Here is a 227,891-nt window from a genome sequence, read left to right on the forward strand (position 1 = left end):
AAAAATGCCTATATTAGGGGAAAGTGTACATAGAAAGGATTATATTATTGAAAATAACATACACAAATGCATTATATTAAGAGAAACTGCCTTGCAAAAATGTGTATTTTAGGCAAATGTGGATATTAGAATAAATCTGCACTAAAATTCTGATTAATTTTTGTGAGGCCTTTTTAAAATAGCAATTGCGTGGAATTGTGAAGAACTGAATTTAAGATTGAGAAAATGAGAAACAGAGAGAAACCAGAGACAGATAGCAGAGATAGACATGGGTATATCTTGGTGGGTAGATTGAGAGCCATGCCCCAGTACATGCCCCAGTCTCCCTGGAACAAAGGAAGAAGCTCTAAGATTTACGGTTCTGCACTCAGAAGAGGCAGACGCTGCATAAAAGTGTTCCATCCATCTGGACAAGGTAAGATCAAAAAAAGGATAAAGTGGTACCTCAGTTTTCAAACATCTTAGAAGTCGAACGTTTCAGTTTTTGAATGCCGTAAACCCAGAAGTTAATACTTCGGTTTTTGAACACGCTTTGGAAGTTGACCATGCCACACGGCTTCTGCTGAGTTCAAGATCTGGAGGCCTAGCTGTCGGCTATTGAGTTGTTGAATGTTTCGGAACTCGAATGGTCTTCTGGAACGGATTACGTTCGAAAACCAAGGGACCACTGTGCAAATGAGAGAAGAATCAGAATTCAGTGTCATGGCCTTCCCTTCATGCTGGCTTCCTAATACAAAAGGTCCAAGCCATTGGCATCAATTAAACTCACAATAGGAGTGTTCACACATGACATTCAACAAGTGTTCAGTTTGTGTACCTGGGTTCAGAACAGCTGAGTTGTCCAAATCTGCGAGTGTACATTCTTTCACACAAAGACTTATACACCCATAAGGTAAAGGTAAAGGGACCCCTGACCGTTAGGTCCAGTCGTGGCTGACTCTGGGGTTGCGGCGCTCATCTCGCTTTATTGGCCGAGGGAGCCGGCGTACAGCTTCCGGGTCATGTGGCCAGCATGACTAAGCTGCTTCTGGCGAACCAGAGCAGCGCACGGAAACGCCGTTTACCTTCCCGCCAGAGCGGTACCTATTTATCTACTTGCACTTTGACGTGCTTTCGAACTGCTAGGTTGGCAGGAGCTGGGACTGAGCAACGGGAGCTCACCCCGTCGCGGGGATTCAAACTGCCGACCTTCTGATTGGCAAGTCCTAGGCTCTGTGGTTTAACCCACAGTGCCACCCGTGTACAGTATAATGTGTGAATAAGCCTAATGAGAGAGACTTCTGGGTGTGAGTCAAACGTGGTATCTAATCACGTGGCGCTCCTGGATGGATTCATAACATATCATTACACAAGCTTGAGTGTTTACAGGACAACATAGTATATATTTACATCGGCCAATCAAGAATACCTGCAGACACAGAATGGATTACAGACAGGCAATTAAAGGAAATTATAGCCCCTTTTCCTCTGCTGAGTTTTCAAAGAAGCTTAAGCCCTGTATTTGTTTTTGAAATGTACCCCTCTTTTGCTTGTGTTTTGCCTAGCCAGGACAGATAGCTAGTGCATACTGAAGAATCATATGAAACGACAAAGTGGTATAAAAAACCCAAAAAAAACAATTGAATAGAAGGAAGTGTTCGTCACTGACATTTTCCTCCTGTGAAGGCACATTTCCTTCCTAGCCTTCGCTTCACTTATCTAGGGTATGCATTTTTCTAAAAAGAAAAAAAAATGAGCGAGAGAGAAAGAGAAAGAAGCAATGGGAGTTGTTAGAAGAAAAATGGAGAGTTTATTTCACATTCTAATTTCTACCTGCCTGGCTTTTGGGATCTCTGGTAAGTACAACTCCCCTTCAGATTTTTGTGTTTCTTGCCCGTTTTGGCCGTGGTTCCCAAGAGTTCCTGGGAGTTTCCCCTGAGCTGCTGAAAGGGAATGATTTCCGTACTTCAGTTTATATAATAAGGGAGAGAGGCATTGGCCGAGTAAAACCTGAGATTGTTTAGGTTTCAATCAAAAAAAGGAAATAAACTTTCTTTTGAATCATTGCTTCATTCTTTGAGAAGTCCTCCCCACTGGACACTCTCTTTGGTCCATGCTCATTTGTGAGGGACTCTGAGACTTTATCCATGTTTTGTGCAGGCAAGTTATAAAATCAGAGGCTTTTACAGATACATTTTTGCTAGAACTTATTGTAATATAAATCATCCCACAGCTAATTACAAATGAAACACAGAAAAAGGAAGCAGCCAGGCATATTCTTTAGCTGAAGATGGGGCTCATCACCAAAGAGCTGAAATTGTATTTATTCCATGCTGTAAAATATGGGATGGGAAAGAACTTATTTTGTGATGCAAGGGGGTGATTCCTTGTGATTTTGTGATTCCTGAGTCTAACCACTGTTGTATACATGGTACCAGTCAGTCATTATTGCAAAGCAGTGAATGGAAACCGCATTGCAATGAGCAGCATAAGTCAGGGAGTTTATATTAATAACACCATATCTCATGTTTATATGAAGTAAACAGAGCCCAAGGGCGAGAGAAGCAGAGACAGATTTGAAAACACTTTAAAGCAAATGGTTTGCATGTTGCAAACCAGTTTTTAAAAGGATTATTAAGAGTTCGACTTATTCACAATATTGTTTATTGTGAAATGAAAACATGGGCAATTAATGGCTTAGTTTGATTTTCTTTCCCCTCTACTCTGAGAAGAATTAAGTTTCGGGAATCCACAGAAGTATGCAGAAAGTCTGTACACCATGATCCCAAACCTCCTTTTGACACAACTGTAAACTTTCTTTTTACCATGATTTGTAGGCGATTACCACAACAGAAAGATAGTGAGATAATAATGGTTATGGAAATGAGTTATCACCCTTGTGGAGCTTGTATGGTTGCGATTGTTTCTGTTCTGTGAACCTTAACATATATTCTGTCCCATTTGTATGGGTTCTTCATTTCCCCTCTCAGGTGGTTTTCTTATTATCCATGAGCTAAAACAGCAATGTATTTATGAGAGCAATAAAACAGTATATGTGGGAACATGCAACCTGACCAATATAAACCAGCAGTGGAGATGGATGAAAAATGAAAAGCTCCTCCATGTTAGATCTGGCCAATGTCTGGCTATCAGCAGGTTTAAAGCGGCCCATTCGCGCAAAGCCATCACCACCAACTGCTCTGAGGCACCCAGTTGGACCTGTCACAGCAGGGAAGGACTCCTTGAGGTGAAAAACAGCTTTCTGTTCCTCAAGAAACAAGGCTCGACGGTAGTAGTGAAGATGGGGAGGAAATATCTTCATAGTTGGAAAAGAATTGACGTCAACAAGAAGGGAGAGACTCTCCATGACAACCTGTGCTCAAGGAATGGTAAGCCACTCCTTCGAATATGCTTCCCATGAACCGTAAAGTGTGTCTTGCGCTGACCAATTTTGGAAGTTTTTGTTTTGCATTTATATCATTTTTTCAAAGTAGTGTATGTGGTTCTTCTCCCTCCTTCCCTTCAACAACCCTGTGAGGTAGGTTAGGCTGAGAGGCAGTGATTGGCCCAAGGTGACCCAGTCATGGCCCTGTCTACATTGACATTTAAGTAACATGACTTGCACTAATAAAAAGCCATTAAGAGTAGCTTCAAAGCCACTTTTGAAAGGAAAGGAATAAGATGTCTCTTCCTCGTATGCTTAGGTATTTTTAGCCTGTCAGGTGCTTTCTTAGCTGAAAGCCAGTATGGGGTAATAGTATGAGTGTCAGACTAGGAGTTGGGAGACCAGGGTTCAAATACCCACTCAGCCATGAAGTTCACTAGATGCCTTTGTGCCAATCACTGCCTCTCAGCCTAACCTACCTCACAGAGTTGTTGTGGGGATTAAAAGAGGAGGGGGGAACCATGTATGCCACCTTGAGTACCTTGGAGGAGAAGGCGGGATATAAATTTAATAAATAATAAGACAATTCTCGTATTTGGTCCTTTGGCACTCTGAAATAGCTTTTAAATGGTTTTATTGCTTTGTTTATTGTTGTGTGTAGGTCTGATACAGTCTGCAAAAAAGGAGTATACAAATTACACAACATCCCCTCTTAAAACATTTCATCACAGAAATGAAGAGTAAAAAAATCAGCAATCTTTTAAAAACAAAATCAAGCAACAGTAGTGGTGCATAGGCAGGTATATCTTCACAAACATAAGCTCCTCAGTTGTTTGTTCATCTGATATTACATAGCATTTACAAGCACTTAGTAATCCTAATAATAAGCAGGTAATGTAGAACTGTATTATTTATTTTAATAATTTATATGCTGCTTAGTACTATAGTTTCTAAGCAGGATAAAATAGAAGAAATACAGGGGAAATTCACAAAAATTTTGACCTACAGACCCATTTTCCATTTTCCAATAAACATGTTTTATTTCATTTTAAATATAATTTTCCAAAGTTTTGTTATCTGGCAACAGTTCTTCAAAATTTTACACTTGAGTGAAAAAAATTCAGGACGTCTGGTTCCCCCTTGCTGCTACCAAAGTTCTGTTAAAGACCTCTCCAAGAAAATACACAATGACCCTTTGTCGTCTTGATAGTTTTGCTTTCCCATTAGGTGAATTGACAAGAAATGTTATGTTAATAACAAAATCAGTAAAAATTGTGTTGGTTGAAATTCTTCCTTAAGGTTCTTAGCCTTAAGAAAAGGTGCTGGAATGTTACCTGAAATGTGTTATACATGCAATGTGACAAATGTAATATACACAATGTGCAACTTACATAGCATAAATGTACTGTCATTTAAACCTATTTTTAGGACAGTCATAATTCCTTCGCTGGGAACTTCATAATTATTAGGCCTTTATATATTATATATATAATATATAATATATTATATATATTAGGCCTATTATATCATCAGTGTGGGGCATCTTACAGAGTTTTACAGAGACAGGTGCCTGCCATCAAGGAACTTAACTTATCTGAAAGATAAATCAGACTAGGGGAGCTGGTATCACTTTTAGAAGAGATGTAATATAATCATGTGTTGATATATTTAGTAATTAGGTACCCTTTTAAGGTTAATGGTCAGTAACTTCAACCTTAGTATGGTTTAAAAAGGCATCAAATGTATCTTTTCTCCACTAGACCCTCGCCTGCTTTCTTGAAGCTTGTTACCTGCTTCCCTTCAGGTGCATCAAGGAAGCAGGTGCATCCTGATTGGCTCTCCCTAGCTAGGAGGAATAGTTGGTATCATCTAGAGCAGCGTTTCCCAAACTTGGGTCTCCAGCTGTTTTTGGACTACAATTCCCATCATCCCTAGCTAGCAAGACCAGTGGTCAGGGATATTGGGAATCTGCCTCATGGGTCAAATCTGTCAGAACTGCCCACCTGTCAAAATCTCTTATTCCCATAGCAGCAAAGGTGGATTTAAAGGGGAGGAGGGTGGAGATAGGAAAGCAAGCGAGGCAGTCTCATCCACCAACCTCAGCACAGATCTGAGTACAAGGGAGTATAGCTTTAAATCAGAGGCAGTGTAAAATGCTTCTGATAAAAACTTGCTGTTCTTCTATCAAGGGCATCCTACTTTTAAGCAGTGTGAGGTGGCCACCCAGTTAAGTATAGTACTATATTTCACTGAAAAGGTAAATGCTTGTGTGCATTACTTTGTGTTTAAATCTGATTAGTTGGTAACTGAATTCTAGAGAGTTCTCTAGTAGTTCTCATGTGATTGGCTAACAGGGGTCACATGGGAGGTATATAAAGATGCCGAGACTCCATTTTATGGGAAGCAAGATGACTGTGTTTTAGAGTCCACTGCGAACACTACTAAGTTGAATAGAGTGTTGGAGTGCTTCTCTGCTTGAAAGAAAGACAGGAAAGGCTCAGGAGAAGGTAAAAGTGTAATCTCTCAAAAGAGCTGCAAGGCATGGCCTAACTGAAATACAAAGTACTGAGCTCTGGAAAGAGAGAGAAATGCAGCTGTTTGGAAGTTAGAAGAAGAGACTGAAAGCCCATGCTTGGACAAGCATGTGACTGTAAATATTATCTTTTAATTCATCTATAAGTTTCTGCAAGTTAAATGTTTGAATGTTAAAATCTGGACACTGGTTTAATTTCCAAAGAAGGGTGTCAGTCATATCTATGATATGAGCTTCTTAGCTGTGATTTCGCTACTCTTACTTCAACACGTCTTAGGCAGCAGATATTGGGGGCTGGTCGTTGCAGCCCCTTGGTCCATTTCTCCTGAGCTCCCTGGCCACTACAACCTGCTGGGTCCGCACCCTGTATTGGTGATGCTTGCTTGTTTCTGTCCTGGCTTGGCTGGACATGTTACCTCCTCTTCACACAAAACAGGCTGCACCACTGGGAAAGTTCCCAGATTCAGAAAGCAGGCAGGTGGCTGTCAACCCATGCCACAGACTCCAGCAGGCACCACATCTGCATATATTTTGCCTGCTCATGTGATGCATGCCGGTGCCAATGTTGCTGCATTGTGGTATTTGTTTGGGTGGGCAGTGAGCAGGCACCAAGTGGAGCAATAAGCAAATGCCAGCAAAGTGTTAGAGGACAGTACTGTGTTTGCCACATGGTCTGTTCTGCTTCCCCCAGGACAGATCTGAGGTCCAAGATCAAGAGCTACTGGGTGGAAGTTGGAGCCTGCCTTTTCTAAAGAAGAGCATGCATACAATTTCTGGATGCAGTCTTAAGTTATAGCCACAGGGTTAGATTCAAAGACTATTCAAGGCATGTGAAGGAATATTCAGTTTCTTTGAACTTTTCTCCTTGCTAAAAACATTTTATGATTTTAAAGCACCAGTCCTATATCTACTTACCTGGAAGTAAGCCCCACTGAATTCCAGGAGCTTTACCTCTAAGCAGACATTCATTGAATTGCCCTGTAAATATTTATGTGAGCCTTAGGGATAAACCTAATAAATTAAAGGAGCCGTTGTGAGGAGTACCATCAATGATATTGGCAAACTGAAATCCAGAAAACATTCTCAGTAGATCAACCTGTTAGGAAGCAGACAGGACATTGAGTTGTATCACTAACAGTGCAATCCTATCCATGTCTACTCAGAAGGCATGGCCCATCCCATTCTGCTGCCTGAGGCGAAATGGGAAGTTGCCACCCCTCTGCCGAAGCCTCTCTTACCTGGGCTGTGTAGCGGTGCCTGCCAAGGGGTGGTGGCAAGTTCTGGAAAGATCTCATGAGATCTTAAAAGAGCTTGCAGAGCTCTCTGGAAGCCACTGGTGCTGCTCCACAAGCAGTAGAGCTGGGGAGGCTGGTGGGGCACCCACAAGGGTGGTAGGGCACCCATTTGAAATCCCACCACCCAAGGTGGCTGCCTCAGCTAGCTTTGTTGGTGGGCTGGCACTGCTCAGTGGTAAGCCCCTTTGAATTCAACAGGGATTAGTTCCAAGTAAATGGATATAGATTTTCAGCCTTTGCACTCCTATACCTTTAAATCAGTGTCATACCACTTCAAACAGTCAAAGCATCCTGTGAACTGCAGTTTGTTCAGGGTGCTGAGAGTTGTTAGGAGACCCCCCTATTCCCCTCACCATGCTACAATTCTCAGCATCCTCTGGGAAAACAGGAATGGTTGTTAAGCCACTCTGAGAATTGTAGCTCTCTGTATGTAGTGCATATGGGGTTTCATTGAACTTCCTTCTGAGTAGGCATGGCTATGATTTTGCTGTAAATCTTATCAGCATTGCACAAATTTTGAGACTCAACATATTTATATAACTTAGGGAAAGACTCATTTGTTTAAACAGTTATTTGCAATTGTCCTTGCTAGCTAAATTTGGGGAGTGGATAGTTCACAAAGCAGACAGAAGGAACACTGGTTTGGTGGTTGCAAATGCAGTCCTTATCTTATTTCAAAAGCTAACTTATTTCATTTTTAGTTTTATTTGAAAAGCAACGCTACATATTATTTATTGACTAAATTGTATTCTGATTAGAAGACTAATATTTTTTTTAAATCTCCAAAAAGAATCTTCATTTCGACTAAGAAAAAAAATTATCAGACACCAAGTGTGACATGAGTCATTTTACTCATACTTTATATCCTCCCTTTGTTTTGTCTGCAGTCTTAAGTAGACAAAACAGAGGATAAGCAAAAAGGATATAACATAATAGCTAAATGACTGGTGTGCATTTGGAAGGCATGGTGATAAGAATGCACTTACAGTTTCTCCTAAATATTCCAGCTATGACTCAACGAGCCCAATTATGAGAGCAAAGTAGTGATCCAATGAGCCCCATTACATACAAAGGCATGTGTGTGCACAATAAGGGTTGTGACTTCACTATTGCTATAATGATGGTGGTGATGTGCATATCCAGTGGTATCCTTTGACCAATGTTCAGCAGAATAAAGAGGGAAGCAATTTTCTGTGATTCCCCTTCTCCCCTGCACCTTCATGCCTTTCTAAATCTGCTCTGGATGGTCCCTAAACTTTCAGAGCAGATTTAGCTGGGTGTGGAATGGGATGGGGGATAAAATTGATTCTGTTTGTATTTAAGCTGAACCTCCCAAATTTGCATTTTCAGGTACTATAAAAGAACCAAAACACAACCATCCTTTAAAATTCGTACTTCCCTGAATTTTGCAATGCAGTTCTTCAGGCAATTACTGTGTACAAAAAAATACATATACTGCAGTAAACCATGCACAAAAATGTATGTATCATTGAAAATAACATTAACATGCATCGTATTAAGAAAATTGCTTGGTAAAAATGTGTATAAAGGTAAAATTGCATAGAAACTTATATATATATTGGGGGAAATCTGACTAACATGCTGGTGAATTTTGATGAGGACATTTTTTTTAAAGAAAAGAAATGCAAACTGATGTGGGAAGGTGGAGTATTGAAATTGATACTGCAGGAATGATAACTTGAAAAACCAATATTGATGGATTGGCTCATCCCTAGTGTGTGAGGACATTGTGGGTGCAAAAGTTGCTTGCCTTCCCATTCTATTGATGGAAGCCTTACTAAGAGCTGAGAAGCATTGTTGGCTATTTATTACACCATCATAATCTACTACTACTATATCTGCCACACTGCTTAAAGTCAATACAAAAACAAAACAAATATACAAATCAGCTAGTCAATAAAATAACATTGATTGTAAAACCTTAACAGCAACTCCTTCTGCTGCATCACAAACTACTTTTGAACCCACAGGTTTGAAATCAGCTTTGTCTCAGCCACAAACATACTTTCTATTCAAGAGTATGTCCCACTGACTGCAATAGTACGTGTAGGCAAATGTTCATAGGATTTAACCTGAAAGACGTTACTAAAATTTGCAAATATCACAGTCCTTCCCAGTGGACACAGCCTGTGCTTTCAGCTTCACTTGTCGCTCCTCCACCACATTTCTTCTATTGTAGTTTTGATTTAAAAAACAACAACACCACAATCACAGGCAGTATTCCAATATGCATAGTGTTATTATTTGTTCCAGTCCTGGCACTGGTAAGCGAAACAACACATTTAGTGTAATAAAATCCACTGTGTTGATTGATTTAATCCAGAAGTGATGGTACTCATTCTATGGATAACTTGCAATTCAATGGTTCCACGTTGGAGTCTCCCTCTGAAGTCCAAGAGTCTCCCTTTTTGTTCAAGGATGGCCACCTTATAGTTATGGAACATACCAGGAGGTTAGAATGTTGGGATGTTTCCCTGATGGTTTGGGGAAGTTGCCATTTCTGATATCAGATTAGTGCCCATTTATTCTTCTTTTAGATAAAGCCCTGTTTATGCTGTGTAGAGGGGCATTGTGATGCATATGTCACATTAAAAGATGAGAAAAATGAATGAACCCAATATTGTAGGTGACACTATCAGGCCCTGTAAGAGCGTTGCCAGAGAAGACACTAGGATAGAATTGTTATAGGGTTTGGTCTTTGTGTCCATATCTCTGTAATGTTGTTGCTGATGAGTAGCAGTGTTAGACTGGGGTAGAGGCTGTTTGTAAGCAAGTATAGACCTTCCACCACCAAGGCCTGTGAGAGTGAAGTGCCATTGTCAGGACTGATCATTGACAGCATGCTTGAGTGGTTCGTAAGTAGAGATGGGTGAATATTTCGATTTCGATTCTGAAATCAGGACCATGATGGGGGAAAGGGTTAATCCCCAACTCTCTGCCATGCGGTTTAGGGATCCCCACACCAGCTATTTGCAAAAGAAAATACTGCTACGCAGAGGCAAACTGCATGACCGTTATCATCACCTCCACTTTGGCCCTGAATTAACTTGGCACATTATTTTTTTTAAGCGTATTGTTTACACAGTGTTGCCCATATGTTCCAAAATCTCCTGAAGGCAATAACTGAAGCAATCATCATGTCACAAAAGCCACATCGCTCTATAATAACACAGAGTAGTGATTCCCATATGAAGGAGTTTAACCCACAAATGTATTGTTGGACTCCTGCAAATGGATTGTCACAGGGCCAGTGCTGGATGTTGGGCTGGCCTCACACTTACAGTGACTTTTGTGTGTGTAATTTAACAGACTCCTACAATTTCCTCTTCGGAGAAGAGCAAAGATTATAGTTTAAAATAGAAAAAACATTAGAAGTGAGTTGTGTGTTCATTGGCGGGGGTGGGCCTTCCTGAGGAGTTCAAAATACATGTTAGGCTAACATAACACGCATGTTTTACATTGAAAAGGACCTTGGAGGAACATGCATCTTGTACATGTCAACAGAAGATAGACAGTTTTATTTTATTGGTAGCATTACACATGCATGTCAATGTTGTTGTTTTAAAGGGATGTTGTTCACTTCAAGATGAAAGTTCACAAAGTGGTCCTTTTGGCAGGGGAGAAATCATAGGTTGACATTCTAAGACTTCATAATTACACACTGAGTGATCATATTTGGAAACATCTGCTGCTTCTAACCTAGTAATTACAACTTTTTTAGAGGGGCCGTGAGCTAAAAAAATTTATACGTGGCAGGCAGCCTACTGTTGTGGCAGGAAAACAAGGTTTTGCCATGCGTGAAACTCTGCTTCTAGGAGTACTTTACCTCAAGCAAACACATCCTGCTATTGAAAGGTAACCTGGTTTTCTGTGAGAGAGGGAAGCTCACATTGCAAAGGAACAGTCCCAAACTTTTTGGCCTATAAATGTAGCCGTAGTGGTCATAGAACACCACAGATTGAGCCTTAATTCCCAGTCACATAGAAAGGACAACATTCTCTTACCACATAGGGAGAAGTACGGAATGTGAACGGAAAATGTGTAAAAGTTTCTTCCTGCACTCCCATTGAAATTTTGGCATTCCCTAAAAGATAGGTGACTTTAAAAAGCTCATATAATTACAGCCCATTACCAGAAGCTTGTGGGCAGTGCCCTCCAGGTTATTTCCTGAACAGAGCAGGCATGAGATTTTACATGGAAGAGTTCTGAATATCTGTTATTATAAAGCAGTCTTGAGCCATTTGTGACCAGCCAGGCTTAACGCAGCCTATCAGCTCTGTACAGCAGAATTGGAGAACTTCTTGGTTTTGTAGCAGCCCACCAAAATCTGCAAAAACAAGTTGCTCCCGTATGCCTTGTACAAAGAGGTACACAGGTACAGAGCACATGAAAGGTTAGAGGAGAGGGCACACGCAGGAACATCAGGACCAGATCCTCCAAAGCTGAAGGGTTACCCATGTCTCCCTTGATGAACAGTGAAGAAAGCACTGGGTGTGGAGAGGGATAGGAACTTGCCCCAGACTGCTAGGAAGTGCTTCAAGAACAGGTGTGAATGGGCTTAGCGTTTACAGGTTTGCCAGGGACACAGTTGCATGTATCATGCACACCCACAACATGTAGTGAACCTTGTATATACAGGGTCCTGTTAAAAGTGAATTCCTTGACCTTGGGCAGAGGTGTTTCTAATGACCAGCCCACATAAACGATTGAATTCCATTTCGTCTTTTATTGCATATGCATTTTTCTGTATCCATTTTGAAGATCTCAAACAAGCTTGCTATTGTAGGGTGGTTGCTGATTATCACATGAGAAGCATGCTTTTTGAATTCATCAGTCATAATAAACGAATAAGTCAAATTAAAATGGTAAAAAAGCAACCCACAACCATACTGTTATCTGTCTGTCTGCTATAGCTCAGTAATAGTACATCTGTTCTACACTGAGAGGTTCAATTCTGCACATCATCAGGTACAGTCTGGGAAATACTTCTCTGAAATCCTGGAGAGTCACTGCCAACATAGACCATACTGAGCTGGATAGCTACCTGGAAAGGTTCCATATCTCTATCTGTCTATCTGTCTATCTATCTATCTATCTATCTATCTATCTTTGGGCACTTCACTTTTATTATTGAACTGTTTGCTAATCTGCCTGCTCTTCAGTCTTTAAATTGGATTTATTTTTGTGGGGGGATTAAATAAGTTTGGTTGGATGTGGAATTGACCCCCCCCTTTTTTTAAATTGGATTTTTTCTTTTCTTTTTTGAGAGGACTTTTCCATTTTATTCTTTGTGGATTAAATATATGAGTTTCCAAGCTAGAAACTGGAGTTCTAGTTAAAATATATTAACTGCACTCAGTTAAAATATATTAAAAGAATTGCTACTATGCCAATCAAGCTCTTTCCTGAGATAACCAACCCTGGAAAGCAGCTTGTCAAGATGCTGTTGCGGGTGTTTTCCAGAACTGAGCTCTGTATTGCCCTTAAACAAGTGACAACTAAGGGATTGGCTCTTCTGGATAGAATCTAGAAGGCGACCTGCAACTATTTGTTGTTGTTGTTTAGTCATTTAGTCGTGTCCGACTCTTCATGACCCCACGGACCAGAGCATGCCAGGCACTCCTGTCTTCCACTGCCTCCCACAGTTTGGTCAGACTCATGTTGATAGCTTCGAGAACACTGTCCAACCATCTCGAACTCTGTCGTCCCCTTCTCCTTGTGCCCTCCATCTTTCCCAACATCAGGGTCTTTTCCAGGGAGTCTTCTCTTCTCATGAGGTGGCCAAAGTATTGGAGCTTCAGCTTCAGGATCTGTCCTTCCAGTGAGCACTCGGAGCTGATTTCCTTAAGAATGGATAGGTTTGATCTTCTTGCCGTCCATGGGACTCTCAAGAGTCTCCTCCAGCACCATAATTCAAAAGCATCAATTCTTCGGCGATCAGCCTTCTTTATGGTCCAGTTCTCACTTTCATACATCTCTACTGGGAAAACCATAGCTTTAACTATATGGACCTTTGTCGGCAAGGTGATGTCTCTGCTTTTCAAGATGCTGTCTAGGTTTGTCATTGCTTTTCTCCCAAGAAGCAGGCGTCTTTTAATTTCGTGGTTGCTGTCACCATCTGCAGTGATCATGGAACCCAAGAAAGTAAAATCTCTCACTGCCTCCATTTCTTCCCCTTCTATTTGCCAGGAGCATCCTGATAACAGCATTTTAGAGCTAATTATCTGACCAAACTCTTGCCAGTTTCAGGAAGCTGCTTTTCCAAGTAATGCCCACCACAGTCTTTGAAGGCCACTATAACAAGATCCCATACACAGACACACTTTGTATCTGTGGTTAACCTGAGGTGGAAGACATCAATCATTATCTTTTAGCCTGCCCCTTTTTGCAGAGATCCAAGAGATCACTTTCTGAAACCTTTGTTCTCACTAGCAAGCAGGAATGGTTTGGCTTTTCTTGACAATAACATAGAGAGCATCCGGTATGTACGAGCTGCAAAAATAAAATCAGGACAAATGAAACAGATAAAATTGTTATAAGTTGTTTTGGTGATTCTGGGGTTTAACCTGAAATTAAACTAAATTTAAGATTCTTGGTTACTCTGGTATCTTCTCTCTCATACATCATGGAGGTTGGCTTTTATTATGGATGTATTTTGTTCTGGATTATTTTATTAATATTACTGCTGCAAGTTTCTCATGGCCTTTGGCTAGAACAATAAACAAGATGTGATTAGTATGCCTAAAAGTATTTTCAACTATGCTTAGCACTGACTTTATTTACTGTCATTTATTCATCTTAGATTTTGAAGATACTGAAACATTTGTTCGAACCACTAGAAGCACAGCCCTTACATTTAATTCTATAACACACAGTCCACAGAATGTTCTTGGCACTAGCAGTACGGTGGTTTTCATCAGCAATGTCACAGAAAGCAACAATAAAAACATGGGCAAAGTCAACCCTACCCAGAATGTACTTGAAGTGACAAAAACACCCTGGATTCCCACACCTACCCATCATTTCTCTACCACCAAAGAACAGGTAAGTTCAGCTCATAGCTGGGATTGGCGGTAGTTCTTCTGCAGATACTTTGAGGATAGAATCCTTCAAGCTTCACAAATTGTACCCAATCTAAGGCGTGCAAAACTGACTGAGATTTGCCAGAAACTTGATCGTCACCCTCATAATGCTAAGAGATAAATCATAAGGTGCGGAGGAGTTTGTGTGGATATGTGGTTCTATTGTATGCTTTAAATTGCCAAGAAACAGCAACCTATGACAAAACAGAATGCCTCAAACACTAGGGGATTGGACGGTGGTCCTCACCATTGGCAAATGATTTAGCAAATAGTGTCATATCTATATTGCAGCTTCTGGCACAGGCCGGTTGAGCTACTGTGTTAGATAATGGTGCAGACAAAATTCATATTTCCTGGCTCAGGAAAGGCAAACATTGCAGGCTCACAAGTTCTGTAGCTCACGGTCACAGAAGAACTTTAAGCCCTGCCTCCCTGTTCTTTCCCACCCCATTCCTGCCTCATATCCCCTTCACTTATCTTCATTGCTGTTCCAGCAGAAGGGGAAGGGAGGAAGATATCTTGCCCCCTCCTTCCTTCTCTGAGGATGCTTGGTATGCTACTATGGCAGCATGCCAGGCATTGGGGGGGGGGGAGGGAGAGGGAGAGAAATCTTCCTTCTGTTGCTGCTACTGGAAGACCAGCAAAGACATAGGGGACAGCAATGGCTGCTAGCTGTTCCTCCCAAGCCCCGTAAATGCCCCCCTCTGTTGGAAGGCACAACTGTGTATACCACATGGCCTGCGCTGGATCTCTTCAGCTAGCCTGCTTCCTCAAGTTCAGTGGAAGAAGACTATCCCATTGCCAGTGTGGAAGCACAGGTTCAGTTGCCGGTTTAGTCAGCTTCTGAACCATGGAATGGGGAGAAGGCACCATCTTGATCTTTGCCTCAGGTGGCAAAATGCCTTGGAACAGGCCTGAGGATGCTGTCTCCTTGTAGGTGTCCAAGTATGATTTATTTGCCAGGTCTGTTGGTTGTTGTATTTGGGATGGAGGAGACTATTCATAAACTAGGATAAACAATAAACTAGGAAGTGGCTTGCAAACCCTAAAGAGGCAATGGGAACCAAAAAGCAGGTTTTTCACTCATTTTCTCATATTTTACAGTTGAATTATCCAACCAGTTTTTGGTTGCATGGTTCAGAGTGGGGAACTATGTGCCACACAATAGAGACAACAGGTCTTGCTATCCATTTGCCAGCTCAGAAAAGACATGTACCCTGAATTGGGAAACAAGTCTGGGGAAGAATTCACTCCTGTCCAATCAGGGGTCAAAAGCTTCTTTAAGAAGGGTTGCATAAGAAGGCTGAGTTATTTGAGGCTAAAGGGTTAGATGCTGTGGCTTGCGCAAATTATTGTTAATTTGTTAAGGGTACAGGGGTAGGAGATTTATTTATTTAATGTTGATTTAGGCTGAATAATTATATGCTGCCTTCTAGGTCACTTTCAAAAGACCATTACACAAGAGGAAACTGTAGCTTCATACACAGAGCAGGGGTCACCATGGAGCTCACAGCATGAAGCAACTCCACTGTGATAAAAAGTTGCTTCATTTGTGATTTCTTAGGTTAGAGAAAAAGCAAGTAAGAGGTGACATGATAGGCATTTACAAAGGTATGCATGCCACTAGAATTTGTGGACATCCAGAGAAGAGAAATGTTGGAAGATTCCTCTTCCATTGATGGCCTCAGCAGTGGTATATTTTTTGTTTGATTCACATATGTATCGAGGCATGTTTCAGCATGCAGCACATCTTGAGTATATTTTTGAAAGGAGATTCCTTTTTATATGGATTCATGGTGGGTTGCGTTGTTAATTATGCTTTACTTTGTTTTGCTTCTGACCACCCATATCCATGTATGTCAATTGTTCAGGGAGGCACACATCTGAGACACTGAAAACATAGTGGACAGTGTTAATATGCTAAACATTATTGTGAAGAACAATAACATTTATTCATTTACACAATGAAAGGCTGGATGCTGCTGTTTGACTGACGTCAACTGATTTTCAAGGCCCGATGGTGGTTGCTTGGTGATGATGGTTTTTAAAATTGTTTACACAAGACCAACCTTGGGTTGGAAGTAAATCTGCAGCTCGCACTTTCAGAACTATGAGAAAAGCTATGCAAAGCCCATTTCCTCTTGATAAAAGAGAGAGAGAGATTTGTGTGTGTGTGTTTTAAAGCCAGGAAACCTTGAGAAAGGATCTAAAGCAGACTGGAACCTACTACTGATGATATGTTCAGTCACTCCCCACAGTTACTTCCAGCTCTTTCTTTTACTCTCTCTTCTTAAAACTTGGGTCAGCAGAAATAGTATTGTTGCACATCTATTCAGTATCAGCTGTAATATTTATTTGGCACTACCTACATTTGTTTTCCCATTACAAATTATGGTCATGTTGCTCTACTAAGTGTTCATATGGTCCACTTGAACCTGTTTGTACTTCATCGTGTTAAAAGATAATTAAAAGTGAGTTCTTCGGTGTCATTTTAGACCTCACCTTAATATCGTCTGCAGTAAGAGGTAGACATCAAACTCAACTCCACAGTGGTGCAGTATTTAAGATATTAAAAGCTGCAAGAGCACTGTATCTATGTAAACCAAAAAGATTGCCTTCCATCCGTGCTGCCTTAATTCTCCTGCAAACTTTAAAATTTGTTTACAGATTGTTTTAGTGATAAATAATTCTAACTAATTGTTACTGGAAAAGAAATGACAGAATTCATTTGTCTGTTCTTTTTCCAAAGGATAGGCAAATATTCCTTGCAAATATGGAAATTTGCTTGCTTTAAGTTATATATATTTCTTAAGGGCAATTTATTTGGGTCCAGGGTGGTAGTTGCCTCCAGGGCACATGCTGATCCAAGGAAAAGAAAAACTGAGACAAATTGGCAGTTTTTCAGACTAATGATATTCCTACAGCCATGGAATTGAGATACCATTGGACTTTTTGCGCTTGACACAACACTTGTTGTTTTCAAGGTAGCAAGGCTAAATTTCTAAGCTATATTGGCTGGAATGTGTGAGAGAAAAATAATGGTTGTCTGTTGATTACGGATTTGTGCTTGCTAAGACAGAACAGAGGAAATTTGCATTTCCGGTAAAAGGGAGGAAAAGAGCTTGCCTACAGAGAAAAAAATTATATCTCAGCTCTGAAAGGGCACTTAAGGTCTTGTTTGTACAGTCAAGAGAGTTTGGAATAGTTGCTGAGGTGGTTGTTGTGGGGAGAGCCATCTTTGCTCTTAGTTCAAGGGAGCCCAACGCCAGATGGCAGCTCTGTGTTTGCCTGAGCCATGTTCACCACAGGTATCGGCCACGGTGTCCACGCAGCCATTTTCCCTGGGCACAGCAACTGCATTGAGGGAAATATTACTACCCCTGGGTTCATTTCCATGACCCTGATAACTTAGGGGTGCCAACTTGAATAAAAAAAATATGGGGGAGCCTCAGATAAGCCCCATAACACCCGCACCATTTGAATGGCAATGCCTATCAACTTTTGGGGGGCAACCCCCTCAAATATTTGATGGGGGTCAAAGGGTCCTTGGTCCCTAGGAGTTGCCTCCTGTGGTCTAACTTCGCTTCAGCCTTGGCTCTACCCACTCCACCTCACGACCCCATGGCTGAAGCGAGTGAAAGCAATGGCTGCCTCTTTTTGTGGTGGTGGTGGTGGTGGTCCAAACAAGCTTTGGATCCTGGAGTTGGGGGAAATCCCCTGAGGGGAGAGGAGAGGAAGGCAAGCAAGCGACCACTGAGGGGCAAGTGTGAACTGAGGAGGTTTAGAGAGGACATTCCAGGGGGAGGAGAAACGCCTGAAGGAAACCATCTCCAGTGTCAGAAATAGCCCTGGGAAAAGAAGGTCCGAGGCGAGCGAGGGGAGGAGGAGGAAGGAAGAGGAGCAGGGTGCGGCGGAGGAAGAGATAAACGCGGAGAGGGCATGATGGAGAGGGAGCGCGCGCGCGCCAAGGCGCTGTGAGGAGAGGAGCAAAGGGAAAGGCGGCAAAGAGCTGCTGGCTCTCGTGTGTGTGCCGCCTCGGACATTGGCTCTGCGAGGGGCAGAGAGGAGCAAGCGGCCGCCGAAGCGCCTGGCCATGGTCGCGCGGGGAGAGCGGCGGGCAGCCGTCTCCCGCCGCGCCTTCCCACCGCGCCTGCCCGCCTTGGGCAGCGGCCCGTGCGCTCGGCCGGCGCGAAGGAAACTTCCTCGAGGAGCGTCGTGAGGGCCGGCCGGCCTGCCTGCCGAGGTCGAGCTGGCCAGCAGAGGGCGGCCGCGGGCTGCTACCCTCGGCGCGGCGGGCGGGCGGGCGAGCAGGGGAGGGAGCTGAGGAAGCCGCCGGCGGGGCCAAAGGCGCCTCCTCGCCCCCACCACCTGCAGGCTGCCTTGCAGATCCAAGCGGATGGCAAGGCTGAGATGCGGAGCGGGAGTCTCCTTGTGGATTCTCGCGCTGGCCCTTCTCAAGGTGGGTGGCAGCCACGCGCAAAGGAAGAGGATGGGGAGGGAGGGGGGGACTTGCAAGGCAGGAGCCGAAGCTGGAGACAAGCCGGGATAGAGCATGAGACTCTGAATGTCGAGATCCAAAAGATTCATGCATTGCAGGGGGTTGGACTAGATGACCCTCGGGGTCCCTTCTATGATTCTCCCTCCTGGCAAACGCAGCCGGCCTCCTCCAGTGCTACCTGTCAGATCAGCCTCTAACTTACCTTTGCTTTCAGCGCCAGCTTATCAAACAGGATCCCATCCAGGATGGAAGTTCTCTCCTGCGTTCTCTTCTCCCCCCCACCCCCACCCCACATAATGATACTTCTCCAAGTTGGCTGCACAGAAGTTAACCACTACTGATGCAGTTCTGGGTATTCAAAAAGAGTTCATCATCTTGCACATGAATTACCATCCTTTCACACCCATGACCCGCACACACCTATTCAAAGAGGAGAATGGGCAAAGTGTGTTCTGCGGCTGGGGTTTGTGTCTACCGGTGTTGGGTATTCCATGTACAGAGTGCAAGGCGTGTGTGTGTGTGTGTGATTTTACATGCACACATATATGGAAGTCATTTCCATCCAAACTGAGGGACTTGTTCCATGTCAGTATGTTTAAGATTAAAGTGCAACAGTCTGAAATTTAGAACGATTGCCTCAGGTAACCATAGAAGAAATCATTTGCTCTTGGATGAGATAATCACTGTGTGCTGTTTCTGATCCTTCTCCAGAGTGGTCTAGGAGCTCCAGTAAAATGCACCATCAACCAGACAGAGTGGAAGGTCTCCAGCCAGTCTGTCCATCTCAGGTGGGACAGTTTGGGATATCCATGTAACTTCAGCGTCACCTGCAACTCCCGCAATGCCTTGTACAGGGTTTGCCAGCCCATCCAGAAAGTCAACGGTTCCTATGAATGTGACTACAACGGCTTAGAAGCAGGGACTTGGTACCATATCAGGATTGTCTCTCTGTCTGATGGAGAAACCAGCAATATCACATTGCAAACAGGTATGGGTGACAGGTGCAGGTTTGATGAGCCCTTCGAGGGGAGTTTTGGCATAGAGGGAAGATCTGTCATTGCCCTGTTGTCTCTGTGATGCTCAACCTGAACTTGTGAAATGGAGATTATGAAGGGATAGCACAAGTCATTCCAAACACTTTTCAATATATTCCAAATGTAGGTCAGTGGGTACATTATTAATCCACACCCACCCACTTGCTAGAACTTTATTCTAGTTCCTAAAAACAATCTCTCTTAGTTAAGCTTAATAACTGATTTGACTTTCAAGGTGAGCAATGATCTGGAACTCATTAAAAGAAGTGGCTTGAAATCTAAAAAAGAAAAAGAAATTCAAGCATATATATTGTACTTTACAACTGGGCTTATATTTTGAGTTTCTGTTTATATTAGTCATGATTTTTTAGTAAGCTCACTTTAGTAATTTTGTCCCAATTTAGGCTGCAATCCTATGCTCCCTTACCTGGAAGTAACCTATTTTGCACTGCTGGGCATCTTTCCTGCCTTTAGTTGTTTAGTGGCTGTATACAGATTTTACCCAGGATAGTTGAGTGATATTTGATGGTAACTATCTAAGTGACTTTCTTTTCTCAAATAATGCAGTTAGAATAACACTGAAAAAATATAGATGGTGGTTCTTACAGGTACATAGGTGAGATTAGTCATGAATAGTCACTCAAAAGTATGTCCACTCAAAAGTCACTCAAAAGTAAGTCCTATTGAGTTAAGTGGGACATACTCCCTAGTAAATGTGGAACGCAGGATTGCAGCTTTAAGAGTTAAAGAGAAAGTGATTATGATAGCTTTCCAAGGAAACATACTCGGTCCTATATATATTTAAAGGACCTGCAAATGCTCTTAGTTTTTAACATCAATCATCACAGAGCATTTGTGCAATATTCCGTGATATGTTATCAGATGCAGTCCTAGATGCACAGTTTTAAAGTGCATTGTAGTTTGTATTTGAAATTGATGGCAGCAGAATAATCCAAAGTGATGATTCTTAGTTATTGTCTCAGGACACATTTCCTTACCTACTTACACCTCAAACTAACAGATACATTATTAATGTAATTTCACACAGCCCAGCAAAGCTTCCACTATAATGATTAGGGTGTAGCTTGCAATATCATATTACTGATAGGACAAGTTCTCAAGGTAGAAACAGACTACAGAGCATTATTTTCCACAGCAAGTGAAATGTTATGCAAATAAAAACATTTCGTATTTGGTTTGTAAATATCATTTGCAACATATATCCATGCTTTTTGGAAATTGTGTACTGTAGAAAGGCAGTGGGTTGTATTCTTCTTAGTCCTCAGAGCAGACCAATGAAATTGTTAAACCTAAGTTAGACATGTCATATTAAATATATATAGCTAAGAAGTCTTCATCCCCTTCAGATACAATATAATCAATTGTGTAATATAATCTGTTCCTGTGCACAATACTCTAAAATGCCTTTTCAACTTGGATGTTTAAAAGAGTAATAGTACAATCCTATACATGTGTACTCAGAAACATGTGCCATTGTGTTCTATGGGATTTACTCCTAGGTACCCATTACTTGGGAGTAAGCCCCCATTGGACTCTGTAGGACTTACTTCTGAGTAGTCAAGCATAAGATTGCTCTGCAAATGAAATACTCCAAGACATTATTGTACTGCAGGACATAACTTAATAAAGTAAAAGCATTTTTATATGAGAACAAGGTTCATTTTTTTCAAAATTTGAGATAGATAGACATCCAGCTTCTCTGTAAGAGCACTAGCTTTTTGTCAATACATTAATTTGATTTGGCAACAATAAATTGATGTGGAAGGTAAAATACTGACTCCTCCTATTGAAGCCACTTGCAATACTTTGCTAGGAAGCAGGATAGAAACTGAAATAATAATAACTGGTTGCAATTGGCTTCTTATTTGGAATCTTTACAAAAAGCACAACTTTTCAAAGTTTCAGCATAATTGATTTCTTATTTAAATGTCAAATTGTGTAGCTGGTGTTCGATAAGAGACCCACAAAAATGTCTTCTTAGAAATATCTTATTTCTATGATATATCAGTATTGGACAGCTGCCAGTCAAGAACTTTATAACAATGTAAATGGTTTTTTAAGTGTTTGTTTCCAGCCAGGGCTTTTCAGGCCAGGCACTTCCCAAGCTCATTGTACCTTTGTTATAACGGATGTACAGAGGACTGAGTGTTTTGTGTTCTGGGCTAGATAGATTAGATAAAGTCTGAATTTCTGAACTTCGCCTTCTAGGCACGCAACCTTTTAAAATTTGCTTTAGAAGTTGTATCCCACCTCCACGTCTTTCCTCATTTGTGTAAATTTTTAATTTAAGGGGCAACCCCAACTAGACTTAAGCACCCTGAGAAAGTTGTATTTGCTTAATTCTTCCGCAGAAATCAATGCAGGTCTTTAAAAGGGACTGGATGACTTGAAGCGTTCTCCATCCCACAGTTCAGGGCAGTAACAATCTGGTAAATACATAAAACCCTACCAGGTGTTAAACCTCAGCCCTTATACCATCATATTCTTCTACTATCCAAAATCCAGAAACATTTTTAGCACTTTGTAAGTCACATAGGCAGAACCTTGAATTTCCATTATCAGAGCACCAATGGCACATGCTTCTAATGACCAACCTCTGTCAGAAGGCAGCTGCAGTGTTCAGTATCAGCTGCAGCTTCCAAAAAACGCTATCAAGGGCAGTATTTTGTAGAGTAAATTGCAGTAGTCTAGTCGTGAAGTTATGAAAAAATGAGTGATGGCTGCTAAGTACAAATCTGAGGGAAAAGGCAGTGTAACCAGGTGGATTACAGATGGCATGATACAGGAATGGCCAGTTGGTAGCCTACATTGATGAAGGCAGCACACCTGTCAGATGAGAAGATGGTTTGTTCTTGCAAGCCCCAGCCAATGAGCTACTGAGATGGATAATGGGGCATCTACATTAGAAGCAATACACAAATCTCTCCAGTGCTCAAGGCCACTGGCCAAAAGCAGTGTGGAAGTGATCAACACACAGTTTCTGACCCTTATATTACTTCTCAGAAAGCAAAATGCGAGAGTGTCCCTATTGCCATTGCATAATCATCCCGTTATTTTCCACGGTGGTGCTGTCTTTCTTGTGCTCCTTTTGACTGTGGCACCTATTCTGGTATGAAGGAGAGCATTCTCTGAAGATCACTCAGTCATTTTTGGGGGTGCCATCCAGGTGAGAAGCAACATGCCTACGTGGCATGATTGCCTTAGGGATTTGTGCTACCACACCAAAATCGATGCAAGAGAATTGTGAACCACTTCAACCTGGTTGCCTTTGGCCCTGCTCCCAACAGAGGCTACTGAGGCAGCATTGTGCACTACTCTGTCATCATCACCTGTGTCGTCACCCACCATGCCCCTCCCATCTAAACTGTGATCACTCTCAGTCAAATATCTCCCTCCTCCATCCTTGTCCTCAGAGTGCTTGCTTTAGCCTTTTCCACTTTGAGGTATCATCCGTTCCTCTCCCGTTCTCCAAACACCACTTACATGCTGAAGAGCTCCTTTCTGCTCTTTTCCTTGGCATGTTGTTGACCTCAGCTCACCTTCCCAGTGACTGCTGTGGAGAACTTTTATTTTCATACTTGTTAAAGGATTAAGTGAATTTGTGTGCACTGTATTAGGGTTTATTACGTGTTTGTTTGTTTTCTGGAATGCAGACCCCTTGCCACCTGCGAGATTTGAAATTAAAAAAGACGGAATTACAACCACAACCTTGCAGGTGTGGTGGAGCCCATCTTTAGGAAAAGTAGACTGGTATGAGCTGCAGTTACTTGAGAGTAACACCAACAAAGCCCATGAGGTCCAAGTTCCTGGAGGCCTTTCAAGAAATGAACAGACATTTGCCGATCTCACCCCTGGAAGCAGATACACTATATCAATCAGTGCAGCTGCTGGAAGTAAAAAGAGCCCTTCAACTAACACCAGTGGTTCTACTGGTAAGATATCTTTCTTTGACTAATCCTACAATAATATTGGATGCGGGTGGCGCTGGGTGTTAAACTACAGAGCCTAGGACTTGCTGATCAGAAGGTTGGCAGTTTGAATCCCCGTGGTGGGGTGAGCTCCTGTTGCTCGGTCCCTGCTCCTGCCCACCTAGCAGTTCGAAAGCACGTCAAAGTGCAAGTAGATAAATAGGTACCACTCCTGCAGGAAGGTAAACGGCATTTCCGTGCGCTGCTCTGGTTCGCCAGAAGCAGCTTAGTCATGCTGGCCACATGACCTGGAAGCTGTACCCCGGCTCCCTCGGCCAATAAAGCGAGATGAGCGCCGCAACCCCAGAGTCGGTCACGACTGGACCTAATGGTCAGGGGTCTCTTTACCTTTACCTTTACAATAATATTATTCCACTTGCATTTCTCATATCCCTTAAAAGGCTATGGGGAAAACATAGTATCAAACAAGAAATAAGCATTAAAAAGATGACAACGGGTTAGTTACTGAAAATCAGCCAAGTGATATCCATAATCCCATCTAGCCATTTAAACAGGTATTGCATCAGAGTAGCATTAGGATGGCTTTCTGTTTTAATTGCAGCCATTTTGATATCTCTTCTAAGCATAAATAAATATTTTGAGTGAAACATAACAGTCTTTGTTTTGTAAAATATGCAGTATATTTTAAGGACATTTGTGTTGCAAATCCTAAATATTTTAACAGCCGTACAATTTTGTTTGTATATAAACCATTTTTCTCCCTCCCCACTCCTTCTCTCTTAACAGCACCTTCTCCAGTAGAAAATATCCAGGTCTTAGTCAAGGCTGAAACAATCCATGTTTCGTGGTTGCCAGGTGCTGGGAATGTGGATCAATACGGGCTGGTTTTGCTGGATAAAGATGGTCCAGTTCAACAAACGGATCTAGAGAAACACTATTTGGCATACAATTTTTCAGGACTAACACCAGGACGTCTGTATAATCTCACTGTCATTTCCAAAGCTGCAGGTCTGGAGAACTACAATTTTAGACTAATTAGGACTGGTAAGGTTTTACAGATCTTTCCTTGAATAAGAGAACAGAGTGTGAGGATAAAACTACCAATACATTTTTCAGTAGAAATCTAACAACTTGGCCTCCTGCGAGGATTGCAGTTGACATTTGAAAGATTTGTTCATATAAATGTCCCTATAGATTGACTTCAGAGCATGAAATTGTAAGGAGTGCCTGCAGATTTTTTTGGGAAATGTGAAGGCTGCAGTCTCAAGTTGCTTGAGATCTTTAGATTTGTGTAATTCAGAGTCTCGTGTGTAAATCTGAGTGCATAAGAGTAACCAGCATATATGGGTTGTCCCTCTCGCATCAGTAATGGAAGTAGCTCCAAGCATTCCCCTTGGAGTAATCCAAGGAGCACACATCAGAGATCCAACCCACAGCAGCCAATTATGGATCAGAGCAACTGAATATAATAAAGTCAGCAGTTGGCACATTTTAGGTATTTCTGAACATTCGCTTTATTCATTTAGAGTCTGAATTAAGGTAACTCTATTAATCATTTATATTTTAGACTTTATGTGCATTGACCGTTTCACTTGGATGTTTTGTGTAAGCACTGTTGCCTTAAAGAAAATATTAGATAGTAGTCAAAAAGCCAGGTTCAAAAGCAGTTAAATATGGTCGCTCAAAATTCTGTGGCTTTCCCAATGGTGATGGATTGCAGTTCCCATTAACTCTGAATCTTGGCCATGTTGGTTGAAGCTAATGGGAATTAGAGTCCCAAAACCACTGGAGTCCCCAAGCCACATGTTGTTCATCGCTGCTGTAGACTCAGTGACACCATATTGAACCTGGGACCATCTGTGTTCAAAGCAGATGCTCTAGCACTGTGGTAGAGCCATTTCGCAAAATGTCCTTTGTCAGAGCGACAAAGAATTCTAATTAAACTGTAAACCACCCTTTGATCCTCGGATGAAGGGAGGTATGTTAGCAATCTTATGCCATTATAAGCTGGATGGCTCAGTTGGTTAGAGTGTGGTGCTGATAATGCCAAGGTTGCAAGTTCGATCCTCATAAGGGACAACTACATATTCCCGTGTTGCAGGAGGCTGGACTAGATGATCCTTAGGACCCCTTCCAACTCTATGGATTCTCTGTAATTGGAGATTTTCTCTAAGACAGAATGTTGAAGTCAAATCACCTAATGTCACGTAATGCATGGTGGTTGATAGTCTGTGGGGTTGGGAAATTTGGGACCCAGCTCACTGGCTGAATCTGGTTCCCACCCCTGGTTACACAGAGAAGATAAACCCTGCCAAACCCATTTAATCATGCAATTTCCAAGGCTGATTGCTAGATGGCAGCCGCTATTTTTCCTCTTCACTTCTACTATTTTCCTCACTTCTGTCCTTCCACAAGTGTTCCTAGACAAATAGGGATTGTGTACTAGATGTGATGATGTTACAGTCTATTTGGCTGTCAGATTTGGCTATTTGCTGATTTCACTAAGGAGAAATTAAGCCCATTTAGTGAAGGCATTGCTGCCTCTAAAGGTCACCCATGTCAACACCATTGCAGCCCTTTATGAATGATTTGTGAATAATCACTTAAAAGGGTATCATTTCCCAAATTTTGAGAAACATTTTTGTACTCAGCCATAGTATCTATTACTGTTCTGTGCATTGGTATCCTAGTTTCCAGTATTACATACAGTTCTGAAGTCTACACAGCTGATAAATTTCTTACTCTTTTTTTTTTAAAAAAAATAGTTCCAGCCAAAGTTTTAGATTTGGTGGTGACTAATGACGGCAGCTTGGATACCCTAAAAGTGACGTGGAAGGGGCCTCCAGGAAACCTTGATTTCTACAATGTCACCTTGTTTCATCTTGGATCTGTTAAAGAAAGGAAGTCTTTAGAGTCACATGTCACAGGGACATACTTCAACAAACTAGTACCGGGACGTCTTTATCAAGTTGATGTCAACACAGTCAGTGGTGAATTGTTCACTGAAGCGACAGCATATGGCAGGACAGGTACGTTTCTACAATTTTCTAATCAGAAACACTTTCACGTTTTCCACCTATTACCTTCCATACAGGAGATATTATGGGGAAAGACAAGATTTTGGTTTCAGTAGAATACAAAAACATGGTACCCACTTGCAGTTCTTTCTACTGACCGGTCTAACTGCAGCAGCCTTCTTTTTGCAAATCCGTGTTATATCCTCTGAAGGAAGATCAGGACAGATCTTGATATTATCTCAGAAAGCACATGGTCCTCTGGCCTGCATTTGATGAGACAGTCTGGATTGTGGGGTTGGGTACTTGCAGGACAGAACTGCTGTCAAGAGGGATGCTTAAGTGTGCCTCACACCCAACAGTTCACTGTTCAGATACCCTACCTATCAGCCATTCTTCATCCCACTCTGGTCACTTCTAGTTTCAGAGTCTAGCTGGATAAAAAAAGCATTCCCATCCACCTACCATTTCTCCCTTACAATTGTCCTCCATTGCTGGAAACAGAACCATATACTGTTCTTTCATTGGGCACTGAAAAGTAATGTTAAATTCATGCTTCCAGTATTGCCTAGTCATTTTGAGAACAAATATGGGAAGCTGTTGACTAGAAGGCTGTTAACTGAAGTACACTTGTGAACCAATGACCTCTTCCATGATAGAACACAGTCTTCTGTTTCAAGTTGTTGAAATTATATGTTTCAGTTCCCCAGAAAGTTTCAGAGCTGAAAGCCGACAGCATGGGCTCGTTAAGAGCTCTGAAAGTGAACTGGTTGCCCCCTACTGGAGACTGGGAGAAGTACTGTATTGTGCTGTTTGACCATGCTACGGTGCTGCTGAATACTACAGTGGAGAAAGACCAAAGGGAATATATTATCACTGGTTTAAGGCTTATTCCAGGAAGACAGTATGAGGTGGAAGTTACTGTCGTAAGTGGAGGCTTGAAGAACACAGCACGCTGCAAAGGCAGAACAGGTAAGCAAACTTTTTTTATCATAGTCAGAAAGAAACTCTGAAAACTGACAGAGAGATTGCTTGCGGGTGATTAGATGTAGTCTATTATGGGATGCATTTGCCTTCGCAAAATGCTTATGTGTGGATTTATAATGCTATTCTAACGTTGGCTGTGTTTGCATGAGCAGATTCAATGAGCATTAAGTGTATCTGTAGAGATCATCACGAGAAGGTGGTTTAAACATTTTATTTTTATTTTCACTGTCCTTATTGCGATAGGTATAGTTTTTCACGTTTATAATAAGCAACCTATTGTTTACTCAGACTGAAATCTTTTGCATTAGCTGTTATGTGACATCTTTTAAGTGGATGTCATGTAACTGCCATGGCTTATCTCAAATAATAATGGAAACTATGGTTTGTTAAGGGTGCTAAGAGCTCTTAAAGGTAAAAGTAAAGGGACCCCTGACCATTAGGTCCAGTCGTGGCCGACTCTGGGGTTGCGGCGCTCACCTCGCTTTATTGGCCGAGGGAGCCAGCGTACAGCTTCCGGGTCATGTGGCCAGCATGACTAAGCTGCTTCTGGCGAACCAGAGCAGCGCACGGAAATGGCGTTTACCTTCCCGCGGGAGCGGTACCTATTTATCTACTTGCACTTTGACATGCTTTCGAACTGCTAGGTTGGCAGGAGCAGGGACCGTGCAACAGGAGCTCACCCCGTCGCAGGGATTTGAACCGCCGACTTTCTGATCAGCAAGTCCTAGGCTCTGTGGTTTAACCCACAGCGCCACCCGTGTCCCTAGAATGCCCTTATTCCCCTCACTGAGCTACAGTTCCCAAATTTTCCTGGGGAGATGCATTGATCGCTAAACCACACTGGGAATTATAACACTGCCAGGGGAATAGGGTGTCTCCTTACAACTCTCAGCAACTAAACAAGCTACAGTTCCCAGGATTCTTTGGGGGAAGCAATGACTGTTTAAAGAGGTATGACACTGCTTAAAATGTATGGGATATACGGTATGTGGCCTGAATAAACAAAAGGCCATATTTCAAGTAATAATAATAATCTTTATTATGGTCCAACAACCCATAACATAGATACAGAATAAAATACAGACTCATATAGACAACCCCCCCAGGGAAGGGAGACTGAAGCATTATTTGTTTAGTCATGGGTATGTTGATCTTTGATTCATATGACTACTGAAAAAAACTTTGCCAAGTTGGTTTTGGTTTCTTGCTCTTGGGCTTGCTGATTGGAAGGTTGGCGGTTCGAATCCACGCAACGGGGTGAGCTCCTATTGCTCTGCCAACCTAGTACAGTGGACCAAATGCTTAATTCATTCCGGGGGTCCTTACATACCCTGAAAAGTCTGCAACATGAGGTGCCACTTCTGTGCATGCGTGCAGCACGATAGAGTGCTTCTGTGCACGCACGTGGCGTGCAGAGCGGTTCTGTGCATGCGCGCGGAGTGAAACCTGGAAGTATACACTTCCGGGTTTGCTGCGTTCGCAACCCGAAAGTTACGTTACCCAAGGGTCCACTGTAGTTCAAAAGCACACCAGTGCAAGTAGATAAATAGGTATCACTGTGGCGGGAAAGTAAACGGCGTTTCCATGCGCTCTGGCTTCTGTCATGGTCCTCTGTGCACCAGTAGCGGTTTAGTCATGCTGGCCACATGACCTGGGAAACTCTGGATAAACGCCGGCTCCCTTTGCCTGGAAAGCAAGTTGAGTGCCGTACCCCATAGTAGCCTTTGACTGGACTTAACCATCCAGGGGCCCTTTACATTTTACATTTTACCTACCACTCACAGGCAACCTGTGTCTTTCCACCTCCCTAGATGCAGCGCCCCAAGTCTCACACAACTGCTGCTGCTGCTGTAAAGCACTGTTCTTGACAGAGGGGAAATGGCTAGTAGGTCCATGGTCTGTGGTTTGATTGCACAACTGCAGGAATGCCTACCTGCTGGATACTTTTCCAATGGCAGCAGTCTCTGGCAATGGCAGTGGTGGCAGGCGTGAGAGGCTTCAATTATAAGAAAAAGCATTGTTATAAGGAAAAGTGGAATGGGCACTGCACAGGCAAGAACAGAGCAAGCTGTCTGCAGCTGGTTTACTGGGAGGGACCAGATTATTGGGGTCACAATGGGAGGAAGGCGGGCGGGCTGGGCTGGGGTGTGTGGCAAGCGGACCCTATGTGTCTACATCAGTTCCTGTGAATTGATTTGACAGAAACAGAGAGAACAAATAGGTGCTGAATGATGAGAACCTCCCCAAAACTGCCACATTGTTGGCATTGTATAAAAGTCAAACAGAAGAAGTATTAATAGTATATACATTTATGCTTGCCTGCTGTGCGGTCATTATTATTAATATTAATGAACTGAAAACTGGTTTTCTTCTCATTTTGACAAGAAACTGCACTGCATAAAAAAGCCTTGGAGACTAACCATAACTGGCCCATTAAATGGAATTTGCCTCCTCCTGAAATAAGCTATTGCTGTGTGCAGCAAGCCAAGTATTCAAAATTTACAAAAAGGAAGGGAGTAGCCTGGAAAACAATAGATAGAAGGGTGTATAAGAAATCAGGGTGGGAAACTGTGCCTTATCTTACACCTCGTGTTGATTATTTTTCCTGCTACACCCTCCCTTTTGATTCTTTAGACGTTGCACGCTTTTGACTCTTTGACACCATATTTTTTTCATAACCACAGAATGCCAGATTATTGTGGATTGTAGGAATGCGCTATTCATAGTCATTTTGTGATCTTGCAAAGTTCAACAAGCATCCTTTTGATGTCATTCTGAAGCAAATCCTTTTAACTTAGTGGAGGGAAACTGCTATTAGGTAACAATAACGTTCCCATTTAGAGACAATACTTATGGTGTCTCGTGTCTGTTTTAGTCATTCCACATAGGAGATGAATAAAATGGTGTTACTAAATAGAGCTATAAGATTAGGCTCTTGAGTTCAAGTCTCAGTTGATAAAAAGTGTTCTGTGCTGTTTTAAGAAACTGAAGCCAGTTAGATGCAGATGCCGAATCCTGCATCTCACAGAAACTCCCAGACATTTCTGTAAATCACTGGATCATACCTTTTGATTTGTTCAGTTTAGTTTAGTTTAAAATCTGATTTCATACAGATTGTGAATTTTCATGAGTGAACACTCCATTTGTTGAATAGCTGAATAAATGTTCCTCCCACACACATTGTACTCTGTTTAAAGCCTTTCATAAATTAGGAGCTACGTTGTTAAATCCTAATAGCATAGCTAAATAGCAGATGGAGCTTAATTGTCATCTTTGATACTTAACACACGCGTTTTCATTTAATAGCAAGAGAATAAAGCCTGTTCTAATAGTAACTTGCAGACAGAAAACCAAAAGAAACACAAAAAGTAAAGGTACCCACACTGGCCCATAAGAAAATTTCCAAAATCCGCATTAGGGCAGTAACTTTCATCAGTCCTGCCAAAAAGTCACAAAATAGCATGCAAGCTTTTGAGTTCTCCATAACTCTTCACGAAGCTAGATGATAAATGAAGCCAGGCTTTCTAACCTTCTGGAGAACTCAAGTGCTTGCACACTGTGATATTTGGGTTCACCTAACAAAGGTATTGGGACGCGGGTGGCGCTGTGGGTTAAACCACAGAGTCTAGGACGTGCCGATCAGAAGGTTGGCAGTTCGAATCCCCGCGACGGGGTGAGCTCCCATTGCTCGGTCCCAGCTCCTGCAGTTTGAAAGCACGTCAAAGTGCAAGTAGATAAATAGGTACTGCTCCGGCGGGAAGGTAAACAGCGTTTCCGTGCGCTGCTCTGGTTTCACCAGAAGCGGCTTAGTCATGCTGGCCACATGACCCGGAAGCTGTATGCCGTCTCCCTCGGCCAATAAAGCGAGATGAGCACCGCAACCCCAGAGTCAGTCACGACTGGACCTAATGGTCAGGGGCCCCTTTACCTTTAATAAAGGTATTGTGCTTTAAAAAGGAAAGGAAAGCTCCTTAAAAAAGCAACTTGCTAATCTGCAAATAGTAAACTACGCAGGTTTTGAAAGCTGTGAGCTGAAGCATGGTTATGATGGCGTGTTTCTCACTGGGGAAGGGCCATAACTCTGTGGTAGATCATATCATAGAATTGGAAGGGATCCCAATGATCATCTAGTCCAACCCCTGGCAGTGCCAGAATGAGGAATTGCATGCGGAAGTCTCATCCCACTCCCAGCCTCAGTTTTTGGCATCCCCTGTTGAAAAGGATCAGGTTGCAAGTAATTTAAAAGACTTCTTTTTGAGAGCTATTACCTGTCAGAATAGCTATTACTGGGCTTAATAAACATATGGCTGTTTCCTATATTCATTTGGCTAGGATGTGGGGGTTGCTTGAAATTGCTTCTGCATGGCTGCTTTTTCTCTTCTGACTTATGGATGAGGCCCATCTGTGTAGCTTTCCTGAAAGTTTTTGCTAGGCATGTCTGGCAGTGCTGTGGGGCAGCTACCACTCTACAGAAGCAGTGAGAATTGGTGCCCATCTCATGTTGATATTATGAGTCGCAAACCCTGTGCTTAAGATGTTATTTTATTCTCTGGTTAATTGTGCTGTTTTGAATGCGCATTTTATAACAGACTTCCTTTAGCAATGTTTTTTTTTTTGAAATGCTCAGTGTTTTTGTTTGTTAACTTTGCTGCACTAAATGTGGTTGGCCTCCTTTGTAATGATTTGTTTCGGAATCTTTAAGATAATCTTTTAGTTTAGTTAATTATGTCGCTTCGAATGTACTCTTAATATTTGACTTTCTTCAGTAATTTTTTATTTTGGATTGTTTTTATTTATTTGATGTTTCCATGCGTTGTAAACTGCTTTGAGATTTTTTTATTAAAAATATAAAGCGGAATGGAAATGTAAATAATAATAATAATAATAATAATAATAATAATAATAATAAAATAACCTTCAGAGGAAACACATCAAGCTGAGTAGAATACAGCTGCTTTAATCCATGTCTGTTTACTAACTAATGTTACCAACTGTCATCAGTTTGTTGGGACATATGTAACGATTAGTCACCTTTAATCCATTGTATCTATTTTCCTGTAACAGAAATCGTAACTACTACGGTTCAGCCCATTGTTTGCAGTCAAGTTCAGCATTGAGCATTAGCATGATGGCTGAAATGTGTAATGGTATTAATATTTTGTCGGGCGGATCCCTCCAGCCTTACTGTTTAGTGTTGTGAAATCCCCTCTTGCTGTGGCTCGTCTGGTGTTAAGTATTCCTCTCTCTCCCCCCCCCCCTTACCCCCTGTTTCTCTTTCCCACAGCTCCACAGCCAGTTCTCCAGCTCCGTGTAAAGCACGCCAATGAATCCTCTCTCACCATCATGTGGGTGACACCTCTGGCTGAGTGGGATGGTTATGTGGTTTCACTGGGAGACAGAAGCCTCACGGTCATAAACAAGGCTCTTGCGAAAGAAGCCAAAGAATTCACTTACACAGACCTGTTACCTGGACGGAAGTACACGGCTACAGTCACCAGCATAAGTGGGGATCTGAGCAATAGGACTTCTGTTGTGGGACGCACAGGTACCATACGGTTGGCATAATGTTTCTTCAAGCTTTCCTTAAACAGCAAGCATCATGTATTGCTTTCCGGGAACATGAGATCCCTGCATAGATGAGGAATGAGCCCTGGGGTCCCTTCCAACTCTACAGTTCTATGATTCTATGCCTTTTAAAAAGTAGGGGATGTGCACACTTAAAACTATTGTGAATGAAATTGTGGTGCTTTAATCAATATACATAGCTGTATTGTAGCAGCTGTTAGGGTTGTTGGGTTTGTTTAGGATAAATAATCTTTTATCTGTTCACTGACCACGATTCTGGCCTTGAATTGCAGTTCCGGCACAAGTGACAAGTTTAAATGTGGCAAACCAAGGAACAAGCAACAGCCTATTCACCAGCTGGATAAGGGCCCAAGGAGATGTGGATTCTTACCAAGTCTTACTCATTCATGAAAACGTTGTCATAAAAAACGAAAGTGTTCCTAGCGACACCAACAAATACCACTTCCAGTCTCTAAAACCTGGAGGGCTCTACTCAGTGGTTGTCACCACGGTTAGTGGAGGAGTATCTTCAAGACAAGCCATCGCAGAAGGGAGAACAGGTAAAGGGGAATAAATGAAAGCTTTGTTGAGATAGAAAACTCTGAAAACCACAGGCAGTGTTCTATTTTCCATCCCACGAAAATATATCACTCAGTGCTTCAGCTTTCCTCCATGTGCAGCCGTGTTTCACTGTTGTTTCATAGTTCAATTCAGCAAAAGGGTCTGTGTGCTTTGTATATTGTGATTTATCCACACTTGCACAGCATCATGGGTTCTCTAGTCTTGAGCTTCTCAGTTCCAGCCATATATGCATTTTTGTGTGTAAATAACTATAGTTCAAAGACCTTCTGTATCATCACTAAAATGCAGGTATCGCAAGAATGTGTCATGGCTGACCGTTAATATGACGGTGATTTTTAAAACATAGCTGATAAAAAACTGAATTTTTAAAAAATGACAGACACATTTTTTTTTTTTAAACTAAAGGTTTGTCAGTAGCAGAACTGAAGCATTTAGGAGTGGAGTTTATTTGTTGAGTGTTTTGTATATGTTGGGAATATGTCCCATTGGGATTTGGCCATATATATATATATATTACTTCTGGTAATTCTTGGGACAACGAAACGCATCTAGCTTAGCTCTGCAGCCAAGGTGGGGCAAAATGCTGCTTCATGCCCTCCCAGATTTTTTATTTATTTTTTAATTATAACATGACAGTCTCCAATTAAAGAATGACAGAGAACAGGACAACAAAGCCTTGAAGAGCCTCCCCACCCCCTCCTGACTGAAGACTTTCCCTGACTGAGTGTGGATTTTTCATGATCACAGTCACCATATAAGAAATGACCCAGAGAACAACAGCATATATAATAACATGAACATTGAAGTGTTAAATGTTAGGCCTTTGGAGTTGAACTCCACCCCTTGGACTTCCCTTTGTTCTGCTTTTCAGTTTCAGCTGTTTAAAGACAGCGATAAAGCACGTTTGTTTGCCTGCTGTAAGAATTAGAGTTTCTTTCTTCTGCAGTTATTATGATGCGTAGAACAGCATTGGGTGTCAATAGATAAAGGGTGAAATAACGAGAGATCTTAAAGTGACCTGGAAAAAAAATTATCCTTTTAAAGCACTCACTATACTCGCAATCATAGAAGCTTTTTTCTTGAGGTTTAATGGGAAATAATGAAAACAGTCCTAGAAGAAGAGAAACTGTGCTGTGCCCAATACAGTTAGCTGGCTGGCCACCTAGGCTGTAACTCAGGCCTAGTTTCCGATTTTTCCAATGTATACAACTCAGCATGAGACCTTTTCAGAGTTTCTGGGCAAATAAGTCCACCCAGCAACCAGTTTTTTAAAAAATCAAAATACTTTCCACAATTAGTTACCAGTTGGTTAGTTTGTTCCTTTATATAGCACCTAGTTTATTTCATGTTTATCAAGCATTTTTATAAGTTTCTGAAAGGAAGTCTATTATGCAGCAAGTACTGCACAAAGTTTAGGACTCGGTCTCATTGACTTCAACAAGGAAAAGATATGCATATTATTTTCATCACTCTTTAAATATTTGCCTGTGATGGCATTGTAACATACTCTGTTTCTAAAGTTGTTGTTTTTTAATTGCTGATGTGATACAAAATTAGAACTGAATTTTCAAGAAAACAAATGCCACACTAGTTTTTTTAAAATTTCTTTGTTATAGCATAAACTATTTTGTTTGCTTTAACACGTTTTGGTATCCGCTTGTTGTCCTAACAAGAAAGGGTGGCTACAGGGCTGACCTGCATAAACTTTGTTTCACCTCTTAGAAAATTATTCATAATTCTTTCCACTAGAGGGCGGGAAACTCTCAATATTTCTATGTAATTCTTAGAATTATCTGCTGTGATGCTTTTACCAGTTTTAATGTACAGCAGCTCTTGTGAAATTAGTAAGTTGTGTTACTCCAGGTGCTTGCTGTATTTCTTTGGTTGAGTTTGGCATTCTTCTGGGTCTTTTTCCCCCTCTTCAAAATTGTAACTAAAATTCCAGGGACTTTGATGTTCCGTTTATGTTCTGTGACTTAGCTGCATATTGCTCTTAAGAATTTGCTGACTCAGTGTACAGCACTTATACCATGTGTGCATGCAAACTGTTTATTTCTCACAGATGAGAGGTGGTTTTAAAAGTTATAAAAGTATTATATTAGCCTTTATCATAGCCACCTGCAGGAAATATGTACAGTGGTACCTCGGTTTACGAACTTAATCCGTTCCAGAAGTCCGTTCTTAAACTGAAACCATTCTTAAACCAAGGCGCGCTTTCCCTAATGAGGCCTCCCACCGGCGGTGCCCTTCCACTGTTTGGCTTCCGTTCTTAGACCGAGGTAAAGTTCACAAACCAAGACACTGTTTCCGGTTTTGCGGAGTTCGTAAACCAAATAGTTAATAAGCAGGGCTGCTCTTAAATCGAGGTACCACTGTATTAGGTTTCGGTCCACTATAAGAAAAAAATTCTGTTATATACAGCATGAGGCATTTCTCTAAATACATTGAAAACACATGTTTGTTTTAATGCTTTGTTGTACAGTTCCTTCCAGTGTAAGCGGAGTAACAGTGAACAATTCAGGGCGGAGCGATTACCTCAGTATTTCCTGGCTGCCAGCTGTTGGAGATGTAGACAGCTATTTGGTAACACTCTCTCATAAAGGGCAGACTGTTCATACTGTCACCATTGCAAAATCTGCCAATGAATGTTCCTTCAACACCCTCACTCCTGGGCGACTCTATGATGTGACAATAACTACAAAGAGCGGAAAATATGAAAAGCAATCCTTCAGTCAGGAAAGAACAGGTAAAAAGGTGAAGGAAAGAGGTATACGATATACTCGCAGTCACAGAGAAACCATGGCACTGTTCCTAGGCATATATATTTTTATTTATACAACTGCAGGGAGCATGGGGTAAATTGGAAAAGAGGGAAATGATGATATGGCAACAGAGGAACAATGTCGGCTGTAGATGTTGGTCCCCCTAATCTTAAAAGCAACATGTCAAATTATTTCAAACGACTTCTTCATAAGAATGTTTAATTATATTCTAGGGAAAGTTTACAAAAGGGGGGGGGTAGACAGTCAAAGCTTAAAAATATTTGCATGCACATTTTCCAGTGAAATGCATTTTATACCTAGGACAAGGACATGAACAGTACAATCCTATGCATGTCTACTTGGAAGTAAGCCCCACTGAGTCACACCTCAATTGCAGTCTCAGGTGTCTATTTCTCCTGAAATCTACTTGCAAAAGATCTGTTGTTAAAGGTCATTTATATCTCAGGAAACCTGAGACTGAGAGAGAATCCGTGGCAGAGGTAGTTTGTCTCTTTGCTCAGATTTCACATGTCCGAATAAACAAGGTTGGGGAACCTTTTGTCCTTCAGATGTTACTCAGCCACAGTTCCCATCAGCTGCAGCAAGCATGGCCCAGTGGTCAGGGATGATGAGCATTGTAGTTCAGTAACATGTGGAGGGCCAAAGTTTGCCACCCCTGAAATAAAACATGCCTACCTTAGTCCAGGTAAGATGACCCGGGCATATATCACTTGCCAGATCGGGATTCAGGAATTGTAGGCAAAAAATGTTAATGTTGTCGTCTTACTTTCAGTTGAATCTGGATGGGGTCTGAACTTACATCTCCATCCACATTTTGGCCCATCTAGTCACATTAACTATGCATGACAACAGCTGGATCTGGCTGGGCTTCATTGTCTTCTCTCCACTCGCAACACACACACACACACACACACACACACACACACTCCAAATTCCTTTCTCTAATTAGCCTCAGTCTGCATTGCACGTTTATTATTTCTGAAATCAGGACACATTGGAGTGTGTTCTATCTTTTCAGTACCGTCAAGCGTCCAGGGACTTACAGTGAGCAATTCTGCAAGAAGTGACTATTTAAAGGTGTCTTGGCAACACGCCACAGGAGACTATGATAATTATGAAGTGATCATCAAGCACAACAATGACTTCATCCAAACAAAAAACGTCCCCAAGGATAAAAATGAAAGTGTGTTCACTAACTTGGTTCCAGGAAGACTTTATAGTGTCACAGTCAGCACAAAGAGTGGAAAATATGAGACTAGTGAAAGGGCCAGTGGAAGGACAGGTAAATAAATGCTCCAGGTGGACAATAATAATATTTTCTCAATGTTGAAAATGTCCAATTTAATTGTGAAATATCCAGCGTTCTAGTTTTTGCAAATTTCTTCAGTGAGGGGTCTTCAAAATATGTTTTTCGGGGTGGGGAATTCAAATCTGCTATTATTTTTGTAATTGGACAACATTTAGCTTGGTAAGTCTATGTTGACTGAGAAACAAAGAAGCTGTTTTCAGAAAACTGAAGAATTTTTAATTTTACTTTCTGAAAATGTCAGGTAACGTAAAATATGTATAATATATTAATATAACTGCAAGTACTTGGCAATCATTTTTAATGATTTCTATGCAATTTTACACACACCTTATTTACCAAGCAAAACTAAATTATATTAATTTAAATGAAATATCTTTTGAATTCCCGAGTCATGTACCCACTTTTTAGCAAATCCCCCTCATTTTTGGAATTTGACAGTTAAAAAAAATTCAACATGGCCTACAACATTGTAGTAGTTTATCCCAGGTTTCACCAATGTGTCTTATTGAAATCAGTGTCATTAACCATTCTTTAATGTTTGATGTGGTTTGCTTTCTCCAAATTGTTATATCATATGTTTGTATTATTAATAAATTAATATATGTCACCATGCAGACATGTATTTACAAAAATTGTGAGAGCCTATGAGAAATTATACATATGCAAAATATATATGTGCCTTTGTTTTTCGCAAACTAGACTTTTATGCTCAACACATAATTGCTTTCAGCAATGTATTGGCACTTTATATACCTTTGTTGTCAATTTACTTCTTTTTCAGTAATAGTCATTATTGCTGCCTGACAATGTCCTGTCATTCCTTTCCCAGTCCCAGAATCTGTAAAGAAATTGACTCTAAGTGGTAAAAGCACTGAAGAGCTGTATATTACTTGGTCCAAAGCTGATGGTGATGTTGATCAGTATGAGATACAGCTTCTGTTCAACGACATGAAGGTTTTCCCACCCAATCACCTTGAAAACACCTTTGAAGAATTCAGGTTCACATCTCTAACTCCAGGACGCCTTTACAAAATTGTTGTCATCACAATTAGTGGAAAAGCAGAACGAGCTACTTTTATACAAGGACTGACAGGTTAGGAAAAGTGTATATCAAACAGATTTTGAGTCTGTCTGTGCTGGTACGTTGCGATGTGATTTTCTGCAAGTTTTCAGAAACTGATAGGTCAGACAGAGAAATACAGGTGCCATTTCTCACCACTCAAGACGCAGGTAGACCTATGTCTTTATTCAGGTAGACCTATGGCATTATTCTGCCTCAATCACATGTAAAACTGGGGATGGAGTGGTGATTTAAAGTGAAAAGGAGGCAAGCAAGCAAGTAAGGAGTACTGACTCACTCACTTTGTGCCATCTTGTTTTCCCATCACTGTATAACCCCTAAATGGGACACGGGTGGCGCTGTGAGTTAAACCACAGAGCCTAGGACTTGCCGATCAGAAGGTCGGCGGTTCTAATCCCTGCGACGGAGTGAGCACCCGTTCCTCAGTCCCTGCTCCTGCCAACCTAGCAGTTCGAAAGCACATCAAAGTATAAGTAAATAGGTACCACTCCCGCGGGAAGGTAAACGGTGTTTCCGTGCGCTGCTCTGGTTCGCCAGAAGCGGCTTAGTCATGCTGGCCACATGACCCGGAAGCTGTACGCTGGCTCCCTGGGCCAATAAAGCGAGATGAGCGCCGCAACCCCAGAGTCAGCCACAACTGGACCTAATGGTCAGGGGTCCCTTTACCTTTACCTTATAACCCCTAAATTCATTTTTCCTTCGGTCAAACTCTAGTGCTGGAAACAAACCTTCATGGGTGAAAGAAAGTTGGGTAGAAGAATTATTAGCAGATGGGAATTGTCAGGGGTCTGCCATCAGAACAGGAGAGGGAGGCAGAGGGGCCGTTGGGATACAGGAAGCCTCCGAAAATCCTGTGAAGTAGTTCCTCTTCCTGCGGTGGTGAAAGCCACACCTCCAGTGGAGAAGAGGGAAAGGGCCAGAGGATGCTGCTGAGAGCCCCAAAGCCGCACCTTGTCAGTCTGAGGGTGGGGAAAGCCACACCTCCAGGGGAAAGGAGGGGAAAAGGCTAGAGGATGCTGCTGGGAGCCCCAGCACCTCACCTTGCCAGGCTGGCCAGGAAGGAAACACGCCTCTTCCGTCGCCCATCTTGCGCAGAGGGGTAAAACACAAGGAAGGGAGGCAGAGGCTTGGGGTGCAGAAGTTCTTATGTTGGGGGAGAAGCCGGAAGGGGCCACTCCCGGATTCTGCAAGTGATTAAGACAGACATGAACTCTGTGGTTCTGCACTGTAAATAGTTTTGCACCAATAAAACCTGCAAAAGACAGGTCGGAGACCTGCCTGGTTACTCACGAGCAACCACCACCACCATCTGACAGGAATGGTCATCAACCTTCACCTGCCTGTCCCTTTTATCACTTTACATTCACCTGCTACCTCCTGCGATTAGGCCAGTCATGTTTTTTAAAGACTCAGGTCTCCCTTTGCCATGTATAATACAGCCCATTATATAACAAGTTCAAATTATTTATTTTCTCTCCCTCTGACACCTGCCTTTTTAGCTCGTCACTTCTCGACAGCCTCTTTGTATCTTTCTCTCTGTGTTTCTGTCTCTCTCTTTCTCGTTCTCTGTATTGTAACTATATAATATTAAGTGAACTTTTGCTGAATGGTCCCATAGTGAGTGCCGCAATGAAAACAAGTAGCATTTACATTGAAATTGTAAAATAAAACCACCAGTGACAAAGTAACAAAGCAGCAGCACAGAACAGCAGTGTGCAGCAGCACCCAAAATGTTAATTGCCATCTCAGCACAGGACTCTGGCTATATGTGCAGTCAAGTGCAGGATTTTGGAAACTTCCCTCATCCTGTTACCACCACATCCTGAAATGCCACTTGTCATGACCATGTGCCTTCCGTGGGTTCATGGACAGAGATCTGTCATTCCTCTCCAACTTGACTGTGCCATTCCTGCATCCTGCTTTAATGCCAACCTTTTAATACTCTGTTACAAAAATAACAAGGTAAAAGCCTTCCGTGTCTTGTGGTCTGGTCATTATCTAGCTTTCACAATTTTGTTAACCACAACTTTTAACAAAATAAGTGGCATGGTAAGAAAATATTTATTGACTTCTTTGGCCGTTCTTGTTGGTATTTCCCCCTCTTTTAGTTCCAAGCGCTGTCAAAAACATTCATATTTCACCTAACGGAATGACAGACAGCTTGAAAGTGGTTTGGACCCATGCAGGAGGAGATGTTGATTCCTACACGGTCACAATATTCCATCAGAACCACCCCCTTGATACCCAGACCGTTTCCAAAAATGTGAACGATCATACATTTAACAAACTGGAAGCAGGGGAGCTGTACAAGGTTGTTGTACAGACAAGGAGCGGAACCTTGCACAACAACTCAACAGCCTTTGGGCGAACAAGTAAGTTTCTCCCTGAATCAAAGAAGGGCAAAATAATTAAGAAGACCGTTCAGTTTCCTGTTGAACAGCACAAAGGAATGGGGAAGGGGAAAGAGAGCAACTCAGTCGCAATTTTAGGTTCACAGGCTAAAATTCATTGAGTGGAATTCAACGGTGCACAATTACAAACATTCTATCTGCACAAGCATATCAGATTGCCAGGTAGAACGATCCCCTCCCCCAGTGTGCTCTCTGGGGGTTTTCTTGATTCTCCAGAGCCTGTTTCTTGAGGTGTGGGAAACCCCATTGCATAAGTGGACACCCCTGTGCAGGGCTTCCACCGACACAGTTCATTAGGTGAATCTCATCCATTATTTTCGTAAGTTCATGATCTCAGAACAGTGATGGGTAAATTCTCATCATTTTTTTTAAAAATCGTAGTTACCTGCTCCAGCACAAGTCAGAATATTAAAACCAAAGTCAAACTGTGGGTTAATATACTGATCTGTTTCAAAGCTGGTAACCTCCGGTTCCCAGTTTGAATAGAAAAGGAAATGATAGTTATAAATGCTGTGAAAAGGCTTGTTCATAGCTTGGCTCATTACACCTTGATATGATTGTCTGAATATGGCCAATGAATGCTAAACATTATTTACAGAATCTCAAAGAGAAAATATTTCACTTCTTCAAGATCTTCAAAAAGGCACCCTCCCCCATTGAGGTGTGTTTTTTTATAAAATGTAAATACATTTATACTGAATTTCTCAATCATTAAATCAGTAAAAACTTTACTAGATTATTAGGCCCGACATTTATAATATACAGTACATCAGTTTTTGAGCACTATTTGCATCTAGCTAAACTCAGGTCTGAATAAATATGAATGACCCAGAATGGGTATGTATGCCACGCCCACTCTGCTCTGTCTTGCAAAATATAATTTTAATGAGGATGGATACAAAAGACAACAAAATAGTCTGTGTGCTAAGGAAATGGGAAGATGACACAGACTGGCCTGAACAAGAGATCTGGTTGACTGAATTTGATAACAATTTTGTGTGTGTGTGTGTGTGTGTGTAGTGTATGTGTGCGTTCACAACTAATTAGCTAATAATTTTCAAGACGCATGAATGAGCCTCACCTTTCAAACCATTGTTCCCAGTTCCTGCTCCTGTTCAGAAATTACATGCAGACAATGCATACAGCAGTTACTCATTGGTTGTAACCTGGCAAAGCGCTGCTGGTGTGGCTGAACGTTACGACATCCTGCTTCTGACTGAGCAAGGCATCCCTCTGAGCAACAAATCAGAGCCAGCTACTGCTAAGCAACACAAATTTGAAGATTTAACACCAGGGAAGAAGTATAAAGTACAAATATTGACAGTCAGCGGTGGCCTCTTCAGCCGTCGGGCAGAAACTGAAGGCCGAACAGGTAATTCCAGCATTTTTATTAGGGGACATCAAAATAACTGAGGCTATAAATGTAGAATATTCCAGAAGACCTGCTCCGTTTTTAATAACTTGGAAAGTGTATTGTGAATATTTGTATTTATGAATGAATATTGTTATTTTTAATTACTTTCTTTTTAGCTGAGGCACCAAAATAAGTTTTAAATATGTCAGCACATATACAAATAATATAACTCCTTAAATCATCCCTCCCTTAAGCTTTTGGAGATGGGCCTGCAGTACCGCCCATCTGCAGCTACCTGTAAAATGGATTGTCCCCGTTCAGTCAGAAGGTTCAGCTGAAATTAATGAGAACTTTGCTTGAGCAAGAGATGGAGGCAACTGATAGTGAGGATACTAAATATAAATCTAGCAAAACAGATTTGGGCCACATGATGCTTATATCAGCATTTACTTTCCCAGAATATGCAGCTTAAAAATATATAAAAGCAACATTGGCTAGAATGTATATTCAGCCTGAAAATGATTTTCTTCTGCTTGCTATTTTGCTTACTTTGTCCCAGATAAAAGGGTAATCTTAGTACCATATGAAAATTCTTTGGCACTAATTTTGGCTTGAGCAAATATTTTTGCACGAACACAAAAATTATTAAATAAATTACTGCATTAACTACACGTTCTTTGGCGTTTGTTAACTACTTTGATTTTGATTCAAATAAAGGCAGGATAATAAATAAATTAATAAATGCAAAACAATCTACTCACGATTCTGAGAATGTTCCTTAAACTACGTGTCGTGTTTAATGATAGCAAAGGGTTAATCTACATAGAAGGAAAATATTGGCATGAAACATGTATAAACATAGTTTCTGAGGTTCAAAGGACATTTCTGCTGCCCATTTCTTACTGCTTGCCAAAAGCTACAACACTGGATGCAATATCTTCTCTTATTTCAGCTCCAGCAGCTGCCACAAATCTGAAGGTCACAAATACCACCACTGGGCGCCTGTCGTTTAGCTGGACAACTTCTCAGGGAGAGCTGGACAAATATGAAATCTTTCTATATAATCCAGACCAATCTCTCCAGGACAGAACTTCTGGAGACCAGAATCTCAAGCAGTATTCTTTCCAGAACTTAGTACAAGGAAGGTTGTACAAAATGGTGATTGTTACTCACAGTGGCAAGCTTACTAATGAATCATCCATCTTTGGGAGAACAGGTAAAAGTATCTAATGAGCTGATCCATCAGCAGCGAGATACACTTTTAAAACCTCAATGGGCTATTTTAATTGTAAGAAGGGATTGCTAGAGGAGTTGCCAATAAATAAAACCCAGACTGCTTTCCTATGAAGTTGATAGAAGGGTTTTCAGAAGCGTCCTAAAACAAATAACGAATTTCTTCAAGGGAACAGATCAAAGATGCAAATTCATGTTGGCAAACCCCAATTTGTTTAAAGCTTAACTGGGCATGTGTTTGATGTACACAAACTGAGCAACCAGTTCAGTTGTTGTCAGCAATATGCTGATGACACACAGCTCTACTTCTCCTTTACATCTGCTGGTGTGACAGTGGAAGTGCTAGACTGATGTCTGGCCTTGAGAGTAGATGAGACTAGATGAGAGCCAGTAAAATGAAGCTTAATCCAGACAAGACTGAGGCATTATTGGTGGGTGGCTCCCTAGACCAGATGGAAGGGATGAGGCCTGCTCTGGGTGGGTCACACTCCCTCTGAAAGAGCAGGTACATAGCTTGGAGGGTACTCCTGGATCCATGACTGTTGCTTGAGGCTCTAGTGAGCTCAGTGGCACAGAGTGCCTTCCATCAGCTTCAGCTGGTGGCCCAGCTGCACCCCTTTCTGGACTAGGACAGTCTCACTTCTGTTGTCTATGTTCTGGTAACCTTCAGGAAGTACATGGAGGGGCTGCCTTTGAAGACGGTTTAGAAACTACAGCTGGTACAGAATTCAGCAGCCAGATTGCTGATCAAGGCAAGACAACCTGAGCATATAAAACCAATTTGGGCATAACTCCACTGGCTACTTATTAGTTTCAATTAAAAGTGCTTGTTTTGACCTATAAAGCCTTCTGCAGCTCAAGACCCTAGTACCTCAGAGGCTGCCTCTCCCCACATTAACCAATCTGGAACCTGCATTCGGTATTCATGGCCCTTCTCTGTGTGTTTTCTGGAAGGGAGGGACAGAGGGTGACAACACAGGGACAGTCGTTTTTCAGTGGTAGCTCCTTGCTTACAGAATGCTTTCCCCATGGAGGTATACCTGGTGCCATCACTATCTATTTTTAGCACCAGGCAAGGGAGAGTTTCAGAGATCTGTGGCCTTGTTTAGTGGGTGGGATGTGTTAGACCTGCCTTTTCTATGTATGAACATGTTTTTATTCTGTTTTGGCTATTATGCTAGTTTTAATCTTTCACCTTGGATTACCTTTTGTAAAGAAAAGCAGCTAAAAAGCGAAAAGAATAATATGAATGCAAGTATAAAATACCAAAAGGAACTTAATAGTTTTCAGTGCCAGGGTTGTTTTTAATTAAAACATTTAACAATTAGAGACATTAGGATTATTATTATTTAACCTATTTTTATTATGTCCTTGTATAGATACCATAACTAATTGTCATGCAGAGTGACTCTCCACTGTTTCCTTCCCCCCCCCCATAGTTCCAGCCTCAGTTACCAATCTCAAAGGGTTCAATAAAAACATGACAGAGAGTCTGTGGTTTACCTGGGACCCAGCAGCAGGAGACGTTGACTCCTATGAACTGAATCTCTATAACCCAAATGGCACACAGAAAGAAGCACAGTATGGAAAAGACTTGACAGAATGGCACTTCCAGGGCTTAGTCCCTGGCGGAATATACACCCTTGTTGTAGTTACCTATAGTGGTGACCTGACCAATACAGCAGATACTAAAGGCAGAACAGGTAAAGAACAGCAGTTCCTTGTCTTGTTTATATTGTTGCTGCCATCATTGATTGCTTCAATGCTCTAATCAGCAGGTGTAGCAAAATAAAGACACTGGGAAATCCAATCATTGATCTGCTTTGGCCTTAAGTCCAACAATTTCACCTGTGCACCTTGGATTTGACTTTTGCATTCCCTGCCCCCCAGGCTTTAGCACTCTCAATATTTCATGTTCCGCTAGTTGAAAACTTTGGGACGTTCTCCAGTGAACCTGCTGTCTGATGTGAAGGAGACGAGACAGGATTTGATGATGCAGGTGAGCTGTGCATAAGCAAGCTGCTGGCTAGCTTTGCAGAGGCTCTTTTTATTAGCACAATATGCAAAACCAGTCAGATACATTTTTGACTGTGCCCTTTACACATCTTCCAATCGCGAGATCGTGGGGTGGTAAAAAGTTATTTTGGCACCTGTTTCCACCGCGTCACTTTCCCCTTGAACAATGTTTAAACGAAGGAGACAAAGGTCACAGACAGGGCACAGCAGACTACTGAGAAAGCAAAAGGTTAGATAGAGGACATGGCGTTCAGACAGCTGTGGCTTGTCTGTGGGCGGAAGTGTGCATCACACCCAGCAGGCATTCCTACAGCTGTCAGTAGATGATTTTAGAAATATGAAAGGAGTCTCCAGTCAAGGTGGAGTAAACAAAGGGCTTGTCCACACCTGACTTTAATGTGTATTTCAAGTCCCATTTAAATAGCATTGTCCACATGATGTCCCCCTCAAACATCTCCTGTCCTGTTGGTTTCCTCATGCAAATTTGAATTTCCCCAGTCCATTGATAATTTGATAAATTTGAAAATGCAGCTCCACTTGAGACTCTCTCTTTTTTGCTGGGGCTCAAGAATCCATTTTGCAACCCGCCTTCCACACACCTTACACTTCCCTAACATCAGCTCTGTTCTGGCAGTGGTAGTACCTATTTCTTGCAAACTCCTTAGGCAGCTTAAAAAGAAAAAGAAAACATATTTGTGCAATACTGGAAAACAAAAAACCCATGGTTTCTCCAGATCTCCCTGCTTCATTTCCCCCCCCCCCCATTGATTTCACCATATATTGCTCTATCACACAACCATATTCCTATTTTGGAATGGGAAATGCTTGCCATTTTAGGATTGAACATAAAATGTGTACATGCAAACATATACAGAATTGGGAATTCCCTGGTGTGTGTTACTGACAATTCCTGGGTGGATACCTTTTTTTTAAAAAGGGTGTACACACTGCTCAGCAGATTCCTGCATGCTTGCCCTGTTTGCACAAAATTAATACATTTGAATCAGCAAATTTGAATGCAGGGAGAAAGACAAAAGGGAATGTCTACAGGTATGGATGGAAACAAGTGGATTTGATCTTCAGCTGCAAATGAACACAGTTATGGACTAATAAGGTCAAATCTGAATGGAGGAAACATGGATGAGAGTCAACCCAAATGTGAACAAGGCCAAATACATAACTCCTGAACAAAACAGAAATCTATTTGTTGGTTTCCTTCTTAAAAAAATTTGGAATTATTATGTATTACGTATTCAAGAGTAATGTACCGGGTAATTATTTATTTTCCCATTTTACGCTTTCTCTCTCTTAGTGCCAATCCCTCCGAACACAGTGTCATTTGCTGATGTCACCAACACTTCCTTGTCCATCATGTGGTTGGGCCCTCCTGACTGGACGGATTATGATGACTTCGAACTTCAATGGACCCCAAGGGAGACCCTCACAGTTTCCAATCCTTACAGTAGTAGCAAATCAAAAGGACGCAAAATAAATGGACTCCACCCAGGGAGACTGTATCACTTCAGTGTTAGGAGCGTTAGTGGAATCATTCATAAAACGTACAGTAAATCACTTTCTGGAACTGTGAGAACAAGTAAGACACCATATTGGGACATTGATGAAAAGTTTGGTATTAACCTCCAGTGCTTTAGTTAATGCTCATTTATATTATATTAATTTATATTAGCACAGTAGTCAACAACATCCATAGCCCCAACATCCATTTGGGGACCTGCTTCTTACTATGTTACCATATATTTGTATAGTTGTGGTACTGCTGTTGCGATCCACCTTAATGTTAGTCTTGACCCAGTACTCCACCCCAACCGCCAGCTGATTCATGAGTGCTTGTGCAGGGATTGATGTCTTTACCTGTTTCACATTTCTGTTGTATCCTCATCTGGTGAAGAGCTCAGAGCTCTCACTGATCAAATGCATGCACCAGGTTGTCCTAGTAGGACAAAGGGGGGGGGGTCACAGGAAGGAAACTAGGTCGGGAAAAGGTTGAGAAACACTGTGGTAAAGGACTTTATCCCATTGCCAGAACTGAAATAAGGTCTAATGGCCAATCTAGTTGGCTCCATTGTACATGGAATGATGGGGATGCCATTCTGCAAAATGTCTTAGGACAACCCTGTTGGTTTCCTGTGCTGTCCCCATCCAGATACTGAGAAGACCCTGAGCTGCTTAGCTTCATCAAGTTTGCTGTATCCATATGTCTTCAAACATTGCCTTTGGACTTAGCTCACATGACTGTTGTGAGACTGTAAAGGGATAGGCATATCTATGACCCCCCCCTCCCTCTTATAGGGAGGGTGTGGTATAAATATTGCACACACACAAATAGCAGTGAAACTCCTATCTCTCATCTCAGTCAGCAATAAAACAGTGACCTAATTTTATTACAGGATTATTTTGAGGGTGAAGAAGACAAACACTGTAAAGATACAGCAATTTTTAAAAGTGCTGTATAAATGATTCATAACAACAGATATAAGACATAAATATAATTTTGCAAAGTAATAGGTTGAGTTCAAAGGAACTTAAATAATGTGGCTGCCATCTAATTAACTGTAGCATTAACATTAGCATTAGTACATTACCATGCTGTTCCCTAATTTAATTTTAGCTTTCGTATGGTGAGATACATCTTTGTGCTATAAAGTAAGCTCGAAATATACAATGCACATTATTGATTCTGCTCCTGCTTTGCTTCAAAGGGCCAGACAAGATACAAAGTTTGCATTGCCGACCGCAGAACTCGACTGCCATTGCTTGCTCCTGGATCCCTCCTGACTCTGATTTTGATGGATATAGTATTGAGTGCAAAAAAATGGACACTGCGGAGATTGAGTTCTCCAGAAGAATAGAGAGGGAGAGATCTGTGTATAACATCATGACCCTCGTGCCCCATACAAGATACTTGGTTTCCATCAAAGTGCAGTCAGCCGACATGACCAGTGAGGTGGTAGAAGACAATACCATCACTATGATAGACCGTAAGCCTTTTACTGTATGGATGGTTATATTGCAATGGAAAGCAAAAAGTGGGGGGGGGGGGAATGGCTTCCAATGCATGATGCAATACTTTGAAATGAATGACATGTGGCCATAATGTCGAACATCTGTTCCACTGCATTCAGTGCATGTTGTAATAGCTGTCACTAGTTCTCAAAGCGCTGAATGTTATTTTTAATTGCTAAACTTGCTTGCTTGACTCATACTTTTAAGAGTCATGGGCAGTTTATATATTCTAACATGCCAGCAAAACTCAGTTATTGGTTTACCTTCCACTTGCAAACTGTTTCTTTCACCTCCCCCCCCCCACTTTTACATCCTTCAAACAAAACAGCTAGGTGTATCTTCCTTCCTACAGTTATGAAACAGGAAATCTGGATTCTCACAAGCCTTTCTCCCTTCTCTTGATGTTTGCTTATTGTACCAGATGTTAAGGGAAGAAAGCATAGCTTCTGTGAATCCTCAACAGTTCAATCATTTCCCCTTCAGAAAAGATGGAGAAGATGCCATAATGGCGGGTGACTACCATTGGTTTCTGGGCATGTACACACACAGTCTGATGGTGTGCATTCAGTGCTGGATGCAGTTGTATTTAGGGTTGCTGTACACATATTGCCACTGTGTCAGTGCTGTCCCACATTGTTGGTTGATCTAAAGTACATTCTGGTTTTAATCCAGTTCATGCGGAGAATGCACTTCTCAAGCACTTGCTGCCACCATCTGTATACAGAGAGTGTTGGGGTAGACCTAGTGATGTCTCAGGATTGTACCACTCCTCCTATCCCACCAGAAATCTGGTTTATTAAAACATATGCGGGGGGGGGGGGGGATTAAGTGAGGAAGGAGTTGCATGTGCACAGATACAGTGAAGTGTTACCTTATTTCCACTAGGGATGGAAGGACCTGCCAATTTCGGTTCTCTGTTTCTCATTTTCCCCATCTTAAATTTGGTTCTCTACATTCTCTGCAGCAATTTGCAAGGGTTTCTTTAAAGAAAAATCATGATGAAAATCCTTTACCTTTTAGTTTGATTTTTTTCCTAATGAACACATTTTGTATATCTCACTAATGTACCAGCAGCTTTCCTTAATATAAATGCACTTTTAATGCTAAGTGTTCTATTATCAAAGAAGGGATGAGCAGCCTGAAACCACTGTTGAGTCATTAGAATTTGAATTCTAAAGGCATTCGCAGCTGATGGTTGGGTCTTGCAAAGTGCTGTACACTGAGCAGCCCTGCCCACCTGACAAACTTGGCTTGCAGTGGGTGAATCCAGTTTCCTACCCCTGATGTAAAGAGATGAAGAAAGACTACCAAAATCTGCAATGGAGCTCACTGCAACCTAACACATTGCTGCATTCTACTTGCTAATCTTCAACTACAAGATATGTTTTGGTGGCTAGGAAGAGCATTTCAGTGGATATTTGATTCCACTTGGGTAAAAGTTTGCATTTAGGTGCCTAGTACGTATTGACAAAATACAGCTTTTATAACACAACTACTGCTATCATTTAGGCCCTCCACCACCACCTGCACATATTCGAGTGAACAAAAAGGATGCAGTCATTACCAAATCTTCCATCCACTTCGCTTTCAATTGCAGCTGGTTCAGTGACACCAATGGAGCTGTGAAATACTTTACCGTGGTTGTGAGAGAAGCTGATGGTAAGTTTCCATGGCTATACAAGATAGCCTGCATTGACATAGTGCCTTTGCCATAGTCTTCCACAATCTGGTTGATCATTGTAAAATCCCATTATGACCATAAGGGTGATTTCAATATACAATAATCATGGATAAACAGAAAAGTATTGGGGTCCTTGGTAATGTACAGGTCTGTAACTTGATCCCCACAAGCCTTGTTCTGCAGTAATAACACAGTATTTAACTTCCATTTTTTAACTTTTCCAATCACCCCTTTCTAGGCAGTGAAGAACGGAAGCCAGAACAGCATCACCCTTTGCCTTCTTACTTGGAATACAAACACAACAACTCCATCCAAATCTATCAAACAGATTATTTTGCGAGTAAATGCACTGAAAGCCCTGACAGCGTTTCAAAGAGCTTTGATATTAAGCTTGGAGCAGAGATGGAAAATCTGGGAGGAAAGTGTGATCCAAATCAGCAGAAATATTGCGATGGGCCACTAAAACCCAGGACTGCCTATAGGTCAGATTTAGTGCGGTAATCATGCCACAAAAAATGTGGCTTGTCATTTGGAACTGTGCTTTCTAGAAGCATTTGAACTACCGAAGATTAATAGCCTCTGTTGCATGATGTTATCTGTGCTTTACTGTGCCATTTATAATAGCTTTGCCCTGCTCTGTCTCATAGATAATGTCTAAACGTTTCCTTCACCCATGTCTGTCTATCCTGCAGTGCGTTAGATAGAGGACTCTGTAACGTGCCATTTTTTACACTGATCAGTGAACGTGCTAATCCCTGAGCGGAAAACCTTAGGATGGTCCCTATTTGCAGTATAAAAGTGTTCAGTGCAGCTAAAATACCAGCATACACATGATGGATACTGTTGAAATTGCGGGCAAAATATACTAGACTCTTTTGTCAGTGTAAGACCAGTTGCCAAACTCAAATGGTGCAAAAATCATGATCAAGTTATTTTTCCATTTCCCCCTCCCTATCATAAATCCTGTTCACTTGTGAGAAAAAACTCCAACCTTGTAGGGTCTGAGTTTTTACTAGCCTATTTAAACTATGGTAAGTTTTTCTCTGAAATTCTCAGACTAGAAAAATGATCTCATAAAAGTATTACCAGTTGGATAACTTTGCCATTGTTCCAGTTTAAAAACAGGTATAAATGTACAATGTTTTCTTTCTTCATTTTCTGATTGAGTGTGGAGTTACTAACCAGGATCTACCTATTAGTAAGGGGCTATTGAAGAATCTGTTACAGCCCAGAACTTAGGTTTGCTGTGCCAACAAATACGGATTTAGGATAAGTGCACCAAACTCTCTGCCAAAACAATATTAGTCATCATAATGCAGAACTTTAAAATCAGAGTGCCAGTTGTTTAGAAGGTGGGCCCAGTTTTCCAAATGTATTATGTAGCCAACTTTGAGAATTTACAATGATAAAGCAAAATAAGCTACACTGCCCACTGGGTAGTGAGACTAATCATATGTGGTTTCTTTCATCTCTTAAGTGTGCATTAGTCTCAGTGCAAAATGGGCCAGCATGTCTCCCACTCTCTTACAGGTCATTGCAAAACTTTTGTTATAATGCATTTCCTCTGACTATGTTCAAAGGGCTTTTTCAGCTTGCTTGCAAGACTATCCCCTAAAACAAGCAGGGAGCATTTGTGGATTATGAAATGCCCTGTGCAGTTTGTGATCAACATGTCCAAAGACAAAGGCCAGGTTCTGCACTGTGATTTAGCAAACTATCTGAAGCACCGTATGCAGCATAGAGATCAAGCAGTATGATTAAGGTGCAAGGAATTCATAAGAAAAAGTGGGGGAGGGGTTAAGCGCAAAATGTCAGAAGCATCCTAGGTTTTTGCATTCCTTTCTTTCTTAAATTATTAGGAGCGAAACTGCAGAGAACTCAGAAGATCCATGACTGGATTGCTCAAAGCCCTTTTATTTACAAAAAAGAAACCACAGAGGGATTGTATTAAGCTCACAGTGCTAGAAAAGCAGGCTTAACTCTTTCTAACAGTTTCCCTTATTTAAATCACACACACACACATAGTCTGAAGTTGCTAATGGCTGTAGAATAAGAGGAAAGTAGGTATAATTAGGAATGGAAGAGAAATTTGATGAAGTTTTCATTTGGAGGTGATCTTCCCCAATCTACACTTTCCAAAACAATATGAAAATCAAAACACAGCATTTTTTCAAAAATCACACATTTCCAGTCAAATAAAATGTAAAATGTCTTAGGGTAAAAAGGGCATAAAAACACAGATATTTGTGGAAATGACATACAAAGATGCATTATATTCAGGGAAATGCTTTGCAAAAATGTGTGCATTAGGAGAAATTCACACTGAAATGTTGATAAATTTCCATTAGGACTTTTAGTGTGCGTATGCATGCATGTGTGCAAACTGATGTAGGTATGTGGAGAACTTAATTTAGACTTGGAAATATCAGAAACTGAGAGTAACCAAAACAGCTTTGCTGACCTCTTGCTGCAATACAGGCCCTGTATCCCAACACTACCACTGCAGCTAATAGTAGCTTTGAATGTGGGGTAATTTAAGTCAAGGAAAGTACAGAGGAGAGGATGGAAAGCATTAAAACTTCTTCTCCATCCCCACACTTCCAAGTGCTGTGGCCTTGACCCAATATGGGCACCTTACAGATGTTTTCTGACTGGCTTTTGCATCACTCTAAAGCAGTAGGAGATGGAAATTACCAGTAAATTACAAGTAGTGACAGATCAGATGCCTGGCTTTGTATGTCTTATTACTTTGTGTAGCCTTTAATACAGAACTGGGGTCCTTTGGCCCTCCATATATCCTTGGCCTCAGTCCCAGCCACGTGGCTTTTGGTCAAGGATCATGGGTGTTGTAGTCCATCAACATCTGGAGAGCCACAAGTTCCCCAGCCCTGGTTTAATATTCAGTATTCCTATAACCCTTAACAATTCAAATGCTTCCTTCCGTTTAGGACTATCATTGTAAATTATACATCCCAGGGAAATCTAATTTTAAAAACCATTCCCCTCCTTTCCAGGATCAGCATCCGGGCTTTCACACAACTCTTCAAAGAAGACCTGAAGGAACTTCCTGAGCCCCTGTTCTCTGATACCTATTTCTCTTTGCCAATTGTTACCGAGTCAGGTTAGTTTCCCTTGCTACCTATGAAGCATTTCAGGATATCTGAGTGGAGACAAAAGACAGCAGGATGGGGCTTGTAGAGCTCTATCTTAGCCAAAAGTGACTTTCATCAAATCCATCCATTTAGAAGGCTGATTCAGCCACTGCTATTTAATGAGAACCTGTAAGCAACATGGTGCATGCCGTCTTCAGTTGGAGACTCTGTAGCAAGCCGCCTTTGATGAATCTCTGGAGAGCATCTGATGTTGTGGAGAATGTGGAAGCCTCCACATTCATTGTCAGAAGACAATTTTGCAAGTCTAAAAGCATGATTTAATTTCAGCCAGAGCTGACTGGGACTCGTAAAGTTTTATATTGTTCTGCTTTAAAGATTTCTTTTTCTTCGCTCCTTCTTTATTTAAGCATTTTCTGCATTTCAGAATTACAGTACTTTTGAAACCTGAAATAATATGGGTTCAGCACTAGAATGTTTATTTTTAGCACAGTTATCCCCCCCCCCTCACACACACACACTTGTATTTTTTAAGCTACTCATTCATTCAGGAGTTTGTGATTTGACCAAATAGTCACAGGTTGGTTTATAAATTTAAAAAATGTTGTGCTGGCTATGTTCACTGCTGGAGGCAGTATGCCTCTGCATTACCGTTGGCTTGGAATCACAAGTAGGGAGATAAAACAGGAGATGAAAGTAACAACCCCTCTTCTGCTGTTTGTCCTCAGCGTTTGGTAACTGACAGAATACTACCCTTTGAACATGAAGGATTTAGCTATCGCTAAGGCGCTATGGGTTAAACCACAGAGCCTAGGACTTGCCGATCAGTAGGTCGGTGGTTCGAATCCCTGCGACGGGGTGAGCTCCCGTTGCTCAGTCCCTGCTCCTGCCAACCTAGCAGTTTGAAAGCACATCAAAGTGCAAGTAGATAAATAGGTACCGCTCTGGCAGGAAAGTAAACGGCGTTTCCGTGCGCTGCTCTGGTTCGCCAGAAGCGGCTTAGTCATGCTGGCCGCATGACCCGGAAGCTGTACGCTGGCTCCCTCGGCCAGTAAAGCGAGATGAGCCCCGCAGCCCCAGTGTCGGTCATGACTGGACCTAATGGTCAGGGGTCCCTTTATCCTTTACCTTTTAACCCTGATAGCTATGTTCTCCCTCTACAGTTGGAGACAATATGCTTCTGAATGCCTGCTGCTGGAACACATGGGGAGGGGAGAGTGTTGTTGTATGCAGGTCCTGCCTGCAAACTTCCCATAGTTTTCTGGTTGGCCACTTTAAGGGCAGGATGCTCGACAAAATGGGCCTTTGGGGCAGATCCAGCAGGGCTTTTCTTACATTTGTATGTGATAAATACATAATTTAAAACACCGAAACAGCAAACTGAAACAACAGCAATATAAGCAAACTGGCAGTGGTTCTAACAGTTACATAATTCTAATCAGTCCAAACTGTCCCATTATGTGTGCGCACATGTGTTTCCATGTGCAGATCCTTGGTAGGAATTGTATTGGAAAACAGCAAAAGGTAGACATAGACTATTATATCATGACCTTTCTTCTAACTTTAAAACTCTGATCCATGTATACAATTGTTTCAGAGCCCTCACTTGGAGTTGTCGAAGGGGTGAGCGCTGGTCTGTTCCTAATAATTATGCTGGTGGCTGTCACGGCATTGCTTGTCTGCAGACGAAAAGCAAAGTGAGTAGAAATTCACGCTTCTTTCTTTCTAGCGCCAGAAAGAATAAATGTAAACTTATTCATCATGCAATGTAAATTTCACTTTATGACAGGTGCTTTAAATGCAAGAACTACGATTTTATAGTTGCACCTTTTGAAGCTATTCCTCAGTAGGTCCTAAGCGCTGTGTGTGTGTGTGTGTGTGTGTGTGTGTGTGTATTTGAATCTTGAATGGCAGATAGATTTGCTATAATATTTATTGGTCAATGTAAGTAGGAGCAGGATTGCAGCCTTAATGCTGATACTGTGCTTTGAAGAGGAGATGCATCATGTGCAAAGCAGCAGCGTCACACAGAAAAATAGAGGGGTGTGATGTTGCAATGATTCAGTCTTGAATTCTTCTTGTAACAGACATGATTTGCTTTTGGCCACAGGAGGTGGCTGTCCTGGCAGGGCAAAACAACATATCTCCCTCACTAGGGCTCTAGATGTATGTAACAAACACTTGACAACTTCTTGTGTTGCAGTAGTGGCCATGAAAGACCAACAGTGAGAATGAGCATTCGCAGGGACAGACCACTCTCTGTTCACCTGAACTTGGGACAAAAAGGGTAAGGTCAAATTGCTTGCCCTGGCATCCTTGGACAATGCAGTCTGTCTAATCACCATCTGACCTTTTCTTTCTTTTTCTTTCTTTCCAAATAACCTGAAGGAGCCGGAAAATGTCCAGGTAAGAGCCAATGCTAAGTCATCCTTTCTACTGCGTTGGAAAATACTGGCTCTTTGTTTTAATAATGTGTTAACATATGGTGTTTTCTTTCTCTCCTTGCCCCTCCCCACACCCTGCTTTGAATGTTTTAGCCCAGTAAAAGTCAGTCAGTTTGAAATGCACTTCACCAAACTCCAAGCAGACTCAAACTACCTCCTGTCAAAGGAATATGAGGTAAGGACCAAACAGAGTGAAAATAATGGGCTGTTTAGGTACATCTGGCTATCATTCACAATGCATTGACTCAAGACCAGTCATCTTAAAGGAGACCGGATCAGTGGCGGTTGACATACACAGAGAAAAAAGGTTGCATTATTTTGGAATAATAATAATAATAATAATAATAATAATAATAATAATAATTTATTTGTACCCCGCCCGTCTGGCTGGGTTTCTCCAGCCACTCTGGGCGGCTTCCAACAAAGATTAAAAATACATTAAAATGTCACACATTAAAAACTTCCCTTCAGATGTCTTCTAAATGTCAGGTAGTTCTCTTTGACATCTGATGGGAGGGTGTTCCACAGGGCGGGCGCCACTACTGCCTGGTTCCCTGTAGCTTTGCTTCTCGCAATGAGGGAACCGCCAGAAGGCCCTTGGCACTGGACCTCAGCGTCCAGGCAGAACGATGGAGGTGGAGATGCTCCTCCAGGTATACTGGGAATCAAGATGGAAAGGGACATGACATAGATAGCAGCAGGTGCCAGCAGGAGGTATCAGTGGAATAGGGCTCTAGGGCCTAGGCTAAAAAATGCAGGTGCCATTTTGAGGTCCTTGCTCAACAGTTTTCAGCAACTAACACAAACTGTTTATATCAGCATTTTGACCTGAAGTGGCTGCTGAATATTACTGTTCACTATTTGTTCCTCCTGGTTTGTTCCCTCTCTGCTGTTTCTCCTTTGCAGTACCCAACAGTATGTATATATGATGCTTTTCCACTCTTGGTTGGCATTCATTGGGTCTCTGAGCAGTGCAGCTCATCCATCTATGTACATTGCCCTCAGGCATGTCAATCCAATTAAGAAGAGCCATCCTGGATCATGCCCATCTTGTGCAGTATCCTGTTCTCACAGAGGCCAACCAGTTGCCTATGGTGGGGGGCGGCAGGACACCTGCAAGCAGGACCTGAGTGGAACATCACATTCCTTTCTTGTGATTTCCAGGTTGATCCTCTATGGACAATACGAGTACATTGCATGTCAGCCTCCAAAGTCTTTATTATTTGCATTTATTTAAGCAAGTTCCTAAGTTTCTAAGCAACAGATTCATCTGGCATGATGAGAAGTGGCTCTATTGTATAGTAGCTTAGCACTAGAAAATGCCTTGGAGAGGTGAGGATCAAAGGCTTGAACCACTTGGTACTTGGCACAAATCCAGAACTGCTTGAATTCAATCACACATCTGTTTCCATCCTTTAGTCTTGGATAGCTGATGTGCTATAGAGACCATATATTAATATAATTTAACCATTTTCATCTCCCCTTTTCTTTCTTTTGGATTTTACAGGATCTAAAGGATGTGGGTCGAAACCAATTGTGTGACATAGCACTTTTGCCAGAGAACAGAGGGAAAAATCGATACAATAATATATTGCCCTGTAAGTTTCCTGCTGGATGCAAGCCTTTTCTTTTTCTCTTCCTACATCTTTTCAGCAAGAATAAGAGAGACAGGAAATAGGTATATCCTTCATCCCAGTACTTCTACCTGGCAGAAAAGCACCACTCCCATCAAGGGGTCTTAACCCTTTGATATTCATACTGCAGGTCGCATAATGAGAGAACTCTCTCACTTCACACCCAAAGTGCAGTGACTAATAATGTTCATCTTGGTTATGAAAGGCTTCAGCCGTTAAAGCAATTTTGCTGAATTGTCACTGTTGATGGTAGGCAGATGTAGCAATAAATAGCAACCTTTGCATGCATGGTTGGTTTTATGTGATCAGCCAAAAGACAAACAGCCGAGTTTAGTATTTTCTCAAAAAAACCAGAAACCAAACCTGTTCTAATACGTCCATAAATCACTCAACCAACATTACTGATTTGGTAGGCAGTAGATTTTTCTTTTATCTATCAGAATAAATTTAAAGTCCACAGAAAGATTAATGGTCCATGACTTTAGAACACAGAACAAGTGAAAGTAGGATGCGTTTTCAAAGAGTGCATGTGCTCGTTTGATCAGATATCCCCAGCCGATGTGGACAGACTCCTCCGAGCTGGAAAGCCCACCACCTGTCCTCTTGACCCGTGCCCGTCTCGGCTGATTAGAGCGTGTCCAGACGAGGTGCGGGCCCCCCTGGGGGATATCATCAATTTGTCCCTTGGCACCGGGATATTTCCAGGGGAATTGAAGGAGGTAGTGGTGCGCCCGCTCTTAAAGAAAACATCATTAGATCCCTTAGATCTATCCAATTACCGCCCGGTTTCGAATCTTCCATTCCTGGGTAAGGTGACTGAGAGAGCGGTTGCTGAACAGCTTGGTAGGTTTCTGGATGAAACATCGGCTCTGGATCCATTCCAGTCTGGCTTCCGCGCTGGTCATGGGACCGAGACGGCTCTGGTCGCCCTAACAGATGATCTCCGCAGGCAGCTGGATCGAGGCGGGTCGGGGCTGCTGATTCTTCTAGACCTGTCAGCAGCCTTCGACATGGTTGATCACGAACTCCTGGACCACCGCCTTGCCGACGTGGGGATCCAGGGCACAGTCCTTCAATGGCTGCGCTCGTTTCTCTCCGGTCGGGGACAGAGGGTGGCGCTTGGGGGGGAATTGTCATCCCGCCACTCCTTGGTGTGTGGAGTGCCTCAGGGTGCGATACTCTCCCCGATGCTTTTTAACATCTTTATGCGCCCCCTCGCCCAGCTTGTCCGGAGTTTTGGGCTGGGTTGCCATCAGTATGCCGATGACACCCAACTCTATCTGTTGATGGATGGCCATCCTGACTCGGCCCCAGACACACTGACCAGATGTTTGGAAGCTGTGGCTGGATGGTTACGTGGAAGCCGGTTGAAGTTAAATCCTTCGAAGACAGAGGTCCTCTGGCTGGGACGGGACGATATGGGATTGGGGGGGGCAACTCCCATCTCTTGCAGGGGTGCAATTAGTGCCAGCACCGTCCGTTAAGAGTTTGGGTGTAATCTTCGATACCTCCCTCTCTATGGAGGCGCAGATTACAGCTATAACAAAGGCGGCATTTTTTCATCTCCGCCAAGCTAAGCAGTTGGCCCCTTATCTCTCTTGCCCTGACCTAGCCACTGTGATCCACACGACGGTCACCTCCAGACTGGATTATTGTAACTCGCTCTACGTGGGGCTGCCCTTGAGACTGACCCAGAAACTCCAGCGGGTGCAGAATGCCGCAGCGAGACTCCTTATGGGGTCTTCGCTGCGAGATCACATTCATCCGGTACTATACCAGCTGCACTGGCTCCCGGTGGAGTACAGGATCAGGTTTAAGGTGCTGGTTTTAACCTTTAAAGCCCTATACGGCCTAGGACCCTCGTACCTACGGGACCGCCTCTCCTGGTATGCCCCACAGAGGAACCTACGGTCTGCAAATAAAAACATCCTGAAGGTCCCAGGCCTCAGAGAGGTTAGGCTGGCCTCAACTAGAGCCAGGGCTTTCTCGGCTGCGGCTCCAATCTGGTGGAACGCTCTGTCACAAGAGACTAGGGCCCTGCGGGACCTGACATCTTTCCGCAGGGCCTGCAAGACAGAGTTGTTCCACCAGGCCTTTGGTCAGGGCCCAGCCTGACTCCCTCCTCTGGCAACCTGCACAGAACTTTGCTTAACGGTTGCCATTAATTTGATTTTAATTAATTTTTATAATGAAATGTTTTGGAATGTTGGATTATTTGATTGATTGATTATTTGTTTGTTGTTAGCCGCCCTGAGCCTGGCTTTGGCTGGGGAGGGCGGGATATAAATAAATTTTTTTTTTATTATTATTATTATTATTATTATTATTATTATTATTATTTTCATCTACAAACTCTAAGAACTCTCCTGCAACATGTAGAGAAGAGAATAGCAATAAAAATGGGATCTCCATAGTATACTCTCTCATGTTTTGGGAACATTTACTGAGACAGTGAGGACTCCCAAGTCAAATAGCCAAGATAAGAGGAACAGCCTCCCTCATCTTAACTGGTGAAGGCGTCAACCGAACCTTCCATGACATCTTTTTGAAGGGTCAGTTTAAGAGATCAGAGAGAAGATATCGCAAAGCTAAGAAACTTCTCAAGCAACATTTTTTTTAGTATAATTTCATGTGGGAGGGTTTTTCTTTCAGCTATTAATAAAAGTAGTACCCAATGTAGCCAATGATGAATCTTTGGAGACAAAAATCTGGGCTACAGTGTTGTAACAGAATTTGGCCCCATGGTGAAGTCCGCATCTCAGCTTCGCACAAGCAAGTGTCCTGTCCCATAAATGCAGACTTGTTTGAGAAAAGAACTGGGGACAGAAGATCTAATTTTAATCCACAAAAACATGGTCATATGTCTCCACTCTGTCCAGGAATAGAGGTTTTGTGGGAAATCCTAATCGGGCAAGCTTATCATATTACTTGCTTGCTAAAAGGTAATAAGAGGACAATGAAGAATGCAACCAATTTTTATGGCTGCAATGAAATACATTTATCATTTGCTGCTGTGCCTCCAGAAGACTTTTGTGCAATGTGAAACCTCAGCAGCTGGGCATGTCTATATGCTAACCGCTCCTCCATCTCTCTTCCTTGATCTTGGAGTCATGGAAGAATCAGCTCATCATCATTTCTCCCCTCCTTGCACCCTCTTGTACCTTCTGCTACCTAAAGTAGTGTCCCAAGAAACTCAAAATCTGGAACCTGAAAGCTGCTCCAAAGCCATCCAGTATAGCCATCCAGTAGTATGAGGAACTGCAGTCAGGAAAAAGAAAACACCAAAACACATGGAGATGTTCTTGCACAAACCCAAGGAACACTGAATCCTGGTTCTCTGGCTTTGTTATAAAATTGTCCATTATATAAGATACAAAAGAAATAGCCTGATGACACATCTAAAAATCTATATGTATATTTCTTCTATATTGTCAATTCCTGCCTTAGCTAATCAGAGGTTTTGCAGCCAGTTGGAATAATTCCCAGTATATTTGCCTGTAAGAATTAATTTCCAACCCCATATTTCTGCATCGTGCTTCTGAAAGTTTTCAGCTACTATATTTCACCAAAAGAGAGGGCAGCCAGATAAAAATGAGGACAAGATTCCTCCACCTTTAATTGTTGTGTAACAGGGGAAAATTCTGCAGGTGTGACTTTCATGTTGAAATTCCTTCTTCTACACAACTATTAAAGGCCCAGGAATCCTTCCCCCCCTAAATGACCATTATACTAAATGGTTATTCTTAAATAACCATGAAGAGCAGGGATGTCCAACAGGTCAATCACGATCTACTGGTAGATCCCCGGAAGGTTTTTGGTAGATTGCAGTCGATCGCTGGGACCCTTTCCTTAGTGTAGGTAAAATAGAATCCAGCCCGCCCCCTCACCCCGCCCTCCATTGTTGCACAATCTGCAGAATGGAAGACAGAGTTTACTCCGTTGAGGCTGTTTGTTTGCCCAGCGATCTGTTGGTGAGTGGCTGTTCCCCTTTCTCCCTTGAGCTTAGGCTTGAATTTCCTCCTTCCTAAAAAAAGCTCAACAACCTGTACCCCCCAAAAGCGGGTAGATCACTGCCAGTTTTTAATTCTGTGAGTAGATCGCAGTCTCTTGGGAGTTGGCCACCGCTGATGAAGAGGATAGTTCTGTGTGGTGGAGGTGAGCATACACTGGAAGAAAATATGCTGTAGATCAGGCATCCCCAACCTGCGGCCCTCCAGATGTTTTGGCCTACAACTCCCATGATCCCTAGCTAACAGGACCAATAGTCAGGGATGATGGGAATTGTAGTCCAAAACATCTGGAGGGCCGAAGGTTGGGGATGCCTGCCGTAGATGCTTATAGTTTCAGGACACATCGCAGTATAGCACAGAATAACTATCCTTTCTAATGAGGGCCTATTCCTTCTATGATAGCACAGATTTGGGGTTTAGGTATCTGCCGCTAGCAGCAGTTGGGCAGGGCAGCATTGTTCAACTGGCTTCTGAATGAACAGTATCACTGCCACTTACCAAGAGGGGGAGGGACAAGGCATGAAGAGCCCAGTGTGGGTGTGGCAATGGAGGCAACTCAAAACTCCTGCTGCCTCATCCCTCTTCCTCTTGGTAGGCAGCAGTAGCGCTCTCCATTCAGAAGCCAGATGCAAAGCTATTCCCTGCCTACACCACCCACCAACTGCTGCTGCCCACTGAGGTTTATAAATCCCAGTTGTGCTTGCTCACTACACCTGCAAGTCAAATGGCACTCAAGTCTCTCCCATGCTAATTCCTCATAGGGAACCACAGGTGTGCAGTCAACACAGAAGGGAAATTGCTCGGATGCAAAATAATGTCGAATTAACCCATTGTCCTTTTCACTTGAGAGCCAGTGTGATGTAGTAGTTAAGAGTGGTAGTCTCCTAATCTGGGGAACCGGGTTCACGTCTCCGCTCCTCCACATGCAGCTGCTGGGTGACTTTGGGCTAGTCACACTTCTTTGAAGTCTCTCAGCCCCACTCACCTCACAGAGTGTTTGTTGTGGGGGAGGAAGGGAAAGGAGAATGTTAGCTGCTTTGAGACTCCTTAAAGGGAGTGAAAGGCGGGATATCAAATCCAAACTCTTCTTCTTCTTCTTCTTCTTCTTCTTCTTCTTCTTCTTCACTCTTGGGTATTACTTTCCATAGTTCCATGTTGCTGTCATATGTTGCAAATTCTGGCTTGCACCCAGCCTCATTCCGGGCTCTGATAATGGGGCAAATCCATTAGAGCAGCCTTGGAAGCAAAAAACAAAGAAAAAGGCTTTTTCATCCTCACAATATTGTATGGAGTTTTACCATTTTTGTTACTTACCAGAACCTCAGCCACTAGTGATTTTGGGGAGGTGAAAACTTTGTGGATTTTTAAAATAATAATAATATTCTAATGCATTTTTTGTTTAATCTTTAGAGCCATTAGCATGATTTGCCTCCCAGTTAAGAAATTCCAGGCCCCCATTTCTAGCATGCCTAGATGAAACATACTGAATAAATATGGACCATCATTGCTACATACAATTGGATATTTAGATTCCCACCTTGACTGTCAGTACTTATTCATTGTTATGCATTTATTAAAATTAAGGGAACCAATAGTGAAAATGTTTTTGCAATGAATCTCTTCCACAGATGACACAACGAGAGTAAAACTTTCAAATGTAGATGATGACCCATGCTCTGACTATATCAATGCAAGCTACATCCCAGTAAGTGACTCCGTGCTTCCTTTTTACAGCCCTTTTAAAAATTGGGTATTTGACAGCAATCTTTACTCAAGTTCATAAACCTCTAATCCTCATACCCAGCCCAGTTATACTTACAATCCAAATTTGAAAATTGTGCCTGGCAGGCTGCCATAGAATTGAAATTCAGTAATCACTTAAGGCCATTTTCTGGGCTTTCTGTAGCTTTGTGTGAGCCAAGAACAACTTTTTAAATATCTCTGTCTTTGTGGAACCTCTACAGATAGGTACAACTGTTTGGCACACAGTGCCCGAAATTGTATTTCATATTGAAAGCATGCATATCTTACATTAAAGCACAATTGGCAAAGATTACACTCTCGTTTGTCATAAATGGCAGAATGCCTCCAGATCCATAGATCTAGGATCTAGGACCAAATAATGTCCTATCCGTGGTGGTCTATCTACCTCCCACAACATGTGATCTGGTTTCTAATCCCTGTATTAGTGTTTTCCTAAGTCACATTTACGTTTTGCTTTCCTCTCATAAGGTAGACCAGTGTTCTTCAACCATGGGTTCCTCTGTATTGTTGGACGGCATCTCCCATCATCCTCAAACTGCTTAGCCAATCATGGGGGATTCAGAGACCCAAGGCTGAAGGACAATGAGCTATATACTGTTGTGAACACTCAATGTTAAGATTTTCACTCTGTCATCTATTGTAGTTATGTTTGTGAACACTCCAGAAGACCTTGATGAATTGATTGGGTGACTTTGTTGCCATGACATCCCAGTTTAGGATATTTTTTCTGTTGTTATTGATCCTGCCCATCCTTCTGTTGGCATAATGGTTCTCCTTCTCCCATTTTATTCTCACAATGAACCTATGAGGTAGGCAAGATAGGGACCGGTGGCCCAATTTCACCTAATGAGTCTAATGGCCATGCCAGTGCTCCCCAGATGCTTTATACTACAATTCCCATCATCCCTTGCCATTGCTGATGCTGCCTGGGGTTGATGGGAAATGTAGTCCGAAACAGCCAGAGGGCAGCAGGTTGGTAAAGGCTGGCCTGGTACAATACAGATAACACGAACAAGAGGAGCTAATAAATATCTCCCAACAAGATCCAAGTTGTTGGGTAAACTGAATTTACTGTGGTCTAACCCACAGAACCTAGGGCTTGCCAATCAGAAGGTTGGCAGTTCGAATCCCTGTGACGGGGTGAGCTCCCGTTGCTCAGTCCCTGCTCCTGCCTACCTAGCGGTTCGAAAGCACGTCAAAGTGCAAGTAGATAAATAGGTACCATTCCATCAGGAAGGTAAACAACATTTCCGTGCACTGCTCTGGTTTGCCAGAAGCGGCTTAGTCATGCTGGCCACATGACCCGGAAGCTGTCTGAGGACAAACGCTGGCTCCCTCGGCCTATAGAGCGAGATGAGCGCCGCAACCCCAGAGTCATCCTAATGGACCTAATGGTCAGGGGTACCTTTACCTTTACTTTTAACATTTTCCTTGGGAAGAATCAGTGGATAGGCTTTGATCATAATCTTGCTGTTGTTTCTTAATTTCAAAACCGTTAGTCTTTTTTTTACCTAGAGCTATTTGTCCTTCAGGCATCTTTTAAAGAAAAGCCTGCTCTCTCCTTGCATCATTCTCTGTTTTGCATTGTGTGAGTTGATCTTGAGAGGGCAAGGACGACTGGCTGGTGAGGAATGGATGGTATTGTTTTGCGGCATGGTGCTTGGAGTGCAGTGCCTTTTGATCCCCGTGATTCAATGCACTGAGACATTCTCTCTTTCTCTTCTCCAATCACCTTACTGCTCTCAAGCCTCAAAGCAACCTTCAGCACTGTGCTTTAAAGCCAGTTATCCAAGAAAGATGCCTCTGCATACGACGACACTATCTAAACTAATCATAGGTTTCTAAATTGGCAGGGCAATAATTTTCGCAGGGAATATATCGCAACTCAAGGACCTCTGCCCGGCACAAAGGATGATTTCTGGAAAATGGCATGGGAACAGAATGTTCACAATGTTGTCATGGTAACCCAATGTGTTGAGAAGGGTCGGGTGAGTAAATAGCTTTCCTGTTTCTTGATTACATATATGTATCTATATCTCACACTAGCACTTGAGATAACCCAACCAGGGTCAGGACATGTTGCATTCCACATTGTGTAAAGAGCTTCACGACAAATGCATGAAAAGATCTACAGAAGTTAATCCAAGTAGCCTTCTGGCTTGGAGCCATTAGTCCTCCAGTGGCAGATCAGTGTGCTAATGTGATTATCTTCCAGAAGGAAGGCAGGGTGTGGATCAGCGATGCTATTGGTGCACAGGACAGCTGTCGTTTTAATGTGAAATTGCTACTCATAAGAAATGAGTGAACATTGACATGACAGAAGATAGCAGGATGTACCTGTTGAAGCATGGCTAGTTACGTGGCTTACTGTGGGAGAATAATGAGTGGGCAGCACTAAAAACTCTGTCTGAAGCCACCCTAGCATTCTACAGTTGTCATTTGCATCCTGATAAAATCTGCACTATGCTTCTAGAAGAGAATACATCATAATTTGTGCCATCCATGTAATTGTATATAATTGTCTATAATTTGCTGGGCCTTTTAAAGTTAAATATAAAAAATTCACATCAACTGATGTTATGTTTTGTCATTTTTGTTTATTGATTACCAAAGGGAATATAGGCATAAAAGTAAATCTATTCTTCTGATAGTAAAAGCAGACTCTTCTTTGTTTCTTTAGGTGAAATGTGACCATTACTGGCCCTTTGATCAGGACTCCTTATATTATGGAGACTTAATAGTCCAGATGCTATCTGAGTCAGTACTCCCAGAATGGACAATAAGAGAGTTTAAGGTTTGCAGTGTAAGTATAATATAACCATTTTAGCAAGCTTTCCTCAAAAATAAAGTTACACTGGCAGAGACTGAGTATTAAATAATCAACTGGTTCCTTGGGCCAGAAGTTAAAGACTAGGAGTCCCCCAATCCGATACTTATTTATCTGGGAGTAAGTCTCACTAAACAAAATGGAAGTTACTTCTGAGTAGGCATGTAAGAACTGCTCTGTGGAAGTTGTTTCTCACATTACAATGAAACATGAGAGTATGTTTGTGTTTTGAAAAGGCATGCAGATATCATTCTACTTTCACAGCATGAAGCACCCAACTTTCAGCTAACTCTTTAAACTGTTAGATCTGACTAGTGTGTGGCAAATATGGCCTGGTTGCTGCTGTGTCATAAACTTAATATACCTACCTATCTGCCAGGTCCTTCTCAGTTTTTCCTGGTCTGACTAAGAGCTATTTACAATTGAAATAAAAAGCCAAGTGTCATCCCTTATCTCAGGTGTGGGGGGGGGTGAGCTTTGGCCCTCCAGATGTTGCTGAACTACATCTGCCTTCATCTGTGGCCATTGACCATGATCGCTTGGGCTGTTGGGAGTTGAGGTTCAGCAACCTCTGGAAGGCCAAAGGTTCCCTACACCTCCCTTATCTGTACAGTGTGAGAACCTGCCCTCTGATACTCAGCGGAGATACACAGTGGTGTATATTGTCTGCTTTCTATGTCTAATTTTCCCCTCCACCTTCAATTGACCTTATAGGAAGAGCAGCTTGATTCCTCTAGACTCATTCGCCAGTTCCATTACACAGTGTGGCCAGACCATGGTGTACCGGAAACCACCCAGTCCCTCATCCAGTTTGTGAGAACTGTACGAGATTATATCAACCGAACACCCCGTGCAGGACCAACCATAGTACACTGCAGGTATTAGCAGGACAACAGTGCTTTGAAGACTGGGTTGGGGGTGGGCGAGAGAGCATCAAGAAGTCTTTGCCTTTTATTTGCTTTCCAGACTCATTGAACAGGTAGGACATCTGATAGCCAACTGGAAGTTTAAGTCTTCCCCAAGTGCAAAGTGTACCTACCAAGAGATCATTCTTCCAACCGTTTTGCCGGTGGGCGGCACTGAGAAGTTTCCCTGCTTCTCTCTGTTAAAATACAAAAGATGGAAATGATGGAAATGAATACAAATGAGAGCTTAGCTTGAGCCTCCTGTGTCTTATTAGCCAGACGAGGAAGAGGAGCAGCACATCAGGAGACATACTGTTTCTGTATTCTTTTTCAGTGCTGGAGTTGGAAGAACAGGCACCTTTATTGCACTGGATCGAATTCTTCAGCAGTTGGACTCAAAAGACTCTGTGGATATTTACGGGGCTGTGCATGATCTGAGGCTTCACAGAGTCCACATGGTCCAAACAGAGGTAAGCATTATTAGGATGCCACTATTATCATACCACAATAACCGGAGAGTCCTTGCTAAAAACTGAATTGTTCGGTTCAAACCAGTGTATGAAATTCCAGCACACTTTTTCCACTCTCCGGTCTTCCTGGTCCACTCTTCTGGGTTTGGGTAAGGTTCTGGTGCTGCTGCTGCAGCAGCAGCAATTGCAACTTTACCTTCCCACAAGCCCCTTCCCTCACCAGCCCTCCCCAAACTCTGCTTGTTTCCACCCTCTCCCTTCCTCTCAACAGAAATAAGTCTCCAGACCAGTGGTTCCCAACCTTTTTTTAGCCATGCCCCACCTAAGCATCTCTAAAATCCTGATGCCCTCCCCGTGACATATTAATTCTTATTGTTCAAAAAGTGAACTCCTATTCACATGAAGGAAGCCTAAAAGGCCATTAACTGTTAACTCATTCTCAAATTGCCCCCCCCCCCGTGGTGTGAGTGCCCCACATTGGGAACCATGGCTCTAGACCATGTGTGAGGTTTCTCCAGCTCCTTTTCCTCCTGTGCCCTTCTTTCCTCAATTATACATCTTCTCCCTCACCTCTCAAATTCCTGGTCAGCTAGAAACTGCTAATCAGCTAGGGGAGGTGGTCAGCTAGCATAGATAAGCTGTTCTCATTTTTATGTGTTTTTATCTTGCATTTTTTATGCTGTGTACAAATGAAAGCTGGTATACAAAGTTAATAAATAAATTGCTGGTCAGCTAGCAACTGCTTGTCAGTTATGGGAGGAAGTCAGCTAGCAAAGGTAAGCTAGGCACAGGTAACTTTCCTCAAGGGCCAGAGTCTCTGTTCCCTGCTGTGATCTCAGATTGCATTAAAACACCACTGAAGGAAATGGAACGTCATTGTTGTCGCCCCCCCCCCCCAATGCATATTGATGCAGGGGGTTTGGCGGGGGTGGCAATCCCAATTAGCAGTTGGGTAAAGCCTACTGCTTCCCACACTAAGGTCATGATTCAGTCCCCCCCCCCCCTCAATCCCCTTGCTGGAAATGTGTGGTTTTTTAAAAATAAAAAACACCCTGCACTTAAGGGCACAGATTAGTGAGCCAATGTATCGTCTAGCCCTTAGCTCATCCCTCTTTGTCTTCTTGGACCTCATGCATCATTTCCTAAAAGTGCTGAGCTCTCATGTAACGTCTGGATTTCTATGACTATCCAGCCACCCATCCTATAACAAAGCTTTGCTTGTACAGCAGTACCTTAAGTACCTTTTATCTCCCATGATGCTAGCTAGCCGCACTTCAACAGGAGGTTTTTCCCCCTTCTCCTTTCTTCGCTCCTTTTTGTGCACCTTCTGTATTGCACAGATGAATGCTGGTACTACAAAACAATCAGTAGCTGCTGCAGCTTAATTACTTAACTTTTCAAAATACGAGGGGGATGTACTTGCTCCCTAACAGCAGCCTCACAAGAAATGTAGTCCTTTACAATGAGGGAAGTGAAAGCAATTTTCACCAGCTCTGGGGAAGTGCCTATTTCGCTATCCATTTATATAGACAGTAATTTACAGGCACTCTGGACAAATAACTAGGGATTTTTTCCCCCTCCATGGGTGAAATAGGGTCAGTGTTTCAGAGCATTAGGCTTAGTGGGGTAGACAATGGTTCAAAAGATGAGACATACTTAGGAGCTCTGTATATGAGCGCTTAGAAAACCATCAGACAAACAAGCAGAGATAAAGAAGGATATATAACTGAAGTTGTAGATACTTATCTGTGAGCTTATTACTTAGAAGCTGCAAGGTCAGAGGGAGAGACGACTTTTAGTGTGTTCTATTTATTTACCAAGCAGGTTTTGCCATCGTTCATTATTATGGTATTGGGAAGAAGAGATCAGTCTCTTCCCAACATGTTGTTCACAAGTGGGTAATAAAACAAGATGAGAGCACAAATCTTTAATTTAAAACACACAGAAAGAGAGAGAGAAGTTAGTGCTACTGTTGTTGGTGAGGACACTTGCTATGCTTGCAACCAGGGTGCTTCCAGATAGAGATAGGTGCTCCTCATGCATACATGTTTGTTTGTTTGTCTAGATGCCATTGCTGGCATCAACATACCAGCTAATATTTTTTCCTCATTTAATCTGGATTTTCAGTGTAAAATAAGACAAGTTAAAAACAAAAACAAAAAACACCCTGATTCCAGTTTCCCATTTGCAATATCTGAAGGACATCTTTGCGATATTAAGCCCCTATTTGGAACCATCACAGCATTATGCATGCTGCTGTGAAGTCCAGGAAAACATGCATCTTGTATGTAAAATAAAATAATAATAATATAATTTATTTATACCCCACCCATCTGGCTGGGTTGCCCCAGCAACTCTGGGCGGCTTCCAACACATATAAAAATCTAACCAAACATTAAGGATTTGGCTACATTGGTAAATAAAAAATGCTTTATATGCATTGTTTATGCTTTCTAAGACTGTGACACCAGCTGCGTACTGTAGAGTTTCATTTTTGCTATGCCAATTTCGCATACAAAGTTTACAGCGCACTTAACTGAAACACTTCTTTGATGTGTCTAGATCCAGCCTAATAGTAACAATATGATCCAATATAAAAAGTCACAATAACTTTAAAATAAACAACATACCAAGCAAAGCAACATTCAGCAATCCATCAGGATCTAATAGTAAACAGTAAAATTAAACCTCAGCAAATAATAATTAAACAGTTTGCACTTATCAGCCACAATAGAGAATTACAGTACATCTCCCTCACTGGTAGAGAACAGGGGAGGAAACAAACAGAAGGACCAATGGGATGGGAAAGTCTTATTATTATGCTGGAAATATGTAGTGTCGAAGAATTAAACAGGAACAGTAGCAGAACTGGGAGAGCGGATTGTTCAAGTTCAGTGTTGTAGTCTGGGATCCTGCAAGCCTTCATTAGTTTAAATTCTTCCTGGTTGGCTGTTGGGAATTTCTCCCTCCCCTCCAACCAGGCACAATGAGAGAGGCTGTTCCAACGGTATTAGAATCTGGGTCTGTTTAATTTGTCAGGTTACAGTGATCTACAAATTCCTGTGTGTCTCTTAGACTGTGCTTAGCACTGTTTGAAAATGCTATGGTGCTGTTGCTTGGATCATAATGAAAAATCCAAGTGCTTCCTAATAAATGAGATGCTCTAATAAGTTCAAACTTAAGGTTTTTAACAGGCAAAGCTGAGAAGCCTGTGTTATAATTGTGGGGGAGATTTTCCATGTAGGCACTAAAAATGATTGCATTGCAAAAAAAAAAAAAGACGCCTTAGTCACTAGGCTGGCATCACTCTGGAAAATATTACTACCATTAAGATGATGAGTATTATTAATTGAATTAACTAATGGGGATATTCTTCCTAGTTAGAAAAGTGAAACTAATTTATTTTTAGATGGGATTTACAATAATATTCCGGTTATCTGGTATAAAAGTGAGGAGATGATTGAATGGTTTTGAGTTCTTTCATTACATTGAAAATTCAACATTTTGAACTTTACTATGATCCAAGCAGAATAGGAAGGAGGCAAAGAGGCCTCCACAGTCTTACTGCCAGAGTTGAGATTTGGTGACTTGCTGCTTCTGTGAAGGAAATGGACCTTTCAGATCTACCTAGCATGGCTATGGGCTAAAATGAACTGTGCAGTCATGCAATGCAGCTCATTTAAACCAATTAGGCCCTCCTCACTTGTACATTTCTGGATCAAAGAGGTCAATATTTCATAGCATGTTGGGGGCTAGCAAGAACTTACAGGTGGATGTTGAAATAAACAGAGGGAAACTCTCACCTCCCCCCCCCCTTCATGCTCTATAATCTAGTAGCATTACAGAAGTCAAGCCTAGGGCAGGAGCAACCATTCTGAACCATCTAATGTGGTGTGCCTGGTGGGGAGCTAACATTCCATTCCAGTCTGGTGGTATGTCATCCAAACCCAATGCCTCCAGTCCATTCAGTTATTAGGAATTCTGTCCCTTTAACACCTTAAATTATGGGGGAAAGAGAACACTTGGATAAGAGGATTTCCCATCCTAATAAGCCAGCTGCAAAAGGCTGTCTAAGCTGTGAAGGAAGCAGAACCCCCCCCCCCAAACAACTTAATGATTCAGGTTTTGATTGGTATCAAGAGATGAGAGGGATCTGTCAATTTTGATTTCCCTCAGTTTCTCATTTTTCAAAACTTAAATTCAGCTTATCTAGTTTCTGTGCACATTTGCAATTTTCAAAGAAGCCATATGAAAATTCATAATATTGTGTGCATGCCTCCTAATACACAGATTTATCTGTTATATGGTTTTTTGCAAGCAATTTGCACCCAGTGCATGCTCTCTCTTTAATATGGTTTGGTTAGAGAATGACAATGCAAAATTCATAAAACAGAGTGTGTGTTTTTTCCCAGGGAAAGCTGTTTTCCAGTTCATATATTGGTTCAGAAAGTCCAAAATGACCTGAACAAATATGTTCTCCTATCACTAGGAAAGGAAGACCTGAAAAAACATTTTTTTCCTCATCTTGACACATTCTCTTCCTTCATTGTAGTGTCAGTATGCGTATTTACATCAATGTGTGAGAGATGTCTTAAGAGCAAGAAAGCTACGCAGTGAACAGGAAAACCCATTGTTTCCAATATATGAAAATGTGAATCCAGAGTATCACAGAGGTAAGGATATTTTTTTTAAGATTAATAATGTAACTTTATGATGTATAACAACATGATTATAATATAACTGGTAGTTATAGCAAAAGCAGCCATCTCTTTCAGTAAATATAAAGATTGCAATTTTGAATGTCAGCACACAACCCGGGACTTCTGTTAAAAGAGCTGACAATGGATGGTGAATCATATAATCTGCTTCTTAAGGGTAAGAAGGTATCATGAGCTGAGAAGAGAAGCAAGATGGTTCTGAGCATTAACCCTCATTTTCTTTTTCTTTAGTTGTTCATGCAGTTCCTTTGAACCTACAACTCCCTGATATTTGTTACATTTGTGCTGTTATTGCGCAGTCCACCACAACAGAGGATTAAATATTTTTATTTAAACCAGTCTACTCCCATTGAAAAAGTTGAGAATTTACACCCCAGAACTTTGAACGAAATCTCATGGATATAGTATATTACTATCCTCCAACTTGACCTTTCTATTATTTGAAAGAAATCTCCGCCATTCAAGGGATCTCTAAACACCATCTAGTTCTTTCAACTTTTCATGGGCTGTACTTGAAGGCTCCATTACAGGCTTAATGTGTTTCCCTTCATGTGTTATATGTTCATATGCCATATTTTATGCTATAGAATAGCACCCTTTTGCTGCCTTTTGAGGTTTTAGGCTTTCTGGAGAAGGGAGAATATATTGTGCTAATAAAATACCAGACATATTTACTATACCAAACAAACGATCTTGATAACAATAACCTGCCTTGCCCTTCCATCACTTTCTTTGCTTGACATCTTGCTCCAGTATAGGAAGTCATAATGAGAGGATTTACTAAAGCCTTCTTATCAATTTTTGATAGTGGAGTCCTGTATAGTAATCAGTTCTGTGGTGGTAGATTCACAGAATATCTGACTATTCTGCAGCTAAATGCCCAGTAAACTTTTTATTTTATTTTTACCCATACTGACAATTTTTAAAACTCTCTATTTTGTTCAAGGATAGCCAATGTGATATCTCCAGATATTGTAGACCACAACTCTCTTCATCCCTGGGCCATGGTGGCTGGGGCTGAAGGAAGGTTTAGTCCAAAGCTCCAGAGAGTAGGCATGATAACTATACAGTGGTACCTCGGGTTACATATGCTTCAGGTTACATATGCTTCAGGTTACAGACTCCGCTAACCCAGAAATATTGCTTCAGGTTAAGAACTTTGCTTCAGGATGAGAACAGAAATCGTGCTCCAGCGGTGCAGCAGCAGCAGGAGGTCCCATTCGCTAAAGTGGTGCTTCAGGTTAAGAACAGTTTCAGGTTAAGTACGGACCTCCAGAACGAATTAAGTCAGTGGTACCTCGGGTTAAGTACTTAATTCGTTCTGGAGGTCCGTTCTTAACCTGAAACTGTTCTTAACCTGAAGCACCACTTTAGCTAATGGGGCCTCCTGCTGCTGCTGCGCCGCCACAGCGTGATTTCTGTTCTCATCCTGAAGCAAAGTTCTTAACCTGAGGTACTATTTCTGGGTTAGCAGAGTCTGTAACCTGAAGTGTATGTAACCCAAGGTACCACTGTACTTAACCCGAGGTACCACTGTACCTGATTTAGATTTATTTATTTTCACAAAATTAATGGATGTTCCTTTGCAAGGGTTTGCAGTTTGAATCTTATTGCTGTTTCATAGGTACAAATATGTGGGTGTTTTAGGCCAATTTAACTGCCATAGCTCTCTGCCCCCCAGCAAAAAATTGATCCTACTACATGAATTATAAAGATTTCTGTTAATTCACTGCTAGAATTGTTTTCAACACATGTGTATGCCAACTCTCCAGAGCATAGATTATTTACAGCACTGGTGAAAGCCACTAAACAGGCTTGTTGGATTCTCACTCCCATCATCCCTGACCATTGAAGTCTATAACATCTGGGGAGTACCAAGATGGCTGCCCTGAAAAAGATACTATTTTTTTAAAGAACCTTTTCCCCTTCCACAGAACTAAAGTTCCCAGAGTTCCCTGGGGTAAGGAATGATGGCTTAACCAGTTCAAAGCTGTAACTCCAGATGGGAGGAAGTCCTACAAAACTATGCAGCACTTGCATCTGAGTAGACAAGTTTAGAACTGCACTGTAAGTCTGTAGTATAGATGATACTGAATACTAATATGGCTACCTCCCCACCCCACCCCGTTGCAGAGCTTATGTCCTTTAAGAGCTGTGCGATAAGCAGAAATCCAGCAGGAAAGGCTTAACCTAATCACAGTACTCGTATGCCAAAAAGAGCTTTCTTTCCTCAATTTCTGCTTTTTATATAGCTTGGTTTTGTTATTTGTTTTTATTTAAAAGATTTATAGGGCAATGTCCTATTAGCGTTAAAAAGGCAGGGGTCCTGTCAAGAAAAAAAATATATGACTGTTCTGTCTTGTTGTTCTAAGGCACAGTTGCCGCTTTCTTATTTTGCATAGATACACAATTCTGGTCTCCAGCTATCTATATCATTCTAGTACTTTCATAAGGACATGTTTACAGGCTGGCACTGGAAATACAAAAACAAAACCATTCTGTGTGCTCTTCCTAACTTCCATTTTCTTTTTGTTTCAGATGCTGTTTATTCAAGGCACTAAAGCTCCAACAGATTCCTGCTTGTTGCAGTTGTATCTGTTGTTGTTTTTTAAAAAAAATATTTTATGCACTACAGAAGTGCCAGACATGTTTGATACTGTGTATAATTTATTAGTCTGGTGACATTTTTAAAGTATATAATTTAAATATAATAGATATTGTTGTATATAAATGTACTTTGCTATTGTGTAAATATGTATTTTATCTATAATGTTTATATTAAGCTTCAGATAATACTATTTTTCCATGCTAAAGTTATTTTAATTTCAAATTTTCAAATTTATTATTAAATTTGTGAGGTCCATGCCTTTACACAAAATACCATAAAACATTATTAAAAGATAAACCAAAAAGATTATAAAAGTAAGCTAAAATTCATGCCATGCTGTCCCAGCAAGGAAACTACCCTATAAACCCCACCATTCAGGGAAGAAGATACAACAACAGGTTAGGAGAGCAATGGGAGGGACCTCACCGTTTCATCCAGGAACCATACCCTAGTTTTCATAGCCTTCACCACAAAGACCGCTACCACGTGAGAAATCCGTGGATCAGCGTCCACCAGTAAAAACTTTACTTGGTCCTCAGAGTTGACTATTGATTTAGGAATAGTTTGTAACATCGCATCCCTGAAGGCCGAATAGATGGGACAATACAACATGTAATGTATGAGATCCTCTTTGGTTCTCATACAACAAGGACATATCCGCTGCTCTACTGGGATTTTTGCATATCTGCCTGACAGATAGGCCGTAGGAATGGTTTGAAAACGGGCCATAGTAAAGGCTCTCCGAAGAGTGGGATTGGTGATATTCGCCAAGTAATTGGCGCAGATTTTGACTGCTTTCAGTCGGGGAAGCCAGTGGGAGGACCCTGGGATCTGTATTTTTGTGGTATCTAACAGAGCGTCTCTCTCCAGGATCCATTTCCGGACTTTGTCCGGGCTCCACCGTTTGAGGATATTAAACTCCCGTAGGGTGTATCTAACCAGGATCTCAGATAAGTTTTGGCGCCAAGTGGTGTTCTTTTGAAAAGATACAAAGGCTTGTTTGGCCAATAAGGTGTTTGAAGTGTTTGCAAGGTTGATGTAAAATCGTAGGAATCTTTATTTTAATGAATTCTTCCCTATAAACTATCTTTTGCTGAATAAGTAGCAAGTTTTTAAGCATGAGACAAAAAAGTGTAACACAACACTTCCAGGCATGGGTGGGCAACCAACATACCTAGACTAGCACCTCCTTGCAGCTATGTTGTTAAGAGTTAAAAATTATTGATCATTCAAGAGCTGCAAAAGCATTCATATTTCATACCATATCAGCTTCCATTCATCTGTGCGCATGTCATGTTCTTTAGACTTCTGAAGGCATCAGGGTTTTAAATAATAATGAAGACTGCAATCCTGAGGGGGAGGGAGACAATAAAGAGACTGTCATATTATAGTTGACAGGGGAAGACCTGGCACTAGGGATAATAGCTTCATTGATGCACAGGAAACTGAGGTGGTGCTCCAGAAAACCTGCTAAAGGTTGGGAAACTACAAGGAGGAAGCAGCTGGAGAGAATGACTCATGGTTTCGGTTGTCTCTGTACTAATGCACAGAGTAAGGGGAAACAAGCAAGACAAATATGAGCTCTTAACACAGTATGGAAAAGACAGATAAATACTATTAGGTGACAGAAGGCGGAACACCTACTTTACCTCTTTCATTACTCAAAAGAAAAGCAGTGCCCAACCTGTTGAGAACAGAATAAACGATGCACAGAGGGAGCTACAGCCCAAGATGTGGTAATGGAACATCTAGCTACCTTAAATGAATTCACATCTCTGGGACCTGATGAAGTGCACCCAAGGGTACTAACCTTCCTTGGAGGTTTGTTTTAAAAGATTCTTTCATTGCCGGGAGTTGGATTAGATAACACTCAGGGTCCCTTCCAACTCTGACACTCTGCCCAAGGCCTGCTGCCTATTTTTCAGCATCAGATTAATTTCCAATGAGACACTCTGGAATGCACAAAGTTGCTCAACTTTAAGAACAGCCAGCTGCTTTAATTGGCTCACTTTTATGAAGGTGTTGCAATATGTTAGCTCAATAGGAACAGATGCAGGGCATTAAATAGTTCTATTAAATAGAACATTGTTGCTAAATGGGACAATAAGTTGAGATTGAACTGTTTCCACTGTTGATGCTTAACTTCATATTTTCACTATAAAATGAATATGCAGCCTGATCTGAAAAATGCATGCAGTGAATAAACACTTACACAGCACAAATGTGTTTTAGATGCAAAGGCTAGAATATTTGTGCAGCACATTAAAAAAGTTTTGAAGACAGAGCCTGAGTTTGATGAGAGACCATCTGATAGAAAAGAGTCTTCAGCCCAATAAAGACATAAAGACTATCATCAATCCTCTCTACATGTGGAGGACAAAGGCTCTATATGCAGAGAGAATGAATTATAGCCAAGATTTTGCCACATTCTTAAAATACTTCAAACCTTGCTGTTCATTGCAAATTGCTTTCTTTCCAAAAGAGGTGGAGGGGGGTCATTAATATTTATAGCCAATGTTGTGGTGTTTCTGGACACACCACACAAAGAACCCCTGCTGCACTTCATCTAATTACTTCATTTGCATTCCCCCTTTCTGACAAGGTGCCCGAGGTGATGTACAAAAGAAAGCATTTACAGTCAAAAGGCAATGCCAGTAAAATCAAATTTTCAAGCAACAACTGGATACAGAAAACATAAATACAAGTAGCAGCAAATTAGGAGAGATATTTGTTTATGGCACAATACTACACATTGCCTACTCAAATGTAAGACCCACTAAGGGCAATGGCACTTACTCAGCAAACAAAATAACTAAATCGTAGATGGCAAGAAGAGAGGTAGCCTGCCAGGCTTTCACAGGGTCTCTGTCCATACAAAAGCAGGGATAGGAACACTGTAGCCTTCCTAGTTTTGTTGGACTACAACTCCATCATCACTGACCATTGGCCATGCTTCCTGGGACTGTTGGGAAGTGCAGTCCAACAACAAATGCTCCCTATCCCTGACCTACATTCTCTAATTCAATCATGTGACTTTTCAGATGTTTCTGAACTACAACTCCCTGACCATTTGCCATGCCAAAATTGCTTAACAAAAGTGACGTGCACCTCCCCCATGTAACCTTAATAGGACGTGAATGTTTTATATAGGACACAATTCCCCTTACACACATCATACAAACATTTTTTTTTGAGGGTAAAGACTGATTCATGTGACCCCCAAACTGGTCCTAAGATTACGGCAACTGGAAACACACATTGGCTAGCTGCACGGTAAAGTGGTCGTCTCATAGCTTTCATTAGTAACTGCTGTTATAAGCTTGTGATTCTTTTTTTCTGTTCTGATCAATCACATGTGGAAAAACTCATCAAACTGAGTGTTACGGTCAGCCAGAAGACCCCTGCACACTTTTTTATATTTTCAAACAGCAACGTGGTTGCTGGTAATCCATCTAGTATTTAGGAGGAGGAGTAACTTGATAAAACCCATTTTTTTAGCCCTCAGTGAATTTGCCCAGAACATGGGGTTGTTGAACAGAAGCACAGAATTTATTTTTAAGGGGACCTTTGAGGGACGTAGCAAGGGGGGTGCGGTGGGTGCGACCCGCACCGGGTGTCCCCACTGAGGGGGGTGACAAAATGGTGGGCGGCACTCACCGCAGGGCCTGCAGCACGCGCGAGCTACGCGTCTCTCCTGGGAGTGACACGGTGGCTTGGGCGCCTGCAGGCTCAGTGGTGCCCCAAACAGTCTGCCCATTGCCTCCCCCTCAGCTGTAGGGCGGCTGAGTGGGAGGAGGCAGGCAGACTCCTTGGAGGCCCCCCGGTGCCCCCGGGGGTGGCTGGCCCCGCCCCTGGGCGCAGGGCACACGCGCCACCCCAGGCGCCCAATCGGCTTGCTCTGCCACTGCCTGCCACTCCTCTGTCCATTGCCTCCCTACTCATAGGAAGACTTCAGCAGGCTTCTGACTGTTTGGCTCTCTGTTGTTAACAGCAGGTATCTGTTTAAACTGGTTGGACACAGGCTCAGCTAAGCAGAAAATCAAAGTTAAATTTAGAATCATTTGTCTATGCTCGGAGAAAGAAACTGGGAGCCAGTGTGCAACCCTCTCGTCACCAAGGAGACAGATGGAGCAGATGCTTCTTCGTTTTTAGCACTTTACAAACCAGGTGTTTTTCGGCTACAAAAGGCATGGCAGGGAACAGCTGAGGAAGAAATCTCCCTCCCTGATCCCATAGAATCTAATTCCACTGAAGGCCTTCCAGTGTGGCCCTCCCTTCACCTGCCGTGGCCATTATGTTCCTGTGCTGGCAAATCAGCACATTCCATGATTCCTTCTCAATAGCTATCATACATAGTAATTATTATTATTATTATTAATTATTATTATTAATTATTATTTATTATTATTATTTATACCCCACCCATCTGGCTGGGTTTCCCCAGTGGGAGTGAAATGGAAAGTAGTGTGTTCAGAGAGATTATAAATTCACATTGCTTCTTACTTCCCTGTTTACCTACCAAAACAATGCAGTGGGAAGGAGGGGAGTGAATTTAAATAATCAAACCCTTGTGTCTCTTTTGAGGGCAATTGATTCGACGTTCATCAGCAATCCTGTTCCCTCAGCATCACGGCAAAAATGAGATTCATTACCAGTAATACAATTACAATGTGTTGAGCAACTCTGAGGAAACATCAACTGCCCTATATAAATTATCTCCGAGATCTATTAAAGTGTCATCTTTCTGCTGAGGAAATGAATCCTATTCAGTAATATATGATGTGAGAGCAAGCATTTTGGATTGTACATCATTCGCCAAAGAATACAAATGACACTCCCTTTTCTCATTTCCACTGCTCTTTGTTTTCATTTTTCTCCTTTGTACACTCTGTGTATACAAATAAGACCACATCATTCTGCCAACAGCCATTTCAACCACTTCAGGAAGCCACACTTGTGATTGGTTCATGAATCTATTGCTCCCCATTGTTACCATATTCTCTGCAGAATCAACATCTGGTATGTTCCCAGAAAGCAGATGAGCAAAAGTATTGACAGATTACAATGCTTTTGTATAAGATTGGTACCACTATCTGCTATATATTTTGGAAATTATTTGTCTCTTTGCTATGCCTTTGGACACCATTTATAGCAAAACCAAACTGGAATGCTGCTCTCCTTGTACATATTGGCCCTCAAATGAACTCCCCCCCCCTTTTTTTTTTTTACTGTATAATTTAGTTCTTGAATTCTGCCGAAGAACAGAGTAATTACTAGCAACCTCACACCCAACAATAACAACAGTGCAGTTTTGAAAGGTTCAGCCCACCCTCTTGATTCAAAATGATCTAAACACAGATGAAAACCTGCTCCATGATCTCAGGAACCATCCTGCACAATTTATTCTGTGAACTGATAATTGCTGCAAGCAACATAGGCCACTGGTCCCAAAGCGTATGGGAAACCGCCCTACTGGGAAAGCTAACCAACAAACTCAAACTAGCACGGGGACAAGCTACAGAAGATGCTTCACCCCAGTGTGGTTCCCCTTTATTAGATACACAACACAACAAGACAATAACCTATTCCCCCTTCAGCAGCATACAAATCAATATGGCTCACCTGACCCAACAACCTAGCCCACCTCCCTCACACAAATAAACCACACCGCAATCAACTAAACACAACCAAGCAAGCTCAGGAACCCCAACCTATCGCAATATTGATAATAAATAAATAACTAAATAAATACTCAAAGAACCCGCTCATGTGATGCTGACACAACCCACCCCAACACTAAGAATAGGCAACAGAACGAAAGAACAGTATCCCCATTTCTCTACCCCCTCACCAAGATGTCTATGACAAAAATGTCTCTCACCAAATGTAAACAAACTGTGAAAAAGACTGAATTCAAAGTGGAGACAACAGATGTACTGTTCCCCTGTTTATAACACAAAAAACCCAATAAAACTAATAATAATAATAATAATAATAATAATAATAATAATAATTCCTGCAAGCATCCTCATTGCTGTCACAGAGCATTCCATGACATCAAAATGAGCAAGGCTACCCGTGTGCATCACTAGAGTTCTACTGTGTGCAAAGCAGAACCCTTTAGAACTTTGGGTCGTATTAATACATTTTAAATGTAGGTACAGTCTAAAACAGGACACGGGTGGCGCTGTGGGTTAAACCACAGAGCCTAGGACTTGCTGATCAGAAGGTGTCGGCGGTTCGAATCCCCGCAACGGGGTGAGCTCCCATTGCTCGGTCCCTGCTCCTGCCAACCTAGCAGTTCAAAAGCACGTCAAAGTGCAAGTAGATAAATAGGTACCGCTCCGGCAGGAAGGTAAACGGCGTTTCCGTGTGCTGCTCTGGTTCGCCAGAAGCGGCTTAGTCATGCTGGCCACATGACCCAGAAGCTGTATACTGGCTCCCTCAGCCAATAAAGCGAGATGAGCGCTGCAACCCCAGAGTCGGCCACAACTGGACCTAATAGTCAGGGGTCCCTTTACCTTTACAGTCTAAAACAAATATAAACTAAGCAACATGAAACTAATTTGGCAGTCCCTGCTTAGCAGTCCAAAGCTTCTGATGAGCTGTGCTAAAGCTGCACATGTTATGCCAGTATTGAGTTTGAGCTTGAGTATTGGACTAGGATTGGGGAGACATGGGTTCAAATCGCCACTCACTTGGTGACCCTGGGCCAGTCACTATCTCTCACCCTAACCCTCTTCACAGGGTACTTGTGTGGATAAAAATGGAAATAACCTTAAACTCTTTGGAGGGAAGAAAGGATATATTTATCTAATAAATAAATGACGTGATTAAAGTAGTAATTCGATGCAAGGAAATCCCATTGAATTAAACGGTGCTTATTCACAAGCAAGTCGGTATACGATTGCATTCTAAAACAGCAATTAGGCATGCATGATGCAGGGAGTTTAAACCAATGCAAAATTCCCTTTTTATGAAATACATTGTTAAAATAACAAGAGAGGATAGTCTAAAGTTAATACTATTTTATTAAAAAATAAAGCATTGCAGCAGAGACCATTGTTTCCTTTGCCAAGGCAATGAATTTTTCATGCTGAGAACTTAGTCCTACAACATTTCTGTTTATAAAACCAGAACTCTATGGATTTGAGGAGAACGAGGACTCCACAACCTCAGTTCATCCTAGGATCCAGATAAAGTTAGGCACTTCCAATTTTTCTACATTTCAGCAGAGAAAAACTCAGCATATTATTATTAACTCTTCGACATCACTGGGACTTAAAAAATCATTAATGTTGGCTGGATTGTACTCTCTGTGCATGAGGGAGGGTGTGTGTGTGTGTGTGTGTAAAAGCACTACTATTCCTGCAACTGACTAAAAGTTTACAAAGGATAAAATTGTGTTCCATTTAAATCATTAAGGAACATGCAACAGGCATAAAAGCAAAATGTCAAACTAGGAGGCCAAAAGCAGATTGCAAAAAGGAGGCAGCTAATCAAACACCTGGCAATTTGCACTACGCGGCTGGTGAATGAGTCTGGTAAGCTTGTTGTACTCATTTGTTTTGCTATCATTAAAAAATAATAGATATGGAGGCAACTCACTTGCTCCACAAAACTCCTGCAAAGGGTTGGTGTCAGGTACTGTAGATGGCTTGATTGCAGATGCTATTACTCAGAGTCTGTCATTCCGTGTTTTCCAGAATGCCTGGAAAATAGGTATGTGTGTGCTTCAATGGTTTGAGTTTTCTGCCAAATAATAATCTAATACAGTATCATCTTTTAATCCAGGAATGGGCAACCTGCAACACTTTCATTTCATTTCATTGTATTTTATTTTTAAAAGCATTAACTAGCCAGCTCATTTAAAAAAATATTGTGGCACTGCCACTAAAAACATCATCATCATCATTATTTATTAAATTTCTATACCACCTTTCATCCGAGGGTCACAGGGTGGTTTAAAATACAAACACACAAAAACACACAACACAATAACCGACAGAACAATAACCCCCATCCCAGAGTTTAAAATATCATAAAATCATTTAAAAATACAGATCAATCTATCCTCTAAAAGCTCTTGGCAAATCAGAAATGTTTTCAGTGGGAGACGAAATATCAAAATTGCAGGTGCCTGTCTGATTTCAATGGGAATAGTGTTGCAAAGTAGGAGTGCCATGACTATGCTGAAAGGTTCCATTTACATAGAAACTTGGCCGGGTTTGCTGTAGCCTCTGGCATAATTTCAAAAGCCATCTGCATAAGCCAGGCCTCTGGCCAAAGGGATTTGTTCCTCCTCTTACAGCCTCCCGAGTGGGAAGAAAAAGAGAGGTGTTAGAAAGGGAGAGATGTGGTAGAAGGAGGGACAAAACTGGGTGGTCCTGCCCACTTTGAAGTTTGGTCCATTGGTCCAGCCCACCATCAACATAGATTAGTTTTTGGCCTGATAGATTTATTACTTCCAAGAGAATGTGCCCCTCAACAACTCAGGGGTGGGGGTGGGGGGAGGGACGTAGAGAATATCAGATTAGGCTGTGGATCACAACACTTCTCTGATGAAAATAGGGATGTCCCATTCTATTAATAATAATAAAGTTATTAATAATAATACCCTGCTTATCTGACTGGGTTGCCCCAGCCACTCTGGACGGCTTCCAACATACAGTGGTACCTCGGGTTACATACGCTCCAGGTTATATACGCTTCAGGTTACAGACTCCACTAATCCAGAAATATTGCTTCAGGTTAAGAACTTTGCTTCAGGATGAGAACAGAAATTGTTCTCCGGCGGCACGGCAGCAGCAGGAGGCCCCATTAGCTAAAGTGGTGCTTAAGGTTAAGAGCAGTTTCAGGTTAAGTACGGACCTCCGGAACAAATTAAGTACTTAACCCGAGGTACCATAGTTGGAGATGCGGGTGGTGCTGTGGTGTAAACCACTGAGCCTCTTGGGCTTGCAGATCAGAAGGTCAGCAGTTCAAATCCCCACGACGGAGTGAGCTCCCGTTGCTCCGTCCCAGCTTCTGCCAACCTAGCAGTTAAAAGGCACACCAGTGCAAGTGCTGGGAAGGTAAACAGTGTTTCCATGTGCTCTGGCTTCAATCACGGTGTTCTGTTGCTCCAGAAGTGGTTAGTCATGCTGGCCACATGACCTGGAAAGCTGTCTGTGGACAAATACCAGCTCCCTTGGCCTGAAAGCGAGATGAGCGCCGCAACTCCATAGTTGCCTTTGACTGGACTTGACCGTCCAGGGGTCCTTTACGTTTTTACTTATCTCCTTGGCTCAGGGGTTGCATAACACCATACCATCCAACATTTCTCCAATGAAAATAGGGATGTCCTAAGGAAAAGTGGGACATTCTGGGATCAAATCAGAAATGGGGATGCCTTCTGTAAATCCGGGACTGTCCCTAGAAAATAGGGACACTTGGAGGGTCTGGCAAAACACAATTGTATAAAATAACCATGTACTCTAGAGTAATCTAGAGCAATTTAGCGGAACCACCTGCTACATCGGGGCCCAGTACGGGCCACATGATCTCCTGCAATGATTTTGCAAAGTTTTTTGCAGATAAAGTCGCTCAGATTCGGGAAGAGGTAGACGCCACCGTGGGAGCAGGGCCGGGGCGGGAGAGTGCTAGAGTCCTGTCTAGTCAAATTGCGTGGGATCAATTCCAATCTGTTACCTCCGAGGATGTGGACAGGCTGCTTGGACGAGTGAAACCAACCACCTGTCTCCTTGATCCTTGCCCATCCTGGCTTATAAAAGCTAGCCGGGAAGGGCTGGGCGATGGGCTTCGTGGGGTGGTGAATGCTTCCCTCCGTGAGGGAGCCTTCCCAGACCCGCTGAAAGAGGCGGTTATTAAACCGCTTCTTAAAAAACCATCTTTAGATGCGGCCACGATGGCCAACTATCGCCCAGTCTCAAATCTTCCATTCTTGGGCAAGGTGATTGAGCGAGTGGTTGCTGAACAACTCCAGGCACGCCTGGAAGAAGCGGACCATTTGGATCCCTTCCAATCGGGATTCAGGCCTCATCACGGGACTGAAACTGCCTTGGTCGCACTGGTTGATGATCTCCGGCGGGCTAGGGACAAAGGTGAGAGCTGTTTCCTAGTTCTGCTGGATCTCTCAGCGGCGTTTGATACCATCGACCATAACATCCTTCTGGACCGTCTTGAGGGGCTGGGAGCTGGGGGCACTGTCATACAGTGGTTCCGCTCCTTCCTCCTGGGCCGTGTTCAGAAAGTGGTGGTGGGGGATGAGTGTTCAGACCCCTGGGCTCTCACTTGTGGGGTGCCTCAGGGTTCTGTCCTCTCCCCCATGCTTTTCAACATCTACATGCAGCCGCTGGGAGAGATCATCAGGGGGTTTGGGCTGGGTGTTCATCAGTATGCGGATGATACCCAGCTCTACCTCTCTTTCAAATCAGAACCAGTGAAGGCGGTGACGGTCCTGTGTGAGTGTCTGGAGGCGGTTGGAGGATGGATGGCGGCAAACAGATTGAGATTGAATCCTGACAAGACAGAAGTACTGTTTCTGGGGGACAGGAGGCGGGCAGGTGTGGGGGATTCCCTGGTCCTGAATGGGGTAACCGTGCCCCTGAAGGACCAGGTGCGCAGCCTGGGAGTCATTTTGGACTCACAGCTGTCCATGGAGGCACAGGTTAAATCCGTGTCCAGGGCAGCTGTGTACCAGCTCCATCTGGTACGTAGGCTGAGACCCTATCTGCCCGCGGACTGCCTTGCCAGAGTGGTGCATGCTCTGGTTATCTCCCGCTTGGACTACTGCAATGCGCTCTACGTGGGGCTACCTTTGAAGGTGACCCGGAAACTACAACTAATCCAGAATGCAGCAGCCAGACTGGTGACTGGGAACGGCCGCCGAGACCATATAACACCGGTCTTGAAAGACCTACATTGGCTCCCAGTACGTTTCCGAGCACAATTCAAAGTGTTGGTGCTGACCTTTAAAGCCCTAAACGGCCTCGGTCCAGTATACCTGAAGGAGCGTCTCCACCTCCATCGTTCTACCCGGACACTGAGGTCCAGCACCGAGGGCCTTCTGGCGGTTCCCTCACTACGAGAAGCCAAGTTACAGGGAACCAGGCAGAGGGCCTTCTCGGTAGTGGCGCCCTCCCTGTGGAACGCCCTCCCACCAGATGTCAAAGAGAACAACAACTATCAGACTTTTAGAAGACATCTGAAGGCAGCCCTTTTTAGGGAAGCTTTTAATGTTTGATGTATCATTGTATTTTAATATTCTTTTGGAAGCCGCCCAGAGTGGCTGGGGAAACCCAGCCAGATGGGCGGGGTATAAATAATAAATTATTATTATTATTATTATTATTATAATCCCATTAAGGTTCAATAATATTTGTTATAGGTCACCTCACCATCAACAGATGTTCAATGACTATCTACAGAAGCAGAAGACCATAACTTTGCAGCTGCTGCCTGTTGAACACACCAACAAAAGAACACATTGGATTATTTTTAAAGTCCTTGGGGGATGGACTAGTGATTTTGACAAGCTCATTATATTTAAGAAATATTGTAAAAAAATAAAAATAAAATAAATCAGATTCAATTGCATGTAGAAGTAATTAATTTTCCATGGGTTATTTGAAAGCAAAGTAAATAAATAAAATAGTGTTGCTAAAAGCCAAGCAGCCAAACACATATTTGATAGAGGGAAATTGTTTACAGCAGTCCAGGAATTATTCTGAAATATGTCGACCATAAATTCTGTTCTGACCATTGAATACTTTAAAAATAAAAATAAAAATAAAAATAAAATAAATCAGATTCAATTGCATGTAGAAGTAATTAATTTTCCATGGGTTATTTGAAAGCAAAGTAAATAAATAAAATAGTGTTGCTAAAAGCCAAGCAGCCAAACACATATTTGATAGAGGGAAATTGTTTACAGCAGTCCAGGAATTATTCTGAAATATGTCGACCATAAATTCTGTTCTGACCATTGAATACTTTAAAAGTATCTGGGGGAATATAATACATTTTATATGCTGCATTATTGTATCCATCTGTGTTCCTAACAAACCATTTACCAACCAAAGGTAATACAGTTATTGTTGATTTAAATTATGTATCTTAAGTGTATTTTTATACTGGAATCAACAAATCCAAACTCTCTGAGCATGTGCCGCACATTTTTATGAACAGTTCATAAATAAAACAATTGCTTATTTAAAGCAAGCTCTTTGCATTCTACCTGACTGCTTTTTTGTATTATGGATTTTCTTGTCAAGCTGTTCAGAGAAAAGGTCATCAGGAAGTTTGATTGGGGAGAAAAGCATTTCCAGGGAACTTAAAATTAATCAAACGCCCTTCCTTTATATTTCCTTGTACTCGTGTGTCACAGATAAATAACCCTGTCGCAACTGATCATTAACTTCTTTCTTCTAGCATGCTTGCCTTTGTGTTTTTAGCAAGCAAAAAGAATACTGTACATTCATAGCCCCATCCTAAACATGCTTAACCTGGGAGTATATTTCACTCCCAAGCAAGTTTGCATAGATTTTCAGCTCTAGACTATAAAACCCATACAAATCTCATGCACATTTACCAGGGAGTAAAGCCCATTGAGGGACGCGGGTGGCGCTGTGGGTTAAACCACAGAGCCTAGAACTTGCCAATCAGAAGGTCGGTGGTTCAAATCCCTGCGACGGGGTGAGCTCCCATTGCTCAGTCCCTGCTCCTGCCAACCTAGCAGTTCGAAAGCACATCAAAGTGCAAGTAGATAAATAGGTACCGCTCCAGCAGGAAGGTAAACAGCATTTCCATGTGCTGCTCTGGTTCGCCAGAAGCGGCTTAGTCATGCTGGCCACATGACCCGGAAGCTGTACGCCGGCTCCCTCGGCCAATAAAGTGAGATGAGCGTCGCAATCCCAGAGTCGGTCACGACTGGACCTAATGGTCAGGGGTCCCTTTACCTTTTAAAGCCCACTGAACACAGTGAGGCTATTTCTGAATAAAGGCTGTCTAGTTACTTCGTATATTATTATTTATGCTGCCCTAAATTCCAAGAACTAGAATTGTTGGTCTTTCAAAAAGCACCCCATGGCCCATGGGCAGAACATATGTGGCCCCCCAGATGTTGTCAAATTCCAGCTCCCATCAGCCCCTGCCAGCAAAGTCAGCAGGGGTGCCAACTTGAATAAAATATTCTGGGGGCCCAAGGTAAGCCCTGCCCCACATAATGGATCAAATGACAAGGTGCACACACCCTGTTTGAATGGGAATGCCCAGCAACTTTGCAGGGGCACAGCTCTCTCAAATATTTTGTTGCAGGGGCCAAAGTTGCCATGGCCCCTAGGAGTTGGCTCCTATGATAGCCAGTGACCAGGGATGATGAGAAGTGGAGTCCAGCAACTTCTAGAGGGACAGAGCTTCCCATTCAGACTAAGCATATAAAAGGATTTCTCTTCAGTTTAATGGAGAAGAACGACAGCTCTGTCCTTAGGTCAATGGCAGTGGAGTTGCCACTTGGCCTGGTCCTTTCAGAATACTGGATTCCCAGGCATAGTGTGTAGTTTAGCACTAGAAGGGCTGGCCCACCCATGAGGCAAGGTGAGGCAACCACTTTGGGCGGCAGGCTTCACGGGGGCAGTAAATCCAGCCTCCAAGGAATGCATTGCCTGCTGCTGCTGCCACTGCCGCAGTGAGAAGAAGAAGAGTTTGGATTTGATATCCCGCTTTATCACTACCCGAAGGAGTCTCAAAGCGGCTAACATTCTCCTTTCCCTTCCTCCCCCACAACAAACACTCTGTGAGGTGAGTGGGGCTGAGAGACTTCAAAGAAGTGTGACTAGCCCAAGGTCACCCAGCAGCTGCTTGTGGAAGAGCAGAGACACAAACGCGGTTCACCAGATTATGAGTCCACCGCTCTTAACCACTACATCACACTGGCTCTCAGTGAGAGCAACGGCTGTGGCACGCTCCTTGGAGGCCAGTTCTGCCACTACAGTGGTACCTTGGGATGCGAACGGGATCCGTTCCGGAGCCCTGTTCGCATCCTGAAGTGAACGCAACTCACGTCCACGCATCTGTGTGTGCGCAGGTCGCCTTTCGCAGCTTCGGCGCATGTGTGTGACGTCATTTTGACTGTCTGCGCATGCGCACACGGCGAAAACCAGAAGTAATGTTCCGTTACTTCCGGGTCGCCACGGAGCGCAACCCAAAAATACTTAACTTGAAGCACATTTATCCCGAGGTATGACTGTACTTTGGCAGCCCCACCCCAGTGACACGTCTAGAGTGGCCTCTCGGCAAGTAGAAGGCGCTGCTGGTCTCCTCCCACCCCAGGAAGGAAAAGGTGGGGGCTGCCCTCTGAGGATCTACTGGGCTCTGCACCCAGCTGACATGATCCAGAACTGGCCCCTCCCCCCACCATGATGGCCTTTGATTCCCGAGGGAGTACCATTTTGTGGTTCGCCTCTGGTGCCAAAATGTCTTGGGCTGGCCCTGAGCACCAGCATAGGCCTCCCGTTTTCCACACGATCATTTGAAATCTGACCAAGGAGGTATGGAACTCTGAACCAAACTTGACGCATAAAATCTGTGAATGAGACCCCCATCGTTGTTTCAATCAAAGGGCTTGCAGCTGGGTCGGGAAGCAGTACTGGGTTCTAGGGTTGCCATATTTTGAAGAACAAAAAAGAGGACACATTTGCCGACTTCGGCTTTTAACTATGGGTCGCTGTGACAACTCTACCTGTGGAAAAGAAGACCTGTCCCAGAAAAAGAGGGCATATGGCAACCCCGCTGTTATGTACTGAGTTGAATAGGATCCAAACTGTAGCAGTCTGATTGGTCCTAGAACAATAGGATCCAAAAGGCAGCAGTCTGATTGGTCCTAGAACAATAGGATTCAGAATGCAGCAGTCTGATTGGTCCTAGAACAATGCAGCAGTATGATTGGTTGGCAGGAACCACCCAATCCTGCTCCAGATAGAAGTGAATCCACAACCTGATTGGCTTACAGTAGAATTCCAGAATTAGCCAATCATGTGCAGCCCATTGTGTAAATAATGTATATAAAGCAGATACTGTGAGGGGACATTTATTCATTCCTCCTCACCACTATGAGCTGAATAAAGAGCATGAAATCACTTTGCGACTCTGAGTATATTTCACTGGCGACGAGGATGGGATCCCGCTGAGCTGACTGCCACACACAGCACCGCAGCACCGCCAACTGCCGCACTGCTGCCTCGCACCGTGTATCCAGGCTTCAGCTCCGGGGCACAAGGAACTCAGAATGGCAGCCAACAGCAGCTTCTCGCCATTCAACCCAGCATCTGGAGACTGGGAAGCGTACGCCTCCCGTTTCACCTTCCTCCTAGAAGCCAAAGGGGTCACCGACGAAGAAGACGCCAAGAAGAGGGCGATATTCTTCAGCGTCTGCGGAGAGGAGACGTTTGAAATCGCCCGGGCTCTCCTTGCGCCTGAAGACGTCGCTACTGTTCCATACAAAACAATAATGGAACAGCTGAAGGGGCACTTTTCGCCGCAGCCCTCAGTGGTGGCTCGTCGAAATGCCTTCTACGCAAAGCGGCAAGCCCCTGGGGAAACCATAACTGGGTTTGTGACCTCTCTCCGCCAAGCCGCCCGGTTCTGCAACTTCTCAGAGCTGGAGAACATGCTTCGTGACCGCCTCGTCGGTGGCCTGAAGGATGAGAAGCTGCAACGGCGCCTCTACGCTAAGAAGGACCTAACGTTCCAGGTCGCTCTGGAGGAGGCCCTGGCAACAGAAGCTGCCGAGAGGTCGACCCAAGAGGCACGGCCGAGCCTGCCATCCCAACCGAGGGTCCACCATGAAGACCTCACCGACGACTCAGGATCTGACAGGGAGGAGGTGCACCGAGTACAGCAGCGCACTCAAGCAGCGCACAGACCACAGCTGCCTCGACGAGAAGGAGGGAACTGCGCAAGCTGCGGGGAGAGTCACGAGAGGAGGACCTGCCGTTTCCGCAACGCAGAGTGCAGGCAGTGCAGAAAATCGGGACACATCGCCCGGGTGTGTCGGGCTCGGCCCACCCGACACCAGGCATCAGATGACCAATCCAAGAGCCCCAGGTCCCGGGGCCCAACGCACCAAGGCAACTCGACGGAGCTCACGGACTTCCAGGTATACCAGTTGCCCCACCCCAACGTAGAGAAAATTTATGTAGAGGTACAGATAGAGGGGGCCCCATGCCGCATGGAGCTTGACACGGGTTCAACTCTATCCATAATCTCGGCAAGGACCTTAAGGAAACTGTGTCCCACTGGGGGTCCCAAACTCAGGCCAGCCCCATTCACCCTCCGGGACTTCCAGAAACGTAAGGTCCCCACAATGGGGGTGGGGACCTTCAGGGTGCAATACCGAGGGCGGACGCGGCAACTGGACTTGCTTGTGGTCAAGGGCCCCTACATTAGCTTACTGGGATTGGCATGGTTTGGACCACTGGGGCTAGCTGTCACCGGGGTGAACCACACTAGCTTACAAGTGGACGTGGACGCCATATGCAAGGAATTTCCAGGGGTTTTCGATGGGAAATTGGGACAGTATACGGGCCCCCCCATTGCGCTACAGCTTGACCCCGCAGTACGACCGGTCAGGCTCAAGGCCCGCCGGGTCCCGTTCGCCTTGAAACCCCGTATAGACGAGGAATTGGACCGACTCGTAGAGCAAGGAGTGCTGGAGCCGGTGCCTAATGCTCCCTGGGAAACCCCAATCGTCACACCCGTCAAGCCTAATGGTTCGGTCCGCATCTGCGCAGACTACAAATGTACCATAAACAAGGCCCTCACGGCCCACGCATACCCAGTGCCAGTGGTCAGCCATGTCCTTGCCACCCTGGCTGGGTCGAAAATTTTTGGCAAGCTGGACTTGGCCCAAGCATATCAACAGCTGCCAGTAGATGAGGCCACAGCAGAGGCACAGACGATTGTGACGCACAGAGGAGCGTTCAGGGTAAAGCGGCTGCAATTCGGTGTCAGCGTGGCACCAGGCATATTCCAGAATATAATGGACTCTCTCCTTAAAGGGATTCCTGGCGTCACCCCCTTCTTCGATGATGTGTTGATTGCCGGCCCCACACCAGAGGAGTTTGAGGACCGCCTCCGCACCGTTCTGCACCGTTTCCAGACGGCGGGTCTCAAGGTGAAGCGGGAAAAATGTCTACTAGGAGTGCCTCAGGTGGACTTTCTGGGATTTATGGTGGACGCAGAAGGGGTCCACCCGACTGGGGACAAGGTACGGGCCATTTGTGATGCCCCAGCGCCCAAGAGCAAGACTGAACTTCAGGCCTTCTTGGGACTATTGAACTTTTACCATTCCTTCCTTCCCCACAAGGCGGCGGTAGCGGAGCCCCTACACAGACTCCTGGACAAGCGGGCCCCTTGGGTGTGGGGCCAGCGCCAGGAGGCCGCATTCCAGGCAGTCAAGGACTTGCTTGTCTCAAACTCGGTCTTGGCACACTTCGACGAGAGGCTGCCGGTGGTGCTAGCATGCGACGCCTCACCCTATGGCATTGGAGCTGTCCTGGGGCACCAACTCCCGGATGGAAGAGAGGTACCGGTGGCGTACTTTTCCCAGACACTCAACACAACCGAGCGGAACTACTCGCAAATCGACAAGGAGGGTCTGGCAATCGTAAAGGGAGTAAAAAAAAATTCCATGATTTCTTGTACGGGCGGCCCTTCACCGTGGTGACTGACCACAAGCCGTTGCTTGGCTTGTTTGCCCCCGAAAAGCAGACCCCCCAAGTGCTGTCTCCTCGCGTCCTCAGGTGGTCAATTTTCCTTGCCAGCTACCAGTATGCACTGATTCACCGACCTGGGAAGGCGATGGGCCATGCGGACGCCCTCAGCAGGCTACCACTACCGGAAACAGGCCCTGACCCAGCACCTGCACAAGAGGTTATGAGCCTGGAGCTGCTTCCCGACCGCCCCATTCAGGCACAAGAAGTTGCACACCATTCCAAGAAAGATAGGGTCATCTCCCGGGTCCTGGACTGGGTGTGGAGGGGATGGCCCAGCAGCAGCCCCGGGCCAGAATTCGCCGGCTACACAACCCGCAAACATGAACTGTCGGCCCACAAGGGGTGCCTGTTATGGGGAAGCAGAGTCGTTGTTCCCCAGCCCCTCTGCAAAAGGGTCCTCACAGCCCTACACGAGACACATCCAGGGGTAGTAAGAATGAAGGCCCTTGCCAGGAGTTATGTGTGGTGGCCGGGGATCGATGGAGAGATAGAGGCCTGGGTCAAACACTGCCAGGCCTGCCAAGAATCCCGCCCAGATCCCCCAAGGGCCCCAGTCCAGTCCTGGGAGTCCGCCCGAGCACCATGGTCACGCCTGCATGTGGATTTCGCTGGCCCCTTTCAGGGGAAAACATTCTTCATAGTGGTGGACTCCTACACCAAATGGCTGGAAGTCGCACTGGTACCGTCCACTTCCACGTCCGCAGCCATCCGGGTACTACGCAGGCTGTTTGCAACCCACGGGCTCCCTGACACTCTCGTCTCAGACAACGGGACTGCATTTACGTCAGGAGAATTCCAAACCTTCACAGCGCAGAACGCCATCCGCCACATCCGTTCGGCGCCGTTCCACCCTGCCACCAATGGCCAAGCAGAACGCATGGTGCGGACCACCAAGGACACCCTTCGCCGCATGACGCAAGGGGACTGGGAGTACCGCCTTGCCACATTCCTTCTAGCACAGCACAGCACCCCCAGCTCAACGACTGGCCGGAGCCCCGCTGAACTACTAATGGGTCGGCGCCTTGCAATCAGATTGGACCGCCTTCACCCCGATAGAGCTCAGGATGAGGTAGTGGTGGGGGAAGGCAGGAACCCCCGGACCTTCGAGGCCCAGGACCCAGTGTACGCAAAGAATTTTGGGGCAGGCCCAGCATGGGTACCCGCCACAATCACCAGGGTCACTGGCCCCGTGTCGTACGAGGTGCTAACGGATGGGGGGCAATGCTGGCGCCGCCACTGCGACCAGATACGGCGACGATTCCCGGGAGAAAACCAGGAGGAGGACAGGTCAGAGGAGTCCCAAGGGAACAGCGGGGCAGTGAGGCCCATAGAGCAGGAGGGGCCAGCAGGAGAGGCAGAATCAGTAAATACAGAGAGGACCCGTGAGGCCGAAAGGACACCGGAACCAGAACCACGACTGAGCGAGCCGGTTGCACCAGACCAAACAGCCGCATCACAGCCAGCATCCTTGGAACACGAGCCAGAACCCGGAGCCCGGACCAGGGAACACCCCAGGCCACAACGCACACGTAGGCCGCCGGCATACCTTGAGGACTATGAATGCGACCTCCCGGGCAGGACTGGAACTTAGAGGGGAGGGGTGTTATGTACTGAGTTGAATAGGATCCAAACTGTAGCAGTCTGATTGGTCCTAGAACAATAGGATCCAAAAGGCAGCAGTCTGATTGGTCCTAGAACAATAGGATTCAGAATGCAGCAGTCTGATTGGTCCTAGAACAATGCAGCAGTATGATTGGTTGGCAGGAACCACCCAATCCTGCTCCAGATAGAAGTGAATCCACAACCTGATTGGCTTACAGTAGAATTCCAGAATTAGCCAATCATGTGCAGCCCATTGTGTAAATAATGTATATAAAGCAGATACTGTGAGGGGACATTTATTCATTCCTCCTCACCACTATGAGCTGAATAAAGAGCATGAAATCACTTTGCGACTCTGAGTATATTTCACCCGCACTGCAATTTATATCTCAAATATACACACTCCAAGCTAAGGTTTTCCTTGCAGGGCACAGAGCAGCTTCAGGGAGAAGGGACAGTTTAAACTGAGAAAAATGTGCAGTGGGAAAGGTTGAGCCTTCTGTCTGCTTTGCTTCTCCTTTGACTCTATTCCCTCCTTCCTGTGACTGCTTTGGTTGGTTGGTTTAGAACAGGTATGGCCAAACCTGGCCCTCCAGCTGTTTTGGGACTACAGTTCCCATCATCCCTGACCACTGGTCCTGTTAGCTAGGGATGGTGGGAGTTGTAGTCCCAAAACAGCTGGAGGGCCAAGTTTGGCCATGCCTGGTCTAGAGGAAGCTTCATGATGTCACAAATGTCCCATTTCAGCACAGGTCTCTCACTTCAGATCTAGTTTGGCTTATTAGCCACATGGAAATGGCAAGAGCATCACACAGGTCATTAAAGAAGTGCTCCTAATTCCCATGAAACTGTCTTATACAGAGGTCTCCCTAGCTTAAGTACTGTCCACAATGGTGGGCAGTGTCAATCCTTACACATTTGGATGCTTAAGTGATGTCATTTGGGACAAAATTTGATTCGCTGTAGACATACCTCTACAAGCTTGGAAAACCACATTCTTTGATTTCCCTTTGCTCCCCCAGTCTGGGTTATGTGTGAAGTCTGGGGGCATGAGTGAGCTTCATTGTGAAGTTAGGGGTGGGTTGGGTTAGGGAGATGCATCGAATTGACACCAGCTTCCTCATCCACAGATGGGCATTCACATTCACCAGAGGCTTCCAGCCAGAGCATAACAATGACAAGGGGGACCTGCAGTCAAACGTGCAGATACTTCAGTACTATTTACCTGAGCAATTCCATCCCCGTTTTTTCCTCTTTTCTTTTCTTTTCTATTCTTTTCTTTTCTTTTCTTTTCTTTTTTCTTTTTTCTTTTTTTCTTTTTTTTTTTTTTTTTTTTGAGGGGAGGAGTGTTTCACCCCCATCCACTTTTTACCTCTGAAAATTCCAGACATCGTCTCCCATTGGACCAAGGAAAATCTATACAGCATTTTGGTGAACCTTGGAGATTTAAAACCGAGGAGAAAAATAATTAACAGAACAAGTTTTTCTAATTATTGAAAAATTCCAAGGCAGGAAATAAGAGCTGTGTATTGTAATACTGAGATCATTCATAATGGGAGCAAACTACTAAGTGGAATGGTAAATTAACTGTGTCCATAAACTATAAAATTGATTTTCAGCTTTATCTCCCCCCTCAGTATGCTGCAGTCCAAAGGCAAGCTACTATTGCCTCTGCTAGAAGGGATCATTTGAATGCTACGCTCACCCCTTATACAGGAGGTCACACCAAGATAATTGGCTTCGTCTGACCTTTAAAATGGATGTGCTCAGCAATTACAGGAACAGCAGAAAATCCAATATCTTTAAAAAATATATAGTGGAGATGGCCATGAACATTCTGAAATGTTTCCAGCTGTGGTACATTAAATACTAATCTTTTTCAGAAAAGAATTGTTTTAGAAATGATTTTCCCCATTTTTTTCTTAATGCTGTTTAAGAAAATCCCTTCCCCAGTCAGGTGTTGTTGACACAGGGGGCAAGCGCAGAAGGGATTATGAGCCATGTATTTTTCACATGCTCTGTCTCCTCTTACTTGAAATATAAGCTACCTCCTTGAAACCGAATTAGACATTCTGTGGAAAGTAACTTGTAGCTTTCATCAAGTAAATTGTTTAGCTGAAATCTGTTTCTGGGCAGGTAACTTTACTTACAGTTGGATTAAGGAGGAGCTGGCAGTCCTGAGCTTTTTTGGATCCAGTACCATTGTCTCTCAAGACAGACGGATGCCAACAACTTTGTCCAACAGGGGAATGAAAAAGAATCTGGGATGCATCACAGCTGGGCTGCCTAGACTGATCTCCAGTTAAAAATAGCCTTTCATAAAAATGGCAGAACATTCATCATCATCAAGGAAATGCTCCCTATGGCCTCATCCAAATGGAAGCTTCCCACACAGTAGGTTGTAGGGAGCAACCAGGAAGACATGGACCATATTTATTTGTCTCTTGCAATTATTTATAACTCCTACCAATGTGGCTTACATATTACATATTTTAAAAATAGCAACATATGAAAAACACATATACTTTTTTGGGGGGGACAGGTATTTTAGGCCACCAATAGAGCAATCCTAACCATAACTACTCAAAAGTAATTGGCTTTTGAATTCAGTGGAGCTTACTCCCAGGTAGGTGTGATTAGGGTTGCTGTAACATTGTGAACAAGGGCAGCCAGTGATGCAGAACAATATGGTTATGAGATCTGCAGACAAACATACAGAGTGCATTAGAAGGATGCTAAAATCAAGTCAAACCGCATTCTTGGGCCACAAAATAAGGGCAATCTAGGTAGAACTCAAGGGACGTGGGTGGCGCTGTGGGTTAAACCACAGAGCCTAGGACTTGCCGATCAGAAGGTTGGCAGTTCGAATCCCCGCGACGGGGTGAGCTCCCATTGCTCGGTCCCTGCTCCTGCCAACCTAGCAGTTCAAAAGCACGTCAAAGTGCAAGTAGATAAATAGGTACCGCTTCGGTGGGAAGGTAAACGGCGTTTCCATGCGCTGCTCTGGTTCGCCAGAAGCGGCTTAGTCATGCTGGCCACATGACTCGGAAGCTGTACGCCGGCTCCCTCAGCCAATAAAGCGAGATTAGCGCCGCAACCCCAGAGTCGGTTACAACTGGACCTAATGGTCAGGGGCCCCTTTACCTTTACCTTAGGTAGAACTCAGGCAGGTTTTTGCAGGTATGGAAGTGGCTTCCAGTATATGATGAGGTGCTTCACAATGCTATTTCTCTAGAAAGAGAGGTACCAGCACCATGAACATCTCTCTTGTTTTCTTATAATGGCAATGGTGCCCAGCTGAGAGGTGTCAGAACTGAGTTCTGGTGAGTTCTGGCTGGAAAAAAAGTCCTGGTGCTCCATCACATTTACTTTTTGAAATCTAAAGAGATCTTTTGATAGCAGACAAGGATTGAGCATTGGGGCAAAAGGTGATGGAGTCCCAAATGTAAAAAGAAAAAAAGATGCAATACAGTTTCCCCGATGTTCACATTTCACTGAGAGGGACGACATGAAGGAGAGATGCCTATCTCTGTTCTCCCCGCACAAAAACTCCACATCCCACAAATTGACTTTCCTTTGGTAGTGAATATGTTTTGGGGTTCAATTTTAGAGGGACAACCCTTCAGTAGGAAAGTATGTGAACAATGCCTGATTGCAGGACTGAAGAAACAAAATTCACTCAAAGCTTTGCTCCTTAGGAATCATCACTCTTACAACCTTAGAGATCCTGGAAAACGGTAAGTGTGCATTTAAAAACTTCAAGAATGTTGAAGGAATCTCAAGGGGAAACATTGTTTTTGCATTTCAAGCTCATTTGTTCTCATTTAGCTGTGAGCATATTAAGCTTGTAGCTTTTACAGAATGCACATCACATACTTTTCTGCATACTTCCTTCTATACACATCATCCTTCATTTACTTTTGCTGTGTTCCTTATCTCAGTAATTAAATTATGCAACTCATTTGAGTGTCTTGGACAACAGACAGTGTGAAAGATGGCGTCTAAAGTAGGAGAATATTACTATACTATTGTGGGCACATACACCCCAGAGTAAATTGCTTATTTGGAACTTTCTGTGTGGGGCTTAATGTCACCCATGTGTTGAGGCCAAGCCTAACTTTATGGGACTGATCCTAGAATTGGCCGTCCTACCATTCTGTGTATGTCACCATGAGGATATGGTGGTGCTATTATTGAAGGAACGGGTGCATTTAATGCGAATCCTCCAGACCAGTGAAGATTTTTGCAGGGGGGGGTTGCAAAAAGAGTGCATTCGTGGTGGATTTATACTGGACTGCCCCCTCATCATTCCATTCTATGAGTTGTTCTGTGATGCTAGATGTTATCACACTGTTGCCATCTTGACGGGCACTCCTGTACTGTAGAGCAGGGGTCAGCAAACTTTTTCAGCAGGGGGTCGGTCCACTGTCCCTCAGACCTTGTGGGGGGCCAGACAATAGTTTAGGGGGGGAATGAACCAATTCCTATGTCCCACAAATAACCCAGAGATGCATTGTAAATACAGTGGTACCTTGGGTTAAGTACTTAATTCGTTCCGGAGGTCCGTTCTTAACCTGAAACTGTTCTTAACCTGAAGCACCACTTTAGCTAATGGGGCCTCCCACTGCTGCCGTGCCGCCGGAGCAAAATTTCTGTTCTCATCCTGAAGCAAAGTTCTTAACCTGAGGTACTATTTCTGGGTTAGCGGAGTCTGTAACCTGAAGCGTATGTAACCTGAAGCATATGTAACCCGAGGTACCACTGTAAAAGAACACATATTACTCATGTAAAAACACGCTGATTCCTGGACCGTCTGCGGGCCGGATTTAGAAGGCAATTGGGCTAGATCCGGCCTCAAGGCCTTAGTTTGCCTACCCAAGCTGTAGAGCAACAAAAGTGGAGCAAACCATTAAACCTGAACAGCCATGCTATAAAGTTGCAAGATTTCAGCAGCAAGCTACATGCATACACTGATTGGAAAGAAACAGCATAGCCACCCCAAAACTTTTGCAGGCACAAACAGTATTGAAAGCAGCACAAGTCATCATGAATGCACAATTAAAGGGACATATTGAGGGGCCCTGGATGTAGCGAAGCTAAAGGAACACCATGATTTTTCCAAAACCATTAACCAGAATTATATTTTATTTATGCAACAGGAGACCTTTTCTGTCACATAAATGGTCTTAACAACACCAGCTTAACTAACAATTTGGGCAAACCTCAGGTTTGCTTAGTTTGCTTCAGCTTTATTTAATTTGCTCTGAAACCTTGAACCAAATTGAATCAGACACTCAGTTTCCACTTCTGTGACAGAGTCAACCAACCACAAGAAGAAAAAGCAAGTTGGGTATAAGTAACATCCCTGTAACATCTTATGAATCTGTGGAGAGAATTACCAATAACCAAGTTACAAGTCAGTCGTAATGGCCTCAGTAAGAGATGGTAAGGCATGATTAAATCTTTCTGGCATCCATCTGATAAGTGCATTAAGCTGTGATTTAAATCCCATTGATTTGGTGCTAAACCTTTTCCTGGATTGCACCAGGTGCTTTTGAAAGTTATGCGGTACTCGGCTTCAGGTCTGAAAGCTACCATTTCAAAAACGGGCGCTAAATTTGGTGAGGTTAGGTTATTGGTTTTCCAACAACAAAGTTGAGCTCAAAGCACGTCACAGCCATAACAAAGCAGTGGAAAATTACATCATGCCCCCATCAATATAACACTATAAATAAGATTTTTGAAATGTAAGGCATCCTAGTGCTGCAGCAATAAAACTGCTAGCACATTTGCAAAGCTAAAATGGGTCAGATATGGTTTCAGATTGGATGAGTGACGGTGTGTTGAAATTCCTGCATTGCAGGGGGCTGGACTAGATGACTCTCAGGGTCTCTTCCAGTTCTGCAAGACTATAATTCTATAATAATAGTAAAACCTGAAATCATTTCAGATGTCCCCCTTACTCTGCTCCTGCAGCTCTCAGACACACCTCATGATGACAGTTGTGTTACAGCTCATCCACATTCACGAACAGAAAAGGTCACCTGAATCAAGTCCATGCCTACAAAAGGATATTGTATTGGAGGGGAGGGGAAGAGTCCCTCCAACAACCTTGTTTGTAGGGCAGAAAAACTGGAAGCTACCCACCCAAGGTGTTCAGCAGTACTCTATTTCTGGCCTGGACTGCTAACCCCTCTCTTGGGCCCAGTGCAGTGTCCATTACGCTCGCATTGCTTAACATTCTGCAGTCTAATATGGCTTTGAACATCAGTTACATTTACTGTTTAGCTTGTTTTCCCTTCTCTCAGCCAAGCAGCTGCAGCACTCCCCATCAAGCTGTGTTCAGGTTGCTGCATTGTCCCGTATTATTCCTTTGTTGTTGATGGCTCTTTGGTGCCAGTATTATATTTTCTACAATTTATATTTGTTTTTAACTTTTAATTAACTTCCAAACAGTACTTTGCTTAATTTTGCCTGTATTCATTTTCCTAAACCGCCATAGCTTTCAAAATATTTTCACTAAATCCATTCCATTTATAGTTTTGGGATATATTACCATGCAAATCTGCGCATTTCATGCTCAGCTCCCTCGATAAAACATAACTTGATTTTCTACTTCCCTGCTAATTTGTTTTCCTGTGCGGACACTATTAACTTTCACGGAGCACAGAAAAACAGTGGCTTTTCTTTCTTAATCTCATAAAACATTGACCTAATAAAAACCACATTTCCTTTTATTGTCTGAGCATGTTATTCAGTGCTGTTTCTATGGGGCTGGCAGCTGACTTTATGTTCTTTTTTCAAGACTTGATGCCTGATTACATTTTTATAGCGTTCTGGAACCACTTCAGGAAGCTGGTGAGGAAAAGAAATTACATAAATGCAAACATGAGGTGTCCACCATGGTTGCCATGCACAACCTTGAAGAAAATGGCTGCCCAGATGTTGTTGCTCCAACTCCCATCAGCCCCAGGCAGAAGAGCCAATGGGCAGCAATGATGAGAGCCAGAATCCAATGAAAGTGCAAGAGTCACAGGTTCATCACCCCTGCTTTAAAGCATTTGGCATGGGGGGCAGGGAATCTCTGGGACTGAAGACAGTTATTGCCAGTTAAAGTACTGAGGTAAATAAATAGTCTGACCTAGTAAAATGCAGCTTCTTGTGTTCCTAAACTCTGTTTAATTCCATTGTGCTCATAATTTCACCTCATCAATTTGTCTCTGTTGCTTATTTGAAACTTGACAAGATATGCCCAAAATAGCTGACTTTAATATTATGAAACTCAACACAAATTAGAGTAAACTCTGCCAAAACAAAAGGCAAAAGAGATAGGTACAAAGAAACAGATGAAGGGGAAATTATTCCATGTATATAGGAAAATAATATTAAATTGAACAAATTGATAGCATTTAGGAATCTGCCACCAAAGTCATTCCTGGCTGCTCATTGATAGCCATGCCACAGTGGAACAGGCTGATAGTGCCATTTCATGCTGCTTACTCAGACGTAAGTGCCACTGTGATCAATGGTTCCGACTCCTAGATAAATGTGCTTTAGTTTGCAGACTAAGTGGCTAACAATGTTCTGAACTGCTGTGTAAAGATAGGTATGTAAATGTTATAAAGCTGTTTTTAAAAATCAGTGCTACACACCATATTTCAATTATGCTTACAGTTCTAATCACACTTTAATGCAAGAGTTTCTGTCTTTTTAGATACAGAAATGAGTTAAACAATGTTTTAAAAATTGTCGCTGAATCACTGCAATTCTTTTTTTTTAAAGTGACAATCAACATGCACTCAACACAGACATTTACAGCACGTTGGAAGCTACCAGTGGTTTCTTTGTGATGGTAATCGCTGGTCTCAGGTACCATCACATTTTTCTTTTTTCTATTTTTGTTGCCATTGGCAGCCATTTTGTGCTGGGACCCACAGCTCTTTTATCAAGATATGAACCCTATTTGTAAAGCACCTTAATAGGGAACTGTTGCTTTTGCCATGTCTTCATGTCCTGAACCCCTGGCCTACCTGGCAGCAGGTCAGCACACCAATCCAAAGTTCAAGGTCTGCAGGTCAATCCACACAAACAAACTCCAAAGGTCAGTAAACACAGTCTAGGGTTGATCCAAGGAGCCACGTCCAAAGTCCAGCATTCAGAATACAGCCCAGAGTCAAACCATGGAGTTCAAGGAGCAGCCAAGCCAAGATTCATCAGCACAGACAGTCAAGCAGACACAGCAATTCAGCTCTGCTTCCCTTTTGTACTTTGCATGCTGATTGCAGCATCTGGGCTTGATGAGCCATGTGAGACTCACCTGTCCTCAGCCTACTTCAGCTGAGGAATCACACACCTCCTCTCAGAGCTAGCGAGCCCCACCTGGCCAACTAGGAAGCTGGGCTGTGGGCCCTTTGCCTGCCTCGGCCTCCTAGAGTGTTCCTCATGCCTCAGAGTCTGTCGTGTTCGGGAAGACAGGGGCTCCTCTGGCTCTGGTGATGGGTCCTGCTGCTCTGGTTCCTGTGCAGTGACCCCCATCCCTTCACTATCCTCCGTCGCCCCATATTTTCTACGCCTCTTGTTCTCCATCCTTAGTTTGCCCCAGTGTGTCCTAGTCCCAGCTACACCCCTCACTCGGATCCTCTTCCTCCTCCCTGTTGTCCTGCCAGTTCATGACACCCCACAATAAATAATGGCTTTGGCATGTCAGCCTAAACAGGGCCCAAATGGCACTCCCCTCCTCCACTAACTTCAACACTTTAAACAAGCCTTGCTGTCACCATTTATACACCAATTCCTGCTTTCACCTTTCCTGTTCCACCATCATGGTGTCCCCTGAAGTGGGTTGTTTCACCCTGCTGAACAACCTGACACAGTGTGAAGGCCAGTAAGGAAACTTGAGTTTTAAATATTCCTGGAGGTCAGGGCTATGGATCTAGTGAACATGAAGTGCAACCTCATTCTTAAAACAGCCATCGTGTTGGCATTTGGAAGGAGGGACGAAGAATGGCCGCTCCACAGTGCCTAAAGAGAATATCAAAAGAGGGCACAGATTTGCAAGTGCTAATTTATATGTATAAATGCATATTTAGAAATACATTTCTATATTTTTACCTCAGAAGACAATGACCACGAAGTGTGCTCACATAGCCCTCTGTCTAAGGGCTATCTGTTGATGGGCAACTTTAAGGCCTCTTTGATCTCCCTTGTTTATCTTTAATCTGAACTTGAATGAGACACACCTTCAAACAGAGGATTGCCCCACTGTAAAGTAGGATATATGCCCATCCTAGGCTAATCCTAGAAAATCATCCAGGACCTAAACTGGTTCTTAACCTGAATGTCTGTTTAACTCATCCTTCAGGGTCTAAGGACCTGATTCCCTTGGCTCACCTGTTCTCTTGTCTGCTGATTCCTTAGAAAAACAGCACTAGAGATGATAAATTTCCTTGTGATCTAGTATCTGGGATTGTCATAAGATTTGTAGTAGTAGTGGTAGTAGTAGTTATTTAGACTTGTTAGAAGTCTGTTACCCAGTGCTATTTTCCTAGAAAAACAGGTGCTGGAACTCGCCATGAACAGCTCCCTCATTTTTACCTGGTGCTGAAAAGATGTCATTGAAACCACCAGGTGGACAAAGAGCTTTATGGGTCAGTACATTGAACTGCAAAAAGTTCTATGCAAGAAAAGAAATGCACATATGACAGCTTCTAATACAAAGGACACTATGGGGGGTGGTGACATTCATTATAAGGATATATCCTCTGCTATAAAACACATACCCAGCATCTTACGTTATTCCTTCAGTCATGAATGCTTCATCTTTCCAAATGTATCCATTACACTTTGTGATAATTGGAAGAATAATATATCCCTTGCTGAGACAGACGTACTTCTTGATGTTCGTTTGATCCCTATAAATATTGCTCAAGGGGAGCTTTCACGAACCTCCAACCATTTTATTTTGCTGTTGGAACTTGCCATTAAAACAGCATGATCTCTTTCTTTTTCTTTCTTGTATTATCTTATCTCATTTGTAAGGTATAAGCAAACAGCTTTTTTGTTCTGTCAAAGAAGTCTTTCGTATTCTTAACATTTTAGGTTAAAATATGCACTCCTTGGGAGATGATTGGACTAAAGACAAGCATATACACTAGAATAAAAAGAAGTGGAGAGTGAAAAAAATGCCATTATTCTCAATACAAACAAATGCTGAATAGTTGCTTCAGACTAACCAGTAGATGTTGCCTAAATATACATGAATAGTCTACTCTTTCAGAATAGAAGCACACAAATGAATACTTGTTCTTATACTGGAAAAGTAATTTCCCTCCCATTTTTCAGGATTCAGATGCTCACAATCCATTAAAATGTTTCTATGAGGTTGAGTTCAGGGAGGCAGATATGCAAGTAGGGAGGAGTGGATCAAGGAATCTATTTCCCCAATCAAACTGGTCAGTAAATTGCAGGTTACATTCAGAAGTGATGCAAATCACACCCATTTCCTTTCAATTTGCATTTTTAGAAATCTGTTCATGCAACATATATTGTGGGAAGCATTGCTTTTAAAGATAAAACGATAGCTTGGAAAATGTGGCTCATGATCTGGTGGATTTTTATGAACTCTGCCCAGGTACCCAGCCCTACCCACCTTTCTTGGTTCAACTGACCAAATTGTGAAAAGATCTAGCATCCATCTGTGGCGCTTGTGTAAACCTCTCGTTTTTCAGTTTTGATTGCTCTGGTGGTTGTTAGGATACCTCTTCTTCCCCATGCAGCACACCTGGAACAAAGCAGTGGTATAACCAAGATATCATAGAAGAGGTCAGTATTACACCTTAACAGGAAACTTCCTCAAGCGAAGGAGGTGTTGGGCTGTTCAGAGAGGTCCTGCCCCCAACATTCAACAGCCTTACCCAACAGGTCCCCACATTTCTTGTATTGAATGGGAAGGTCTGAAGGGAGCTTTTCCTTCAATATGTATGGAAACTTCTGCATGATCAAGGACCATACTTTATCAGGGTCCCCAATTATGTGGAGGGTTCTACTTGTATTCAAGCAAACATGAGTAAGCACCCTCTTTAGACCTTCTCCACACATCATGAGGAAGGTCAGGGCAATATGCACCAGGCAGGACTTATGTCTGTGCCCATGCTCCCATTCACTGTTTAAATAATCACATGTTATTGTCTTGTTTAAACAAGAACAGTAACAGGAAACCTCTGAATCTACCCAGGTACACCTAGGTCTCGGGCCACTTACTAACTCAGCTATATAATGACACTAAACTGTGTGTGGATATGCTTTCTGCAGACCCAACTCCTCTCAAAACGGTCAAGCAAGTCATGCCCAGATTTCACTGACTTTAATATTACTTGAACAGAACTATTCTGGAATAAGTGGACTACAACCTCATATTCTGGATACAACCTTACTTTACGCATGAGAATTGAGTCTCTCCTGTATGGCTCTTTTCTTAAGATGAAATAATTATGGAAAGACAGTTGTAGCTCCTCAAACAACGGTGCCTCAACCAAACATGATATGTTTATTATATTCAGACTGAATATACACACTAAAATGTGTATTTCATTTTTAAGGCATAGTAAAACCACTGTCTGAACCAGTGGCTCACACTTGTCTTGTAGCTAAAAGCAACACATCACATACAAAGTTGAATTTCAGAAAAGGTGTATAGTCATGTTGAAATTATTTCCTATGTCAAATTTAGAGATCTGAGCAATAAAAAGCTAACCGGATTGAGATATCATGAGAAAAAGAAACCTAATTGAAACACATGAAAGAGAATTAGCATCCTTTAATAAAGCTGAGCATTGGAGAGTTTGCTGCAGCAGAATTTTTCAAAGTAATGGCAATATAAATATTGAATTAAACAGAAAAATCAGGACAGTTGGCTGTCTTAAAAGACACATACACCCAGCAGGATATGTTTGAAAAATGTGCAACCAAAACGATCCTTCAAGATAGATGAAACCAAATGTAAATAAATGAGACCTCCACAGAACTGAGGAATAAAAAATGCAGGTTTAACAAGAAATGCTAACGTTGTGACCCTCCAGATGTGATGCGACTCCAACTCCCATCAGCACCAGGCAGAATGACCAATTGCCAGAGATGATGGGAGTCAACATCCCACAACATCTGGAGGGCTGCAGGTTATCTACACCTTGCTTAATGGATGAAGTAGCTGTGCTGGAAGAATTGACTCAGTGGGCAATGAACAAACCTTTAGTAGCACTTAGAGATGTTGACATTTCTCACATGCTGTGGCAAATTTCATGCTTTTCCTCTTCAAAGCTTCTATAAAGTTCAGCCAAAAACAAAGCAAAAAGGGGAGGCATGTTCTCCTTGTCATATTGTCCCCTTCTCCTGATTTGGGTGCAGCTATATAAGGGGGCAAAGCAGAGAAAACCTTATTCCAAAGGATGCAACACAAGCTTACCCCAAACGTTACGCTAAATAAGTAAGTTGCAGAGAAGTACCTATAAAATGTACACTTCTCCCAACAGCCTCTAGAGTCTTACCTTTGGGTCTACACAGAATGTGCTAGGAAAAGCCCTGTTAAGCTATATGGAGAAGGAAGATGATGCAGAGAAATGCACAACTCAATCAGCCCAGTGCCATATTCATAATTTGTGAAAACATCTTGGGCACTGGAGAAGGGGTACGATTTGTGGCATCTGCACTAAAGATAAATTCCTGGTGTCTGGCATGTTAATGGCTTGCTGCTGCTCAGCCAGGCCTCTTAGTTCACCACCGTTTCCTCCTGCCAATCATTCACTCCAAGCTGAAAGGCAAGGAGATGATTTACCTTCTTAGAATTGATTTACTTCCACTGAGCTCACGCAAGCTGCATGGGCCTATCAGATTCTGAGGTCAAAAGAGTCTATATAAGAGAGGACAAAACTGTCCAAACTTGCTTTGCCCCTTACCTTTGCGGAGAGTCAACTGGGCGATCATGTCACAGTGGGCCTAACAGGGGCATTTCGGTCAATAAGTCTTTGAAGAAACTCAAACTGCTGAAGGAAAACTCTCAATGGATTTATAACCAAATCCCACCAAAAAAGGAAAAGAGAACAAAACAAAGGGCTTTTATTCAAAAGTGTTCATCCGCACTGAGTTACGCTCAAAGGACGCAAGAAAAAGGTTTGCCATAATTTCAGTCAAATGGCAAAATGGTCAGAAGGTGGCAATTTTCTGCGTTCTGCCAAACCTAACAATGCAAAGCCCTGGAATGTTTTCCTTGGTTACCAAGGAAACAGAACCGCAGCATATGGAACAGAGGGCTCAAGAGCGACTTAGTGTAGCGGGCTAAAAAAAGATGTACTTGGCTGATCGATACAGCTTCACACAGTGGTTTCCAAAGGATGCTGGTTTTGGTTAGGTATGTTAAATAAAAATCGCACCTTTTATCGATGACATATTGCACTTCCACACACTCCAGTGAGACACTCCCTGTGTGTAGTATATTTTCTTGGTTCCAGGTGGGAGAAAGGAGTGTTTCGTTTTAATTGCATACTGCACTGAGACATGCAGACACATATACACCCTGCCTCCTGAGATCAGGCAAACGCCTTCACTGTACTCTCTTGGTTAAAAGAATTTAGACAATCCTACCCAGACATGTATAATGTTGATGTATGTTTCAATCTGCTTGTAGTTTATTGCTGATCTTATTGAGGGTTTGAAATGTTTTAAATAGCTGTTTTTACTGATAATTTTATTGTTTTATTCTCTTTGTAAACCACTTTTACCATCAAGTAGCGCATAGATTTTATGAAATAAATATACTATCCACTCCAAGAATAATATGGAGGATTTTGCTTAATTGCACAGATTTCTCAACCTCCAGTATCAGGTCTCCATTTCAGCCCATTACACGGCTATGTGCAAGCACAAGACTCCTCATCGGGCCTTAGAGCTGGAAATTAACAGAACCAATGTGAAATGGCAAGTGTCTAGCCGTCACAGTTGAGAAGATGAAAACAGGTAAGTTCACAGCTTGAGTCATAACATAATTCAGGATGTTGCCAGTTGACACACACCCTCCTGTTCCAATGTTTGGTGTTACCATAATGGGAAGAAGGTAGCTTGGGATCTACTGATTGATCTCTAGGCGACTCAAAAATAGATTGGTGAGGATTTTGAGTCCCAGTTCTGGCTTTTCACTCCAGCTGCCAGCGGTGGTCCTTCTGCCCTCCAGCTGTCACCATGGGGGCTTCTACAGAATCATCTTGCCAAGAGAGAAGCAAGCTATGTACCCATTAATGCTTGAAATGCAGCTAGGTCTTTCTTTTTCTCAGAACAAAGAAGTATTTCCTAAGGAACAACATGGATGGTGGCTAACATTGTGTGTATCCCGCTTCAATGTTGGGAGCCTACTGGATGCAGAGTAAATGGGATTATGTACACAATTACAATTGTATTTTCTATGCTGTTATAACTCTCCCCCCCATCCCATCCCACAATGCCTATTGTTGCAGTAATCTTACGCAAACTGCTTTATGAGGCTTGCATGAAAAGCAATATATAGAAACTATAAATAAAAGAAAATAAATCATACTACTGAAATGGCAAAAACAAATCTTTTTTGGGGGTGGAGGGCAGAATAGCCAACTGATATTTGTGCAGGAAGACAGTGCGCTCGGTTCAGCTCTGAAACGGAAACCCAATGGCTGGCTTCAGAAGCCTTTCAATCTAAGGGCATGGTTTTTATACCTAGCTCCTTTGGTGAATTCTCAAGGTTCTAGTGGAAGAACAAAGTAGATTCCACAAGACTGAAATCTGTTCACCCCTTATATAAGCCTTATTCTACCTTTCAAGAGCTCCGAACTTTAAATGCATGCAAGGGTGCCAACTTGAATATGGGAGCAGGGCGGGTAAGCAATTGATCGAGCAAAAGGATTTAGGTGCTTAATAATATGCTTAGCTTCCACTGATCTCAATGGGATCTGGACTTGGAGAACACCTCCTGGATTTATTGTCTCTAGAGCTTAAAAATGCCACAATAATCAGACAGGAATTAAATTAGTTTCAGCAAAGTGTGCTCATAATGAATTCATTGTATTTGACTTTGGTCTACAGAAAAGTGCTATTCCTGTTGCAACAAAAAAACAAAAAAAAAGGGAACGCCACTGGGTTGATAGGTTTTTATCTACAAGACAGCTAATGCTATGAACTCAATCCAGTGTTCCCACTCCTTGGGAGAGGGGAGCTGCCCACAGAGGCAATAAGCAGAGTCTCCAATGTACAGAGCAGCATATGAGAAGGGCGAGTAGGATGAGATTATCCCTGAAATTCTGTTGTCAGTCAGTAGATAATTTTGGCACATACATGTGTTCAAAATTCTAATTCCAAAATGGCACCATTAAGGACAATTAGGTCATTGTGACACTTTTTTTTTTGTCTTTGACTTGGAAGGTAAACCCATTCACAAAATAAAAACACAGACTAATAAAAACCAACCACTTTTTAATATTTCAGAAATACAGTCTATGAGAAAGGAAATAATAAATATTCAATACTAAATAATAATGGTAAGAAAGATCATTTTGCTAAGATGAAGTCAACCACACTTTGGGGGTCCTTCCCCCCAAGAAACTGTCCTTCAGTCCATCAAAAGACCTGGAGTGAAGAGCCATCGTTCAGATTTCATAAAATGCAGTACAGCCAGTTTGGTGCAGCTTAGGATCATTTTTTTTTTGGAATAGACACATTTTGCTTTCTTTAGTGGCAGAAGCAGCTAGCTAACAATTCACAGCGTGGTCAACCTAAGAGTAATCTTCAGGCATCAGCAAGACCAACAGCTGGCAATACACTGGGAACGGGCATCGCTGGGAAGCGCCACGGGAGTGCCTGTCAATTGCATTTGGCACTGCTGACACTCCTCCTACAAAATCCCCTCCGCTTTCATCCAAGGAAAGTGAACCACTTAGGAGTGCTTCCTTTTCTTTATCGCTTCTGCTTTGACAGCCAAGCTCTTTGCACATATGGTGAGAACGACAATGAGGACCCCAACCAGGAACGTCACCACCGGCCAAAGGAAGCAGTGCAAAAGAACCGACTCGTCGTGTGTGCGTCGTAACAGTACGTCGTCCGGTCTGCAATAGGAAAGGCAGAATTACAGGGGGAAGGAAGCGAGGAAAGCAGGGCAGAAAAACCAAGACACCCAGAGTAGATTTTTAAAGGGGTGAGGCCTGTAGTGGAAATTGGTAAACATTATCTCCAGTGCTTCAACCCGCAGGACCATCCACCCTGTAAATAAAAGTCAAACAATAAAAAGAAGAGGAACTACAATAAGTTCTACAAATTACCACCATGGTGCATGGCAAATATTAACTGGAAAGAGAAATTCTAGAGTTTTCCACATTTGAAAATGACTCAGAGAAACATTACACAACAACTTCAGACTGCGTAACATTTTCAATATGTGCATGGGTGTTGGGATATACAAAAATATTTTATTTTTCAAAAATATATTCAAACATCTTTAAATTAAGCCAATAATAGTTAACTATGAAAGTGGAAAAAACTGTGAGATACAGGATACATGGACAACAATTATTATCTCAAATCTTGAATTATGCCATCTGAGTTGATTTATGTGTCTAAGCATCCGCCTCAAACAACTGGGGGATTGAAAAAAGACGAGCAACCAGCTTGCTGAGTGAACCAAATGTGGCAACACAAACCCACAGTGAGGCCAGCTCCTCATGCCCAGCCAATAGTGATGGTTAATGGGTTTCCCTAGGGTAGGACACCTTATTGATTTGTATCCCTAGGTTGTAAAAAAGTGCTTTGGAAAAGAACACAACAACGGAATCTGACTTGTGTTCCTGTGAACACTTAGGGCAGAACGTTTTGCAACACTCCAGACAGAACGTTTTGCAAGCCTCCAGCAGACTGAGCCCACTAGCCTTCCAGGGGCAATGCCAATCCCCCAAAACACTGTGTATTTTGTCTCTTTCCCATAAATGCAATGAAGCAGGTGAGTTGGAGCTCCCATGGGGTAATATTTAGACGGCATCACCAATCGGTTTATATGACATATACTACATTTGCAGATATCTACATTAGCACATCCCCTTCATGGATCACTGCCTTGCCGTGGCGAAGGGGCTTGAATAACTCAGAGAAGCTATGAACTATGCCGTGCAGGGCACCCAAGATGGACAGGTCATAGTGGAGAGTTTTGACCAAACGTGAGCCACCTGGAGGAGGAACCGGCAAGCCACTCCAGTATCCCTGCCAAGAAAACTCCATGGACAAAGACAACAGGCATATAAAAGTTATGACACTGGAAGATGAGCCCCTCAGGTCGGAAGGCGTCCAACATGCTACCGAGGAAGAGCGGAGGACAAGTACAAGTAGATTCAGAGCTGATGAAGCGGCTGGGCCAAAGCCGAAAGGTCGCTCAGTTGCGGATATGCCTGGAAGCGAAAGGAAAGTCCAATGCTGTAAAGAAAAATATTGCACAGGAACCTGGAATGTAAGATAGTGTTCTCAAAGCCACCAGCATGAGTTTGACCAAACTGCGGGAGGCAGTGGAAGACAGGAGTGCCTGGCGTGCTCTGGTCCATGGGGTCACGAAGAGTCGGACACGACTAAACGACTAAACAACAACATTAGCACATAATTTCTTGGGAGTGTGGGTGCTCTGATGCGCAGGTGAAGCACCCACACCTGTAAAGGTTTATCCATTCACTTCCCTGAAGGCAACTGTTCCATGAACACCTGGACCATTCAGGCAATGGGGCTGTTTCCTGTGAACGGGGAAACTGCTCCGAGAGGAACCTCAAGGGCAGTCTTGCACTCCTAGAATTCTGGGCCAGAGTGCCTTTCCGAGTCATCAACATCCTCATGCAGCTTTGCAGATCTCTGTTGATTGCAGCTCACTGGCCCTCTTCTTTTAGCCTGCCCCACCCCTGTAAGACTCCACTCGCTTCCTTAATTCTGTTACATAAATGAAATGCATTCAAAGACAGACTGTCTTGCACAGCATGATCTTTTCAGCATGGGGTCCCGGTTTCAATCTGGATTTGGTTGCCACTCCAAAGAAGAGAGATCAAACTATGAGGACAAAGCAAAGCCTAACAGATGCTCTAAAGCAGAACAGTCTCGTAACAGTAAGTCCTCTGCCAGCAAGTAATTATTCCAAGATGGATGACCCCCGGGGTGCAAACTAGTGATCCTCAGATAGTCATCGGTCTATTACATGCTTTCATTTACTGAACCCTAATCAAATATTTGTGTATAGCACTTTCTCCTGGCATAGGATAAAGGGTACAGCTGCCAAGTCACAATGGAAAATAAACAATAAACTTATTTCAGCACAATAGGTGAGGATATATGCACAGCCCCCAAACTGCCATGCTAATTGCTTGCAGTATTAAAAAGTGTGTGTGGGGGGGGAGAGATAGGCAAAGTCAACACCTGGCAAACAACTTTCCTTGAGCAAACATAATCTCACTCTTCAACCAAGATGCTTAGTAGGGAGTACAGTGAGACCCACACCGCTTCCCGGCCAATTACAGTAACACAGCAAAGTTACAGCAATTTGGGCTGTTTGGGTTTAGGAAAAAAGGTGAGTGTGGGATCAGAGAGGTATACAGAGCCATGTGTGGAGTGGAGAGACTCCTCCATCTCTTGTGATACTAGAAGGTAAGGTCATCCAAGAAAGCAGACTGTTGGAAGATTCGGGACAAAGTGAAGTACTTATTCACACAGCACATGGTTAAAACGATGAAATTTGCTCCAAGATGGTCAACAATTCAGGTGGCATTTAAAGAGGATTAGATGAATTTGTGGTGGTTAAGTCTACTAATGGCTACTAGGCATGATGTCTGTGTTTGAACTACCTTCAGCCTCAGAAGCTTTTTGCCTCTAACACTCATTGCTGAGGAGTTGCTGAGCAGAGCACTTTTTCCTCATGTCTTGCTTATGGGCTTCCCATAGGTATCTGCTCCACAACGGGTAGGAAAGGTGGCCGCATTCACACCATACTTTCAAAGCTTTGAATATTCACAGCTTCTCCCAAAGAATTAAGGGAGCTGTAGTTTATTAAGGGGCCTGAGAGGTCCCTGTTCTCCTCACAGAGCTACAAGGCTTCAGAGTTCATGACTATTAAACCACTCTGGGAACTGTAGTTCTGTGAAGAGAATAGGCAGTGCTATTTTTCTAGAGAAAGAGGTGGCAGAACTCACCATGAACACCTTCCTTGTTCTCTTAGAATGGCAATGGCGCCCACCTAAGAGATGCTGCTGGAACTGAGATCTGGTGAGTTCTGGCTGAAAAAAAGCCCCAGGAATAGGGATCTCCTAGCAACTCTCAGCACCTTAATAAACTACAGCTTCCACAATTCTTTAGGAGAAGCCATGATTGCATAAAGTAGTGTCACAGTGCTTTAAATGTATGGTGCAGATGTGGCCTGGGCAGGTCTTGGGTTTGATCCAGCGCATTAACTCTTCTGGTCTTAAGCTAGCCCACACAGTTGGCCTACTGCTCCAGGAGGCATCATCGCTCAAAGCTTGTGCACCTGTGGCTTTTGACAGTGGTCCAAAAATTGTATTTTGCTGTGCAATCTGACATTATCAATGATGGTAAAGCTGAGAGTACAAGCCGGGACATCTAACACGGGTTTTGCACATGCAGGATGTTACATGTAAAATTTAAAACAGCGATGTAACATTACTGGTTTAAATATCTGCCTTGCAGCACTCTGTAAACAGATTTCCTTATTAGTGAAATTTTGGGAATCCCCCCTCCCCATAAAAAGGTTAAAAAAATGCTAGTAGCCAGGTAACCAGGGACAAGTTAAATGGCTTTGTAAACCCCACATCAAGGCGGGGTGTGTGTGAGCCTGTGACACCCTGACAGGTGTTGCTGGAGTCCATCAGCCCTGCCCAGTGGTCACAGATGATGGGTGCTGGTGTTCAGCAAAAGTTGGAGGACTAGAAATTCTCTATCTGTACTCTATATTATAAAGTCTAACTCACGGGTGGGGAACCTCAGGACTGGGGGTGAATGTAACCCTCCAGGCCTCCGGCCATCAGGATTTTTCACACACCACCTCTGGCCCTCCTTCATGCCCTCCTTGGGTGTTTTTACCTAGCTGAAATGTATCCTTTAACTCTGCCCATGACTCTGGATTGGCTGGAAGAATGATGGAGAGGAATAGATGTCTGTACAGAGGTGAAATTAACATTCATTGCTCTGCCCACTTTTGCCTCTGGCCCCACCCACCAGTGGCAGACAGCCCTCAGGAGGGAATGCGGCAGCTAGACTGGTGACTAGGAGTGGCCGCCAAGATCACATAACACCCGTCTTGAAATATCTACATTGGCTCCCAGTACATTTCTGAGCACAATTCAAAGTGTTGGTGCTGACCTTTAAAGCCCTAAACAGCCTCGGCCGAGTATACCTGAAGGAGCATCTCCACCCCCATCGTTCAACCTGGACACTGAGGTCCAGCTCCAAGGACCTTCTGGCAGTTCCCTCACTGCAAGAAGTGAGGTTACAGGGAGCCAGGCAGAGGGCCTTCTTGGTAGGGCACCCACCCTGTGGAATGCCCCCCCCATCAGATGACAAAGAAATAAACAACTATCTGAAGTTTAGAAGACATCTGAAAACTGTTTAGGTAAGTTTTTAATGACTGATGTTTTAATGTATTTTTAATCTTTTGTTGGAAGCCGCCCAGAGTGGCTGGGTTTCCCCAGCCAGATGGGTGAGGTATTATTATTATTATTATTATTATTATTATTATTATTATTATTTGGCCCTAAGGCTGAGAGTCCTCAGCTCTCAACAAAATAGAAAACACAACGATAAGCAAGGCTTTCTTCCATCAATCTTTGCAATGTTGTTTTCCATCTGTTAAACTGCATGCCTAGCCTGGCCCTGCCTACAAGTCAAACCTTCCAAACCCCATTTCTGTCTCTAGCAAGAAAGGACATCAGTTACACCGAATGGCTTTGCAGGGGTGTCCACTGGACTGCTGCTAATGCATTTTTAGTGATGAACTTCTTTCTCCCTTCTTTTTACAAGCTCCAGCATGATCACTAAAGGGAAACATGGCTGGAGGCAAAATGCTAAAACACCCAAGCTTTGCCAATGCGTTTGCCAATAAAATTTAAGTTCATTAAAATAAAATACAAACATTTCGAGAGAAAACAAACCTGGTGTGCCATGCAATCAATTACAGCTTTGCTGATGGTGAAAGTAATTAAGGCTGATGCAGTGAGTCAGCACAACCTAACAGGTGCTGCTTATTGTTGGCATTCTCTTTCAGCATTGTTCCCCTCTCTGCTCCTGGTCTTTAGAGATGAGCAACATCTGAAAGGGCTCTTGATGCTCATTTTTTGCCACCCTCTTGGGGAAGTGGACTGATAAACACTGCCAAAGAAGCAGTGTGCTGTACTGGGTATTGAAACGGAAACAGAATGAAACTGAAGCTAAATTACAAAGGCAGAAATCATGGTGTTCAGCAGTTCTTCTGACCTAGGAATGATGGTTTTCAAGGCTGTTTTGTCCATGGAGTTTTCTTGGCAGGGATACTGGAGTGGCTTGCCAGTTCCTGCTCCAGGTGGATCACGTTTAGTCAAAACTCTCCACTATGACCTGTCCATCTTGGGTAGCCCTGCACGGCATAGCTCATAGCTTCTCTTGAGTTATCCAAACCCCTTCGCCACGGCAAGGCAGTGATCCATGAAGGACTGCAAGAAGATCAAACCTATTCATTCTGAAGAAAATCAGCCCTGAGTGCTCGCTGGAAGGACAGATCCTGAAGCTGAGGCTCCAATATTTGGCCACCTCATGAGAAGAGAAGACTCCCTGGAAAAGACCCTGATGTTGGGAAAGATTGAGGGCACAAGGAGAAGAGGACAACAGAAGATGAGAAGGTTGGACAGTGTTCTCGAAGCTACCAACATGAGTCTGACCAAACTGCAGGAGACAGTGGAAGACAGGAGTGCCTGGCGTGCTCTGGTCCATGGGGTCACGAAGAGTTGGACACGACTGAATAACTAAACAACAACAATGGGTGTTTAGTCTTCCCAATTAAGTTCTGGTTTAGAGGCTTCTGTTGCTGTTGAACCTAATGGATATGACTGTAGTTACTAAGCAGAATAACTTTCCACCAGCTGCTGATAAACTGACTCCCAACTTTTCAAGTCATGCTCAAAATTCAGCTCCTATTTATTTATGTAATTGTGGCAATAGACTACTGCAATGAAGTGGGCATGGGGCTGCTTGATGAAGGTTTGGAAGCTTCAGCTGCCAAAGAAATTCAATTCAATTCAAGCTAGTTACTGCTGTTCTTCAGTGCCTGCACTGGCTTCAAGGTGCTGTTCATAAGATATAAAAGAGACCAGCTTTAACCCTCTGTCTCACTTCAGCCTCATTTGACTGGTTACCTAACTTGCTTCCTAACTAGGGAATGCCAGGTTAGAAACAGAAGGAGAGGAAGACAGCTCCAATATTAACAAAGAGCAGCCCTCAAGTTCACCATGTAATGTTACAAAGGAGCGTAGGACAGGAAAACGGCATGTAGGCTGGCTTTTAGTGATGGGATGAATGGCTGCAAAGCCAGCCTATCAAATCCAGCCTACAGAAAAAGGACAAAAATCCCTTCTCCCACACAAAATGGAATTTATAATATTTATCCGTTTATATCCCAACTGGGAGGGGATCCAACAGACAAAAAATACCAAGCAAATTAAAGCACCAATTGCAGAATATCACAATCTCAGTTTGTTTGGGGTCAAGATGAAATAGGAGGGGGTTTTTTAACCCCCAGCATGCATAAGATTTCCTTTTCTTATTGCAGTCTACATACAGTGGTACCTTGGGTTACATACACTTCAGGTTACAGACTCCGCTAACCCAGAAATAGTACCTTGGGTTAAGAACTTTGCTTCAGGATGAGAACAGAAATCGCGCGGCAGCAGCGCGGCGGGAGCAGGAGGCCCCATTAGCTAAAGTGGTGCTTCAGGTTAAGAACAGTTTCAGGTTAAGAACAGACCTCCAGAACGAATTAAGTTCTTAACCTGAGGTACCACTGTATATAGAACCCGTTTTACTCAGGACAGTGTTTGGACCGTATCCAACACAGCATCTCCTCTGGTGCAACAGACTTCTGTGCACACCAGGAAGCTGCTTCTTCCTCTCCTGGTCCTCCAGTCCCCTCACATGCTCTCAAAATCACCTCTGGGGGGTTGGGGGAACCCTCCAGAACAGAGTCTAGGGGGCACATGAGAGGAGAAAAAGTCCCATTGCACCAGCAAAACTCAACTGGTGCCACATTAGATAACAATCCCAAAAAAAACGATTTCCTGGGAATGCTTTGTAGGCGACAATCAGGAGCTGCATGCATCCTTAGGTCCTGGACTGACAATACGCATCCACACCAGTTGTTGGATTGTGCTGGACAGGAAAGACTATAGGAAGCCTTCTTGGAATGATATTTTTTAATAATAATAATTATATCCACCATAAGCAATGGATTCCATGAGCTCCCTCCAGGCTATGATTAGATGGGTCCCCCTACCTGTGGAACCTCAAGTGCCTGTCAAAGATCTTTCTTTTTCAGCAGCCATTTTAAGGAAGAATTCTGCTTTTACAGTTGATTTCCACTGATTTCATTCGCGTACGCCTTCTGTAATTTTTATGTTCGCTGCTTAGAAACTATTGGAATTGAGTGTTCTATAACTACCTTAAATAAGGTAAGACTTAAAAATTAAATGAAATACTGGAAGCCAGCTTGTAAATTTTTAGCTGAATAGTAGGGCCTGTACTACAAAGTAATAATAATAATTCTAACTTCAAATGTTTATTAATTAGTGATCAGCAAGACTGTGGCCCTACTTGGGCATTCTGTTTGCCCTCGTGTAAGCGAGTACACAAAAGGCTAGCAGAGACTTGCTGCAAAGCCCCACCCCCTTCAGCACATCACATTTTGAACCATTTAGAGCTCTCCTTGAGTATGAGAGGTTGAAAGTGGGAGCCACCTCTTGCCTCGTGAAGAACCTGATTTTTCCAGGGTTTTCTAAACCGCCGGAGGAACTCCATGAGCAGAAGAAGTTGCCACATCAGATCTCTGGCCTCAGACTTACAGAAGTCTATAAACGGGGAACTCAGCTACATTAGTAAAAAAACAAACAAACCAGTGATTTGAATGAATGCATTATAAACATGCAACACCAGAGACAAGCATGGCACCAGAGACCACAAAACCTTTCTTTAGCATTTAAAAAAAAACTTTTGTTATAATGATTTAATTTCGGACTTCTGTTATAAATAACAGTGGGTTTTTTCCCCCTGTGTGTAGATTCACCCTGGGTGAAAACGACATGCTCCTGTTCCTTAAAGGTAAAGGGACCCCTGACCATTAGGTCCAGTCGCGGACAACTCTGGGATTGTGGGGCTCATCTCGCTTTATTGGCCAAGGGAGCGGGTATACAGCTTCCGGTCCTTACGCACAAGTAAACTGAATGCCCAAACAGGGTGTCAAATTTGCTATACAGTGGTACCTCAGGTTAAGAACTTAATTTGTTCTGGAGGTCCATTCTTAACCTGAAACTGTTCTTAACCTGAGGTACCACTTTAGCTAATGGGGCCTCCCGCTGCCACTGCACGATTTCTGTTCTCATCCTGAAGAAAAGTTCTTAACCTGAGGTACTATTTCTGGGTTAGCGGACTCTGTAACCTGAAGTGTCTGTAACCCGAGGTACCACTGTACAGTTATATCTTAGCTTGAATCCTGGAATTTCTTTTCCAGTCAGACCCGATGTATATAAACTAGCAGGTGTCTTGCGCAACCCAGCCGAAGAAAGCAAATGGCTGATAGTTAAATTCTTGGGGGGTGGGGGAAGCACACACATTTGGAGCAGCTCCTCAGGTGCACCGGATACACAGACTTCTGGAGTCTACGTAGCTGCCATTAACTTTTCCAGGTTTGTGCTTTGCCTGGCAGAGCAGTTGAAGCAACACTGGGACCATATCTCCCCCTTCCCCAGCTTATGTACCCTCGCGTCTGATGGGTTCGTGCGCACAACCTGAGACTTCTGCTGCATAGAAGGGTTCTAGGGTATTTGAACAGGTTCTAGGGTATTTGACCAGCCTGTCCCTCACCTGAACGCATAAACAGCACATATGCATTCTTCCTCTTCCCCCGCTTCCGACAGGTCCTGAGCCCCGATCTCCGTCTCTGACTGCTCAGACCCTGATTCCCTTCGCCTTGGCTCCTGCCTCGTGTGTGGCACACAACCCCTCTCCTTGGTCAACCTCCCACCCCACTGCCTCCGCCCCAAACTTGCCAGAGCCCTGCTGGGACTCTGCTACATGGGCAAAGAAAAAATGCTTTATACGCATTGTTTATGCATTCTAACACTTGTGACACCAGATGGCGCTGTGGAGTTCCGTTTTCGCTCACCCGATTTCTCCCACAAAGTTTGCAACGCATTTAACTGAAACGCTTCTTTGATGCGTCTAGATCCAACCCTGGGCCCTGACAGCAAATGAGCCAAGATACTCACCTGAGGTGTTGATTAAAGTAGCACGTGAAAGGCTGAGAGCCAACTTCATCTTCCCAGTAAACCTGCCAGAGCTTTACATTTTCAGTGTTCTTCTGGTTTTCTCTTTTGCAGGGAGGGATATATGAACACTGTTGAAATAAATGTCATTAAGATGGCATCATTTTTGCTTGCAACAAGTAAAGACTTCAATTCTCTTTGGACATCCCTCAACAGTTTTTATAATTAAAACGAAAGCATATGTTTCAGGACTGGGCAAAAAGACAAGCAGGAGGTTTAACTGAATACTGTTGCTGTTTAACAATTGTTACTGAATGCTCAATGGTCTAACTCAAAGTGGGTGGGTCTAACCTCTAATTTTAGACAAGTTACATAAAAGGAATGCATGCATAACAGAATAAATCTGTCATTCTGCACGTTTAAAAAACAGAGGATTACTTGCTGTTTTATCTCTAATCAAAATCTATGACTTTGAAACTGGAAATAAAAGAAAATACAGATATATGCGTGTACAAAATCCTTATGCAGTGTTATAATTTAGTGAGCAATGTGATGAAGTCAGCCACTGGCACACAACAGGCATGGAGGTATTACTCGATTCAGAGACAAGCAAAGAAGATTAAGGTGCAATGAAGTGCAAGGAGATTAAAGCTCCCACCCAGCTTGGTTTATCATGAGGATGGTGTTTAGTTCATTGCTAACCATAAATATTAAGGATATCTTGGCTGCTGCTGCTGCCTCTTCCAGAGCACCAGAAATAATAACTAAGTGAATTATGGGTAGCACAGGCTACACTTCAAAAACAGAATTCAGAGATCTGTCCACGTAGAGGTGGATCCCAGGGAGAGTGAGACTGAAGTTTCTGAGCACAAACATAATAAACCAATCTCAATGTCATACTCTTTTCCAAGCAGGCAGCTGGTTAGAACTCCACCTGTTCTCCAGGCCTACTGCTTGGTGCTCTCCATCTTTATACGTGGAGTACCAACAAAGTGTTTCAAAGGAATGAATATTCATCAACATGGGCACAGATTCCCACCGCAGGCACTCAAGTTCACCTGAAGACCCTTAGACCAAATCCATCTAGCCTACCATGTCTAGTTTGACATTCCATGGCCTCAGACAGATGCCTTTCCCAGCTAGAAACCACATATACTTATTAGCTGCAGGTGGTGGCAATTGAAATTGCAACCTCCTTCAAGCAGATCACAAGCTCTGATGATGATGATCTATGGCCCTCGTCCCTCACCCACATCTTTCCCTCGCCCCCGGGCTCTAACAAGCAACCTGCAGCTTGCCAGAGACACAGACAGATCCTGAACTGGGTCTTTGTTAATGAAATCAGTGGCAAGAAAGGCATAAGGTTCAAACACAGTTACTCTTCTCCCAAGTCTCTTAAACTGTCAGTCTTCGGCATGGATTAAAAATATAGACTGCTACTTAAGGAACCAGAGGAAAGCCACAATGATGTAATTTAATTAATTTCTCTTCAAAACAAGATCCACAAAGCAGATGGGCTGAGGTTGTTTTAAGCCAACAGAATATATATATAGTTATAACTACAGATAGATACAGTTATATTTTAGGCTTTACTCCACCTTACCTGGCCTAATCCTTTAAGAACCAAAACAAGTTGAGGGCTGCATCAAGGTATTCTGATTTCCTCCAAGATGACAACTGTTATGGATCCAGCAGTCACACTCTTGGGGGAGAGAGTTTTGTTCCTTTGCATTTGTGGCACTTGCTAGTGCAGGAATAGACTTACTGGGTATTATGAATCTAAATCAGACTGTGATACTATAGAAACTGGGAAAAAATATTTTTACAGCTCCAAGAAGTGTTTGGGGAAGATTTCAAATGGCAGCTAATTTGGTTTTGTTGTGTAGGAAGTACTCATGAGACTAAAGTACACATTCTGCCCCTCCCCTAAGCTATTGGTTTAGCAGATGGCAGTGGACCCTACTGAGAAGTAAAACAGGACAGGGGCAGGAGAGTCATCTTTTAACATGGGGGGGGGGGGACACCAACAATTAATTTATTCATTGTACTGTAGTTTTTTTCCTTTGAATAATTACAACGTATCTGGTTGCACGACATAGAATACATCATCAATGGCACGTCCAGGGAAACACGATGCTAATTCACAGACACATGTTCATCACTTGACTTCCGTGTGCAAATGTGTTGCCACAGATCTAAGAGCACAGACTGAGCTTTCGTATCACCCAATCCCAGTGTCAGCCTCAAAGGAAACACTTTTCAATGGAGTCTGCAAGTCCTCAAGGGTCAAACAATGACAAATGAAGTGGTGAATGATCAAATAATGTGCATGTATGCCTAACAAGCTAGCTAGCTGATAGGAATGATCACCTTCCTTATATATCGGGAAAGTGATACCCCTTTTCCATCCAGAGGGCATTTGCCCCATGTTGTTTATAGTGGTAAATAAGCCAGCCAATATAGGCGAATCTTGTATTTTAATCTATATTTCATCAATTTTTCCATGGGTTCCTCTGATGAATTCTCACGAGAATCCTTAACTGCCTTAGCCAGAACTTTCTTAGCCACTTTGCCCTGACCCTCAAACCAGCCGAGGTGTGTTGATTATGTGTAATTAGTAGTTGTAGATGTTAGAGGACACAAGTTCTGCAACAATTCCCTGGAAGACATCAACAGGATTTGGATTTTTGTTTTAATGGAGAGATCTACTCAAGCTGGCCCGAAATTGGCATATCAGATATACAGAAGCACTGATCGAGCAGAATCACATCATTCCAAAACAAAAGTGTGCACCTTATCCTGATTGTTCACTTTTATAAGCCATCCTGGATTTTATTTTACTAGAAGGAGGATATAAATGATTTAAATAGATCTCTTGTAGACAAGTGATTAAACAACAGGAAGTGCAGAGACATTGAACTGTCAGTTTTCACAACAGAGAGAAGCAAGCACTGAGATCCCCAAGGATATGTATTAGAACTGGCACTATTTAACTTGACATACATTATCTGGGGTGAGAATGACCTCAGAAATCATTGGCGAGGGATTTGGCAAGACACTTTTATGGCAATCACACTGGGTCCCTGGACGTTTAACGGTCTATTGATCCTTGTGCCACCACTGTGCTCGCTTCTCCGCTGCCACCAACCCGTTACTCTCAGGTACACACTGAGTCCAGTTGTTAAAATTGAACCAAATAAACAAGTTTATTTTATTAGTATTAACAAGTTTATGGTTTCTCAGATAATATTCTTGTCAGTTTCTTAACTTTACTTTCTTTACCGGCCTATACCTTCCTAATACCTTCTGACTGATTATCTCAACTGTTTGACTGACTCCTCTTAAAAGATTCTCTCCCTCTCTCACATCAGACTAGCCCAACCCACAGTCTTATCCTCTCTGTCTCTCTTCTCTAACTCCAGACTGACTTCTTAACAACTCTAACTCCTCCCCTTGGGTTCCTATTGGTTAGTCATTTTACAATTAGTTAACCCTTTCCTTATGAGCCCAGTAGGACGTCACACACCTACGAGGGCAAATGCCACAACTATGTCAAAAGCTTTTTTTGAAATCCAAAGAAATAGTGTTTACCAAATCACCTCAACCCTCATACAAAAGGTGTGGAGTACAGGGCTGAACAGACCAAAGATTGGTCTTATTTTGTTGCAAATCAATATGGTTTGATTCTTGCAGCCACTAGCTGGTATACACTCTTGTTCAGGAAATGCATGATTTACATGGATTCATCCTGATACCTTTTATGCTTTTAAAGTTTTGAAAAATACCCGTAGGAACTCACTATTGTTATCCCACTAAACAGTTATTTTAAAGTCTCTGTTGACTTACCAGCCCACATATGTTACTACCCAGTTCAAAAGAGATTGATTATGCAATGTATGAGGACTTTTGGATATGGCTGGGTGTGTTTTTTAGGGGTCCATAAAATAATAAAAATGTATCTCCTCTATGCAATTCTTCCAGTGTTTGTTTAGTAAAAATTATGCTCGAAGAATTTACTTACTTAAACAAATATACCCTCTATTATGTACTTAGTCTCATCCAATTAATTAAAAACACCGCAAACCAAAAGGGCGAACATTTCTACAAGCGTATTAGAAACATCCAGTAGTCCATGCTAAAAAGATATTTTCAAGTTCATACATACGACATACTCATTCTTGGCTATTCACAACCACCCTTCATGTAGCAACACACAAAATTATTGCAGTCCATTTCTGTGCCTCTTTGATACTATTCTGTACATTTCAGGATCAACTCACACAACTACTGACACTGGTATAGGAAGACCTGGCCTTTCTGATGTTGCTGAACTAACAACAGCCCTCAACCCTAGCAACCATAGCCATTGGCCAGCAACATCTGGAGCGCCAAAGTTCCCCCACACCTGCCCTATATCTGGGCCTTAACCCAAGGGGGCTCATGTTAAATGGGAATCGTGGGCCCCAGTTGTGACTGGGTGCCTTTTATATATTTCTTACTTAACTATGAACAATGTTCTTAAAGAGACAGTGGATTCCTCTGCCCTTAGGCTGTCTCTTACAACTTTTAACACTGACATATGTCCTTATTAGTATAATTTGGAACCTTTGCATTCCTTCATTTTGATGTGCAACATCAAGGCGGGATTGCTAAGCAGATAAAAATTAGGTTATCTCAAGGTGCTTAAACACTTGCAGCATAAAAGAATGAAACTCTACAGATCATCAAAAGGACAATGGTTCAAAAGGTTTTCAGGATTGTTAAAAAAACAAAAATACTTGAACTGTTCCACGCAGCTAGGGACTTAAACCCCTAATACCCTGCAATGTTTTCATAAGCTGGAAACGCCAGAGCAGCCCTAAGTATAGAAGTGAGTGTGTAATCATAGGACAGCTGCACTAAAAGTAACAACAGCAATGAAAGATGTCAGAATCACAGAACTGCAGAGTTGGAAGGGACCACGAGGGTCATCTAGTCCAACCACCTGCAATGCAGCAATCTTTTGCTCAACGTGGGGCTTGAACCCACAACACTGAGATCAAGAGTCGTCTTGATTTACTGAGAAAGGCAACCCTGCTCAGTACTCATTTCATTAGATTTGGAACTAGCTAAAGCACAGCACAGGACACGGGTGGCGCTGTGGGTTAAACCACAGAGCCTAGGACTTGCCGATCAGAAGGTCGGCGGTTCGAATCCCCGCAACGGGGTGAGCTCCCGTTGTTCAGTCCCAGCTCCTGCCAACCTAGCAGTTCGAAAGCACGTCAAAGTGCAAGTAGATAAATAGGTACCGCTCTGAAGGGGAGGTAAAATGGTGTTTCTGTGCGCTGCTCTGGTTCGCCAGAAGCGGCTTAGTCATGCCGGCCACATGACCCAGAAGCTGCACACCGGCTCCCTCGACCAATAAAGCGAGATGAGCGCCGCAACCCCAGAGTCGGCCACGACTGGACCTAATGGTCAGGGGTCCCTTTACCTTTACCCTTTAAAGTACAGCACACAAAACACAATAGAGACAGGTCCTCTCTAGTGGTCGGCCAGTTTTTTTGATATATATATATATATTTTACAACTAATACTGAAGGTCTTGGAGCTTCCCAATGCCTCACTCAGCTAACAAAACAGACAAGGCCAGTCTGTGTATGTTACATTTCTGCTGATATTGTCATGGCTGCTTTTAATTTAATTTACCATTTATTGTAATATTTGGGGTGATTTTGTTGACAATCATTTTGTAATATTGTAAACAAAACAAATCCTTGAATTTCCTTAATTGTTCCTTTTCGGTCGTATTCTGAATTGTTACAGAATGGCAATGTATTTTGGGGTTGTATATTTTGACATTTCCATGGGTTATAAACTGCCTTGGGTACAATAATATAGAAAGGCATGAGACAGTTAAAAAACGAAATGGAATGAAAAAGAAATTGGGAAATTTGGAATATCTCCGGCAGAAAAGCATGCAGCTGTGTCTAGGGACAAACAAAGTTGAAATGGGTTCATAAACCAGGATGACAAGAAGGTCCCTAGCTTTCACTTTCCAGGTGATCAACCACCTTTTATATCCCTCAATTATACAATATTTTACTGTGTTCCTTCTTTGAACTCCTGCTTCTCTCTCTCTCTCCCCGCAACTCCACCCCAAATTCCTCTTGCCTCTCATAGCTAATAGACACACACATAAATAACTTCAGTAAAGTTTTAATCTTGGTTGCATAGTTATTCTCAATTTCTTCCTTTAGCTTAACATTTTGTTGCTTGATGATTAAGCACCAAAAAGCAACTCTTCAGGAGTTTCGGTACAAACAATAAGTAACCCTCACAACACCCCTGTGAGTTAATTAAAAGCTACTGTGGCCATAGAACAGACCGGAAGAGCCTGAAAGACAGCACACTAATAAAATTGCCATTTCAGGTCTGGGGAAGATGTTCAAAGTCGTGCACTCCCAAATTTGGCTGTATACTCCCAACGAGTCCCCCTAGAGCACAACATGAATAAGCAGTCGATGAGAAGGGCCTCTTGTGTCCTCACAGGTTAGCCTATTCTGTTCTGAATCCTTTTTGGAGCTGTTTTAGGTAGCACTTATTTCTATAAAAAAAAACCCTGCAGATATACTCAGACCTCAAAGTCCATATCCACAACCTCAGGTGCGATGGGACCAGTAGTGAAGGAAACACTCTCTATATAAGGACCGATATATGTACATTATGGCAAGATGTGGGTGGCGCTCTGGTCTAAACCACTGAGCCTCTTGGGCTCGCCAATCAGAAGGTCAGCGGTTTGAATCCCTGCGACAGAGTGAACTCCCGTTGCTCTGTCCCAGTTCCTACCAACCTAGCAGTTCGAAAGCACGCCAGTGCAAGTAGATAAATAGGTACCGCTGCGGCAGGAAGGTCAACAGTGTTTCCGTGCGCTTTGGTTTCCATCACGGTGTTCCGTTGCACCAGAAGCGGTTTAGTCATGCTGGTCACATGACCCGGAAAGCTGTCTGTAGACAAACGCCGGCTCCCTCGGCCTGAAAGCAAGATGAGCGCCGCAACCCCAGAGTCGCCTTTGACTGGACTCAACTATCCAAGAGTCCTTTACCTTTTATCTGTATGTACATTAGCCCTAGCAACGAAAGCAGATTCTGAGACAAAGCCTGGCGAGTTGTGGCTCAAGTTCAATGCACAAAAAGGAAGACAGGTAAGCAAATGCATTTATTTATTTTTATTTTGTAAATAAGTAAAATACTATGTCACATGTCTTCAATAGCCCAAAAGGAGAATATGAGCAACCCATGTCAAATAATTCATCTACTGCCCACCAGGAACCTGTAGGCTTCCCATTTGTGCTGAGTGGGGATACTGGAGGCTAACAGAGAAGGGATAAGGCAAGTGGCAATTTCTGTTCTGATATCCCACCTGGAGTTCTGCACACCACAATTTAAGAAGGATTGTTAAGAAGGATGTTGACATGGGCAAAGGAGGGCAATAACACATGGAGCCTTCTGGATCCCATCAATGGTAACAAGTTACTCAGCCTTGTAAATAAGCCCCCAAAGGTTACTAGCTTGGGGCGGGGCGGGGGGGGGACAAAGCCTCCCTCTGCTGCAGCCAGCATGGAAATGCAAACCAAGTAGTCTTCTAGCAAGCAGACTTGCAGAGGAGAAACAGAGCAATCCGTTCCACTTCCACCAACCTGTCCAGTTTCCATGCTTGTCATGAAGAAAGGGACTTTCCTTCCTCACGGCTAGCCTGGAAACCAAGTGGACTGGGTGAAAAGATCCATCTTGCTCCCTCCACCTTGCTCACTCACCTGCATGGGATTCCTGATCACCAATGGCTACCAGGCAAGTTGTTAATTATAAGGCAGTATTTACTTAATTGCTCCTTAAATTCTGAATACAGTCATACCTTGGGTTACAGCCACTTCAGGTTGCGTTTTTTCGGGTTATGGACCCGGAAGCACCGGAACGGGTTATGTGGAACGGGTCGCGCATGTGCAGAAGCGCTAAATTGTGCTTTGCACATGCACAGAAGCACCGAATCGCAACCCGCGCATGCGCAGACACAGGTTGCGAACGTGCATCCCGCACGGATCACGTTTGCAACCCGAGCGTCCGTTGTACATTTTTCTTGATCCTGGAAATGAGGTTTATATACAGATGTAGGCATGGCTAATATGGATGGTGATGTGCACATTGTGGTGCAGATTTGAGCCTCCTTTAAAAAGGGTGGGTGTGTCTTCTGCCTGCAGCTAGAGTGGGATTAGGCAACATTGACTCCCTTCACCTGTAGTAAAGCAAGTAAATTGGAAAAAATCTACTTTAATTGCTTTCTTTTCTGTTCCTGGATCACCGTGAGCTATCATAGAAGCCATCCTGAAAACCTAATACTTCACAAAGCAATCAGAGTTAGTGCTTTATCCATTCTAAACAGCAGGCAGGCAGAAAGGCACGCACATTTGAATTAATAGCAATGCTCAGAAGGCACCTTCCACCAAGAAATGGTGTCTATTTCCAAAGTAAATATTATGGTGTCTCTAATTTTGTTTAAAGGCATTAATTCTCACTGTAGCACAAATAGACATTTTAGTAATGTTCAGTTAATTAAAATAATAGCTTGTCCATGTTTGTTTGGTTTTTTTGTATTCCAAGCAGAATGAGGTGGGGGGACTGGATGGGATATCTATGGGTCACTTGCTTCCCAAATCTTGTATTGTTGTTAGAAACTCAATGCTTTTGCAAGTGAGTGCCCATGAACTGAGAACTTAAGGGAAAAAATTGGGGGGAAAGCTTGTTCATGGATGATAATGACTACCAACTCTGAGGCTATTTTATACCTCCATTGTTGGAGGTGGTTTGACCTAAAAACCCTCCCCTTCACTACACTCTTGCCAATTCTGCCCCTCCAGTCTTGCTGCTCCATTTCCCCCTCTCCTTTGGTTTCCCACTTGCCTTCTTCATCTTGCATATCCAGTTGGGAAAGAAGCAAAATTTGGTTGCCATGCAACCAAAGGACGCAACCTCTGTTGCATCCACATTCTGCCTTCTTTATTTTCCCCCCTCAACCAAGAAGATGCTTCTTATTCTCTACCTCCACCCTCATTAGCAACAAACAAAACAAAAACACAGCGGCAACGGCTTTGAAGGGTACAAGGCACCTGAACAGAGTGAGAAACACACAGAGGAGTAAAACAGCTCTACTAGAATCCAGACAATAACAACATGTAAAATGAAGATCAGCTATCCTCGAGCAAGCAATGGAATGAGAATTCTACAGAAGCATGGCAGGCTGATGAAAATACATACAGTGGTACCTCAGGTTAAGTACTTAATTCGTTCCGGAGGTCCGTTCTTAACCTGAAACTGTTCTTAACCTGAAGCACCACTTTAGCTAATGGGGCCTCCTGCTGCCGCCGCATATAGCAAGGAGCTATACAAACAACAGATATTGAGGAAACTAAGCCTCGATTGTGCTTCCTGTTCTACTTGGAGATGCCTCCAGTTCCAGTTAATGACCATTGTTTTTCACTCTCTCTCTTATTTCCGCAGTTTATTTATTGAATTCATTTTCTCCCCTTTCTTCTCATCTCTTTGTCCATTTCAGTTCACCAGGCTTCCCCTCAAGTGTGTGTTGGCAAGAGCACATGCTGAGCCATGTTCAGCAACTCCCCAACCCTCAGCCAGCCTGCACCCCTCAGCTTGGCCCATTCTATCAACTTGCTGCTGATCTTAGACCCATTTGCACCTGAAGTTAAAAAGGCAGAGTGGTAACCCTGCTTAAAAAGTGGAGCTTACTTTTAAAAGGTGACATACAAGCAACATAAGAATAGTCGTGCCGGGTCAAACTAAAGATCCATCTACTCCAGCAAGCTGCTTCTCAAAGTATCCAATCAGGTACCTTGACTGGGGGAAGGAAGTGAGTTGGCAATCTCTCGAGAAACTTCTGCCCAGCTTCATGGTAAGTCCAGCCCTGTAACCACAGCTAAGCTTTGCTGCACCACTGAATAGTTGGTTTTCTCTTTCCTCCTCTGCCCTGCACTGTACAGTGGTACCTCAGGTTAAGAACTTAATTCATTCTGGAGGTCTGTTCTTAACCCAAAACTGTTCTTAACCTGAAGCACCACTTTAGCTAATGGGGCCTCCCGCTGCCACCGCACCGCTGCTGTGCAATTTCTGTTCCCATCCTGAAGCAAAGTTCTTAACCCGAGGTACTATTTCTGGGTTAGCGGAGTCTGTAACCTGAAGCGTATGTAACCAGAGGTACCACTGTAAAGTTTTTGACTTTTTATGCTCAAAAGTCCTAACAGCCATTTATATCCTAACTTGATTCTGCTCAGCAGTTTTGTTTCATTCAGAACATCACGCTTATGAACAGCCTGGTGCTGTAAGACACCACAATCAATCACAATACACTCTTCCTAGCATTTAAATAAGGAACTTTCAGATTTGAGCCAAATATAAGGGACAAAAGAACCCACCCAAAACTTCACAGCATAAATGACAATGGGGCACCTTCTTTGTATCACTTTGAGGATGCATGTGAAACATGGTTGTCGCAGGACAACAGCCATTCTAAGCGGCTCTTCCAGAGCCACCCAAACAATAAGACGAAGCCATGAGCTACTAATCACGAGAGGACTAGCATCTTTCTTCTAGATTCTCACACCACACCTTTCCCTGTTCATTCTACAACACTGGCAGGTCGCTTCCATCAGTATAGACAATAAGTCAGATGGAACAATGGTTTGACTTCGAATGAGGCAGCTTCTGATGTTCCTAAGCACAATAGGTGTTTTTCCATTTTCTGAACCTGCTTAAAATATGTCTGTGCCACAAGGGAACGCAGCAATGATGTAAGTAAACGAGGGCAAGAAGGAGGAGAGGAAAGGGAGGGGATGATGGTAGATGCGGGCAGGCACCAAGGTCAAAGCTAAAGAACAAGAGAAAACAAAAGGGAGGATGACAAATCCAGTCAAGACTTTGGGTTTTTTTACTTATAGCTCAACTACCACAAGGAACAATATGTTTCTTATTCTACATCATATATGGTCCTACCTTTAAGCAGAGTGAGGTAGCTACCTCAGGCAGCAGATACTGGGACAAGTAACATGCCCCTGCCCCTGGAGCCATTTCTCTTGAGCTTCCTTGGCCCTTTCTATCCTCCTAAGCTGGTGACTTGGCAGTGGCAATGTTTGCTTGTTGCTGGCATGAGTTGGTGTCATGACCCTAGAGACCAGCAGTGACCAAGCCACTGAGTCAGAAGCTACAGTGCCACCAGTTGAAGAGCTGGACCAGGTTCCTAGCTCTGAACATGAGGCTGGCAGACAGGCACCTGCCGAACGAGATCCCACAGCACCAGAGTTTGTAGAAGCAGAGCCAGGACCCTTGTAGGCACTTCTCTGGGCCCAAGGAACTGACTGCCTTCCAGAAAGTGCACCAGCTGAGAGCCCATGCAGCAAAGGAGAAGCATCAGTCTTCGGGTCAGAGGGTTGGCCTTTCAAGAACTGCAGTTCTTCAACAAAAAGGGAAGAGCACAGAAGAGGTGGAATTGGCAGCAAACACTCAGAGGGGTCTCAATTCACCTCCAGCCTTCAATGGAGAAAGTTGCTCACTAGGAGCTCTCCTTGGTGCTGAAAGAACTCAACCTGCCTTGTTCAGTGATCTCTTCCTGGGGGGCAGAACAAAACAGTTGGCCGGCCATCCTGCCTAATCACCTTCTCGCAACGCATCACAGATAACACTGTTGGGAAAGGCCCCTGACCAAGGAAGGAGGTCATGCACTTCCAGCAGACATTGCACATGTGCACAGATTGCCCACTCAGCTGATGCATACTGGTGTTACCATTGCTACATTATAGCCATTGTTTGAGCTGGCAGTGAGCAGGAACCAGTGAGCATGGTGTTGCAGGACAGGTGCTGTGCATGCCGCATGCCCTGCCCTGCATACCCTAAATTTGCCAGCTGTCCTCAAGTGCAGTGGAGGACACTGTGCCAATGCCAGGGCTGATAGGAAGTTTCAGTTGTCAGTCTGGTCAGGCTGTATGCATGGAATGAAAGGATAGCACTATCTTGTCCTTACTTTCCTAGTAGTGACTGCCTCTGCTTCACTGCTCTTAAAAATCACAGCAACTACCTTGGATGTTTCCAAGACCTACCGGTGGACCTGATCCTGCATTTTGAGAATTATTAGAGGCAAATCAGATCAGAGGTGAAGACGAATAGCCAGAGTTAGCTTATAAGAGCAGAAGTACTAGGAAAGTAGACACATCTTCACTGCCCATCTAACGGGCTTACTGTAGCATGAACCTTCAAAACCAATAGCCCATTTAACCTGATGCTTGAGGTGGATACAGAAGGAGATAGCTATCCATTTATTTTAGAGGTTGCCTCAGGAGTAGCCATGATTCTGCCACCCACCTTTTTATTGCTTTAGCCACCATACTTTTTTTAAAAAAGCAAGAGCAATTCATTTGCCATCTACAACTTTTGCAATGAATAATGGACAGAGAGCTTTCGCCACCTGAGGAAAAGAAAGAAACCAGTCACACTACTAATGAAAAAGATGGTGCAAGTAAGAATCTCAAGGTATTATCTGGATTTCATTAGCACACATAAATTTCAGGGTGTTCTTTGTCTCTCCTACAAAACAGAGCCACATTGCTCTGTGGGTTTTTTTAAAAAATAAAACTCGTGTTAATTCCCCCCCCCCGACTTGCACACTGGGTTTACAGGCCTGATGAGAACAATTGTAAGTGTACCCCCAGAAAATGTGAGATGGAAATTTGGAAACATGCCTCATATAGGAAACTTTATCAGGCTACTGTTACAGGTTGCGGCTCCCTTTTGGGTATAAGCTCAAGCAGCTGGGAATTTGCAGCTGGATGCAGTGACTCAAAGAGTCCAAGTGAACCTATCTACGTGAACTGTAAGTGGATAAAGGTAAAGGGGCCCCTGACCATTAGGTCCAGTTGTGGCCGACTCTGGGGTTGCGGCACTCATCTCGCTTTATTGGCCGAGGGAGTCGGCGTACAGCTTCCGGGTCATGTGGCCAGCATGACTAAGCCGCTTCTGGCGAACCAGAGCAGTGCACGGAAACACCGTTTACCTTCCCGCCAGAGTGCTACCTATTGATCTACTTGCACTTTGATGTGCTTTTGAACTGCTAGGTTGGCAGGAGCAGGGACTGAGCAACGGGAGCTCACCCTGTTGCGGGGATTCGAACCGCCGACCTTCTGATCGGCAAGTCCTAGGCTCTGTGGTTTAACCCACAGCGCCACTCGCGTCCCAAGTGGATAGAAGTGCAAAAAAATTTTTTTACAATAGTAGCACCACCCAATATTTGGATATTCAAGTGCTCAAGGTGATTCATGTACGCTACCCATGTTTGCACATAGAGCGAAGCCAAACCGTAGATCAGTGCAAATGCGCGGGCTCCCCGTGAGGAGATCACACCCGTTTTGCTCCTCCCTGGTCCTTTTAACTCAGGGCAGCACACCAGCCAAGCCAAGGTTTGGCTTAGCGTGTCATCCAGGCATGGGATTGTAGTTAGGATTTGTTCTTGGCTAGAGCTTGTGGTTAGTAAGGAGAGAGTTTAACTGCAAGCCCAGGTTCAAACAACACACTAAGAGCCAAACCTTGGCTTACCTCTGTGTGGTGTGTGATTAAAAAATTGGGGGGGGGGGAGAGTAAAGCAGGTGATCTACACACCAAACCCTGCAAGGTAAATCTGTATAAACACCTCTCATATTTCAGATGGGAAGAACAAGGTGGAGTGGTTCCCCAATGGCTACCTAGGGAGCTCGGGGCAGAGATGAAATTTGAACAGGGGACTTTCTGTTTGCAGCTTAATCCCTTTTTTGCAACTGGGGGCGGGGGGGGGGAGGGATACAAATACATTTAAGTCAGATATCTGTATCGCAGTGGACATGGCCCAAGCCTGTCACGGTTGCCTCCACTACTTCTAATAGATTCCAGTGCCTCAGGCAACTATCAATCAATTTTTGGCTCCTTCCCTGAAATTAATTAGAAATCTCCTTTCCTTTTAAATCAGGTTCTGCCCAGATTCCCCTCCAAAACCAGGGCTACTTTAATGCCAAACCCTTAGCAGGCACATCCACTGCCAGGAAGAGGTGAAAGAACAAGAACAGAAATGATTTATGGGGGGAAATTTGAACATTCACACTATGCAAAGAGAACAGTGGGCAATTTACTTCACCCAGTTTTCCGGTCTGTGAAATAGGAACACCAACACCTTACTTCACAAGGTTTTAAGTAGCAGTAGTAATATTCCTCCTGTGGCAAATAGAAGCTCCAGGTGGGGGGACAATTTGCATCAGGACCATGGTGCTGCAAGGAGGATTCAAACCTGCAGGCTCATGTGTCCCAGGTCCGATCACACACACACTCCACCCCTGCAGCTATTTACAGTTTTAAAAAGATACAAGCAATGCCAATGAACGTGTTTAACATCACTTGTAGTTTAAACCCTAAGGAGCCCAGGGTGGCGAATATACCCTCTCCTTGACATTTATCCCCACAACAACAACCCTGTGAGGGAGGCTATGCGGTAAGAAAGAACAGGTGTCCCAAGGTCACCCAGCGAGCTTTGCCACACAATAGGGATTTGAGGCAGAGCCTCTCTTGCACTCTAACCACTATAACATGCCAGTATTGGGCAACCTTCGTTACCGTGAGGTGTAATGAGAAGGCAAAACAGTTCTGTAAGTAAAAGCGCTCTGCACGCTCTCAGGAACCCCGTTATACCACCTGCTCCAGCGGAGATCCCAATCAGGAAAGGGGGGAGGAGGCGCAGTGGGGAAAGACATCCCCACCAGCGCAAAATGTCATCGGCGCAAACTTTCCAAAGCTGCGCTCGCTGCGCCTCTGGCTACTCTGAAAAGAACCGGAGCCCCGGCTTCCTATTGGAGCGGGCGACTTCTAGAGCGTGGGCGGCCCAATGGGCAGGAGGTCTTGCATTCTATGGAACGGACAGGATGTTCTGGGCTACGGGGCTCTGGACTCGGGTCCCCGGCCAGTTGGACAGATCCGTGGCAAGCTCCTCTGGCACTGACGAAGCCGCAAGAGTTGCCAGCTGTCTCGAGTCCCGGAGGAGCCTCCTGACCCTCTTTCTTGGTCCGAGAGTCGATCGTTGCCCGCAGAGTCCAGTGGAGACACCTGGGGACGCACGGAGGCGCAACAGGTTGCCCCTGCTTACACTCGCCCAACTCCAGGACGAGGGCACCAATCCCGCCTTTCTGCGGATCCCCTGGCGGATCGGGCAGGCGAGTAACGGGGCTTCCTTTCTCAAACCCCCAACGCGCCCCAGTTCAAATCACTCCTGTTCATCCCCCTCCCCAACCTTTCCTCCGAGGTCCCAAGATTTCAGCGGGCTGCCCTCTGCACATGCCCAGAGGGCGCTCCCGCTGGCGAGTAGCGCTTGCCGAGGAGGGTTCCGGGGCTGCGCCTCCTCCGGGCTTACCTTGGGGTTGGCCAGCAGCTCGTGCTCGTCCTGGTGCAGCAGCGCCCGGGCGTCGGACTCGGAGTTGTTGACGTAGATCTGGAGGCAGGGGTAGAGCGCGGTGCCCTTGCAGTCGGCGCCGCACGTGAAAGTGCACTCGAAGAGCTCGCCGACCTGCTGCACCGACACCACCGTGCAGTTGGCCGCTTTGCCCTGCAGGTCCTGCAGGGCCGGGTTGAGCCAGCAGAAGCCCAGGATGAAGAGAGACACGATGCCCGTGGCGATGAGGAACAAGCCCAGCCGGATGCTCTTGTCCTCGGCTTCGGTGTACTCGTAAGACACCCGGATCTTCGCCATCGGGATCGCGGGAGGCGGCGAGCGAACCAAACGGAAAGGCGGGCGGAGGAGCAGGAGGAGAGGGGCGGGAAGAGGAAAAGCAGCAGAATCGGCGAGGGGTTTGGGTTTTGCTTCTGGCTCCTTCCCGTCCAAAGCGGGGAAGCCCCGCAAGACCCGCTCCGTCCCGCCGCCGCCCGTTCGATCCCAGCTGCGGGACTAGCCCTGGCCGGGCTCCAGCCCGGGGGAGGCGCCTGGGGCCGGCGAGCAGGCAGGGAGGCTCCCCTCGCGGCGCGCCAAACAGGCCTTGCAAGGCGGGAAAAAGACCCGGGCGCGTTGCGCTGCGCTTCCCTACTCCCGAGGACAGGGGGCTTCCCCGGAGTCTGGCGGCTCGCGGCTCGCCTCCCACCGACTGGATCCGAGCTGGCTGGGAGCCTGGCGACATCTGCCACGAGGTAAGCGCCTTACGGCGGAGGAGGGAGCCCGAGCCGCCGCGCTGCCCTTGCTCAATCTCTTCCCGACCCCTCCTCCTCCCCCCCTCCTCCCCCCCCAACCGCTCCAGGGGGGGGTGTAGGGCGGGGAGGGGGGCTCGCCATTGACAATCGGAGAGAGGGACCCAGGCAGGCGGCACCACCTTCTCCTCCTCCCTCCCTCCCCCGCCCCACCCCCCGCTCCCTCATCTCCAGTGAAAGCGGACAGGGACAGCTCGGCCCAGGATTATCTCTTGTTTTAAATCCCGGAAGTGGAGCTTGATTACTCGCCCCGATTAAGGGCGTCCGCAGGGAGGCAAGTCTTGAATGGGGGCATCGCCACGTGCAGCTCATTCAAGCGCCTCCGAGCGTGGAGGGCGGGGAGGGACGCGCGGGAGTCGCGCTGGAACGGGAGCGAGCACGTGGCTCGCAGCAGGCGCCCGCCGCCCCCTCCAGGCCGGCTTGCTCCTCTCTCCTTTTTTTAATGAAGGGGTTTTAGCCGCTTTAATCTCCTGGAAGAGACCGAGAAATCTCATTCAGTAATTTCTCGTTCTCCTCCCCCACCCACCCTCCGTGCCCTCCACGCCCGGCCGGCCCAGCTGGCCAACCATCAAGCTCGCAGCAGCAACAGCAGCCACGGAAACCACATGCGCATCCCGCTTACTCTCTTGCGCCCACGTAAAAGTTTCCAAACCGGAGCCGATGCTTTACATGTGCACTGGAATGATTTGAAATAAAGGAGTGCCCGTTATAAAATATGATGGTGGTGATTTCCTGGCAAGAAAACTTTAGTATTACTATTATTTCAAAGTGTCGCCATCTCTTGGAATAAGGGTTTACCTTACAGGGCAGCTGGGCGGGGCCCCGTGCATATTCCGCGCTCTTCTTCCGATCGTTCAAATGCCAAATCCCGGGGCAAGATTAGCTCAAACTGCACAGTCCACCTGGGCAGCGACGGGGAAACCTCGTTTTTTCTCCCCTGAGCAATGGATAGTATCTCTCTCGAGAACGTCCCCTATCCACGCCCTGGGTTTTAGGGCATAGCTGTCAACCTTCCCTTTTTTGCGGGAAATTCCCTTATTCCAGCGCCGTTTCCCGCTGCTTCCCACTGCTATCCCGGATTGTTAGATATCCCGTAGACTGTCCCCGGGACAGGTGAGGCTGCTGATCCCTTATTTTCAAATCTGAAAGTTGACAGCTATGCTTTAGGGCTACAGAGCAGCAACAGCCATGGGATAAAACAACCAAAATGTCCTTACAATGAAGGGAATCTAAAGCAACTCCAACAAACAAACACAGCAGTACCATCCCAAGAGTCTGCTCAAAAACAAAAAAGCCAAATATACAAAAACCCAGTGGCAGGAATTGCTACTAGCAGTAATGAAACAGAGGGAAAACAGATTCTGGGAACTGGTGGCCTGGGTTTAATGGAAGAGAGTTCATCACAGGAAGCCTCAATTCCTGCCTCTGATTGGGTTAAATATTTCTCCAATCCAAGCCAGGGCCAGCCCAAGATGTTTTGATGCCTGAGGCAAACCAGATAATGACACACATTGGTTGGTTCACAGGCAGGGCCCTGCCTCTCTAGTGGCTGCTTTTTCCCTTTGCTTCCCTGAGGGATAGGGCTGCCATATTTCAAAAAGTGAAAATCTGGACAGAAAAGTTGTTGGGCTTTTTTTTTGCAAAATCTCTCTCTCTCAAAAAAAAGGAGGAAGTTTTTGAGCTATTTTTAAGGGAATTTGCCAAAAAAAAAGACACTGCTGACATGGCTTTTCCTGGACTTTTCAGCAATTTCTGCCAGGACACTGCTTCTGAAGGCCAATTGCCAGCTATGTCCGGGAAATTCCAGGCATATGGCAACCCTACTGTGGGAGATAGACCCAGCAAAGGGGCTTGGTTCACAGCAGCTTCATCTTTCTCCCTCAGGTGTGGATCTGCCAGCCTTCCCAACTGTCCAGAGTCTGCCACCCAAGGCAGTCACCGCCTTTTGCCTCATCAGGCCTACAACAGGAGAGGGAACAATAGAGGGATCAGGCAAACACCCTGTGGCAAGATAAGGGAACTCCAACAACCACAACACATTCCCCATCAAGTACTCAGTGGGGAGAGGGTCTTCCCTGTGGTGGCACCCCCAGATGTGGGATCCAGATTTCCTGGCAGCAGTGGGAGGGCACCGAGTTAATCAGTGCTTTGAACTGTAGGTGGCTGCATACAAACCGTACATTTAAAGCACACCCCTTGCCTGAAAAACCTGGGAATCTATAGTTAAGGGTGCTGGGAATTGCAACTCTGTGGAGGGTAAACTATAGTTCCTAGTCTGGCACTCTAACCCACTCCTCCATACTGGAGACCGTTGCCTCTGAAAAAGTCCACCATGCTTTTATTGGGCAGTGGGAGCGGGGAGACCAGAGGCATAATCTGGATGGGCACTGCTAATCCAGTAGATGTTCCTATTTGCACACAAAGCTGAGCTAAATCCAACTTGCATCTCTTAAGAAGATCTGATGGATGGAGAAGCAGAGGCAGAGCTGGACCGGCCTTGGTACGTAACTTACACACACACACACACACACACACACACACTGCTGCTTGATACAGAACGCTGCTTCCCACTCAGCAGCCCATCAGCATTCTTCATCCTTAACAACAGAAGCCATGACACTTAATTTCTCACCACGAGAGCCCAGCAGTACACTACAGGCAGTCAATAACCACTTTATCCGCTATATTATAGATTCCCCCTTTCTGTGAACTCAGCTGACTACTGCAGTTCCTTCAGAATGCAACTTCGCTTCCTGAACTGTAGTTCAGGAACACATGTGCGGGTGTGTTTTAAATCTAAAAGTCAACAGTGTCAGGAATCAACGTGGAGCGACCAGGTCATAAGGAAGCATGAGTTCAGAGTGGATTTTTACAGGCCAGAGTTTAGCACTAGATGTGGAGTGTGGAAGTATTCAAAGAAAAGCATATAACTAGGCCTGCAACCCAGGGCTAAGGACCAAAGGAGACGTCTTTGCATTGAAGATGCAACACAGATTGCAGACACTGGAGGCTCAGCCATGTAGAGGGAAATTAACCCTTCCCTCTTCTGAATCTGCTCTTTGTCAGGATGGGGGAAGAGATGCGGTGAGGCAATCCCCCAGACATTTAATAAGTTTCATATAAAGATATATGGCAGAAAATGTCAAGGTACTGTAACCTATGGCATGGAAGTTTCCTTCTTTTCCCCAGTGTTCCATTTTTAGGTTTTGTTTAATGATTTGGTTTTCATGCCACCCCCAAAAGTCAATAAATGAGCCCACAATTCTCCCTTTCACCTGCTATTCACACAAGCAACTGCGTAACAAATTTATTATAGCCTGAGATTTCATCTTATGGCCATATTAAATAACATTTCTCACCTTTAAGATGCCACAAGGCTCCGATGTTTCCAGAGAAAAGTAATCTTTCTATCTGTGCATGACATTTTTTCACCCCTCCAACTTGTGCAATGCCGTAGAGGAAGCATATACAGTACATAGTATTATGAGGAAGGTTCATTATTCAAGAAAATTGTCTTCAGAACATGACAATATGCAGTTACTGGAAGCTTGCAAAGAAAAGCTCATTGAGACAATCTCTCTCTCAAAACTTTCTGAATGAATCTGTAGAGATTTGCACTAACATCTGGTTAATGCAAGATTTAGCCATTTTTGCAGTTCTTGTTCAAAAGAACAGCGTTTTAGTACATTATAAAACAAACTGGCATAGCTAAACTTTTGCAAAAGGAGAAGCTCTGCTGTATAACCATTGCTAGAAAGCTGGGCAAAGCAACCCCGTGGTCATATTAAAGACCATCACATCAACCTTGGACCTTTACATCAATGGAGCTAGCTAGCATCCTATGCTTCCTCTGCAGCATCAGAAGAACTGAAGAAAATAGCTCAAGAAGGGGAAAAAGAGGGATCAGTCAAATGAACTCGTTCACGTACCTGCTGGTTATTTACCCAGCACACCGCTTCATAAATCACCCCCAACCTCCCTCATAGCAATGCAAGGCTAATCACATCAACAGTAAATGGGGCAAGGAGAGGAGATAATGATAGACATTAAGCTGCAAGGACTTTCAAGCTTTCTCCTTGCTAGTGCTCCAATGGCAAAGCCACAGCTTGAGTGAAAATCCAGGTGGCGGTCCCATCCTGAAGACGTTCAAAGAGAATGAGAGTCGGGGGTGGTGAAGTTCCCTATCTGCTAAACATTGGAAAAGAGAGGCAGCTGAAAAAACAATCACAAGTTTTAATAGAGTGAGTTTGGAGGCAGAGTAATGCTGCCATGTCCCTTGGGATGGGCATAGGAACCTTGCTACTTGTCTATCTTAACTCAGTATGGCCAACTCTTGACTGGGTTGGCTCTCAGCTGTCTCTTTTAAATGGAAGATGCGAAGAATTGAAACTGGGATCACTAAACTATGGCTGGAGCTTCTGTATTCTGGTGATGAATCACGACTGGCAAAATAGTTCGGGCCCTATATTTTAAGGGCAGCGACATCGGGGATTTAGCAGGAATTCTCATCACCCAGCTAGTGTTTAACTTCAGATGTTTTCAAATACAGTGGTACCTCGGGTTATATACGCTTCAGGTTACATACGCTTCAAGTTACGGACTCCGCTAACCCAGAAATAGTGCTTCAGGTTAAGAACTTTGCTTCAGGATGAGAACAGAAGTTGTGCTCCGGCGGCGCGGTGGCAGCAGGAAGTCCCATTAGCTAAAGTGGTGCTTCAGGTTAAGAACAGTTTCAGGTTAAGAACGGACCTCCGGAACGAATTAAGTGCTTAACCCGAGGTACCACTGTATGTTAAGCAGGGGTAGACATAGTGCTCTCCAGATGTTGAACTACAATTCACATCAACTCTTTGACTGTTGGCCATGCTGGCTGTGACTGATGAAAGTCTGGAGGGCACCATGTCAGCTACCCCAAATGTAGAGCAACTCTAAGCATGTGTACTCAGAAGTTACACTGTGTTCAGTGGGGGTTTGCTCCTCTGTATGTTTAGGATTCCAACCTGAGTCTGTACTAATGAACTGCTATTGAAAGGACGAATCGTAAGCTGGCTAGATTGCATTCACATTGAACATCTCAAGCTTTTCAACGATGTAACATAATTATATCAGTTTTCTCAGTGGTTTGCTAGGGTTAGCACCATGTTAAATCCTGTGTGATAAGAGGTAATATTTTAAAAATGAAAACACAAAACAAAACCCATAGGCTAACATTTGCTTTATGAATATGTCTAGTTTAGGGAACTTTTAAGATGGATGCCTAAAAGTTTCTCAAACTAAAAATTCTGGGCTTTCAAGCTCATGGAAAACACACCTGTGTTGGAAGAGGTAAATCATGAGTGTAATCAAGAGAAGGAAGGGAAGCAATGCAGTTATGCCCACAGATAATTTAAAGCAGTCTAAACAAATCTGAGAGCGGGGAATGCAGTACAGTTAAATATCATGCATGACACATGCACATTTCTTTATTTCAGTATAAAGAAATTTGCATAAACTACAAGATGGGAAGTAATGAGTTGGTGATTTACATAAATGGTGCCTGTCAAAGCTGACCTGATTACAGACTGATAGTGATTATAAAGGAACTTGAAGATAAACCAAAACCTGTGTGATAGATGATGGCGTATGTCCAACAGGGAGGAAAAGATAAATTTACTCTTGTATATAAAAAACAGAAAAATCTTTGTATGTTGAGAACCAGAGAAAGATAAATGAGTTTAAAGGAATGTAGAAGCCTTCAGCTAAAGAGCTAGTTCTGACTAGCATTTGCCTCGGTTTCATTTATCTTCTCATTATTTCGATTACTAAACAACGCCAGAAGTTATTTTAAAAAACCTTATCTGGAATGCAGCCTCACACCAAATGATTTTAGCATCTCTCCCAAATAGGTGGCTCAGTGGAGTTCTTCCTAATGCTTGCTTCATTTAAAAGTTTTACAATATATTTATATATGTTTTCAGCCCCCGTGTTGGTTACACCAATATAATATACACGTATTAACACAGAATAGCTACGATGATAAAGAAAAGGAAAACCCACCAAATACTTTATAGGAGTGGGTAAAAATGCAGTACAGTGGTACCTCAGATTAAATACTTAATTTGTTCCGGAGGTCCGTTCTTAACCTGAAACTGTTCTTAACCTGAAGCACCACTTTAGCTAATGGGGCCTCCTCCTGCTGCCGCGCCACTGGAGCACAACTTCTGTTCTCATCCTGAAGCAAAGTTCTTAACCTGAAGTACTATTTCTGGGTTAGCGGAGTCTGTAACCTGAAGCGCATGTAACCTGAAGCGTATGTAACCTGAGGAACCACTGTAATGGGACGGAAGCTAATTGGAGAAAACATTACCTTTTCTTTTTTCCTATCAGCTTGCGTTAATATCCAAATGTACCTTGCAGATAGGTATGAGAGTTCCTTGTTTTACTATACCTGGACACGGCAAGTAATCAAAAGTGAAGATTCTCAGCACTCTGTTGACACACAGTGTCTTGCTTCCTTCCAAACCAATTACAAGTGTTGCTTTTGGTTACAATCCAGAGAAATCGCAGGGACTTGCATCAAATTAATTCCAGAGGGACTTGGTGTATGCAGTTTCCATAAAAGCAATCCAGGCACAATTTACATTGTTAAGGCCTTTTAATAATTTGAAAACAAAATCCCCTTGAAATGAAAGTTTAAAGCCATGATACCATGCCCCAAGTTTCATTTTAGCCACAGTCGTAATATTTAGTCTGAATAATTAATGAATAAAGGAAGACTGCTAGTCAAATTTACATTTAAATTTTAGTCCATGTAAATATACATTAAAGGGTACGTAGTTCAGCTTATGGGAACAGTACCAAAGCTAATTTAAACACTGGTTCTCGGTTTACATCTTTTTAGTATTTTTTTAATTTAGAAATCGGCTCCAACCTCAGCAGTATCAAATTAAATAGACTTTTAGGAAGAAGAAAATACTAAAAATGCTGAAAGCTATCTGCTGAGATCAGGAGGATGTAGTCGCCAAACCAGAACATTTAAGAGTATAGTTACTAAAATAAATGGAATTGCTTGCTTCAGAACCAGCCGTTTTCATTTCAAGTTAGTGCCTTCTATAAGCGAAAAATACTGTGAATAAATCACTCTACACAAAGGACACACAAGTAGAGTAGCATATAAACATTTGAAACGACTGCTGGTCCCACATGCATATGACCCACTCTTAAAAGCATTATGTTTAAAATACACAAAAATGAAGGATTTTTTTCTCATTCAGATTTTCCCTATGGGGGTGGATGGGAGATAAAGATAATTTGAATCAAGAAGCCATAGGGATAATCCGTTAGAATGGGCACAAACTTTCCAATTTATCTAATCCATGGGTCCCTAATTCATCTGGGCCAGTGGGTACATTTGAAGTTTTCAAAAGGTTTTAGTAGCCCCACTGGGAAATGGCTGCCTTAAGGGGCTTTGCCAGTCACAAAATGGCTGCCGGGGCCTTGAGGAGGCACACCTAGCCACGGATCTTTGGGGGTGTCCCCTTGCTAGCTTGTACTCTGTGCATTTCTTTGGTGTTGGGAGACAGGTTGGCCGGCTGTAAGAAGGGGAAGCCAAACAGAAGACTTCCCCCAAAGATTCCAAAGGGTTGGCGAACCAAGAGTTACAGAACACCAAATGGGAAGGAAAAACAAGTGGAACTGCCCCCCAAGAAGAGAGAAACAAGCCTACAGGTGCCCAGAGCACAGAGACAGCTTTGAACACAGACCCCCAGAAGGAGGATAATAATATGCAAGACATCTCCCTAGAGAGGGTGGAAACCCAAAATTCAAACACAGACCCCCCCTGGGTCCTTCCTCTTAGGTGGCATTCTCAGCCCGGAACCAGAGAACCGGAAGAGGAACTAAGGAGGAGCAACACTCTTCGAACTTCCTCTCCCAACCCTCTACAATGCTCCAGGCAAAAATGGTAACTCTTGGCAAAGACAGCCCTGAGCATAGCTGTCAACCTTCCCTTTTTTTGCAGGAAATTCCCTTATTCCAGTGCCGTTTCCCGCTGCTATCCTGGACTGTTAGATATCCCGTAGACTGTCCCTGGAACAAGTGAGGCTGCTGATCCCTTATTTTCAAATCTGAAAGTTGACAGCTATGGCCCTGAGGGAAGTGGAGGAATGTAGAGGCTCTGTGGGCTTCATGTCGGGAACATCCGATCTAGTCCAACGCCTGCTCCATAACACAAGAACATCCACTCAGCAGGTTCATCTAGAAAGCAGCAGGTTACAAAAGCAGAGCAAGTGTGTTGTGGGAAGACACTCAACAGACGAGAGCAGAGTCCCACAATGCACGGCAGCCAACCCCTTCCCTAAACTATTCTTTCAACCTAAGCAGAAATGCCTTCCTGACTGCACATAACTTGTCCAGAGAGAGGCAGGCAGTCATTATTATCCCATCAAAATCAAGGACATCAGTAAAAGCTAACAAGTGCCCTTGTTTTTGATGGGACTTAAGCAGAACCATTTGTGCTCTTGCTGTGGTGTCAAACACCAGGACAAGCAATCACTCAGAAAGAAAATCAGGTGCCCCTCCAAGCTATCCAATGTTCTATGCAGTACTCTGACCCATTATCAACCCTTAAGAGGCCACATAGAAAACTAGACATGGCTGAGGCGGAACTCCACCCCCCCCCGGGGGGGGGAAAATGTTGTTATTCATTTCTTCCTTTTTGCCCTCAATTTCATTCCCTTGTTTTCATTCATTCTGCTTACTTCCTGCAAATCAATTTTGTTATTAATTTATTCCTTCCAGATTTGGTTTTGTGCCTTCATGAATTCCATTTCTGCTCCTTCTTCCCTCCTCCTACTTCATTTTCATTTGCTCACCAATATATTGAAGAGGTGCTACTTACTGCCTATGCGTTTTTTCCCCAGCTGTGGTGTTTTGGGCAACAGGCAGGGCAGATCGTCAAGTCTTCAGCTGCCGATGGTATAGCAAAACAATGAGCCAGTGGATCTGGCTGTTGGTGGTCCAAGCCTACCCAGGGATGGCTGTGGCCAGGATTCCTGCTTTGCAGGGGGTGGGACTAAATGACGCCTGCAGCCCCTTCCAACTCTACAATTCTATGAGTGGGGCTACTGATAGCACATCCAAAAACTGAAGCATCCTCAGACAGAGATGATACAACAGACTTTAAAATAAGCCCCCCAGAAATGGAAGTCACTCCCAATATAACAAAGGGCACATAAGCAAACCCAATGGAACTAAACAGCTGTGTAAAACAGAAAAAGGGGGTAAATCGGAAAAGTATTTTTTAAAGCTACTGAATTGTTGGAAGGTTCCCCATAGGCCACTTAAAAGCTCCTGGTGGACCATATAGCCCCCAGGTTAGTCACCCCTGACTTAAATACCTTGCAAAACTATATTCTGCAATTTTTAAACTGTTAATAGAATATTTGTGAATTCAACCTAAATTTGCTCATGGCCACTTCAGACCATTCTTTGGGTGATGAGCACACATCATAAAAGTTGTACTGTTGAAACTAAGCAGGTCTAACACTTGATTAGAAACTGCCTGGGAACTATTTGCAAGTTGTTCCAAGTTCCTTATTTACTATAAATAAATGTACCCAGTCCCTTCTTTAACCTAATTAGCTCTGCTCCCTCTATTGTGGTGTCAGCATCTTTTCTTTTTGAAAAACACAATTTGGTAGTGCCCATTTATGTATTCTGCAGGGTAGGAATATGATGGACATTAGTAAAAAGCAGCATTCTAAAATCTAAAAAATCTGTACCCTGCCAATAAATGAGGTTTACATATAGAAAGGAAAGTAAGTGCATATAGGACTAATTTGGAAACAACTGAAACTTTCCCAACGTTGAGAAAGAGATGTTGTTTTTCAACTTACCTTGTGAATTGTAATGCAAGCGAAATTTCACCATCAAAATTGGCCAACAGTAGTATTTATAGGACTGCACAAATCACTATGGAATTGCTGTTGTTTATCTGTCAATATAAACTTGATGAAGGCAGGAGTTCAGCAACTTGCTGACTTCAGTTCAAGTCCTGCTATTATTACTGGGACTGTTCTGGAGCAAGTAGATAATGCCCAGTTTCACCCTTCTGGAACCAGAACGATGACATGAGAGCTATATTTAAAAACACAGCAATGTGTCCATTTAGGTTTATCTAAAAGGGAATACTTGACTTTTACCTAGTTGTTCCTCAATTTGGCATAAAGGATCATTAAAATAGCATTAAATTACAGCTCTCTTTCAAAAGAAATTAAGAGGCAGATATTTAATCCTGTGGCAGTCTTCTATTTTTCTCGTGCAGAAGCATTTTGTTCATAATATTAAATTCAATGTTAAATAGATCAAATGTGTGAATGTGAAGGGCACAATGGTTTTATAAACCACTACTACCTATTCTCAGCTCCGTAACAATGATAGTCTAAAGTAGAATTCTGTTCTCAGCAGCATGTAATGCTTTATTATATTAGCATCTAGCATCAACATCCTGTTCTTGCTTTATTCATTTCCAAGTTTCAATCATGTACAATACTGTGAATTAGGCCACAATAAAGTGCATCTAAAGTTATACTTAGAAGTATTTTAAAACAGGCCCTTTGAAACAGCAACATTATTTATTAGGGCACATTGCAGGAGAGTAGTTCATGCCTAGCAATCATCCCAAACTATAATGCAACAGGAACATTTGAACGCATGGGGTCCGGCACAAAATGAGAGAGATCATTTTGACACCACAAAATGTGCCAGTGCTGACGTTACATTTGTGTGTGTGTGTGTGTGTGTGGTTTTTTTTGTGGAGACTTCTATGGTAATGCTCTATGTTTCACAAATTAATAGAATGTGGAGAATATTTCCAATCCCATCCCTTTTAAAGGTCTTTGTAAATAACACAAATGTATTGAATAACTGAGAAACAAAACCAAGCAACTAAGCAGTATTTGTCACGGTGTAAGTTACCAGCATTAACTGGCTGAGGAAGCACTTTGTTTTAAATAAGAAGAAGATGATAAGTTGTCATTTTATATTTTTATGTCTGTCATTAACCCAAAATACATATAAAAATGTAGAATTTATATTTGCTGTACACCTGATACAGAAAACATAGCAATGTTACTAGCAGCTGATTTCCCAAAGTCGCTTGAGAAAAGAGCTAACAGATTTTGCGCTATATAGAAAAAAGTTTTAAACTAAACATTTCTCTCGACATTATTTTGCTGTCTTTTCCCACTTTGGTAACTTCAGATAAGTTGTAACAACTTATAATATCCGATTGCAATATAATTCACAGTTGACTGAATTATGTGTTAAGAAAAAAGGATACACACTATCCCCTTTTCCCCTTTGCCTAGAGAATAGTTACAGTGCCTTTCACAAATTAAATGCTTTTCATGTTGGTTTATTTAGATTTGAACCTCCAGGGGGAAAAATAGCCATTAAACGAAATGTACCTTCTCTGCTCAAAAAGTTTAAACAACATACTCATGACAAAAAGAAAGTTATTTCAATGTGAATTTTTGGACCATCTTCCATGATTGCCCATCTTACCCCATTGCTAAAAATACATTGTTCTATTATTACGTCAGCCTGTTCTGACATTAACAAGGTTTGATCACGAATTCAGACCTACAGTGGAAACGTATGCGACTCTTATTCAATGAAGCTCCAGCAGCGAAAAGACTCTTCCTTTTAAGTGCCACAAACACTTTATAGCTTAGTATGTTTTAATACTTCAACTTTTTTTTCCGTATTTTTCTCATCGTTGAAGAAGTGATATCACAATCTCAAATCAAAGTCAACACTGCAGTGAGGAGAGCTTTTCTACTTTATTACAAAGAGAAGAAGCCTTTATGTGGTCAGAAAATACAAGATTGATCTTTTTTTTTTTTCTCTTCCTATGAAACGCTGCTGTTCAAACAGCCAGAGTGAATTGTCTCAGTTCACTTCGTTAAGTCCCATCACATTCACTTGGGTATGGATGTCCTTGGCTGCTGAAATCTGGCCCTTTAGTGCACAGGGCGACAAAGACGTCCCCTGACCAGCAGTTCCAGAATGTCCCGTTTTCATATATTGCATCCATGCACACCTCCTAAAAATGAGGTACAGCAGGGCAAACATTTTCCAAAATAGATGTCATATATATAATATATACACATTCGTACATACATACCTTTATTCATGTGATGTCCAAAAATTTAAAAAAAATGTACACATTTATTACAAAATCGTAACAAAGACTGGACAGTGTTTTGCTCATTCTGGAAAGATGAAGCTCAGTAACACACAACCCTGGAAATGAACCAAAGGTTGTGGCAATATCTTTCTTCTAAACAGTCAGATATTCTTGCATTAAGTTGGCGAAAACTGCCTTTTCAAAAACTGAAGGGGAAGTAAAATGAAGGAAGCAGACCTTGCTCATCTTTCCAAATGAAATACGAGAAGGATCTTCACATAAAAATGCACAAACATTTTTTTTTTTTATTACCAAGAGTGCTACAATGAACAATGCAAATTTTATTGTCTATTTCTTGTTTCTTTTTTTCCTTTTTTTACAATTTGGAAACTAAGTGGTAAACTTTTGTCAGTGTACTTGCTTGTCTTTACAGACCCAAGCTTGTCTGCTGGCAAAAAAAAAGTAAAAAAAAAAAAATTAAATCCGACCCTGCTCAAACTAAAGAAAAACAAATTATAAATTTAGTTGTTGGGCAGCACATAATTAGTAAGGCAGGACTTCAAATGGTGACCCTTTTGCATGAGCCAATTGCCAGATCCTCATAAGGAATTAAAACCAGGATGCCTGAGCCACATCAGTTTTGCAGTTATGTTGAGTATTGTGCTGAGACAGCCATACCCCAAGACAAGGGAAGTCTTTAGAAGGCTTGCTGAGCAGGGTTGTAGTTGAAGGTGGATGGCAGATGAGGCCTTTCTTCTAGCTTGTCATATTCCAGATGAAACTCCTAGAAACCAAATAAAAAAGACGATCACTTCATTATCAGCAGATGGCCCACTAAATTCTATAAGGTCATGTGTAACCCAAAGAAAAATGCTGCTTCAGGGGGAAATAAAATCTGCTAGATTTTCTCTTGACCAAAGAAGCTAATCTTCTCTTGGCCTTGTCTCCTTTTATATTATGATGGTGAGGGGGAAATAAATATTCTGCTGCAGCAGCAGCAGCAGCCTTCACTTTTGAAATTGGCTTTACAAAAACTCTCCAGTAGCTACTTTAAAACTTATGGCAGAATCCAACATAATGCCAATGAATTTCCACTCCTGCAGAAAGACTTAGGGCTTCCTGTCTCCCTGCAACCCCAAAATCTGCTCTGGAGGATCATGGTAAAACACTACATACAAACTTTAAAGTGTTTCCCCAAAATTGTCCATCTACTATTCCCCCATTTTACTTTTTTTCTTCTGTGCCACATTCTGCAGATGTGCAGAATGCATAACATATTCTAAATTTTGGAAGGCGCTGGACTATAAATTACATTTCCCCTGCAAACTTTTTTATAAGGAGGCAGGGGAAGGCATTCTTGATGATGAAGAAGCAGCAACTTGTGAGGTGAAAATGATGTGCTGTAGTTTTAAATCCTACTAAAGGATATATCTGGAATGTAAAGCCAGTCAGTCACCTGCTCACATGTAGCTGGTAAGAACTACCTCCAGGTGATAGGCAGACATCTATTTATTTTCATTTCCCTATATATTCTGCCCCTTTCCACTTCAGTGATCTCAGGGCAGATTATAAATAACGAAAGAAAAAGGTTTGCCAGCAATATCGCCTTGCAGCTCAACCGCAGTGGCGTGTGTGGGAGCTCCAAACTGGCTCCAAATGGATTGGCTCCAAATTGTCCCATGTGTGAGCAGAAGGCACTTTTGCTCACATGCAGGAATTTCTCATTTCTCCCGTGATGCAATGCACTGACCCTCAGGAGCATCTTTCTGGGGGCTGTGATGGACTGCAGCTGAGAGATGGGGGAGAAATCCGCGTACAGAAAGATCTGGATGCTTAAAACATAAATAACACAGGCCCATGAGGAATAAAGCAAGGGAGTACTATTCATAGTCAGAGGGTTGCCAAATAAAAGGCTCTGTTCCTCATGGCCGCTTAACTTACCTATCAAAGGATGGGTACAAAGAGCAAGACTTCTGCAGATGATCTTACAAGGGGGGGGGGAATATGAGAGCAGGAAGGCCTTTAGTTATGCCTCAACACGTTCAGAGCTTTATAGGTAAAACACACATATTGAAGTGTGTACTCAGTGTAGATTTTTAAGCTCTGACAGTTCTTTGGATCAGAGTTCTCTGAATGAAAGAGCTTTCCTGTCCATCTCAATATCTGGGACAGATCTGCATGTTATGTGTACTAATGGTAATGGTTTGCGCTTGCCAGCATGTTTAGGAATACCCATCAAGCTTAAGATTTTAAAGACAAGACGGCATCCAAACACACCATTCGTCTTTCTGTGATGAAGGCTAACAAGAAAAAGTCTAATGTTTTCTGGTGATCTGAAATAGCTATACAGTATTTTCTCATCCATTTCTTTTAAACAACGGTTTATTTACCTACAATTTGTATCGCAGCACACATTCAAGATAGATAACATTCAGTTCAGTTCAAAATTACAAAAACAACATTTTTCAAAGATACAAAGTCACACTCAAACTCCTTCTCGTGTCCACAGGGAGCAAGACCAACTCCTAGCCATTCTAGTTTCCTGCTATGTTGGCTAGGACATGCCTCTTTCTCCCATCTTGTGTGTAAGCAATTATTCCAAGATTTAAGTTGTTTCTTCTCCTGCCTTTAGATTGTGAGCTGTCTGGAGAGAAATGTCCTCATTTATACAAAATATCTATTACTGATCCTGTACTCAGTCAACAAATACTACATGTAATGTAATCCACATGTGATTTACTTCCTCCTTTCGCAGGTATGGCTTGATTTTAAGATGCACCTCCTAAGAATTCCCCCCCCCCCCCTTTGCAGCCCAATTTGAATAGCTGCAGTTGAGAAAGAAAAATGCTCCTTTGCATCCCAAGTTTGACTTCAAGCCGGGGATACAGAAAAAGGGAAGTAGGATATGAGTCACAGTGCCCAGAGTGTCCCTGGTTACCTCTTAGCAACAGATTCTGGATGCTGCAGAAGATACCCTGCTTGAGCCTAAGTAGTGGTTCCCCACTGCCAATATATAGATTTGTGACAAAATAAACTGCATTTTACCACTCCATTTACATTTCAACCAAGATTCACAGAAAGGTATAAATCAGACCTCCTCCTAAGGTGAACGAACTATTGTTTTAAGAGCCATTTCTAGAATGTGAACTCAAAACCCCACAGGCTTTCTACGAAGCTGGTTGATGGATGTCATCCTTACGTAATTATCCCCATGACAATAATCTTAATATGTTTCAATCACTTACACAACGAGGGGACAATCAAAGGCTGAAGCAAGTTGAAAAGAAGGAACACAGTTCCGACTTAACTAGGGGATCTTGATATACTTCTGGGTTCATCTTCTGATAAGCATTTGTGTAAAAAAAAATAAATAGGGCCATTATCTGAGGTATTCCGAAGATGGGCAACAGTCAGCGAACTGAGAGGGAACCAAGGTAATGAATGCTGGTATGCAACTGCCTTTGCCCCAACAGAGTCTCCTTTCACATAATCAGAATTTTTGGTGTAGAACAACCCACCATAAATGTGCACAGCCTTGAATACCGCCCCCCCCCCCCATTTTTTACAAATACTACTGAGAATGTGCACAAAGTAAACATTTTACGTACAACTTTTAAATGTTTCTCTGAAGAAGAAAAATACCTTAGCTACTTTTCTCCAGTTAAGACAGTCAAAGAAGTAGTATGTTCCCCTCTCATACGTATTGGTTTTCATTGTTGGTTCCATGCCTGGTGCCCTGGTAATCCATACTCTTTCTTCTTTGTGGTATCTCCAATCTCGGTTGAATCTATTATTATCCAATCAGGAAGGAAGAGATTCTGTTAGCTTGGCTAATTTCCACTGATTTAATCTTCTTTAAAACTCAAAATATATCTCTACACCAACATCTTTAACATGCTACAATAATCTAGCCGCTATCAAAGTTAGTACCTCAAGCAAAAAACTGAACATATTGTCCTATATGCAATGGTAATATTAGGAAGTATTAACGAAATATTTTTGCACAGCATGAAGTAGGCAATACAAGATAACTAAATTGCAAGACAATTTATGAGAGCTTAGATTACGGTTTTAGTTAATGGCTTCAATCTAGAGGATAAAGCTGTGCACACACACATCCCCCCCCACACTAAGAACTCCCAGTATTCTCCTTCTAATGAGTGATGGGTGTCTATCATCTGGCAGAGATTAGAGATTAGGTTCTCCACCATGCAAGCACAAGTGTGGGAAATATATAAGCAGAAACCTGTTTCCTTTCAAGTGTCATTCTTGCTAGCATGGAATTCCCTAACATGTGGCATATAAAATAACTTGCATTTGAAACAGCAATTTAAAAAATTTTAAATAACCAGAATAATTGTCTCCTTTGTATCCTAATACAAAATTCACTGAAATCTGAACATACAGCTCTACTGCTGCTAATAGCTGTAATACATCTCCTCCATTCATGTAATAGAGATAAAACAGTAGATCTTCCCCATAGCGGCCAAGCTTTATTGCAGCCAACTGTAAAGGAAAAAAAAAAAAGATGAACACTTTTTAAAGAAAGGAGTTTGCATAAAGGCACTAAATCCAATCAAACTTTTATTGACCTATAGTTAAGGGTACTATTATGAGACAAATTACTCTGGTAGAATTCCAGCTGGCTTCAACGAAGCAGGAAGAGTGTAACTGGATTGTGAACCTATCTCCAAGCATGTTGCCAACACTTTTTCTAGCATGTATAATAAAACAATCCATTTCCCCCTCTAGCGTCTATTTCAATTTACCTATTTAGCAGTTGCAGAGCTAATGTTGTAGAAAATATCTGGTCTTATAATTTTCTTGTCCTTCACATATTCATAGTCCTTACTACTAATTTGTTTACGTAACAAGTATCTGTTAAAATAGTTTTCCTGAACTGTATTATCCTGGGAGAAGTAAAGAATTTAATCGGTCTAGAAATCAAGTTTTTTGCTGAAATTATAGACAACTCAAAGAAACTTGCATTATGCATTTCAACAGGCAAACTTTTGTTTATATAAAGGGACAAGACGGTATTGCTCACCTTATCCCTAATGTGAATGTTCGTTAAATATTCAGATGGAACATGGAAGTCTAGATAAAGGAATGAAAAGCGATTTAATTCTGATCCCATGACACTGACTCTCACTTAGGAATTTTAACCACACACACACGTACATCCACCCTACCTATATCTTGAGGTCGACAAGGTGAAGAAGCCCAAGGTGATGCAAATTTGGGATAAAGATTTCTGCACAGAAAAAAAGGGACTGAATTGGTATCAAGATCCACCTTTCTCCCAACATTTGTGTTATTTTTTCACAAAACTACTTTATGCACACACACAGGCTAAAATTCATACATTATCTAGACAACACAGTAGCCATTGAAACCCTGATTTGGTATGGCTTGGCTCCACTGCGCAACGGTAATGTATGAAATCGCAAAACACGTGGGCTGCTTGATCTTCTTGGGTACTTCTCATACCAATACTTCATCTCAGGCCTGAGAAGGAGCATACCACTGCTTCTCTTCTCTTGCTGAAGGAACTACACCATTCCTCAGGTTTTTCATACTCCACAGAGTGGGAAACAACCGTTCAGATACCAGCAGAGCTATGATCTTTCTTTTGAGGTCACAGCGTACCCTGTTTTCTGGTAGAATGGAGGGAATGTAGATAATGGAAATTTTCCAGCTGAAACTGTCAATAGGTTCTAAAATTCACCACTTACGGCCTTAAAACTATTACAATTTAACCACCTTCAAGCTTAATTACCTTTCTGCTCTGAACATGGGATGTGTGGAGAAAGAGTGCACTAGGGAACTTGTTCTTCGCATACACTCACACGCAGCAAAGGAACTGGAAGCAGCAGAGCCCTCACATGCTATTACCAAACATTTTTATTTTTGCAAAAGCCCAACACACAACACAAAACCAGAGTCCTGATCAAAGTAGCGGCATAGGCCCAATAAAGAGGGGCATAGGACGAGATTGTGTAGGGGGGTCAGATCTTTCTGTTCTCCCACCCCTACCCCAGTCAATCACATGACGCCGTGATGTATTCCCCACCCATCTGTGATGTTTTCAAAAGAGGGTGCTGTAGCCACAGATTAGCTGGCTAACAGCAACCTCCTTTGAAAACGTGCTTTCAGCGCCTTCAGCTGATTGGTGCAGGGACTTTGCAGAGACTCCATGCAACTGACCAGCAGCTGATTGTCAGTTAAGAGAGCTCCTCAAGTCTCTGCAAAGGGGAAAAATGCTCCTAAAAATGTAGTGCCAGGGGGAGGTGTCTATCATGCTCCCTGGGACAGCCACCCTCCAAAAAAATAAAACATACATTTAATAAGCACTTTCAGCCATTCTCATGAGCCTACTCTACTAATATCACGTGTAGATCCTCAGTTGCACACTTTTCTATGGAAAGCTTGATAAATAAAATCAATGGCTATTCCTCACCTAGCAATAAGGGCAGCAAACTATGCTAATGCAAGTAGTCCAGCACATTGTCCGCCGCTCAGACAACAAATAACTCAAGAAAAGCAGGAATTACATAGTCAGTGAAAACAAAGTCTTTCTAGGGTGTGTGTGTATTATAAATGGTAATGACTGTGGCTATACACCGAATATGACCTATTATATTCTATTATTAATATTGGTTGGTGCAGTTGGTTGGTTACTGCAGATATTAGAAATTATATTATGGTGCTTTATTGTTTTTTTATTATTATCAATGGTTTTTTTCAATCAAGCAGTAGATAAATTTTATGGCATAAATAAATTATTATTATTATTATTATTATTAATTGTATGCTTTTTCCTTTTGGATATTCTCAAATAAGCGTTATGTAAGTGTTTTAAACAAAAAAATGTGCACAAGAACATACACTATTCACAAATGCAAATCAGTATCTTGTTTTGTTTTAATTGATTTGATATGAAGCATTTTTCCAATTCACACTCTTGAAAACAGAAGGAAATGAAAAGAGGATCTTGATTTATTGGAAGCTTGTGGAGTTGAACTCAACATCTTGAAACAAACTGTATTTTTTTTTGCTTTCCAATATTACATTTTCAGTTAGCAAAATATATTTAAAGTTTTGATTTTTCAAGGTGGCTAGCTGAAGTCATTAGTTTGAACAACAAATGGTACGGAAACAGAGAACAACTTACTCAGGAGAGTTGAGATTGAGACCTAGAGTTGTCAAGTCACTTCCTAATGCGAGATGTACCATGCCGGGATCTGTCTCTGCTGCCCTGATGAATGTTAACAAACCAATCATTCCAAACTGGTCTGTTACCATCCCTTGAGGAATGTTGGTAACCCGACCTAGGCAAACACACCATGAGATTAATCCCAAAATGTCCAGAACCAAAAAACATTTAAAAGCTTTTGTGAGAAAATTTAATGGAAAACAGGGGCAGGAGGAGAGAAAGAGAAAGAGATTGAGCATACCATCAGGTAACACCTGGATCCCTTTTTTCTGCTGGTTATTGTTTTGCGTTGTTGAACTTTTATCTCCAGGAAATTTAGGTCCATCTGCACTAGAAGATGTCTTGCCTGATGTATTCAAATTCTATTCAGAGAAAATGTAGCAAGAAATTTAACATGAGAAAAGACACAGAAGGACAAGTATACATAAACTGTAACCCACAGAGTCCCTTTAGAGGTGTACAGAGATACGTGCTTGTGTACCATTTTTTCTTCCCAGTGACAACTGTTTCCTTGTGTTAGAGGTTGATCCTGAACCTCCCACGAGCTTTGAGTGCAGCGCTGTAAGGGAGGACAACAGCCTTAAAACCATGGGCTCAGAAGATTGGCTGTGTGCATATTCAAGCCGTCCACAGTCCAACCCTTTGGAATAGGGCCTTAAATTAAAGCTGCAAATTCTTTTCCTTTTTTAAGTATTTGTCCAGCTGATTTCACCATATGTCATTTTTTGCTATGAGGTCTTTGCAGGTCTCCTTTTCGTTCCCCATGTTTTATAGCACCTATATCGGGGCGGAGAACAGGAGGAGGAGCTCAATCCCTGCTGGCCAGGTGAGGATGGCAACATGTCAATCACCTGGCGTTCTAAGTGCACTCCCAATTCTTTGAACTCATGGCAGGCTGCAAAGTCGCATGACTGGGAAGGCCACAGTGCAACCTATCATGGAAAAGGTTTTCTGGTACTGCTGATTAGCACCAACTGCAAGCTTTGCTTGCCATGGAACAGTCATGAGTGTACTTGAAGGCTCCCTCTTGCTCCTTTGCAGCTGAATCTTTGCCTGCCCAGCGTAATAAATGATTTAAGGTGTAGGGTAGGTGGGCATAGTTGGGGGAAATGGCTGGCTTTGCAGGCCAAATTAAGAGCTGTGCTGGGCTTAATCTGGCTTGCAGGCTCCCCACTGCTGATCTGTATAAAGCTGTTCAATGCCATGAACTGGGAAATTTGAATGGGGCATCATCAATGTGCTCACACCACCCAACTCTATTTCTCCTTTACATAAAATTTAGGGAAGTAGTGGAAAGCAAAATTTATGGACCCTCAGAGTCTACTACTGTACTGTGGTACTAATTAGCCTCATCCAGAACAGGTTGAACATCAACCTCTTTGGCAGAACACTAACAATAAAGAAGTTCTGCCAAAGAGGTTGATGTTCAACCTGTTCTGGATGAGGCTAATTCTTCCTAGATCAATGGGTTCAAAATAATTGTTTCTTTTTTAAAAAACAGGAGACACTTACAGATTTACTGTCATCATTACTTGATGTTGGATCTTTGTAGTTAGAGCCTGGTAAAGCTGGGAAATCTTCATTGTGTATTGAGAAGTCCTGGGTTTGCTCACTTGCTGGTTTTGTTACCATTCCAACTGTGTTGAAGATAAGTGTACCAAATTAGATATTATATTTCTGTGCTGCTATTGATTTTTCTCACTTCCATCAGCAAAATTTTCTACCTCAACAGATAATGAAAGAAGAAATTAAAAAACAGGGAAAAATATGTTCTTTCAATGCAGCAGTTTGCAGAAACTATTATAAATGTAGGTCTATTGAACCAATTCTTCATAGAAGATTTGATTGTTATTTTTAAGTTAACATTCTTACAATTAACAATGTCAAGGTATGGGAGGGGGGCAACAGGGTGCCTTAAAAATAAAACAAACAGCATTTAACACAGTATTATTAAAGAAAGCAGTTCTAAATTGCTTGGGCACATTTCCTCATCTTGTATCTTCTAACATACTAAGATAATTGGTAACACAACACGTCATTCCAATGGTTTATGGTGACTAAGTGCAGGAGAAAAACTGCAAGCACTTAGACTGGTAGATCTGCAGATACCCTCTAGACACAATCCTTCAACCCTTATTTCACACACACAAAAATAGGCCAAGCTATTCAAGATGGGAATGTGAAACTGGGCTAAAGAGATGAATTCTTTGCTACAACAATGGAAAGTACATCAGAAATAACTGTTTGACTCACATATAGATAAAAAAATACGAAGTAGCAGTTGAAAGTAGAATGGGGAGGTGGTAAGTGAAAACAAGAAAATTTATAGTACAAATGATCTGGCAATTCTCTTGCTTCCCTTAATTATTCTCAGATTAGGAAATCAAAGTTATCTATTGATTTTAGGAACTCTGCCTCTTTTGAGCTTCTGGGTGAGTTGGTATAGGATTGCAGCCTAAATATGTTTTAATTATGTTTCTATTGGAATCTTGCAATTTCCTTTTGCCCAAGAAATGACATTAACTATAGAACAGTGTCAAGTATCAAGTTCAACAAACCTGTTTTCAAATATCCATTGTGCCTTGTGATAAAAGCAAACTAGGCTGCCAAAGTACCAGTTTTAAGTGACACACACTCACCATAGGGTGCCCTTCCAGCTAGAGGGTTTATTAGTGGAGTTGGATTCCCACTTCCTTCCCTTCTGTTTCTGTCTGCTAGTGCCGGAAAATCTGAAAGGTCCAGTCCCGTCACATTTTCACTGCCATCTAAAAGTAAATGCAGGCAACTTAAAATTCTTCTCAAAAATTGTCTCCCATAAAAACGACACTGCAGAGTGAATAATTACTAACTCTCAAGCACCAGGGTGATATTTATATCACTTTCTTGCCCCTACAACAAAAGGAAAGAAATATCCCAAAATGGAGAGATCAAGTTAGAGAGGGTCTCGCACTGTAAATATGACCAGGAGCTTAACGCAAGCTAGTAAAAATAAAATGCTAATTCTTGAATGGACACAGAAAACAATTAAAAGCAAAATTAACAGTCCTAAAACCATGTTGTGGCTATAGCTAGCTGGCAAAAAAGATGAAAAAAACAACATTACCAACAACATACTGGAACAGGTTCAATATAACAGTGGTTTACCACTGGGACTACAGATGATGCAGCTCTGGCATCACTATATAATTTTAATTTAACTAGTAGTTGTCTAGTGTTAAATTACCCAGTTAATGATCCAACAGTAGTTCAAAACATCCTACATGATAGAGGGTTTAAAGAGGGGAATTATGCCTGATGTCTAGCCAGCAGCATAAGCAGCTGAGTCCCAGGAAAACCAATGGATAGTTGTGTGTCAAATACTACCATCACAATTTATGACATTCCCACTGCAGTGAGAAAGTCCAGCGGCTGGGAATGGGGAGAAGGCCATCATTCCAGCATTGTGGTATCTGCTTCCCCTGAGATCCCCAGGGCTCAGCTGGAAGAAGGTTGCAAACCCAGAGCAGAAATTTGGTGGAGCTGGGCTATGATTACATGCAAGACATTTAACACACATTATTTAAGTGTCTTTGTAAATAAAATAATTTAGTTTACCTTCTAATTTATATGACTCAGAACTTAAGTCATTTATAATTCAAGAACTCTGAACATTTATTGAAAAACATCATGAATGTCTACACAAATGTTGTAATTTTGGGGGGAACCCTAAAATTGTATACAAAATGTGCTTCCAGCAAAGTCTCTCAAGTGTGCAATTTTAAGTGGGCTTACCTGTTCCATTAAAAATGTTACTTGATAAAGAATTATTCATTCCAAACGCCTGATTCCTGTTCATTCCAAATCCAGACATACTATAAAAAACAAATAAAAGTAGAGTAAGGGAACAGATTTAAAATCATCTGGGGGATGAGAGAAAATGATACATGACTAACACCTAACTAATTGTTCTTATATGACTCCCCAACACACACAGCTCTGCAAAACAAACATTAATTTGAACACAATATAATGTTAAGTTTAAAAAGAAAGCTCAAAATTTAAAACAAAAATCGTTATTATACTGCTTCAATCTCAAAAATGCTTTGGTCGTCTTTCAGATCTGGATGACTACATTGGCTAAAATAGGTAAAGAGCTAACTGGCTCCTGCTGGAAACCTAAATAGATCCTTACAGGACTTTTTAAAAGGATCAGGGATTTTAAGTTGACAGCCTTTTGAGCTCTTAAAAGAAGCAATCCTCAGTACAGCTAGGATCCCATGGAATGCTGATAAAGGCAATCCATGTGAAGAGGAACAAAAAACCTAAACCCGCCGATAGAATATAATGGCACACCATTGTATTCAACGCTGGTCAAAATGTTAGAATGAGATTGTTTCAACTTTTCCATGAATATTTAACTTCATAAAAACTTAAGTGGAACCTTGCACCAAAAGGGGTCAAAAAATGAGCATTTTAGCGGATTCAACGAAGAATCTTTATGCATATCCTACATTTGTTTAAGCAGGGTGTGCATTCCAAGGTTGCTTTGTATCAAACAAATCCTTTCATGGAGAATGTTAGGACAAGGTGCAAAGTGCAGCTCTGAGGAAATGCAGAAGTAAGCATCCGAGCAAGCTCTCAAAACAACAGAGGAAATTCAAAACCTCCCTAGGAAGTAGAGATCACTTATAATACTGAAAACAATCAGTATATGGTCAAAAGAGAAACAAAAAAAGGGCTCTTAGTTGTTTCAGATTTGAAACATACTCATAAAAGTATAAAACTATTTTAATACTCCGTCTCTTTTCCTGTTTCTCCCTTTCACCAGCTGTTTGGTGTTTTTTTCTATTTAGCCACTTCTTCATCTATACTTCCAGTGGTCGGTCCACCTGACTTTGGGGGTGAGTGCAGAGAAAGAACAGCCATGAGTATAAGATGAAAGCTATCAACGTGTTCTCCGTAATTTATTAATGCAACAATAAGCTTGTTTTAGTATGTTATTTGAAAATGGGTATCTGACGGTCAGATTCAAGATTCTTCAAGTGAAAAGAATGGAACTGCTAATGAATTATCAGTCGCATTCTAACTGACACACCTGCCTTCTGTTTTTAAAAATGCATTGTTTGGCATGATTGGTATTGTTCACTGTCAGAAAACTGGAATGATGGCTGAACAGGTTTCTGTTTTAACAGTTCTTATTTAAATTAAACATGTTGCAGGAGCATATACAGTTCTTTGTTAGCTATTGGCCTATGCCTTGGTAAAATTTATGTCTAACACTCGTATTCTTAAAGCACAGTAATACCAATATTGCACATCTTCCAGACTAAAAATGTTCAGAAAATGGATATTACATTGACCAACAGACCCAGTGAGTGAAAAGATTTCTCTATGAAACAACTGCACAAACACAGAAGTCTTCACTGTGCAAAAACTGTTGAGAACTGAAGCCAGTTAATAATTTAAGAGGTTTTAAAAGAAACCTTGGCTAAATTTGATAAAGTACAGATATGACCTCCCTTAGATATGGGAACTTGCTTATTAGCAATTGTATTTGTTTCCTTATATGAAGATCTACATTACCTATACTGCAACTCAAATACTAAATATATAACATTATTTTACTTCCTATCACCACTTTCGAGTTATTCTGTCTGGAATTATAAATACATGATACCAGTGTACTAAATGTTATTTTTGGTCTACAAGCATCCAAGACTGAATCTCAGCAGGTTAACATGGGTGACTAGAAGGTGTTCCATTTCAAGTTTGCTTTCTTTTTCTAGTCCTTTTAAAAAAGCTTGGATCAGGATGAGTAGATGATAAGCACTATCTCAGGCACAGGCAAACTCGGCCCTCCAAATATTTTGGGACTACAGCTCCCATCATCCCTGACCACTGGTCCTGTTAGCTAGGGATGATGGGAGTTGTAGTCCCAAAACATCTGGAGGGCCGAGTTTGCCTATGCCTGCACTATCTTATCCAGAGAAGCCCATTCTATTTGTGTAAGGGCTTGATCTGTTTCAGTGGCGCGGTTCTGGATGGATGGAAGGAAGGGCAGCTTGTGGGACATGGGTTTATGTCAGAAGAAGAGAAGCTCCATTACATACACGAAGTTCACTTGTTCATATTGCTCCTTGAGCTGGGAGAGTTGACACATTTAACACAAAGCTTGGCAATACGAGCTAACTAATCCTAATGCATCGCAAGTCAGCTTTGGCTGCTGTTCCACTTGAACAGTAAGACACCCATGCTCACAATGGCTCTTCCTCATCCTCTCTTGTTCCTCATGCACTCTCAACCTCATCTGGGGGGTGGGGAGTTGGCAACACACTAGAGCAGATTTTGGGTGGGGTGGGGGAAAGTTCTGCTGTGCCACTGGTGTAGCATTCAATACAATCCTAAATAATTATGTTTAGATACATTTGTTTTAAAAAAGTTTTGATTTTAGTTTGTAGGGCTGCAAAAACTGGTGAAAGCATTTCAAAAGAAACCCAGCCAGATGGGCGGGGTATAAAATATTAATAATAATAATGATAATAATAATAATAATAATAATAATGATACCCATTCACTTTCCCACAAAAATTGACCTAATTTAACTCATAACCCAGCTTTGAAAATTCAGATCATTTGCTTGGCTCATAGAAGCAAATTGGTTCCTAATACTGAATCTGCCTTACCTGTTCACAGTAAAAGGTTGTCGAGAGGGTTGTTGCTTTGGCATACAGATTATGCTGGGTGAGCTTCGATTGGGGCTGCCTAATCCCGAACTACTCATGCTGTTTGTCCTGCTGGGAATTCCGATGCCCTGACCGACCTGGGAGTGGTTCATCATATTCCTAGGATTCATAGGCAATATACCCCTGGAAAAGAAGATCCAACAGATACAATGATGTTCAGCAGAATATTGTCATTTTGAAGCAGTCACAGCAAACCATTCTTTTCAGAATTGCATCTAAACAAACTGGCTATTAGAAACATACGCATATAAAGAGCTGCCTGTATTGTCTACCTTGACTGGCAGGGGCTCCCAAAGTTTTTCCCTAGCTTGGTTAGTTTCAGATTTTTTTTAAAAGGGTGAGCAAGTTTAGGACATTTCATATATATAGTGTCTTATTTTAACAAGCTGCACAGCAGAATGTGAATATTCTTTTCCAAAGGCTGGGATCAATATTGCATTACAAGCTTTCCTCCAGTACCCTCAAAACACAAGCCGTAATCTAGAAAATTAAAACATTGTTCTTTTTAATGTATGTGCACTGCAAAATAATTTAAAGTAAAAACATATGCTACATATTTTAGGAACCCCTGCAGAAATAAGTGCTGTCAATAAATACCTGCTTGGAGATGGAGGCGTGTGAAGTGACATTGTTGGTACCCCTGTTGTTGGCGTTACGTGGCTCGGTAACTGAGTGCCTTGCGATAAGCTGCGATTTAACTGAGGGGTATTGTTGCTCATTCCCCTCATTGGAAGGCCTAGTGCACCTATTGGAAAAAAGTCAGAGGAGTGGCAATGTAGAGAATTAAGGAAGACAAGTATGGTTTTCGCGAAAATGGGTATTCATTCTGATTTGACAGCCAAATGTGCTGGGTAGTTTTTAAAAAAAACAAAAATGCACACAATAGGCTATCTTTTTATGAAATCAGTTCTAAATTCAGTGGGTGAAGTTTCCAAACTTTTTTTTTTTAGTTGGGTAAAGGGAACTTCATTTTGGAGATAAATTACTTACATATATATTAATATAAAGTTTCCCCTGAAATGTTAATGTGTTTGATTGACAAAACATTTTTTTTTAAGTGAGATTTTCAAGCAACAGCTATGTTTTTAGAACTTATTTTTAATTTGAAGGGCACCATAAGCCTCCTAAGCAAATATTGGCTCCAAACAAAATTCACTAACAGAAACTGTTCCATTTGCTTTAAAACATCCGGATTTTAAAAAAGTGTATACCAGAAGTCTTCATTTCCAGTATTTATTGGTGGACTGCAATGTCACTTACATTGATTGTAAGCTCTATTGGCTTTGTTCAGGCTGTGTTAATTATGACAGGAACAAACCTAGTCTCTCCCCAGACTTGTATGTTTCCTCTCCCACTGCAGTGCCATGAAATCAGAAGCTGTTGCTTCCCATTTAGATTAACCAGATTAGCATTTCATCTGAATCCTAATAAGCAGTTAATCTTAACTATGGTTTATTGGGGGCGGGGACTCAGCTTCATAAACTACTGTTTGAAGTTACCCACAGTCTGTTTGAAACAAAGCAAGATTAACCAGAATTTGCTGGGTTCAGCTGACAAGTGGCAGTTAATCAAATACAGATCTGACCACTTCACAGCTATGCAAGAAGAATGAATGCCAAAGGAAACTAGGCATCAAAACATAGTCACTAAGTGCCTATGATTGAAATCCTTCACCAGCTCACTAGACAATGGCCTGGTTTTCACATTATAGTTATAGAACCACAGAACTGTGCAGGCTTCTGGAAAGGAGCTCAAAGTGTCTTCGCTCCTCCCTGTTGTTTTCCTTCTCTCTTCCTTCCTTTTAAAAAACTCTTATGCCTAGTTAAATCAAGGTTTGGCTTATTGTGTCATTTGAACCCAAGGTCATGTATAAGCTCTCCCCTTGCTAACTACAAACTGCAGTCAAGGTTCATTCTCCTCTTTGCAACACATCTGTGAATATGAACACAATGAGTATGTTATGAAGTTTTATTTGGCGTCTAGACCATCTGAAGTACCACAAACTTCTGCAGAGAAGTTTCTATATTCCAAAAACCAAGCCACCTAAAGGTTTAACAAAAAAGACTATATACCTATATGTTAAGCAGTGGTAAATATGGGCTTTTGTTTTACCCAACTTTGTTGATATACAAGCCCCCAACTTTAAACTCATTTGCCCTTGTTAAAGGTAATGTATTAAATATTCAAGTGGCAAACCTACTGATTTGCCATTGATCCACTGCATGTGACACATTTGTTTGAAAATATAGAAACATTTTTTCATGTGCAGTATGCAAACTGGGACTACTCAAATTAAAAAAGAGCAAGTAGGAAGATCGGTATGGAAAAAAAATGTACTGTCATCAGTTTTACAACACGCTATGTGTTGTGAAAGAAGCTATTAATATTGGTTTGCCTAAGAGCAATCAACAGTTCTTTTACATGCATCAGTTGGTATGTATTTATTTTGGAGTGGCTTATAAGTTGTTTTAATCTTCATCGTCATAAAATATATTTAACTGATTCCTATGTGTCTGCATAACTTGGAATTTTGAATATGGTAAGTACTGTTTATCTCAACATGCTGTGGCTCTTTTTAGGGTCTGCTGCTGGGTTTGATTTCATTTTGGGCTACTGCTGTAAATCACGGTTTCAGAGATAGATCTACATAATATTAAAAAGCACTTGGAAAAGGAGAAGGCATGCCCTTGGTACAACTTTTCACTTTCCATTTTCCGCCAACAAAGAAATAGGCTTCTTAAAGAGTAGACTATATTTGCATTGCAATACCTTCTATATTATTAGTGAAAACATATGTGGAAAATCAAAGTGAAAACCACACCCTGGACCATTCATTATGCCCAAGAAATAACGTTTGGGTCATTACTTTCAAAATTCTGCACTATTTATATTAATGTTGAAAATGCTGATTAATTGGTACAATATTAAAGTCAATTAAAAGGCAGTGCATATGAGTCTTTTGTTTTGCCACAGGGAGCTCTAGCAAAGATTTTAAAAGGTTTGCACCTAGCCATTTCCCTGAATGAGCGTTGCCAATATCCCTCACAGCAGAGACCCATTCATCCATGTGAGTCTGGCTCCTCAGGCCTCCAACAGTTTGGGCTAGGGCTGTGATTAGCCTTTGTTCTGCACTGGGAGCTGTGGCTTCATGTGCCAAAACCAACATTACCACCTGAATTGTCTAGCCAGGCTTCCTACTGTTTGCCACCCCTGCTTGCTCTTCACAGGGAAAATTTGTGCCACAAATACCACCATGCCTTCCTGCTCATGAATATGGGTATGAAAAGAAATAACACATCAGGCTATCAACATGATTGGTTTTGGTTTTTTTTTGTAAAATGTGGAATCCTAAAACACCTTAGTTGTGAGGAATTAGATGTTAGTAATCATGAGAGCAATTCTGTCTTTATTATATCATAACTGGCTAATATGAAGCGGGGGAAGTATTAGCACATTGTTGCATCACATGGAGAATTTCTTGTGGGCAGTTAAGAGATTTCTACATTTGCCTGCTGAAATGAAGATAAATTCCTAGACAGTCTTGTAAGGCAAAGGAATTGCTTTTGTCTACTTTCACTTTTAATTCCTGTTGGCAGTTTATCCAGACTTGGAAATAATCCTGACCTACAGAATTATTTCCAGATATCCGCTAAACTAATAAATTCAGCCCAGCTGTTTTTCATTTTAGAGTCAAGGAGAGGTTGCCCACCCGAAAAGTCATGAAAAATCAGCTGTATTTAATAGCTATATAACCTGATTTGCACTTCACATCAAACCATAGTTAAAACAGACTATTGTTTAATGTGATCGAGCAACGTGCTTGTTGTACAGTGCTGAAATTGCAAGCACTTCCTTCTTCTCTCACTCTTGCCACACTGCCAGGAAGCAAGTTGTAGTATGGTCCTGTATGTTTCTGAAACAAACCACATGATTCTGTTTCCTCCCAACAAACCACAAGTGGTAAGCCAAGCTGGTTTCTGATCATGGTTTGTTCACAGAGAAATAAACCACGAGGCCAGATTCAGACAATACAAGCTACATGCCTTATTTCCAGGCAAGACAGCAGCAACAAGAGCAGAAAAGATGCAATTTCAGCAGCATGCACCAGGACCGTGCTTGTTCACATTAAACCATAGTTTATTTTAACTAGGGAGGTTTTCCTAGGTTACAAGAGGCTGAATATCCTCTATGGGACAGTGGATTTTTTCTCTCATAGGCCTAGTTCACACACCACATTAAACCATGGTTTATTTTAACTATGGTTTAATGTGGTGTGTGAACTAGGCCTATGAGAGAAAAAATCCACTGTCCCATAGAGGATATTCAGCCTCTTGTAACCTAGGAAAACCTCCCTATTAGACAGAAGGTAGGCCACTAGAAATTTATGTTGCACTCCATTGACCTTTCAGGGGTTGGTTAAAAAAAGAACAAGATTCTAAAGATACACTGAAATCACAGTGGTAGGCAAAGAAAAAGCAACATTAAGCCAGCATGTTTGCAAAACAACTTATACAAGCCTGTACATTCACATATAACTTAGAATAGAATACTTACTTTGATGCCCGTATAAACTTGCCCCAAACTGAGACAGCTGACCTGATGTTGAAGGTGATGCCAGCATCTAAAACGGTAAATAGTCGGTCAAGGATAGGATAGGATAATAAAGTATTTCTACAATATTAAACTCTTTAAGAAAATTAATGAAGGCAGATGTGAAATCATCTACTGCAGGCAAGTTTTAACTGCAATTCATGTGTTTGGGGCAAGCATGCGCAGGTTTAAAGTAGGGAGCTAAAGGCGGTGTGGGACGCAGGTGGCACTGTGGGTTAAACCACAGAGCCTAGGGCTTGCTGATCAGAAGGTTGGTGGTTCGAATCCTTGCAATGGGGTGAGCTCCCATTGCTCGGTCACTGCTCCTGCCAACCTAACAGTTTGAAAGCACGTCAAAGTGCAAGTAGATAAATAGGTACCGCTCCGGCGGGAAGGTAAACAGCGTTTCCGTGCGCTGCTCTGGTTCTCCAGAAGCGGCTTAGTCATGCTGGCCACATGACCCGGGAGCTGTACGCTGGCTCCCTCGGCCAATAAAGCGAGATGAGCGCCGCAACCCCAGAGTCGGCCACGACTGGACCTAATGGTCAGAGGTCCCTTTACCTTTACTGAAGGCAGTGTGCAGAGAAGGCCCTGCTACCAACCTCCCAGTGAACTCTGGCACCCTTCGAACTTTCTTTGTGTGTTGGGTGCATAGGTCTGAAGTGGAGTTCTAAGCATGCTCATATGAAGATGTATAAAAGTAATAACACAGGGTTCTTGGCTAAGAAGAGGCTTCTAAGCATGTTCAGCTTAGAATCGCCCTTCTTTGGATCTTGCATTTAAAACCAGAAGTTCGGAAGCAGAACCAGCAGTCACTGGGAGTGGAGCCCTGTGTGCAGGTGCCCTCCCCACTTTATACCCACAAGCTTTTGCCTGAATAGGACTATTGTTAGTTACATTTTGCTATACGGAGCTGTGTACAAGGACTCAGTTTTAGTAAACTGAGGTTAGGAAGGTTCTCTAAGCTAGTGACCACCACTAACAGAACAGATAATGGAACATACAGGAAGTATCTGAAGTTACAAAGCCAGCACTTGTGCTTCTGCACAGAAGCTCCCAAGTGCCCCTCTCCTACGAAATATGCTCTAAAAGATTGAGGTTGAGAAAGACTGAGAAGCTCCCAAGGCACCACGGGGAGTTGCAGGAGGAAGGGGGAGGTTGGAAAGCTCCAAAAACACAGATGCAAATAGGAATGCACATGGGGAAAATTCTGGAAATAGTTACATGAGCAATAGTACCCAAAGAAAAAAAATACTAATAAACTATTCAGGCTCTAATTCAAAATAATCACATTTAATAAAACAATTTGACATGAAAGGGAGGAAATTTCTCAATGTGACACTCAGAATGCAAGGCTATCCATGATTTATTAATACTCTCAATTCACCATAAATTTCTAACATCCAAAATTATTATTCAAAACTCACAGGAAAAAATGGTTCTATGACATATGTGCAGTAATGTGCACATTTTCTGCATTGACTTGTTATCAGCACAATAAACCTAACAGAGATTATCTGACTCACTAAGTATCATTGACCTAGTTCTCAGTCTGAGCTGTTTCGCGCAGACTGCAGGTGGAAGTTTACAGCATCAATTGCTCCTGTACATAAAGCATCTCTCTACATAGATAACTGTATGACAGGGTGTTCTAGTTTAGCTTTCCAGATTTATTTATTTTTTCAAAACAGAGGGGTATTCAGTCATATGAACTTTCTTCCACTTGTAGTCTGAAGTGGTACTGCCCAACAATAGGCTTGCCACCTCACTGAAAACTAGCCCACTGAGAAGTTTGTCACCAGTTGGCAGGTCACCACAAAGTAACTAAGCAGAAAAGCTTTTTGGAAATTGTAAAAGTGTTTTTATTTTTCCTTTCTCAGGCCACTGATGTATAAGAAATGCCTCAAGAATGTAAATATTTGTGGCATGGGGACTAGGACAAAGAACCGGGGGGGGGGGGGGGATTGGATGGACTTATTATCAAGGATGATCAACCACAAAGTCATATGCCAGTGAAAAGCTCCATGAGCATAAATAGCATTTCTATCTCTGTGAAAAACTGAATACTGGAATGTTTGGAGTGATCCCTAGTTTGCATTTAGTGCAAAAGAGCCACTGGACTATGAATAGGTGCATTATAAAAGCTTTCAGGAATGACTGGAGGCAAAATGGGGCCTCCATATTTACAGGCAGCAGAGCAATAAACTTCATATTCTGAATAACTGGAGATGATTATTTCCTTCATGTCCTGTGTGATAGCTTCACAAGGCACTCAGGCACAAGAACAACCTACCCATTTTATAGTTCCTAGTTAGCTGAAGGGCATGCATTGCCACAGATCTGTGTGGCACAAACGTGGAGCTTGCAAACACTCAAGTACCATGTGTGCACCTAAATATGATATCAAATATTTTCCAGTTGTTTATTCAAGAGATTTTGCCTACTGTGCCTGCTTTTGTTGTGTTTTCTTTCATATTACTATTTTATTGTGAATTTTAATCTGCAAAAGCTCCCTTGAGTAAATACATACATATTGGAAAGTTAGAGCAAAAATGCTTACATAAATAAATAAGGTGGTGCCTGGAAATCTGATTATAGCACTAAATATGTTAAATGCTAGCCACGAATGCCAATTTTTCCAGTTAATGGTTAGATCTACACTTGAGGACTTGAGTTTTCCAATCTATCGCAAGTGTGAACACTTATGCACATTTTGTGCAGCATGTATGGTAATTCAAGCTAATTAACTCTGGTATCCCTGATTACAAAATCATGTATTTTTAACCAGTTTTAAAAATGGAAAAAATAAGTTAGTGTTAATAAAAACTTACATCTTTTTCTGATCGATGTGGGAACATCGAAGGCTGGCCGTAGTACATGTTTTCATCGTGGTAGTCACTGTCGACTCCCTCTACAAACTTCTTTCTTGAAGCACCAAACATGCTGTTTGTCACCTACATTATAAGAATATGGCATTAATCTCTGGAACAAAAGTAAAGCAATTCCTGAATTTAACGATGCTTAAAAACACACATACATACTCCAGTTCTAACAATTTGCTAAACTATGGTTTACTGTAATACTCCTCTACCACAGGCAAGAGGAAGCATTTGCTTCTATTTGTTTGTTGAAAACCAAAGTTACTCATTATATTTGAATCTCTCATTTGGGGAATGAACCAAACTTAAACCAGGATTTGTTTCCCTAAACCACAGTTAAAGTTAACCACAGTTCTGGTTTTGGCTAAAATGATCACCAGTTAGCTGAAAACAGAAACGAAAGTTTCCAATCTTCTTGTGGCTGTGACAAAGAAGGAAGCAGGAAACACAGAAGCCATAGTTTAGTGTTACATCTGAACCAAATCATGCTCATTTTTATGTAGCACCTCCAGCTCCACAAAACAAAATGTGCTAAACCCAGCACTATGTATAGCTTCTCTCAAACCAAAATTCTACAGTCCAGTTCCCTAGCTATTGATGGTTAACAGTTTGATCTATACATGCCTACTCAGAAGTTGAATGGGAGTTACTCTCAAGTGGATACAGGACTACAGTCTACACCACTCATTTGTATACACTACTATTAAATAAACAATTGCCTTGTGTTCCTAAAAATGCACAAATTACTTTACTACTTGTATGCCCTCACAATAATACCATGAAGTAGGCAACTATTATACCTACTTTGTTAATGGGCAGTGGAAGCTGAGAAATGCGTACAGTACAAATCTCTGCTTAGTCGTAACATTCTTAATTTTTTACCAACAGGGCTGTGTGTTTGGAGTACTGTAGCAATGAAGGGCTCAGACAGCAATAAAACAAAGTCATATATGATGATGTCCTCCTTAGGCCAGCTTCTTTTATATCCAGCCACTAATGTTCAGTGAAAGTTATTGCGCGCACTCTCTCTCTCTCTCTCTCTCTCGCACCCTTTACAGACTGAAAGCAATTTTCGTACTTTAGGAACACAGACTGTATTATTTATATTTTGGTATATATGTTTGGTATATTAAAAGAACAGTTTAGTCAGACAATAATTCGAAATTGAAGTTACTTTATATCTTTTTTGTTACAAATTGAGCTACAAACTGCTGAACTGTAAGGAACCTGAGCTATAAGGAACCTCTGGTTTCGCTAGTTTATGAGGAGCAGGCAAAAACCGATAAAAACAGAAGAAACAAAACAACATTAGTAAAACAAAGAAAATTATTATGTATCCTACAGTACTTCACAGTGTCAAGCAGACATAAAACACTTATTTCCATAAAAACAGTTGAGAAAGAGGGGGGACTAGGCAAGAAAGATTCAATAAATATACCGTACAGGTAATTTAAGTACACTTTCAGCTCTTTTTTGTTGCCCTGTACTATGCTCCAGTCCTTTGAGGCCTAGTCAAGGACAGAAACAGATGCACCAACTATGCCAACAAAAGGAAGCCCACAAGCAAAGAAGGCACTGAAACCTTCCTCCTCCTGTGACAATGGCAGTGCCCCTAGAGGCACAAATGCATCTTGCTCTTAAGGTTGATAGTAGTAGTCTCTGTTTACAACTCAGGGCTTGTTTGTCCTCAGTGCACAGGAGCTGCAATGATCTGACACTGTACATAGTCTTACAGAAAGCCTTTGTGTTACATAGTTTTTAGAAATCATTTCAGGGGAGTAAATATATGAACACCTTGGCTTAAACATTTTCCCCCCATCATTCTAAAAGAAAATATTCCATAATCCATTTTTTTCCTGAAAACAAACAAGAAAGCCTTTTTTGGGGTGAGTAGGATGGAATCCACAGCTCCCCCTTCACTCCTCTAATTTTTATTTCACACAAAAGTAAATTCCAGGTTTTCCCAATACACTTAGGTAGCGCTCTCACTTCACAATTGGCTCACAAATCACCTACAAAATGGAATGCAGTATTTAACAGGCTAAGGGGATTATCTCCTCTTTTACTCTAGCTGAGCAAAGTGATGATGAGCTGAGAAATTGTTGGTGGCAGCTGCTGCTCCTAGCAAGGGTGAAGAAGAGTAGAGTCAACCAAGGTAATCTTGCATGCAGTGAAGCCAGAAAGACTGTTCTTTGCCAACTTACTCCCTTCTCATTATAACACTACCCTACCCTACTATTACTACCATTGCATTGTCCTCACTAAAAAAAGAAGGCGGCAGAATTGCTTTGTAGTTATCAATACTTGCACTTAAAGTTACAAACTGCCAGCAGAAAGACATAAATCAGTAACCATAGCAGATTTAAGTTTGATCCTGTTCCTCAGAAGTTTGTGCTGTACCTTTGGTGCAGGAAGGAAGGAGGCCCAAGCAAGCCTCACCTGCAATATACTGCCAGGTGGAGGCACCATCTTGCTCTGGCCCTCAAACCGGTTCTGGGCAACGTATCGATACATCACCCAGGCCTGGATAGCTCAGTTGGTTAGAGTGTGGTGCTAATAATGCCAAGACTGCAGGTTTGATTCCCATATGGGGCAGCTGCATAGTCCCGCATTGCAAGGGGTTGGACTAAGATGATCCTCAGGGTCCTTTCCAACTCTATGATCCGATAATGCCAAGGTTGCCTAGTAAACATAAGGAACTTTCATGGAATGTTTCCCCATTTGCACATCAACTATAGAGACAATGATAATCCACCCATCTCCTGAGCGGAGTTGCCATATTTAGCCAAAGGAAAATATATCGTGTTTTTCTCTCTATAAGACGCACCAGACCATAAGACGCACCTAGTTTTTGGAGGAGGAAATCAAGAAAAATAATATTCTGAATCCCAGAAGCCAGAACAGCAAGAGGGGTCTCTGCTTTTGCTGCGCAGCGATCCCTCTTGCTGTTCTGGCTTCTGGGACAGCTGCGCAGCTTGCATTTGCTCCATAAGATGCACACACATTTCCCCTTACTTTTTAGAAGGGAAAAAGTGCGTCTTATAGAGCAAAAAGTATGGTAATTTCCTCCTTTTTGGAGCAGGGAGTGGAGCAATAATAGCATTGTCATTTCACACATATTACGCTAATGCTTGCTCTCTTTGAAGAATCTTCCATTAGGCACGATTTTTACCTTCCTAGCCTCAGTCTCAAAGATCAAAGTACTTTCTTCCTCCAGTGATAATTAGTTCTAGCCTCCCAGTTTTCCCATACTGTATTCTTCTATGGCTGTTTTTAAAGGATTTAAATTGTAATATTTTCTTAAATTCAAACTATAAATCTTTACTCATTCCACCAAAACTAAGAAATTGTAGTAATTCCTCACCCATACTCCATCTACTGATGGCTACTTCTTAGAAAGCACAGCTTTTGAAATAGGTATTATTAGCAATAACTTATACTGGAGTCTACTCACAAGTATAAACGAGATATATGAACCTACTTCTGGAATTCTTGGAAAAACTAGGTCTGTCCCACAAGCCAGTGTGGTTTAGGCACTCTCATCATTTTTATTTTCATCAGGAGAATTGCCTCCATGTGCACTCCCACAAGGGAAGAAAGAGTGAAACCTGAAGCATCTCTAAGTGGCAAGGGAAAACATTAACTTGAGTACCCTTCCCCAGCCAAGACAAGGGATTTGCATTGCCAAGTATAGGCATACTTATAGCCACATGGCTGTGGTAACAGCAGCTAAGAGAAAGATGTTGTCATAATGGGGTAGTTAGTATATGATCTGTTCAACAGTAGTTTACATCTTGTCTGAGAAGTAATAAAAGGGCAGAACAGATTTTGTAAGAATAACAAGCTCTTTAAGGGAAGGCAAAAATCATATTCAGATTTTAGATATCTAGTGTTTAAGGTTACAAACTGTAAGACTCCTCTTTGAAGATATTTAATTCAAATCATGTCTGATTAATTATAGATTGGAGCTGGGAGGGCGGGAGGGAATTCTGTACATTTCCTCCAAACATCTTAACATTTGCTTCTGACACCAAACAATTTGGCATTCTTGCTCTCCCTCAAGTTTGCTCAGGGTACTGTCCTTAGTACATGATGCAGACTCTTAGGAATTTGAAATATTTTTCCTCCGAGGGAGAGTCTTCTCATCAAACTTTGCTCTCTTATACTTATAAAAGGGAGGTCTACCACCTACAACTCTCTGAAGACATTTCCCTGAATAACTCTTTAATCAAAGATTTTAGGACATAGCTTTAAAATATTCCAATAGTGGTGGCATACGGTGCACCACTTCCGAAAGAGATCAAAGGAGACATGCAGGTACATATGGAAGCGATTTCCCTCAAGTATGCAGAACTCATGAGGTTTTGAACTTGCTGGGATTCAATGCAGCTCTGTGGCAATCATTCCAGCACAACAAGCTTTTCAACTTGCCAGATGGAACATCTCTCTCCCCCCCCCACCCCCCCGTTCCCATATTGTCCTTCTGGTTCTCCCAGCCCCACCAGAGCCCAATTTGGGTGATACACAGGGGACAGGGAAGGGAGAAATCCCTGCTGCACTAGCAAATGTCTTCAATGAATCCTGCTCTAAGTCTTCAATCCTATGCATGCTTATCAGGAAGTAAGCAAGCACAGTGGGATTTACTCCTGTGTAAACAATACATAGGACTGTTAAGGTCAAGAGGGTTCTTAAGGCTGAACAGGTTTTCCATCACAATATGTTAGCACAAATACCAGACAGTTATCCTAATCTCAAAAAAAGGAACACATGTGCATCAATCAGGGCTTCGTGTGGAAAGCCCCTTCCAAAAATCTTAAAATCCAGCTGTTCAACTGCTTGGCTGGAACAGGATGGAAAAGCAAGGAACTGAAAAAAATTGCCTACTCCTACTTCCAAACAGCTGAGCAGTGCTTTTCCCTGAAGAGTTATGTGCATGCAGTCTCAAATGTTGGATCAGTGAGAGGAACTGAATAAACACTTTAATATTAAGGTTCAAATAAATACATTGAATAAACATACCTTTTAACAAATGGCCCAATGGGCACTCAAGGTGGCTTCAAAAATGCCAATGGCAAAACCACTAAAATAATGTACAAAAATGTACACAGGGTACACTTCAGTTATGACTAACTAAAACGGTAATTCAACCACAACAAAGTGTAACCAACTCAGTTTAAAAGCAGCAATTTGACTTATTAGAACTATAATATTGGAAGCAAACTTCCCATTTGGGCATTTCCCCCGTCCCAAGTATTCCAAAATGTTTTCACAAGAAAAACACTCATCTTACAAACCCTCCACAATACTGAATTGCCATTATATGCAAAGTTCAACAAAAAATAAATTAAAATAAAAGATTGCAAAATTGCCTACAAACATTCAGGTTACTTTTCCATCCTGGACTGTATCAAATATTTATCAGTGAAAAACTTTATTTATTATCTGTTTACAAACATTACTAGAAAATCTTTCCTAGAAAACCTAACACACACTAAGAAAATATCTACCTACCTAAAAACTGTACTTTTGCCCATTAACTTTTTTGTGTCTGTTGAAGCAAGCAAGCTTTGATGGACACTTCCTGTAAATGAAGTAGATTAAGTTATTAGAAAAGTTGAGGGAATCAACAACTTTAGCAAACACAATAGGTTTTATTTCACTATAAAATGAAAAATTATATTATAAAGTTAAAGGCTAATTTATATGTTACTTACAGAACTGAAAGGATCTTCAAAAGCATTGACCTTGCCATTATGAAATGTGGTACAACATAAACAATATATGAATTCTTTAACGGCAAGGTATTATTGCCAATGTAAATTAATGTTTTACAGGATTAAAAAAGGGCTATCAAAAATTAGCTGCAAGTCTTCTACTTATATGCTCCTTATTTACTTACTGGGAACATACCAAATACATTGACCAGGTTAAGGGTCCACCGAGTCCAGAACACTGTCTCCAACAGTATCCAACCAAGTGCCAATACAAATCTCAAGCATGGACATGGATGGAGGTGGTATTCTGGGTTTGTTTTTGTTTTTTAGTGTGCCAGATAGTAACCAAAACAACAACCACCCAGCCACTGAAATATTGCCTGTTAATATGGGCATCAGTGTTAGCAACTGAGATATGAAAGCTAGGAACTAAATGGCACCTTAAACCTAGGTTATAGGTGCCACAGAGGATTGTCTAGGCACACTTTTTTATAACAAGAATACAAAGTCGAAAATGAATAAACTGCAGCCTGCTCCTCATAAACTGGTAAAATCACATAGTCTAGTCCTCATCTGAAGGCTGCAAAAAAAAAAGGGAAAAAAAGCCATACTTCCCCTGCCCGCCCCCCTAATATTCTTATGAGGGTCCCTTCTCCAGTCTTCAGGATGGCTGGCAGTGGGGAGGCAGAAAAAGGTTCCTTCCAGCAGTGGCAGTTTTAATCTGAAATCTTAGGTGCAGTACTGTGTCCAGAGCTCAGAAGCTGCTCGCATTAATGAAATTCCCTGTTGCAAAATGCGCCTAGGACAATGAATTTGTCTCATCTTAGTATGTTCAGCAGTGTAAGTTAGAAATAGAATTAATGGGAGGAGCAGAGAAAGACTGGGGAAACGAAGAAAACGTGAGACGAAGTGGAATATACAAGAAACCAAGAAAGGAGAGGAAGGGAAGTCCGTCAATGATTGTATTTTTTAATGTAACATATTGTGTAATATGTAATTCTTTTTTCCTTTTTTTATTACTTTTGGGGGGGTTTTCTTCTGCTGAAATGAATCAGAAACGCAGTAATAATAATAAATGTCTAATCTCCTTTTAAAGCCATCCAAGTGGTCACCATCACTACCTCCCATGGAAGCAAATTCCATGGCATAGTTTAACTATGCACTGTGTGGAGTAGTACTTTCTTTTGTCTCCTTCACACAGCACATAAATAAACAGTGGAACTCATTCCCACAGTAGTCACTTCTGTTTATAAATCAACTAAAAGGCACACAGATACTGTCAAATTGCTTTTTGTCAACTGGAAAGTATTACGTTGATATAGATGTAAATGTTACTGAAACACATTAAAATGTTATGCAGTATAAGTTTCCCACTGGTTGTTTTTTCCTTTACCTCCCTAAATTTTGAAGACTATGGATGCAGAAGAGTGTTCCATGACCGCTTGTTTGCCTTACGAGCTTCTCCTCGATAGGGCCAGTCCATAAGAATAAAATATTAAGGTGAAATGTACTCTTAATGCAACAATTCAAGGGAATTACTACTTTCTCTAGCACATGAAAAGAACTCTGACTCAGTACAGTTGCTAAAGGGCTGAGCCTTCCTTTATGATAAGCAAGTGACCCAGATTCACTTCCTTTAATCTGTCCTTCTCTAACAGCATACAGAGGGCAAAACACATCATAGTCAGCCCAGGAATATGGATCTTAACAGCATACAGAGAGCAGCCACAAACAATGTGTAAAATCTAACTGAAAAAAGGGCATGCTTTGATGCTATGCCTGCATCTTCACTTAGACGTATGCCCCCTTAAATTCAAAGGGCCTTATTCTCTGTTAAGTGCTCATAGGGATTGAGGCCTCAATAGCAGTTACTTTATACACTAAAGTGTATGAGCTTTAAATTAAAAAAGTTGTTAAACTGCAGTCTTTCATTTCAAGCCGCTTGTGCAGAACTGGTCAAGGGTGCTAAAGGAGTTTCATCAATGTAGCTATCCTTAAAGGCCAAGAGCAGCTCCATCCTCAATCCCCTTCTTCTTGCAATACAGTCATACCTCGGGTTGAAGTAGCTTCAGGGTAAGTATTTTTGGGTTGCGTGCTGCGGCAACCTGGAAGTAACGGAGCGCGTTACTTCTGGGTTTCGCTGCTCACGCATGTGCAGATGGTCAAAATGAAGCATGCGTAGATGCGGTGAATTGCGACCTGGGCACGCGCAGACGCAGGTTGCGTTCGCTTCTGGATGCTTCTGGAACAGCTCCCGTTCGCATCCAGAGGTACCACTGTATACATACATATGATGCATGGTGGGGCTCCCTCAGCTGTAACAGCAGGAGTTTGCTTAAAGCAGCAGCTCCATATATAGCCCCAGTCCAATACTACAAAAATAAGAAATACAAAAGGGGGCGGGGGGAGAATTCAAACCATCTCTTACATTTAAGAATTCTTTGTTCTTTCTGTGGCTACTGCAGAGACAAAAACTGCCATTCATTATATGGCTTCCTTAACCCCACTGTTTAAGGACAGGAAACGAGAAGTGGGACTGTTCACTAATTTAGCAGCACCTGCATGTCCAAGGGGAAGGAGAAAGAGTGAGACATTGGCACCGCATGGATTTGACCCCACATTGATTTTTTCCCACCATACCCATGCGGGAGGTAACTGCTGGGAATGATGGGCTATGAAAGTCAGAGCAGCCAGCTACAGAAAGAATGACAAGCAAAACATGGATTGCAAACTACAGATTGTGCCCAAGCCAGATAAAAACTAATGAAATAAGGAAACAAAAGACTTGACTCCATTACAGTTTAATGACTGCATTTTCAATTAATTAGAAACTTTTATTATTGAAGACTGTTTTTATGTTGTAAATGGCCTTTTAAGACCGTATACTGAGATAAAGAATAAATTACAGAGAAATATTACAGTAACTCAAGTTTATTTTAAAAACCTCTCCTTAGCTTGATAGTACATCTCTCAAAAAAGTCAAAAGGTACACAAACCACAGTACAAAATACAGCAAAGCTATAATGTTACGTAAGTTCTGTTCTATCATTGCTTATTTTCTCTAATGAGTTCTGGTAACTATTAAAACTGAGCCACCTACACAACAGACACAGCGGTTCCATCACTTATTTCTGATCATTTTCCCACACCCAGGAATTATAGATGGTGTATATTTGCATTTATAAACACAGAATATGCAAAAATGGGGATATTAAAATATAGCAAAACAAGTATTAGAAACTGAGATATGAAAACTAGGAGCTAAATCGCACCTTAAACAGAGGTTATGGGCCAACAATGGAATGTCTAGTCTCGCTTTTTCATAACAAGAATACACAGCTGAAAATGAATGAACTGCAGCTAGAATATTATGTTCATTTTCCACATAGTCTAGTCCTGCCCCTGCCCACTCCCCTAATATTCCTAACAGGATCTCTTCTCCAGTCTTCAAAGAGTAGCAGCTGGAAATGGGAAGGCAGAAAAAGGTCCTCCTTTCCTTCCACTCTGCAGTTTTAATCTGAAATCTTAGGTGCAGTACTGTACCCAGAGCTCAGAAGCTGCTCGCACTAATGAAATTCCCTATCGCAAAGTGCACCTAGAACAATGGGAGTTTCGAACACTGAGCAAAACACTGCCGAGCATGGCTACCTAGGAAATTTTTATTCTGAAACCCAGGAATTTGAAAGATTTTAATCTCAGTGCAGGGCTCAAATAAGAAAGTGAAATATTTTCCCAACCCTGAAAATACAAAACTGAGCAATATGAAGATACAATTCAGAGTTCAATGACAACATCTTTTCCTATCTCTCTGGATAGGATAACTCTAGATATCTCATGTCCCCCATCCACCAGGAACTAAAGAATCTCTATTCAAGACCATAGCCTTCTCTCAGCAAAATTACCTATGTGATCTAACATTAGCATTTGTTTTTGTGAACCAACTGTCTTTTAAATTGCTCCCTACTGGATCCAGCATCCTGCATCCCATTTCCCACAGTTGCCAAGCAGATGCTTTTGGCAAACTCCCAAGCAGGACATAAAGACCACAGTCCTCTCAATTAACACAGAAGAATGCACTAATGGATGGGGTTAGGATGATAAGGCACCATTTTTAGCCAGCTAGGAAAAGCCTGGCCCATGAGCTTACATAGCTCCAACTCTCGTCTCTCTCTACTTCCATGCAGGCAGGGGTGAAAGAGTTAAAACTAGTATGGACATGCCACATACAGAAATGAAGCACTGCTTAACACAAGAAGATGCCTGAAGTCTTTCACATATAACTAAACACATACAATTTTTGTACACAACATCGGGCTTTGTTTAGAAAAGTTGTTGAGCTTTGTTGAGCCCCCACTCAGAGGCTTTTAAGCTGCTTCTTTTTTTTGAATGAAAATCACCCAAAAAAAATCAACACTTCCAATATAGACTGCCATACACCAGGGTTTTTAATCGGCCATAGGAAATTCTGCCTGGACGAATTTCAATGGACTGGCTGTTTTCGACGGACGGATCCCAGATATGTCCAGGAAATTCCGGACGTATGGCAGCCCTATGTGGCTTATACTGCACAAAGGAAAGCAGGGGCACACTGCCATGCTCCACCCCCTCCAGCGGATCACTTTCCCCCTTCCAAGAGTAGAGGACACTCCTTGTTTCAGAACGTGACCACCCAACTCATGGAGGGCTGAAAACAATAAAAAAGTGATGCACTGGAGTGGGATGGAGTTTGGCAGCATGCCCCTCCTCTTCGTTGCACAATGACAAAAGCCTGAAATACACGGTGTTTGCAGAAATCTATGCAACTTGTTCACGTACAAACCCCTTAAAAAAAAAAAGTATTTAGACCCAGAATACAATATGGCAAAATATTCTATGCTAGAGATGGTATTTGAATGTGTTATTTTGCAAACTTTTTATTATGTTAGGCTGCATCAAGTGGAAGTGGAAGGATCAGACAATTATTTCATTTATTTGAAAATGAACTTTTCACACCCAGGTAACTTTTCTGAACTGGCTTTTCACATCCAAGATGGCAACAAGAGGAAATCAATTACATTCCAGAGGAAGGCATTTACTCCTACCTGGGCAGGTTAGAATATGCGAACCAAATCAAGTAAATGAAATAAAGAAAGGAGTAATATTTACTCAACTCACATGCAGCACATATGAAAAACAATATTCAATATTTTTATTTTTTAATTTTCCACCCTGAGATGACCCAAGGTGGTTTAAGTATGTTGCAAAGTCATTGGTTACAATAGGTGATCCGTGAGAAAGAATTTTAACACGGATTTCTGAACAGCTTTTGGAATAGCTAAACTCATTTGAAAAGCTGCCTATGTGGCTAGAATCAGCAAGCAAGCTTAAAATAATCAGCCTAGAAGGAGTATTTGTGGCTTGCCATTGCCTTTGCTGTCAGCTTGCCACTTGGGGGCCAATGGGAAGACAAACTAGAGAAAATTGTATTGTTATTCTAACACAATTAATAATGTAATGTAATATAGCAATCCCAATAGAACATTAGGACATCAAAAGATGTTAAATTATAAAAAGGGGTGGATGGGAAACTGCTTTCCGGACTTCTCTCCCATTACTACAAAATCTGGATGAATCAATTTGTGCTGATACTAAATTAAATACAAATAATATAGCAGATTTCAGAATAAACATTTTAACTGATGCTGCAGCAAAGTTATGAAACAATTTCTACTATGGCTCCCTACACCAATAAAAGAAATGAAGTGAAGTGCAACTAACATTCAATTCAAATTCTGATGAAAACAGAATTTTAGGACTGCCACTTAATAGAACAGTCTGCATCAACAACAATTTTGTCTGGTTCATTAACAAGAGATATTCTTTCCTTGTTAAACATGCCAAAGATTCATCCTAACACTGCTTTTTAAATTCATTTTTTGCATGAATGTCTTATCATATGTACATTCCCCAAAGAGAGAAACCTACAGAAGACTCTTAAGGTGGAAGCCTCCTACACTTTAAACAAGCCTCTCACTGCCTTTGATGGTCTTCAAAACACAGCACAAAGTGAGTTCTTCACTTACCGTACCTTTGCAGGCAGACACACCTGCAAATCCCAGTGCAAGTTCAGAAGTGGACCTGAGATCTCCTCAAAGTCATCTGTGAATGCCAGAGGATGTGGGCTGGGGCTGGAGCAACACGTTACTTATGGCCCCCTTCACTTTTTTTCCTAAACTAAAAAAACCCAAATGCTGTAGCTCTTTCCTTAGAGGCTAGTTGTTCCCCACACACACCCTAATAATTCTGGTGGCCCTTTTCTGCACCTTTTCTAGCTCTATAATATTCTTTTCAAGATGCAGCAACTAGACCTGTTTACAGTATTCCAGCTGTGGTTGCACGATATATTTTTATAAAGGAATTGCAATATTGCCAGTTTTATTTTCCACCCCTTTCCTAATGATCCTCAGCCACAGACTTTGTCTTTTCACAAATGCTGAAAAAGAGGGCCAACTGTTTCCTTGAGCTATCTATGACAACACCAGGATCCCTTTCCTTGTAAGTGAAGGCCCCATCACTTACACTTTACACTTATTTGACTGAACCACAATTACCATTTAAATACCAATTCATCCAGTTTGGAGTGAACCTTTTGGAATGCCTTGAAATCCCTTTTATTTTATCACCCCAAATGACTTGGTGTCACCAGCAAACTTGTCTACCTCCCTGCTCACCTCCAGGTAATTTATGAACAAGTTAAAGAACAGGGATCCTAATACAAATCCTTGAGGACATCACTTTTTACATCTCTCCATTGTGAGAAATGTCCATTTCTCCTTCCTCTCTGCTTGCTGTTCTTTAGCCATTTGTCAATTCATAAAGAGGCCTGTTAAAATAATTTTCACCCCACTTTATATATTGTATTAATCGCACGTAGATCATTTATATATAAGATCAAACCAAGGATGCATATACAGAAAGGATCCAGGCATTTCCACGAAAAGGCACATTCACTATAGAGTACCAATATTCAAAAGAAATACTGTTAACTCAGTAATGTGTTCACTGAACACCTGGCGTTTCTACCAGTGGCTTCTCAAATTACAATTAAACAAGCTATATTGTGTCAGTTCTTTTTGACTACAACATAATGGGTCACAGAAGGTACAGTAGACATCTGAGGAAATAGATGTGGCAATAGATTCAATGAAACAGTGTCACCTTTCCTTCCACCTCTCTCTCCACTGAGATATATTAATAAAAGTATGAGATTTCTATTAATAAGGCCACAAAAGTTGCTGGCCTTCAAAAAAGGTCTGCCAGCTCTCAGCAGGCTGAGAACTCTGTCCTGCAGCCTAATCCATTTTAATGCCGGGCACAGAGGAGGGGACTTCTCTCCTCCAACTCACTACTTTCTGAGCTGAGCATGATGGAGGGACCAGGCACTTCTTCCCTCCTCCACCAATCTGCTCACTCAGCTGAATGGATTCCTGGTTACCTATGGCTTCCAAGTTAGTGATTAAAGACAAGTCTGAGCTAGTGGACTGCAAAGATATAAAGCAAAACAAGCTCTAGGAGGGATTCTCTCTAAAATAAATGAAAAGGGAGCATTGAATGCTAGCAAGCAATGCATTCTGAGCTACGATGGAACCCTATGTTATGGGGGACAGAAATCACATTTCAGTGGTACCTCGGGTTACATATGCTTCAGGTTACATACGCTTCAGGTTACAGACTCCGCTAACCCAGAAATAGTGCTTCAGGTTAAGAATTTTGCTTCAGGATGAGAACAGAAAACGTGCTCCGGCGGTGCAGTAGCAGCAGGAGGCCCCATTATTAGCTAAAGTGGTGCTTCAGGTTAAGAACAGTTTCAGGTTAAGTACGGACCTCCGGAACGAATTAAGTACTTAACCCGAGGTACCACTGTATTAACCAGTCAGGAAAATAGTTCATCTGGTTAGTACAGATGTTGGTTGATGACAGACACCTCCATCTTCAGCTTTCTTAAGGTCAGCAGAAAAGCTTATTTATTGCATTTATCTCCTACCTATTGCTCTAAGGACATTGTTCACACACACCCTCATCAGTTAATGCCTACGACGACCCTGCAAGGCAGGTGAAGAGGTTGCGATCAACTCCAAGGTCACCTTTTGAGCTTCATGACTGAGTGGGGATTTGAACTCTGATCTCCCAGGTCCTAGTCCAACACTCTAACCACTAAACCACCCTGGCTTCCTACTGTCCTTCTGCTATGGGGCAGTTCTATAAATTGAATCGGTAAATCAATATGGGGAAAGCAAAATGTACCTTAGAGAAGGATCTGAAATCTTTTCCTTGAAGCTTGGATATATTTTATTCTGGAAGTTGTCAACTGCTGTGAGATTTAAAATATGAAGCAGCATAGAAATAAAAATGAAAATAAATTCTATTGGGGGGGAATGGTGCCTAGACATTCCATGATGGCGACAGTAACTGAGGTTTAAGCTGGCATTTGGCGATTAGCTTACACATCTGAGTTTCTAAGACTGATAGAAACATGAGATGGCTGCCCATCCAGCCCAGTATTGTCTATGCCTGGTTTTAGGCAGGAGTCTTTAGTAGCCCTACTTGGAGAAGCTGGGGATTGAATCTGTGTCATTCTGCATGCAAACCTGTTGCTCTCCCATTGAACCCTGCCCAAAGTTCAAAGAAATCAGCATCTGAAGACACACTTAAATCCTGGTTTCCCTGAACAAACCAGTTAGAATTAATTGTCGCTTGCAAAGTTCAGACATAATGGGAAGCTGCAGGTTATTTGAAACAGAAAGTGGAAGCTCTTTATCTCTACGCTCACATGCAAAGGAAGGGAGATGGGAAGGAAGAGAACCTGAGGCTTACCATAGTTTATTCTCATAATCCAAAATCATTGCTTACTATTGTATGAACTATTTGGTAAACCTCACTGATAAGCAATTGCCCTCCACATGTTTGCTTTTCCAAAGATACTCAATAAAGCTACTTACTTGGCATAGTTTTTATATCTCTTAAGATACTTTTTTCTTGCTTTAAAGCATGTTTACCTTACTCTTCTGCTGAAAAGGCTCCTTGAGGGGCCCACATAAGATCAAACCAAAAAGCAAGGTGGCCCCTGCCTGCAGACTCACAATAATTCTAAAATATGTGACACAAAAGGAAAAAGTGATGAGGAGGAAAGAAGAAAAACAAGCTAACTCAGGTACAAATAGTTTTTCATAGTTCTTCTAATGACCAGCTGAAATCGGAGTTCAGGGAGAGAAGTTAATGGAGTGCCTCTCCTTTCCATCACTTCCTCTAATGCAAGCAGATTTGTCCTCATCAATGATAACACTGTCTATGTTCATGTAAACAGTTACTTCAGCCTAAAGAATGAACTGTAGAGTTTAATATTAACTTCAAAATTGTTCACTTAGAAAAGATGGGCAATAATAAGTCCTTAACTTTTGTCCCAAGGATGAGTGATTACTCAATAGTAAGCCTAGCTGTGTTAAGTGGGACGTGCTTTCAGATAGTGGGACCAGATTCCAGCATCAGTTATGCTACTGTGAACAATATCTCAGATTTTAGCAGGATAGTTGATCCAGTAGAAGTTTTCATTGATGGAAAGGAGGTGATTTCACTTCCCTATGCAGCACCCTTTGTTCTCTAAATCAGCTCCAGAGGCTTGGATGACTTTTTCAAACAGTGTGATAGGTTAACAGCTTTCAGAAAATGGACTTATATACCCTCAGCTATACACAGAACCACAGAATAGAATTATAAATTGTAGAGTTGGAAGGGCCATAAGGGTCATGTACACCCACACCCACCCTGCAATGCAGGAATCATGAAATACAGTACTTTCTTGGAAGTTTTTTTGTTCTTTAATGTCAATATAACTCTTGCAATTCTATTTCGGAAGTTAAGCTATGGTTAAATTATCACCTATATGCACTTTTTACAGAAATGCAGTGAGTTACTTGGAAGTACTTCTTATCTGTGTTAACTGCAACCAAAAAACAAGCAAGTGTCACTTCAAGCTGCGTAATGCTGCCATGCAATTTTAACCCTTCAACACTTTTATTTTTTAATGGTAACAATCTGATATTGGGGTCCAAAGATCCCATTAAAGTTCTAGCTACAAATAAAGGTTATAACTGATTTCATTATGAGAGTGTTAATGCTTACGTCCAGAAAAGGCCAACTAGGAGTAGGATTAGTCCCAAAGGGCAGAAGAGGGGGAACTTTTTCGGCCCAAGTGCCTTCACAGCAACCTTCTGAGAGTCACATGCAAGTGGCAGGCGGAGCCAGGGGCAAAAGTGGACAGAGCAATAAAAGTAAAAATTACCTCCGTACAGTAAGTTAGTTTCTATATACGCTCACATACACTTCTCTGTCCTCCATCCAGGCAAACAACAGGCAGTAACAAGAGTTCAAGGAAGAATTCCAACTAGGCAAAAACATTCAAGGGGTGTGTGAAGCATGGCTGTTGAGAGATGTGCATGGGAAGTGAGGGTCTGTTTCTTAGGGAAGAGTTCCAAGCACAGGGAGGCCTGAGATTCAACATCACTGCCCTAGGCAAAATTTACTCCTGGAGTTCAACAGACTCCTGCAATGCTTTGTATTGGGGTTTCTTTGTTTTCTGATACAGGACTGTACAGATCTAATTCCTTCCACCACCACCCTCCAGTACCTGTTAAGTGGTATTACCAAAAAAGAAGAAGAAGAAGAAGAATTTATTATACAGATGGAATGCTGTTGTTTTCTCTATCCTATTTTGAGAAGTTGATGGGAATAGAACAGACCCCAGTTACTTCTGGCATTTAAGAGCTTCCCTTTCCCATTCGTTTCAAAAGCAGTAAAGCAACTTAGTAAGTTAAATGTAAATTATAAGAAATTATAAATGGCGGTGGGAGGTGAAACACCACAGGACAATTGGTCCCACAATTGTGAAGAGAACGTGGAATATATGATGCTTCATGTTTGCTCAAAAGTATTTCCAAAAGCCACTGGAGTGCACAACAACACCAGTAAAGTAGCAAGGGTTCATAACAACCCTCACTAAGGTAAGAGGTTTAGGAGTTATTTATCATTGTAATTAACAATAATTTTGTTCTTTGCTTTTCTTACTGTTAAAATTTAATTAAAAATTGTTAATAAAAAGTAGAACTTATTTGTCATAATCTGGCACACACTTAACTCAAACTTGTCTTATCAGTGGAACTTAATGAGTGTAGCAGTGCTATTTGAAAGCCATTTTAAAATACGTATTTTTGAAAGATTAATTATAATTAAATTATTTTGTAGTTTTCAAGTTTAAGTCACTGCCTACAATTATAACACTAGTTTACCTTCAGATATTTCAAAGTGTTTTCAAGAGTTTTGGGTATTTTCCTTAGAAATCTTAACAATCATGAAACATTGCAGCTAAACAATATGTGCACTTATGACAATTAAAGTAAAATGGGGTTTCAAAAACATGCAACTGTTTTAAACTGATGGGGCTAACTGATTCCATTTTGAATAGATGTCTGGAACAAGACAATGGAAAAAATAGAAATGTCCCTACTGTCCACACAACAAAGAATTAAAATGTAATTTACTTTCCTAATAAAGTAAATAGAAGACAGCAATACAGAAAATTCAACCTAGGAGAAATTCTTCTCCAAGCCATCCTGTCAACAGGAGTTTTGCAGAAGCTAATTACCAGTAATTAATCTTTGTCTCTTAACATTTAGAAATAAGGGAAATCCTTGCCAATAGTAAACAGAAGACAACTTTTTAAAAATAACATTTTATTTGATGTCTATCTCAAGTTATGGACTCTTTTACAAATTTGTGTGTATTTTTAATAAACAAAACTATAAGCATACGTTTTAGAAAGATAACTTTCCAATAAAGCTAGACCTTTCAAAAAGAAAGCCAACTTCAATATACGTACCTAAATTTATCAGCACTTCCAGTAAAAAATCTACTTCTGTGTTTTTAAGTGGTTACCTCCCAGTTTCATTTTCTATAATCTCATGGACATTCGAGTGCCGCCTCATTCTCATCCAAACCAATTTTCTGGAGAGCCAACTTTTAACCTCCAAACTAACCAAACTTTTTTTAAAAAAACAAAAACATTAGTGCTGATACCCAAGTGCAGCAGGATTAATATCTTATGAATTTCTCTTGTTGTCAGATATTCTGTTAGTATCTAAGCTCCTTACTTCCTCCTAGATGAATGAGAACAGAACAGTATCACTATAATGGGGAAAAGTATGAAGGACTTCAGAAAGCAAGACATACATGCAGACATTATCTTAGATTCCAAAGAATATATAGAAACTATATTTGTGATATTCCATGAAGCAGTTCTACATTTTTCTATTTTTCTATTCTATTCTATACAGTTCTATTTTTTATATATATTTTAAAAAGTTCGTGTCATTTCAGCGATCTACACAATAGCCCGGTACTCACTGTTGTACTTCTAGCTAGCTTTTGAGACAACTGCAATATAGAGAGAATACCTGAAGAGCCAAAGGTTTCTTAAAATTTTGTTCTGAAGATGGAACCTCCTTATCTATTTCAACTTTTAAAATTTAACCTTAAAGCAGTTTGCCTCTTTTTAGCAGTGCAAACAGCTGAAACAGAAATGTCAAAGAGTGGAAAGATGTTGAACAGAAGCACGGGAAGAAAATCAGCTTCCATGCTGAAAAGCAATGATCTGGCACAAAAGACCAGGAAGTCAGTTGCATGAACTCTGTAAGACCATCCTCTCTCTTCCTGCAGTGTGGTTGGGAGCAGACTTCTTACAACATTGTTTTGAAAACAATAACAACAGGAGTGGTTTTAACATACAGTTGTGACACAAGACCATCTATTCCACTCCACCCTAGGCATCCTCAACTTTGGAGACTAGAATGTGGCTCAGGAATAAATTTTTAATGGATGAAGAAAGGGCAAGCAGGAAAATTAAATTTACTTTATTGACACATTCTAAAAAGAAGCAGCATTCTCATGAGTTTGGCATTGTCTGCTTTGATTGTAGCTTTGGTGCTCTACTATTGCTAAATTATAAAATAAAAATGCATTACAAGGGTTCAACAACCGGGTGAGAGCTCCTACATTAGAATAATTACAAACCTGAGTAAGTTTCATGTTGGTACTCTCTAAGTTTTAGAGGGTCTCAGCCTGGTGTTGGACAGACTGGGGGTGCTGTGGTCTATCAAGCCTCCTGTTGCCCAAATGTACCCGACAAAGCTGGCCAAAACTGTATCTCGCATGGTGTTGGAGGACTTGGAGTATCCATGCAGAAACTGATGTTAGGCCTGCTCAGCACTTTATAGTCTTCATGACAACTATGGGGCTGTCTCAGTCATTAGTCCAACAAAATGAGCAGTGCACACCCTCAATGTAGTCTTTACTCCAAGTGATGAGCAGTGAAACAAAGTTGTGACAGGGTGCAATGCAGTTCCTTGTCCTGGTTGGATGATTACCTGGTGAAGATTAGACTAATTACTGCTATTCCCTCACAAGGCCATGGGCCTTTTTGAATGGTCTATCCTCAGGAATTGATGGAATATGAGGAGTTCCTGAATCTGAACTGGGGATCTTTCAGAAGAGAAAGCTGATAATCTTGTCAATGCCCCAGTTTCACTATGAAATAGTGAGCTGAAATGAGTGATTGACATGATCACTACTAAGTGTCCTTACTGCCGTTGTGGAGCCCCAGTGGTTCTTTTGTATTCTGAAGAGCTTCGTACCATGAAGCAAACTAGATGAAGACTAAAGCGCAAATGCTGCAAGTCTGACTCTGAAGCAGACTGAAGGCTTGTCAGTGGGCATAATCTTGTCTACCATGGTGCAGTACAGGCTGCAAAGAAGGCTCATATCACAGCTTGGATTGCTTCTTCTAATAGCAAGCTGGCAAAATTATTTCAGTCTGGAGGTTACTGACTCCCACTCTAGGGATGGAACTTTGGTGCATTCAAGGACCTGCTGTGACCAACTGGCTACACAATTTGAGGATAGGGTTGCTTGACTTCTGAGTGACCTTGACTCTTCAATTATTGTAGTTCCAGATGAAGTATCCAAAACCAGAGTTGGTGCTGTGCTGTGGATCGGTTTCAGCCTGTACAGGCAACTGATGTGGACAAAGTGGGGGCAGTAATACATCCAACCATATGCCCTCCTAACCCTGTCCCCAACTGGCTTATTAAAGCTAAGGCTTGACTGCTTAGCTCCAAAGCACAGTTAACACTTCCCATGGTGCAGCCTCTCCTTTAAAGACCCCAGCTCTGGACCCCTTGGACTGGAATAATTACAGTGGCACCTCGAGTTACAAATGCCTCAGGTTACAAACGCTTCAGGTTACAAACTCCACTAACCTGGAAGAGTTACCTTGAGTTGAGAACTTTGCCCCAGGATGAGAACAGAAATCATGTGCCGGCGGTGCAGCAGCAGCAAGAGGCTCCATTAGCGAAAGCATGCCTCTAGTTAAGAACAGTTTCAGGTTAAGAACGGACCTCCAGAATGAATTAAGTTTGTAACTAGAGGTACCACTGTACTAAATATCTCTTCTTGGGGGACGTGGCAGACAGGATTGTAGTGGGACAGCTGCAGGCATTGTTGGATGACACAGATTCTTTAGATCAGTTCCAATCTGGGTTCAGGCCAAGCCTGAACTGAGTCTGTCTTGGTCGCCCTGATAGATTACCTTTCCAGAGAGTGGAACAAGGGGAATGTGACCTTACTCCTGCTTCTTGAGCTCTCTGAGGATTTTGGTACCATAGACCATAGTATCTTCCCAGACTGGTTCTATGGAATGGGAACTGGAAGAACTGAATTGTCATTGTTCCTGTCCAACCTTCAGGACAGAGTCCAAAGAACAGAGCTAAAAGAGTACTTTTGGGGGCCTCAAGCAGTTACACTATGACACTACTCTAATCCCAGTGCTACTTAATATTTACCTGATGCCACTGGGAGCAGTCTTTAAAAGAATTTTGAGGCAGGGTGACATCATACACTGATGACACTCAGCTCCATTTCTCCATAACACCTGAATCAACAAAGCTAGGCAGGCCCTGGACCAATGCCTGGTGAAGTGGTGGGATGGATAAAGCAAGCTGAAATTGAATCTTGGCAAGACTGAGGCACTGTGGGTGAGTGGCTCCTATGTCCAGAAAATTAGTCCTAGATGGGTTTACTCTTCCCCTGCAGGAGAAAGAACATAGCTTGAGTGTTCTTTGGATCCAGCTTTGTCACAAGAAATCCAGCTAGCCTTGATGGCTGTAAGCACCTTTTACCAGCTGCAAATGGTGCAACAGCTACAACAATTCCTGGAATGGGAGACCTTGACTACAATAGTTCAGGCATTGGTACTTCATCATTAGATTACTGCAATGTACTATATGTAGGGCTTCCCTGTGGCAACACTCACAGTTTGGAACCAGTGTTAGAAAGTGAGATATAAAAGCTAGGAGCCAAATTGCTAGAAAAATAAGCCATATTCAAGTTACTGATGTGGGTGATTTCCACATTATCATGATGTGGTTAAATGCTTCTTCGTGAGCAATGTGGACTCATGGAACTAGAATGGTGTGTTCAACCTGGAGTAGAATCAGAAGGTTTAGCAAACCTTGCAGCAGAAGGCTGACACTATGACTGTTCTATGCAACTCCATAAGCTGTCCCTTAAAGGCACTGGACTTAAAAGGAAGCAGCTGTAAATGTTATCAAGACTAGGAATAGAAGAGGAATGGATTCCAAGGCAGACTCACTTGATCAATCTGGGATGATCATAACAGTACATGTAGTTTAGCCTCATTTATCTTATATACAATCAACTACCAAACGCTTTCAATGTAACTGTAGGGGAAGACATAAAAGTGATCTTGAGCTGTAAACATGAGAGGGGAGATGCTCAGGTGGTGTTGCATACATTTCTTGCTGGTGGTGCAGTCAATATCAAATCAAATGATACAAACACACTCATAATGATGGTCTATGCTCTCACTTAAACCGTCAAAAGGCAGATTGGTTCAAGCAGATATTCAACAGGTTCATCAGCATAAGGAAGATCATGCACAAAATTTGAATTCCAGCCTCTCTCAAACATGTTCTAACAAGTACTGCAAACACACGCTACTTTACAGAGCCTCAAAACAAGTTCTCTTCAGGAAAGTTCTTAGGATTGATATGCTCGACCTATTTTCAACTCTTGGAAATAACAAAATCTTGAATTCTGATACAGAAAGGGATGCTACAACTTTCATCCAACCCATGGTCCACTCTGGAAAGAAGATAACTGTAGACAGTCATGTAAGGCTCTGCAATCAGTTTGCCACCAAAACAACTCAGATCATCTGAATCCTTATGGCCGAAGTCTTCAACTTTTTTCAAACCCAGGCTCCGCCTTTACCCTGACATCCATCTGAGGATCCATTTCTTAATTTCTTTATCATTTGTAGTAGTGCTGCTGTTGTAAAAGGTAAAAGTAGTGCTGCTGTTGTAACCTACCTTTGATCAGACTATGTCCAGCAATGAGTCCCAACCCACCAGCTGAATACTACATGTCTAAACTGTCTGATCAAAGGAGTAATTTTTGCTGCATATGATTTGTGCCGTCTGAAACAAAACAAAAAGAAAATGTGTACAGTCCACCATTTGTACAGTCCACTGGCCCACTGATAAACTCTTCCAGACTAGTTTTCATGGTAAAAAAAACCCTGTAAGCTACTATTTTATACAGGCAGAACAAATAACCTAGCAGTACAGCCCTTAGGTAAAGGTAAAGGTACCCCTGCCCGTACGGGCCAGTCGTGTCCGACTCTAGGGTTGTGCGCCCATCTCACTTAAGAGGCTGGGGGCCAGCGCTGTCCGGAGACACTTCCGGGTCACGTGGCCAGCGTGACGAAGCTGCTCTGGCGAGCCAGCACCAGCGCAGCACATGGAAACGCCGTTTAGCTTCCCGCTATAACGTGGTACCTATTTATCTACTTGCACTTAGGGGTGCTTTCGAACTGCTAGGTGGGCAGGAGCTGGGACCGAAAGACGGGAGCTCACCCCGCCGCAGGGATTCGAACCGCCGACCATGCGATCGGCAAGTCCTAGGCACTGAGGTTTTACCCACAGCGCCACCCGCGTCCCTAGTCCATTGTAAAGCCCTTAGTCCATTGTAAAGATTAGGGACACAAAGAATGAAATAACCCAGTATATCTATACACTACTTCTCAATGCTTGTTTCCTTTCCTCTTTATTCTGCATATGTATTTTCTTGGCTGAAAAATGGTACAATTGTACAAAAGCAGGTAAATTTTAGTTTTAATTCTATAAAAGCACCCTCTCACACCACATGGGAAGAGAAGCTAAGGAATGTGGTAGATTGCAAAGACCAAACCACTTTAAGTTATTGGGGTAAGGAGTAATGAGTAATACAGTGGTTCTTATATTTTGCACTATTTTCAATACAGCATACGAACAACTGTTGTACAAACTGCTCCAATAACTTATTTCCAGGTAAACACTCTGCTCATAAAATTTAAACTAAAAAGTTTAGCATCTCCCAAAGGTATATGTACTAGATGGTATTTTTTTCTTTGACACAATCCGCCCAAAAAATTCAGTGGGAATGTGGCCAGCTTCACCTTTAAAGTGTGCCTGTTCCAACTAGAGTTGTAGCTAAGTTTCTTCTGGTACTTCAAGAACATGAAATATATTGGGTGATATCCACTGCTAGTCATACTCAGAACTGACTCACCAAAAATAAATCCTACTGATTTCAGTGGAACTCCTGAGCATTCTAGTTTGGTATCACCTATTACGTATAACAGCTGATAAAAGTGGTTAAGTATGGTAAATTTGTGAAAATATAACTTGCCTTTGTTTTATTGAAACAACAACTACCCAAAGATGAAGATGTAAGTTGTTACAACCCCTGGTACATATATATATATTTGACAATTAGGAAACTAAAAAAGAAAAGATAATAGAAAAGATCAACATTGTAACAAACAAAAAGTATGTTATGTTATCTGAGCTTAGAAGCATTTTCACACATAAACATAAAAAAAATAATTTCTGGAGAAAAGGCTCAAAGATATAAACACCACCACAATGTAATTAAGAAGTTGCAATAAATTTGAATATCAAATACACTTTATAATTCTATCCACTGTTACTTCACATAGCAAGCATCAACGTAACTGAGTAAATGATGATTAATTCTATTCCAATCCCAGTAAATATATTTTTTCTTAAAACAACAGTATAACTTCTTCTATTTCTCTAAACAGTATTTGTGTATGAAAGACCAATTGCTTCCTATTCTGAATTTTTACGGCAAGCCTCAAGGTCTTCAGAAAATGGAAGGTTTGAATGAAATGAAAGCGGCTTCTCAACTCTTTTCACTATTTATGAATCTAGTCTAGTCCAACGCTCTGCAATGCAGGAATCTCATCTAAAGCATCCATCACAGATGGCCATCCAAACTCTGCTTTAAAACCTCCACCTTCCAAGGGGCTCCCAATCCACTGTCAAGCAGCTCTTACTGTCAGAAGGTTCTTTTTGATGCTTAGTCTGAATCTCCTCTCTTGTAACTTCTTGTCAACATCCTTCTTAAATTCTGGTGGCCAAAACTGGACACAGCACTACAGGTGTGGGCTGGCCAAGGCAGAATACAGCAAGACCATTACTTCTCTTGAACAGGCAGGACACTAGACTTCTGTTGGTACAGCCTAGACTAGCATTAGCTTTTTTTGCTGCTGCATCACACTCACGTTTAGCTCTTGGCCTAACTAAAATTCCTCAATCCTTTTCACATGTACTACTGGCAAGCCAAGTTTCCCCCATCTTATATTTGTACAGCTGGTTCTTCCTGCCTAAGTGTAGAACCATGCATTTATCCCTACTGAAATTCATTTTGTTAGTTTTGGTCCAGTTCTCCAATCTATTAAGGTCATCTTGAATCCTTGATTATGTATTCTACACCCTCCCAGAATGGTGTCTTCTGCAAATTTGCTGAGCATCCCCTCAATTCCTTCATCCAAGTAATTTATAAAGATGTTGAACAATGGGCCCAGGACAGAACCCTGAAGTACCCCACTTTTCACTTTTATCCAGGATGACACGAAACCATTAGTGAGCACTCTTTGGGTATGGTCAGTCAACCAGCTACCAATCCATCTAACAGTAACTTTGTCCAGCCCCCATTTTACCAGCTTCTCTGCAAGAATATCATGGAGGACTCTGTCAAAAGTCTTACTGAAAGAAAGATACACTACATCTACAACATTACCCTGGTCCTTCAAGCTTGTAACTCTTTCCAAAAAGAGAATTGAGATTTGCCTGTCATGACTTGTTTCTGAGAAACCCATCCTTGCGTCTTAGTAATCACAACTTTTCTAAGTGCTCATAGACCATTTAATTATCTGTTCTAGGACCTTGCCTAGTGCAGATGTCAAACTGACCAGTCAGTAGTTACATAGGTCTACTTTTTCCCCCTTTATGGAGATGCAGACAACATTTGCCTGCCTCCAATCTGCAGGGACCACACCTGTCTCCAAGAATTCTCAACGATTAGACAGGCTCTGAGATTACATCCACAAGCTCCTTTAGTACCCTTGGATACAGCTCATCACGTCCTGGAGATTTGAATTCATTTAAAGTAGTTAGGTGTTCCCTTACCACCTCTTTTCCTATATTGGGTTGATGCTCTCTCCTTGCATCATTTATTATGTTATCACCAGGTTGGGCACTACTTTCCTTTTAAGTGAAGACAAAGGTAAAGTACATGTTGAGTAGTTCCACCTTCTCTCTGCCACCGAAGAGCATTTCTCCATGCAGAAGACCTAATACATACTTTCTTTCTTTCTTTCTTTCTTTCTTTCTTTCTTTCTTTCTTTCGCTTTTTCAAACATGGTTGAAGAAAGCTTAAAAATTTATTTTTAACCTCTCTTGAAGGCCTGAGCTAATTTCTGAGCTTTGGTCTGCTTGACCTTCTCCCGGCATTTGTTGGCTGCTCATGTATATTCTTACTTTGTGATTTCCCCTTTCTTCCATTTCTTATACATGCCGTTGTTACATCTCAGCTCATCTGTAGCCACACTAGTTTCTTTAGATGCCTCCAACTTTCCTTTCTTGTTGGAACTGTCTGCATTTGGGCCTTCAATATATCTCCTTTAAGTAACTCCCATTCCTCTTGGACTCCCTTCTCTTCGAATATTTCTGACCATGGGATCTCACCCAGAAGTTACTTAAGCATTTTGAAATCTGCCTTCTTAAAGTCCAGGGTGCATGTCCAACTACACTCAGCTTTCCCTTGCCTCTATCATGAAACCCAAGAGGACATGATCACTTCCTCTCAAGGTTCCCAGTACTTCCACTTTGTCAACCAGTTCCTCCATTAGGTTCAAGACACATGATCCCCTTGTTGCTTCTTCAAGCTTCTGGGAAATGAAATTGTCAGCGAAGAAAGTGAGGAATTTGTTGGACTTTACATTCTTGGCTGAGATTGAGTTCCAACAGATTTCAGGGTAGCTGAAGTATCCCATGATTACTTTATCTCTCCTTTTTGAATGTTCGGTAATGTGCTCTAGGAAGGCAATGTTCATATTTTAAGTTCCAATATCATCTTTATACTATTATTCTAGGAAGATGAAAGTGTTTTCATATCAGATTGATTTCATTAATGAAATCCAAATACACATTCCTAATTAATTTATTTCAAATAAGAACAAATATATTTCAAATCCTAATGGGCTTGAACAGTGTTAGAAAGTGGGATAGAAAAGCTAGGAGTCAAATGGCTTTTGGGACCTAGGTTGTGGGAGTCAAAACAGAATGTCTAGTCACCATGGGGGGGGGGTGTCGGCAACCCTATTTATTTTGATAAGCATGAACTAATACGCAATTCACGTAAGTGACACATTGTTAATATCAGTTTTTAGCAGAAATTATTAATACATGTTTAATTTGGTGTTTACAATAAAAATATTGATACCATACTTCATTTTTTCCAAACACTCTACTCTTTATTGTTAAACGCTTTGACATATTGTCTAACCTTAACATATACTTTGAGGTTTAAAGCACATGCATTTCAGTAATCCTTGAATGTCAGCCAGGTGCAAAAAATAGCACCCAGACTTTTTTTAGGTTCTCACAAATGGAGAATCTTTAGATGCAAAATTCACCTGGCGCCCTGCTAATTTTGAACCCTGGACTTAAAGCTTTCCAAGATACTAAAAACTAATGTCTCTTGTTAAATTTTACTATACACACTCTGCACTACTCTCTCCCTGGTACCTAGAGAGTCCATTCCTTTTATTCTTGTGCAACTTAACAATGCCAACCAATTTCAAGGTCACATGAAATATAAAAACCTGCCATCTTCAAAATTACCTTTTAATGTACAGTGATAACACAGGGCTGTCCATTTTCTGTACCTCTAACAGAAACTGGATGTGCAGGCATGAGCAGGTGACAACATCTACCTCTATACTATGAAAAGGTGTATCTGCATATTGCATACCAAAAGCACACCAGTAGGCCAGGCAGAGGTTCATTTGGCTACCTGGCAGCATTATAAACAGATTCTGTTTTTACATACTTTAGTTCAAAAGAGCCTCCTAGCATTTGTATACTTCATAACCCAAATAACTGTTTTAAAAATCATCAATTATAGTCCCTCTGCCAAGACAAGGAAATTGTATGAGCTATGGACAGAGGCTCTCCAAATCAGTTGCATTCAAGGCCTACAGATTTATTTAGTTTGAGGATGGATATTTTTTTAAATGAAAACAGAATTCTAATATACAATTTTATCCAGAGAAGAGGTCCAACCCTTAAATCAACTCCTCACAACCCAGAACTGTTTGAAGGAAGCATGTAGCTTATAATCACCTGGCAGAACACAATCAGATATTTTCTGATCAGAAAGTCTGTCCTGTTATTTGTAACAACCAAACGGCACACAATTTCCATAGAAAGATGGGATATCAATTATTGTAATAAATAAAATCACAGGAAGCCCCAAAGTTGATTTTAGAACCAAGGGTGGTATCTAAACAAGTGTGGCTTAACCACACCCATTCAAAACTATGGCTACCTTAAGCTCATTTATTTCAGTAGATCTAGTCAGAGTATGGCTTAGTTAGATACAACCCTGAATACATAAAGTTAAACTGGATGTTCTGTAATGTTTTTAAATCTAAATGAATAAATTTACTAGTTTAGCTTTTCAATAACCTAATTCGAGAGTACTTAATATACAAAAATATTACCAGTCAAATGTAAACAAGTTTTTAACGGTATGTGTATGCTAAAAAGGCAAGTTTAAATGGCAGACATATCTGAGTCCCAACACACAAGACTACTATTTGTGGATGTCAGAGCTTTGCATTGTCCACTACTCGGAAATAAATAGGAGAAGCTTTTTATCACAAGCAACCTGCAGGGAGGCCAAATCCTATGCAAAATTTTGAATTAGGTTACAAATCTTTCTATTACCTGTAAAAGTACAATTTTGACTTTTAAAGCTAGTTCAAATGTGCCAAGAAGTTTAATGATGTCACAGGCTACTTGTTAAGCATTTCAATTTCATCACTAAAACACTTCAATAACAGTATCAACTATGATCAATACCCGAGGCTGCAAGTCTATATCCACTCACCTGGGAGTAACACCACTGAACTCAATGGGGCTCATTTCTGAGCAGGCATATATAGTGTATTTCACACATAATAACAGAAGCAAGCAACAAGCTAAAGTGATAAATTAAAAATGCTCAGGTGAACATACATATAGAAACGGGTAGAATCTCCATAATATATTGACTTGACTATTCACTACCCTCTTTGACATTCTAATACTATTTCTTCATTCTATGAAGACATTTCATTATACAAACAACTGTTATCGCCTTCACCCTCATGAAATTTCATGTCTAGTGTGTCACAACGTGTGCTGAGATACCTTAACAAACCAGGAAGTGCAGGAGAGTTTCAGAGGACAAAGACCGCCTCAAGTATTATATACTGTCTACACAGAAAGCAACTCCATGTGAAAGTAACATGTAAACAACACGTTACTTAAGTAGTACATAAATAATATTTGATTATTGTGCAAGCATCTACTGTATATACATGTTCTGGGAAACTGCAGTCAATCAGTACATGGAATTTTATTGCCTGTAAATATTACATAATTAGACCAAAATTATCTAATATATTAATTTCATCATAAATATACATTACATGTTCATCTTAAGTTGCCTTAAACAGCCTTTTAAAAAAGAGAAAGAAACTCACACTTGCATTACTATTGCAAACAATTTTATGAAGGACTTAAAAAATAAAGAAAGAGTGATGGTCACAGAGTGGTAACTTTGTGAATATCTATTTTGAATCCTTGAAAGAAACTTGATTTTATATCATTAATTTTTGTGTTTCAGATACTCTATTGAACATGGAATGCACTTCTCTGCATGTTTACTCAGAAATAAGTGTAACTGAATTAAAGTGGGTTTACTTCCAGGTACATGTACATAGAATTGCAGTTTTAATAAGCTAAGAGGAAAGTATCTCCATGGCAAATTGTAGAACATAGTAATGTGCCACTTTAAGTGGCACACTTACATGGAAGTAAGCACCACTGAAACAGTGGAACTAGTTTTGAGTAAACATGCACAGGACTGCTCTGCAAATGAAGTAACTGCCACAACTTATGATTTCCAAGTAATGTATAATTGGATCCAGAGTTCCCTTGAGTGTAACAGAGCTCACAGGATGCCCTCTTGCTTTCTGTGAATTCTATCCTTCTCATGTAAAGTCTGTTCCAGAGAGCTGAGAGACCCTTCAGAACAGTGGGTGAAGTGTTCAGCCTCCTCCTACCTGCCTGCTCCCCAGTTCCATCAGCAGGAGCCTCCAATGGATTGCAGTCCCTTCCATTTATAGAAAGGCCAGCTCTGAATCCATAACGATGGACAATATCAATCATTATGTTATATATTAGTAATTCCAGAAAATGTCACCTACTCCATGCAACTTTTAATTACTCAAGTTTAACAGGTAAGTTGTTTGTACTCAAGGTTACAGTCTTTAAACAGTTCAAAATTTTGTGCAGTGAATCCATACACAAGTCTCACCATGGAAAACCTAACTTTACGGTATAAAAATATCCACCAGAGACATCAGAAGACCTCTGCTTCAGTTACATGTGTATCTGACAACTTTTCAGGGAGCATCATTGAAGTACAACTTTTTGAGCTTAAGGACTACTCCTGATAATTACTAACCATTTTCTGCAGTTACTTTAGTACATAAATCTAGACGTCTTGTCTTGCTTAAAGTGAGAAGAAACCTCGAAGGCAGTGGTTTTCAACCAGTGTGCCATGGCTCCCTGAGGTGCCTTAAATGATAGTCAGGGGTGCTGTAGGCAACACTGGCCTCTGTCCCTTTTTCCTTTCTTCCCTCCTCTGATGCCGTCTTGCGCCTCTGCCGCCAAAAGACTTACACAACTGTTTGTTACAGCACCCCTGTTTGCATGCTCCTCAGGTGAATGGTGCCTCTGGGGCTGGCCAGGGGGTGCTTCCCAAGTCCTGTAGGGCAGTGTGAGAAGGCACCTCTCTTTGGGGCAGGGGGCAGCTCAGAGAACAGGGGCGGCAGCTGCAGCTGCCCAGGACTCCCAAGGAGAGGGGATAGGAGGCTGAGGGAACACTCCACAAGGGAGCATGTTTGAAAAGAGGTGAGGGGCTGCTGGCTCTGCAGGCAAAGGGTGACATAACTGGGCTCCTAAGACCCACAGAAAGAATGTAGCTGGGTCAAAGGAGCTGTAGACTCAAAAAGGTTGAAAACCTTTACTCTAAGGCATAACTAATGGTGATGGTTGGAAAAATTTCCAGTGCTTTGTTTTTCTGTGGAAAATTTCCCATTTAAGAAGTCCATCAGCAAAAATGTATGGATCCCAGTTGCAAAAAAATATTAGGCAAGTTTTTAGTTTTGCTCACTAAATACAAGTAAAATAAACAGTCTGTAATTAGATCAAACTTTATGACATCAGAAAAATTACTGATGAAATTATCCTCACTTGCACACATAAAAATTCCAGAAAAATATTCTATTCAATTTCTTTCTGAGAAAGCCACATCACTAATATTTTATCAACAGGAAGAAGAAAGTCATGATCTATAACAATTTTCTGAAGTCACTGAAGTAGAAGTTCACCCTCACAAACAACTATCAGAGTAGCTTTTAGAACTTACACTACATGAACTTTGGTAGAATCTATGCATATCTCATTAAGAGCTGAATACCCATTTCTGATTATTATTTTGAAAAAGGTATTACCTGCTTGACATTTTACATCATACTGTATTAGAAATCTATTGGTGGTCATAAGTTATACAATTTTCATTATCCAGCCTTATCAGTAACATTTGCTCTTTAACTTTCCCTTAAAAATGATTTTTCTTAAAACAATGGTATTTAAAAGATTTCCCTGCACACATTCATGACATCTTTAAGATCAAAGCTGAAAATTTCTATTTCAGGAACACCAATGTTTGTTGTTGTCTTTCACCAAATAGTAAATGAAGTGAACAGTGTTTTTAGAAATGATTTGTGCTTTATGATCAGATGTATTATTTTGTGTATCATATCGAAACAGCTTCTATGTAGTCTTTTAATGTTGATTACTGTGTGTGTGTGTGTGTGTGTGTACAGATTAAATTAATTACCAGCAGCAAAAGAAGATTGACTTTCCACTCCCCTCCCCAAATATTTCACAAGTAATTAATGCTCAGTATTACTCTCACCATAAGTGTTTTTGAAAAACAAACTGTAAATTAGGGATTGAAACAATACACAAATTCCAAGTAGAAAGCTCAGCAGACTCACAAAACTGTTTCTGAATCTTACAGCCTATACCTAAAATCTAGATGCCAGCAGGCCACACAGGACCAAAACAACCAGCTGCCTGGGATGCTTACAACTCCCCTATAAACTTTACAAGAGCATGTTAAGGAATGCCACATCACATATATTAATTCAAGAACCACAATGCAATTGTAAGAATCACCATGATATTTGCTTAAAAAGCAGGGGCTAGGCAGGGGAAGCTTCAATGCACCCACTGTGTTCTAACATGATCAGTTTTGCAAGTTGCAGTTTGCCAGGGCTGAAAGATGTGCTACATGCAAGGCCTCAACTTCGAACTTTTTTTCTTTTTTTTTTTAAAAAGGCAGCCGGGTATCAAAACTCCTTAATGGCCCAAACCATCTCAGTCTCATCAAAAACCTCACTCCTGCTCACTAAACGTTGACAGGATCGGCCACATTATTACACACAGCTTCAACGCGAACAAAGGGCAGCCTTGCCACTTCCTCCAGGGAGCTGCATTTCCACCCCACCCCACCCCCCCAAATGCAATGTTACTATTTACACACACACACACACACACACACACACACAAACAAACAAACAAACACGTTATCAGTTTACCGCGGGGGAACTGCAGTGCACGCTCCCGAGCGAGCAAAACAAAAACAAGCCCATCCACGCAAGAAAGACCTCGTCCTGGAAGAGAGAGCGCAACCGCTCGCTCGCAAGTTTGTTCTGCAAACCTCGCCGGGAGCCGGAAGGAGGCTGTTCGCAACCGCTGGGTCGTACGGCTGCGGCGAAACACCCCACTACCCCCCCAGGCAAATGCTAAGGGAACCCCCCCCCCTTCTCCATCCCGGGCCTTCCATCCTAATAAACAGGCCGCCGAGGCCGCTTGGGAGGCGAGAAAGACGCGAGGCGGCGGGAAGGGGCAGAGAGCTCTGCTTTGTCGCTTCCTTACCCGGAGCCTCAGGCATCGGGGGGGACGCGGCGCTCGCACTCGGGTGGCCTAAAGGGCAGCAGCAGCGCGGGAAAGAGGGAGAAGAGCGGAGGCGGCCGCGACTAGGCCGAGCGGCGGCTGGGCGGGAGGCGCAGGCAGGACCCGAGTCGGCCGGCGGCGGCGGGAACGGAAGCAGCGGGCCCAGGGGAGGAGCGGCCGGGCAGAAGCAGGACGCGGCCCTGACGGGCCTCCGCGGTGCCGCCTCCCGCGGCGGGGCTTCCCACCCACCCCCTCCTTGCTCCGGGCCGGGCCTCGGGGCTGCCTGCTCAGAGCCTGCGCGTCGCCTCGCTCGCCCTCCTCCTCCTCTTCCCCTCACGCATCTCTTCTCACCCCCCTCCCTGCTCCTCTCCCTCAGAGAGAGAGAGAGGGAGAGAGAGAGAGAGACAAAAGCAAACGGAAACCGAGCGGGATGAAGCGGGCCTCGGCCAGCCCGAAGAGGGCCGGAGCCGTCGGAAAGGCCTCCCCCGGCGCCCGCCAGCTCCCCCGGGAGCTGCCGAGCTGGGCTGCGGCGGGGGGGAGAGGCGGCGGGGGGAAGGAGAATCGGGCCGAACTCACCGCATGAATTTTCTTGTCCCGAGGATCCAAGATGGCTGAGCACCCTGCACGGAGGATGCTGGGGGAGCGACCTTTACCCTCTGACCCCGCCGCTGCCGTCGTGACCTCGCCGTCGCCGCCGCCCGGCAGCAACCGCGGGAGCAGCGCTCGGTGCCGGCCTGCAGGCGCCTGCCGTCCGCCAGAGCCTCTGAGGGGGGCGAAACGCGGCCTGGCTTCTTCGGGCGGGCGCGGAGGAGTCTCGCGGCGCGGAGCCCGGTCGGCGGGAGGCGCTTGCGGGCCTGAGGAGGAGGAGGAGGATGGCGGCGACGCCAGGCCCCGCTGTGGAGAGAGCGGCCTTGTGGGAGAAGAAGAGCTCCCGAGACATCCGGGGGAAGCGGGGCGGGCGGGCGGGGGAGCCGTTATTTACACGCTGGGAGGGAGGGAACCTTTTACACACGTCCTTGGGAGAGCGAGTTGTGGCGCGGGGGGTCGCAAGAGACCCTTCATCTGAGCCTGGAGGGGAGGAAGAGGCTCCTTTCTCCTCCCCACCACTGAGGCCAGGATAGTCCCCGGTTTATTCCTACTACAAAAGCTACGCTCTCCGCCCCCCCCCCACCCGAGGTGATGAAATTCCTATACGAAACTAGGGATTTGAATGCACCTTGTCACGTGGGATGGCCTTCCACGCGTGTTCTGTGTGGCACGTAGACAGGACTTCCCCGTGTGTGGTGTCTTTTGGGTAAGGATTTGGCCACTTGGGAAGCAGGCCTAAGAGTAGTACCCGTTTCTTCGTTGAGGAACGCCTCAGAAGTTTCCAGGAAAGGGATAAGACACTTCTCTTAATGAAGGGGGAATGGTTTAAAGACAGGGTTTCTCAAACTAGCGTCTCCAGCTGTTTTTGGACTACAACTCCCGTTATTATTATTATTAAAATTTGTAGACTGCCCTTCATCCATAGATCTCAGAGTAGTTCACAATTTAAAGTATTAGCACAAACATTGTGCAAAAGCAGAACCAGTGGTCAGGGATGATGGGAATTGCGGTCCGAAAACAGCTGAAGACCCAAGTTTGGGAAACCCTGGTCTAAGAGATAAGTCCATAGGATAACTTGTGACACAGTAAAAGCTAGTGGTGAGCAGCGGCTGCATGGGAGAAGCGGTAAGGACAAAGGGGGGGGTTAGAATCAACATTTTTAAACTACCATAGCCGCCCCACCCCCCAAATAGTTTGTGGCCCGTTTCCACATGATACTAGAAAAACCAAAAGCAGTGTGCCTATGAGGCATTGTACTCCCCTGCCATTGTTATGTCCTTTGCCCCTGTGCGTAAAGTGATAGCGTTTGAGTGCAGCACTGCCTGGTCTGTGGAACTGGTGTGCTAGCACCTGGTGCCCCAGGTTATATGAGGCACCAGATATGTGTAACACCGGATAGGTAAGTTCTTGGTCATCTACCAACATGTTTAAATTGGCATACCACGCCCTTGTTCCCCCTTACAGAGAAAAGGTGGAGCAAAGAATGGTAGCCAGTAACAGACCATGACACCTCTTAGAAGATAAAGTTCTCTCATTTTCCCATGTGGGAAAATATATAGGAAAGCTCCAATAACATAATTTTGAAGTGGAGACATTTACAAATCATCTTTTCCCACAAACCTGGCTAAAAGTTCATGTGTGCAGCACTTTGGTGCCAGTATGAAGGTACCGGTAAATCTTATCCATTGAAAAAGATTGGGGCAGGGGTAATCTTTTGTAATCCCTATACCCCCCCACAGCATATGCTTAGTTTGTTGCCCTGAACTACCATTTATAGTATTTTCCATCTCTTGTTCTGTATAAACTTTTAAAGAGTAATATATCAAAAATGGTCTCAAGGGTTTTTTTTAAAAAAACAAAACATTGATGTGAAATCCATATTTATAAAGAAAGAGCAGGAGCATATTTAATTTTCACATTTCAGGTCATAAATTAACTACAGAAGGATCTAATACAGGTGACAAGGTGCAAAATACAAAACTTAAATCTGTTCATGCAGAAGATCTAAACATACTTTGAAAGAAGTCCTATTGAGTTCAGTGAGATCATGTACCCTCTAAAAAGTGTGTTTAGGTTTGTGTCTAGATTTGTGATTTATTTGAGTTTGAGTGGTATAATTATGTTTAGATCAGAACCTTTGTATCTGATTAAAAGCCATGTCATACATTATTATACAGATAGCACCTGCATGTAGGAAATTCCCTGCAGGCCTCAGCCAGGTGCTGAATTGCAGTTTCATCTTCTCTTGCTGTGGAACACATGATCTGCCAATAAATGCTATCAACGTAGGAAATATGTGATTTTTGAAGTAGCTCTGGTGCAGTGATACAGAGAAACTCCACTACAGCCCTAAACATTTGGGGAAGTTCTCCAACTGTTGCCTTCCCATCCAGAAATGAGAATGATATTCATTTCTTACAATGACAATTGTGAAACAAATCTAACATGACTTTTGTAGAATATTATTGCACTAAAGGCGTGTGATTTAGGTAGAATTTTGCAGGCCATCTGGATTGTCCATCCATCCAAAACTGTTTAACCATGTATGTGTATGTGGTGTCCCTACTTCAGCATCATATAACTTTTGTAAAACTTCTCATGACAATAGCAGTGTGTGGTTATTCCAGCTAATGACTTGCAAGAGTTCCTAGGTCCATAGGCAGAGTTAATTTTATAATACAGCAAAGCCACATTTTATTCTGATCTAGACATTTATCAAGCAGGTAGACTGAATGTAGGCACTACCAACCATACCCACAATTGCTGCCATTAAAGATTAACTTTCTCTCTGTTCATGACTTAACACCTTGGTATAATCAGATGGTATTTAATATTTCCACTATGCATATACGGTAATTCGTAGTAGCCCAGTATGAGCTGTCAGGTTGAAGGATGCCATGGCAACACTTATGGTAATTGGTTTTATTTTTCAGTAGGGTGTAATGGGATGGTTTGTGTAGGATTTGGAAATTTGGCAATAACAGTTTCATTATTTAAAGAACCCAGAAATAGCAGAGGGTCTTAATGTAACTAGCTCAGCACATTTTCTGCATTTAAGTAGGATTTACCTACGCCATTGGAAATATTTTTGTGTTCACTTCCTTCCAAACATGTAGAATTAAGAGGTTGTAGTTCAGTGGTATGTTTTTCATGGAGAAGGTCCTAGGTTCAATCTCTGACATCTCCAACTTTTGTAGAATAGGTAAGGTGATTTATTAATGTTTTAAAATATTGGTTTATTCCCATTGAGTAGAGCAGGATTTATTTAAAGCGTTTTTCATTGCTCTTCAGCTGAATGGGCTCCCAAAAGAGACTTACAGAGGATAACAAAATGGTGGCAGTGATTACCACAAACCTGGATGCCTTTAAAAGAGGGATAGACAAATTTATGAAGGATATTCATATTGATGACTACTAGACATGGTGGTCATGTTCTACCACCACTGTTGGAGGCAGCTTACTTCTGAACATCAGGTGCTAGAAACCACAACAGAGGAGAAGGCTGTTGCACTAAGATCCTGCTTGCATGGGCATCTGGTTGGCTGCTGTAAGAACAGGATGCTGGACTAGGTGAACTACTGGCCAGATGCAGTAGTGCTATTCTTACAATCTTACTAATAACAAAGAAGACAGTTGGTAGGCTTGCACTCTGTTGTTGTCGTTTAGTCGTGTCCGACTCTTCGTGACCCCATGGACCAGAGCACGCCAGGCACTCCTGTCTTCCACTGCCTCCTGCAGTTTGGTCAAACTCATGCTGGTAGCTTCGAGAACACTGTCCAACCATCTCGTCCTCTGTCGTCCCCTTCTCCTTGTGCTTCTTTCCCAACATCAGGGTCTTTTCCAGGGAGTCTTCTCTTCTCATGAGGTGGCCAAAGTATTGGAGCCTCAGCTTCACGATCTGTCCTTCCATCGAGCACTCAGGGCTGATTTCCTTCAGAATGGATAGGTTTGAACTTCTTGCAATCCATGGGACTCTCAAGAGTCTCCTCCAGCACCATAATTCAAAAGCATCAATTCTTCGGCGATCAGCCTTCTTTATGGTCCAGCTCTCACTTCCATACATCACTACTAGGAAAACCATCGCTTTGACTATACGGACCTTTGTTGGCAAGGTGATGTCTCTGCTCTATAAGACACAATACAAAAGAGGGAAAGGGGGATGGGGAGAGAAGAGGGTAAAAGCAAACGGAGACATCCAGTCTTAGAGTCTTACAGTGACTTGCTTGAATAGAAGCTGGTCAGAGATGTGAAGACTAGCTGAACCTTGTGCAAGGATTTGACCTGAATTATACAACTTTTGTCCTCTTTTGTGGGCAGGTCCGTACAGTAGAACCTGGGCAGAATCTCCTTTCTTTTCCCAAGGACTGAGGCCTTAATAGTTCCCAGTAGGTTCCTAACCCGAAGTCGGGGCTCCTCAGATGTGATGAAATTCCTAGACGAATTTGTACCATCCCTGCAGGAATTTGAATGCACAGCGTCATGTTTGACGCCCTTTCACACTTGTCATATGGCACACAGACCTGGATTCTCAATGTGTGGCACACGTGCCTTTTGTGTACGAATTTGGCTACTTGTGAAGCAGACCTAAGAGGAGTACCTCTGTGCTTTACGGAGCAAATGTTTGCTGCTCAAAAGTTTCCAGGAAAGGGGCATCAACAGGTCTGTTCCACACTGTGTTGGAATTGGAACTCCCTCTTGTTACATATCAGACTGTATTATCTTTTCAGTGCCTGATGAAGGCCTTCCCACAAGCCTTTTAATAAGTACAGGTTTTTATCCCAGTTTTTAACTGCAGTGGACTAGAGATTGAATTTATATATGTTTTTTATTGTTAATCACTTCAGGATATTTCATAGGAAGCAATTCATAAGTGAAATCAGTAATACTGTAATCGGGATTGTGAAACCTACTGCATTTATTTATTTATTTATTTATTTATTTAGGAGTAATCAAGACTAGTCTTTTAAGGTGCCACAAGAGTCTCTGATTGTTGTTGGTGCAAGAAACTTACACAGCTAGCCCTCTGGAAATAGTTATTAGAGTTTTCCAGTTGTTTTTAAACCATCTATGCACTTGTAGAAAGCATCTGGAACTCTGCTTATTTTATATCACCTTATTATTAAATTAAATAATCATAGTAATATTTATTATTGTTATATACTTATCTGTACCCCACCTTTTCCCCTGTTGGGACTCAAGGCATCTTACAGATAAAACCTAGAATTGCTAAAAACACAGAAAAAAACAATCATTAAAAACAATTAAATATTGATGAAATTAAAACTATATACATATATAAAAGCAGTTTAAAATATACACATAAATACAATAAAAATAGCATGGCACCAGCCATCAAAATAAGTAATTTGACCAGAATATAATGTGAGATTAACTGAATAATGAGAAAATCATTAACATCTCTCGTATGTTTGACAAGTACAAAAAATAAATACAGTTTTACAAAACAACTGCTATTCAATGCCGTAACTATGTAGCAGAATGTATAAAATAGTTCCTGTTCAAAATCAAGCCATCAGTACTCCGCTTGTTGACATGAGTAGAAATTTGATATAAAATATTGAGAGAAACTGACTAAATTTGAAACACTGTTACCTCAATTCAGTGAAGCACATATTCAGACAGTATGAACAACCTTGACAAACATGGAATAGTTCACCAGCTGTTCAGCCCAGAAACAACTATATGTGATTGACAGTTATGCTTCCCAAGTCCTGACCCACTACAGTTCAGAGGAAGAAGCTACAAAACGTATTATAACTTCACAACAACTGGCAGATGGTACCGGCTGCAGTGGGCTGCTGCTCACCACTATATATCACCCTCTGGGGTGGTCTTGGTCTACTTCAGGAGTAGCTAACCATTGGCCCTCTGGATGGTGTTGGACTCCAACTCCCAGCCTTAGACCAGCAACATCAGTGTTTTTCAAACTTGGGTCTCCAGCTGTTTTTGGACTACAACTCCCATCATCTCTAGCTAGCAATACAGTGGTACCTCGCAAGACGAAAAACTCGCAAGACGAAAGAGTTTTTCGGTTTTTGAGTTGCTTCGCAAGACGAATTTCCCTATGGGCTTGCTTCGCAAGACGAAAACGTATTGCAAGTTTGTTTCCTTTTTCTTAAAACCGTTAATACCCAGGGTGCATTGCTTCGCAAGATGAAAAAACTCGCAGAACGAATTAATTTCGTCTTGCAAGGCACCACTGTACTAGTAGTCAAGGATGATGAGAATTGTAGTCTGAAAACAGCTGGAGATCCAAGATTGGCAAACACTGATCTAGAGATTACTAGCTAGTCACTCCTGTCTACTTCTTTCTTGTCTCTATGACATTGGATCAAATGTCCTTCATCCCTTGTGTTCCTGGAGCTCTGTACTGAAGTCACAAGTAAACTCCATTCAGCTTAGTGAGACTTTATTTTGAGTCAACATGTATAGGATTAGTGCTGCCAGTCTCCTGCTGAAAGCAAAAGTGCTTTCTGCTCTGAAGTGTAACCTGAGGTAGGTGTCAAGTGAAGAAGATACAGAAAGATTCACATAATTAATTCCATGCACAAGAACAAAGTACTGAGATGCATAGAAACTCGAAGAAGAACGGGGAAATGGCGTCTCGTGTGATGATGTCTCCTAGGAAAAGGGTAGGTGAACCAGAAGTAATTTACAAATGTTGAAAAGAGCACAAGGATCCAGTGTAAGGTCAAATTGTTTACTAAACTGGGTGTAGCATTTGAGATTAATTCACAAGAGACTATCGTTTTAACTGAGCCCCACTCATCCCTTGCCATGCTCCAAATTCCTCCAGATTTCCCCACACACAAGGAGTGGTGAACCTTAGGCCTAGGGTCAAATGCAGTCCTCTGGACTACAGTGGTACCTCGGGTTACAGACTCTGCTAACCCAGAAATAGTACCTTGGGTTAAGAACTTTGCTTCAGGATGAGAACAGAAATCGGGCTCCGGTGGCACGGCAGCAGCAGGAGAACCCATTAGCTGAAGTGGTGTTTCAGGTTAAGAACAGTTTCAGGTTAAGAACAGACCTCCAGAATGAATTAAGTTCTTAACCTGAGGTACCACTGTATTCTTTCAAGAGACGGCTGGCTGCACTTCAGAGGGCAATGTGTTCTACAATCTGGGTGCAACCACTTGGAAGTCCCTTTCACCCCAACCAGGAGATATATGGGAGTTCATGTACCAGAATTTTTTGTTTATATAGGTCACAGGACTACCTGTGGAATCTACCTTCAATATTTTCCTCAAAACCTATCAGGAACTAGATTCCACCACGCTCCTAAACAGTGTGTCCTATTGCTGCACTGCTCTTTTTAACATTTAAATGATAATTTAAACTGCTCTTACAGTCCCCAAAGTCTTCGTACCAGTAGTTTAAACTAACCTACCTGCCTTAAACCATTCCTTGTCTCATTTCCTGTGATCAGGTTAAATTAACCAGTATTTCCTCCCTCTTCTTTTTTTTTTTTTTAAAGCAATTTATTAAATTTTACAATAAAAATAGACATGATAAACAATGTAACATCGATCTTGACATATTTTCACATTTTCTTTGGACTTCCTCACATCTCCCGCTCCCATTTTCATCGTTGAAACATTTTGTCAGCAATTTATCATCTTATTTAAAATCTTATATCCCTTCTATATTTCATAATCATATAATTCTCAAAAGGAGCTAAGTTTTCATAGTCTTACTTATTTTCTTAAAAAACTTCTAAAATTTAGTGGTGCTCAGTTGTTTTAGTCTAGCATCTTATTTAGCATTCACTCAAATTACAATGCTTTTGTAAATAGTTCTTAAATTTCTTCCAGTCCTCCTCAATCCTCTCTTCTCCCAGGTCACGGATTCTGCCAGTCATTTCAGCCAGTTCCATGTAGTCTATCAGTTGTATCTGCCATTCTTCCAGTGTGGGTAGATCTTGAGTTTTCCAGTGTTTTGCGAGAAGTATCCTTGCTGCTGTTGTTGCATACATAAAAAATGTCTGGTCCTTCTTTGCCACCCCTTGGCCGACAATACCCAAAAGGAAAGCCTCTGGTTTCTTAGTGAAGGTATATTTAAATACCTTTTTCAGTTCATTATAAATCATTTCCCAGAACGCCTTCACTTTAGGGCAAGTCCACCAGAGGTGGAAGAACGTTCCCTCGCACTCTTTGCATTTCCAACACTTATTATCAGACAGGTGGTAAATTTTAGCAAGTTTGACTGGGGTCATATACCATCTATAAATCATTTTCATTACATTTTCTTTCAGGGCGTTACATGCAGTAAATTTCAATCCATTACTCCACAACCTCTCCCAGTCCTCAAACATGATATTATGCCCAATGTCCTGTGCCCACCTTATCATAGCCGATTTAACCGTTTCGTCTTGTGTATTCCATTTCAACAGCAAGTTATACATCCTTGAAAGTACCTTAATCTTTGGTTCTAACAATTCTGTTTCTAATTTCGATTTCTCCACCTGGAACCCTAGTTTCTTATCATTTTTAAAAACTTCTTTAATCTGAGCGTAATGTAACCAATCTCGCACTTTGTCTTTCATTTTCTCCAGACTCTGCAATTTCCAATTGTCTCCATCCTTTTCTAGTATTTCCCAATATTTTGGCCATTTAGCCTCCATATTGGGTCTTTTTCGGGCCTTGGCTTCCAAAGGTGAAAGCCACCTTGGTGTTTTATTTTCCAGCAGGTCTTTATATTTTGTCCAGACATTAAACAATGATTTTCTGACAATATGGTTCTTAAAGGCCTTATTTGCTTTAACCTTGTCATACCATAAATATGCATGCCATCCAAAGGTATTGTTGAACCCTTCCAAATCTAACACATCAGTGTCTTCAAGAAGTAGCCAGTCTTTTAGCCAGCAGAACGCTGCGGCTTCATAATACAACTTTAAGTCTGGCAGGGCAAAGCCCCCTCTTTGTTTTGCATCGGTTAATATCTTAAACTTAATTCTGGGCTTTTTGCCCTGCCAGACAAACTTAGAAATGTCTCTCTGCCACTTCTGAAAGCACTCCGTTTTGTCCAAAACCTGAAGTGTTTGAAATAAGAACAACATCCTTGGCAATACATTCATCTTGATAGCAGCAATTCGGCCTAACAAAGAAAGTTTCAATTTTGACCAACTATCTAAGTCTCTCTTGATTTCTGTCCAACATTTTTCATAATTATCCTTAAATAGACTTAGATTTTTTGCTGTTATGTTTACCCCTAGGTATTTTACTTTTTTCACCACATTAAGTTCCATCTCATTCTGAAACCGTTCTGACTCTGTATTAGTCAAGTTTTTCCCCAAAACCTTAGTTTTCTGTTTATTTAATTTAAATCCAGCCACCCGACCAAAGTCATTAATCAGTTGTAATACTCTTTTCGTACTGGGCTCTGGCTTCTGCAAGGTCAAAACCAGGTCATCTGCAAAAGCTTTTAATTTATATTGTTTCTGACCGACCTGAATTCCTTCCACCAACTGATCCCTTCTAATCATGTTCAATAGCACTTCCAGAACCGAAATAAATAACAAAGGGGAAATAGGGCAACCTTGTCGTGTCCCTTTTTCAATTTTAAACTCTTCCGTAACCACATTATTAACTATCAGTTTAGCTTTCTGTTCTGAATATATCGCCTCAATCCCATTCTCAAAACCCCGTCCCACTCCCATCTCTTTTAAATTTCCCATCATAAATTTCCAGGAGATATTGTCAAAGGCCTTCTCCGCATCTATAAAAATTAAAACTGCTTTTGTATTTATATCTGTTTGCAAAAGTTCCAAAATGTCAATAATGTTCCTTGTATTAGCAAACAGATGTCTTCCTGGGAGAAAGCCAGCCTGGTCCTTATGAATTACTTCATTTAAAACTTTTTTAAATCTATTTGCCAAAATGTCTGCAAATATTTTGTAATCCACATTTAAGAGAGAGATGGGACGGTAGTTCTTAAGTTGTGTCTTTTCAGCTTCCGACTTTGGTATTAATGTGATAAACGCTTCCTTCCACGACTCCGGTGCCCTCCTCCCCTCCATAATTTCATTGCTGACCTCCATCAAAGGTTGTATCAAGTAGTCTTTCAATGTCTTATAGTACTTGGAGGTCAGCCCATCTGGTCCTGGAGATTTGCCAAGTTGCATGTTCTGGATAGCTTGTTCGATCTCCTGTCGTGTTATTTTAGAATTCAGGATTGTCCTATTTTCTTGTGACAATTTAGATAATCCATTTTTTGCCAAAAATTGTTTAATCTCCACATCATCTTGCGGCCCTTGGGTGTATAGTTTTTTGAAATATCTCTGGAAACACTTTCTAATGTCCACTGGATTCTGGATGTTTTTTCCATCAACCTCTAAGTTTGTAACAGTATTTAATCTTTGTCTTCTCTTCAACTGCCAAACTAGCAGTTTTCCACATTTATTCGCCGACTCAAACGTTTTTTGTTTCATTAATTTAACCTTCCATTCAATTTCCTGATTTATCAATTTAGAATATTGTGTTTGATAGAGTTTAATTTCTCTCAGAGTTGGCTGTGACTTCGGATTCACTCTTAGTTTCTTCTCTAATTCTTTTATTTTATCCAAGATCTTATCTTTTTTCTCATTTTGTGTTCTTTTCTTCACTGCATTCTGTTGTATCAAGAATCCCCTCATTACAGCTTTGCTTGCGTCCCAGATTATTCTTTTTTCCACCATATTATTCATGTTTATCTCAAAATAGTCCTTCAAAACTTTTTGGGCCTTCTTGGTAATTTCCTGATCTCTAAACAAATTGTCATTCATCTTCCATCTAAAGGATCCAGTTGGTAATAGTGTCATATCCATCTTTACTGCATTGTGGTCGGAGCAGGTCTTTGTGCAGATTTCCACTTTTCTGACCTTAGGTGCCAGGCCTCTAGAAATCCATATTTGGTCGATTCTTGTCCAGGTCAGTTGGGCTTCAGAAAAGAATGTTCCCTCTCTTCCTAGTGGGTTCTTTGTCCTCCAAATGTCAATCAAGTCCATATTGTCAATCATTTCAAAAAAAGTTTTAGGTAGTCTGCCGTCTTTTGTAACATTTTGACTTTGTGACTTGTCCATGTTAGTTGATACGACCCCATTCATATCTCCCATCATTATGATGTTGTTGTAGTCTAGATAGTCCAGCATTGTCTCCTGCAACTTCTTGTAAAATTCCGATTTCCCTTCATTAGGTGCATAAATTCCTAATATCAGCAGTTTCTCTCCTTGATATTGTATCTCAATAGCCAAAATTCTTCCATGATCATCTTTAAATAGGAATTTAGGTGACAGGCTCTCTTTTGCATATATCACTACGCCTCTCTTCTTAACTTTGTCCGAAGATACAAATTCCTGGCCCAATCTTTTATTTATTAACACTTTTCTGTGGAGCCTCGTCACATGTGTTTCTTGTAAACAAATAATGTCCAATTGTTCTTTTTTTAATATATGAAATATTTTCTTCCTTTTTTCCGGAATGTTACAACCATTAATATTCCAGCTCAACAGTTGCAGAGACATCCTGAACTATCTGGTTATTTTTCAAGGGGTGGTATCTTCTCAGGGTCTTCAGGTTCCACAGATGCTGATGTTGGTATTGGCGTTGCCTCAGGCCCAGGAGGTAGTTCAATTCTTTTTTGAAGGTCCTCTCCGTGTGTAGACAGGAATTTGTCTCTCTCTTCCAGTGTTCTCACTTTGACCTTTCTCCCTCTAAAGGTAAAAGATAATCCTTGAGGAAATTCCCACCTGAATGGAATTGCGTTGCTCCTTAGTAGTTTAACAAGTTCAGAATAGGCGGTTCTAAGGTCAAGCAGTAATCTTGGGATATCTTTATAAATTTCAATTCTTCTATCCAACACCTCCAGTGATTTTACAAAGTGTAGTCCCAAAATCTTATCCCTTTCCTCCTTTGATCTCAATGTTATCAAACAGTCTCTGGGCCTCTCCTTCTTTATGAATCTTCCAAGTCTAAAAGCTGACACAATTTTAAAGTCCTTTTCTTCCAAGTTCCAGAACTTGGAGAATTCTTTGGTCAAAAACTCAGTTAGATTTCCTTCTTCTGCCTCTTGTAGTGATCTAATCCTTAAGTTGTTCTCACGGTTTCGCAGTTCTATCATCGAGAGATAAATCTGGTGTTCCCCAACTTGTTTAGTGAGTGGTCTTACCTCTTGCTCTAAATTTTCAAATCTTTGTCTGGTGTCCTCAGTCAATTTCCGATTTTCTGCTGAGGCCTCCGTTAGCTGTCCAATTGCTTGTGCATTCTGTGCCACTTGTGTGGTTAATTTATTTAGACATTCTGTGTTTTTATCAATCTTTGCTGATTGCGCATCTGCTTTCTTGTCCAAAGCTTCCAATTTTTCAAAGATTTTGTCTAGTACAGAAGCAGATGCTCCTGAGGCCATATCTTCCAGTTGTAACTGCTCTGCTTCGCCCTCACCCTCCACTTCTGAGGGCAAAGTAGGCACAGATGATCTGCGTGTCTGTGAAGCTGAGGTTAGAGTTGTTAGAGTTGTTTGTTTAGCTCTCCCTCTTTTTCTTGTGCCACTCATTCCAACGTTATCTATCAGTCAAGGTCACACTGAGTTGTTCCCATGAGAATGGAAAGGTCCAGAGCAAGCAAACAGCAAAGGAATCGAAAGTAAAAAGTGTATGTAAAATCACTGTTATAATCCAATCCTCTAGAGGGAGCTTAATCTGTCTTTCAGAGTCTAATTTAATGTCCAAGAACCTTCAAATACAAATGTTTAGCAGAGTTTATAAATGGTCACCTTGTTGCAGACAGTGCTTATTTATCTCCAAAAAGAATGTTTCAAATTTAAAAGGTCTCAATACCCTCAGATTGTTTCAAGTTCCAATATACAGTATCCAAATCTGCAGTACTGACAGCTCCCTTAGTACTCAGGCAGCTCCTGACTCTGGGTTTCACCTTTTAATTTGTAATCCAATAAGAGTAGGAAAGTCAAGTGCAAATAGAAATCCCAAATCTTTAACTTAAAGTCTTCACTTTAAAATGCAAGTTCAAATAGATGCTTAGATCTGTAAAACTTAGTATTTCCTCCCTCTTCTTCCTGGGATCCTTTTTAAAAATTCATTATTTCAAATCCTGAAATATTGCCCCGCATATTCTGCCCATGCCCCTCTTTCCACCATCAGCACTAAATCACGCATTCTCTTTTCTCTAGGCAAAACACATTCAGTTCCTTTAGCCTGGAAATCCTATTGGATTTTTCCTTTAGCCACGTGTTTAAACTATTTTCAGCTTGTCAATAGCTTTTAACAAGGTTTTCCAATTTTATTAGTGACAAGAAAAATAGTGGGAGCACTGCTCCTTTTGATAATTTGAAAATGCTTCTTCTCCAGCAGTTATCATCACCTAAAACATACATGCTTTTATTTTTGTATACAACAAGTCGGGAGTTCACGTGGAAATTTCATTTTGCTGCTAGCTGCCCAGCTCACCCATTTACTGAAAGCATTTAACAGTGTTTAGCTCTGATCTCAGTCTGTTTTAAGCATCTCTTTATTTTGCAATACCAAAGTTTTATGGCAAGTGCAATCTAAATCACTGATAAACAAAACCAAACCACTGAACAAAAGCAATCCTAGCACTGACTCAGACGAGCCTAGTGGAATGTAATTGGATAACACTTTCTAATTTGATTTCAAGCCATTTACCTTTCCCACCAATGGGCCACAAATCTTATAGCAGTTTCTTGAAATCAACGATTCGAAAGCATTATAATAATGTGGATGAGCATGGTGGAAAACCCAAGATATAATGCAAGAAGACAACATCTTTACTAAGCCAATTAGTTTGTCAGAGATTAAGCATGTCTGGTATGATCTGCTTTTGTTCTGTCAAGGACCACCACGGTGTAAGCAGAGGCTTTGCTTATACACTGGCTGAAATTTTAAGTGGGGTTGAGCAGATATTAACAACAGTACAAGCCTTACAAACCGACACAAGCAACATCAAAGCTACAGTGTATAGACAAGACCTCGGCCATTGCCTTCTATGATGAATTATCGCTTATACTTTTTGCCCAGAATAACAGCATGCAATATTAGAGGAGGGCAACGATATTGCTTTGAAATCTTTTCTTTCTTTCCGTTGACCAGGAGTCAATGTTTACATCAGTATATTTTTCAGTAAAGATTAAACATTCTTCCCCAGTGTATTCACATGCACACACAGACCATAAAAAAATCTTAAACCCAGCGATGCCATTCTAATCTAAGGTAACAAAGTCTGCAACTGTCTGTGGCTTTTGTATATTCAAAATCAGGCACCATCAACAGGTTCATAAGGATTGCCATCAATAAAAATTAAAAGTTGTTGTGTTTAGAGGCACCCTAGGAAGATGTTTAAATTGTTAGGGCATCTGCTAATTCGTTTATTTTGTTGCTTGCATTTTTTTTTTTTCAGATGAGTGATAAACTGATGAGCGATTAGAAAAGATGTGGAGAATTATCTGAGAGAAAAGACACTGTACACAACAACACACCTGAGGATGTTGGAAACCAGGGACCCTAGATATAAGGCTTAGCTAACCAGAGAAAAAGAAACAATGCAATATGATGCATGCTTACTCGGAAGTAAAGTCTCACTTCATTCAGCAGATCTTACCGCAGGTAAAGGTGCATAAAATCACAGCCTAGCAGTGCAGTGCTCTATGTGTTTAGTCCCGCACTGTGTTCAGTTACTTCTGAGTAATGTGCTTAGGGATTGCAGCTCAAGACAATTTAAGGAAGGGCTGAGGCTAAGAATCTAGAAATGCATTGAAAAACACACTTTTGTGGCACCAGCTCGATCCATAGCATTTAATGGTTAACTTTGACTTTAAGTTTCACTTTATTGAGGTCAATGGGATTTGTATCTGTGGGGCAGCTATTAAACCACACCACAGCTGTTCCAAGTCCACAGAGTGCTAAAGCTCACATGCCTTAAACATTCAGAGAAGCAAAGCCTGAGTAAGCTGTCCAGTTAATATAGAGTGAAGGTTGAGAAAGGAGAATGGTGGTTCTATATGACTACTATAAAATGTTCACCGCCGCTATTAATGGTGATGTCTAATGCTGTACTCTTTTTTTTGTAAATATATTTACCGTAGTCACAAATTCTGAACTGCTTGCTGATTTAATGCCTGTGTTTTAATATAGGTCTGTATAGGCTTAGATTAAAATCAAAGCAAAAGAGCTTTGCCAATTGCATGCTGAAAAGAGTATCAGATTATTTCAGCTGTTTAATCTCTCCTCCACTGATCTGCACTGGGCTTGCTTCAAATAAAAATAACTTTATACCACTGGCTAAATTCAAGGTGAAATACTGTATAGCACTAACTTCTTTTGCAAATAAAGATCAATTGTGCAAGGATATTTTTCTCTGCTGGCATTCAAAACTCCAATGTGACTTCAATAATCCTACATCAGGGGTCAACAAACTTTTTCAGCAGGGGGACGGTCCACTGTCCCTCAGACCTTGTGGGGGGCCGGACTATATTTTTTGGGGGGAAATGAACGAATTCCTATGCCCCACAAATAACCCAGAGATGCATTTTAAATAAAAGCACACATTCTACTCATGTAAAAACACGCTGATTCCCAGACTGACTGTGGGCCAGATTTAGAAGGTTATTGGGCCGGATCTGGCCCCTGGGCCTTAGTTTGCCTACCCATGTCCTACATCATCACAAAGGCTGAGTGGAACATCATGAGATGGAGACCTCCATCTTGGTGCCATGTCACGTGTTGGCCTTGTCCTTCACCCCAGCAAATGTAAAGGCCAGACTGGAGGGCATGTGTACAAAAGATGTCCTCAAGATGAGCCATAAACAAGTTGAGACAATGTAAGGAGGAAGATCTAAGGGGGAGGGAAAGGGGGTTTCCCTTTCTGCTGCCACCATGCACTGTGCAGGAGATTTGCACTATCTTGTAACACCTGCTGCAGGCTGTATACTGAGAATTGGGTGGGGTAGTGCAGACATATGACCAAGCATGAAAATATAAAGGTGCTTCTGAGCCAGCCAATTGCTGCACCTTCCAGAGTGATACCTGCTTCATAGGTGGGCAACTTGAGTTCTGAAGTCCACATAGGGCCCATGAGCTCATTTATGCCACTCCTTATGCCTCCTTATGAAGCCCCATTTCCCCATCCTATCAGAGTCCCTTCCTGCTTGTTTCTCCACCTCATTATTGTTGTTTTAGTTTTTCTCCCTACTTCAGTGCAGTTTTCAAAATAATCGAAAGGGACAATATTTTATTTGATTTAAAATAAATTGATGTTTTTTTTAAAAAAACACATTTTCCTAGGCTTGAGGTGCAAGCATTTCCTACAGCTGTAGGAGCACAAATTGTTACACTTCTCTTTCTCTCTGGCATGCCACAGTCAGAAAGGAATTGTTTTCACATGCTTTCCAAAATGGTGTTTGTATTGGTATATAGCACTTTTTAAAAAACCAACAACACTGTGTATTTATTTGAGAGCAGCCCTGTCAATCCCAGTGGGGATTCTGAGAATTCTAATCTCAGAAGCCATGGTGAAAATGGCAGTAGAGTGTTCTTTATGCCTCTTTAGTTAATTCAGAACACTTTCGTCTCTGGCTCTGCCTACCTGGTACCAAATGACAACATTGGTGCCAGGTGGCACCAGTGTTTTGAAAAACATTTCAAAGGGAAGTGCCACAGCCCCAAACTCTCTCTCTAGGATTACTAGCAGACTTAATTTAGAAGGTGGAGGCACCTGGATGAAAGCCTCACGTGATGATCTTTGGACAAACAGACTGATGCAGGTGAAAATCATCCCAGAGGCATCCAGGGATCCAAGACGTCGTAAGATCAGCACAGTAGTTTGAAATGAAAACAGACTGGGAGCTAATAAAGCTGATTCAGCACAGGTGAAGTATGATCCTGACAACAGCCTGACAGTCATATTTTGAACTAAGTGCAGGTTAGTTAACTGTCTCTAAAAGCAGGCCCACATATGACATCGCAGTAATCCAACTCAGCCTGGAGGAACAAGGGATCTTCTCTCAGATTTCTATACCATCTCTTCCCTTTTATACTAGAGACACTTCATGGACACTCAGTTTAGATGGCAAATATGTTTGCAGTGTGCTTGCCAAACCACAGTTATGGTGGCAACATTCAAAGGGGAGAGACGTTAATTTGCATCAGAAACTGGACTGTGTTTTACAGGTGTATATTTCCTATTCAAGAGTATGCTATTCGTATCTTAATATAAGTATATTTATAGATGCACATGGGCCTTTTGAAAGTTACCGTGTTCATTGTGCTCATATGCAGAAAACACATTTGCAGCAGAAAAGCTATTTGGAAGTAATTCCTACTGAGTTCGATGAGGCTTGCTCCCAGGTAAACGTGCACAGAATTGCAGCTTTATTGATGTAGCTACCCAGGTGGGTGGGGGACATGTGGATTTTAGTATCTGACACCACCCCAGTTTCCAAGTGATGCGAGATTCCAGGGTTCATGCTCCCTTTTGGAATGAGGCACAGCAGAGACTGTGGTGTCTTTATGATATATGGCTTATTTACACACATATAAAACCTGAGCCTACGATGGAGGGGTTCACAAACATCAACACCCCAAATGCATCTTATTTCTCCCATAGCTGCAGCCTTGGATTCAAACAGACATCAAACATTGCTCTGTCTCTCTGCCTTCTCCCAGCTTGCTGTTTTACATCTGTCCTACATCACTGCAACTCTTTTCTCCAAACTCTGACTTTGTCTGTTAAGGGAGGGCCCCCCACCCATTCTTCATCTCACACAGAGCCCCTTAATTCCCCACCACCTCACCGGTAAACTAGCTTGGCTATTCCAGGAATTAGAAGTCTTGATTAGCTGTTAACACTTGCTGGATCCAGGGATTAGAGGGGTCTGGCATACTACTTAATGCTCCCTCCTCAAAACTCTGTGTAACCAAAAAGCCACTGAATTAAAGATTCATACTTAGCCATCCTTTTCTACACAGATCACATTCATGCCTGATCTTTACTTTCACCAGCATAAGTCAAATAACATGTAGAGTCACACCTTAGTTGTCAAACGCCTTGGTACTTATCTGTTTTGGCTCCTGAACGCCACAAACTTGGAATTGAGTGTTCCGGTTTGCAAATGTTCTTTGGAAGCCGAACGTCTGACACGGCTTCTGTGGCTTCCAATTGAGTGCAGGAAGCTCCTGGAGCCAATCGGAAGCCTTGCCTTGGTTTTTGAACATTTTCAGAAGTTGAACAGATTCCGGAATGGATTCCGTTCAACAACCAAGGTACGACTATACAGCCAATACGGGCCATTTCATGCATCCCCCCCCTTTCTTTCTGAGATAATCTCTATTGTAAGAAGAAGTGTGAGTTTCATTTCTTCCAAAGCATAGCTTGGGCAGTTGCTTGATGGTGCTCTTTGAAACCAGGGGCGTTTTTACATAACTTTAGACTATACCTCATGTTCTTACAGCCCCCACTTACTTCAAAATGTGGTAGGCCACCGCAATGCATGGGGGGGGGGTCGCCTTCCTGCTCATTCTATTCAGCTTGTGCGCCAGAATCCTACCCCTGATGGCACCACTGCAGGAAACTGTTTCATGTTTCGCAGCACCTTCTTAGTTGGATGAAGTCATATTTTGAATAATAGGCCGTCTGCACCAGATGTGCTGAGTGTGCATTCTACAGATAACAGCATTAATGACTAAAGAATAAATTCCCCACCCCAATTTGATATATGTATAATCACGCAGTAGCATGTATCCTAGTTACACACGTAAGAGCCTTTCATGGCACCAGACGAGGCTTGGATCCCCAGCCCTTAATTAGCATAGGATAAAATGAAAAGGTGAAATTTATACTTCTCATATACCTTCAATCCTTTTCCTCGCCTTTGATCCGTCAAGAGTTGCAGATGTCTCTGTTTTTCTTCTGCTCTAAATGGGGACGCTAAAGGGAGGGGGGGAGGGAAACAGCAGTAGCCTCAGCTGAGCGAGGAGGTTTTGTTTCTTATGAGCGATCTTGTACCACAGCAATGTCAAAAGAACAAAAAAAAGCAATTACTACATGATTTTACACAGTCATTATCAAACCAAACAGCTGCTCAGTGTCTTAAAACACAGCATGTGCACAGAACATGGTGTGTACAATGGATGGGGGTGGGGGAGAAGGCTTGAAATGGTACTTCCTGGTCCTGTCTCTGATGTCCACACAGAGGCTGTGCATCCCCAGGATACAGATGATGGTCCAGTTTCAACTAACCCACCGTGCTAGTGGAAGCCAGTGCAAAGTCCCCCGCTAGTGCCATTGGACTTCCTCTCCTCCCCTTATGTGTCCCCTTTCCCTTAAATCCACTCTGGAGTGTCAGAAGAACCCCCAGAACAGTGAGCAAGAGGAGGAGAAGGGAACTGGCTAGCAGAAATGCTTGCACTCAGGGAATGATCAGAAGGGCGCAACCTTGAGTCCCTCCCCACTGCACAGTTTGGACACAACGTATGCCTTTCTCAGACATGCCAATTATTGTGTGGAGGTCCCGGAGGATGGCAGCAGGCACAATCCTTTCTCTACCACAGTCATGTCAATGGGGCTGGATTTTGCCAAGTGCACAAGGAACCATGGATTGCTTAAAACAGAGGCCACATTCCCTTAGGGACCATATGCCAGTAGTGGATGGGGCCTGAGGCAAAACTGAGCACAGCAATGGTTGTAGTTCCTCCCCCTTTTTACACCCTCTCTGTCCCCTATTCAGGCAAGCAAGAGGCATTATCAGAATTCAAGGATACATTCCAGCCAGGCCAAAAGAAATCAAGGAGGCTATGTCTCCTTTTTCTTTGGCGATCCCTTGTAGCCGAGTAAGATTGTCTTCCATGAACACGGTTTTAACAGTGAGTCCATAAGTAACTGTGGAGGCCAATTCTGGATCCACGTCTTTCCACAGTGGGGACATAGGTTTCCAGGCGGGAATGGATCATGGTGAGGGTTTGCCAAGCGTGCCTTCCTCTTAGCACGTTTCTCCCTTTCGTCCTGAGTTTGAGCATCTTCAAAACCCATGACACCTTTGGTAAAGGCTGTTCTTCAATTGGAGCGCTCGCAGGCCAGTGTTTCCCAGTTGTCGGTGTTTATACCCCATTTTTTAAGAATTGCCTTGAGAGAGTCTTTAAACCTCTTGTCGACCACCAGCACTACGCTTTCCATTTTTAAGTTTGGAATAAGTAGTTGCTTTGGAAGACGATAATCAGGCATCCGTACAACATGACCAGCCCAACAGAGTTGATGTTGAAGAAGCATTGCTTTGACACTGGTAATCTTTGCTTCTTCCAGTACGCTAACATTAGTTCGCCTGTCTTCCCAAGTGATGTGTCAAATTTTTTGGAGACATCATTGATGAAATCATAGGAGGTTGTGAAGAAGGCCTGGTGTGGCCTGGACAAAGGGGTGTGGCTACAGAGGGTCCCATGGACCAGAAAGAGAGGACTAGAGGGTTGCGGTCAGTCTTGGGCCTGAGGCTCTCCAACTCTAGTGTAAAACTCATCTCCATCCAGACTCTTCTCTATTCCTCTTCCAACCCTTCTGTGATGATCCTTCTGAACTCAGACATAGGACAGGCATGGCTACAAACTTTTAGACTATATACACAAGGAGTAGGGAATCTTTTTCAGTTCAAAGGCTGCATTGCCTTCTGCACATCCTTCTGGGATGCCAGCAGTAGGCAGAGCTACAAATGTGTATTTTCCCTTTGTGTGGTAGACTAGTTTATACACACTCTCACCTCCCCATCTCTGTCCTCCATCCAGGCAAGCAAGGGGCATTATCAGAGTCCATTATCAGGCATATTCCTGGCAGGCAAAACTACCCAAGGAAAATGCGAGAATGCAGCCAGAGAGAAGATTGCCCCTGGGACATGAGTTCCCCACCCCTGACCTACTCCATGCATGACCCACCATAGATCACAAGCATTGCAATTCAGGCTTGTAAGGAATTGTGCTGCTCCTGATTGCTCCTTCAGCTTCATGCTATGGGATGGTGAAAGTCCACTTTCAGTTCTCATCAGTGAGGCCAAGGGATGAAATTTAATTCAGCTCATAATATGTGAGGGATATTTAGAATCATGGAATTGTAGAGTAGGAAGGGACCATGAGGATCATCTAGTCCAACCCCCTGCAATACAGGAATTGAACTTGCAACCTTGGCATTATCAGCACCATGCTCTAACCAGCTGAGCTATGCAGGCTGAAGATGCTGAGGATGCAAACTTGGGCTGTTTCTGGCTTATTGAAATAATCATTGGATGTCTGTGTAGAACAGGTGAGCTCATTTCATTCTTACTTTGGAATGATCATGCTACATTTTACAGAACAAAACTTTTTGTAAAAATCTGGAGTTCTGCCTCAACCCAGTTGATGTTATAACTCGTAATCAGTGAAGCAAGCAACAACTTCCTGACTCTCTCTGGCTTACTGCAGAAATTGTTTGACATTGCAAGCGGCTCTAATTAGCACTTTGGGGAGCCAGCTTCTGCAGATACCCAATAGCTTGTATGAATAGTTCCAACATGTCCTGTTGAAAACAACTATATTTATCCATCGTATTATGTGACAAGATGGGTCATGATGCCATCTCTTCTTGAGAGGCAAATACCTTTGCAGATATATTGGTTTATGCATAGTTGTCAACACACCAAACCACCATTGTCCTATCTTCCTAGCTCCTCCTGAAACCCAAGGGTGTCACAGTGGCATCACTGGTCTACAAAACTGTTTTATTGACAAAGACTTTTCAATTTACCACACCATAGATACCAGTAATGGCATGTTTGGTGCATTTAGAGTAGAGCCCCAGGACACCTTCCCGACACCAACATCACTACTGCTTCCCTGGACGAGGCAGCAGCAATGTTTGGGGAGCACAGGAACACCTGTAGGACTGCCTGATGAGCAGCTCAACAGTCCCACTTGTGAAACTGCACAGCCCCAAACTGGTTGCAACATGGCACCCATGGGAAGAGATGCGGCCACAAAAGCCTTTCCCAATTCCCCTAGGGAGGAGGAGGAGGAGTTTGGACTTGATATCCTGCCTTTCACTCCCCTTAAAGGTAAAGGGACCCCTGACCATTAGGTCCAGTCGTGGCCGACTCTGGGGTTGTGGCGCTCATCTTGTTTTATTGGCCGAGGGAGCTGGCGTACAGCTTCCAGGTCATGTGGCCAGCATGACTAAGCCACTTCTGACGAACCAGAGCAGCACACGGAAACACCGTTTACCTTCCCGCCAGAGCGGTACCTATTTATCTACTTGAACTTTGACGTGCTTTCGAACTGCTAGGTTGGCAGGAGCAGGGACTGAGCAACGGGAGCTCACCCTGTCACAGGGATTTGAACCACCAACCTTCTGATCGGCAAGTCCTAGGCTCTGTGGTTTAACCCACAGCGCCACCCGTGCCCCTTTCACTCCCCTTAAGGAGTCTCAAAGCGGCTAACAATCTCCTTTCCCTTCCTCCCCCACAACAAACACTCTGTGAGGTGAGTGAGGCTGAGAGACTTCAGAGAAGTGTGACTAGCCCAAGGTCACCCAGCAGCTGCATGTGGAAGAGTGGGGATGCAAACCTGGTTCACCAGATTACGAGTCTATTGCCCTTAACCACTATACCACATTGGCTCTCTGGATGGTTACCTTGCCTCTGTTTCCTTGCTTAAACTTAAACAAAGCCTTCCACTGCAGCCAACAGAAAGCTTTATTCCCAGCCTAAATGCTGGCAAGGGGAGAGTGAGTGTTGTGGTTGCGGTCTGTTCTTGGTGCCCACAACAGTTTCTCCCATTTGCAAATGTACCCACAAGCCTAGAAAGGTTGGGGACCCCTGCAAAAACCAACTAACTATGGCACTCCCTCCCATTAACAATCAGGCCGTGAAAATCACCTTTTTCACTCTACTGAAAATTTCCAATAAAATATAATTATAACAAAAACAAAACCAGGCAGGCACTGCCCCTGCTGAGCTTCAGACACCCGGTTAAAACGGTTTCACTTCAGGAGACCTTTGCGCCGCTAATGCTGTTCTATTGCTTTGGTTCATTAATATCTGAGGCCCTGTTTTCAATCTTGTAATTTTATTTTGTAAGATGCATTGACTCACCAATGTGGTGAAATGCAGGGTATATGTTTTTTTAGAGAGAAATAAAAGATCCACAGCTGGAGGTAGTTTTAGCTCTAAACATGCCAAACTTTCTGCACAAAATAGACACTGTACATTTTAGGCCTTACGGTCTCATAGTCATAGCAGCACCTCTTGGGGCAATCACAGCTTCATTCATACCGTCAGATTAATCGATAGAACGGAATCTTAGGAGAAGACACTGGAATCCTTCTGAAAAATGTGTTTCCCCCCCTTTATCCTAGAAGCTTTTAAGGTCCGTTGCCAGTTATAAAGAGCCAATAAAGCTTGCTATTACCTCCTTAAGTTACCTTTCTCGTTTTATCATCTTTCATGCCCACCACAGGGCTTCCTCATTAAGTGCATGCAAGGTAGTTTAGCAGCCACATTAAATATTTTGAATTTTTTAAAAAAGGATATAAATGGTACCATAGCTGGGCAAGGCGAGTGCACAGGGGCATCACAAATGGATATTTTGGCCCATTGCCTGTTTTATCTCCATCGTCAAATTACCGTCAGGTTTCAAACAAGGCAGTGGAATAGTTTAGTCTTTGTCCGTTCATGAAATCAGTGGCTGCTGTCATCATCACTCAGCTGCTGTTGGAGTGAGGAAGTGTTGCTGATTCATTACTGGGGAAGGGGAGATATTAATCAAAGTATATGTTCAGCATTTAATGCTTTTTCATTTGAGAGTCCCCCTACCTTTACTGGAGCTGGGTGTCTTTCTCACAATACCTCCTGCAGTCATTTGTATCGAGTTGGTGGGGGTTTGGACAATTGAACTTGTTCCAGATGAAGGAGGTCAGCTGCAAGCGCTTCCTACCCCAATACATTCTTAGAGATCCTAAGGCAAATTGAAGTCCTGGCTGCAAAAGCAGCAGATAGAAATAGCCACAATGGCATTGGCACGAAGAGGGCAATGGCTACCACTACCATCTGGGAGCCAGTGTGGTGTAGAGGTTAGAATTTCAGACTAGGACCTGGGAGACCAGGGTTTGAATCCTCACTCAGACTTAGTGAATGACCTTGGGTCAGTCTCTGTCTCTCGGCCTAAACAACCTCACAGGATTGTTGTGAGGATAAAATGGGGAGGGTGGAGAGCCAGGTATGCCCCATTGAGCCCCTTGGAAGGAAGGTGGGATAGCGAGACAATAAATAAAGAGCAGTGCTATGGATTTGGGGAGAAAAAAGGGAGCATGGGCAGCTGTTCTAGCTCTATCTGCAAAAGTGTTGCCAAGTTCTTAAAGGACTTGGGGGACAGGCCTATGCCACAAATTTGATTGATTTGCATAGGATGAGCAAATCCAGAGTGGGATCTCGCCAGCAAGGCACTTGGCACTTGGCAGTGCACCTAGACACCCTGCCACCAAAGTAAAACAAAAACATGTTTTTGAGAGAAGGGTAAAAATTAAATTACGTCACTAGCTCAACCCACCTGGGCAGGAGATCCAGGGCCTGGAGTGGGACAGGGCTTGGGCTTCCTGGGCCACCCCCTCACAATTATTATTAATATTTATTAAACTGGTTTACCACCCTTCATCTGAAGAT

General features: G+C 42.3%; 3 protein-coding genes and 3 long non-coding RNA genes across 20 annotated transcripts; 2 read left to right on the plus strand and 4 right to left on the minus strand.

Moving 5' to 3' along the window:
• Positions 1-1,722: 1,722 nt before the first annotated feature.
• On the plus strand, positions 1,723-75,517 carry PTPRB (protein tyrosine phosphatase receptor type B). 4 transcript variants are annotated; one of them, XR_013976879.1, is made up of 35 exons: positions 1,723-1,835; positions 2,970-3,368; positions 14,016-14,257; positions 19,505-19,781; positions 23,502-23,780; positions 24,564-24,821; positions 26,543-26,806; positions 27,494-27,763; positions 33,063-33,323; positions 33,637-33,903; positions 36,408-36,671; positions 37,727-37,990; positions 38,847-39,110; positions 41,207-41,470; positions 42,612-42,881; positions 43,816-44,079; positions 45,536-45,799; positions 47,425-47,706; positions 48,833-49,111; positions 50,646-50,795; positions 51,056-51,299; positions 53,832-53,938; positions 55,525-55,624; positions 56,131-56,214; positions 56,316-56,333; positions 56,465-56,546; positions 57,879-57,969; positions 63,644-63,720; positions 65,633-65,767; positions 66,460-66,582; positions 67,321-67,484; positions 67,846-67,981; positions 72,534-72,654; positions 74,634-74,766; positions 75,238-75,517. XR_013976879.1 is itself a non-coding variant. In XM_080971155.1 (34 exons), exons 1-34 carry the CDS (start codon positions 1,760-1,762, stop codon positions 75,258-75,260), a joined length of 6,663 nt encoding a protein of 2,220 aa, XP_080827281.1. In that variant the 5' UTR covers positions 1,723-1,759; the 3' UTR covers positions 75,261-75,517. The 4 variants fall into 4 exon arrangements, 1 of the variants encoding a protein (XP_080827281.1); XM_080971155.1 differs by lacking the exon at positions 74,634-74,766; XR_013976880.1 differs by lacking the exons at positions 1,723-1,835; positions 2,970-3,368 and adding an exon at positions 5,890-6,014.
• An 852-nt stretch (positions 75,518-76,369) lies between these two features.
• Positions 76,370-107,913, minus strand: LOC308457409. 5 transcript variants are annotated; one of them, XR_013976886.1, is made up of 7 exons: positions 107,634-107,913; positions 107,226-107,488; positions 106,928-107,085; positions 105,351-105,463; positions 86,707-86,767; positions 82,916-83,018; positions 76,370-76,657 (listed from the first exon to the last, which is right to left on the minus strand). It is a non-coding gene; the product is annotated as an uncharacterized lncRNA (long non-coding RNA). The 5 variants fall into 5 exon arrangements; XR_013976888.1 differs by having other exon boundaries at positions 105,332-105,463; XR_013976889.1 differs by having other exon boundaries at positions 76,370-77,259; positions 105,332-105,463.
• Positions 89,960-97,644, minus strand: LOC308457415. 2 transcript variants are annotated; one of them, XR_013976897.1, is made up of 3 exons: positions 96,834-97,643; positions 96,056-96,120; positions 89,960-90,047 (listed from the first exon to the last, which is right to left on the minus strand). It is a non-coding gene; the product is annotated as an uncharacterized lncRNA (long non-coding RNA). The 2 variants fall into 2 exon arrangements; XR_013976898.1 differs by having other exon boundaries at positions 89,976-90,063; positions 96,834-97,644.
• Positions 107,914-107,974: 61 nt separating the features above from the next.
• On the plus strand, positions 107,975-109,115 carry LOC308486921. Its single transcript, XR_013991384.1, has 3 exons — positions 107,975-108,085; positions 108,538-108,690; positions 109,005-109,115. It is a non-coding gene; the product is annotated as an uncharacterized lncRNA (long non-coding RNA).
• A 1,040-nt stretch (positions 109,116-110,155) lies between these two features.
• Positions 110,156-137,248, minus strand: KCNMB4 (potassium calcium-activated channel subfamily M regulatory beta subunit 4). The gene is made up of 3 exons (XM_080971198.1): positions 135,687-137,248; positions 120,231-120,358; positions 110,156-110,801 (listed from the first exon to the last, which is right to left on the minus strand). Exons 1-3 carry the CDS (start codon positions 136,020-136,022, stop codon positions 110,633-110,635), a joined length of 633 nt encoding a protein of 210 aa, XP_080827324.1. The 5' UTR covers positions 136,023-137,248; the 3' UTR covers positions 110,156-110,632.
• An 11,065-nt stretch (positions 137,249-148,313) lies between these two features.
• Positions 148,314-203,311, minus strand: CNOT2 (CCR4-NOT transcription complex subunit 2). 7 transcript variants are annotated; one of them, XM_080972015.1, is made up of 16 exons: positions 203,187-203,309; positions 175,598-175,667; positions 170,039-170,161; positions 167,172-167,238; positions 163,215-163,362; positions 162,558-162,740; positions 159,667-159,746; positions 158,535-158,660; positions 157,408-157,532; positions 156,137-156,257; positions 155,854-156,010; positions 153,872-153,933; positions 153,727-153,776; positions 153,085-153,185; positions 152,322-152,466; positions 148,314-149,463 (listed from the first exon to the last, which is right to left on the minus strand). In XM_080972015.1, exons 3-16 carry the CDS (start codon positions 170,147-170,149, stop codon positions 149,377-149,379), a joined length of 1,563 nt encoding a protein of 520 aa, XP_080828141.1. In that variant the 5' UTR covers positions 170,150-170,161; positions 175,598-175,667; positions 203,187-203,309; the 3' UTR covers positions 148,314-149,376. The 7 variants fall into 7 exon arrangements, with proteins under 7 accessions (XP_080828141.1, XP_080828146.1, XP_080828142.1 ...); XM_080972020.1 differs by lacking the exon at positions 175,598-175,667 and having other exon boundaries at positions 148,314-148,595; positions 149,358-149,463; positions 203,187-203,286; XM_080972016.1 differs by lacking the exon at positions 203,187-203,309 and adding an exon at positions 202,593-202,726.
• Positions 203,312-227,891: the final 24,580 nt, after the last annotated feature.

Source organism: Podarcis pityusensis (assembly GCF_964106645.2).
Source record: "Podarcis pityusensis genome assembly, chromosome: 10".
Taxonomy (NCBI): Eukaryota; Metazoa; Chordata; class Lepidosauria; order Squamata; family Lacertidae; genus Podarcis; species Podarcis pityusensis.

Excerpts from the sequence above, each read along its gene's own strand:
- KCNMB4 (XM_080971198.1), bottom strand. The coding sequence starts at position 136,022 with ATGGCGAAGATCCGGGTGTCTTACGAGTACACCGAAGCCGAGGACAAG. Across the intron at positions 120,359-135,686 it reads AGCTGCTGGCCAACCCCAAG|TGTTCATATATCCCTCCCTG; the intron begins GTAAGCCCGGAG and ends TTATTTCAACAG. Across the intron at positions 110,802-120,230 it reads TACTTTAATCAACACCTCAG|ACCGGACGACGTACTGTTAC; the intron begins GTGAGTATCTTG and ends TTCCTATTGCAG.
- CNOT2 (XM_080972021.1), bottom strand. The coding sequence starts at position 170,149 with ATGTTTGGTGCTTCAAGAAAGAAGTTTGTAGAGGGAGTCGACAGTGAC. Across the intron at positions 153,777-153,871 it reads TTGTCGACCTCAAGATATAG|ACTTCCATGTTCCATCTGAA; the intron begins GTAGGGTGGATG and ends TCCTTTATCTAG. Across the intron at positions 153,186-153,726 it reads ACATTCACATTAGGGATAAG|TTGGCTGCAATAAAGCTTGG; the intron begins GTGAGCAATACC and ends TTTCCTTTACAG.
- PTPRB (XM_080971155.1), top strand. The coding sequence starts at position 1,760 with ATGGGAGTTGTTAGAAGAAAAATGGAGAGTTTATTTCACATTCTAATT. Across the intron at positions 36,672-37,726 it reads CTTCAGTCAGGAAAGAACAG|TACCGTCAAGCGTCCAGGGA; the intron begins GTAAAAAGGTGA and ends CTATCTTTTCAG. Across the intron at positions 67,485-67,845 it reads CCAACCATAGTACACTGCAG|TGCTGGAGTTGGAAGAACAG; the intron begins GTATTAGCAGGA and ends ATTCTTTTTCAG.